We start from the raw sequence: 288358 nt of genomic DNA on the forward strand, positions 1-288358 counted from the left end.
TATTCCAGCATCCCTCCTAGGAGTCCCGGAAGAGGCGCTTCTTGCGTGTTGACTGTAAGCGCGGTGGTGGTGAGGGCGAACGGCGTCTCATCTGCTTCGAATTCGTCGTCTCGACTTCTCCCTGGAGTGGTGTGTCGGATTCTGGAGAGCGCGTCGGCGTGCACGTTTTCAGCTCCTCGTTTGTAAATGATCTTATAACTGAATTTGGCCATCCGAGCCACCCATCGCTGCTCGAGGGCCCCCAGTTTGGCATTCTCCAAATGGGCTAACGGGTTGTTATCGGTCCGCACTACTACTTAGGAGCCCGCCAGGTACTCTGCGAATCGCTCCATCATTGCCCACACTACCGCAAGGAGCTCGAGCTTAAAGGAGCTGTAATTGTCCGGGTTGCGTTCTGAGTCGTGCAGCGACTGGCTACCGTAGGCGATCACTTTCTCCCGGCCGTCCTGCACCTGTGACAACACAGCTCCCAGTCCCTGGAGGCTCCCGTCGGTATGCAGGATGAACAGTTGCAAGAAATCCGCATATGCCAATACCAGGGCGTGCGAGAGAGCAGCTTTGAGATCTTGAAACGCATCCTCTTGCGGTTGCCGCCACTGGATTTTCCATCCATTCGCCCCAGCAGGAGCCCCCTGCAGCAGGTCTTGCAGGGCTCGAGCTCGGCGTGCAAAATTCTTCACGAACCGACGGTAGTAACAGGCCAACCCCAAGAAGGCCCGCACGTCCTTCACCGTCTCGGGGGTAGGCCACCCCGAATGGCAGCGACCTTGTCCAGGGATGGTCGGACGCCATCTGTCGAGACAGTATGCCCCAGGTACTCGATCTGGGTGCGGAACATGTGGCATTTCTGGGGCTTTACCTTTAACTCATACCTCTGCAGCCGGCCGAGCACCTGTCCCAACCACCTCAGGTGGTCCTCGAATGTGGCGGAATAGATAATATCGTCCAGGTATATCAACGTGGCTTCAAAGTTGAGGTCTCCTAGACATCGCTCCATCAACCGCTGGAAAGTTCCTGGGGCGTTGGCCAGCCCAAACGGCATCCGTTTGAACTCAAACAGTCCCATGGGAAGGATGAATGCCGTCTTGGCTCTGTCTTCCTCCGACATCGGCACCTGCCAGTACCCACTGGCCAGGTCAAGGGTTGATAAGTACGTCGCGTTCCCCAGGGCGGACAGGGACTCTTCTATGCGGGGCAGTGGATACGAATCCTTGATGGTGCAGGCATTCAACTTCCGATAATCCACGCAAAAACGCAGAGTGCCATCTTTTTTCTGAACCAGGACAATAGGGGTCGCCCAAGGGCTTTGGCTTTCTCGCATGACCCCCTTCCGGAGCATTTGGGCTATCAGAGTTTTCACTTCCTGGTATAGCTGCGGTGGTATTTGCCGATATTGCTCTCAGATGGCAGCCGCTCCTGCCGTGGGGATCCCATGCGTGATGGCCGTGGTACATCCGAAGTCATCCTCGTGGCTGGCGAAGGCACTGTAAAATTGTCCAAGAAGTGTCTCTACTTGGAGAAGCTGGGCTGGCGCTAGGCCGGAAAGTTCAGCCCGCATTCTCTCCAGGATGACTTGACCTTTTTCTTGGGCCGAGGATGCGGCAGCCTGTTGAGTTAGTACCGTTAATGCCCAGGGATCTTCGGGTTGCACCCTCAACTGGACTGCGGGGTCCGGCAGCATCTCCTCCAATGGCCTTACTATTTTGGCCATTTCGGCCCGGAGTTTCAGGGCGATATCCTGATCTTCCAGGTTGACACAACGTGCCAAGACGGATCCTTCCCGCACCGTGGCAAGGGAGCGGGCCACCGCGATGCCAGGGTGCAGGCGCTCCGAGTAACATGGTTCCACCTGCACCTCCACGCCCTCCAGTGGTATCGGGGCACGGATCGGCAGAGCCACCGTCTGCCCCGGAGGAAGCACGAGCGGGGGGCCGCCGGCGCGACCTTGCTCAGCGCCTCACCCTCCTGACACTCCTAGAGCACTCGCGCCTCCCACACCAACCACTGGAACACCTGCCCCTGGGCCGTGCGAGAACCCCACTGACTTAGGGTCTCCTGCGTGGAATCGTTGAGGAGTAGATTGACGAACTCCCGCAATATGTTCATGCCCAAGATGATCGGATGACGGACGTTAGTCTCTCCTTGGGTTAGGACCACTCCCCGGCGGCCGAGGGATTTACCACACAATGTCATCTGAAGCCACACCACTCCGGCAACAGGTACCGGCAGTTGGTTTGCGGCCACTAGTCGTATCATGGGCCCCCACTGGGGACTTGCCGCTTCCGGGAAATGCTGCCGGAAGTACGTTGCCGGCATGGTCGTTACCTGTGACCCTGTATCCACTAGGCACCGCACAGCACGACCCTCGACTTCGGCCCATACTATTGGGCACTTAGTGACCAGTTCTTTGGGACTTCCACCACCCCTCGTTGTGGCTTCCAGCTCCGAGCGGTGTCCCCCATGCCCGGAGTCCTCTAGTTTAATGTCCGCCGGGGTGGGTATTTCCCACACCGCGGACACTCCCGTGCGAAGTGGCCCAGTTCTCCACACTCATAACACCGGGGCAGTGAGGCTCGGCCACCCCGGGTATTGCGAGGCCCCCAGGGCCCGGAATTGTAGCTAGGTCAGCCGGGCGTGGACTCCGTTCTTTTCTTCACTTCAGCCAGCTCGCCCCGGATACTCTTCAGTTCTTGTCTGATTTCCTCAATCCATTGAGGTTCTTCGACAGCGCTTATGGAAGACTCCATGCTGCGGGCCTTCCCCACAGGAGCCGTCATCCCCTGCTCTTGCTCTCGCACCCGGGCCTAACTTCCCACTTCGGAGAAGGCTAACCGTGGGTTCATGTGGACTTGTTCCCACAAAACCTGCTTGATTAGCGGGTCCCGGAGTCCAGTCACTAGCAGGTCACGCAGAGTAATGTCGATGGGCCCTACACCTATTCTGTCCTTCTTTTCTATGGCAGTGTGTAACTCCTGGAGGGCGTTCATATACTGGGTGATGGTCTCCCCCTCCCCCTGCATCCGACTGAACAACCGGGTTCTCAACTCCCCCACGTCTGTTGGATCCCTGTGGGTCTCTTCCAGGATCTGCAAGACCCTGGCAAAGGTGTTGCGACGCCCCGGGGGTCTCAACATTACCGATTTCCGGGCTTCCTCATCTAGCGCCATAAGGGCCACCTCAGCCTCTAAATCGGGGGTCATGGGGTGCATGTGGAAAAGGCCCCGCATACGTTATGTCCAGCTCCACAACAGCGTATCGGAGGCAGAAAACCGGGGCAAGTTACTTAGCATAGCCCCCAGGGAGATGCTGGAGCGGGGACCCCCATCGTCAGCAACGCCCACAGCCCCACTCTGATCAGGTGCACCGCCATCTGCGCTCGCCGACTGCATCCTGCCGACTACGCCAAATGTGGTGTTTGCAGGTACGCAGGATGCAGTGACGAGTCGCGAGACAATCTGGTGCTTTCTATAATAACGTTTATAGACTAGAGGGAACTTTCCTCAGTCACGGCCTGATCACCAAAAGGGGTAACCCTCGCAGGGTCTCTATACAAGCAAACACAAACGGGTAGAACACGACTACTTCCGGCAATAGCCGGTCACTATAGGGCCGCGGTATGGCCGACTACGGGTCCTTAATTATATAGTCAACTTAGCTGTCCAGACGTCCCTCGCCATTCGGGATGGTGGTCTTTCGGCATAGTAGTTGCTGCACCCAGTTGCTGAGGCATTGACAAAGTCTTCGCGCACTCCGGCGCGCTGATGACACTGGAGCCCCACAGGCCCCAGCGGAGTCCTTGGACGGATGGGCCGCAGCCCCCGGACTGGGACATGCTGCAGCGATGTGTGGCGGCGAATGTCAGGCCACCTGCGCAGCTAACGGCTGCGACGGGGAGTCAGCAGTCAGCAGAGGTCTGGCCCCTGCTGCGGACCAGAGCGGGACAGTGTTGGCCGCCGACGGCGCTGTACTTGCCGCGGCCACTGGTGGGAGCAGGGCATCTGCGGGTTGCAGGGAACAGGAAGCAACCGCGGGCTGGAGCGAGACGCAGCGGCCGCGGGTGACTGCGGGCAGGCCGTAGCCGCGGGCTGAGGGGAGTCGGCAGCGGCCGCGGGGTGAACTGAGGCTGCAGTGGCAGCGGGCTGGAGCGGGGCAGCAAGTCTCGGATGATCGCCTTGGCACCGTCCCTCTGGAGTCCTCTGCGAGCGTCTTTCCTGGCACTGGTCAGGCGTCCTAGTTTTCAGTTGCTCCCACGGTCTCCTGCTGCCTCTGTCCCTGTCTGCTGACTCATCGTCCTGGGAATTCCCCTCCTCTTTTATACTAGTCCCTCCCCCAGCCCATCTGTCTGTCACAACGGTCCGTCCCCGAATTCTGTCCCCCGCGGACAGTTTCCCCCGGGAACCCAGATAACGGCTCCTTTGGTTCCGGCCCGGACATTCGACAGGGGCCGTTCCTCCCACATGAGCACACCATGGAGAGCTGTTGCACCAAGTGGACTGACATGAATCATGGCTCCAACATGAGAGATGTCAATTGAAACAAAGGAGAGGATTATCAAACTCTTAAAAGAGGGTAAATCATCACGCAATGTTGCAAAAGATGTTGGTTGTTCACAGTCAGCTGTGTCTAAAATCTGGAATACAATACAAACATGTTAAAAGGCAAACATATTGGTAGACCAAGGAAGACATCAAAGCGTCAAGATCGGAAACTTAAAGCAATATGTCTCCAAAACAGGAAATGCACAACAAAACAAATGAGGAACGAATGGGAGGAAACTGGAGTCAACGTCTGTGACCGAACTGTAAGAAACCACCTAAAGGAAATGAGATTTACATACAGAAAAGCTAAAAGAAAGTCATCATTAATACCTAAACAGAAAAAACAAGGTTACAATGGGCTATCGTGGACTGTGGATGACTGGATAAAAGTCATATTCAGTGATGAGAATAATATGGAGAAAAAGCTACTGACCAAAAGCGGGGATCACCACAATACATAAATTTTATTACAGTTGTGGCCAAAAGTATTGACACCCCTGCAATTCTGTCAGATAATACTCAGTCTCTTCCTGAAAATGATTGCAAACACAGATTCTTTGGTATTATTATCTTCATTTAATTTGTCTTAAATGAAAAAACACAAAAAGAATTGTCCTAAAGCCAAATTGGATATAATTCCACACCAAACATAAAAAAGAGGGTGGACAAAAGTATTGTCACTGTTCGAAAAATCATATGATGCTTTTCTAATTTTTGTAATTAACAGGACCTGTAACTTACTTGTGGCACCTAACAGGTGTTGGCAATAACTAAATCACACTTGCAGCCAGTTGACATGGATTAAAGTTGAGTCAACCTCTGTCCTGTGTCCTTGTGTGTACCACATTGAGCATGGAGAAAAGAAAGAAGACCAAAGCACTGTCTGAGGACTTGAGAAACCAAATTGTGAGGAAGCATGAGCAATCTCAAGGCTACAAGTCCATCTCCAAAGACCAGAATGTTCCTGTGTCTACCGTGCGCAGTGTCATCAAGAAGTTTAAAGCCCATGGCACTGTGGCTAACCTCCCTAGATGTGGACAGAAAAGAAAAATTGAGAAGAGATTTCAACGCAAGATTGTGCGGATGTTGGATAAAGAACCTCGACTAACATCCAAACAAGTTCAAGCTGCCCTGCAGTCCGAGGGTACAACAGTGTCAACCCGTACTATCCGTCGGCGTCTGAATGAAAAGGGACTGTATGGTAGGAGACCCAGGAAGACCCCACTTCTTACCCCGAGACATAAAAAGCCAGGCTGGAGTTTGCCAAAACTTACCTGAAAAAGCCTAAAACGTTTTGGAAGAATGTTCTCTGGTCAGATGAGACAAAACTAGAGCTTTTTGGGCAAAGGCATCAACATAGAGTTTACAGGAGAAAAAAAGAGGCATTCAAAGAAAAGAACACGGTCCCTACAGTCAAACATGGTGGAGGTTCCCTAATGTTTTGGGGTTGCTTTGCTGCCTCTGGCACTGGACTGCTTGACCATGTGCATGGCATTATGAAGTCAGAAGACTACCAACAAATTTTGCAGCATAATGTAGGGCTTAATACATGGCCTATTGAGAGTCACCAGGGTGGAGCTTGTGGAGTCTTTATGCACTGTTGAACGGCTCTAGTCGTCTCAGGTCTATACTAGCCTTATATTTATAATCACAAATATTTTGTGCTCGTTCATGATAATATGAATCTTGTCATTACTATTACACGCCTATTGGGGTGTATAAAGATGACTGCCTGAAGAGAACATGCAAATTTCCACAGTCATTGATGATATAGGGCTGCATGTCAGGTAAAGGCACTGGGGAGATGGCTGTCATTACATCTTCAATAAATGCACAAGTTTATGTTGATATTTTGGACACTTTTCTTATCCCATCAATTGAAAGGATGTTTGGGGATGATGAAATCATTTTTCAAGATGTTAATGCATCCTGCCATAGAGCAAAAACTGTGAAAATATTCCTTGAAAAAGACACATAAGGTTAATGTCATGGCCTGCAAAATAGTCCGGATCTCAATCCAATTGAAAATCTTTGGTGGAAGTTGAAGAAAATGGTCCATGACAAGGCTCCAACCTGCAAAGCTGATCTGGCAACAGCAATCAGAGAGTTGGAGCCAGATTGCTGAATAGTGCTATTTGACACTCATTAAGTCCATGCCTCAGAGACTGCAAGCTGTTATAAAAGCCAGAGGTGGTGCAACAAAATACTAGTGATGTGTTGGAGTGTTTTTTTGTTTTTCATGATTCCATAATTTTTTCCTCAGAATTGAGTGACTCCATAATTTTTTCCCTATGCTTGGTTTAAAAAAGTAACCATTACTGACTACCACATTTTTTGTTCTTGATTTCTGTTAGTGTTTCTTAAAGCCAGAAAGTTGCCATTTGAAATTACTTTAATTTTGTGCCATGTCTGTGATCTGCTTTTTTTCTACAAAATTAAACAACTGAATGAACATCCTCCAAGGCCGGTGATTCCATCATTTTTGCCAGAGGTTGTAGTAGAGAACCAGAATGTGTTGCCTACTTTTTGACTACTGGCCAGCCAAAACCAAACCAGTCTTCAATCCCAAGACCTCCATGAAGCTAGTAATCCTCTTTTGCGGGGGTACCTACATTTTTACTTTAAGGCCGGCGTCACACTAGAGAGGAATACGGACGAGTGAGAGGCGTTAAAAAAACGCATTGCACACGGACCAATGATTCTCTATGGGGCAGCTCCAATCAGCCGTATTTTTCTTGCGTATATATTACGGTCCGTGCCAATCGCAGCATGCTGCGATTGTCAGCGTACTACGGCCGTAGTATGCCAATGCAAGTCTATGGGTGCGCTAAAAATACGCACTACACACGGACCACACGTGTGACTTGCGATAAATACGCACCCCGGTATCTTTTAGAAAAGACGGCAATTCAGTGCGCTATACAGTAAAATCACACTGACAGGTTTAATAAAGAAATGAAAGAATAGATCTAGACACATAGACTACATATATATATACACTCACTGGCCACTTTATTAGGTACACCATGCTAGTAACGGGTTGGACCCCCTTTTGCCTTCAGAACTGCCTCAATTCTTCGTGGCAGAGATTCAACAAGGTGCTGGAAGCATTCCTCAGAGATTTTGGACCATATTGACATGATGGCATCACACAGTTGGCGCAGATTTGTCGGCTGCACATCCCTGATGCGAATCTCCCGTTCCACCACATCCCAAAGATGCTCTATTGGATTGAGATCTGGTGACTGAGGAGGCCATTTGAGTACAGTGAACTCATTGTCATGTTCAAGAAACCAATCTGAGATGATTCGAGCTTTATGACATGGCGCATTATCCTGCTGAAAGTAGCCATCAGATGCCTGTTCTTAGCTGAGAGGAGTGGTACCCAGTGTGGTCTTCTGCTGCTGTAGCCCATCTGCCTCAAAGTTCGACGCACTGTGCGTTCAGAGATGCTCTTCTGCCTACCTTGGTTGTAACGGGTGGCAATTTGAGTCACTGTTGCCTTTCTATCAGCTCGAACCAGTATGCCCATTCTCCTCTGACCTCTGGCATCAACAAGGCATTTCCGGCCACAGAACTGCCGCTCACTGGATTTTTTTTCTTTTTCGGACCATTCTCTGTAAACCCTAGAGATGGTTGTGCGTGAAAATCCCAGTAGATCAGCAGTTTCTGAAATACTCAGACCAGCCCTTCTGGCACCAACAATCATGCCACGTTCAAAGGCACTCAAATCACCTTTCTTCCTCATACTGATGCTCGGTTTGAACTGCAGGAGATTGTCTTGACCATGTCTACATGCCTAAATGCACTGAGTTGCCGCCATGTGATTGGCTGATTAGAAATTAAGTCTTAACACACAGTTGGACAGGTGTACCTAATAAAGTGGCCAGTGAGTGTATATATATATATATATATATATATATATATATATATACACATACACACACATGCCATTGAGACACATATATATATATATTATTTTTCACAAATTTCTTCATAGCAGAATAGCCGCTAATTCAATCGCCGGCTTCTGTCAAATCATTCCCCAACCCGACATGAAATGACACATGATTACATACAGTAAACCATTTCATTTCATGTTTTTTTTTTATATGTCCCTGACTAATAATTAGATGAGGGTTTGTGTGCAAAATTTGGGAGGTGTAGGTGTTAATTTAAGGGGTTAATTCGTTGTAAAAAAATGCGTGGCCTCCCGCTGTAATTTGTCAACCGGAGAGGGAAAGCAAGTGAGTGAGGGCACATTTTAATAGTCATGAGAGGGACCATTGCTTTTGGCACCCCCCGGCTACAAAAATCTGCCCCCAGACACCCCAGAAATGGCTCATCTATAAATGTTAGGGCTGGCGGAACGCACTAGATTATAAAATAGTAAAGAGTGCGTTCGCAGCCCGGGGTCCACCGTGCAGAGGTGGTTCACTGCTGCTAGGTAATGGCGCAAGGGAAGAGCGGCGTGAAAACAGTCACACGTTGGTTACGTCACCCAGTGTGAACAGGAGCGGATTCTGTTACTTCACAGAACCGCACAGCCGCTTGAAAGTGAATGCCGGAGTCTGTTTAGCTCACAGATCCCGGCCACAGAGCGCACAGCAAACAGCCACAGAACTCCACCCCAAGGCATGGGGATAGAGTCCTTCTAGGCCACTGAGCGTGCGGCGTCGCTGCCACGAATGCCACTATAGACGCTGGCTAAGGAATGCGGAGCACTTGCTCTGAGGCATGCCGAGTCACAGATAGTGACTAATATCTGACTCAACGCTGTCCTACCTACGCCTAAGCCTGGGTGCTAGCAGGCTAGGCTGCACAACACATGCGTACCAAGGGTAGGGGTTTCATAATGAGTCAGTCACCAGAGACATTCATACGTGCATCCATCACTCACTCCTTATAGTCAGAAAATACTGGCTATCCTAGCGCATGGCCGAGCGGCCATGCAAACCTTTTATAGCCGCGAGCGTCCGGGACCTTCCTGGCTTCTCGGATGGGCCAATCCGAACACGAGCAGGACCTGAGCACGTGACCTTCGATCTCCAATGTGAGATCACACCACGGGCATGCTCAGTGGCCCGACATGAGGACTTAGTTCCTGGAGAATCTCGCTGCTGAGCAGCATGCATTGCCATAGCTGTGCCAGAGGTGGCAGCAGCAAGCAAACCCACAGAGCTGGTCTGGGCAGAGCGCTGGGACCGACGAGTTTGCTGAGCAAGCGCCTCTGTGGCTGGAGAGGATTGGGAGACCGCCGGAAGTAAGGCTCGGGATTCTCGCTGTGCACCGACAGAAATCCGACGCCTAACAATAAGATGTGCCAATTCTGGCACTTATCCTCTTATCCTGTAGTGGTGGCGAATGGGTTAATATAACAAAGGGTTAATGTCACCATTCGATAATGGAGAGGTTTCAATAAGACACCAATCCATTATTAACCCTATACTAAGAAAGGGTAAAAAACCACACACAGACAATTAAAAAGTCTTTTAATGAAATAAAGACACCAAGTTTTTGACAAATTTTTATTAGTCTGGTAAGCCAAAATAAAACCATGACCTGCAACAAAAATAACATAGAAAATCACCAATATCCTTACCTCTCCGCTGTTCAGTCATGTCCCACGCTGCAATCCATCAGAAGGGGTTAAATAGTAAATAGTTTACAATGAGGACCAGTGCTAATGCGACTAGCTTCACTGTAGTTGAGCTAATTATCATGGGAAAGTTTCTGACTTTTTTCCCACGGTCATTAGTTCATTCACAGATCAGCCGGGGACTCCTGCTGACGTCGTTATTTTTGTTGCAGGTCATGGTTTTATTTTGGATTACCAGACTAATAAAAATTTGTCAAAACTTGGTGTCTTTATTTCATTAAAAGACTTTTTAATTAATGTCCGTGTATGGTTTTTAACCCTTTCTTAGTATAGGGTTAATAATGGATCGGTGTCTTATTGACACCTCTCCATTATTAATCTGCTTAATGTCACCTTACAATCGAATGGTGACATTAACCCTTTGTTATATTAACCCATTCGCCACCGCTACAGGGTAATGGGAATAGAGAGGATAAGTGCCAGAATTGGCACATCTTATAGATGCGCCATTTCTGGGGTGTCTGGGGGCAGATTTTTGTAGCCGGGGGGGGGCCAAAAACAATGGTCCCTCTCATGGCTATTAAAATCTGCCCTCACTCACCTGCTTTACCTCTCTGGTTGACAAATTACAGGAGGAGCCCACGCATTTTTTTTTACAACGAATTAACCCCTTAAATTAACACCTACACCTCCCAAATTTTGCAAGCAAACCCTCATCTAATTATTAGTCAGGGACATATAAAAAAAAATTTGAAATGAAATGGTTTACTATATGTAACCATGTGTCATTTCATGTCGGGTTGGGGAATGATTTGACAGAAGTCGGCAATTGAATTAGCGGCTATTCTGCTATGAAGAACTCTGTGAAATATAAATATATAAATATATGTGTGTCTCAATGACATGTATATATATATACATATATGTATTTTATGTGTCTAGATCTATTCTTTCGTTTGGATTTGAAAACCTGTCATTGGGCTCCATTATATGTCCGCTTTGCAAGCCTGCGAGAAAAAAATGGTATACGGATGCCATACAGATTACATACGGATGCTTACATGAGAAAAATACGCGGCCACAACCTGACAACGGATGACATACGGGCCACTATTTAGGGACCATTTATGCGTATTACGGCCGTACAATACGGTCCGTATTTTTCTACGTTGTGTGTGACTCCAGCCTAACACTAAAAATGCCCCAATGATGCCACTAAAAATGCAAAGTTATCATTTAACTGAATTTCCACCTAGCAATATAATATGTACTACTGAAGAAAACCTCAAAAGTAAATGAGAGATACCCTGACACCATCTGTAGTTAGAAAAATGAAAAGGGTGTGAATTAACAAAACTCATCATGTACATTGTTGTCTTACTTATCAATGAATGCAGAAAATGTGTGTTTGCGTAGTTACCTCTTACAATATATCTGTGTGGAGATTTCACTTTGAGACAGAAAAAGTATCTTCAGGATCAGAAAGGATATGGCTTACTCATAAAATCAGACAATTGTGAACCTTAATACAAAGGATTACAGGCAGAACAGATGGGTTATTCCATACATTTCATTCTAAACATCATAGAAATAGAGTTTAATTAACAATCAATCCCATGGTGGGAATAAATAACTCATTTGCCATCTGTCCGAGGTACGGCATAAGTACAGTGCAGTCAGAAAGGGGTTAATTCATGACTTCAGTAGCACTTACACAAGATGTCTGAACAGCAACATGAAAGCGCACAGTTTTTTTTATACATGAGCATCTATTATGCTGCTCATCTGCATCATGGAATTATTTTAATTAAAACTCACAATTGGTTATGTCAGAAAGATCTGTATGTAAATGATCTGCACTCATTTCATATGCACTATGAGAAGATAATAAAGGAGCTGCTCCCATATGGGACTTTCCTGTATGGAGGGAAGTCATATCCATTATTAGAAGATGGTGAGATGATAAAGGAACTGCTCCCATATGGGACCTTCCTGTATGGAGGGAAGTCATATCCATTATTAGAAGATGGTGAGATGATAGAGGAACTGCTCCCATATGGGACCTTCCTGTATGGAGGGAAGTCATATCCATTATTAGAAGATGGTGAGATGATAGAGTTGCTGCTCCCATATGGGATCTTCTGGTATGGAGGGAAGTCATATCCATTATTAGAAGAGGATGAGATGATAGAGGAGCTGCTCCCATATAGGACCTTCCTGTATTGAGGGAAGTCCCTGCAGAACCTCAAGCTGATCACATAGCCACCCCACCTTGTCTCAGGGGGTCTTATAATGTAGAAGTTTGTGCAAGGAGGACAGTTTTTTTAAATTAGTGCACAGCACCAACATGATAACAAAGTGTCTGTAGTTTAGACTGGACTGAAATTCAAAGAAACAAAAAATTGGCCAGCACCTCGTAACAGGAAAAGCAAGTGTGAACAAGTGCAAGCTGCAGTGACTGTGCTATAACAAGCCACAGAGTGCAGCAGTGTGCTAAGATGTGTGCAAGCACTGAATATGTGAAACCTAAACAGCATTGCTGCTATATAGAATATATTTAGAACATGAAGGTACTAAGTGCAAAAATTGTGTGCCCATCACACTTGATTTTTTGTATGGCTATATGGATCAGCTGTTTTTTTGCTGTACACATTTGGAGGTGGTGACTGCGTCCTTGGCTGGCTGACCACTTCACCCATCAGACGTCTGATTTTCCCATGTATGAGAAAAATAGACCGGTTGTTCTGGTCGGACTCTGATCAGAGTCTGATCGGAGTGTGGTACGAGAGTCATCTAATTTTCATGTACGTGGAGAAATTTAAAAAACTTTCTCCACCTTCTCCTTCCCGACATCCCATTGCGGTCCGATTTTTTCACCCTTTGACTTGCGATGCCGATTTTGATTCCACCTGAGTGCATTCCCAGCCATATTTGCATAATGCAGTGGTCCCCAACCTTTCTGACCTTGAGAGCCACATTCAGCACTGAGAGAGGATCGCAAGCCACATTTAGCACTGAGAGAGGGTCGCAAGCCACATCCAGCTCCCACCCCCCGTGAAAGTAGTGTCAACCAAAGCCCCCATTACAGGTATAATGTTAACCAAAGCTTTTCCACAGAAATCACTCCAAAGCAGTACACTGAGATCCAGGGTTCCCATAATACCCCCATTCAGTATTCTCCCATCAAGGACTCACATCACACTGTCAAAGCCAGCTTTGAGCAGCTCCTCTAACAGGTAGAACCATCCTCCAGCGTACCATACCTAAAACATCTTTAAACCCTCAAGACCAGTAAACATACCTCCCAACTTTGAAGAAGGGAAAGAGGGACAAATTGTAGGCCACGTCCCCGACCACACCCATTTCACAACTAGTCACACCCATGTCCATGCCCCAAACACACCCAGAGAAAGAAAGAGGGGAAAGAAAGAATGAAAGAAAGAAAGAAAGAACAGAGAGAGAAAGAGGGGAATGAAAGTGTAAGCATCGTTCCTATTCTGCTGTGTTCCGGACTTTGCCCTTACTGTTGCCCTTAAGCCTGGCTTCGTTCGGCCATACTGGTTCCTGTGACATCACCGCCTGTTGGTCCCGCCCGCCGGGTTTAAATAGCTTTCCTGGACGTGACTACCTTGCTTGTATATCTCGTCCTGTACCTGATCTGCTAGCTGGGAGTTGCACGCTGTGCTACCTCCTTCCTTCCTGCTGAATCCACCTGGATTACCTGCTGCCTAACTGCCGCTGCCTGGACCTTCTGACGGGGTCGGCCTGAAGGCTCCTTCCAGCCCTGCCTCCACCGCTCACCGCTACTACAGCACTCACGGTATGCGCTGAAGATCTTGACTGCTGTGTGCGTTCCACCTGAGAGACTATCCCTGCTACCTTGCACATCCAGTATCAATTACCTAGTGACTTTCTCTGCCACTGCACTGTGCCCGAAGATTCCCCTCCCGCAAGGGAGAGGGCTAAGTGACTGTCCTTGCCTGCATTCTTCAGACTGTGTCTGCTTACATCTACACAGTGCCGGTGTACAACTTGCTATTTACTGGACTGAGTTCTGCTGCTGTTACCACTGCTGTCATTATCTGGCTCCGCCAGCACCTGTGCTGTTCTGTGCTGCTTGTTTAATACAAACTACTTTCACGTATACCTGTGTCTGTGACTCTATCATCTAGCCACTGTCTTCATAGAAACCTACTATACATCATTACAGGATATACAAGCCACCAATATGGAGACCGCAGGTGTAGAGTCCCTGGAGAAACGTGTAAGCAAGCAGCTTGCTTTGATACGGCAGGATGTGGCAGGCATTAGGACCCAGCTGGACAAGCTGGAGCAACGTATCGAACACAACGCCGGGGCAGCAGAGGCACAGTTGCAACGACTGGCAAATCGGATTACGGCGCTGGAACAAGCAGCTCCTCTTCAGGGTGATCGTGTTCTGGCGTTGGAGCAAGCGATTCCTATGCAGCTCGATCGGATTGCTGCTCTGGAACAGGCCCCAGCCGCGCAGGTAGCAGGTGTTGCCCGGGATACTACACCGACCTTCCCGAAGCTTCCACCCTTCCGGTTCGCTGGTGAGAGGGATAAATTCCGAGGATTTTTGAACCAGTGTCGGATCTTCTTTGCTGCTCATGCCCCACAGTTCACTACGGAACGCTCCAAAGTTCTGACCATAGTCATGCTGCTGTCTGGTAAGGCGCTCGCGTGGGCCAACCCTTTGATTGAGACCGACGACCCTCTGCTTAACTCTATGGACAATTTCATTGCCGCAATGACGCAGATGTTTGATGACCCGAACCGAGCTAATACTGCTGAGACGACGCTGCTGACCCTTCGGCAGGGGAAGCGTTCGGTGCTGGAGTATGCATTGGACTTCCGTAGATGGGCTTTAGACACCACCTGGAACGGGGCAGCCAAGCAGGCCATCTTCCGCAGGGGATTGTCTACGGCAGTTAAGGATGAACTGGCACGCGGGGACTCGCCCGTGCTTCTTGGGGACTTCATCAACCACTGCATCCGCATTGACAATCGACTCTCTGAGCGCAAACAGGAGCGCTGGTCTGATCTACGGTTTAATAACACTGTTCCGTTCTCTTCTCCCTCCAGAGATGTCACCAGCAGGAGGAATCCCGAGCCCGAGCCCGAACCGATGCAGGTGGATGCCGTACGTAGAAATCCTCCTGATGCCCGCAAGGAGCATCGCTTTAAGGAAAACCTGTGCTTCTACTGCGGGGGGACCGGTCACTTCATCTCCGAGTGTCCAGTCAGGAGACGTAAGACGGCTGCAGCTATCATTGATTGTAACTCCGAGGCGGGGGAGTCCTGCGTCCTAGATCTGAACAATTCGGGGGGCAGAGACAATCAGAGAGACCTGGACTTTGCCGATATGAATTCGCTGGCATCTCTTCCATTGAACGCAGTGGTGATCTCGATGACATCCGTCGTTTCCTCCTTCGCTACTAAGAAGAATTCCCACTATTACCTATCCTTGAGGGTCTGCTTCCAGGGTCGGTGTGTCGAGAGCGCCGCCATGTTGGACTCCGGGGCCAGTGGAAACTTCATGGATATCGCGTTTGCAAGGAAGCATGGAATCAGGGCAGTGAAGAGGGAGTCGTCAGTCTTGATGGAGACAGTAGACGGGTCACCACTTACATCGGGACCGGTAACCATGGAGACTGAGTCGGTGAAGGTATGCATTGGAGAGGAACATGTGGAACATTTGTCCTTTTTACTAATATCTTCTCCTCACTTTCCTATTATCCTGGGGTTACCTTGGCTCCAGGTTCAGAATCCTCGCATAAACTGGGAGACCAGGGAAGTGCAGTTCCCTCCAAGTTCTAACAGCAACCCCGCTATTCCTAAGGTCGCTGCTATCCCCAAGGTAGTAGCTACGACTGAGGGACAATTACCAATGGAGTATCAGGATCTGGCAGAGGTATGTGATAAGAAGAGGGCAGATATGTTACCTCCCCACCGGCCTTATGATTGCCCGATAGAACTGATATCTGGGGCGGAGATCCCATTCGGGCGTATTTACCCTTTGTCTGGTCCTGAATTAAAGGCCTTGAAGGACTTCATCGACGAGAATCTCGCCAAGGGCTTCATCCGACCGTCTACTTCTCCTGCGGGTGCACCAATCTTCTTCGTGAAGAAAAAGGACGGGGGTCTGCGTCCTTGCATGGACTACCGTGATTTAAACAAGGTAACGGTCATGAATCGGCACCCGCTACCCTTAATCTCTGAACTACTGGAGAGGGTGAAGCAGGCTAAGATATTCACCAAACTGGATCTTCGGGGAGCCTACAATCTCGTGAGAATTCGGTCTGGAGATGAGTGGAAGACGGCCTTCCGCTGCCGTTATGGACACTTCGAATCACGGGTCATGCCGTTCGGACTACGAAATGCTCCTGCAACCTTTCAGCATTTTGTTAATGACATTTTCCGAGATGTGCTTGATGTATTTATGGTTGTGTATCTCGATGACATTTTAATCTTTTCCAGTGATCTCGAGGAACATCGGCTCCATGTGAGGACAGTGCTGCAACGCCTGCTGCATAACCATCTTTACATCAAATTGGAGAAATGCGAGTTCCACAGGGCAACAGTGCAGTTCCTCGGTTATGTCATCTCTCCACAGGGTCTCCAGATGGACGATCAAAAGACCAGAGCGATCCAGGAGTGGCCAGCGCCAGGATCGGTGAAGGAAGTTCAGAGGTTTGTGGGATTCGCCAACTTCTATAGGCGCTTCATCCGTAACTTCTCTGAGATTGTGGCTCCCATCACCCAACTGACCAAGAAGGGGGTACCATTCCGGTGGACTCCGCAAGCCCAGGAGGCGTTCACACGGCTGAAGGACAAATTTGTGTCGGCTCCCATCTTAAGACATCCAGACCCAGACCTGAGCTTTACTCTTGAGGTGGACGCATCGGATGTCGCCATCGGCGCAGTGTTGTCACAGAGAGGAGGTGAGAAGGCAGTTCTTCATCCTTGTGCCTTTCTTTCTCAGAAGCTATCCCCGGCGCAGAAGAACTATGACGTAGGGAACAAGGAGTTACTGGCGATTGTGACGGCATTCAAGGAGTGGAGACACTTGCTGCTGGGGTCCTCAACTCCGATTACAGTTCTTACCGACCACCGAAACCTGGAATTCATGCAGTCCGTAAGATGTTTGAACCCACGTCAGGCACGTTGGAGCTTGTTTCTAAACCAATTCAACTTCATCATCTCCTACAGGTCGGGGGCACGGAATGGTAAGGCAGATGCGCTATCTAGGATTGCTGCTCCTGAGGAAGTGATTAAGTCGTCTCCTAGTACTGTTGTGTCTCCCGCTCATTTCATCTCTGCAATCCATCACCAGGATCTTCTGTCTGAGATCAAAGCAGCATACGCAGCAGATCCGTTGCTAAGGCAACCTACCCCCGAAGTAAGCCTAAATTACAATGGAGGAGTGTGGTTACAGGAGAATCGGCTGTATGTACCAGAGGTGACAAGACTTGAAGTCCTCCGACTGATCCATGATTCTAAGATTGGGGGACATCGTGGAATAACGAAGACCCAAGAGTTCCTGGCTCGGTACTTCTGGTGGCCTTCGTACCGGAAGGACGTGGAGGGATACGTGTCATCCTGCGAGGTATGTGCTCGGTTCAAGACGCCTCGTGCGTCGCCTTCCGGGTTGTTACAACCCTTGCCTATACCATCTCGTCCCTGGAGATCCATCTCAATGGACTTTATTGTTGAACTACCGGTCTCCAAGGGTAAGAACACCATTCTAGTGGTCGTGGACCGCCTCACTAAGGCAGCACACTTTATCCCTTGCGCTGGATTACCCACAGCAAAACAGACTGCAGACTTGTTGATTCAAGAGGTGGTCCGTCTGCACGGAGTCCCGGATGAGGTGATCTCGGATCGTGGGGTGCAGTTCACGTCTAGGTTCTGGAGGTGTTTCTGCGCGGCTCTGGATATTAGAGTAAGTCTGTCTTCGGCTTACCATCCACAGACTAATGGACAGACGGAACGTACGAATCAGACCCTGGAGCAGTACCTCCGTTGCTACTTAAGTCATCTGCAGGACGATTGGGTAGATCTGCTTCCCCTGGCAGAGTTCACATATAACAACTCGCAGCACTCCTCGACTAAGCAGTCACCGTTCTTTGCTAATCAGGGTTACCACCCAAGCATCTTGCCGCAGTTCCCCAAGGAGGCTGCAGTGCCTGCTGTGTCTGACCATCTTTCTTTCTTACAGCAGAATTTGGAAGCTCTGAAGACCACCTTGACGACTGCGCAGGAAAGGTATAAGAGAGCAGCAGATCGTACCAGGAGGCCGGCTCCGGTGTATAGGGTGGGAGATACGGTCTGGTTGTCTACCAAGAATCTGAGGGTGAGGGCACCGACTGTCAAGCTGGGGCAGAAGTTTGTAGGGCCATACAAGATCGTGGCTCTAGTGAATTCGGTAGCGGTGCGTCTGAAATTACCCCCTGCCTGGAAGGTTCACCCGGTGTTCCATGTTTCCCTACTAAAGCCAGTTGTACCAAATTCTTTCCCAGGGCGTACTTCCTCTCCTCCAGCTCCAGTGCTCGTTGATGGACATGAACAATATGTCGTGGAGAAGATTCTGGATTCACGGATCTTCAGAAGGAAGTTGCAATATCTGGTCAAGTGGCAAGGATACTCTGTCGAGGAGAATTCCTGGGAACCGGTGGAGAATATCTGTGCTCCGCGGCTGCTGGAGCAGTTTCATCTAAGGTACCCGGACAAGCCTGGTCGAAGATTGTCCGGAGGACATTCTTTAAGGGGGGAATAATGTAAGCATCGTTCCTATTCTGCTGTGTTCCGGACTTTGCCCTTACTGTTGCCCTTAAGCCTGGCTTCGTTCGGCCATACTGGTTCCTGTGACATCACCGCCTGTTGGTCCCGCCCGCCAGGTTTAAATAGCTTTCCTGGACGTGACTACCTTGCTTGTATATCTCGTCCTGTACCTGATCTGCTAGCTGGGAGTTGCACGCTGTGCTACCTCCTTCCTTCCTGCTGAATCCACCTGGATTACCTGCTGCCTAACTGCCGCTGCCTGGACCTTCTGACGGGGTCGGCCTGAAGGCTCCTTCCAGCCCTGCCTCCACCGCTCACCGCTACTACAGCACTCACGGTATGCGCTGAAGATCTTGACTGCTGTGTGCGTTCCACCTGAGAGACTATCCCTGCTACCTTGCACATCCAGTATCAATTACCTAGTGACTTTCTCTGCCACTGCACTGTGCCCGAAGATTCCCCTCCCGCAAGGGAGAGGGCTAAGTGACTGTCCTTGCCTGCATTCTTCAGACTGTGTCTGCTTACATCTACACAGTGCCGGTGTACAACTTGCTATTTACTGGACTGAGTTCTGCTGCTGTTACCACTGCTGTCATTATCTGGCTCCGCCAGCACCTGTGCTGTTCTGTGCTGCTTGTTTAATACAAACTACTTTCACGTATACCTGTGTCTGTGACTCTATCATCTAGCCACTGTCTTCATAGAAACCTACTATACATCATTACAGAAAGAAAGAACAGAGAGAGAAAGAAAGTGAGGAAAGAAAGAGAGAACAGAGAGAAAGATAGGAAGAAACAGAGAAAGAAAGAATAGAGAGGGAAAAAAGAAAGAGGGGAAATAAAGAAAGAACAGAGAGGGAGAGAGAAAGAAAGAGTGGAAAGAAAGAACAGAGAGAAAGAAAGAGGGGAAAGAAAGAACAGAGAGAGAAAGAAAGAAATAAAGAAAGCAAGAAAGAAAGAAAAAGAGAGAACAGAGAGATAGAGAGAAAGAGCAGAAAGAAAGAACAGAGAGAAAAAAGAAAGAGGGGAAAGAAATAAAGAACAGAGAGAAAGAAAGAAAGAAAGAAAGAAAGAAAGAAAGAAAGAAAGAAAGAAAGAGGGGAAAGAAAGAATAGAGAGAATGAAAGAGGGGAAAGAAAGAACAGAGAGAGAAAGAACAGAGAGAGAGAAAGAACAGAGAAAGAGAAAGAAAGAGGGGAAAGAAAGAACAGAGAGAGAAAGAAAGATTAGAGAAAGAAAGAAAGAGAAAAATAAAGAAGAGAGCGAAAGAAAGAACAGAGAGAAAGCAACAACAGAGAGAGAAAGAAAGAGGGGAAATAAAGAACAGAGAGAGAGAAAGAAGGAAGAAAGAAAGAAAGAAAGAAAGAGGGGAAAGAAAAAACAGAGAGAGAAAGAAAGAGTGGACAGAAAAAAAAACAGAGAGAGAGAAAAAACACAAAGAGGGGAAAGAAAGAACAGAGAGAGAGAAAGAAAGATTAGAGAAAGAAAGAAAGAGAAAAATAAAGAACAGAGCGAAAGAAAGAACAGAGAGAAAGCAACAACAAAGAGAGAAAGAAAGAGGGGAAATAAAGAACAGAGAGAGAAAGAAGGAAAAAAGAAAGAAATAATGAGGGGAAAGAAAGAACAGAGAGAAAGAAAGAGTGGACAGAAAAAAAACAGAGAGAGAGAAAAAACAAAGGGGGAAAGAAAGAACAGAGAGGGAGAGAGAAAGAAAGAGGGGAAATAAAAAACAGAGAGAGAAAGAAAGAAGGAAAGAAAGAACAGAGAGAGAAAAAAGAAAGAAAGAGGGGAAGAAAGAAGAGATAGAAAGATGGGAAAGAAAGAAAGATGGGAAAGAAAGAGAAAGAAAGAACAGAGAGGAATAAAGAACAGAGAGAGAAAGAAAGATTAGAGAGGGAAAGAAAGAAAGAACAGAGCAAAAGAAAGAACAGAGAGAGAGAAAGGAAGAGAGGAAAGAAAGAAGAGAGAGAAAATTGAGGAAAGAAAGAACAGAGAGAGAAAAAAGAAAGATTAGAGAGTGAGAGAAAGAAAGAAAGAAAGAACAGAGAGAAAGAAACAAAGAGAGAAAGAAAGAAAGATTCTATAAAGATACTGTAGCAGCCTGGCTCCCATTGTAATGCCCACCTGAGCCTCCCGATGCAGGACATATCATGATCCGCTCACATGGCCGGCATCCCCGATTCCAAGGCGATCCTGCTGTCCGCGCTGTTGGAGGAGGACACGGTGATGGATCTGAAGCATTCCCTGAAGTGCCTCCATGGTTCCGTCACAATCTCCTCTTGAAATTACCTCATTTCCGGTCAGCTTCTAGCACGTCACTTCCGGTGGAACATCATGTGCGAATTTTAAAGTGCTCCTCGGGGCTCCGCCGTGTACTCCTGTGTCTGCAGGAAAAGTAAGCTCCCGGCCGGGACAGACTCTCTCTCAAAATCGGGACTGTCCCGTTGAATCCAGGACGGTTGGGAAGTATGAATGCTCCCCACCATACACCTTGTACACGCATGGCTCCGCACACCTCATACACACATGGTTCCGCTTTGTATGCCTCGTACACACACGGCTCCACTCTGTACACCACATACACACATGACTCCGCTCTGTACACCTCGTACACACACACTGCTCCGCTTCATACATCTCATACACACGTGGCTCTGCTCCGTACACCTCATACACACGTGGCTCCGCTCCGTACACCTCGTACACATGTGGCTCCACTCCGCATACCTCGTACACACACATGGCTCCACTCCATACACCTCGTACACATACGACTCAGCTCTATACACCTCGTACACACGTGGCTCCACTCCATACACCTCATACACACACACGGCTCCGCTCCGTACACCTCATACACACGTGGCTCTGCTCCGCACACCTCGTACACACAAGGCTCCGCTTTGTATACCTCGTACACACACATGGCTGCGCTCCATACAAACGTGGCTCCGCTCCGTACACCCCGTACACACACGGCTCCGCTTCGTACACCTCGTACACCCACGGCTCCACTCTGTACACCTTGTACACACGCGGCTCCTCTCCATACACCTCGTACACACTGGGCACCGCTCCGTACACCTCGTACACATGCGGCTCTGCTCGGTACACCCCGTACACACACCGCTCTGCTCCACATATCCCATACACAAACGGGTCTGCTGCATCCACCCTGTAAACCCCTCCTGACCCCACACATAAACTTCCCCTCACCAGCATCATGACAACAGCACAGCAGAGTCCTGCACACACCGAGCCCCTGATCATGGGACCCCTGACTCCTCCCCTCCTGTGACTTCATCACAGATCCTGTGCGCACAGAAGCAACAGCCTAGCAAGTCATCACAGGCTGTGGGGGGTGCTGCGGGGGGGGGTCTCTGGGAGGGTGAGGATGGGGACGGTGCATGGGGGGGCGTGGCGGCTCAGTGAAGTGCGGGAAAAAAAGAGTCCCGCTCGGGACAGCGGGACAGGCAGTCAAAAACGGGACTGTCCCGCCATATCCGGGACGCTTGGGAGCTATGCCAGTAAATGTGCATTCAGACCTGCAGGGCTACTCACACCATTCACCATATTGAGATATACTCTTCATATATGTTTGCTAGACTTGGACCTAATGCACCAAGCTGGCAGACAGTCGCGAGCCACAATTCATGGGACCGTGAGCCACATGTGGCTCCCGAGCTACAGGTTGGGGAACCCTGGCATAATGCTTCTAGCTTGTTTTCTCCAGACTGGCATATCAAATGTCTACAGAAAAGATATCATTTTTATTGCAGGGCAAGAACCTATATAGCCATACTTCTATTTGTAAAAATGTGCCAAAATATTGCCTTTAATTGTAGATTTCCCATACCCGGATTTCCACCTTTCACATTGTCAATACTATATTTGTAAAGAGAACGTATAAGACTTCTGGTGTCTCTCCTGCACCTTCCTGTGCCTCTTTGTCTTTCCTTGTTCCTTGGGGATTTTCAGGAGCAATGCAGCAAATCATCTTTCATGGACCGATGACCTCAGGGAAGCTAACAAATTGAGGTGAGCTAGCCAGAGCGAGTACAGACAGAGCATGCTCAGAACTGGAGAAGGGGTAGAGCTGCAAATGACAGCTCAGTCTGCAGATGGTGCACTGAGAACAGCTATTACCATATGAATGGAAAAGGCTTGCTGAGCTCTTTTTATGATTCTTCAATCACACTTAAAACAATAGGATCGCCCGTCATCCATTTTTCAAGCAAAGGACAGTCAGGTGGACCGTGCTACATACAGGGTCCTCGCTGATCTTCCTCGAAAGCCTCAGGACCTCAAGCCTGCAGCTACACCTGAGCCCTACACATTATGTTCTCATGGTGAGTATGGATGACATTGATGGCTTATATATATGTGTGTAATTAAGATTGCTAGATAAACTGTAATATTCCTGATGTCACATAGTAAAGCACATAATATTCCCCATGCATATTTATATATAGATTACTGCACAACACTGGAACCCTCTAATTGAGCATTGGAGGTGGCATCCAAGGAATTAGCAGGGCTGAAAATACATGACGATATAGACTAAATACATATACTGTATGTAAAGACTAATGAACTTTTAGAAACGCTTCTCTGTAATTACCACAAAAGTGACCTTGTACCAATCGTATATAATAAAGTACACATTATTTTGGAATTTATGGAGAATGTACAGTATCTGTCAAAAGTTTGGACACACCTGTTCATGCAATGGTTTCAATTGTTCTTATTGGAATGTGCACATTGTAGATTCAGATTGACGGCAGTAAAGACAAGAAGCAAAAATATGGAATCAAGGAGTAAAGAAACATGAACCTTAGATTTCTCAAAGTACCCCCCTTTACTCTGATGATGGTTTTACATACCTTTGGATTTCTATTAAGCAGTTTCACCTGACGTAGTCACCTGAAGTGGCTTTCAAACAGTCGTGAAGGAGCACCAACACAGGCACTGAGCAGTTGTAGGCTGCTTTGCCTTCTCTCTGTTGACCGCCATTCCAATCTATCTCACTTGGGTTTAGGTCTGGTGATTGTGGAGGTTATGTCTCCTTACGCAGCACTCCATCCAAAATACCTTCTTGGTCACATTGGCCTAACATTGCCTGGAAATGTGTTGGAGGTCACTGTCCTTTTGCAACACAAATGAAGGTCCCGCTCAGAGCTAACCATATGGGATGGCATGTCATAGCAGAATGCTATGATAGCTATGCTGGCTAAGGTTGTCTTAAAACCGGAATAAATCACCAACAGTTACCAGCAAAGAACCTCCACACCATCATACCTTCCCTTCCTTGCTTTACGGTGGTCCCCAAACATGTAGAAACCATCCGCTCTCTATTTCTGCATCTCACAAAGACAGTTGGTACAAAAATTCTCAAATTTTGACTCATCAGACCACAGCATAGACTTCCACTGATCTAATGTCCAATCCAAACAAGTCTCTTCTTCTTGTGGTCCTCAGTAGTGGCTTCTTTGCAGCTATTCAACCATAAAGGCCTGCTTCTTGCGGTATTCTCTGGACAGTTGATGTTGAGATTTGTATGGTACTGGATAGCTGTGTATCGTTTATGAATGCTGCTATCTGAGGTGCTTGATACAGTTTCTGAGGCTGGTAATGCTGATGAACTTATCCTCCTGCATCAGAGGTAATCCTTGGCCTTCCATTCAGGTCCTCATGAGAGCCAGTTTTATAAATATGACTGATGGTATTCATTAATGGACTTGAAGATACATTCAAAGTTCAAGCAATTTTACAGACTGACTGACGTTTATGTATTTAAAGTACACGTGCACTGTGCTTTCTCTTTACTTCATTGACTGGTTCTTGCCGTATTGTGGCTCAGAACAGTAGTTGAATATTGCTCTGCACTGTATGGAGCTGTGTACCAACATTGCCTCTGCAAACAGTAGTGATGATCACACAAACTCTACGAAGAAAGGTGATTCCACAAATGAACTCTTGACTAGTCATACCTAATCATTTGGAGCCATTACAGATGACCACCTGATGAAACTTCTTGAGTGAATAGCATTGGTATATAAAACTGTCATCAGAGTAATAGGAGGGCACTTTGAGGGATCTAAGGTTTAACCCATATTCTTGTTTGTTTCATAAGTGCTTCTTTACTCTTTGTTTCTATATGTGTTCCTTTGTGGTTTTGCTGCCTTCAGTCTGAATCTACAAAGTGCACATTCCAATCAGAGAATGAAATCCATTGCATGAACACTCGTGTTCCCATGTGTGATTGGTATTGTACGTGATAACACAGTGGGGCTTATGTACGGGGAGGAATGAAAGGGGAATGAGATGTTTAATATTTTATGATGCTGCAGCCAGCCACTGGCATCAGTCCTTATGTGGTACATACACAGAAAATTGTCTAACTCTTTAAAGTACACACAAGTATTGGAAAGTTATTCACAGCAAATAACAAAGTCAATCTTACAGTATTTGCATATTCTTCACGTTATGTACAGTACACGCTGTCCAAGGGAGAAACATTTGTACCATTTTTCTTGATGAAAAGATTTTGTGTCCAGAAGTGAATGTTTATACATAATCCCAAGAATCTTACAACAATCTACTAGCAAAAGAAATATATGTCTTTAATCAGGCATTGCTTAAAGGTTTATTCCCATCGTGCAAAATGGGTAATTTTGTAAAGTTGTTGTAAATACAAATCACTTTGCTAAATATTACGAGGTCTAGAAGTGGTGGCTGAATATATGCAGCACTTACAAGCTCTTTCATTGTGAGTTGGTAAGCGCTGGCTGGTAGGGGTAACTGGAGCATGTTGTTAGCTCCTGATCTCACCCAGCCTTCACTGTTGCTGCGCTTCTCCAATGCTTCAGAGGTCAAAGCTGCCACATGTTGCAGCATAGGGAGGGCTCAGATTGGGCTAGTGGCACTGGCCTTAACTGACAGTCAATCAGAAGTGCCACCCCAAAGCAATCAGTTGGGCAACAGTCCAACATGATCTAAAATAGAAATCTAAAGTCTACTCACTTTTTTACTCCCCTGCAGTTCTACTTTCAGTGCTGCCACGGTTCCCAACTGGTCTCACTACATCCTGTTCATGTGACCACTGCAGCCAATCACTGGCCAGAGCTGTTAAATATGAAGACAGTGAATTACTGCAGAGTTCATATGCCCATCTAACCTGAACAGAAGCATAGAGATGGGTAGGTACTTGACTATTTTAGTTTAGAACATGCTGAACTGTTGAAAAAAAAAATCAGGACATTCTATTTTAAAAGGTTGCCTATTATTAGGGCCTATTGACGTCACGGTGAGTGGTCCCTAAAAAGCCTCTCAGTCTAAGAGACACAGCTTAGTCATATCTTACATGGTGGGTTGCTCATCTGAAAGCAGTACTATGTATTCTTAGCAATAGCGAAGAAATATCGGCCCGAGTGCATACTGCCCCAGTGATGCCATAACATTCAATGTTACTGTCTTTTTTATTTTAACCCTTTAGTGACCAGGGAATGTTTTGGGGGTTTTTTGCTTTTATTTTTTCCTCCCCTTCTTCCAACATGTACGTTTATATTTTTCCATAAACATAGTCATATGACGGCTTGTCTTTTTGCTGGGTGAACTATACTTTTGAAATACCACATTCATTTACGACACACTGTGCTGAAAAACGTGGAAAAGTTCTTAATGGGATGGATGAAATGGTGATAAAATTGCAATTCAGCAATTGATTTTTTGAGTTTTGTTTCTACAGCCTTCATTATGTGGTAAAAATGAACGTGAAACATTATTTTCCAAGTCAGTGTGTTTACAGCGCTTCCAAACTTACATTTTTTTTTATCTGTTGGACTTCTGCACACAAACATTTAAATAGGGCGAGTGCTTTACATAGCTTTGATGGATAGTGCTCATATCAATGTTATTATATGGGCCGTGCACATGTCTAATTTTGATCTAAGTGTCGAATCAAAATGGGCAATGCAAATCTATGGGTCCATGGAACACATCAGTCTGCACTCGGATGACAACCGAGTGCAGTCTGATTTTCACGGACTGATTGAATGGAGAAACTTTTTTTTTCCTCTCCACTTTTGAAAAAAATCAGATCCCACTCTGATCAGAGTCTGATTAGCATAATCGAACCATTTTTCACAGATGGAGAGAAAACCATCATGTTACCCTAGCCTTTAAGTGATGAGAAAAAAATCATAACTTTTGTACATTTTTGCTTTTTGTCGCCCTTTTCTGAGACCCAAAAGTTTTTCTTTCTTTCCTCCCTCCATGATTGGGCTGTGTGACTTGTTTCTTGCATTCTGAACCAAAGATTTTACTGATGTCAATTTGGGATACAAATAACATTTTGATTGCTTTTTTTGTTTGCATTTTTTTTGGGGGACACACACGCGAGGGAACCAAAAAAAACTGCAAATCTTTGATTTTTCTTCTCTTTACTGTGTTTATCATACAGGTTAGCTAATTTTATATTTTGATAGGTTGTTCCTGTGATCGCTTGATACCAACCAATACTTGATTGCAGTATATAGTGAATATCCTAGTCTCCTTTGAAGCCCATCCAGAGGCTGGGCTTCACGGGAGTACAAAAATAGCAGCAACTGGGGCCTTCAGCAGCCCCAGCTACAATGGTAACCCATCGGCAAGCGTAATCCCGTTACAGAAGATTGACAGCAGCATTTAAATGGTTAAAATACTCTTAGACAAAGTGCTCGCTATGTAACATAGCCAGCATCTGCCGCATATGGAGGGGTATCAGCTCCTGAACCACTTCCACACTTGCAAAATCCTTCCCTGGACATTTATTAACTTCCTAATGTAGGAAGGGAAAAAAACAGACTCTTTTACATTTTAAGGGAAGCTGTTACCAGGTTTTTGCTATGTAATTTGATATTGCCGTAATGTAGAGACCCTGATTACACTGATGTATTACTTATTGGGCTGTGTTTTGCTGTTTCAGTGCAATAAGTGTTTTATAAGCATGAGATTATCATTACAGGACAACAAGGTGTATGCAGAGTAGTCCAGCCAAGCCAGCCTTGTAAACTTAGTAGCTCTCTGTCACTATACAATATACTCAGAAAGCAGTGGTGAGGGAGGGTTATACACAGCTCAACAACTGGGCTCTGCTAGACCTACAGCAGAGAAAACAGTGAAATTCATAACTGCTGCACCCAGTAAACTAAGTGACACATCACTGGAATCAGGGCTTCTGTCCCTACCTCATGTTACTGTCAGATTACATAGAAAAAACCTGCTCACAGATACCTTTTATGATGCTGCTTGAGCTGCCAGCAGCTTATTATAGTCTGGGAGGAGCTGCGCAGATTGATATACTGTAAAATGCTATGAGGAAAATGTAAGAAGGAGTGCAGTGGGTGGCCTAAAACTGATTATGAGCTTTCCTTGTAGAAATGTCCATACACAAATAGCTATAGGGAATAGGACTGCACATTGAACTTGTAACCCCATGAGACGGAAAATAAATTAATAAATGACAAGTGGAAATGGGTGGACACCTGGATGCTCAAGTCCGGCGGGTTCGGCCAACAGTTACAAAAAGTTCTGGTTCAGGTACCAGAACAGTACCCAGGCCCGGACTCCATTTACTTGAATGGAGGGCTTGAACATCCAGTATTTGCCATGCCGCTTCTCATCGGTGGTAAAATCATTACCGCTGGTCAAACAGCTGTGGTTCCCACACTGTCAAAAGACAGAGTGAGCACACAGCTGTGATCAGAAGTATAAAGTTTACCTCTGATCACTGGTGTCAGCGGATGGGATTACTACTCCCATCAGCCGACGCCTGCTGCTGTTAATAACAGCAAGAGCAGGAGGTGGCTGATGGGAGTATTCATCAGCCAGCGCCTGCTCTGTAAATATTTGTTTTTTTAAATGGCATGGGTTCCCCTGTATTTTTGAAAACCTGCCAGGCAAAACTCACAGCTGGGGGCTTCAACCCTCAGCTGTCAGCAAGGTTGATTATCAAGAATAGAGGGGTCCCCAATCAGATTTTTTAAATTATTGGGGATAATTTAATTGTCCCCACTTTTTTTTTGACAACCAGCCTTTCTAAAGCAGACTGCTGGGGGCTGCTATTCTCAGGCTGGTAAGGGGCCATGGATGTTGACCCCCCCCAGCCTAAAAATAGCAGCCATCAGCTGCCCAGAAAAGGCACAATATCAACCAATACCTTACATATATTGATATGTTTTTGTGCACTGTATATTTTTTCAGGGTGCAGTTGGGCCCAAATGGTTCTGCTTACTGTGGCCTCTGTTCACACGGGATGCATTCTTGTTAGCACTGGGCAGTCCCCCTATATGGTGTTACTAAGAGGCTGTGAACCAGAAGCTCTGCATTCCCTGTGTGAACACTGCCATATGCGGATTATTTTTCTGCACTGGTGTACCACATGGCCAATCCCTGATTGTAGGCTGGCTATTTCATTTGGTATTATTGCACTTGTGCAGTTGCCATTTTACTTGGGTCCGCTGCACCCTGTTGAGTGCAGATGTATTTAGGCCTGTCTGGTTTTATCTTGATTTTTTTGGAGGATTTTTTCCTCTTTCTGAGGTTTTCATGTTAGAGTAGGACTGACTAAATAAAGACACAGTCAGAATAAAGTTCTTTATTTGAAATAAAACAAAACACACTTTGCCATTTTTATTTAAAATAACAAATAGTTCTACTCACCTAACACCCATTCCATTGAATCCCTTGTCTCCTATAATAAAGCAAAAATAAAAAAACAACCATATCCCTCACCTGTTCAATGTTCTGTCCTATGCTGTAATCTATGTCTGGGGATAAACAGTTTTTAACCTGGATGGTGCCAAGATGCAATCAATGTACTGCAGTGACCTAGGTGAGATCACCACTCGCACAGTGAGTAAAAGTCTCACAGTGCAGAGGCGAGTTCACCGCAGTTCACCGGGAGGATTTCACTTTGGTGATTTTGAATTGACTGCAGCAATTCTCACACAATCATAGCTTTTACATTTAGAATAAAGCAGGGCTGAGGAAGCTAACTCCACCCACACCAGGCTCTGTATATACAATGTCCATAGACAGTGAGTTGCCTATCACAGGAGGGGGCGTGTCGGACTAGCATGCACATGGTGCTGTGTCCCAGCAATGATAAGCTCCTGGTGATAAAACATTCATTGAAAGCAAACAAAACCAAGGAGGTTGATAAGATGGGCATCCCTGAAATCTGTGTTTTAACTCCTACCTCACACTGTCTTTGGACTACATAGCAAAAACTTGTTGACAAATTCCCTTTAACTTTAATTCACTTTAACAAGTGCTGGACTACTGTTTTTAGAAGCTACATTTCAGCAAGCTATCTGTATATCATTACTGCACTGGATAAAATGCATTTATTATTGTGGTATGATTTAAAATGCCTTGCCAGGTTCGATTACAGTTGTCTCATTTATCATTTAGATCTAGTACTATTAGATGATGTAAGAACTGTGGGCATACTGCATATTAGATCACATAGCAGGGAATGCATTAAGCTATGAACACTTGTTTAAGAGGCAAAGCTAGGTTTCAGTCCCAGGAGTAAAGGCCTGTAGGTCTTGAAAGAATACAGATTTATGAGAAATACAGCTCTGGCAAAAGTTAAGAGACCACTGCACAGTTTTATAAAATTCAGCCTCTCTACATGTCTGACAGCCATTCCATTCCAGTGTCAGTTGAATTCCAACCAGAGTACACCTCATTCTACTTAATGTTCTTCTGATTAGGTGATCACCTGAACCAAATCTTATTTAACGAAGGAAAGTATAAAAAACCCTGCTGTGGAATTTACAATCCTCTTGCAATAGTACAAGCTGGATGGCAAAACAAGTGCTAGTAATATCCCAAAAGTAATAGGAATGAAAAAATAACTTGCCAAAGGAGTTGAAAAGAAAAGTCTTGAGTGAGGAAAAGAAGGGCTCAATTGTGACTTTACCAGCCGAGGGATACAGTGAGTGTCATGTTGCCTCCATCCTTAAAATTTCAAAGATGGCAGTCCATAACAACAAGGTCAAGCAGCAGACATTGGGGACAACAAATCTATAGACCGGCAGAAGGCGAAAACGACTCTCCACTGACCGGGATGACCATCATCTTATTCAAATGTCATTCAGCAACCACAGGATGACATCAAGTGACCTACAAAAGGAATGGCAAATGGCAGCTGGGGTGAAGTGCACGGCAAGAACAGTTCGTAACAGGCTCCTAGAGGCAGGGCTTAAGTCATGTAAAGCTAGAAAAAAGCCTTTCATCAGTGAGAAGCAAAGGAGAGCCAGGCTGAAGCTTGCCAAAGACCATAAGGATTGGACCATAGAGGACTGGAGTAAGGTAATCTTCTCTGATGAGTCACATTTTCAGCTTTGCCCAATACCTGGTCATCTAATGGTTAGACAGAGACCTGGAGAGGCGTACAAGCCACAGTGTCTTGCACCCACTGTGAAATTTGGTGGAGGATCAGTGATGATCTGGGGATGCTTCGGCAAGGCTTGAATTAGGCAGATTAATCTTTACGAAGGACGTATGAATCAATCCGCATACAAGGTTATCCTGGAAAAACAGTTGATTCCTTCTGCTCAGGCAATGTTCCCCAACTCTGAGGACTGGTCTTTCAAGCAGGACAATGCGCCATGCCACACAGCTAGGTGAATCACTGTGTGGATAAAGGACCACCACATCTAATCCCTGTCATGACCAGCCCAATCTCCAGACCTGAACCCCAAAGAAAACCTCTGGAATGTAATCAAGAGGAAGATGAATAGTCACAAGCCATCAAAGAAGAACTGCTTAAATTTTTGTACCAGGAGTGGCATAAAGTCACCCAAAAGCCGTGTGAAAGACTGGTGGAAAGCATGCCAAGACGCATGAAAGTTGTGATTAAAAATCACGATAATTCCACAAAGTATTGATTTCTGAACTCTTCCTGAGTTAAAACATTAGTATTGTTGTTTCTAAATGGTTATGAACTTGTTTTCTTAGCATTATTTGAGGTCTGCAAGCACTGCATTTTTTTGTTATTATGACCATTTCTCATTTTCGGAAAATAAATACAAAATTTAGTGCTTGGAATTCGGAGACATACTGTCAGTAGTTCATAGAATAAAAGAGCAATTTACATTTTACTCAAAAATATACCTATTAATCTCATAGTCCTTTTCTTTAAGGCCGGGGTCACACTGGCGAGGAGAACGGGAGAGTGAGAGGCGCAAAAAGCACGCATTAGACACGGACAAATGATTTTCTATGGGGTCCCTCGCACCAGCCGTATATTTCTCATCTGTATTCTACGCTCCGTGCCACTCGCAGCATGCTGCAATTGTCAGCGTACTACGCCCGTAGTACGCCAATGCAAGTCTATGGATGCGCAAAAAATACGGATTACACACGGAGCACACATGTGACTTGCGAGAAATACGCACCAGGTGTCTTTTAGCAAAGCCGGCAATTCAGTGCGCTATACAGTAAACTCACAGTGACAGGTTTAATAAAGAAACGAAAGAATAGATATATACACATAGAATACATATTGTGGTGTAGTTACCACTATGTCAGCTAGGGGGCGCTGTGTGGGTGTCCCAGGACGGGTGTACAGGCACATTCAGTGTGGTAACAGGAGCAGGGTCCTAAATGACCATTATGGGTCTCAAGGTGGGTGGCCTTGGGATGCAGGCTCCAGGGTGTATTGATCAGCAGAGGTACTGCTGATCTTTCTGTTACACTGTGTCAGGGAAGCCTGTGTCTATACAACCTTTAGTGATGTCATAGCCATGTGATCACCTGTGGGTGTGGTTACAGGGCTATGTAATTGAGGTGTTTGGCACATGTGAGAGTGTGGAGGGAGTCTGTCTGAGTGTGGACAGACTTCCATGTGTCCAGGTGGGACACTACAGAGAGTGTATATGGGGAGGACTACAGCTCCCAGCATGTGCTGAGACTCTCAGTCCGAGTCTGAAGCCACGGACATTTCTGTTCCTTTGCCTGAAGTGAAGGTTACATTTCAGTGTTATGCTGTCTATGGTTTATGGAGTAATAAACCTGGTGAAATTTTAAAGGAACGTGCCTCATGTTTGTCTCCCGCTGCACCTAAGCGAGTCGAATCCCTACAATTGGTGACAGACTGCGGGCAGCGATTCCCAGAAGCACGTGTGGCAGTGCTGGCGATTCTGAGCCAGGAGAGCAGACGGTCTGACAACCGTGAGTAATACTGACCGAGGTCAGAGAAAGTGACTGTATTAATATTTGTGGGATACCTCTGGAGGAGAAGAGGCGTCCAGGAACCTGTGTGGTCGACACAGGTAACAGACAGGAGTCTGTGTTGCACTGACCAGGGTCAGTGAGAGACTGTGTTCCTGGAGGGGTCAGTGAGCAAGGTCCTGGAGGGTCAGTGTTGGGAGGTTCTGGGAGAGGAATCGGATCCCTGGAACACGTGCTATGACCTTGGACCTGGTGAGGCGTGTGTTGGGCAGTCTCAGGCGGAGACGGATGTCCTGAAGAGCACCCGCTGAGCCCCTGGACCTGGTGAGGCTGGTGTGTTGGGAGACCCTGGGAGGAGGGTCGGCTCCCTGAATAGCACCCGGTGTGCCCTGTGTGTTGGACAGTCTCAGGTGGAGACGGTACGTCCTGAGTGGCACACGAACAGGACATGTGAGAGACTGTGCATGTGTTTTTTCTCTTTTTTTTTCCCTCTGCAAAACCTGAAGGTGCTTGCTGTGGCTCAGTGGGGTCACGAAGGTCTCGCAGCACAAGGACCTGGTGTTTTCTTTAAGGGATCTGCCCTGGGAGCATTGGTAGCAGACGCTGTCTGTCTACACCATCCTGCTGCAGCTTTATTGCATGTGACTAAGCGGATACAGTAGTTGTGGCTTTACACAACTATTAAGGGTGAGTACCCTGTATTATTGCTGCATAACCCATTATACCTGCACTGGTAAGGCCCTATGGGCGCACTTTTGTGGCTTTTTTATCTTTGAGGGTGACAAGCGGCTTCCAGTAACCCGGCGGGGTTACGAAGGTGACAAGCGGCTTCCGGTGGATCGGCGGGTCCACGAAGATGGCGCAGCAGGAGCTGCAGTGACACCAGCCGCTGTGTATGTGTGTGAACAGCAGCCGGAGGTGCCGGTGATCAGTGACAGCAGGAGCTGTGGCGGTGCCAGCAAAGACTTGTGTGGTATCGTTAAAAGACAAACTGTACTGTGTGAACTGTGGCCTAAGAGGTTCTGCAGGACGGACATGGGGAAATCCCAAAAGGGGGCGGTGACCCAAAAGGGGGCGGTGACCCAAAGGGGGCGGTGACCCAAATTGGAGTGGTAACCCAAAAAGGGGTGGAGTCCCAAAAGGGGGCGGTGACCCAAATTGGAGTGGTAACCCAAAAAGGGGTGGAGTTCCAAAAGGGGGCGGTGACCAAAATTGGGGTGGCAACCCAAAGCGGGGTGGTGGTCCAGAAAGGGGCCAAGTGTGAAGAAGTGACAGCACTGGGTGTCTCAGTAGGTATGTCTGGAGTACCGCAGTGTATGTGCAGGTCTTTTTCAGAATGTGGAATATCCTTTCCGGGGCGTAATGATGGGCCACAGATGTGTACAGTGATGCTGCACCGGGAAGGAGCCTTTGGTCGGCTGGAATCAGAGAGTCAGGTGACTCTGACAGGAACTCCTCTCGTTTTCTCTCTGACCGAGAAAAACATCAGGGTTCGCTGTAAACACGGGGTCACGGTGAACTACGCAGTAGACAGAGTAGTGTTTGAGGGGACCAAAGGTGGTGAGTGCCAAGGTAGAGGAATACCACGGGACTTAGTCTATGCCTGGGAGAGGGGCCGGGACTTTCTTTTGTTTGATGACGTTTGGTCTGACGATGGAGATGCTTCGACTGTGGGGCAAGCGGACACTGAGACAGTGACGGCTCCTGACATGGACAGGTCAGAGGTAGAACTGACCAGAGGAAGAAGTACATCTGCCCAACTGACGGACCTGACGTCTCGTGATAAGACAGATGGTGGGCTGGGAGATGAGACTGCTGGACTAGACACATTGGTGCTGGACGGTAACTGGAGGGTTCACTCGACTGGTGTGACTGACCCAGTGGTACCCTTTGATGATATAATTAAAGAGGTAGTGGTGAGACACGTGCTGGCCAAAACAGAACAAGATCGTGAGATACAGCTTATAAAGGAGACTGTAACAGAACATGTCGAACGGGAAAGAGTCCTAAGGCAAGCAGCTGAGCACAGAGTGGATGAGCTGGAGAAGGAAGTCTCTGAGCTCAGAGGTCACCTGTCAGCATGTAAAACCATGAACAAGACCCTGTTGGAAGATATGGAGGTGCTCAGAGAGGCCCAAGAGAAGCATCAACAGGAGATTCTCAGGAGAGAGGATCAGCGTCGCTACCTGGCAGAGGAGCGAGATAAAGTTCTGCAAGAACTCAGTGGAGTAGTAAAAGGTCTTCTACAGTAGAAGAAGTGGATGGGCGAAGACGTACAGCGGCCTTGCCCGACTGATAGCAAGGCAGAACTGCCAAAGCCCATCTTGGAAAAGGGTCCTGAAGACTGTAAATCTCAGGAAGATGGTGAGCCAAGAGCTGCACAAGACAGTCACCCGGTCTTGGCAGATACCTTGAGGGAAGTGTCCGTGGGGAACCCAGAGCCATCTGTCCAGGATGAGAGCAAGTCCATGACCTTCAAGTGCGTGATGGAGGTACCCGAAGACGTGCGAGAAGCGTGTGCCAGCGAAGGTGTGCATGAGACCTTTAAAAAGGCAGTAAAGGCCTATAGTGTGAGCTGGGCACCAGAAACAGACCAGTTGGTGATACTGGCAGAAACGGAAGACACAGAGAGAAGGGTGGCTGTCCTGAAGGAGATGCACCTACAATGTCTCCGCACGAAACAGATGCTCGTGAAGCGTAATAGGAAAGCCGCTCGACGTCTGGAGCTTGCAAGGGAAGCGCAAAGTCGGCTGGGCTTTGTGGAAGACATAATTCCGGTGCCCAGAAATCTGGTGGGGAAAGTCGTTGGCAGACTTGGAAAGGTGATGCAGGAGATGGTGAATCGAACCTGTGCAAAGAGAGTGAGGATCCCACCTGCTGGTGAAATCCAAGTCGTTATTGAAGATGACATGGTTCCTGTCATTGTGGTTGGTTCGGTGGAAAGCATTGGGAAGCTTCGCATGCTCCTGGAATATCGGGTAGCGTACCTGAAGGAGATTGAGCAGCTAAGACAGGATCGACTGCAGATGAATGAGCAGATAGAGAACGTCAGGTGGCGTCCCCCTCCAACCCAAGGTGTAAGGACCCGAAGGGATCCTCCAAGGAATGAAAGGACAGGTAGTCGAAGGCAAGAACGTCGAGAGTCCGCAAGTGGCCGTTCTAATCTTAGTAACATAGGCACGAGACTCGGTGGTGGACATAGCGACAGAGGGTCAGACTCAGACCAGCCAGTTGGCCCAGCTGGACGTGGGACTCATGACCGTGCGAACTGGGAGAGCCAGCCAGTGAGAGAAAGGTCGCGTGATGAAGCACACTGCAGACAGGTGGAGACTAAAGAGTGTCTGGTCACACTGACGGACGTTGACGGGAAGGCCAAAGCCCAAGGCCGAGATACTGACCGCTGGGGGCAGGGGAGGCCTAACGTAAATATGCAGTATGACTACCGAAACAGACGGAGATGGTCCTCCCGACTGGTAGGGCAAGGTGACATGGGTGCCAGGTCTCAAGATCCCTGGGTGATATCATGTGTTCAACCCCACAAGTTTGAACAGAGGGGGGAGGTATGTGGTGTAGTTACCACTATGTCAGCTAGGGGGCGCTGTGTGGGTGTCCCAGGACGGGTGTACAGGCACATTCAGTGTGGTAACAGGAGCAGGGTCCTAAATGACCATTATGGGTCTCAAGGTGGGTGGCCTTGGGATGCAGGCTCCAGGGTGTATTGATCAGCAGAGGTACTGCTGATCTTTCTGTTACACTGTGTCAGGGAAGTCTGTGTGTGTCTATACAACCTTTAGTGATGTCATAGCCATGTGATCACCTGTGGGTGTGGTTACAGGGCTATGTAATTGAGGTGTTTGGCACATGTGAGAGTGTGGAGGGAGTCTGTCTGAGTGTGGACAGACTTCCATGTGTCCAGGGGGGACACTACAGAGAGTGTATATGGGGAGGACTACAGCTCCCAGCATGTGCTGAGACTCTTAGTCCGAGTCTGAAGCCACGGACATTTCTGTTCCTTTGCCTGAAGTGAAGGTTACATTTCAGTGTTATGCTGTCTATGGTTTATGGAGTAATAAACCTGGTGAAATTTTAAAGGAACGTGCCTCATGTTTGTCTCCCGTTGCACCTAAGCGAGTCGAATCCCTACAATATATATATATATGCATTCTATGTGTCTATATCTATTCTTTCATTTCTTTATTAAAACTGTCATAGGGCTCCATTATATGTCCATTTTGCAAGCCTGCGAGAAAATCTCACCATACGGATGCCATACGGATTACATACGGATGCTGACATGCGCAAAATACGCGACCACACCTTGATTACGGATGACATACGGAGCACTGTTTAGGGGTCTGTCATCCGTATTACGCATGTAAAATACTGACCGTATTTTGCGCAGGTTAGTGTGACTCCAGCCTTAGGCAAGGTCACTTCAATACTAGGCTCAACATATTCCACAATGATATATGTCATTTGAAAAGAAAGTGAAGATAACAGAAAATATTGATTTTTAAAAGATTATTCTTTGTTAAATATAGTTAAAAAATGAAAAAATTAAAACAACAGGGCAAAAGGCCTCCAAAAAAGAGGGGGATAAGCTGTGGCAAAAGGAATAAACAATAACGTAGAAAAAACAAGGAATAACCCTATAGGTTTAATTGTGAATACAAAAAGGTTCTTACATGCAAATTAGTCCCTACAAGAGTCAACATGCCTTAGTAGATGACAATAATCACCATTGTTTGTTACTACAAAGTTTTGCAAAAGAAGCAATACTGCACGTCGCCCGTATGGTTGTTGAAGATCTGGATATATATGTTAGGCTGGAGTCACACTAACCTGCGCAAAATACGCTCCGTATTTTACATGCGTAATACGGATGAATGACCCCTAAACAGTGCTCCGTAGGTCAAACGTAAGCAGGGTGAGGTCGCGTATTTTGCGCATGTGTGCATCCGTATGTAATCTGTATGGCATCCGTATGCAATCCGTATGGCGAGATTTTCTCGCAGCCTTGCAAAATGGACATTTAACGGTTTTCAGGCCTGCAAACAATTTAAATCATTAGCCTGCACCCTATTTAGACACTCAGAAACAGGTGGCTGCCTACATTCTGTACATTTGTCACCTTGCTTTCACGAGGTGTGTTGGTGTTCTTTGTGCAGCATGGCAGAGGGTCTGACATTCAATACAACTGAGCAGGTTCTCTTTACCTGGCTTTTGTCACGGCGCTTTGGCCAACCATATCCTGTGATAGTGGATCCGCGGAGGAGGAGACGCATGTGGGTACATCCACTTTTGAGGCAACGACTCACAAGAGGTCATTTTCACCGCCTCTATTCGTCTCTGCGGAAGCATCCGGAGAAATTTTACCAGTACTGTCCAATGAGCATTTCCACATTTGATCGCCTCTTGGAGACAGTGCGCCCTGGGATAACCTTTCAGGACACAAGGATGTGCAAAGCCATATCTGCAGAGGAGCGACTTCTACTCACAATACGGTATGTACTACACAACCACATTCTCTATGTTCATAATGTGTGTGTCAATTTGTTTTTTGGCCTTCTTGGACAAAGTTTAATACCCTCATCTTACTCAAAATATGTTTCACCTGACACAGCAGAATGTTACATATAATATGTCCTGCATATCACTTAGTCATTGTGCCACCAAATATGTGTGTGTTGTTCTCTCTCATTTCCTAACAAGTTTGGTCGGCATGTAACTGATTGTTTTTTTTTACTTTAGCCATTCTAAACTGTACTATTTCTGTTGTTCTACAGCTTCCTGTCCACTGGCCTGTCTTATGCCGCCCTCCACCATGAGTTTCTCATTGGGAAGTCAACCATTTCAGGCATAGTGAGGTCTACATGTGCACAAATCTGGACAAGACTCCATCAGGTGGTCCTACCCGAGCCCAGGATGGAAGACTGGTTAAGGATTTCAAGGGACTTTGAGGAGGACTGCCAGTTTCCAAATTGTATTGGGGCCCTGGATGGCAAACATATCAGGGTGCGCAAGCCGCCGAACTCAGGCTCCCAATTCTTCAATTATAAACAATACTTTTCTGTTGTATTGTTGGCTCTGGTAGACCCTCAATACAAGTTTATTATTGTTGACATTGGGGCCTATGGAAGGACGGGAGACTCTAGAGTCTTCAATACTTCCATAATGGGTCGGCGGCTATGCACCAACCAGTTGGATCTACCACCACCACGCCAGCTACCAGGCTCCCCCAAACAATCAGTCCCTTATGTCCTTGTGGCAGATGAGGCCTTTCAGTTATCACGCAATGTCATGAGGCCATATCCCCGGCGCAACCTTGACCACAGGCGCAGAATTTTTAACTTGCGCCTATCACGTGCTAGGCGACTGGTGGAGTGTTCCTTTGGGATTCTTTGTGCCAAATGGCGGGTACTCCAGTCTGCCATTCAGTTGAGTGAGCAAAATGTGAATGAAGTTGTCAAAGCCTGTGTTGTTCTGCATAACTTCACCAGGATACATGATTGTTCCTCCTCTGATGGTGTTGTGCGTAGGCCGGACAATGTGCGCAGGGTGAGACCACCTATCATCCCTCAACGTAGACCGCTCTCTGGCCTCAAAGTGCGTGATATATTCACGAATTACTTTCTCACCTGAGGGAGCAACTTCTTGGCAAGAGAATGCTGTGTCTATGTTATAATTTGTTTCTTTAAAAGTGTGTCTAAATATATATTACTCAAGCCTTTATGATTCTATGACTGTTTCATTGCATTGGTTGGTGTCTGTTTGTATAGAATCATAGAATCATAGAGTTGGAAGGGACCTCCTGGGCCATCTGGTCCAACCCCCTGCTCAAAGCAGGATTCGCTAAATCATCCCAGTCAGATGTCTGTCCAGCCTCTGTTTGAAGACTTCCATTGAAGGAGAACTCACCACTTCTCGTGGCAGCCTGTTCCACTCATTGATCACTCTAACTGTCAAAAAGTTTTTTCTAATATCTAATCTGTGTCTCCTCCCATTCAGTTTCATCCCATTGCCTCTAGTCTTTCCTTGTGCAAATGAGAATAAAGTTGATCCTTCTACAATGTGACAGCCCTTTAGATAGTTGTAGACAGCAATTAAGTCTCCTCTCAGTCTTCTCTTTTGCAAACTAAACATTCCCAAATCCTGCAACCTTTCCTCATAAGACAGGGTTTGCAGACCGGTCACCATTCTGGTCGCTCTTTTCTGAACTTGCTCCAGTTTGTTGATGTCTTTTTTAAAATGTGGTGCCCAAAACTGGACACAATATTCCAGATGAGGTCTGACCAAAGAGGAGTAGAGGGAAATAATGACTTCACGTGATCTAGACTGTATGCTTCTGTTAATACATCCTAGAACTGCATTTGCCTTTTTTGCTGCTGCATCACACTGTTGACTCATATTCAGTCTGTGATCTATTAGTATACCCAAGTCTTTTTCACATGTGCTGTCACTTAGCCCTATTCCTCCCATTCTATATATGCTTTTTTCATTTTTATTGCCCAGATGTAGTACTTTGCATTTCTCCCTGTTAAAAGCCATTCTGTTAGTTACTGCCCACTTCTCCAGTTTATTTAAATCTTTTTGAATCCTCTCTCTCTCTTCTCTAGTATTAGCTATCCCTCCTAGCTTTGTGTCATCAGCAAATTTAATCAGTTTACCCTCAATTCCTTCATCTAAATCGTTGATAAAGATGTTGAACAATACAGGGCCCAGGACAGAGCCCTGTGGTACCCCACTTGAGACATTCTTCCAACTGGATGTGCAGCCATTTACGACCACTCTTTGGGTCCGATCACTAAGCCAGCTATGAATCCACCTAACAGTTGCCTTGTCCATTCCATACTTAGTCATTTTTTCAATAAGGATTGTATGAGAGACTTTGTCAAATGCTTTGCTGAAGTCAAGATATACTATATCTACAGCATTTCCTTGATCCACCCAATCAGTGATACCGTCATAGAAGGAAATTAAGTTAGTCTGACATGACTTATTAGTTACAAACCCATGCTGACTCTGTTTGATCACTTCATTCTTATCCAGGTATTGACTTAAATGTTGTTTAATAATTTGTTCAAAGATCTTTCCTGGTATAGAAGTCAGACTCACCGGCCTATAGTTGCCTGGGTCCACCTTCTTCCCCTTTTTGAAGATAGGAACAACATTTGCTCTTCTCCAGTCTTCTGGCACTTCTCCTGTTCTCCAAGAATTTTCAAAGATTATGGAGAGTGGTTCAGAAATTTCTTCTGCTATCTCCTTCAGTACTCTGGGGTGTAATTCATCTGGACCTGGAGACTTGAATTCATTTAGGTTAGCTAAGTGTTTCCTCACTATCTTTCTGTTTATAGATATCCTGGATTCTTCTATTCCCTTAATAGGACAGTGAATAACAGTTCCATTTCCTTTCTGAGAGAAAACAGATGCAAAATAGGAATTTAAAAGTTCAGCCTTCTCAACATCCTGTCTTACCATTTCATCATTTTCATCCTGTAAAAATCCTATAGCATCTTTGACTTTTCTTTTACTTTTGACATATCCCCAAAATCCTTTATTATTGCTTTTGACATCTCTTGCAAGCCTCAATTCATTTTCAGCTTTAGCTAATCTGATTTGTGCCCTGCAGATTCTGCAGACAGCATTATATTCTTCTTTAGATATGCCTCCCTCTTTCCATTTTATAAACATTTTTTTCTTCCTTTTTAGCATGTGCTTAAGTTCTGTGTTCACCCATCCTGGTTTCCTTAAATGCTTCCTATTCTTCCCTCTTTTCGGAATTGTTAACTGTGCTTTGAGAATTTCATTTTTCAAGATTTCCCATCCTTCCTGGACATTTTTGTCTTTAAGGATATCCAGCCATTGGATCCCTCCAATTCTCTTTCTGAATCCCTTAAAATCTGCCTTTCTGAAATCTAACCTTGACGTCTGAGTCTTCACAGGTCTTCCGCCTCTAGTTATCCAAAATTCTAAAATAGCATGGTCGCTACCTCCTAGGGTTCCAGCCACTTTTACCTCCTCAACCATTTCCTCCCTGTTTATAAGGATTAGATCCAAGGTAGCAGTTCCCCTTGTTTTCTCCCCTACCTTTTGGAAGATAAAGTTGTCAGCAAGAGAGGATAAGAATTTCCTTGACCTGTTAGTTTTGCCTGAGAGAGATTCCCAACAAATGTCTGGATAGTTGAAATCTCCCATGACAACTATGTCATATTTTTTGGAGAACTTGGCCATTTGATGCATAAAGAGTTCATCCATATCTTCAGCTTGCACAGGCGGCCTGTAGTAAATGCCTACAATGGTGTCCTTTCCATTGTTCTGTCCTTGTATTCTTACCCAAACAGTTTCCACAGAACTCCCAGTCTCTGAAGCTTCAATCTCTGTGCAGATATACGCGTTTCTAACATACAATGCAACACCCCCTCCTCGTTTATCAAGTCTGTTTCTTGCAAATAAGTTGTATCCTTCTAGTCTTGTATTCCAATCATGTGTATCGTCCCACCAAGTTTCAGTGATTCCAATGACATCATATTTCTTTTCCTGTGTTAGTAGTTCCAATTCTCCTTGTTTGTTGCCCATGCTTTGTGCATTAGTATAGAAACATTTTAGTTTGTGATTGGTTTCTCTTTCTCCAATATTTTTATTAATTAGATTCTTTCGTCTTTGTTCTTCCTTTCCACTTCTATTAGCAGAGTTCTCAATAGCATTTGTCAGGTGTATGGCTTTTTCTGGTCTTTTGCTTCCCTTCCCATGTTGTTCTAGTTTAAAGCTCTCCTTACAAGTGTAGCAAGGCGACTTCCAAATACATGCTTTCCAGTCTTCGTAAGGTGCACCCCATCTCTAGCAAGTAGTCCATCGTATAAGTAGTTCACTCCGTGATCCAGAAATCCAAATCGTTGCTGATGGCACCATCGACGTAGCCAGTTGTTCACCTGCAGAATCTTATTCCACCTCCTTGGTCCATGGCCATCCACTGGGAGGATGGAAGAGAAGACCACCTGCGCTCCCAGTTCTTTCACTTTCTTGCCTAAGTCTTCAAAGTCTCTGCAGATGGTTTCCAGGTCGTTTCTTGCGGTGTCATTTGTCCCCACATGTAGTAGCAGGAATGGGTAGTCATCTGTAGGTCTGAAGAGTCCTGATATCCTGTCAGACACATCTTTAATTTTTGCACCTGGAAGACAGCACATTTCTCTTGAAGTTATATCCGGTCTGCAGATAGCGGCCTCTGTTCCTCTCAACAGGGAATCCCCCATGACCACCACTCTCCGTTTCTTCTTCACAACATTTTTCTTTCTCCATCCAGGAGGACTCTGAAGGCGTACAAGGTTGCTGTTTGTTGGCAAAGTCTTATCCTGATGTATTTCTTCATCATTTTCCTGCGTGAGAGCCTGGTACTGGTTTCTGAGCAGTATGGGTGCTGACTGCCTCCTGATCCTCCTGCTTCTCTGGGTCACATGTCTCCATTCCTCTGTTTCTTCAGGTGCACTTCGAATTTCTTCTCTTTCTGTAACATGAAGAGATAATTCTGCTCTGTCCAAGAACTCTTCACCTTCCTTAATGATCTTCAACGTAGCCAACCTCTCTTCGAGATTTTGCAACTTTTCCTCCAACAGGGACACAAGCTTGCATTTGTGGCATGTGAAGTTTGGCTTTTCCATTGGTAAATCTGTGAACATGTAGCAAGAAATGCAGCTCACCAAATGGCTCCTGGCCTCTTCCATCTTGAGATTTCTTAAAAACGATGAAAGATGAGCCTATCGGCGCGCGGTTTTTCCGATTTCCTCTTTTCAGCTGCAACGGCCAAAACCCAGTGATCGTTGAGCTCGCGGAGACTCTTCACTTATCCCAGAAGGCACTGGGAATATGCAAATGATCTCCTCAAGACTCTTCCCCTGGTTTTCCGATTTCCTCTCTTCAGCTGCAATGGCCAAAACCCAGTGATCGTTGAGCTCGCGGAGACTCTTCACTTATCCCAGAAGGCACTGGGAATATGCAAATGATCTCCTCAAGACTCTTCCCCTGGTTTTCCGATTTCCTCTTTTCAGCTGCAACGGCCAAAACCCAGTGATCGTTGAGCTCGCGGAGACTCTTCACTTATCCCAGAAGGCACTGGGAATGTGCAAATGATCTCCTCAAGACTCTTCCCCTGGTTTTCCGATTTCCTCTTTTCAGCTGCAACGGCCAAAACCCAGTGATCGTTGAGCTCGCGGAGACTCTTCACTTATCCCAGAAGGCACTGGGAATATGCAAATGATCTCCTCAAGACTCTTCCCCTGGTTTTCCGATTTCCTCTTTTCAGCTGCAACGGCCAAAACCCAGTGATCGTTGAGCTCGCGGAGACTCTTCACTTATCCCAGAAGGCACTGGGAATATGCAAATGATCTCCTCAAGACTCTTCCCCTGGTATGTTGTGAGGGATTGTGAAAAATCACACAGAGACGTTAACTAGAGTAGACAAATTTTTAGTTTTGCCTTTTTTTTTTTGTTTTGCTTAAAGGCAAACATAATTTTGCCATAACACAAATTTGGCAATGGCCAAAATGACCCTTTGTGCCTTCTTTAACTTGGTGTAACATTAACATTACAGAAAAAAACTGCAACAAACATTATGCAATAACAACATTGTTGCATGCCTACATTAACCTTGATTAGGCAACAAAGGGTGAGCTCCATCACCTAAATATAGTCAATAAGATAACACTCACATTTCCTCATAATGTTATCCAATCATAGAAAGATTCCACCATGACAGGCAAGGCTACCTCACATCTTTCACACAGATATTACCTGTCTGTAGAACAGACAATATTTAAGCATGCTATACTGGAAAGGATGAAAATACAAAAATCACTTGTTAAGACATAGAGCGTGATATTCTGAATGCTGGTCGCCTCAAATTGTTTTACTAGAGATTGTTAACAACAAAGTTGACTACTTAACTAAAGGCAAGCACGCCTTTCCTATGCGTTAGCAAGTGACTAGTGTATTTTCATCCTTTCATGTAACAGTATAGCGCATTTAAATATTCTCTTTTATACACACATGTAATATCTGCGTGAAAGGCGTGAGGTAGCGTTGCCTGTCATGATGGATTGTTTCATATGTTTGGAAAACATTGTTTAAAAATGTGAGTGTTAAATTATGTTCTAAATGTTGGTGAAGAACACCTGTTTTTTTGTCTAGATTAGAAGCACCAGTTACCTGTCACTGGACATCTCCAAACTTTTGATTCATAAATCCTCATATGTAGGGGAAGGGGAACGTGGAGGAACAGCCTGTGGGTGCTGCTGGACATTGTGGGCAACATCGCCCTGTGTGGGACCATACTATTGCCCATGATGCTGTAGTTGTCCAGCCTCCTGGGCCTGTTGGGGATACTGGCCAGAGTAATGATGATGGTGAGGGGCTTCTTGTTGGCTCTGGTAGGCCCGTGGCTCATACCCACCAAGATAGCTAGATCGTCCCCAACCAGGTTGGGACCAGCCTCCAACACTGGGTGGGTACAAGTGGCCATATTGGTGGGGTTGGCTTGAGGAAGACATTTGGGGCTGCGGAATAGAAGGATGGGTAGGGGGAGGAAGGGGTTGAGGTGTTGGCCCACGTATTAGGGGCTGTTCAGACCCTGCTTGACCAAGCATCTGTGTGGATGGTCTCATGCGCATTAAATTTCTTGGTGAGAGCTGCCACCTCTCCAGAAATTCAAACACCTCATATAGGGTATTGGGGGGGTGCTTGCATCAAGCAGGATCTGAATACATCCCCTAATACGGAGCCTGACCTCACGGGTAAGGGCACGGAGATAAAGGGTGAGGCTACGTGCATAGGCCTCCTCACCATCATCTGTAGTGACTCTGGACAAGTAATTCAGCACCCCTGTGTCCACATTGGTCCTGCTCTCTTGAATGGTGACCTGGCGCCTTCTTCTTATTCGCCGTGATGCTAGAGCAGCCTGTGGGGAGGGCCTGATCTGGGCAGTTGGGCTGCTGCTCAAGTTGCCCGGCTCTTCCAGGATGGGTGAGTTTGCAGCAGCAGACCGTCCTGGTGGTGTGTTGTGTAGGGCAGCCATTGTGTGTTCTGGTGATGCCTCCTCTTCAGCCATCCTTCTTGTAGGGGGAGAAGATGGGCCAGCCACCTCATCCCCTACAGGATCTATAATGGGCTCTGCCTCTGAGGCCGTTCCTCGATCCGTAAGGTTGGATTGAGTTCTGTTATGAAATAGAACAGAGGCAAAAATACATAAATATTTTTGTCCCTGTAAAGTATTTGTGAAATGTTTTTGTGTCATGTGGTGTGAGGTATGTACTTACGGTCTCAGAGCCAGAATTGGGGCGAGGAAGTTCAGCCGGTCATAGTATATATATTTGCGCTTTACATGGCCAGCATCCCCACTCCTGGACCGCTGCTGGCGTTCCCGGCGGTACTGGTCCCGGATGCTTCTCCACCGTTTCATCACATCTTCCACTGCAATGTGACAGGGAAGAATGTCAAAATCACATATTTGAGAGGTCATATTTTCTACCAGTAGTCTAGGCATGGGGCCTTCTGGGGTGTGCGTTCTACCCATGGTGGCATATGTAATTGGGCCGATACCCAGGGTCTCATTAGCTCCACTGAAACTAATTTTATTGGCTAGGAGGATGAGGAGCTTGTGGCCTAACCCCTAATTATGGCTGTGTGAAGCCACGTGTCACATACTAATGTAACGGCCTCATGAGGCTAATAAAAGTACATGCACAGGAAGGGGGGTGCTGATTGTAGATTCATTTTATAGCGTGCGCTAAGGTTAATGATATTTTTATGGTTGCACTTACGAATTTTCTGCTGGTCATCACGTGGTCTGTCACCAAAGTCATGGTACATCTGGCGACAGATGCGCCTCCATGACGCCTCCTTGTGCGGTTCGCATAGTTTGCGTCGCGTGGGTCCCATATTTCTGGACGCTCCTGCACCAGCACAATGAGCATCTCTACATTAATATATGTGGACGCCATGCTGCTGCTGTACTCCGTGTAGGCTGACTTCCTGGATGTCAGGAGCGGTTTTTTAGCTCATTTGCATGTCTACGCTTCCTGATGATGGATTGGCCCATTTCCTGTTCACCAGCCAAAAGACCTGCGTATTACTCGCAGGTCACACGTGTGTTCCGTGTGTAATCCGTATTTTTTGCGCACCCATAGACTTGCATTGGCGTACTACGGGCGTAGTACGATGACAATCGCAGCATGCTGCGAGTGGCACGGAGCGTAGGATATTGAGGAGAAATATACGCCTGGTGCGAGGGACCCCATAGAAAATCATTTGTCCGTGTCTAATGCGTGCTTTTTGCGCCTCTCACTCTCCCGTATTCCTCGCCAGTGTGACTCCGGCCTTAGATGTACATACAGAGACGTTCTAACATGCAAATTAGTCACTACAAGATTCAACATGCCTCAGTAGACAAAAATCAGCCATTGTTTGTTACTACTAAGTTTCTGCAAAAAGAAGCAGAATTGCACATCGCCCATATGACTGTTAGAGTCCTGGGTATAATATAGGGTTAATAAGTTGAAATACACCAGGGAGCTGCACAAAGTAACAAATTGTAATTCAAGTGCTTACCTATAAAATAAGGGACTGATTATTAGTACCTGATATTAAGGGGTGTACTGGAATAGGTGCAGCGTCCACCAGTGAAAGCTGAATGAATGCCGCAGGATGTCTCCCCCCGCCGGACGAGTGCCGTTTCGCTAAGTAGCTTCTTCCAGCCCCAGGTACTAATAATCAGTCCCTAAAGCAATGCAAACATAATTATTTTTTCTATAAGATAGTTTTTATTTTGTAAAAGCGCCAAAACTTACAGAAACTATATAAATGTGGTATCGCTGTAATCGTACTGACCCGAAGAATAAAGCTGCCTTACCAATTTTACCACACACACGGAGCAGTATAAAGAAAAAGCAATTCCTGGTTTTTGTTCATTCGGTGTCCCAAAAATCGGAATAGAAAGCAATCAAAAACTGTAATGTGCCCAAAAATGGTACCAATAAAAATGTCAGCTTGTCCCGCAAAAAACAAGCCATCACATGCCTCTGTCGATTGAAATATAAAAATATTATAACTCTCAAAATATGATGATGAAAAAACTAGTTTTCACAATAAAAAGCGTCTTTTTGAGTGCGACAGCAGCCAAACATTAATACCCGATATAAATCTGGTGTGGCTGTAATCGCACCGACCTGAAAAATAACGTCACCTAATCACTTATACCACACGAGGAGCGGCATAAAAAATAAATAAAACCAATTCTTCACCTGCTGTTGATTTTTTCATTCTGCCTTCCAAAGATTGCAGTAAGTCTCAGTGCACATTTATCCTGTGCTTTGTGCTGAGCACTTACACCGGGGTTTTCCGTGTAAATCTCTGAAATGCATGATTCAGAAAGAACCCTCAATGGAAGATTCCCTATAATAAGGAAGATGGAGGCACTGTGGACACCATAGGACCTGTGATTGTGCGCTGTCCATCTTTTGAGGAGTACATAAAAGTGCCATCCGCCACAGTTCTGTGCACTTCTGAAAAGGACACCACTGAACAGAGGTCAGACAGAGTCCAGAGTAACTCTGCTGCCTCATTATAGTGAATGGATCCATTGGGGGGAGCAGGGGCGGACACAGACTGTAGTGGGCCCCTGTGCAAGAAATTTTTCGGGGCCCCCCCTTCCCTTCATAGGGCAACAAAGTTATTTGATGTTATCTAATATTGAGGCTATGCAGGGCTGGATATATCTGTAGGGTGCTGCTGGGCTGTATTTATTATTTGCCAGTTGCAGCCTCCAAATTATATATACAGGCCAGCACAGCCTCCAAATAACATATGTAGCCCACTAGCCCAGCATTGCCTCTAGTTGTTAATATATACAGCCCAGCACAGCCTCCAATTAAAATATGTTATACAGCTCAGCATAGCCTTTAGTTAATATATACAGCGCAGCACAGCATCCAAATAACATATACAGCCCAGCATAGCCTCCAGTTAATATATACAGTCCAGCAACAGCCTTCAGGTAATATATACAGCGCCCAGCACAGACTCCAGGTAATATATACAGCCCAGTACAGCCTCTAGTTAATATATACAGCCCAGCACAGCTTTCAGGTAATATATACAGCTCACCACAGCCTCCAGGTGATATATACAGCCCAGCATAGCCTCCACTCCAGGTAAAATATACAGCCCAGCACAGCCTCCAGTTAATATATACAGCCCAGCACAGCCTTCAGGTAATATATACAGCCCAGCATAGCCTCTAAATAACATATATAGCCCAAGACAGCCTCCAGGTAATATATATAGGCACCCCCGTTTCCCTTCATAATGCTCTCCCCCATATGCGATCTACTTTTGGCATAGTGCTTCTCGCCCTATGTGGCCCCCCCCAGTTTATGCTGCTTCTCCCCATGTGCCCCCCCCAGTTTATGCTGCTTCTCCCCCTATGTGGGCCGCCCGATTCATGTTTCTTCTCCCCCCATGAGCCGCCCCATTCATGAGCAGCCAAGCATCTCCCCCAGGGCCCCCCCCATTCATGAGCAGTCATGCTTCTCCCCAGGGGCCCCCAATTCATGAGCAGCCAAGGCCATGCTTCTCCCCAGGCCAGGCCCCCCCCATTCATGAGCAGCCAGGCCATGCTTCAAGTTCTCCCCAGGCCAGGGACCCCCACATTCATGAGCAGCCAGGCCATGCTTCCCTTCTCCCCAGGCCAGGGGCCCCCCATTCATGAGCAGCCAGGCCATGCTTCAGTTCTCCCCCAGGACGGAGACCCCCAAAAGTCATGCCTGCCATGCTTCAGTTCTCCCCCAGGAGCCCCGCAAAATCATGCCTGCCTCGGTCCCAGTCCCTCAGTCCTGCTCAGCTCTGGTACTCTTACCTGGAGCAGGCAGAGCAGGCCAGATCAAGAGGACCAAGAGGAGAGAAAGAAAGAGGGGAAAGAAAGAAAAAGAAAGAAGGGAAAGAAAGAACAGAGAGAAAGAAAGAGGGGAAAGAAAGAACAGAGAGAAAGAAAAAGAGAGAGAAAGAAAAAGAGAGGGAAAGACAGAACAGAGAATGAGAAAGAAACAGAGAGAAAGAAAGAACAGAGAAAGAAAGAAACAGAGAGAAAGATTCTATAAAGATACTATAGCAGCCCGGCTCCCATTGTAATTCCCACCTGAGCCTCCCGGTGCAGGACATATCATGATCCGCTCACATGGCCGGCATCCCTGATTCCAAGGCTATCCTGCTTTCTCCGCTGTCAGAGGAGGACACGATAATGGATCTGAAGCATTCCTGGTTCCGTCACAATCTCCTCATGAAATTACCTCATTTCCGGTCAGCTTCCAGCACATCACTTCCGGTGGAACATCATGTGCGAGTTTTAAACTGCTCCTCGGGGCTTCGCCATGTACTCCTGTGTCCGTGGGAAAAGCCCACTTTGTATGCCTCGTACACACTTGGCTCCGCTCCGTACATCCAGTACATATATGGCTCCACTCCGTACACACACGGCTCTGCACCGCATACCCCATACACACATGACTCTGCTCCGTACACCTCGTACACGTTAAAAAAAAAAAAAAGAAAAAAAAAAACACAAAAATTGAGCTTGGTTTGAGTTGGTATACATGCAGCATATAAATGTCGATGGTGGGACGGCTTTTATGCTATGTTTGATCAAATACAGTATTACTAAGAACTCTGTATGATTTAAATGCACTTTTGCTTTTTACTTAATTATAGCAGGGTTTTTTTCATTTTGTCTTTTGTTGGTTTTGTACCTCGTACACATGCGGCTCCGCTCCGTACACCTTGTACACACGTGATTCCACTCCGTATACCTCATACACACGTGGCTCCATACAACTTGTACACGCGCCGCTCCGCTCTGTACACCTCGTACACACGCGGCTCTGCTCCGTACACCTCGTACACACGCGGCTCCACTCCGTATACCTCATACACGCGTGGCTCCGTACACCTTGTACACGCGCCGCTCCGCTCTGTACACCTCGTACACACACGGCTCCGCCCCGTACACATCGTAGACACACGGCTCCACTCCGTACACCTTGTACACACACGGCTCCACTCCGTACACCTTGTACACACACGGCTCCGCTCCGTACACATCGTACACACACGGCTCCCCTCTGTACACATCGTACACACACGGCTCCGTACACCTCATACACACACAGCTCCGCTTCGTACACATACGGCTCCCCTCTGTACACATCGTACACACGGCTCCGTACACCTTGTACACACACAGCTCCGCTCCGTTCACCTCGTACACACACGGCTCCGCTCCGTACACCTCGTACACACACGGCTCTGCTCCATACACCTCGTACACACAGCTCCGCTCCGTACACACAGCTCTGCTCCGTACACCTGGTACACACACGGCTCCGTACACCTCGTACACACACGGCTCCGCTCCGTACACCTCGTACACACACGGCTCCGCTCCGTACACCTCGTACACACGCGGCTCCGCTCCGTACACATCGTACACACGCGGCTCCGCTCCGTACACATCGTACACACGCGGCTCCGCTCCGTACACATCGTACACACGCGGCTCCGCTCCGTACACATCGTACACACGCGGCTCCGCTCCGTACACATCGTACACACGCGGCTCCGCTCCGTACACATCGTACACACGCGGCTCTGCTCCGTACACATCGTACACACGCGGCTCCACTCCGTATACCTCGTACACGCGTGGCTCCGTACACCTTGTACACGCGCCGCTCCGCTCTGTACACCTCGTACACACACGGCTCCGCCCCGTACACATCGTACACACACGGCTCCCCTCTGTACACCTTGTACACACACGGCTCCACTCCGTACACCTTGTACACACACGGCTCCGCTCCGTACACATCGTACACACACGGCTCCCCTCTGTACACATCGTACACACACGGCTCCCCTCTGTACACATCGTACACACACGGCTCCCCTCTGTACACATCGTACACACACGGCTCCGTACACCTCATACACACACGGCTCCGCTCCGTACACATCGTACACATACGGCTCCCCTCTGTACACATCGTACACACGGCTCCGTACACCTTGTACACACACAGCTCCGCTCCGTTCACCTCGTACACACACGGCTCCGCTCCGTACACATCGTACACACACGGCTCCGCTCCGTACACATCGTACACACACGGCTCCGCTCCGTACACATCGTACACACACGGCTCCGCTCCGTACACATCGTACACACACGGCTCCGCTCCGTACACATCGTACACACACGGCTCCGCTCCGTACACATCGTACACACACGGCTCCGCTCCGTACACATCGTACACACACGGCTCCGTACACCTCATACACACACAGCTCCGCTCCATACACATCGTACACACACGGCTCCGTACACCTTGTACACACAAGGCTCCTCTCCGTACACATCATACACACACGGCTCTGCTCCGTACACCTCGAACAGACACGGCTCTGCTACATCCACACTGTAAAACCCTCCTGACCGCACACAGAAACTTTACCCCATCAGACCAGCACCATCCATGACAACCAGCACAGCAGAGTCTGCAGAGTGCAGACAGACACAGAGGCAGATACGGCCCCAGATCATGTGACCCCTGACTCCTCCCCTCTCACAGGTCCTATGCGCACAGAACACACACAGCTGAGCCACATAGACACTGGAGGCCCCTGGTCATGTGACCCCTGACTCCTCCCCTCTCACAGGTCCTCTGCGCACAGAACACCCACAGCCAGGACGGTTGGAGCCGTGAATTAGCCATGCGGTGCTGGAGGGTCCCCTCTCCCCCGGGGCCCCCGTTCAATGAACGGGCTGCACGGGGCGGTAGGTCTGCCCCTGGAGGGGGGGGGTCATCTGAATCACGTCACTCAGAGATTTGAATGGAAACCCCAAAGTAAATGCTCAGCGTAGAGTGCCAGATAAATGTGATCCCAAATGTTATGTAAAATGTTCCCAATAAAAGCTTCAACTCAATCCACAAAAAAGTCCTCACTTAGGTCCGTCATCCGTTAACAGAAATATAGGTCGCTTCCACTTTACTGGTAGTACAAAGGCTCTGGAAAAGCTAAATGGCTCCTTGCTCCCCCAAAGGATATTAACCCCTTCCTGCCATCCGACGTACTATCCCGTCCACGGTACCCGGGCCCGTATGACCGGGGACGGGATAGTACGTCGGCGCGATCAGCGGCGCCCACGTGGTGAGCGCCGCTGATCGCGGCCGGGTGTCAGCTGATTATCACAGCTGACACTCGGCACTATGTGTCAGGGGCGGTCACGGACCGCCCCCGACACGTTAACCCCTTGCACACCGCGATCAAACATGATCGCGGTGTACCGGGAGTTAAAGGGAAGCATCGGCAGGGAGGGGGCTCCCTCCGTGCTTCCCTGAGCCCCCCACGGCAGCGCAATGTGCAGCGCTGCTGCGGGGGGCTTCTATCCTCCAGGCCCCCGAATCCAAGATGGCGACGGGGGCCTTCGGGGACCTGAGGAAGCTGGCTTCCTCAGTGCCTGCAAAGCGCAGGCAAGAGGAAGTCTGCTTCAATGCCTGTGACAGATTGCTGATCTGTCACAGTGATCTGTGATGTGACAGATCAGCGATCTGTCACAGGACAGTGATGTCCCACCTGGGACTATGTAATAAAGTAAAAAAAAAAAGTAAAAATAAATAAAAAAAAATCGCCAAATAAATTAGTAAAAAAAAAAAAAAATATTCCCCAATAAATTCATTTTTTGAAAATAATAAAAAAAAAAAAACAATAAAAGTACACATATTAGGTATCGCCGCGTCCGTAATGACCCGCCCTATAAAACTGTCCCATTAGTTAACCCTTTTAGCGAACCCCTTAAAAAATAAAAATAAAAAACGAAGCAAAAAATAATAATTTATTATCATACCACCAAACAAAAAGTGTAATAACGCGCAATCAAAAAGACGTATATAAATATCCATGGTACCGCTGAAAACGTCATCTTGTCCCGCAAAAAACGAGCCGCCACACAGCATCATCAGCGAAAAAATAAAAAAGTTATAGCTCACAGAATAAAGCGATGCAAAAATAATTATTTTTTATATAAAATAGTTTTCATTGCATAAAACCGACAAAAACATAAAAAAATGACATAAATGAGGTATCGCTGTAACCGTACTGACCCGAAGAATAAAACCGCTTTATCAATTTTACCGCACGCGGAACGGTGTAAACGCACCCCCCCAAAAGAAATTCATGAAACGCTGGTTTTTGTTCATTCTGCGTCCCAAAAATAGGAATAAAAAGCGATCAAATGTCACGTGCCCGAAAATGGTACCAATAAAAACGTCAACTCGTCCCGCAAAAAATAAGACCTCACATGACTCGGTGGGTCAAAATACGGAAAAATTATAGCTCTCAAAATGTGGTGATGCAAAAACTATTTTACAATAAAAAGCGTCTTTTAGCGTGTGACAGCTGCCAAAAATAAAAACCGCCATAAATAGTAAGTCAAACCCCCCGTTATCACCCCCTTAGTTAGGGAAAAATAATAAAACTAAAAAAAAAGTATTTATCTCCATTTTCCCGTTAGGGTAAGGCCGTGTGCACACGCTGCGGATTAGGTGCGGATTCATCCGCGCGGATTTTGTAAAATCCGCAGGTGAAACCGCAGGTCAAAAGACCTGCGGTTTTACCTGCAGATTGCTCTGCGGTTTTGTCCTGCAGTTTTTCATCTCCTCAATAGAGGAGATGGCAAACCGCAGGAGAATCCGCAGAAAGAATTGACATGTCAATTCTTTCTGCGGATTGAAAACCGCAGATAATCCGCGCGGAAAATTCCGCACCGTCTGCACTGCGGTTTTTGATTCCCATAGGGAATCATGGTACTGGGGTCCGCAGCAGCCAAAACCGCTGCGGAACCGCAGCAAAATCCGCAGCATGTGCACACAGCCTTAGGGCTAGGGCTAGGGCTAGGGCTAGGGTTAGGGCTCAGATTAGGGTTAGGGGTGTGTTGGGGTTAGGATTGGAGTTATAATTGGGGGTTTCCACTGTTTGGGCACATCAGGGGCTCTCCAAATGCAACATGGCGTCTGATCTCAATTCCAGCCAATTCTGAGTTGAAAAAGTCAAATGGTGCTCCTTCCCTTCCAAGCTCTGCCATGCGCCCAAACAGTGTTTTACCCCCACATGTAGGGTATCAGCCTACTCAGGACAAATTGCAAAACAATTTTTGGGGTCCAATTTCTCCTGTTACCCTTAGGAAAATAAAAAATTGGGGGCAAAAATATCATTTTTGTGGAAAAAAATGATTTTTTTATTTTCACGTCCGAGTGTTTTAAACTTCTGTGAAGCACTTGGGGGTTCAAAGTGCTCACCACACATCTAGATAAGTTCCGTGGGGGGTCTAGTGTCCAAAATGGGGTCACTTGTGGGGAGTTTCAATAGTTTAGGTACATCAGGGGCACTCCAAACGCACATGACACCCACAGACCATTCCATCAAAGTCTGCATTCCAAAACGTCACTGCTTCCCTTCCGAGCCCCGACGTGTGTCCATACAGTAGTTTTCTCCCACATATGGGGTATCAGCATACTCAGGACAAATTGGACAACAACTTTTGGGGTCCAATTTCTCCTGGTACCCTTGGGAAAATAAAAAAATGGTGACTAAAAGATCATGTTTGTGGAAAAAATACGAATTATTTATTTTCACGCCCGGGCATTATAAACTTCTGTGAAGCACTGAGGGGGTCAAAGTGCTCACCACACATCTAGATAAGTTCCTTAAGGGGTCTAGTTTCCAAAATGGTGTCATTTGTGGGCGGTTTCCACTGTTTTGGTACATCAGGAGTTTTCCAAACGCGACATGGTGTCCGATCTCAATTCCAGCCAAAAACGTCAAACGGCGCTGCTTCCCTTCCGAGCTCTGCCATGCGCCCAAATAGTGGTTTACCCCCACATGTGGGGTATCAGCGTACTCAGAACAAATTGCACAATAACTTTTACGGTCCTGTTACCCTTGGAAAAATAAGAATTGAGGGTGAAAAGATCATTTTTGTGGAAAAAATATGATTTTTTAATTGTATGGCTTTATGTTATAAACTTCTGTGAAGCCCATGGGGGTTCAAAGTTCTCACCACACATCTAGATAAGTTCCTTAGGGGGTCTAGTTTCCAAAATGGTGTCATTTGTGGGGGGTTTCCACTGTTTTGGTACATCAGGGGTTTTCCAAACGCGACATGGTGTCCGATCTCAATTCCAGCCAAAAAGTCAAATGGCATTGCTTCCCTTCCGAGCTCTGCCATGCGCCCAAATAGTGGTTTACCCCCACATGTGGGGTATCAGCGTACTCAGGACAAATTGCACAATAACTTTTAGGGTCCTGTTACCCTTGGGAAAATAAAAATTGGGGTGAAAAGATCATTTTTGTGGAAAAATATGATTTTTTAATTGTACCGCTGTACGTTATAAACTTCTGTAAAGCCCTTGTGGGTTCAAAGTTCTCACCACATATCTAGATAAGTTCCTTGGGGGGTCTAGTTTCCAAAATGGGGTCACTTGTAGGGGGTTTCCACTGTTTAGGTACATCAGGGACTCTCCAAACGTGACATGGCGTCCGATCTGAATTCCAGCCAATTTTGCATTGAAAAAGTCAAACGGCGCTCCTTCCATTCTGAGCTCTGCCATGCGCCGAAACAGTCGTTCCCCCCCACAAATCAGGTATCAGCGTACTCAGGACAAATTGCACAATAACTTTTGCAGTCCAATTTCTCCTGTTACCCTTGGTAAAATAAAAAAAATTGAACCTGAAGTATTTTATTTGTGAAAAAAAGTTAGATGTTCATTTCTTTTTAAATATTCAAAAAAATTCCTGTGACGCACCTAATGGGTTAATAAACTTCTTGAATGTGGTTTTGAGCACCTTAAGGGGTTCAGTTTTTAGAATGGTGTCACTTTTGGGTATTTTCTATCATATAGACCCCTCAAAGTGGCTTCAAATGTGATGTGGTTCTAAAAATAAAATGGTGTTGTAAAAATGAGAAATCGCTGGTCAACTTTTAACCCTTATAACTTCCTAACAAAAAAAAATTTTGGTTCCAAAATTGTGCTGATGTAAAGTAAACATGTGGGAAATGTTACTTATCAAGTTTTCTGTGTGCCGTATCTCTGTGATTTAAGGGCATAAAAATTCAAAGTTGGAAAATTGCGAAATTTTCAAAATTTTTGCCAAATTTCCATTTTTTTCACTAATAAACGCAAGTTATTTGAATGAAATTTTACCACTAACATGAAGTACAATATGTCACGAGAAAACAATGTCAGAATCACCGGGATCAATGGAAGCGTTCCAGAGTTATGACCTCATAAAGGTACAGTGGTCAGAATTGTAAAAATTGGCCCGGTCATGAACGTGCAAACCACCCTTGGGGGTGAAGGGGTTAAGCGAATTCTCAGCTCCCAATTCCAAATACCCCCTTCCCTTCTGAGCCACAGAAGATTTAGCACCCACATGTTTGGCATTTCTGTAGTGATGAGAACCCCCCTAATTTACAGGCCCGTGTCTCCAGAAGCATGAGCTGGGCATAATGTACTGGTGACTGCAACATACTGGTCCCTACAGTGTACTGGTCGCTACAATGGCAGCTTGCAATTTTCACTCAGCAACATCCATTGCTGCTTGTTTCTGGAAAACACCCATGGAGTCAAAATAATCACTACATCTGTAGATAAATTCCCAAAGGGCTATAATTTCCAAAATGTGGTAACTTGAGGGGGGATTTTGCATTTCTACCACTTAGGGGCTCTTTATATGGAGTCCGCAAACAAACCAGTGTAGGAAAATCTGCACTCCAGGGGGCAAATAGTGCTCTGTGCTTCCCAAGTCACTATGTATGGCAAAGTAGTACTGTACATCCACATATGGGGTATTTCTGCATTCAGCAGAATTGTGGGACAAATTTTGGTACCATTTTTACCCATTTCCCAGTGTGAAAATGTAAAATTTGGGGCTAACACACAATCTTGGTGGTAAAAATGTAAATTATTTTTTCTTCACTGCCCAATGGTATAAAAGTTTGTGACACACCTGTGGTGTCAATATAATCACTGCACCCCTAGATGAATTCATTGAGAGGTTTAATTGGTAAAATGGGGTCATTTATGGGGGTTCTGATGTTCCGATATCTCAGGGGCTCTGCCAATGTAACATGGCACCCTTAAACAAGTGCAGCTAAATCTGCACTGTAATATGGCACAACTTCCCTTCTGAACTTTGTACTGTACCTCAAAAGTAGTTTTTGACCACATACTGTATGAGGTATCGGTGAAATTGCGCAACAAACTTTGGGGTCCATATTCTCCTTTTGCCCTGGGGAAAATACAAAATTTGTAGCTAAAAAAGATTTTTGTGGGAAAAATGTGAATTTTTTTATTTTCACGGCTTAACGTTATAAACTTCTGTGACGCAGCTGGGGGTTCAAGGTGCTCAATGCACATCTATATAAGGTTCAAAAGGGGTCTAGTTTTCAAAATGGTGTCACTTGTGGGGGTTTCCACTGTTGATGCACATCAGGGGCTCTGCAAACGCAACATGGCGTCCGCTGATTATTCCATCAAATTTTGCATTCAAAAGACAAATGGCGCTCATTCCCTTGCTAGCCCTGCCGTGCACCCAAACAGTAGTATTCCCCCACATATGGGGCTTCGGCATGCTCAGGAGAAAATGCACATCAAATTGTATGGAGCAATTTCACATGTTACCCTTATGAAAATGCAAAATTTGGAGCTAAAAAAGATTTTTTGGGGAAAAATGTGATTTATTTTTTATTTCCACGGCTCCACGTTATAAACCTCTGTGAAGCACCTGTGGGTTCAAGGTGCTCAATACACATCTAGATAAGTTCCCTAAGTTGTCTAGTTTCCGAAATGTATCATTTGTTGGGGGTTTCCACTGTTTAGGCACATCAGGGGCTCTCTGACCATGGTATGACGGCAACTAATTATTCCAGAATATTTTACATGCAAAAAGTCAAATGGCACTCCTTTCCTTCCAAGCCCTGCTGTGCACTCAAACAGTTGTTTTCCTACACATATTGGGTATCTGCGTACTCAGGAGAAATTGCACAAGAAATTGTATGAAGCAATTTGTCTTACTACCCTTATGAAAATGCTAAATTTGGATCTAAAAAAGATTTATCTGGGAAAAATGTGATTTTTTTTTTTTTTTTTTTTTTTTTTTTTTTCAAGGCTTAACGTTATAAACATCTGTGAGGCACCTGTGTGTTCAATATGCTCAATACACATCTAGATATGTTCCCTAAGGGGTCTAGATTTCAAAATTGTGTCACTTGTTGGGGGTTTCTACTGTTTAGGCACATCAGTGGCTCTCCAAACATAACATGGCAGCCTCTAATTATGCCAGCAAATTTTACATTCAAAAAGTGAAATGGCACTCCTTCCCTTCTGAGCCCTGCCATGTTCCCAACCAGTAGATTTCTACCACATATGGGGTATCTGCATGCTCAGGAGAAATTGCACAACAAAATGTATCGTCCATTTTATCCTGTTACGCTTGCGAAAGTAAAAAAAATTAGGTCTAAAAGAAAATTTTTGTGAAAGAAAACTAAATGTTTATTTTTTCCTTCCACATTCCAAAATTTACTGTGAAGCATCTAAAAGGTTAATAAAGTTCTTGAATGTGGTTTTGAGGACTTTGAGGGGAGCAGTTTTTAGATTGGTGTCACTTTTGGGTATTTTCTGTCATATAGGCCCCTCAAACTCACTTCAAATGTGAGGTTGTCCCTAAAAAAATGGTTTTGCAAATTTTGTTGTAAATATGAGAAATCGCTGGTCAACTTTTAACCCTTATAACTTCCTAATAAAAAAAATATGGTTCCAAAATTGTGCTCATGTAAAGTAGACATGTGGGAAATGTTATTTAATAACTATTTTGTGCTATATGACTCTGATTTAAGGGCATAAAAATTAAAAGTTTGAAAATTTTCTAAATTTTTGCCAAATTTCTGGGGTTTTTTTTTTAACAAATAAGCGCAAGTCATATCAAAGAAATTTTAACAATATCATAATGTACAATATATCATGAAAAAACTATCTCAGAATCACTGGGATCCGTTGAAGTGTCCAGAGTTATGGCCACATAAAGTGACAGTGGTCAGAATTGTAAAAATTGGCCTGGTCAGGAAGGTGAAAACAGGCTTCAGGGCGAAGTGGTTAAACGGAATTTGTCAGTAGTATTGAAGGGAAGTGGACTGAATTATGGACCTGTCTGCAGCAGGAAAGTGAATGTAAGGTGTACAGTAAATATATGATGTGAACTAGTGTATATATGTGGAGAGACAGCTATAGACAATGAAGGATGGTAAAGTACTGGGTTTTTACCACTAGGGGGAGACCAAGAACATTAGGAAAAGGAGACGGTGCAGTACTAAGGTTTGGCCACAAGGTGGAGGCAGAGAGCAGAGAGAAAAGGGCTTAACAGCAGCTTAAGGCTAGGAAACTGCATAATCGGTGGGTGGAGTTACAGGGGCTCTAGAGGGGAATTCCCAGGAAGAGGAATAAAAAGGGAGAGAGAATTCCAGAAAGAAGCCAGTCCTGGAGGAGGAGTTGAGCAGAGGAGGAGACTGAAGGAGGAAGAGACAGAGAGGAAGAACTCCGGGAGGGACTGGAAGGAGAAACAGTCAGGGGGGTGGCCCTGACGGGAGAGACACAGGACAGAGGAAGCCCGGGGGTACCAGACGGACAGACTCGGACAGGCTAGGAAACCGCATAGTCATGGTGGGTGGAGTTACAGGGGCTCTAGAGGAGAATTCCCAGGGAGAGGAATAAAAAGGGAGAGAGAGTTCCAGAAGGAAGTCAGTCCAGGAGGAGGAGTTCAGCAGAGGAGGAGACTGAAGATGGAAGAGACAGAGAGGAAGAACTCCGGGAGGGACTGGAAGGAGAAACAGTCAGGGGGGTGGCCCTGACAGGAGAGCCGCAGGACAGAGGAAGCCCGGGGGTACCAGACGGACAGATTCGGACAGGTGAAGCGCTGTGGTGGTAGGCCTAGGGCAGCCACAGCGATAGAACCACGAGGGACGTCAATTTAGGAAAGAGAAGAAGGTTAAAGGTACCTGGGCCTGTGTGTACGGAAGCTGTCGTGCTGCTATGGGGTCGTCGGGAGGACGGCCAATAAAGAGGACCTGTTAAACTTCCATCGGTTTCTGTCTCCAGTCTGTCGCAAAAAAGGGACCACCCCCCAGTCAGCACACGTACCTACAGTATCAACCCTCCTAAGCTGTCTATATAGACATGTAGGACATAGGAAGCTGCTTAAAATGATACCTTGATATTTGCGATCAAATGTTTTGTTCCAGAGTAACACGTTTTTCTTAATATGTCAGCTGTTAAAGAAGCACTCCCATCAAAATGTTTATCATCTTAATAACAGGAGGATCGTGATGTCAGGCACGGGGGTTTTCAGCAGACCCCCATCTGTCATGACAACCCATCGGTGCCCTGGCGATCACATGACGGCATGCTGATGACCTAATAGATTCGTCTTTTCTGGGTGGCTGTGGGCTGCTATTTTTAGGCTGGGGGAGGCCAATATCTAAGGCCCCTTACTAGCCTTAGAATACCAACCCCCAGCTATCTGCATCAGCAAGGCTGGTTGTCCAAAATAGAGGGGACCACATGCCGGTTTGTTTGTTTAATTATTTATTTAAATAATAAAAAAAACAGCATGGGGACCCCTCTATGCTTGATAACCAGCCTTGCAGAAGCTGACAGCTGAGAGTTGTGAGTTTTGCCTGGCTGGTTATCAAAAATACAGGGGAACCCACATCTATTTTTTTAAATGTAATTATTTACAGTGCAGACACCGGCTGATGACTACTCCCATAAGTCACTCCTGCTCTCACTGTTATTAGCATCAGCAGGCATCAGCTGTTGGGAGCAATAGTCCCATCAGCCAACACTAGTGACTGGTGGTAAATTTTATACCTCCGATCACAGCTGCAGTCTCACGCTGCCATTTGGTAGCATGGGAACCATGGCTTTCTGACCGGTGGCATCAAGAGGGACTGTCCCAGACTATCGAACTGCATCTCTTATCATTACACACAAAAGCTAAGTACTCCATTTCATCTTATTACTCCTGATGAACCTCGGAAGAGGGGAAACGCTTTGAGTTTGCATTTGGAGTTATTTTTGTTTTCTTGCTCATTTTGGTACTGACTTGTTTATGTAATAAACTGTATGATTTCAGATAAACTTTTGGAGCTAAGGTTGGGCCACTGCATTGGTTTGTGCCATGAACCGTATGATCACATACAAATGGGGCCTTTATATCTAGAGTCCACTTGTAGAATTAATGCTAGACCTTTTTAAAAATTAATTCTTCTTTTGTGGTGTGAACTGTATGAACACAGGCAAACTATACCAATTTGGGGTCATGAACAACCCCTTCCGTTTTTCTTTTTTTTTTTTTATTGGGTTACCTAGCCCTTGGGTGTTGTAAATTGTGTGACTTCATACAAATCATATATTTTTTATCTATATACTATAGATTGTTGTGGACATTTGCTTTCATTTTTTGACTACTATATACGGCTCAGGTGTATTTTTCACAGGTATAGGGGTTTGCTGTGTATTGTTAAATCTATCAGAGACCTGTGTGTCACATGCTTGGTGAGAGATTTGGATTGGCTGATTCTTATCCTGCTATGGTTGTCTCCATAAACTTTATACTGCTGGAGGACTTCACTGAACAATATCTTAGTCCCTGAATAGGATATCAGATATATCAGATCTTCAGTAATATAGGTACTAAGAAGATGAAGATTCATTTAGAATAGGGACAAAGAAAGAATAATTGATCAAAATTTTATAGTCTAATCTAGCAGAGCAGTATCTTTGAAGATAAGCCAAGAAGACTTTATTTGAACCATCTTACCATCTTATTCTTTCTCACCTAGTGTTTCAACTCTTTATCACATCCCTGCCACTATAGGGCTCAATAGGGTTAGCAGGGAGAGCCGTCGTGGAGTGGGGGGCCAATTGCGCAGGTCCTAGGGCTCCAACCTCCGCTGACAGGAAGGGATACACAGGCCAATGTAGGGATAGGCACCTCCCCAGGGTGTACCTTCCTTTGGGTATGATGCAATACTTACTTTAGTGTTATTTATTTTGTATTTTTGTAATAAGGTTTCAATATTTTAAACGGATATATGAGATAACTGTGAGCCTCTGGATTTTGATCTCGTACCAAAATAATTTTTTGAAAACTGTGATTCTACCTACAGTATCAACCCTCCTATGCTGTCTTTATAGACTTGTAGGACATAGGAAGCTGAATAAAATGATACCTTGATATTTGCGATCAAATGTTTTGTTCCAGAGTAACACACGGTTTTCTTAATATGTCAGTTAGCCGTTAAAGAAGCACTCCCATCAAAATGTTTATCATCTTAATAACAGGAGGATCGTGATGTCAGGCACGGGGGTTTTCAGCAGACCCCCATCTGTCATGACAACCCATCGGTGCCCTGGCGATCACATGACGGCACGCTGATGACCTAATAGATTCGTCTTTTCTGGGTGGCTGTGGGTTGCTATTTTTAGGCTGGGGGAGGCCAATATCCATGGCCCCTTACCAGCCTGAGAATACCAACCCCCAGCTATCTGCATCAGCAAGGCTGGTTGTCCAAAATAGAGGGGACCACACGCCGGTTTGTTTAATTATTTATTTAAATAATAATAACAGCATAGGGCCCCCCCTTATTCTTGATAACCAGCCTTGCAGAAGCTGACAGCTGAGGGTTGTGAGTTTTGCCTGGCTGGTTATCAAAAATACAGGGGAACCCACATCTATTTTTTTAAATGTAATTATTTACAGTGCAGACACCGGCTGATGACTACTCCCATAAGTCACTCCTGCTCTCACTGTTATTAGCATCAGCAGGCACCAGCTGATGGGAGCAATAGTCCCATCAGCCGACACCAGTGACTGGTGGTAAACTTTATACCTCCGATCACAGCTGCGGTCCCACGCTGCCATTTGGCAGCATGGGAACCATGGCTTTCTGACCGGTGGTAATGATTTTACCTCCGATCAGAAGCAGTGTTTGTAGCGCTGTCATTCACATGAAAATGCAACGAAAACCCGGTGTTTGAGGGGGGGTGAATCCAAACAGTAAAACGGACTTCCACTATATACTATGTACAGAGCTCCTGTGTATAATGTCACTTGTGATCCCTATATTACCTGTACACTATATACTGTATACAGAGGTCCTGTATATAATGTCACTGGTGAGTCACTGTATTACCTGTACACTTACACTATACACTACACACAATATATAGAGCTCCTGTGTATAATGTAACTGGTGGTAATAACAATGTTGCTAGTATCATGGTTTTTGTTAGTGATCAGAATGGTAATATTCGGTCACTATGTTGTAATATGTGGCCCAGTCATTGTGTGGTGGTATTTCTCCCTTGTATGTGGAATTATTTGGTCGCTAAATGCTGGTAATATGTTGTCTAGTCACAGAGTCACTGTATTTCTCCCTTGTACAGTATGTGGGATTATTCTGTCACTATATGGTGGTAAAGTGTAGTTCAGTCATGGTGTGATAATATGACTCCCTTGTATGTGGAATTATTTGGTTGCTATATGTTTGTAATATCTGGTCTGGTCACGGTGTGGTGGTATTTCTCCCTTGTACATTATATGGTATTATTCGGTCACTATGTGGTGGTAATATGTTGTTCAGTCATGGAGTGGTGGTATTTCTCTCTGCATTTAAAGGGATTCTCCAGTGAAAACAAGTAATCACTTCACCACAGGATAAGTGATAACTTATTGATTGGTGAGGTTCTGACTGCCAGGACCCACACTGATCGGCGGAATGTGGAGCTTTTATATCCATTAGACCGGAGCGGTATGTGTGACATGACCACTGATCCATTTATTCCCTCAGTGGTTGCGAGCGCTGTGCTTGTTTTTTTTCTGAAAGCCCCAAAGAGAATGAATTGAGCTGCGGTCAGACATCCCACCTGCAGCTCCATTTTAAAATTAGGGCTATAAGAGTCCTGTCGGGGTAAAATTTCCCAATTCTTACGATCGGTGCGGGTTGCAATGGTCGGATCCAAACAATCAACAAGTTTTCACCTATCCTGTGGAGCCCATGGATTGCTGTGTTTTAACCAAAGAAACCCTTTAATGCAAACTACCGTAATTGTACATCCCAGTTATGGTGGTTGTCCAACAAGTATCATTTCTCCTTTGGAGAATGACATGCTAAGCAGTAGATGTGTGTAAGGAGGTGGCGGGGACCCTCACATGCCTCCTCTCCCTGGACGCTGTTCATATGATAATGTGCGACACCTCATGGTTCACTAACATTATGATACTTGTTGTTTACTGTAATGTGATGCATTTGTCATGTACTGTAATGTGGATGTCTTTAATATGTGTTCTGCATAGAGTTATGGTTAGGATAGGATCTTAGGAAGTATAGGACTGTAAGAGGATTAGAATAGTGGGGGCATCATAGAGATAGGTAATAAAGTAGAATAGAATAGGAATGTTAGTTAGCATAGGGGTGTAGCAGTTGGGAGGAGCTATAGGGCAGTGCAGTGCAAGGGATATAGTCAAGACACTTCCTGGTGAGGTAGCAGAACCCGGGCAGCCTTGCCCAGGGCAAGGTGTGAGGAGCAGTGAAGCAGATGGTTTTACAAGCTGTGAGGATAAAGCAGCTATGGCAGGAAGGGGCCCCAGGCTTAGAATTGTGCAGTTGGGTACCAGCTAAGAAGGACCATCCCAAGAAGGATCCGGGGTCTATGACCGGGGCAGGAGTAGCTGAGATGGCGTTCCCAGTACCTTTCCCTTTTAAAACCGGACGAGGGACTGGCAGGGAGCTGGTTACACTGAAGGCATGAACGAGACATAGATTGTCTAGAGATATGGCAGGGATTGCCAGAAGAAGAAGAGAGACAGAGCTGACAGGAAAGATACAGGCTGCCTGGAAGGTAGGGAAATATTGGAGGATGTGCCTTTGCATAACCTGTGCTGCAAGTGTGATGAATGCGCTACTGAATAGTAAAGTTAAACTGTTGGAAAAGAACTGTGTCTCTAAGATGTTTTGTAGAGCTTGGAAATGTGAAGACGGAGTGACAGTCGACCCCAGAAACTGTCGTGAGTGTTCTGCTGCGCACACTACACACACAGCAGGAGGGACACTGTATTCCATCTGTGAGACACCGGGGTGTTGGAATCGTATAGCCCATTGCCACGACTACCACCCTGACCGCCTTACATGTGCAGGAGCCGCCTGTGTTTTACAGTCGACGCGCCACTATAATGGCGATAACGGCTTACAGGTATTTGCATATAGCTGTAGGGTGGACCCCTAGAGTTAATTCCCCCTGTGGGTCCCAAACACCTCAGTCCAACACTGATTACACTCACATACATGATGGGTCGCCCTCCCAGGGCCGTGGGGTACTCGATACCTGGCCAGCATCGGCGGGATGTGTCACAGCAGCGGTGACCCGCTCCGTGGCCCTGGGCGCCCAATGTAAACAGGGGAGATTGAATGGTGGAATGTAGTTAATGGAATAGTTCGTGATGCCACCTGTGGTGTTCGGCAAGTGAGATGTTGAGCCGACGCTGCATGCAGATCCTCTGGGGCTGGTGGTGTGTTGCAGCCAAGATGGTGAAGCTCCCCACAGGTGGAGCTGTAGCCCCAGGGCAGTGTAGATGTCGGGGTAGAAGAGAGGCACAAGCGGTGTAGAAGCTGGTACCCAGATGTAGCGGTGCTGGGTGCGTTGGCGCAAGAATAATTGGAGGACACCAGGGCTTGTAGTTCCAAAGCTTAACTCACAATCTGTAGTACACACAGGTGCCTGCCTCCGTGCTGTGTCCTCCGGGTCAGGGACTCAATCAACCTCCAGGCCAGATGGAATGCTCCCTTCCAACACTCCGCCAACATGTGCCTTTCTGAACGTCTCCTCTTATAGCGCCTTCAAGTGTGAAGTACTCCTAGTACTGAGTTACACTGGAGTGCCTCCTGGCAGATGTTCCCAAGAACTCTACTTGTACAGCAGACAGCTGTAGCCTGCTTCGGGAACTCCTTACTCCTGAGTCCCGGCTCACTATCCAGGTTGCTGTTGTGCCCCCAAGTCTTAGATGGGAGTTGTGCATTTACAGCTCACTACTCCACCGGTGTCTGCTGTAGGACCATTAGTATCCATACAACCTCTGGGACCTGGCCCCGGCCTTGCGCTTAGAACTTCTAGGCAGGGTTCTCTCCTAACCCACGTCCTCTGTTCCCTTTTACTCCTTCGTTCCGTACTAGTCTTTCCTTCTTATGGAAGATCAGGTTTCGGTTCAATGTCTTTCTCCTCTCCTTTCCAGTGCCAGCAGACCCAGGTCACTGAGATCTGCTGCAGCACCTCCTTCCTCCATCCCTCTCTCAGGGATCTTTTCTCCTCACTCCTCTCTGAGTGACTCACTGACTGACTGACCTCAAATCCTAAACCCTCCAGCTCTTTTATGTATTCTAACTCCACCCGCCTCCCAGCACGTTTCGTGTTCCAAGCAGGGAGCCACCAAAGGTGCTCTGATACACTCCAAGCAGGGAGCCGCAATGTGGCTTTGCTGAACTACTGTGTTGTGTGGGATGCAGGTGTTGGAGCGTGGTCAGGAGACTCCAAACTACCTGGATGGTGGGGTACCACACCTCAGGAGGAGGTGCAGTACCTCTGTGGCGACTGAGCCTCAGGGGCGCCACATACCCCCCCGTTAAACACAGCATGTCCGCGGGCTGCAAGGCAAACAAAGTTGATAATACAGGAACATACAAAAATTTTGTAATGCTGAATAAACATTTCTTATACTAAACTTCCCAATGTGGGGGGCACGGTTTCTTGAACGTTGCAAACAATTCTTAGTTAACTATCTAAAGTCTTAATTCAAAAGTGCAAGTTTCATTCTTCATCATCTTTCCTTTTTCAGATTTTCTACCCTTCTGTCATTAGCTTAAAGTGATAACTACTGAGACCTGGTTCATCACCTACATTTTCCAAATCTTCATTCTTTTTTCACATCTCTCATCTCTTTATTAAAACATTCCTACATCTTATATGAAAGCTATCATAAAACACATTATCAGATACTTCACATTAAAACTTTCAATAATTCTTGTAAGTGCTGGACACTGCTCCCAGCCGGGATCTCTTGCAGTGTCCTTTGATTGGAGTCATGCTCCAAAAGAGGTAGACATTATCTTCGCAAAGTGTCTATGTAAAACCAAGAGAGGGCACCTAAAGAGGTGCAAACTACATACAATAACAGTTCTGGACCATTCAGCGTTCATGATCTCTGCAGTTCAAGTGTGAAGGCTGCCAATACAACTGGGCAACAACTGGAAAAACAAAACTAAACCATGATGGTCAAAAAATAGGAAACAAAAGGCACAATGGTGAAAATACCCTCATGGGTAACGAGAGTTATTTTAAAGAAGCATCTTGACTAGTTTTTGTCCCCTCCTGGGGTTTCTGGACTGGAACTGCTTCCAGGGGAGAAACTTTGGGTGTCTTCATCTTGTTGCTGGTTGCTTGCCATAGGGCATGGTGGTAACAGCTGGTGCGATTGCTGCCTAGGGCACTGAAGCTGTGGTAAAGGGAACCCATGATGCATACCAATGCCCATCAGCTGTTCCTCATTGGTGGGTGGTTCCGCTGCCCTGGTGCGGGGCCTAACATCCAGGGAGGTCGCTGCCTGTTGACGCTGGTAGGCGGCTACGCAGGGGCTTTGCAGCCAAGGGATTCCGATGTCACTATCCCAAAGCGACCTTGACTCCTACCAGCCCTGAAGATGCCAGATCATGCGCGCCAGTTCCAGCCGTACCCTTCTCAGTAGGGACCTCCTCCACCTCCACATCTACGACAGCCTAGTGTCCCCAGCTGATTCTTCCAACTGCCCCATTTCAAGTTCCCGCAAGCCAGCCTCCGACAACGTGAAGTCAGAGGGCGACCCATTAGGAGGGCTGGGGTATATACCTGGTGCCTCCCGGCGGCGCGGTCTCTGCTCCGCTGCAGGCATAGTGGCAGTGGAGGCTGCTCGGTGGGATACCGGGGGTGGTGGTGGAGCTAATGGCGGCTCCGGGTCCGCAGGGGTCTCTGGAGGGACCTGCGCGGCCTTGTCAGGTCCGGGCGGGAGCTCTTCTTCCTCCGCTTCGGCTCCCAGGGCCTTGTACAACTCCTCTGGTGGTAGCGGCAGAGAGGGAACACTATACGCTGCCGGTGGTATGGCAGCAGTTGCAGGCTCCACAGAGTCTGCCTGGAAAGGTTCCGGTGCAGCAGCGGCGGGTATGGGTGGTGCAGGTACCGCAGGTGTAGGCCCCTCCTGGGCGCGCTGCAGAATCAAAGTCTATAGCACTTCCTGCCTCAGTTGCAGGCGGCGTGTCAGCTGGGCTATTTCGTCCTCCAGCTCCTGGCGGTTCATCTCGGACACTGGGTTGGAGCCTTAAGCCATGGCGCCGGGGAGATCCAGCATAACCTCCCTGCACTCCGCAGGCTTCCTCCCATCTCCTTCCAAGATGGCGTTCTGGCGTTCTTCTTCCTGTCTTGGCTCCTTTCCCGCCACTGGCTTCCGCTCCTACTTCTTGGGGCGGCGTCTTCTTCCAACTCCTCCATACCAAGCCAGTATACGAACCCCTCGGGGGATGGGCCATGTTGCCGTTGCATAGTAATTCAGGCAGGGGAGGCTCAGGACAGTTTGCGGTCTTTTCTTAGGACCTCCCATGTTATCACGCCCTTCTTCACTGCGCCAGCGGCCATTTTTAATGTTCATTTTACAGTCTATTAAATTGGGTCTTCGGCACATCTTCAAAAACTTTAAGTCTTAGGCACACAGAACCCGATGGCATCGGGTCTCGTCATCCTGTTCGTGACACCAAGTTTGGGTCGCCCTCCCAGGGCCGTGGGGTACTCGGTATTGGGCCGGCGTCAGCGGGATGTTTCACAGCAGCGGTGACCTGCTCCGTGGCCCTGGGCGCCCAATGTAAACGGGGAGATTGAATGGTGGAATGTAGTTAATGGAATAGTTCGTGACGCCACCTGTGGTGTTCGGCAAGTGAGATGTTGAGCCGACGCTGCATGCAGATCCTCTGGGGCTGGTGGTGTGTTGCAGCCAAGATGGTGAAGCTCCCCACAGGTGGAGCTGTATCCCCAGAGCGGTGTAGATGTTGGGGTAGAAGAGAGGCACAAGCGGTGTAGAAGCTGGTACCCAGATGTAGCGGTGCTGGGTGCGTTGGCGTAAGAATAATTGGAGGACACCAGGGCTTGTAGTTCCAAAGTTTTACTCACAATCTGTAGTACACACAGGTGCCTGCCTCCGTGCTGTGTCCTCCGGGTCAAGGACTCAATCAACCTCCAGGCCAGATGAAATGCTCCCTTCCAACACTCCGCCAACATGTGCCTTTCTGAACGTCTCCTCTTATAGCGCCTTCAAGTGTGAAGTACTCCTAGTACTGAGTTACACTGGAGTGCCTTCTGACAAATGTTCCCAAGAACTCTACTTGTACGGCAGACAGCTGTAGCCTGCTTCGGGAACTCCTTACTCCTGAGTCCCGGCTCACTATCCAGGTTGCTGTTGTGCCCCCAAGTCTTAGATGGGAGTTGTGCATTTACAACTCACTACTCCACCGGTGTCTGCTGTAGGACCATTAGTATCCATACAACCTTGGGGACCGGTCCCCGGCCTTGCGCTTAGAACTTCTAGATAGGGTTCTCTCCTAACCCACGTCCTCTGTTCCCTTTTACTCCTTCGTTCCGTACTAGTCTTTCCTTCTTATGGAAGATCAGGTTTCGGTTCAATGTCTTTCTCCTTCTTTCCTTTCCCGTGCCAGCAGACCCAGGTCACTGAGATCTGCTGCAGCACCTCCTTCCTCAATCCCTCTCTCAGGGATCTTCTCTCCTCACTCCTCTCTGAGTGACTCACTGACTGACTGACCTCAAATCCTAAACCCTCCCGCTCTTTTATGTATTCTAACTCCACCCGCCTCCCAGCACGTTTCGTGTTCCAAGCTGGGAGCCACCAAAGGTGCTCTGCTACACTCCAAGCAGGGAGCCGCAATGTGGCTTTGCTGAACTACTGTGTTGTGTGGGATGCAGGTGTTGGAGCATGGTCAGGAGCCTCCAACCTACCTGGATGGTGGGGTACCACACCTCAGGAGGAGGTGCAGTACCTCTGTGGCGACTGAGCCTCAGGGGCGCCACAATGATCCCTAACAAAGGGATAAAAGAAAGAAAAACCCGTTGGAGTGGTGCTTTAATTCACATGCCCGTATTAAAAGCAGATAAATGTCAGTGCCCAGCTGTCAAAGACCTTGGAGAGAAGACAATGGTGTATGTTACCCCTATAGTTATCTGCGCTTTTTACATTTCTCAGAATTTTAGTAGCAGCCAATTACTAGCAGCCGTGGTGTATCATTTCCATGATCATGTCTCTTGTAAGCTGCGCACTTACTTGATAATTTATTAATGCTTTTAGCCAGTTGTCAGCCTAAAAATAATGGCTTCACATTGCTAGTACTGTATTATTTATCAGACCACAGATCTCGTCATTTGATATGCCTTATGGTGTTTTAATTCAGCCCTTGCTGAGTGGAGAATGACTCTATCTAATGTGCTGCTTTGCGCTGGCTGTGGCCTTTATGTGCTGATACTGATAATCAATCCAAGTGTGATTGGAGCATGTACGGAGTCTGGGTATGGTAAACTGATCACCTGCTCTTTAGTAGAGATCCTAATATAACAGCTAGATCCAATGACTGTCAGTAAGCACACATTACTACTAATGACCACAGCTGAACTTTTACTATAGAGTGGCAGATACAAGGAACGGACCATCAAATTTTCTCCAGCCACAAAAACTGCTGTGGATTTTGCTGGGGAAATACAGTGGATCTACTGCACATTTCTCCCCTGGCACCAACAAGGATGAAATCCGGTGTGCAATCAGTAGTATAAATTGACATGCTGCGGCTTTTATACAATCTTCCAAAATGACTACAAAAATGCTGGCGTGGTTGTGTGGCTGTATAATGACAGCTGAGAATCACTGTACAGCGGCGATTTCAGAAAATCGAATATTTATGTGTCAACCCAGCACATAAAGGCAAATTGGTGATCATTAGGAGGCTATTCAGGATGAATGTCAGAACTGTGACATTTTTGTATATTTGATGTCATAAATACATTTTATTTAAAGGCACTGAATTCAGTGTGTGTCATGGTCAAAAGTTTTGAGACTGACACAAATTTTAGTTTTTCACAAAGTTTGTTGCTTTGGTGACTTTAGATCTTTTAGTCAGATGTTTCTATGATTATTGAAGTACAATTAGAAGCATTTGATAAGTTTTTACACTTTTATTAACAAATACTGTATATCAAGTTTATAAAAAGACTCAATATTTACAATAAAAATGAAGAGCAAAACCACCAAGGATAAAAAGCTATGCTTCTTCTTTATTGGAAATTCATTAAAAGGGTAGAAAAAATATATTCATCATTAGTCATAGACTGATGCTTTTGTGGCATACACAGCACCCTTAAGGTACTGTCACACTTAGCGATGTACCAGCGATCCCGACCAGCGATATGACGCGGTCAGGATCGCTGGTACATCGCTAAGTGGTCGCTAGTGAGCTGCCACATAGGCAGATCTCACTAGCGACATCGTTGGGGACGGGGGTCGCTACTTACCTGTCACACCAGGCGATCCTGCGTCCTCCCGCCCGGCTCCACGCGTCGCTCGTCGTCACAGCAGGAAGCGCCGCAGGAAGCTGACGACGAGAAACAGTCCAGGACGTTCTCGCGCGATCAGCGATAATCAGCGGGGGAGCGGGTCGTAGGTAAGTATCACACACAGCGATATCGTCACAAGTTATAGCGATATTGCTAGCGATATCTCTTAGTGTGACATGCCCTTTAGTCATAGTCTTCATCAAAGAAAAGAGCTTTACCCCGTTTTCTGCAGTCCAAATTGTCTGAAGCCCCCTTCAGACTGTATTCGGGACATCTGGAAAAATAACTGTCCAGAGAAGGAGAGGTGAGCGCCAACATGAGTCCTGCGTTATGCCAACAGTAAACATCCTGAGACCATTCGTGTGTGGGGGCTTTTCACTCATGCAGTGGGCTCACTCACAATTTTACCAAATAACACTACCAGGAATGAAGAATTGTTTCTAAACATCCTACAAGAGAAACTTCTCCCAACGATCCAAGAGCAATTTGGTGAAGAACAATTATTTTTCACAGCATGATGGAGACCATGTTACAAGACAAAAGTGACAGCTAAGTAGTTCGGTGAAAAAAACATTGACAGTTTGGGTCCATGGCCAGAAAACTGTCACAGCCTCGGACCCTCACCTGCGAGTCTCCGCTCCCCTGCGCGTCCCCGACACAGTCCCATGTCGCTCCCCGCCTGTCTTCTCAGGGTCGCGGCGCGTCGGCAGTCCACAAATGCGCAGTTGCGCTTCTTCTACCGCTGGGCATCCTGGGAGGTCCTGACCCGGAGGCTCCGACCCATCATGGCGGCGCCCACCGGGTATTTCTGCTCGGCGTCTACACTGGTAAGATGCCTGTTTATCTGATGCAGTGGCGCTAGCATCTTATGCTTGGCGTCCACCTCTCATCCTCATGCCCTGGGTTCTGTTTCGCTTGTTTGCCCTACGACTCTGCCTTGCCTGTCTGTTCCGTGATTCAGTCTTACCTGTCTGCCCGGCGTCTCTGCCTGCCGTGCCTGCTTGCCCTGTGTCTCTGCCTTGTACCTCTGTGTTCACATCTGTACTCTGTCCTCACCTCAGTCTTCCCTTTATCTTTCCTGTGTTACCCTAAGTCGCCCCTTTGGCTCCTGCAGTTGTGGTTCCATCTCCCTTGGGCCTGCCCCTAACACTCCCTGTATAGGGGGTGGTCTTCACCTGGTCCGATTGCCCTGGGGGCTCTGGAGCCACGACCCAGAGGGTTCACTTTCAGGTTTCTCCCTAGAACCCTTATAGGAACTCCACAGATCTCAATCCCTGTGGTCAGTCCTCAAAAAGCAGGTGGACAAACAAAAACACAGAAATTCTAGCACTGATTAGGCAAGAATGAGTTGTCATCAGTCAGGATTTGGCACAGAAGCTGATGTGAAGCTGCCAGGGCGAAGGGCAGAAGTCCTGAATAATAAGGGTCATATTGAGTCTTTACATAAACTTGATGTATTCGTCAATAAAAGTTTTAAAATGTATAAAAATGCTTTTAATTGTACTTCAGCAACTATAGAAACATCGGACTAAACTTTGTGAAGACCAACATTTGAGTCAATCGCAAAACTTTTGGCCACAATTGTATACTTATTAATATATGAGAAAAAGTATACTCATGGTGAATCTAGTGCTGTGGTGACACAATACCTAATGACACTCAGACTCAAAGAAGAGATGTTTTCTCCCATCCATCCAGCCCAGACTATCATGATGACCTCTCCCAGCTGTACACCATTCTCCAAAGTCCTGCATACACTGTGCCTCCTGAATATAATAATGCCATAAACTAAGTTATCTAAATATAATAGCTCCACACAATGTTCTCCCAAATCTACTAATCAATTTAAGAAAAAAGCCAGTATCACTGATCTGCATGATTTGTGCACAAGGACCGGACCGTAGTGCAAGCGTATCGTCTCCATGGAACTCTGCACCGTCATGGAATGAAGACAACCAGTGTCATTTGTAAACTCTTATTTGATTATTTTATTGTACTGCCTGATCAAATGAAAGTATACCAATTCAATGGCACGGACTGTCTTCATTCCTCTCCGGTGTTGGGGTTCCACGATGCCGATTTTAGTAATGCAATATAATGTTTCCACTGAATATAATTGCACCCCACACTGAGCTGCTAACAATAAATAGTCTTCTTCACTGAGCCTCTTAAATATATACAGTTATTTTGCCGATTTACTGAAGGGGCAGGATTGGGGTTGGCATCCTGCGTCTACTGTTTCTATGATATTTTACACATTTTGGAGAACTGGTAGGATCCTCTTCTAAGGAGCACCAGAGCAATGACGGGGCTGGTAAGGTGTCCAATACGTGGGTATGCATTGTCAGGGCTACTAAGGTGTGAGGTGGGCAGGGAGGTGTAGGGCAGGTGGAGAGGTGCCCATTAGGCTGTGAGTCCATGTTAGTTTTGGTAAGTTGTCTGGTTGGCAAATAAGCAGCAGAACACACGATGGGAACAGTATGGGAATACTGACACATTTTGTTTCATTATACGTCTGTATTACAGATCCGTATTATGGATGTATAAGATCTTCTAAAAACACACAGGCGTGCTCATCAAAGCAGGGTAGGTAACTGTTGGCTGAAAGATCGTTCGGCTGACAGCTATCTATTGTGCATGGGGGGCTTTAGTCATAGTTGTGGTAATTTGGTATGTGTCAACATTAAATAGTACCACAAACCAATAGAATTGGACAGGATAAAAAAAAACATTGATTAAATAGACACAAACACTGCGAAGACACACATTACAGTAACGAACATAGGTGACATGTTGCAATTTGCGAATATAGTGATCACACATTATGGAAATTTATGTGGTCAAAAACATTTTTTTGTCTGCATAACCTAAATGTAATAGCCCAATTTATTCAATGTGGAATACATGTGGTAATAACTCTGCTAAACATCATTCAGAAAACGTGGTTCAAGCCGCATTACAGCAAGGTTACAACTGTGCTAGTTTGGTCTTCCCCTAACTCCCATCCGGTACTTAGTGATCCAAGGTGAAGAACTTGTCCCTGCCTCCTGGTATTGTGCATTGGGCTGCACCGACATTGTACACTGACCTCAGCTCTGACCCTAATCTCGATCTTGCCAAGGTGTCCTGCTTAGTTTGCCTGGATTCTGACCTGGGCCTAGTCCCTGAGCTTGCTCTAAGAGATTTCTCCTAGCACAGATATATTCTTTCAGTCCTGACCTCTGGCTTCCCATGACTATATTGCAGAATTAACTGAGCGTCCTCCTGGCTGCCTTCCTCTTTATGAATTCTGGCTTCCTCCTGATGTCTCTACTGTCTTACTGCTGATAGTCTAAGACTATTCCGGGAATTAGAAGCTGAAGATTCCCTATAGCAAAGTCCAGATCCTTGTATAGGTTAGCAGGTAAAAACTAGGGAATTCCTTAGGCTCCCTGCCCCATTTTTAGATAAAGAAAATCAAACTAAATTTTTAACCCTTTGATGAACATGGAATTTATAATTTTTGAGCTTTTGATATTTTCTTCCCCTTGTCCCAAGATCCATAACTGTTTTATTTTTCTGTTGACATAGCGGTATGAGCAGGGTCAGACTGGCCCACCTGAGAACCGGAGATTCTCCAGTGGGCCCAGGCACTGACATCTGCTAGCATACAGGGCTGGCAGCTGCGTAGGGCCCCCGCTGCCCCAGGGGCCCCCAGCAAGTGGCATGTTGCTAATAGCAGAACACTACGCAGCTGCTATGGGGCCCGTGAGTCAGGGGGGCCCACCCGGTGCCAGCGGAGCAGCAGCGTGTAACAGGAGGCAGGAGTCGGCTGCTGCGGCTAAAGATTGTGCCCAGCCCGCTGCTAAAGAGAAATGAGTATTCACTGCTCCCCATGCTCATCAGTGAGTGAGTACTGATGGCCATAATACTGTGGAAGGGGCTACATGATATTTTATGGAGGGAAGGCTGCATTATTCTCTGTGAGGGTTTATATTCCATTCTGTGGGGGGCTGCATTATACCCTATAAGGGGGCTACATTATATTCTATTATTCTATGGGGGGCTGCATTATACTCTGTGAGAGGGCTACATTATATTCTGTGGGGGGGGCTGCATTATACCCTATGAGGAGGCTACATTATATTCTATGGGGGGCTGTATTATACTATATGAGGTGGCTACATTATATTCTATGTGGGGGCTGCATCATACCCTATGAGGGGACAGCATTATATGCTATGGGGGCTGCATTATACCCTATGAGGGGGCTACATTATATTCTATGGGGGGCTGTATTATACTATATGAGGGGGGCTGCATTATACCCTATGAGGGGGCTACATTATATTCTATGGGGGGCTGCATTATACCCTGTGAGGGGGCTGCATCATACCCTATGAGAGGGCTGCATCATACCCTATGAGGGGGCTACATTATACTATTTGAGGGGGCTACATTAAAATCTATGAGGGGGCTACATTAAAATGTATGAGGGGGGCTACCCCAACCCCTGCTATATCATTAAAATGTGTGCTACTTTAAGTTATACCCTGATATTAGCGTGTTTTACCATACAATTGGTGGTATTGTATTTATTTTTATGTAGTTGCACAGTGGGCCCCAAGAATGATTTTCTATGGTGGGCCCAAGGTGCTTCAGTCCAAAACTGGGTATGAGGGTGTGTTATTTTGAATTGTAGTTTTGAATGACACCTTTAATTTTATATATAATGTACTGGAAAAATGGGAAAAAATCTAAGTGAAGTGGCAAAAAACACAAACTACTGGCTGTCTAGAGCAGATAGCCAGAGCTCATGAATATGGAGGACAACATAGCATGAGCTCATCATTGAGAGGACTAGCAAAGCTGCAGCAGATAAAACAGTATATGGTCTCTGCCCCTATTTATTGCCGTTTCCAAATGAGGCAGGTAGCAAGTTACCTTTTATGGATTAGTCCCATTTAGCCTTTCAAGAATAAAACAGGAATAAGTCTGTCAGGGCTCTTACTACTAGAGGAAACAGCTGAAATTGGCTGAGCAATGATGTTCTGTAATGTACAGATATTAATAGGAATTATGGAAACAGCATAGCACAGCCAGCACTAATTTTAAAAAATTACATACATTTAGCATGTGGCTTAAACGTGGTGTGAACCTAGTCTTAGGATAGCCATACACAAACATATACACTGGGGAAAATAAATATTTGATACACTGCCGATTGTGCAAGTTTTTTCCACCTACAAAGAATGGAGAGGTCTGTAATTTGTATAGTAGGTACACTTCAACTGTGAGAGACAGAATCTAAAACTAAAAACCAGAAAATCACATTGTATAGTTTTTACTTAATTAATTTGCCTTTTATTGCTTGAAATAAGTATTTGATACAATAGAAAAACAGACCTTAATATTTGATACAGAAACTTTTATTTGTAATTACAGAGGTAAGTTTTTTTGCTGTAGTTTTTGACCAAGATTGCACAAACTTCAGCAGGGAATTTGGCCCACTCCTCCATACAGATCTTCTCCAGATCTTTCAGGTTTTGGGGCTGTCGCTGGGCAACATTGAGTTTCAGCTCCCACCAAAGATTTTGTATTGGGTTCAGGTGATTTTCTATTGGCTACAGGTCTGGAGATTGGTAGGCCACTCCAGGACCTTAAAATGCTTCTTCTGGAGCCACTCCTTAGTTGCACTGGCTGTGTGTTTTGAGTTATTGTCATGCTGGAAGACCCAGCCACAACCCATATTCAGTGCTCTTACTGAGGGAAATACGGTGCAGCCGTCCTGTCTTCTTTGCAGAAAAGTACTCCAAAGTATGATATTTCCCCCACCATGCTTCACAGTTGGAACGATATTCTTGGGTTTGTACTCACCCTTCTTCTTCTTCCAAACACTGTCAAAATAAGACCCCCCCCCCCAAAAAAAAAAAAAAGATACCAAAAAGTTCAATTTTGGTCTCATCTGACCCCATGACCTTCTCCCATGCCTCCTTTGGATCATCCAGATGGTCACTGGCCAACTTCAAACGGGCCTGGACATGTGCTGGCATCAGCGGGGGAACCTTCATTCCCTGCAGGATTTTAACCCATGATGGCGTAGTGTGTAACTAACTGTAATGTTTGAGACTTTGGTCCCAGCTCTCTTCAGGTTATTGACCAGGTCCTCCCGTGTAGTTCTGGGCTGATTCCTAACCTTTCTCAGAATCATCCTTACCCCACGAGGCGAGATCTTGCATGGAGCCCCGGACCGAAGAAGATTGACCTTCATCTTGTGTTTCTTCCATTTTCTAATAATTCCTCCAACAGTTGCCTTCTCACCAAGCTGCTTGCTTACTGTGCTGTACTCCATCCCAGCCTTATGCAGGTCTACAATGTTGTCGCCCCTGGTGTCATTAGACAGGTCTTTGGTCTTGGCCATGGTGGAGGGGTTGGAGTGTGACTGATTGTGTTGTTAGGTGTCTTTTGTAGCGATAAGTTGAAACAGGTGCAATTAATAGAGGTAATGAGTACAGAGTAGGAGGGCTTCTTAAAGAAAAATGTACAGGTCTGTGAGAGGTACAATTCTTGCGGCTTGATAGGTGATCAAATACTTATTTCATGCAATGAAATGCAATTTCATTATTTAAAAATCATACAATGTGTTTTTCTGGTTTTTATTTTTACGATAAAAATTACAGCCCTGTCCATTCTTTGTAAGTGGAAAAACTTGCAAAAATTATCAGTGTATCAAATCCTTATTTTTCCCACTGCATATACAGGTGCATCTCACAAAATTTGAATATCATCAAAAGTCAATTTATTTCAGTTCTTCAATACAAAAAGTAAAACTCATATATTATATAGAGTCATTACAAACAGAGTGATCTATTTCACGTGTTTATTTCTGTTAATGTTGATGATTATGGCTTACAGCCAATGAAAAACCAAAAGTCATTATCTCAGTAAATTAGAATTTTTTATAACACCAGCTTGAAAAAGGATTTTAAAATCTGAAATGTTGGCCTACTGAAATGTATGTTCAGTAAATGCACTCAGTACTTGGTTGGGACTCCTTTTGCATCAATTACTGCATCAATGCGGAGTGGCATGGAGGCGATCAGCCTGTGGCACTGCTGAGGTGTTATGGAAGCCCAGGTTGCTTTGATAGCAGCATGAATGCTCATCTGCATTGTTGCATCTGGTGTCTCATCTTCCTCTTGACAATACCCCATATATCCTCTATGTGGTTAAGGTCAGGTGAGTTTGCTAGCCAATCAAGCACAGTGATACTGTTGTTTTTAAACCAGGTATTGGTACTTTTGGCAGTGTGGACAGGTGCCAAGTTCTGCTGGAGAATTAAATTTCCATCTCCAAAAAGCTTGTCGGCAGAGGGAAGCATGAAGTGCTCTAAAATTTCCTGGTAGACGACTGTGCTGACTTTGGTCTTGATAAAACACAGTGGACCTACACCAGCAGATGACATGGCTCCCCAAACCATCACTGATTGTGGGTACTTCACACTAGACCTCAAGCAGCTTGGATTGTGGCCTCTCTACTCTTCCTCCAGATTCTGGGACCTTGATTTCCAAGGTCTAGTGTGAAGTATCCACAATCAGTGATGGTTTTGGGATTTAAAATCAAACTGACCGATCTTTATCTCAGACGTCCGAGCTGAGGGGGTTCAACCAGATTTGTTCCCTTAAAGAAGTTGTCCACTACTTGGAAAACTTCCCATACCTGTCGCTTGGTCCCAATAATATAGTAAAGCCAAAATGGGTCGCCCTCACACCCAGGGCTGTGGGGTACTCGGTACCGGGCCCGATGAGCTCCAATGGGAGATGTCACGGCAGCTGTAACCCGGCCCGTGGCCCTGGGCGCCCATTGTAAAAGGGGGTTGTTGCAGTGTGCTTATAGTGATGAAAGTTTATAAGTGATTCGTGACACCACCTGTGGTGTTCGGCAATGAAGATGTAAGCCGACGCTGCAGGCAGATCCTCTGGGACAGATGGTGTGGTGCAGCAGTGATGTTATAGCCCTCCACAGGCAGGGCTGGAGTCCCAGGGCAGAGTAGGTGAAGTGCCACGTAGATGGTGTAGTGTCAGGCGCAGAGGTGGTGGCGGTGCTAGTCAGGATGGTGCAGGGAATAAGTGGAGGACACCAGGGCATGTAGTTCCAAAGCTTTACTCACAGTCTGTTGTACAAACAGGTGCCCGCCTCCGTGCCGTGTCCTCCGGGTCAGGGACTCGGTCAACCTCCAGGCCAGATGGAATACTCCTTTCCAACACTCCGCCAACATGTGCCTTTCTGAACGTCTCCTCTTATAGCGCCTTTAAATGAAGTACTCCTAGTACTGAGTTACACTGGAGTTCCTCCTGTCCGATGTTCTTATGAACTCTACTTGTACGGCAGACAGCTGTAGCCTGCTTCGGGAACTTCTTGCTACTAAGTCCCGGCTCACTATCCAGTTGCTGTTGTGCCCCCAAGCCTTGTGTGGGAATAAAGTGGTCACTACTTCTATTCCTCCGGTGTCTGCTGCAGGACCATTAGTATCCATACAACCTCGGGGACCGGACCCCGGCCTTGCGCTTGGAACTTCTAGGAAGGGTTCTCTTCTAACCCACGTCCTCTGTTCCCTTTTACTCCTCACGTTCCGTACTAATCTTTCTTTCTATGGAGAATCAGGCTTTCAGTCTATGTTGCTCTCTCTTCCTTTCCCATGCCAGCAGACCCAGGTCACTGGGATCTACTGCAGCACTTCCATCCATCTATCCCTCTCTACAGGGATCTTCTTCTCTCCAACTCTCTACCAACTGACTTCTCATCCTAAACTCTTCCCGCTCTTTTATGTATTCTAACTCCACCCACCTCCCAGCACGTTTCGTGTTCCAAGCAGGGAGCCACCAATGGGTGCTTTGCTATACTCCAAGCAGGGAGCCGCCGAAGGTGCTTTGCTACACTACTTTGTGGTGTGGGATGCAGGTGTTGGAGTGTGGTCAGGAGTCTCCACCTTACCTGGATGTTGGGATACCACACCTCAGGAGGAGGTGCAGTACCTCTGTGGCGACTGAGCCTCAGGGGCGCCACATATACGTACCTCCCGTGCCGATGCTGTTCCCGCGTTGTCGGCACTCGCTCTCCTCAAAGGCTCTCGCGCGGTGTTGTGACACGCACCTGATTGGGGATCACATGTCACAACACTGCATGACAGCCCCAGTTAGAGTGACTGCTGGAACCGTGCCGGGACGGTTGAGTATAAGCGTTACTATTTTATAGGGGCCAAACGTTTTGATGAAGAAGGGATTGTCTTAGTAATGGACAGGCCCTTTAACGCGCAATGAAGTAGAGGTACATCGTTTCTGGGGCTCTCATTTCTGAAAGGGATACAAGCTGAGCTCTGATTGATGCTGTTAACTGTTTAAATGCCACTGTCAGTCTGATAGCAGCATTTGGATCAGACGTGCTCACATTGTTCCCCAGTGATGCAAATGGAAGGCAACAATGGCTTATCATAGCCTCGGGGTTCCGATTGGTGTTCCCCATCACTATACGCTTGGCACTCCTGTGCAGCTCAGCAGACCTAGTTAAGTGATTACATGATCGCAGGTCAAAGTATCCGCAAAGGCACAGGAAAAAAAAATGCTAAATATGAAGTGTTCCAGTCACAGTCACCTTTTCCCGCCATTAAACAAATTTAAAAAATTAACTTATTGCCACATTCATAACAGAAAATCAACTCATAAAATTTGTACAGCGCTGCGGCATATGTTGGCGCTACAGAAATAAAATTATTATTATTATTCATTAACTTGTCCGGTAAAAGGTGTAAAGAGAAAAATCAAAATGCCAGAATTATGTTTTTTCAAAACTTATGTCATAAACCAGTATAAATAACACCGGCAGCTCACCACGAAAAATACAAAACCCCATGCAGCGCCATAACCAGAAAAATAAGGCTGTGTGCACACGGTGCGGATTCTGCTTTGGAATTTTCCACGCAGATTTTGCTAAATCTGCAGGTAAAATGACCTGGAGATTTCCTGCAGTTTTTGTGCGGATTTCCCCTGCAGTTTTCACCTGCAGATTTCTATAATGGAGCAGATTAAAAACTGCTGCAGAACTGCACATAAGAAGTCACATGCTGCAGTTTTAAATCTGCGCCAACAAATCTGCAGCATGTGCACAGCGCTGCTCGGAAAATCAGCACCAACTGGAGCCTGACTCCTCCCACACACGTGACTGATCACATGGTCATGGCATCATTGAAGGTCCTTAAGCTTTAGGGGCTTTCGTGTGACATCTTCAGAGGTCTTTCAGCCGCTAGGAGCTGCAGTATGAGGAGGACGGTGTGAACGCGGCCACATCGCAGGTAATAGCAGCGTGCGCTTCATGAGCCTCAGAGACGCAGCGATGCTGACACGTGACACACGGAGACCTGGCTCTGAGGCAGCTGGAGCCTCCTACACATGGACAGATCACATGGGCGTGACGTCATCACAGGTCCTGTAGCCTGTTGTGATCCTGCATCTGAAGTCAGCAAGGGCCTTTAACCCATTATGTCCCTGCACCTCTAGCCTGCTGGCATCTAGTATCTACCAATAATCCTAAGTGCTCGCTGCCCAGTGCAGCTGTCATGTGGCAGCATTCTCACTACCGCACATGTGTCCTAAATAAAGGACTCTAAAGGGTGAAGTATGCCCATAATTAACACTCGGGTCACACGTCGCAGCTGTGTGTCATCTGGCAAAACTGCATAAATGTTACCAGGAATTGTGCCGCTTTCCAGTGCAGTTATTGGATGCGGTATTTACCAGTGAAGCCTTTTGATTGATAGTAAGGCTCTGTGCACACGCTGCAGATCCGCAGCAGTTTGTGCTGCGTTGTACAGTACCATTAAAATCAATGAAAAACAAAAAACCCTGTGCACATGCTGCGGATTTGCTGCAGTTTCTAATCCGCAGCATGTCAATTCTTTGTGCGGATTCCGCAGCGGTTTTCCACCTGCTCCATTGTACATGTGTCAAGCCACAGGGCAAAACCGCAGGTCTTTTGACCTGCGGATTTACCTACGGATTTTGCAAAATCCATGCGGAAAAATCTGCAGCACAATCTGCAACGTGTGTACTTACCCTAATTCGTAGTGTATGTGGGCATACTGTACCAATGGTTTATCAGGTGTACTGTACCCATGGTTTACCGGGAGTACTGTACCCGTGGTTTACTCGGTGTACTGTGCCCGTGGTTTACTGGGTCACACTGTACCTGTGGTTTACTGGTCGCACTGTACCCAAGGTTTACTGGTCGCACTGTACCCGAGGTTTATTGGTCGCACTGTACCCGAGGTTTACTGGACGCACTGTACCCGAGGTTTACTGGACGCACTGTACCCGAGGTTTACTGGTCGCACTGTACCCGAGGTTTATTGGTCGCACTGTACCCGAGGTTTACTGGACGCACTGTACCCGAGGTTTACTGGTCGCACTGTACCCGAGGTTTACTGGTCGCACTGTACCCGAGGTTTATTGGTCGCACTGTACCCGAGGTTTATTGGTCGCACTGTACCCGAGGTTTACTGGACGCACTGTACCCGAGGTTTACTGGACGCACTGTACCCGAGGTTTACTGGACGCACTGTACCCGAGGTTTACTGGACGCACTGTACCTGTGTTTTTCTGGTCGCACTGTAACCGAGGTTTACTGGTCGTACTGTACCCATGTTTTACTGGTCGCAATGTACCCGTGGTTTATTGGTCGCACTGTACCCGAGGTTTACTGGTCGCACTGTACCCGAGGTTTACTGGTCGCACTGTACCCGAGGTTTACTGGACGCACTGTACCCGAGGTTTACTGGACGCACTGTACCCGAGGTTTACTGGACGCACTGTACCCGAGGTTTATTGGTCGCACTGTACCCGAGGTTTATTGGTCGCACTGTACCCGAGGTTTACTGGACGCACTGTACCCGAGGTTTATTGGACGCACTGTACCCGAGGTTTATTGGTCGCACTGTACCCGAGGTTTATTGGTCGCACTGTACCCGAGGTTTATTGGTCGCACTGTACCCGAGGTTTACTGGACGCACTGTACCCGAGGTTTACTGGACGCACTGTACCCGAGGTTTACTGGACGCACTGTACCCGAGGTTTACTGGACGCACTGTACCCGAGGTTTACTGGACGCACTGTACCTGTGTTTTTCTGGTCGCACTGTAACCGAGGTTTACTGGTCGTACTGTACCCATGTTTTACTGGTCGTACTGTACCCGTGGTTTATTGGTCGCACTGTACCCGAGGTTTACTGGACGCACAGTACCTGTGTTTTTCTGGTCGCACTGTAACCGAGGTTTACTGGTCGTACTGTACCCATGTTTTACTGGTCGCAATGTACCCGAGGTTTACTGGTCGCACTGTACCCGAGGTTTACTGGTCGCACTGTACCCGAGGTTTACTGGACGCACTGTACCCGAGGTTTACTGGACGCACTGTACCCGAGGTTTACTGGACGCACTGTACCCGAGGTTTACTGGACGCACTGTACCTGTGTTTTTCTGGTCGCACTGTAACCGAGGTTTATTGGTCGCACTGTACCCATGTTTTACTGGTTTCAATGTACCCGTGGTTTATTGGTTCCATTGTACCCGTGGTTTACTGGTCACACTGTACCCGTGATTTAGCATGCCAATCACAGGGATCATCGACTAAATAATGAAAAAGTCTTTATTAAAGTGACAACACTGCATAATTAAAAACATGCATTAATGCATATGCATTAAAAAATGCATATAGCAAAAAGAAACCCACACACACAGTGGCCCACAATAGCGCCGTGCCCTTGTCAGACCCCAATAAACAGTAATGCTTCCTAGCTACATCATGAACATATTAATTCATGCTAATGTGGCCAATTAAATAGGACACATGAATGTGATGAAACCCAAAAGAGGTGGACAGGCTGATACCATGCAAGTAAAACTGTACAGTAAACAGGTATTACATCCAAACCAATATGTGCCCATCCAAATAAATGAAGAGAATACAATGGCCAAATAATGCCAACTATCAAGGAGTATGGTGTAGCAATATACTCTCCCAGGACCCAGGATGAGCTTGAAAAGCAGTTGCAATGGCCCAAAGAAGGATCTAAAAACCTGGTTTCTTCACTGCCTCTGAAGAAGCCAGGTTTTCTGGTGACACGCATTGGGCATACCTGCGCCCTTGCCTCCGCCACTCTTCTCACCCACAGTACTATTTGTACTCCCGACAGGATTCTTTCCGTGTGGGTGATTCTCTGCCCAGGTCCAGGTAGTATGAGAATTTAATGTAATACCTGTTTACTGTACAGTTTTACTTGCATGGTATCAGCCTGTCCACCTCTTTTGGGTTTCATCACATTCATTTGCCCTATTTGATTGGCCACATTAGCATGAATTAATATGTTCATGGTGTAGCTAGGAAGCATTCCTGTTTATTGGGGTCTGACAAGGGCACGGCCCTATTGTGAGCCACTATGTGTGTGTTTCTTTTTTGCTATATGCATTTTTAACTGTGTTTAATTATGCAGTGTTGTCACTTTAATAAAGATTTTTTTCATTATTTATTCAGTGATCCCTGTAATTTGCATGCTACGCTTTCTTTTTTGGTTCATAAATTTCCTTGGCATGTAATGGGAGATCCCTATTAGTGGTGCTCTCCAGTTCCCTTTCTTGTTGTACGCATAGTTTACTTGCGTACTGTACCAGTAGTTTACTGGACACACTGTACCCTTAGTATACTGGATGTACTGTACCCATGGTTTTCTGGGAATATTGTGCCCGTGGATTACTGGGCGCACTGTACCCCTGGTTTGGGCGTATTATGCCCATAGTTTACGGGGTGTACTGTACCTGTGGTTTACTGGGGGTTCTGTACCCGTGGTTTACTGGACTCACTGTACCTGTGGTTTACTGGGTGTACTGTACCGGGGTTTACTAAGCACACTGTACCTGTGGCTCACTGGGCGTACTGTACCAGGAGTTTACTGGACACACTGTACCAGTGGTTTAATGGGCGTACTGTACCCGACTGGGTGTACTGTACCAGAGTTTTACTGGATGCGCTGTACCTGTGGTTTACTGGGCACTCTGCACCCGCGGTTTACTGGACTCACTGTACCTGTGGTTTACTGGGTGTACTGTACCGGGGTTTACTAAGCACACTGTACCTGTGGCTCACTGGGCGTACTGTACCAGGGGTTTACTGGACACACTGTACCAGTGGTTTAATGGGCGTACTGTACCCGACTGGGTGTACTGTACCAGAGTTTTACTGGATGCGCTGTACCTGTGGTTTACTGGGCACTCTGCACCCGCGGTTTACTGGGCGCACTGTACCTGTGGTTTATTGGGCGGAACATACCTGGGGTTTACTGGGTGCACTGTAACCATGGTTTACTGGGTACACTGTGCCCGTGGTTTACTGGACGCACTGTAACCGTAGTTTACTGGGCATATTGTACTTATGGTTAACTGGACATATTGTGCCCGTGGTTTACTGGGCGTACTGTACCTTTGGTTTACTGAACATATTATGCCCGTGGTTTACTGGGCTCACTGTGCTAGTGGTTTACTGGGAGTATTGTGCCCGTGGGTTACTGGGTGCACTGTACCAGGGATTTACTGGGCGTACTGTACCCGTGGTTTGCTGAGCTCACTGTACCTGGAGTTTACTGGGCGTATTGCGCCCGTGGTTTACTTGGCACACTGTACCCGTAATTTACTGTACACATTGTACCTGTGGTTTACTGGGCGCACAGTCCCTGTGGTTTACTGGGCACACTGTACCCGTGGTTTACTGGGCGTACTGTTCCCGTGGTTTACTGGGCGTACTGTACCCGTGGTTTACTGGCAATGATTGGAGTGGAGGTGTGCATGCTGGACCTCTGCTCCATGCACAGCCCAAATACGGATAAAGAGGGACAAAGAGGTACAACCCTCAGCAGAGTGCCAGAGTCACTTTATTGCAGCAGTCAGTATGCCAGTCCCTATAGTTATTGAGATAGTTTTTACGATAATGTACATTGCATTAGACCACCATGTTTCCTTTGGCTGATAATGTCCTTTTCTTCTTTCTCAGGTTTCCTCGACTATGTTAAGGTGGACAAATGAGGACTGTGACTCCTATTAGGCTTCCATCTGGATATCTTTACCCAGCACATCTGCAGAATGAACATATCCGCTGTGTTTAATGCTCTGCTTGTGTCTGTCCTGGCTGCAGTGTTGTGGAAATATGTCAAGTTATGGGAACAGTTTTCTGTCATTGAGGAGGAGTTGGACCTTACGCGTCAATCCCAGGAGCTGTCACAGGTCCGCATAGACTATCAGGCAGCTCTATATGCTCTTGTGGAAGATGGCACCAAAATGGTTTGTACGGGTAGGATGCACACAGATCGCGTGTGTCGTTTTGAGTCGCTTTGTTACTCTACAGAGGCGGAGGAGTTTGTGTTTTTTCATAGTAACTCGTCCATCATGTTGCCCAGCTTGGGTTCTAGACGCTTCCAGCCTGCACTGCTAGATCTCTCTTCAGTGGATGACCACAATACACAATATTTCAACTTCATTGAGCTTCCAGCTGCTGCCCTGAAATTTATGCCCAAGCCGGTGTTTGTGCCAGATGTTGCCCTCATAATGAACAGGTTTAATCCAGATAACCTCATGCATGTGTTTCATGATGACCTTCTGCCCATATTCTACACCATGCAGCAGTTCCCGGACCTAGACCTGGACTCTCGTCTGTTTTTTATGGAGGGATGGGTGGAAGGTTCTCACTTCGACCTGTACAAGCTTATGAGCAACAAGCTGCCTCTCTTTAAAGAGCAGCTAAAGACTTTAGGTAGGCTGCTATGTTTCACCAAGTCTTATGTTGGGTTAACAAAAATCACCACATGGTATCAGTATGGCTTTGTCCAACCACAGGGTCCAAAGGCCAATATACTCGTGTCTGGTAATGAAATTAGGCACTTTGCTAAATTCATATTGGGAAAACTTAATATTAGCACTGAGCAAAGTGCATCTGAAGACTATATAGTTCTCTTCAGCCGAACAATGGATCGACTAATTGTAAATGAGGCCGAGTTACTCCTGGCTCTTGCTCAGGAATTTCAGATGAAAACTATCACAGTGTCTTTAGAGGACCACACTTTTACAGACATTGTGCGTTTGATCAGTAATGCTTCCATGCTTGTCTGTATGCACGGAGCACAGTTAGTTATGTCTCTCTTTCTGCCAAAAGGGGCTGCTGTGGTCGAACTCTTCCCTTATGGTGTAAACCCAGATCATTACACACCATACAAAACTCTGGCAACTCTTCCTGGCATGGAACTCCAGTATGTTGCCTGGCAAAATAAAGAAATAGCAAACACAATCACGTATCCTGAAAGGCCATGGGAGCAAGGTGGCATTATCCATCTAGATGCCAGTGAACAAGAGCGTATAAAAAAAAGCAAGGAAGTGCCGCGACATCTTTGCTGCCGTAATCCAGAGTGGCTTTTCCGTATTTACCAGGACACTAAGGTTGACGTACCATCTCTTATTCAAGCTATAAGAAGCGTTGTGAAAACTAAGCCTGGTACTAAGAAGCAGAAGTGGGCAAATGGATTATATCCGGGGAAGGTAAGGGAATCCAGATGCCAGGCTTCAAGCTCTGAAGCAAGCCTAACAAAGCTGTCTGTGACCTGGCAGATCCCGTGGAATCTTAAATATTTGAAAGTGAGAGATGTTAAATATGAAGTATGGATCCAGGAGCAAGGAGAAAACACGTATATGCCTTACATGTTATCTTACCAAAACCACACATTTTCTGAAAACATTAAACCATCAACGACCTACTTGGTTTGGATTCGGTGCGTATTTAACAAAACACTACTTGGACCATTTGCAGACGTCTTGGTGTGCAAAACCTAACACTAAACTATTTATCTACTATTTATGTCCATCCATTACTAGGCAAGTTTTAAATGCATTGCCGCCGAGAAAGTCAGATTTGCTGCACAATCCACAGTCTGGATTTTGTATGTGTAGAATCGTTTTTGTAAAAGACAAGATACAAAACTTCTGTCTGGTAAATTTATTCCATGTATCACAATGATTGGAAGATTTGTACTCCGTAAGGGATAATCCTATGGTGAAAAACTGCTGTATGACCACGATGTATATAGCGTAATCATAATTTATATTCGTTTTTCTAGAGACGGCTTCTACAGCGTATTTGCTATTTTGTGGATCGTGAACTATATTTCATTGTATGTTAATTTATTTTTAGGAAGAAAAAAGGATGCACATAAGCCAGTTAGACAAGGGACATTCATGGGACTGAGGAAGGACTATGATGTCTAGACTTGTCGCGGACCTCCTGAATTAACCTCAACAGCCTCATATATGACTATGAGGTTATTCAGGTTGAGTCAGAAGACCACCAGCCAGTCCAGATGATATAACTGGTCTAAGAATGTTGGATGTATAAAACTGGCCTTAAAGGGGCTATCTCCAGTAGTCTCATAGACAATACATGGAGAGGAGGCGAACATGTGCAGCCATTGCTTCATTCTAGCAGGACATTTCTCATCCTCTTAGCCAGGATTTGTTTCGGGGTCCTAGCGATCAGTAAGTTGTCACCTATCCTATGGATCGGTGATAATTTGCCAAGATGGGAATAAGCCTTTTAGTTAGAGGTTATATTTACATTTGGACATTAATATATACATGTTGTCTGTGGATTTTGCAAATTCATTGCTTCACTACTCATGCATTTCTCCATTTACTGCATTTATACATATGCTGGTTGTTATTGGGGTCACAGACAAAACCCTAACTACTAAGAAGAGCTCCAATAAAGAGTTATTAGTTGCTTCTCTATATTACTGTATAGGTCTGTGGTAGAGGCTCAACTGAGATAACAAGTCATTAGAGCACTCTGTTGTGCAGATGTTGATCCAGTGAGCATGCTGGGAGATTCCAGCTCCAATACTTGGGAAATTTTGAGTGCAGTAACCAGGGCTGTTGAGTTGGGAAGCCAAACCTCTGACTACTCAATTTCCCTGACTCCGACCCCACAGCATTGGTCACTACTGAGCCTGTACATAAAGTGCAGCACAGATTCATCTCCACAGCACTGCCTCACTGAGCCTGTACATAAAGTGCAGCACAGATTCATCTCCACAGCACTGCCCCACTACTGAGCCTGTACATAAAGTGCAGCACAGATTCATCTCCACAGCACTGCCCCACTACTGAGCCTGTACATAAAGTGCAGCACAGATTCATGTCCACAGCCCTGCCTTACTACTAAGCATGTGCATAAAGTGCAGCAGAGATTCATCTCCACAGCACTGCCTCACTAGTGAGCATGTGCATAAAGTGCAGCACAGATTCATCTCCACAGCACTGCCTCACTACTGAGCATGTACATAAAGTGCAGCACAGATTCATCTCCACAACACTGCCTCACTACTGAACATGTACATAAAGTGCAGCACAGATTCATCTCCACAGCACTGCCTCACTACTGAACATGTACATAAAGTGCAGCACAGATTCATCTCCAGAGCACTGGTCACGGCTGAGCATGTACCTAAAGTGCAGCACAGATTCATCTCCACAGCACTGCCCCACTACTGAGCCTGTACATAAAGTGCAGCACAGATTCATGTCCACAGCCCTGCCTTACTACTAAGCATGTGCATAAAGTGCAGCAGAGATTCATCTCCACAGCACTGCCTCACTAGTGAGCATGTGCATAAAGTGCAGCACAGATTCATCTCCACAGCACTGCCTCACTACTGAGCATGTACATAAAGTGCAGCACAGATTCATCTCCACAACACTGCCTCACTACTGAACATGTACATAAAGTGCAGCACAGATTCATCTCCAGAGCACTGGTCACGGCTGAGCATGTACCTAAAGTGCAGCACAGATTCATCTCCACAGCACTGCCTCACTACTGAGCATGTGCATAAAGTGCAGCACAGATTCATCTCCATAGCACTGGTCACTATTGAGCATGTACATAAAGTACAGCACACATTCATCTCCACAGCACTGCCTCACTACTGAGCATGTGCATAAAGTGCAGCACAGATTCATGTCCACAGCCCTGCCTTACTACTAAGCATGTGCATAAAGTGCAGCACAGATTCATCTCCACAGCACTGCCTCACTAGTGAGCATGTGCATAAAGTGCAGCACAGATTCATCTCCACAGTGCTGCCTCACTACTGAGCAAGTGCATAAAGTGCAGCACAGATTCATCTCCACAGCACTGCCTCACTAGTGAGCATGTGCATAAAGTGCAGCACAGATTCATCTCCACAACACTGCCTCACTACTGAGGATGTGCATAAAGTGCAGCACAGATTCATGTCCACAGCCCTGCCTCACTACTGAGGATGTGCATAAAGTGCAGCACAGATTCATCTCCATAGCATTGCCTCACTAGTGAGCATGTGCATAAAGTGCAGCACAGATTCATTTCCACAGTACTGCCTCACTACTGAGCAAGTGCATAAAGTGCAGCACAGATTCATCTCCACAACACTGCCTCACTACTGAGGATGTGCATAAAGTGCAGCACAGATTCATGTCCACAGCCCTGCCTCACTACTGAGGATGTGCATAAAGTGCAGCACAGATTCATCTCCATAGCATTGCCTCACTAGTGAGCATGTGCATAAAGTGCAGCACAGATTCATTTCCACAGTACTGCCTCACTACTGAGCATGTACATAAAGTGCAGCACAGATTCATCTCCACAACACTGCCTCACTACTGAACATGTACATAAAGTGCAGCACAGATTCATCTCCACAGCACTGCCTCACTACTGAACATGTACATAAAGTGCAGCACAGATTCATCTCCAGAGCACTGGTCACGGCTGAGCATGTACCTAAAGTGCAGCACAGATTCATCTCCACAGCACTGCCTCACTACTGAGCATGTGCATAAAGTGCAGCACAGATTCATCTCCATAGCACTGGTCACTATTGAGCATGTACATAAAGTACAGCACACATTCATCTCCACAGCACTGCCTCACTACTGAGCATGTGCATAAAGTGCAGCACAGATTCATGTCCACAGCCCTGCCTTACTACTAAGCATGTGCATAAAGTGCAGCACAGATTCATCTCCACAGCACTGCCTCACTAGTGAGCATGTGCATAAAGTGCAGCACAGATTCATCTCCACAGTGCTGCCTCACTACTGAGCAAGTGCATAAAGTGCAGCACAGATTCATCTCCACAACACTGCCTCACTACTGAGGATGTGCATAAAGTGCAGCACAGATTCATGTCCACAGCCCTGCCTCACTACTGAGGATGTGCATAAAGTGCAGCACAGATTCATCTCCATAGCATTGCCTCACTAGTGAGCATGTGCATAAAGTGCAGCACAGATTCATTTCCACAGTACTGCCTCACTACTGAGCAAGTGCATAAAGTGCAGCACAGATTCATCTCCAGAACACTGCCTCACTACTGAGGATGTGCATAAAGTGCAGCACAGATTCATGTGCACAGCCCTGCCTCACTACTGAGGATGTGCATAAAGTGCAGCACAGATTCATCTCCATAGCACTGCCTCACTACTGAGCATGTGCTTAAAGTGCAGCACAGATTCATCTCCACAGCACTGCCTCACTACTGAGCATGTACATAAAGTGCAGCACAGATTCATCTCCACAGCACTGGTCACTACTGAGCATGTACATAAAGTACAGCACAGATTCATCTCCACAGCACTGCCTCACTACTGAGCATGTGCATAAAGTGCAGCACAGATTCATCTCCACAGCACTGCCTCACTACTGAGCCTGTACATAAAGAGCAGCACAGATTCATCTCCAGAGCACTGCCTCACTACTGAGCATGTACATAAAGTGCAGCACAGATTCATCTCCCCAGCACTGGTCACTACTGAGCCTGTACATAATAAAGTGCAGCACAGATTCATCTCCACAGCACTGCCTCACTACTGAGCATGTGCATAAAGTGCAGCACAGATTCATCTCCACAGCCCTGCCTCACTAATGAGCCTGTACATAAAGTGCAGCACATATTCATCTCCACATCACTGTCTCACTACTGAGCATGTACATAAAGTGCAGTACAGATTCATCTCTACAGCACTGCCTCACTACTGAGCATATACATAAAGTGCAGCACATATTCATCTCCACATCACTGTCTCACTACTGAACATGTACATAAAGTGCAGCACAGATTCATCTCCACAGCACTGCCTCACTACTGAGGATGTGCATAAAGTGCAGCACAGATTCATGTCCACAGCCCTGCCTTACTACTAAGCATGTGCATAAAGTGCAGCACAGATTCATCTCCACAGCACTGCCTCACTAGTGAGCATGTGCATAAAGTGCAGCACAGATTCATCTCCACAGCACTGCCTCACTACTGAGCATGTGCATAAAGTGCAGCACAGATTCATCTCCACAGTACTGCCTCACTACTGAGCATGTACATAAAGTACAGCACACATTCATCTCCACAGCACTGCCTCACTACTGAGCATGTGCATAAAGTGCAGCACAGATTCATCTCCACAGCACTGCCTCACTACTGAGCATGTACATAAAGTGCAGCACAGATTCATCTCCACATCCCTGTCTCACTACTGAGCATGTACATAAAGTGCAGCACAGATTCATCTCCACAGCACTGCCTCACTACTGAGCATGTACATAAAGTGCAGCACAGATCCATCTCCACATCACTGTCTCACTACTGAGCATGTACATAAAGTGCAGCACAGATTCATTTCCACAGCACTGCCTCACTACTGAGCATGTACATAAAGTGCAGCACAGATCCATCTCCACAGCACTGCCTCACTACTGAGCCTGTACATAAAGTGCAGCACAGATTCATCTCCACAGCACTGCCTCACTACTGAGCCTGTACATAAAGGGCAGCACATATTCATCTCCACATCACTCACTACTGAGCATGTACATAAAGTGCAACACAGATTCATCTCCACAGCAGTGCCCCACTACTGAGCCTGTACATAAAGTGCAGCACAGATTCATCTCCGATAAAAGTTGAGATCTTTAGATCAGGAACAGAACAGACATTTCATAACTTTCCAAAATTCTTATGGAAATACTTACTGTACATCCTGCATTGTACTGCGCTACCAATTTATTATATATTTTAGTAGTCGGAGTCAGTCCATTTTAAATCGATTCCACCTAAATTGACTCTGACTCCACAGCCCTGGCAGTAGCATAATAATATTTAAACTATATATATAGACCGTGAAGAAGGCGGGTTCTACCGCTGAAACGCCTTGTCCTATCTGCACGACTTTCCTGCTTTATTGCTGTTTTGAACTGCTTGGACCATTACATTTTAATGGATTTATGAATAAAAAGAAAAAAATTTTTAACAGCATCCTGGATTGCTCACGTTATTGCTGGACTTTGCTTTGTCGTTGTTCACATTTGTATGGATGGACTCCTACATCCAGATCCGGGCACAACGGAGTTAACCAGGTCAGCTGAGGTTCCAGGTGGTTCACAGGAGTGAGCTGGTCTACATTGTTGGATTTATATATATATATATTTTTTTTTTTTTTAAAGGGTTGGTCACTACTTCTTATTCTATTCTCTAGTCCCGGCCAGCAATATCCGAGGAGTAAGGGTGCGACCCCTGACATCCACGCCAATTAACTGTTACTGGCAGCGGCCGGAAGTTCTCAGCTGCTGCCGGAACACAGCAGGTCCGTCATTTATATAGTGGCTGTGGCCAGGTACTGTAGATCTGCGGTGTATCTACAGTACCCTGCGGCAGCTATTATAGTTTTGACGTAGTTTCTCCATCTGAAAATTTTTGGCTGCTGCTGGTAACATCTGATTGTCGGGAGTGCCAGGTGTATCATCCCACCGACCAGATATTAATGGCCTATCCTATGGAAACCCTGTGGTTGAGCTGAACTGAATTAAGATGCCATAGGACACTATGATTACGTAAGTATACTACAGGTATCTGAAACTGACCTAGTTGAAAATCGCTTACATTTTAATCCAACAGTCATGCTACTACTTCTGCGATGAATAGGTTCGCATGATATTATATGCATCTGAAAATTAAAAGTGTATTTTTTCAAAACTTTGACATTTTAGCAGTTATTCTTGTTACCTTGTGTGTTCTATCTGTGATTATATAAGATTATATAGTTAGAATATAATTTATAAATTACAAAAATTCATATTCTGTCAAGTAGCTATTATAACGTATCTCTTGTGTTCATTTCTAAATGTCTTTGTTCGTCAGTAGGCTATTCATACACTCTACTCTATTTTACTATAAAATTGTTTTTATATGGCTTTAGACCATTATAAAATGTACATATGACGTGTCTGGGATCCCATCGATCTCTAGAACAGGTGTCCCAAGTCCCCATCCCCTCAAAACATGACCACTGCTTCCATCTGCCATTTAGCAGAAGGGTGCAGATATTAAATGGTGACATGGTTGCTGCCATATTCTTTTGCAGTTCCCCCTTCTCCTCCAAATGATGTTGGTTACTTAGGTCTGTTCACAGACAAGACTCAAGTGTCCAATTCACTGACAGTAGGAACCAGAAAGAAGAAGATATTGAGCTCCCAATCATGAAGTCTTTAGCAGTTATGGAAAATGTAAAGGTCTAAGGCCTGTTTCACACATCCGTTTATCATCATCAGTCAAAATCCGCCATTTTGGAAAAAAAACGGATCCGCCATTTTTCTTTGCGGATCCGTTTTTTCCCCCATTGACTTTCATTATCGGCAGATTTTGACTGATGGCTGTCCATAGCGTCCGCATTTTTGCGGATCCGCCAATATTTTGGCGTCCGCTGACCTGGCCGGAAGGACCCTGCAACGTTTTTTCTATCTCCGGATCCGCTATTTTCTATTTTAACTCGCTATTCTGTCTGGCTGCTGGATGAAAATCTCTATCGCGATCTCTGGCCCCTTTTCTCACATCGCGCGATCTCCATGCTCTCACCCACATCCCGCGAGATGATCGCTCACCGCAGATCACCGCTCACTACATCCGCCGGTATTAATTTTTTTTTTTTTCCCCAGGCGCGGCTCCTTTAAATTTTTAACATCGGCAGATCCGTACATCCGCCGATCCGCTGACCCCCGTTTCTGTCAGTCCGCCTGCGGATCCGTTTTCCACTATTTTGGCGGATTGAGACTGACAGAAAAGACTGATGTGTGAAACAGGCCTAAGGTGGAATGATTGGTGGCTAAACAGAATGACATACAGAGTAGGTAATGAAAGATTGTAATTGGAGTTGGTGTGAATCGATTTGCAGGACCAAATTCAACTGTCAGTAATCTGAGCCACCCTACCTCCCTGCATCCATAGCTCTTCATGAGCTCCTTTGTACCCAGAAACCCAGTGCTCCAAGGCCTACAATTCTAACCACTGAGCCACCATGCTGACCATGAATTGCTGTGGATTTACTGTTCTGGTTTCTGGAGGGGCCTAGTATCCATCCCCTCCATAATGTTATATTATTGTCAGTTGAAAAGGCCCTGGTTTTCACAAGGAAATGTGCTGCTTAATTTTTATGCCTACAAAAAAAGATGTAATCAAAGAAAAAGTGTTTTCTATTGTTTCATTGATGGCATTTTTACGATAAGGAATGATCAAGAATTAACAATGAACAAAGTGAACAATTGTATGGCAATCCTCTCCCTGGTCTAATAAAGGAGTTCTCCAAGGATGTGATAAAAATGGCCACTATCACATAATGTATGTAAAACTGTAACCCATCCTAGTCGTGAAAAAACACATCCAGACATGTCTGAATGAAAAGGAGCAACATCATGCACATGTGGCGTCCCTGAGGGTTCAGTCACCACAGAGGTACTGCACCTCCTCCTGAGGTGTGGTACCCCACCATTCAGGTAAGGTGGAGACTCCTGACCACGCTCCAACACCTGCATCCCACACAACACAGTAGTGTAGCAAAGCACCCTTTGGTGGCTCCCTGTGTGGAACACGAAGCGTGCTGGGAGGAGGGTGGAGTTTGGTTAGCATCAAAAGAGCGGGAAGAGTTTAGGATTTAGTCAGTCAGTCAGTCTGACAGAGTGAGAGGAGGAGTGAAGATCCCCTGAGTGGGATGGATGAAGGAAGTGCTGCAGCCGACCTCAGTGACTTGGGTCCTCTGTCACAGGAAAGGAACATTGATAGAAAGCCTGACTCCATAAGAAAGAAGGATTTGTATGGAACGTGAGGAGAGGAGGACTAAGGAATAGGGTTAGAGGAGAACCCTTCCCAAGTTCACAGCGCAAGGCCGGGGTCTTGCAAATATAAAAAGAGAGAAGCCAGCGCTGCCGATGGTCAGAACGCATAACATGAAGTGCAATGCTTATTGCGTTGTGACTGACCACCACTGTTGCCGTGCGCGCTGGGTTATGTTCGCCATTTTCGCAGTATTCATTGTGATGGATCTAGGCTGCTGTGCACACACACAGCAGCCCCGCCCTGCCCCAGGCTTTATATAATTTGTGCACCTGTGCCTGAGCCTGCATCGCCCTTCATCTGTGTTTGCTGGTTGGGCAGTGTGTGGAGGTTTAACCTGAGATGTCTGTGTTCAGACCTGGTTGGCCTTTATCTGCACTTGTTTCATCTGGCTGCACAGGAGCAATTCAGACATGTTTCAGGTACATTTGTAATAGATATGGTCTTGCTTTTAAAATATTCAGGAGGCCGTAATGGCACAGTGAGTAATAAAAAATGTAGAGTAGGACCCCCCACATGAGATTGCCTTGGCGCGGCGGGGTGGCTCAATGTATTGATCAATATTTTGCCAAATGTCTCATTTTGATTACAGTTAGATGTCAATATGTGCATTGCACTTCATGTTATGCGTTCTGACCATCGGCAGCGCTGGCTTCTCTCTTTTTATATTTGCATATTGCGTCATGGCTGACCACCACTGTTGCCGTGCGCGCTGGGTTATGTTCGCCATTTTTGCTGTATTCATTGTGATGGATCTAGGCTGCTGTGCACACACACAGCAGCCCCGCCCTGCCCCAGGCTTTATAATTTGTACATCTGTGTCTGAGCCTGCATCGCCCTTCATCTGTGTTTGCTGGTTGGGCAGTGTGTGGAGGTTTAACCTGAGATGTCTATGTTCAGACCTGGTTGGCCTTTATCTGCACTTGTTTCATCTGGCTGCACGGGAGCGATTCAGACATGTTTCAGGTACATTTGTAATAGATATGGTCTTGCTTTTAAAATATTCAGGAGGCCGTAATGGCACAGTGAGTAATAAAAATTGTAGAGTAGGACCCCCCACATGAGATTGCCCTGGCGCGGTGGGGTGGCTCAATGTATTGATCAATATTTTGCCAAATGTCTCATTTTGATTACAGTTAGATTTCAATATGTGCATTGCACTTCATGTTATGCGTTCTGACCATCGGCAGCGCTGGCTTCTTTCTTTTTATATCGGAGGAATAGAAGTTGTCACCACTTTATTCCCACACAAGACTTGGGGGCACAACAGCAATGATAGTGAGCCGGGACTTAGTAGCAAGGAGTCCCCGAAGCAGGCTACAGCTGTCTGCCGTACAAGTAGAGTTCATAGGAACATCTGACAGGAGGAACTCCAGTGTAACTAAGTACTGTGAGTACTTCACTATAGGTGCAAAAGGGAGACGTTCAGAAAAGGCACATATGTTGACGGAGTGTTGGAGGGGAGTACTTCATCTTGCCTGGAAGTTGGCTGAGCCCATGACCCAGAGGACACTGCACCGAGGCGGGCACCTGTACCTGCAACAGACTGTGAGTAAAGCTTTGGAACTACATGCCCTGGTGTCCTCCACTTATTCCTGCGTCAACACACCCAGCACTGCTACATCCTTGTGCCTAGCCCTGCACCATTCATGTCTCTCCCCTATCTCCTCATCTACACTGCCCTGGGACTACAGGCCTGCCTGTGGAGGGCTACACCATCATTGCTGCACCACCCCATCTGTCCCAGAGGATCTGTCTGCAGCGTCGGCTTAAAATCTTCATTGCCGAATACCACAGGTGGCGTCACGAAACATTCATTAATAAACTTTATTGCATCACTCAACATTCCCCACTTTTTTCAACGTACGCCCAGGGACACGGACCGGGTCACTGCCACTGTGACAACCCCCATTGAAATCCACCGGGCCCGGCTCCAAGTACCCGCTGCCCATTTTTGGTGTCACGAACAGGATGACGAAGCCCAGTGCCACCGGGTTCTGAGTGCCGAAGATTTATTGGACTTATGATTGCTGAAAATGTGTAGAATAACCAAATTGATAGACTGTAAAATGGACTCACAAAATGGCCGCCAGCGCGGTGAAGAAGGGCGTGACAGCATGGGTGGTCCTAAGAAAAGACCACGAACCGTCCTGGGCCTCCCCTGCCTGAACTTCTATGCAACTGCAACATGGCCCACCCCCCGAAGGGTTCGGATAATGGCTTGGTATGGAGGAGTAGGAAGAAGACGCCGCCCTCAGAAGGAGGGGTGAGAGCCAGTGGCGAGAAAATAGGCCAGGAAGGAAGAAGGAGAGAACGCCATGATGGAAGGACAGAGGCCAGGAGAACGCAATGGAGAGAAACCACTTGCTCCCAGACAGCTCCTGCGGGGCATGTGGCCGCTGCTATACCAGCGACAGCGCCCACCTCCGCCTCCAAACCGATGCTGTCTCTGGATGCGGACTGCCAGGAGGAGATACATGAGAGTCCCAGAGCAAGCGGTGGAGCAGGGGCTGATGCCCTACCCGGATCTGGCGCGGCCGCGTGGGCCCGCCCCGGAGGCTTTGGCAGGCGTCGCTCCCGCACCAGCTCCGATCCAGCTGCCGACCACTCACCAGGCAGTCCCAGAGGTTGCAGCTGCCACCATTCACCACCCTGAACCCACGCCGGAGTCAGAACCTTGCCGGGAATCACCAGGTAGGATCACTGCCCCTGCCATGATCCTGGTATCAGGAACTGTGCCCCTGGATAGAAATGGTCCAGTGATTGCTCAGACACCACGTGGCAGCATTCAAATCGCCCCATGCCAGCAACGACCGGTTGCAGCACTGCTAACTGTGGTACCACCGGAAACTGGGGAACAATATCCTTCGGTACCAGCTGCAACACCTGCAGAATCACTGGCAGCAGAGATACCACCAGCAGCAGCTGAAGTATTACCCTCACAGGCAGCAGTTACTCCCGCTGCCATTCCATTTACACAGACAGATGCCCATCTCACTCCATGGGAGGAAGAATACCTGCAATTTGTGGACAGTAAGCAGGAAGAGGATGCCCATAAGTTCTCCCCTGGAAGCAGCCCAAGTCATCAGCTTTCAGCACCCCAGGAGGGGACCACCGACACTAACAATGATTAGTAACTAACTCTGTTACCCAGGAGGGTATTTGCACCGTTGTGCCTTAAAGCTATTTTTGTTTTTGTTTGTTCATCATGTTTTTCCAGGTTGCCCAGTTTTATTGGCAACATTTTCATAGAACTGTGGAGATCATGGACACTGAATGATCCAGAACTGTAATGTATATAGTTGCACCTCCTTAGGTTCCCTCTCTTGGTTTTACATAGCCCTTTTTGTAATAAGGACTACCTCAAGAATTGGCGTTTTGCTCTTAGAATAAGGACATTTCAAGGCAACTTGGCTGGACCAGTGTCTAACCTACATAATTGCATTTAAAGAAATAATGTTTGGTATTTTTGATAGAACAGATTTTATAGTCAGTAGTGAGGTTTAGGAATCTGATTAATAGTAATATTTGAATAAAGATTTAAAAATTGCAGGTGACGAACCAGGCATCAGCGGTTGCCACTTAAGGTTCAGAAGTAATAGTAAAATGTGAAGGGAAAGAAGAAGTGATGAAGAAATGTGATAATGATAACACTTGAAAGTGGTAGTGTGTTTACTGCTAATAGCACTTTGAATTAGGTACTGTATTAAGATATAGATAGTTAAAATTGTTTGTAACGTTCAAGAGTCAGTGCCTCCCACATTGGGAAGTTTAGATAAGAACTGTTTATCAAGCATTTCAAAAAATTTTGTATGTTCCTTATTTTGTCTAACTTTGTTTCACTTGTAGCCCGCGCACGTGCTGTGTTTAATGGGGGGTATGTGGCACCCCTGAGGGTTCAGTCGCCACAGAGGTACTGCACCTCCTCCTGAGGTGTGGTACCCCACCATTCAGGTAAGGTGGAGACTCCTGACCATGCTCCAACACCTGCATCCCACACAACACAGTATTGTAGCAAAGCACCCTTTGGTGGCTCCCTGCTTGGAACACGAAGCGTGCTGGGAGGAGGGTGGAGTTTAGTTAGCATCAAAAGAGCGGGAAGAGTTTAGGATTTAGTCAGTCAGTCAGTCTGACAGAGTGAGAGGAGGAGTGAAGATCCCCTGAGTGGGATGGATGAAGGAAGTGCTGCAGCCGACCTCAGTGACTTGGGTCCGCTGTCACAGGAAAGGAACATTGATAGAAAGCCTGACTCAATAAGAAAGAAGGATTTGTACGGAACATGAGAGGAGGACAAAGGATTAGGGTTAGAGGAGAACCCTTCCCAAGTTCACAGCGCAAGGCCGGGGTCCGGTCCCCGAGGTTGTATGGATATTAATGGTCCTGCAGCAGACATCGGAGGAATAGAAGTTGTCACCACTTTATTCCCACACAAGACTTGGGGGCACAACAGCAACGATAGTGAGCCGGGACTTAGTAGCAAGGAGTCCCCGAAGCAGGCTACAGCTGTCTGCCGTACAAGTAGTGTTCATAGGAACATCTCACAGGAGGAACTCCAGTGTAACTCAGTACTGTGAGTACTTCACTATAGGCGAAAAAGGGAAAAGGGAGACATTCAGAAAAGGCACATATGTTGACGGAGTGTTGGAGGGGAGTACTTCATCTTGCCTGGAAGTTGGCGGAGCCCCTGACCCAGAGGACACTGCACCGAGGCGGGCACCAGTACCTGCAACAGACTGTGAGTAAAGCTTTGGAACTACATGCCCTGGTGTCCTCCACTTATTCCTGCGTCAGCACACCCAGCACTGCTACATCCTTGTGCCTAGTCCTGCACCATTCACGTCTCTCCCCTATCTCCTCATCTACACTGCCCTGGGACTACAGCCCTGCCTGTGGAGGGCTACACCATCATTGCTGCACCACCCCATCTGTCCCAGAGGATCTGTCTGCAGCATCGGCTTAACATCTTCATTGCCGAATACCACAGGTGGCGTCACGAAACATTCATTAATAAACTTTATTGCATCACTCAACATTCCCCACTTTTTTCAATGGACGCCCAGGGACACGGACCGGGTCACTGCCACAGTGACAACCCCCATTGAAATCCACCGGGCCCGGCTCCAAGTACCCCGCTGCCCTGGGTGCGAGGGCGATCCACACACACATACCTGTTCTGGTCAGTCAGCTGTGAACCAGGGCTGGAGCAGGACATAAAAAAACACTTCTCCTTAACTGCAGGAGCATATCAGGCTACTTTTTCATGCTTATGTCCTGCTGTGTGTTCAGTTAGTCTTTGAGCCCAGCTCTTGTCAGGCGGAGTGAGAAGGACAGGTTTATAAATGAGCATGGAGGAGGACTAAGGTTGGAGAAACATAGGTTGTTCTGTTCACTCATCTGAGGAGGGTTCTCTCTCCTGTCACAGCCCAGCTCCACAGCAGATCAAGTATGTGTGTTCATGATGCTACTCCTCTGGTTCCTCTGGTGATTGAGACATGGCTCAAGCTGTGTTTCTTCTGTATGCGACCTATCCTGAAACGTGACTAGGAGAAGCTGCAGTTTGAAATATGGGATAGGGACCATTTTTATCATATTTTATGAGAACCATTTTAAGGCTGCTTTCCACTTTGTAGCTGAGCCATGGCCAAGATGGTAGTGCTATATGGTTGTAAACCCTACTGCTCAGCATGAGAACAGCGAAAAGCAATTTCATTTTTAATGGTCGTGCGGAGAATGCTTGCGATGCGGCCACAGCTAACAAGTGAATTTCTTTCAAGTCCTGTAATTTGCAAACATGCCATTGAGCATGTTGGTTTGGTTTTCAGCAGCCCCTCCGACTTCAGTATGTCAGCATAGCCTTAGATTTTAGGCCAGTATCACATAAGGTTATGGTTATACATCCCTAATGTGAATGCACAATGGATAGGCCATTAATATCTGGTCAGTGGGATGTTACACATGGCACCCCCGCCATATAATGTCACAGGATGCATTAGTATTCAAGTATTAGTAATCAATATTCTCCCAGTAATAGATCGGTGCATTTGTATTTTCATTCATTGCTATCACCGTATTTTATTTTGCACAAAGAGAGACCTATTTACAATACTAATTACGTATTGATGCATCTGTATGTCAAGCACTCTCCATAGACTTCAATGGACAGTTGTAAAACAGCCATATGAATAGCCCTATTGGGTTACATTATCACTGTGTATCAATTCTTAGATGAGATAACTTACAATCACTCCTGTCTGAAAGAAGCCATAAGCAACCAAAGCAAACCAGATTGATATCAAGACTAATGTGATATGTTAAGAGTAGTGATGGGTGAACCCGAATGGTAAAGTTCGGAGTTTTTACCGGATACCTAGTGTCCGTGCATGGACTCCGAACATGGAGTTCTCACGGAAGCCTGTGTTACTGTTTTGGTTCAACAGCCCGAACAAAGTTTTTGAAAGGCTGCAGCTTAGCCAATCAAGAAGCTTTTCCGGTGTGGGCACTTCTGGACCCATCACAGCCATGTCAAGTATTAGTATGGCTGTTATTAGTCGGCGCAGCATGTTTCAAAAAATTTTTAAAAAACACGTGGGGTCCCCCTATTTGTGATAACAAGCACAAGGCGTTTGATAGATGCCTCTCCATTACTAACCCATGGGATTGATGTCATTGGACATTACACAGCTGACATCAACCCCACAATCCCATTACCCGGATTGCCACTGTACCAGGGTAATCAGGAAGAGCCAAGGCTAAGTGCCAGAATTGGCTCATCTAATGGATGCCCCATTTCTGGGGCTTCTGAAGGCTGGTCTTATTAGGCTCAGGAGGGGCCAATATCCATGACCCTTCCCAGCCTATTAATATCGGCCCCCAGCTGTCAGCTTTGCCTTAGCTGGTTATTAAAAATAGGGGGGACCCCACATCATTTTTTAGGGTTCCCCCATTTTTAATAACCAGCAAAGAATGGCAAAACTGACAGTTGTCACTGCGATCAAAGTTACTGCCAGTCACAGATGCTGGCTTCCACGCAGTACTGTGTGTGGCAGCGTGGGAACTGCAATACCCAGCGGCTGTCACCGGTGGTGACTTCAGAAAGGTTACCGCCAGTCAGAGCCGCTGCTTCCCACGCTGTCATACAGAGGACCGCATGGAAACTGCTGACTGTTGGGGCCCCACATTCACTTGAATGGGGTTCTGGATTAAGTTCTGGCACCCGAACCAAACTTTTTTTTTTTTTTTTTTATAAAGTTCGGCCTAACCCGATGGACCTGAACATCCACGGGTCCACTCTGCCCTAGTTAAGAGACTTAGAAGCCTTGTCAGCAGTAAGTGAAGCCGTGTGTAACAATTCAGGGTCCATTTAGCCTGAAATCTGAAAATAGTCCTTCATCGTGGAACTGAGTGATATTCTTATAGCTGAGTGTAAGACACTTGAGTGACATCTATTATACTTTACATTTAATGAAGGTCTTATTAACAATAAGTGAGAAGATTGATGTGTTCTCAGAAAGTTTCCATGTCTGTTTCAATAGTGGTCATGACCATTAACATCGGTGATTGACCAGTTTTACACATCAATTTTTTTGTCACATGTGTAGAACTATTTTTGTTTTTTTGTATGGAAAACAGTTCTAATTATCTATTACTCATTATAGAGTAAAGTACTGACATCCCAGGTATGACATCTGTTTGATTCACATTATGGATCAAAGCAGGATGTGTGTTCTCTATTTTTTTCACGTACAATCGGTACTGAAAAAGTGACATGTGAAAATGCATATTTATTGTTATTGGTCCTGTTTGTGTAGCACTAGCTGAAGACACAAGACGGCCGTCTCTTGCCCTCCAGCTCCTTTGTGCTTTCAGCAGCATCAGATCCTGTCGTTCTGTATTCATGCTGAAAGTAACTACCATACATGGCCTCAGGGCAGGATTTATGTGCTAAGATCAGGGTGATCCATAAAGTTACACATACTAGAAATATTTGTCTAATGTGTAATGGCCATCGGTCGCACGTTCAGTGTTTTACATCAGTATTTGTAAGCCAAAACCAGGAGTGGGTGATAAATGCAGAAGTGGTGACGTGTTTCTATAATACTGTTCTTCTCCTGGTTTTGGCTTACAAATACTGATGCAAAATACTGACCACATACTGAACGTATGAAGGTGGGCTTAGACCATTGAGATGTATGTGTGGCTATTATCACACTATAGAAGGTATCTTCCTTTTTCATCTATGCTGCCCGTGCTTGGGTCACAGAATTCCAAGAAACGGTTTTTTATTCTAGTCTGTATCATGCATCATTGATTCATATTTTTGTCTACATATACAGTTTTATTTCCTTCATTATTTTTTCTATAATTAATATATTTTTGTATAATAATGTATATTTTCCAATAAATGTTTGATATTTTATGACTCCGCTCATTTTTGCTTCTTCTATGTCACTGTCGGTACTATGTAATGTGTACGAGGGGATCTGTTTATCTTTGTGCGAAATTCTGATCATGAGTTATAGGACCTGCAGGGGTTAAAGCAGGGTTGAAAATTGTGAAGGGGCGAGAATATTAAATAAAAAGGAATCCATTTAATTACGGCTTTATATTTCCTGTTTCTGTCTAGCTGAAATTTCTGTTGCAGTAACATATTTGGACCACAAGATGGTGCAGAATAATCACTGATTTGGATTTACCTATGAAATAATCTTTTCTAGAGAAGCAATGATGAAAAAAAACTCGTATCTTTCTAGAATCTAGACTAAGTAACGTTAGTTGATGTAAGGGTCTCCCAGACACATTATGTTGGCAGAAGTATTAGATGGACTAGGACTACCAAAAATTGCACATAGGGCATTAACCAGATGGCATTGGGTGTTAATGTGTTTATTTAAGCCCACCTCATGATACTGGGCAACCACAGCACTTAAATAGCCTTAAAGTACTGTCACACTAAGTGATATCGCTAGCAATATCGCTATAACTTGTGACGTTATAGCGATATTGCTAGCGACATCGCTGTGTGTGATACTTACCTACGACCGCTCCCCCGCTGGTTATCGCTGATCGCGCGAGAACGTCCAGGACTTTTTCTCGTCGTCAGCTTCCTGCGGCGCTTCCTGTGGAGAGACGAGCGAGGAGCCGGGCAGGAGGACGTCAGGATCGCCTAGTGTGACAGGTAAATAGCGACCCCCGTCCCCAGCGATGTCGCTGGTGAGATCTGCCTGTGTGGCAGCTCACTAGCGACCACCTAGCGATGTACCAGCGATCCTGACCGCGTCATATCGCTGGTACATCACCGAGTGTGACAGTACCTTAAGCTAACAATACCCAAGCTCCTGGTTGGATAAATCAATATTGATACACACTAGTGATCAGCGAACGGCCTAGGATAACGCCTTATTAGAGCATGCTGGGGTGCTATCCGAGAGTCCTCGGCACGCTCGAAAAATGTTTGAGTCCCCACGCCTGTATGTCTCGCTACTGTTCGACAGCTGCAACACATGCAGGGATTGCCTAATAGCCACGAAACATGCAGCCGCGGGGACTCAAACATATTATTCGATCACACCGAAAACACTCAGCACCTGAGCATGCTCCGATAGCACGATATCCGAGCACCTTCGCTCATCAATAATATACACAGGAAAAGTTGTGGATGTGCTACGCTGCTGGTGAAGATCTTTATTGTGGTTCCCCCGAGGAAGAGGTCCATTCGACCTAAGAACACATTGTAATGCACTCCGCCTCCATGGCCTGTATGCACACTCACCATGCAAGACTTCATTGCTGAGCAAAAAGCATGTTCAACCGCTTTTAAAGCTTGCTGAACAACATTTAGACAAACCTGTGAAACACTGGGAGAATATAGTATTGTCAGGGGAGACCAAAATTGAACTCTTTGAATGTCATAATACACACCATGTTTCGAGGCCAAAATGCACTGTATATCGATCCAAAAACACCATACCAACAGTGAAGTTTGGAGGTGGGATCATCATGGTGTGGGGCAGTTTTTCAGCATACAGTACTGGCAAACTTCATATAGCTGAAGGATGGATGAATGGACAAATGTACTGAGACATTCTTGCTAAACATCTGCTGCCATCTCTCAGGATGATGAGGATGAAACAAGGGTGGACATTTCAACAAGATTATGATCTCACACACAGCCAAGGAACCTCTCAACTGACTTTTGTACGAAGTATTAATTCAATTTCAGTATGCGTGTTCAATGCTTTTTCCCTGTGTAATTTCTCATTATTAGGGTGGTTTCACACTTGCGTTTTTTTGCGCTACTTTTTAGCGCAAAAAAACACATGCGTTTTTCCCCTATGCTTTAACATGGATGCGCATATGTGCGCAAAGATATGCGCCCGTATGCGTTTGTATGCGCATGCGTTTTTTTTCAGTGTGCGCTCGGGCGCACAAAATGCATCCTGTTGCATTTTTTGTGCGTCCGACTTGCCCCCAAAAAACGCATGCGCACACAATGCGTTTTTTTTTACAGCAAAACACCCATTAAAGTCTATGGGTGCGCATTGTAATGCGCACGTATGCGCAAAAAAAACGCATGCGCTTTTGTTTTTTTTAAATGCTCCAAAACCCGCAAAGGAGCCAAAAAAACGCAAGTGTTGCATTTCCATGACTGGGATCAGTGTAGATCTTATCTGGTGGAGGTGTTAAAATAGATGTTGCCTGGCTGAATGTCTTTGATCATCCCAAAAAAAAAAAAACAACAACCCTGGTGTGCTGAGCCCAGCTGCCAAATTATCCTCAACCAGTTCCCACAATCCATCTCTTCTGACCCAGCAGTCTGGACTATAAATGTGAACCATTCTTAGGGGTGCACGCATCACAGAAGCAAAGCGTCACGAAGATAAGCGTCGGGATACAGCAGTTATTACATGGCAGTTAGTCAGGACAGGAGTCAGGTAACCCTCACTCTGCTGTCCCTTTTAACCATGTGCTTTATTCCTATCCTCCTATGTTCTCTTGCAATCCACTTTCACCAACCAATCCCCCCTCCATCACAACTCATATACATCAGCTCCTCTCTCTTTCCTTCTCCCATGTACAGCTCCCATGCACTTCTCACCTTCTTAAAAAATCTCAGCCCATCTTGCCCAAACACACTGCACAAAAAATCTTCATACAATTCCAAAAACTACTTGCTCTTTATCTTCCTGCTCCTACTGATTTCAGGGGACATCTCCCCCAACCCCGGTCCACCATCCCCCAACCTCAACCCCTACCCTACCTCACATCGAAACCTTAATAATCTTACTAATATTATTTGCACTCCTTCATCTCCTTCTTTCAATTGTGCCCTTTGGAATCCACGGTCTGTATGCAACAAGCTTCCTTTCCTACACAATTACTTTCTGAAAAACTCTCTGAATCTGTTGGCCCTCACGGAAACCTGGATTCAGGATTCTGACACTGTCTCTCCTGCTGCCATTTCCCATGGTGGCTTACAATTCTCCCATTCCCCGAGACCGACAAACAGACCTGGTGGTGGAGTCGGCATACTCCTGTCCCCACAATGCACTTTCCAGGTCATCCCCCCAGTTCCATCACTCTTATTCCCTTCTTTTGAAGTCCACACCATCAGGCTCTTTCGTCCCCTCTCCCTCAGAGTAGCGGTCATATACCGGCCCCCAGGCTCACCCACCCACTTCCTGGACCATTTCTCTGCCTGGCTGCCGCACTTCATGTCCTCAGAACTACCAACCCTTATCCTGGGAGACTTCAACATCCCCATTAACAGCCCCACTTCCACATCTGCATCCCAGCTTCTATCACTAACCACTTCTCTAGGCCTCTCTCAGCTCTCAACCTCTGAAACACACAAAGACGGTAACACCCTGGACCTGGTTTTCGTCCGGCTCTGCTCAATCTCCTACATAGATAACTCACCGCTTCCGCTCTCTGACCACAACATTCTCTCCTTTACACTCACAAATCCTCGCTCACCCCAGCACCCTCCTACCTACCATTCAGTCAGAAATCTACAAGCCATTAACCCTCATACACTTTTAGACTCCCTACACTCATCACTGTCCCCAATCTCTGCTTTGTCCTGTCCTGATCTGGCTGTACATCACTTCAATGACACTCTTAGAAGCACCCTTGACCAAGTAGCTCCCCTCACCCTCAGAACCTCCAAACACAGAGTGAAACAGCCCTGGCTCACATCGCAAACCCGATTTCTCCAGCGATGCTCTAGGTGTGCTGAACGCTTATGGAGGAAAACACGCACACCAGAAGACTTCATACACTTCAAATTTATGTTAAGGACATATAACTCTGCCCTTCACCTCGCCAAACAGACCTACTTCACCACCCTGATCTCCTCACTATCCAACAACCCCAAGAAACTTTTTGACACCTTTCACTCCCTCCTCAGGCCAAAAGCACAAGCCCCTATCACAGACATTTGCGCTGATGACCTGGCCTCCCACTTTATAGAGAAAATAGACAATATCCGTCAGGAAATCCGCTCCCAATCACCAAATTCAGTGACTCCCATCCCTCCCTGCATTCCCCCTGGCTCACTCTCCACATTCGATCCCATCACAGAAGAAGAAGTCTCCAGGCTCCTCTCCTCTTCTCGTCCGACTACATGCACAACCGACCCCATTCCCTCACATCTCCTCCAGTCTCTCTCCCCAGTCGTCACAACTCACCTAACTACAATCTTTAATCTCTCCCTCTCCTCTGGCATTTTCCCCTCCTCCTTCAAACACTATCATTACTCCATTACTAAAGAAACCCACCCTCGACCCATCCTGCACAAACAACTACAGACCAGTCTCCAATCTCCCCTTCATCTCCAAACTCTTGGAGCGCCTGATATACTCACGCCTTACCCGTTACCTCTCCACTCACTCCCTCCTAGACCCTTCACAGTCCGGTTTCCGCCCCCTACATTCGACAGAAACTACACTCAAAGTGACCAATGACCTTCTGACAGCAAAACGTAATGGTGACCACTCTCTGCTCATTCTTCTCGACCTTTCTGCAGCTTTCGACACTGTTGACCATCCTCTCCTACTCTCTAGGCTCCAGTCACTAGGCATTAAGGACACTGCTCTTTCCTGGTTCTCCTCCTATCTTTCCGACCGCTCCTTCAGTGTTCTGTTTTCTGGCTCCACTTCATCTCCTCTTCCTCTCACTGTTGGGGTACCTCAGGGCTCAGTCCTTGGCCCCCTTCTCTTCTCTCTCTATACGGCCCCAATTGGACAGACCATCAGCAGATTTGGCTTTCAGTACCATCTTTATGCTGATGACACAAAACTGTACACATCATCCCCTGACCTTACCTCCGCTGTACTACAGAACGCCACTGACTGTCTGTCTGCAGTCTCCAACATCATGTCTGCTCTCTATCTGAAACTCAACCTCTCCAAAACTGAACTTCTTCTGCTCCCACCATCTACTAACCTCCCTAAATCTGACATTTCCCTCTCTGTGGGTGGCACCATAATAACACCCCGACAGCAGGCACGCTGTCTGGGTGTTATGTTAGACTCCGATCTCTCCTTCACCTCCCATATACAATCTCTTGCCCGCTCATGCCGCTTACACCTAAAGAACATCTCTAGAATCCGCCCTTTTCTCACCATGGAAACAACAAAAACTCTCACTGTCGCCCTGATCCACTCCCGCCTGGACTACTGTAATGCTCTATTAATTGGCCTCCCTCTCACTCGACTCTCCCCTCTCCAGTCTATCCTTAATGCAGCAGCCAGGGTTGTCCATCTGGCTAATCGTTACTCAGACGCGTCTGCTCTTCGCCAGTCGTTACACTGGCTGCCAATTCATTACAGGGTACAATTCAAAGTACTTGTTCTCACCCACAAAGCTCTCCACAGTGCGGCACCCCCTTACATCTCCTCCCTCATTTCTGTCTATCGGCCTAACCGACCGCTGCGCTCTGCAAATGACTTTCGACTAACCTCTGCCCTAATCCGTACCTCCCACTCCCGACTCCAAGACTTCTCCCGTGCTGCGCCAATCCTCTGGAATGCTCTACCCCAAGATATTAGGATCATCCACAATTTGCATAGTTTTAGGCGCTCGCTCAAAACGCATTTGTTCAGAGCGGCCTATCACATTCAGTAATCAAAGTCATGTTATGTTTGTGTGTGTGTGTAGCCCATTCACTATCTCCATCTAACCCCCACCCCCTGAAGATGGCTGGACCGTCATTGTAAATACATCATTGTAAATACAAACCTATGCTTTGTATCTCCCCCACCTCATTGTAGATTGTAAGCTCCACAAGCAGGGTCGTCTTATTTCGCTTTAATTATTGTATTGTTAACGTTGTTACTTATGACTGTTGTGTTTGAAACTGTTCAACTGTAAAGCGCTGCGGAATATGTTGGCGCTATATAAATAAAGATTATTATTATTATTAAGTGTGAAAGTAGCCTTACACATACCTTCATTTATGGACATCTATGCTTTGATTTATTTGTCTGTGTGGACTGGATGGGCTGTTACCGATTTTCTTTTTTTTCAAGCAGACATTTGGTCCATGAAAAAAATATGGTGATCTGAACAGCCCTATTGAATAACATCAGTCTGACTGCTGTCCATGTGATATCAGATCATTTTAACACTTTGGGCAAAAATTCAGCTATGTGAACCTAGCCTAAGGCTGAGTTCTCACAATGAGTAAGCGTTTTCCTGCTTTTTATTTTCTTGTGCAAAAAATTCTGCATATTACAGTTCCATCAAATTGTCTGGGACTATATATATATATCTAATATATAAAGCTCAAAGTGTGTGTGTGTATGTATGTATGTATGTATGTGTGTATGTGTGTATGTCCGGGATAGGCATCCGCACCGTCGCAGCTACAGCCACAAAATTTGGCACAGTCGCACGTCTGGACCCCGAGAGCGTCCTAAGCTATGTTTTGAGGCGAAATTTTAACCCCGCGTGTTCCAATTCACCAAACAATTTTGCCCCTATCTACATACTGGGGGGAAAAGTGTGTGCGCATCAAGCCCCGCCCCTCAGTGATGTCACAATGCCCCTATTTGCATACTGGGGAAGCAGTGTGTGCGCGCCAAGCCCCGCCCTCATTATGATGTCACAATGGTTGCCATGGCGACGCTGATATCATCAAAGGTTGCAAGCCCCGCCGCCGCTCATTATGATGTCATAATGGTTGACTATGGATTGGAGGATGTGTGATGAGTATATGGGCACCGGACTATGGGATGGAGGATATGTATATGGGCACGGGACTATGGGATGGAGGATGTGTGATGGGTATATGGGCACTGGACTATGGGATGGAGGCTATGTATGATGGGTATATGGACACGGGACTATGGGATGGAGGATATGTATATGGGCACGGGACTATGGGATGGAGGCTGTGTGATGGATATATGGGCACGGGACTATGGGATGGAGGATATGTATGATGGGTATATGGGCACGGGACTATGAGATGGCGGATATGTATGATGGGCATATGGGCACGGGACTATGGGATGGAGGATATGTATGATGGGTATATGGGCATGGGACTATGGGATGGAGGATGTGTGATGGGTATATGGGCACTCGACTATGGGATGGAGGATATGTATGATGGGTATATGGGCACGGGCCTATGGGATCGTGGATATGTATGATGGGTATATGGGCATGGGACTATGGGATGGAGGATAATTATAATTTTCTATGACTAACCACAGTTAGTTACTATGCCCGGGCAGCGCCGGGCTCTTCAGCTAGTATATATATATTATATATACATACACACACACACACATACACACTGCATAATGCCACCTGCGCTGTTTCCATTGCTCCAGAAATAATCCTGCAATATGGTTTTTAAATCCTCAGCACGCCAGTTTCTCTTGTAGTAAACAACTGTTTTATTTGCGGATGATTCTTTCCATAGACTAGAATGAGATAAGCAAAATTGTAGATGAAAACATATATCCTATTTTAGTGCATTTGTGCAGCGGATACGCAATGAAAACGCATTTTATCCTCACATGAGTCTATCAACAAAGTTTTATCAAAACGTGGTAACTTAGTAAACATGACTTCTCTAAAACAAAAGTAGTTTATTTAAAACATGAAGTACAAAAAGGGACAAAAACTGCAGTTGAAAAAACATGGTAACAAAGCGCTTGTAATAGAACGTACTCAAATGCAATGACAAAACACAATTAACCAAATTTAGCTAACTGATAAAGAAACTATACACCAAGATAATCATGGTGGGAGCCTGCCGTATGCATTTTGGTTTAAAACAAATTTTGTAAATTTACAATGACACTGGCCTCTTTTTCAGCAGAAGATACAGCAGTGAATATGATATCCATCACATAGTCGCTTGGCTTTGTTGCACAGAATTTAAAGTTTATTTTTTCTCTTTATTTTATTCTTCTATTTCTTGCAGCTTTGATTTTTTTTATGTTGGCTCTCGTGATATTTTCACATTTTTCATTTCTTGGTGTTGAGCAGATAGTTATAGATGAGAGGTAAGTGGTATAGAGTGTTTTTCTATGTACTTCAACAGTATGTGTCCTCTCTGCTCAATGGTGTCAACTAACTTTTTTACTCCCTGGAAGCCTCCGTGGCTGCTCCAGAAAGTATGGTCCATTTCTAATGACCTTAATAGCATGGTCTGTAAACATCCCGACCTTAGCACTTGCACTGCCGATTCAGGGAACCTAAAAGGGTGCAATAATTACATTTTAGTGGCTTTGGCAAAAAAATTGTAATGAAGTACATTAGAGTGCATGCGCCATATTAAAAAGCAGGAAAGTCTCTGTGCAATACCCGAAAGGCTCCATAGACATGACTCAGCTGTGGGGATGAGCCATAACTATGTGCTGCCATATTGTACTGCTTACTACTGAAAGGTAATAAGAAGACTAATACCACAGCACACCGTGGCTCATGGCAAGTAAAGAATGCATATTTGTGGATCTGACCACAAACATGATGCAGGTTCCTATTTTTGTCATATTGAAGACAATGTTATCGAATAACAAGTCAGTAACAAGACAATGCAAATGGATATGCATCTTGTATCCTGCTCTGCACTCTTCACACTCTGTGGTGTTCCATTAAGGGTTTCCCTTACAATGAAACAAAAATTAATATTGCCTTATCCATAATGTCTGGACCATTAAAAAATGCCCAAATAGCTGTTTTTATTCATAACACCTCCCATAAAAAATAGAAGGTAACATATTAACAGTCTTAAAAAACCCAAAATGGTAAACAAGCCCCATACAGACATAAAAATAAAAAAGGTTATTTCTGTTTAAAATCAATAACAGAAATAAATGTTTTCATTGTGCAAAATGAGAAAATAAAAATTGATATCGCCGTAATCATAATGATCAGAAACCAATTATTGTGTCATTTATACTGTATTGGTGAACACTGTACAAAGAAAACCCAAAATGGTGACAATCCTTTTGCTTTCTGACTCCGAATACAAAAATAAACCAAAGTTGAAGAAGATCTTTCACCAAATTTTTCATATTGAACTGGAAACAGGATGTAATAGTAGATGCAGAGCAAAATAAAATGTTTTTCTTTTTTTAATTCTGCCTCTGTTGTGGAGATATTAGCAAAACAAACAATATATTTGACACCTAATGAGTTCATTTTTAAGTCCAAATAGGTGTTATCAGAGTTTTCTTTGGGTGTGTACTTCTTCTCCCTGTACGATGCTAACCAATCATAAGCAAGCAGCAACTCTCAAAGGAAAGAAGAGCACGCCCCCACCATAGCTTACAGCGGATTTCTCAGTGTGTGACCAGTGTCACTTTATGTGGTAATAACTCTGGAAAGCTTCAACATATTTTATTAATTTTGAGACTGTTTTTTCGTAACACATCATATTTTATAATAATGGTAAATTTAGGTTGATATATTTTAAGCTTATAAAAACAGAAATTTTACAAAAATGTAAAAAAATTAGCAATTTTCAAACTTGATGATTATTCCTTTAATCCAGATAGTCATACCACACAAAAACATTAATAAATAACATTTCTCTCAAGCCTGCTTTATATCAGCACCATTTGTAAAATGTTGTTTTATTTTGTTAGAATTTTAGAAGGTCATTTTCATTTTTTGAAGAAAATTTACAAAATTTTTTTTTTAGAAACTCCCCCCCCCCCAAAAGTGATAACATTTTTAAAGCAGCACCCCTCAATGTATTCTAAATTGCTTTCAAGTAGTTCATTAACCCTTCAGGTGCTTTTCAGGAATTAATGCAATATGGCATAACAGGAAAGAAAAAATGATATTTTTACCACCTAAATTTTGATAACTTTTGAACAGGCCGTTATTTGGATATGAACTGCCATGGCAAACATCAGGACCACAGAATCAATTACTCAGGGTGTTAACCATCTAGATTCTGTAGTCACTATTGACAGAAGCATTTAAGCGCTTAAATAACTATAGGCGGTGCCAACACTGATCGTGGCTGATGCAGCAAGTTGTCATCTATAGTGTACAGCCCACAGCTACAGAATTGTCACCCATCAGGGGATGTTAATCCCTTATATCGCAGGTTAGTATAAAGATGTATTGGTGGTTACTAAGGAGTTAAGAGTCTATGTTGTGTTGTTCCGGTAAGTCTGACATCATTAGTTTTTGAGGGTATTATAAGCGTTGACCTGCAGAAATATTTTGTGGCGCCATTGAGGGTTCAGTCACCAAAGAGGTACTGCACCTCATTCAGAGGGGTGGTATTCCGCTCTCAGGTAAGGTGGGGGCACCACACAGAACTCACATACTTGCATCCAACACAAGACCTTTCAGAGCTCGGGAGGAGCCAAGTAGAGGGTGTGGGTGGAGAAAATAGCAGGGGAGCTGAAGGAAGTGACAATGAGAGAGTGAGTCAGCAGTTGGCGCTGGGGACTTGAGCCGTGAGGAGCTCAGCCCTGGACCAGCAGACAGTGGAAGGAGAGCAAGGAAAGACAGAACAGAAAGATAAGCTTCAGTGGAAGAGAGAAAGAAGGGGTCCTAGGGACATGGGTAGTGAGGAGTCCACCCGTGGGGCCCGCATCCACACCAACCATAGTCGAGTGGAGGGACTAGGTCGCAGTTAGGGGACCGGCCCCAGTCTAGTGGAGAAACTAAGGACTCAGCTAGCTAATCGGAGGTTGCAGCCACATCCAACACATTCGCTGAAAAGGCAGCCGGATAGGATCCAGGGGACCTAAAGCACATTACCCGACAAGATACGAGGCTGCTGGCTTGGGACACTGTGTAAAGGCACAGGGAAGGAGAGGTGGGAGCCAGCACAGTGAGACGGCCAGGAAAGGAACATCTGAAGGGGGTTCTGATACGGTGTACCCTAAATTACATGAAAGCTGGCTGCACCACCGACCCTGAGGACACAGCACCCCGACTGCAGATTGTAACATCAGAACTGTGAGTAAAACCTGTGAAGACTGCACACTGCTGTGTCCTCCAATTTATTTACTGAGTCACTTGTCCTGCACTACAACACCATCATCACTATCATATCACACTACAACTGCCCTGGGGTATAGCTCTACCTGTGGAGAGCTGTAAGAACTCTGCTGCATTACCATCAGCCCCAGCGGTCTCCTGAAGCAGCGTCGGCTAACATCTCCTATTTGCCGAGTACCACAAGTGGCGTCACGAAACATCTCTTGTAAACTTTATTTTTCCTTATCACCTTTTTCATTGGACGCCCAGGGCCACAGACCGGGTCACTGCTGCCGTGACACATCCCCTTAAAAACCGGCCGGTACCAAGTACCCCCGGCCCTAGCGGGCGCTCCAATATTGTAGATAATATAATAACTGACAACCAACATGGATTCATGAAGAATAAGTCATGACTAACATGTTGGGTTTCTATGAGGAGATAAGTGCAAGTCTGGATGTTGAAAATGCAGCTGATGTGATTTATCTGGACTTTGCAAAAGCATTTGATACTGTACCACATAACAGCCTTATACTGAAGCTACAGAAGGAAGGACTATGGGAAACTACACTGCTCAAAAAATAAAGGGAACACTTAAACAACAGAATATAACTCCAAGTAAATCAAACTTTTGTGAAATCAAACTGTCCACTTAGGAAGCAACACTGACTGACATTCAATTTCACATGCTGTTGTGCAAATGGAATAGAAAACAGATGGAAATTATTGTCAATTATCAATACACCCTCAATAAAAGAGTGGTTCTGCAGGTGGAGACCACAGACCACATCTCACTACCAATGCTTTTTGGCTGATGTTTTGGTCACTTTTGAATGTTAGTTGTGCTTTCACACTCGTGGTAGCATGAGATGGACTCTACAACCCATACAAGTGGCTCAGGTAGTGAAGCTCATCCAGGATGGCACATCAATGCGAGCTGTGGCAAGAAGGTTTGCTGTGTATGTCAGTGTAGTGTCCAGAGGCTGGAGGCACTACCAGGAGATGTGGAGGGGGCCGTAGGAGGGCAACAACCCAGCAGCAAGACCGCTACCTCCACCTTTGTGCAAGGAGGAACAGGCGGAGCACTGCCAGATCCCTACAAAATGACCTCTAGCAGGCCACAAATGTGCATGTGTCTGCACAAACGGTTAGAAACCGACTCCATGAGGATGATCTGAGTGCCTGACGTCCACAGATGGGGGTTGTGCTCCATGTATACTTGGAAATGTATAACGCACCATTATAATCAACATACAAAATACATAGAACATATTGGTGCTAATAGAGGACCAAATCAAGGGCTAATCGCAAAAATTGTCATAGGAGCAAAGAAAAAAACGATCAAGAAAGCCCAATATACTATAAAGTAAAACATGAACTTTATTAGGATAATACATTTAAAGAACAGATACATGGGGAGACAAAGTGCATATGTGCATCAGAAAAAATCCAAAGGATGCAGGGAGCAAACGGCATCAGTATGATGTAGAATACTATAGAAAAAATGAAATAAGTTATTGTATACAAATAGGCTGAATAACTACAGTTGTGGCCAAAAGTATTGACACCCCTGCAATTCTGTCAGATAATACTCAGTTTCTTCCTGAAAATGATTGCAAACACAAATTCTTTGGTATTATTATCTTCATTTAATTTGTCTTAAATGAAAAAAATACAAAAGAGAATGAAGCAAAAAGCAAAACATTGATCAGTTCACACAAAACTCCAAAAATGGGCCAGATAAAAGTATTGGCACCCTCAGCCTAATGCTTGGTTGCACAACCTTTAGCCAAAATAACTGCGACCAACCGCTTCCGGTAACCATCAATGAGTTTCTTACAATGCTCTGCTGGAATTTTAGACCATTTCTTTGGCAAACTGCTACAGGTCCCTGATATTTGAAGGGTGCCTTCTCCAAACTGCCATTTTTAGATCTCTCCACAGGTTTTCTATGGGATTCAGGTCTGGACTCATTGCTGGCCACCTTAGAAGTCTCCAGTGCTTTCTCTCAAACCATTTTCTAGTGCTTTTTGAAGTGTGTTTTGGGTCATTGTCCTGCTGGAAGACCCATGACCTCTGAGGGAGACCCAGCTTTCTCACACTGGGCCCTACATTATGCCACAAAATTTGTTGGTAGTCTTCAGACTTCATATAGCCATGCACACGGTTAAGCAGTCCAGTGCCAGAGGCAGCAAAGCAACCCCAAAACATCAGGGAACCTCCGCCATGTTTGACTGTAGGGACCATGTTCTTTTCTTTGAATGCCTCTTTTTTTCTCCTGTAAACTCTATGTTGATGCCTTTGCCCAAAAAGCTCTACTTTTGTCTCATCTGACCAGAGAACATTCTTCCAAAATGTTTTAGGCTTTTTCAGGTAAGTTTTGGCAAACTCCAGCCTGGCTTTTTTATGTCTCGGGGTAAGAAGTGGGGTCTTCCTGGGTCTCCTACCATACAGTCCCTTTTCATTCAGACGCCGACGGATAGTACGGGTTGACACTGTTGTACCCTCGGACTGCAGGGCAGCTTGAACTTGTTTGGATGTTAGTCGAGGTTCTTTATCCAACATCCGCACAATCTTGCGTTGAAATCTCTTGTCAATTTTTCTTTTCCGTCCACATCTAGGGAGGTTAGCCACAGTGCCATGGGCTTTAAACTTCTTGATGACACTGCGCATGGTAGACACAGGAACATTCAGGTCTTTGGAGATGGACTTGTAGCCTTGAGATTGCTCATGCTTCCTCACAATTTGGTTTCTCAAGTCCTCAGACAGTTTTTTGGTCTTCATTCTTTTCTCCATGCTCAGTGTGGTACACACAAGGACACAGGACAGAGGTTGAGTCAACTTTAATCCATGTCAACTGGCTGCATGTGTGATTTAGTTATTGCCAACACCTGTTAGGTACCACAGGTAAGTTACAGGTGCTGTTAATTACACAAATTAGAGAAGCATCACATGATTTTTCGAACAATGCCAATACTTTTGTCCACCCTCTTTTTTATGGTTGGTGTGGAATTATATCCAATTTGGCTTTAGGACAATTCTTTTTGTGTTTTTTCATTTAAGACAAATTAAATGAAGATAATAATACCAAAGAATTTGTGTTTGCAATCATTTTCAGGAAGAAACTGAGTATTATCTGACAGAATTGCAGGGGTGTCAATACTTTTGGCCACAACTGTATATATAGCATAGCATAATTCAACTCAAGCAATAACCACACCAAAGGTCATGGAGCCATAAAATCACATCTGCTTCCTCTTACCCAAATAGCAGTGACCATGATGCCGCAGCGCCTGCACCCACTCCAATGTGTGTTTCGGCGTTGCCTTCCTCAGGGCGCGTGATGAAGGCAATGCAGAAACGCAAGTTGGGGTGGGTGCAGGCGCTGCAGCATCGTGGTCACTACTACAACCCCTGGCAAAAACTATGGAATAACCGGCCTTGGAGGATGTTCATTCAGTTGTTTAATTTTGCAGAAAAAAAAGCAGATCACAGACATGGCACAAAACTAAAGTCAATTCAAATGGCAACTTTATGGCTTTAAGAAACACTAAAAGAAATCAAGAACAAAAAATGTGGTAGTAATAGTTACTTTTTTAAACCAAGCATAGGGGAAAAATGATGGAATCACTCAATTCTGAGGGAAAAAATTATGGGATCACCCTGTAAATTTTCATTCTCAAAACTAACACCTGCATCAAATTAGATCTGGTCATTAGTCTGCATCTAAAAAGGAGTGAGCACACCTTGGAGAGCTGTTGCACCAAGTGGACTGACATGAATCATGGCTCCAACATGAGAGATGTCAATTGAAACAAAGGAGAGGATTATCAAACTCTTAAAAGAGGGTAAATCATCACGCAATGTTGCAAAAGATGTTGGTTGTTCACAGTCAGCTGTGTCTAAAATCTGGACCAAATACAAACATGGGAAGGTTGTTAAAGGCAAACATACTGGTAGACCAAGGAAGACATCAAAGCGTCAAAACCAGAAACTTAAAGCAATATGTCTCCAAAACAGGAAATGCACAACAAAACAAATGAGGAACGAATGGGAGGAAACTGGAGTCAACGTCTGTGACCGAACTGTAAGAAACCGCCTAAAGGAAATGGGATTTTTCATACAGAAAAGCTAAACAAAAGCCATCATTAATACCTAAACAGAAAAAAAACAAGGTTACAATGGGCTAAGGAAAAGCAATCGTGGACTGTGGATGACTGGATGAAAGTCATATTCAATGATGAATCATGAATCAGCATTGGGCAAGGTAACATAGTAACATACGCGTAGTTTTGAAGGCTGAAGGAAGACCTTATGTCCATCTAGTTCAGCCTATTTTTAGTGCAGCTGTTCTGCATTGTTGATCCTGGGGAAGGAAAAAAAAAACCCACATAGTAGAAGCCAATTTTCTCCATAGGGAAAAAAATTCCTTCCCCTAAGCTGGGTCAATCATCTACCTATAATATTATGTTATTCGTAACCTTCAATACTGTTACTCACAAGAAAAGCATCCATTCCTTTCTTAAATTCATTCAGTGAGTTGGCCATCACCACTTACTCAGGAAGAGAATTCCAAAGCCTCACTGCTCTTACCGTGAAGAACCCTCTTCTATGCTGGTGCAGAAATTGTCTTTCCTCCAAACGAAGAGAATGCCCCCTTGTTCTTGTCACAGTCCTTGGTACAAACAGTTCATTGGAGAGATCTCTGTATTGCCCTCTGATATACTTGTACATACTGTATATATTAAGTCTCCCCTAAGTCTTCTCTTTTCTAGAGTAAATAGACCTAATTTTGATAACCTTTCTGGGTATTGTAGTGAACCAACTCCATTTATCATTTTAGTAGCCCGCCTTTGAACCCTTTCAAGTTCAGTAATGTCTTTCTTGAGCACCGGCGTCCAAAATTGCACACACTACTCCAAGTGTGGTCTGACGAGTAATTTGTATAGAGGGAGAATTATGTTTTCATCTCATGTCCCCAGACCTCTTCTAATGCATCCCATGACCCTATTTGCTTTGGTGGCAGCTGCCTGACACTGGGCACTCCAATTTAGCTTCTTATTGACTAAGATGCCTGTCTTTTTCCATGTCTGATTTCCCTAGCAGTTTCCCATTTAGTAAGTAATTGTAGCATCTGTTTCTCCTTCCCGCATGCATAACCTTACACTTATCTGTGTTAAACCTCATTTGCCATTTTTCAGCCTAATTCTCCAATTTACTCAAATCTGTCTGTAGTTGCAAACTGTCCTCCTTTGTGTTAACTACCTTACATAGTTTTGTATCATCTGCAAATACTGATATTTTACTGTGTAAGCCATCCACTAGATCATTAATAAATATATTAAATAGTAGGGCGCCCAATACAGAACCCTGTGGTGCCCCACTAGTAACCCTGGCCCAATCTGAGTATGCCCCATTAATAACCACTCTGTTTTTTATCACTAAGCCAGCTACCTACCCATCTACACACATTTTCCCCTAGCCCAAGCCTTCTCATCTTACTTACCAATCTTTTATGTGGGACAGTGTCAAATGCTTTAGAGAAGTCGAGATAAATGACATCCAATGATTCTCCTTGGTCCATTTGAGAGCTTACATCCTCATAGAAGCTGATCAGGTTAGTTTGACAGGAGCGATCCTTCATAAATCAATGTTGATATGGAGTTAAACATTTATTAACATTGAGATATTCCTTAGAAACCCTTCAAAAATTTGACGATGCTGGAACTTTTGTTTGGTGCCGTTCCAATGAGATTTATAAAGATGACTGCCTGCAGAGAACATGCAAATTTCCACAGTCATTGATGATATGGGGCTGCATGTCAGGTAAAGGCACTGGGGAGATGGCTGTCATTACATCTTCAATAAATGCACAAGTTTATGTTGATATTTTGGATACTTTTTTTATCCCATCAATTGAAAGGATGTTTGGGGATGATGAAGTCATTTTTCAAGATGATAATGCATCCTGCCAAGAGCAAAAACTGTGAAAAAATTCCATGAAAAAAGACACATAAGGTCAATGTCATGGCCTGTAAAGAGTCCAGATCTCAATCCCATTGAAAATCTTTGGTGGAAGTTGAAGAAAATGGTCCATGACAAGGCTCCAACCTGTAAAGCTGATCTGGTGACAACAATCAGAGAAAGTTGGAGCCAGATTGATGAAGAGTACTGTTTGACACTCATTAAGTCCATGCCTCAGAGACTTCAAGCTGTTATAAAAGCCAGAGGTGGTGCAACAAAATCCTAGTGATGTGTTGGAGTGTTTTTTTTTTGGCTTGCTTTTCATGATTCCATAATTTTTTCCCTCAGAATTGAGTGATTCTATAATTTTTCCCCTATGCTTGGTTTAAAAAAGTAACCATTACTGACTACCACATTTTTTGTTCTTGATTTTAGTGTTTCTTAAAGCCAGAAAGTTGCCATATATAGAGGAGGCACAATCCCACCAGTCTCGGTATCCCCTTCAGCCTGAGTTTCAGTGCCAAACTGAAGTTTTCAAGTCCGGACACAGTTCACACTGAACAGGCTGCAGCTCCCACACGGTTCTCTGCAGCTCTCACAAACAGACTGCGCGCAGTCTCCATTCAGAGAGAGACCCTGGCATGCATCTCTCTCTCAACTACAGGTCACATTTTGACTGGCCACTCACCAGTAACACACTTCAATTCTGCTTCATCGAGGACACTGACACTTCCTCATGAGACTGCAACTCCGTAAAGCTACTTCCTACTTCCTAGCAAAACCCTACATGTGTATCTAATCAAGAACCTGCAGAGCTGGAATTTAACCCTGTCCTTCCCAGCTATGCTACACTATGTTGACAGGAGTGGTTTTTAAAATACAGGGCTGAAAAAAAAATGTATCTCAAAAGATATAAAATGCCAAAATGCATACAAAAAATAAATAACTGCTATCTTACCCTTCAATCCCTTGTAAAAGCCTAAAGTTCAGATTGTCATCAGGGTGATTGGGTCTCCCAGCATTGTCAATGTAAACTAAATGAGAAGGGTTACTATGACGCACCTAAAAAGAAAGCCAAAGTGTTAATGAAATAACATTTACCGTTACATATATTTCAGAATCCTGCATGACAAAATCTCTGGCATACCAAACAGATGATGTGTGACCGCTTGTGTTTAAAGGAGCATGACAAGCACCTGAGGTTTGTGACCACTTAGAAGCTTAAACGATTACAGTCAACAGTGATCATCTATCCCACGGAAACCCGAGAATGGGACTGTGAAATGTGAAAAAATATTTAATATAATTTATATAGCAGTACTTGTTAGATACTGCAGAGCAATGTTAGTGGAGTAGTTTGTGCACAGAGCCTTAATTTGTCATGGAATGTTGGTTTGTTGGTTTTATATGAACACTAGAAGCGCCACTTATAGAGCAACAGTGTATGGTAGTGATGGCAGTATATAGCTTTTACTGTACGACCACTGTATGGAAGGATTATTTGGCCAACGTATAGCACTGATATTTGGCTACACGCTGTTGCATTTAAAAGTTTGGGTACTCCTGGCCAAAATTACTGTTATTGTGAACAATTAAGCAAGTTGTAGATGAAATGATCTCTAAACGGCCTAAAGTTAATAATAACAAATTTCCAATGTATTTTAAAACCAGAAAAATTGTCACCTTTTACATTTTAAAAAATGCAGAAAGTTAAATGGGCTTATGCAAAAGTTTTGGCACCCTACATGGTTAGTACTTAGTAGCACTCCCTTTTGGAAGTATCACAGCATGTAAATGTTTTTTGCAGTCAGACAAGAGCCTTTCAATTCTTGTTTGAAGGATTTTCATCCATTCTTCCTTAGAAAACTCTTCCAGTTCTGTGAGCTTACTGGGTCGTCTTGCATGACTGTTATTTTGAGGTCTAGCTACAATTTTTTAATGCTGCTAAGTTCAGGGGACTGTGAGGGCCATTGTAAAGCCTCCAGTTTGCACCTCTTAAGGTAGTTTATTATGGATATTGACATGCTTAGGATCATTATACATTTGTAGGAGCCAAACTCTTTTCAACTTCAGCATTTTACAATGGTGTTATGTTTGTATCAAGAATTTATGGAAATTTCATTGAATCCATTCTTCCCTCTACCTGTGAAATGTTCCCCGTGTCATTGGCTGCAGCACAACCCCAAAGCATTATTGATCCACCCAATGCTTAACCCCTTAACCCCCAAGGGTGGTATGCACGTTCATAACCGGGCCAATTTTTACAATTCTGACCACTGTCCCTTTATGAGGTAATAACTCTGAAACGCTACCATGGATCCCGGTGATTCTGACAATATTTTCTCGTGACAGATTGTACTTCATGTTAGTGGTAACATTTCATTCATATAACTTGCGTTTATTTGTGAAAAAAATGGAAATTTGGCAAAAATTTTGAAAATTTTGCAATTTTCCAACTTTGAATTTTTATGCTCTTAAATCATAAAGATATGGCACTCAAAAAACTTAATAAATAACACTTCACACATGTTTACTTTACATCAGCACAATTTTGGAACCAAAATTTTATTTTGCTAGGAAGTTATAAGGGTTAAAAGTTGACCAGCGATTTCTCATAATTGCAACACCATTTTATTTTTACGGACCACATCACATTTGAAGTCACTTTGAGGAGTCTATATGACAGAAAATACCCAAAAGTGACACCATTCTAAAAACTGCACCCCTCAAGGTGCTCAAAACCATACTCAAGAAGTTTATTAACCCTTCAGGTGCTTCACAGGAATTTTTTGAATGTTTGAAAAAAAAAAAATGAACATTTGACTTTTTTTCACAAAAAAAATTGCTTCAGGTCCAATTTTTTTTATTTTGCCACAGGTTACAGGAGAAATTGGACAGCAAATGTTATTGAGCAATTTCTCCTGAGTACGCTGATACCTGATGGGGGGGGGGACCACTGTTTCGGCGCATGGTAGAGCTCAGAAGGGAAGGAGCGCCGTTTGACTTTTTCAATGCAAAATTGGCTGGAATTCAGATCGGACGCCATGTCACGTTTGGAGAGCCCCTGATGTACCTAAACAGTAGAAACCCTCCACAAGTGACCCCATTTTGGAAACTAGACCCCCAAAGAACTTATCTAGATATGTGGTGAGAACTTTGAACCCACAAGGGCTTCACAGAAATTTATAACGTACAGCCGTACAAAATGATCTTTTCACCCCCAATTTTTATTTTCCCAAGGGTAACAAGACCCTAAAAGTTATTGTGCAATTTTTCCTGAGTACGCTGATAATATGTTGGTGTAAACGACTATTTGGGCGCATGGCACAGCTCGGAAGGGAAGCAGCGCCATTTGACTTTTTTGGCTGGAATTGAGATCGGACATCATGTCGCGTTTGGAAAGCCCCTGATGTATCAAAACAGTGGAAACCCCCCACAAATGACACCATTTTGGAAACTAGACCCCCGAAGGAACTTATCTAGATGTATGGTGAGAACTTTGAACCCCCAAGGGCTTCATAGAAGTTTATAACGTACAGCCGTACAATTAAAAAATCATTTTTTCCACAAAAATGATCTTTTCACCCTCAATTTTTATTTTTCCAAGGGTAACAGGACCCCAAAAGCTATTGTGCAATTTGTCCTAAGTACGCTGATACCCCATATGTGGAGGTAAACCACTATTTGGGCGCATGGCAGAGCTCGGAAGGAAAGCAGCGCAATTTGACTTTTTTGGCTGGAATTGGGATTGGACGCCATGCCGTGTTTGGAAAGCCCCTGATGTGCCTAAACAGTGGAAACCCCCCACAAGTGACCCCATTTTGGAAACTAGACCCCCTAAGGAACTTATCTAGATGTGTGGTGAGCACTTTGAACCCCCAAGGGCTTCACAGAAGTTTATAACGCCTGGGCATGAAAATTAAAAAAATCATATTTTTTTCCACAAACATGATCTTTTAGTCCCCAATTTTTTTATTTTCCCAAGGGTAACAGGAGAAATTGGACCCCAAAAGTTGTTGTCCAATTTGTCCTGAGTACGCTGATACCCCATAGTGGGAGAAAGCTTCTGTATGAGCACACGTCAGGGCTCGGAAGGGAACTAGTGACGTTTTGGAATGCAGTCTTTGATGAAATGGTCTGCGGGTGTCATGTTGCCTTTGGAGAGCCCCTGATGTACCTAAACAGTGGAAACCCCCCACAAGTGACCCCATTTTGGAAACTGGACCCCCTAAGGAACTTATTTAGATGTGTGGTGAGCACTTTGAACCCCCCAGTGCTTCACAGAAGTTTAACACGCCCAGACGTGAAAATAAAAAAATCATATTTTTTCCACAAACATGATCTTTTAGTCCCCAATTTTTTTATTTTGCCAAGGGTAACAGGAGAAATTGGACCCCAAAAGTTGTTGTCCAATTTGTCTTGAGTACGCTGATACCCCATATGTGGGGGTAAAACACTGTTTGGGCACATGGCAGAGCTTGGAATGGAAGGAGCACCATTTGACTTTTTCAATACAGAATTGGCTGGAATTGAGATCAGACGCCATGTTGCATTTGGAGAGCCCCTGATGTGCCTAAACAGTGGAAACCCCCCAATTCTAACTCCAACCCTAACCCCAACAGACCCCTAACCCTAATGAAAAAATGGAAATAAAAACATTCTTTTAATTTTATTATTTTTCCCTAACTAAGGGGGTGATAACGGGGGGGGGGTTGATTTACTATTTATGGCGGTTTTTATGCTTGGCAGCTGTCATACGCTAAAAGACGCTTTTTATTGCAAAAATAGTTTTTGCATCACCACATTTTGAGAGCTATAATTTTTCCGCATTTTGACCCACCGAGTCATGTGAGGTCTTATTTTTTGCGGGACGAGTTGACGTTTTTATTGGTACCATTTTCGGGCACGTGTCATTTTTTGATCGCTTTTTATTCTGATTTTTTGGACGCAGAATGAACAAAAACCAGCATTTCAAGAATTTCTTTGGGGGGGGTGCGTTTACACCGTTTTGCGTGCGGTAAAATTGATGAGGCGGTTTTATTCTTCGGGTTAGTATGGTTACAGCGATACCTCATTTATGTCTTTTTTTATGTTTTGTCGCTTTTATGCAATGAAATCAATTTTATAGAAAAAATAATTATTTTTGGATCGCTTTATTCTGCGAGCTAAAACTTTATTTTTTCGCTGATGATGCTGTCTGGTGGCTTGCTTTTTGCGGGACAAGATGATGTTTTCAGCGGTACCATGGTTATTTATATGCGTCTTTTTGATCCCGCGTTATTGCACTTTTTGTTCGGCGGTATGATAATAAAGCGTTATTTTTTGCTTTATTTTTTATTTCTATTTTTTAAGGGGTTCGCTAAAGGGGTTAACTAACGGGACAGTTTTATAGGGCGGGTCGTTACAGACCCAAATATGTGTATACCAAATATCTGTACTTTTATTGTTTTTTTTTTATTTCCAAAAAATGAATTTATTAGGGAATATATATATATATATATATATATATATATATATTTTTTTTTTTTTTTTTACATTTATTTAGCGATTTTTTAGAAATTATTTTTACACTTTTTTTTATTTTTTAACTTTATTACAATGTCCCAGGGGGGACATAACTGTCATGTGACAGATCGCTGATCTGTCACATTACAGATCGCTGTGACAGATCAGCGATTTGTCACAGGCAGTGCTGCAGGCTTCCTCGTGCCTGCGCTTTGCAGGCACTGAGGAAGCCGACTCCCTGCAGGCCCCCGAAGGTCCCCGCCGCCATTTTGGATCCGGGGACCTGCAGGGAAGGAGACTCCCGCAACGGCGCTGCACATTGCGCTGCTGCGGGGGTCGCAGGGAAGCACGGAGGGAGCCCCGTTGACCTCCATTGTTCCTGTTAATTGCAATTTCTTAATTACATTTCGAACTGAAGAAAGGGCAACATGAAGACATTTTGCTATCTTATGGCCTTCTCCTGCTTTGGTGGCCTCCATCCTTTTCATCTTCAGAGTGATAGGCAGCTGCTTAGAAGAACCCATAGCTGCTGTTTTTGGCACAAGGTTAGCGGAGACTGGGGTTTTATAAAGCTGGGAAATTTGCACCGGGTTGCGTCTATAGAGTGGCTGCTAGCCAGTGAAGCAGGCTGGCAGAGAATATTCAGAATGCTGGATCGGAATCAAGAGGTCAAGGTCAGGCACAAAATCAAGAGGTTGTCAAAACACATGTCACAGACAGGAATCCTGAGCAGGATCAAAGTAGCAGGAGTGAACCAGGGTAAGTTTAACTAATAACTGGCAGTTATAGTTAGCTGCTGGTGGTTTCAAAAGGAAGTGACTCTGTTAAGAGCTCACAGCAGGGAGCTGATTTAAACAGTTAACCAACACCCTGCAGTAGGGATAGGCGGACCCATGGATGTTTGGGTGCGCTGGGTTCCGCTGAGCTTTATAAAAAAAAACAAGTTTGGTTTGGGAATCAGAGCGGTACTTAAGCTTGATCCCGAACCTGAACCCCATTCAGCGTGGGAAACATTGGCTCTCACCAGCAATAGCCTTACTGAAGTCACTGATGGTAACAGCCGCTGGGTATCGTGGACCGCTGCAGGTTCCCACACAGTCACACAGAAGACAGTGTGTGAACCAGTGGCTGTGACCAGTGGTGACAAGGTTACCACCAGTCAGGCGCCAGCTGATGACTACTACTTTCATCAGTGTTGCCTACTCTCGAGAGAGTATTCATCAGCCGACACCTGTGCATAGTGGTCACTTTACTGCTATCCACAGGTGCTGGAGACCAAAAATATAAATGTGGATTACTTTGTGGGATCATTTTATTATTAAATTGGTGAACAAGGGCTAGTGTGGGAGAGTATTTATTCAAAAAAAGTTGTGTGTGTGTGTGTGTGTGTGTGTTTATTTATTTTTACTACTGGGTTAATAATGGGGTTGCCTGACTGACACCTCTCCATTGCCACCGTACCAGGGTAAACGGGAAGAGCTGAGGCTATGCGCCAGAATTGGCACAACAAATATGATGCACCACTTCTGGGGCGGCTGCAGGCTGATATTTGTAGATTTCTGAATGGCCCAATAACGATGGGTATTTCCAGCCTATAAATAACTGCTTTCACTTAGCTGTTTTTTCATTTATGTATTTTTTTTATTTATTACTTATATAAACATGAAAAATACTAAGAAATAAATGAAAACAAAACAATGTTTATTCCCCCTATTTTAATTAACCAACCAAAGGAAAGCAGACAGCTGCGAGCTGGTGTTATTATTCTGGGAAGGGGCCAATATCCATGGAGCTTTCTATCCTATTAATATCAGTCTCCAGCTGTCTGCTCATTCTTTCCTGGTTATTGAAAAAAAAATTTAATAAATGAAGGAAAGAGGGAAATTGTTGAGAATTTTTTTTTTTTTCAAAAAGATTTTTTTCTGTGTGTTTTCTTTTTTTTTTTACTTACTGGGTTAGTAATGGGGGTATCTGATAGACACCTCTCTATTACTATCCCGTGATCTTGATGTCAGCGGACATTAACTCGGTGTCCGGTATGGTACCCCAAACTTTAGCCGATCACTACCCTGAAGCACAGCCTGTTTAGGTGTCATCACAAGACCTAGCAAGACAAATGTAGCAGAGAACTAGGCTTGCATCCCACAATGCCATTGGCAGTGCAAAGATAGTACTGCCTAGTGGCAGAGGTCATAGAATAAGGGTCAGACATGCCATAACAAAGGCACTATATTGCTGAAGATCACCAGAGCATTAGTCTTACATAATGTGAACACCTACCAAGATATGTACTAAAACTAGTTCATTTTGGTTGCGACATTTGTCATGCAGCAGCTCCTCCACACAGGACTCTGTTGGCTCAGGGTTAAATCCACAGCAGTATCTGTCTAGTCGATCCTGAACCTGATAAAGCAAGACATTGAAATTAACTGGTTAGTAGAGATTCTCGTTTAAGTAATTCTTCACATTATCTTGATACGGTATGTCAGACAAATTTTCATAGTAATTGGGTGAAGTATTTAGTACTCCTGATTAGCAGATTCACCATGATGTGTGAACAAATACTTATTTATCCAACACCTCAAGAATGTCATAACGCGATCATATCTACTCCAGTACTAAAGCTATTGTGTATCTTCTGGTAAAGTTACACTGTACATAGAATTTTATACATATCTTAACATAGGGTGCTTTGACACTGCGTGCAGACACCCGTTCGGTGGCCTCGTCGGGGCTAACGGTATGTCGAGACCCTCTTCAAAATGAGATTCAGACTTATATGCCAACGTATTAGAATGCGTCTGGGTTTTCGCCTCCAGTAGGCATATACCCCCGAAAATTATGCACGGCACACAGAACAATCGCTGTGTGAGAACCATTATATTCTATGGCCCCGTTGGTGCATAAATCTGAATCCCGTTTAGCAGGGGGTTCGGGTGTAAGCCACAACGAGGCCACTGAACCGGTGCCTAAACACAATATGAAAGCCACCTAATTCTTGATCTTGACTCAAGCCATGCCTGTAGTATATTAGTAGCTATTTAACTGAATTGTCAGCACGCAATGCTATATTTTCCTGTAGTGGACACTAGTGAAGAGCGAGTATACTCGTTGCTCGGGTTTTCCCGAGCATGCTCGGGTGTCCTCCGAGTATTTTAGCGTGCTCTGAGATTTAGTTTTCGTCTTCTCAGCTGCATGATTTGCGACTGCTAGACAGCTTGAATACATGTGTGGAATGCCTGTTTGTTAGGGAATTCCCACATAATCTCCGAGCAAAATACTCGGAGGACACCCGAGCATGCTCGGGGAAACCCGAGCAACGAGTATACTCGCTCATCACTAGTGGACACCTTTAAAGGGGTGTTCTCAAATTTAAAAGTTGTCCTCTAAACCTCTATTTTCTCTAGTAACAGCTTACTGTTATCTCAGGAACAGTTAGCAAATCATTCATTATCCTCTACTATGATGACAAAAGTAACAAACCACCTGCTATCTAGACAGTGAATGGTCATAAGGGAGTTAATCAGACATATCGGGAATGCGGACAGGTCCTCTTTAACAGTATTTATACAGTTAGTTCCTCATCTCTAGTGCCATGTATACATTACAATGTGATTGTCTTTTGCTGCAGGCATAATGTACCTTTTTTATCATAACAATAAATTCTTCCATTTTGTTCTGAAGCTTTAATTTTCCTACAATTCAACATTTGGTGGGGTCAGGCACAGCAGCTGTTACAGAATTACAAATTCTATCAATTTCTTAATAACACAGTGAAGCTGTGACTAACTCTCATCTTCATAGATGCATGTTCCAAATATGAAGCAGACCTTTGTAAATTCTAATGTGAGCGGTATTATAATACGGCAGGGGAATTGGTCAGCAGGTTTTTGCTATTTAACCTGAGGACAGCATGCTTTAGGGGTTAAAACACAGATTTCAGCGATGTGTCGCAACTCGCAATGAATGTTTTATCATCAAGAGATTATCACTGCTTGGACCACAGTGCACATGAGCCCTGGTCTGAACACATCCCCTCCTCTGATAAGCAGTTCACTGTCAATAACAATATATGTAAGGCTGGTTTCACATTAGCGTTTTTTTGCGCAGCGCATCGTGCGCATGCGTCATGCGCATCTATATTTAACATGGAGGGCGCATGGTCTTGCGTTTGCACACGTTCATATGCGTTTTCGTGCGCATTCGTTTTTTTAAGGTGTGCGCCTAGGCATGCCAGACGCAACCTGTTGCATTTTTTGGTCTGTCCAACTGTGTAAAAAAAACCGCATGCGCACACTTGTGCACGGAATGCGACAAAATAACGCATTACAGTCTATGGGAAAGTAGGCGAGCGCATTAAAAAATGCATGCGTTTTAAGAGTTAACATGGCTAGAAACTGGTTAAAATGTATGCACCTAAAAAACGCAAACGCATGCAAAACGCATGATGCGTTTTTTGCATGCGTTTCTATTGCGCACGAAGCGCTGCGCTAAAAAACGCTAATGTGAAAGTAGCCTTGGGCGGCCAGGGTAGTATTTGTGGCAACAAGCTGTAGTGTTCCCTTACCCTGGCGCCCCACAGATGAAATACAAAGTCCTTTCTGTTGCGTGTGCGATGTGAGCAGCATAGTACTCACTTCAGTCGCTGGAGTCCCCTCGGTCTCTGTCACTCCATCTTCGTGTTTCCAGGTTCCATAAAACACTGCAGAGTCACAGTCCTTTTCAAACAGTTCAACTTTATGGGCACTCAGGCACTCATCACTTTGGCAGCACAATTCACAGAGCCACATATCCTGCCCTTTCCCTGACTTCCGGGCAGACTCCATTCTTTCTGTATCCTCTCTTTCTGTTCTCCCGGCAATCCGTGTCCCATCCGTCCTTCCTGCGTCACCAGCTCCCTGACAGCCCCTCGTCCAGTTCCAATTGGAAAAGGTGCCGGGAGTGCCATACTAACAACTCCAGCCCTGGTCATAGACCTCGGATCCTTCCTGAGGATGGTCCTGCTGAGCTAGTGCCCATCTGCACTACTCTTCAGCCTGAGACCCCTTACTGCCGTCGGCAGCTTTATCCCCACGGCCTGTAACTGTCTCCTGCACTGCATGCACCCTGCCCGGGGGCAGGCTGCCTGGGCTTCTGACTCTAATCAGGAAGTATCCTGATTCCTGACTATACTTCCTTGATCTGTGCTGTTCCTTCCATTTAGTTAACCCCTGTGCTGCCTATCTCCTACTCTATTGTTATTCTGTCACCTATCTCTAATGTGCAGTGCCCCCCTCTATTCTACCCCACTATGGTCCTATACTATCTAAGATCCTTTAACAGTACATGACATCACAATGTATAAACATTACATTACATATCACATCAATAACAATGAGGTGTTGCTTGTAACTGTGTGATCAGCGTCCAGGAGAGTGAAGGCACACGAGGTTCCCCACCAACTCATTACATGTACACAGAAAGCTGTGATGTAGGAAGGGATAGCTTTCTGAGCTCTTCTACATCTAAAAGCTCTGATTGTGTCACAAGTGCTGCACTCAGTAAACTAAGTGATACATCGTTGGATTCAGGGTCTATTTTCTTACATTATGCTGCGCTCAGAGGACGTAGCAAAGCCTGGTGACAGATTCCCTTTAATGTGAATTACAAGATGTTCATGTCTGGGAGATGTTTAGTCCAGGGCCTATGTATAGCGGGTGCAGTGCAGGGGTAACAGTCGCATTTAGATCCTGGTGTCTGAGGAGGCCAATGGCCCATCTACCACTTAAGGTAGCAGTATTATAAATGGCACATGACAAGTGGGGTCCCTGCTACTCTTTTCTGCCTTTGACATCAGGTGCTTCAAACTACGCCTTTGGAAACCTACAGTCCTGGCACATGATGGTTAGAGGCTTGGATACACGTTTTGCATTGGGACCAATGAGCTTTTTTAAAGAAATGAGTAATGGAATAGGAATTGCAGAAACAACGTTAGAAAGATTAATTAATTGTGCATTTATTAGGAAATTCCTTTTGTCATCTGACCAAAAAGTGGCCAGTTTTTGCCCTTATTTTATTCCTCCTGCTCCCCTAAATATTTTTTTTTCAAATCGACCATACAAGTCTGGAAATATGGGCTTTTTATTTTGTGTTAATTTTTATGTTCTTTACAAAAGCGGTGATGCTCACAAGGTAAGAATCCAAAGCAGCTTAAAGGTAAACCCCTGAGCATCCCGTGAGCCACGGCTTCTTGGTAATAGCCATAAAAATTACCACTAAATAAAAAGGCCCATATCTTTGGAACAACATGGGGGATTTTCAAAAAAAACAACTGGCAGGAATAAAATAAGAGCAATACCAGGCCTTGTTTGACCTGGAGACAGCTCCTCGTTAAGCTTAAAGGGAATCTGTCAGGTCCCCAATGTCCTCCAACCCAGCAACATTCACCTACGTATGATTAAACTCCCAGCCCTGTATAACGTAATTCAGTTAAAAATCACTTATAATGACCCTGTTTCCTATGGCCTCTTTCACACATCAGGTTTTCGCCGTCAGGCGCGATCCGGCGCTTTTGACAGAAACCGGATCCGGCGAAATGCAATGCCGGATCCGGTTTCCCCCCCATTGACTTGCATTTGCGCCGGATCGCGCCGGATGGCCATGCGTTTCATCCGGTTTTCGCCGGATCCGGCAATGTGTCGCAATGTGTCGCGATCCGGCGTCTGGAAAAAACGTCTACTGTAACGTTTTTTGTCTCCGGCGAAAAAGCCGTACCCGCCGGATCCGGCGCGTCCGGCTTTTTCACACAATGAAAGCCTATGAGCGCCGCAATGCGCCGGATCCGGCGAAAGCCTGATCCGGCGGCCGGATCCGTTTTTTTGGTCTGAGCATGCTCAGTAGCTCTGCCCACAGGAGATATATAAAAGCAAGACAACCAACATGCCACCCAAGCCAAGAACCAGGAGCAGGAGAAGGCAGCAGACATCTGCAGCAGCAGCACCATCAGCACCACCCCAAATGGAGCAGCATGCTGAACAACGGGAGGGGAGTCCAGAAGCAGATGAGAGACGGTAATTATCAAATCCCCCATTCCTCCAAACTAGGGCCATGGAATATCAAGATATTCATTGGCCCTTTGTTTCTCTTTATTCAACAGCCGCCAAAGAGATGCAGCAGCAGCAGCAGCAGAAATGGCATCACTGGCAGCAGCAATACCCACAGCCATGGAGTCTGGCCATCAACAGGACAGCACATCTTCTTCTGGGAGCCCTCCCTCGCATCGTCAGCGTTTGACGGTAAGTTTTTATTTCCAGAATCCATCATCTCTGTAATATATGTCTATTCATTGCCTTTTATTTCAAAACAGGAATCACAAGATGAAGAGGAGCTCCCAGAAGAAGAAGGAAGGGGTGGACAGACACCTGGAGTGGGCTCACAATTGGTAAGTTTTTTGCATCAAACGCAGAAACACAACATCACACTACACACAACACATAGAAAACAATGTTCTGCAGACCACACACAGCAAACAAATGCCTACATCCAAAGACATAACATTTTTTGTTTTCTTCTCTAGTCTTCCCAATCTGGTGCTCGGCCAAGAGGTCCTCGCAGTGCCTCCCAGGGTCGTCGGCGACAGCAACGCGGCGGTCACCAACGTGTAAGTATAAATATTTTTTATTTCATTTCTTTTGTGGAGGCTAATTATGTTATTTTTTTCTTTTTCTTTAACAGCCTTCACAGCGTGCTCCCGACTCTGACGGTGAGGATGGAGGGATTGATGTGGACCGCCTCATCGATCTCGTCAGAGAAAGGGAGCCGCTCTGGAATATGGCTGACCGCCGCCACGCTGACCTGATCGTTACCCGACGACTCTGGGAGGAAATCTGTTCTCTCCTTGTGGGCCGCTGGGAGGACCTCGAAGCTCGGGCCCAGATTAAAGAGCGTAAGTATATACAGTACCGGTTGCTTGATGTAAACCAGTGTTTCCCGAACTCCAGTCCTCGTGGTCCCCACGGATCATGTGTTCAGGATTTCTATTTACTATGGAAATCCTGAAAACATGACCCCTGGGGACCATGAGGACTGGAGTTTGTGAAACACTGATGTTGTATACTAACCACTCCTTTCTCGTTTCAGGGAACAGAATTGTGAATCGGTGGCGGTCTGTGAGGGATCGTTTCAAGAAGGAGTTCAATAAAGAGATGCGGGCCCCGAGTGGATCTGGAGGACGCAGGAGCAAGTACAAGTACGCACAAGCCCTGTCGTTCCTCCGGGAAACAATGCTCACCAGAAGGTAAATATTACACACCACATGTGAAAAAAATGTTAGATGTAACTTTTTTTTTTCAGCCAGGGCCATACCATGTCAGTATTTTAATTGTTTTTTTTCTCTTTATTCCACAGCACGGTGAGCAGCACTCGGGAGCCTGCACGATTGGACCCTTCTGAGGCGATCGATGAGGAGACCGGCACCGAGGGACACTTCGACCGCCCCGGTACATCTGCACCTTCCCAGCCTTCCCACACATTCGACCCATCTGTCCCATCCACCAGCACAGTAGCATCGTGGCCGCCTACATTACATGAAGCTGCTGGTGAGGAGATCGCTTTCCCTTTACCCCACCCTTCTGCCCCTGCCACCTCTAGTACACCTGCGGGTACTGGGCGGCAGCGGCAGAGGGGTCAGGAAAAGAGTTATGCGCAAGAGTTCTTGCATCTGAATGCATCTTTCCAGAACTGTCTCAAAGTCTTGTCAGAGCAAATCTCCGCAGGCTTTCAGCAGATCAACTCCAGCATTCTGGAGGTGAAGACACTTCTGCAAACCATGCATTCAGAAGCAAGATCTTCGCCAAACCACACCTTTTTCAGGTCTGTTGTGGAGCGCATGGCAACACTATCTCCTACCCAGCAGATGCATGTAATGCATTCGTGCCACGGTGCTCTACAGCAGGTTACCTCCCAACCTCCACCTCCCACCACTGTAGTTCCTCCACCTGCACCCCCTCCAGCCACTTTCCATCCTCCCCCTCCTATTACATCTGCACCCCCTCCAGCCACTTTCCATCCTCCCCCTCCTATTACATCTGCACCCCCTCCAGCCACTTTCCATCCTCCCCCTCCTATTACATACCAGCAACCTCACCAGTACCAGACATCTCCCAACTTCCAGCAACCTGCCCCGTACCAAACTCCTTCCCCGTACCAAACTCCTTCCCCGTACCAAACTCCTTCCCCATACAACTTTCCATCAACATCATCTGCTCCTACAGTCCCTGCCCAACCCTCCACTCCACCGCCCACCACCTCTTCTGCCTCCCACATGTCCACCCTTTCTGTAGCTTTTTCCACACCTTCACCTCTAACTGTTCCTTCCCCACCACGATCCCAGTCCTCTCTCCACACACCCAGTGTCGAAGTGTCCCGCAGCCCCTCCAGCAGTATTTCCACCCCACAGTATACCGATTTGTAATGTTTTTTTTTTGTAATAAAAATGCCCATTGGGTTTAAAACCTTTATTAAAAAATTTTTTTGCACTTTAAAAACAAAAACAAAAAAAAAATTTAAATAAAAGTTAAATTATCGTTTCACAATGGTTGTCTGTCATTTCTTTCTGCGGCGAACTATGTTTAAAAAAAAGGTTAAATACAGGGTATTTCAAAGGTAAAAAGGTATTCAAAACCAGGTATATAACTGTGGGTAAATTTTAGCTTTTTGCCACAGTTGTGTTCCTGGTTGTGTTTGAAGCAAAGTATTTCACCTAAAAAGTTGTGTTTATTGTTGGTGATTTCCTACCAATGTACACAACTTTTGTTAAAAGGTGAAATACTTTGCATAAAACACAACCAGGTACACACCTGTGGCCTAAAGGTAAAAATAGTAAGACCATGACAAGATAGCCAACTTTGGTTGGCAAAGGTATATACTGTTGGTCCAGAAGGTACACAAGTTTAGGGCACAAATCTTTCACACTCTGTCATCCCAGTGTACTCTGCCTTGAGGTGACATAAAGTATAGTGGAAAATTGTCCCTGAAACCGTCACAGAACTTCTAGTGGTAATATTTCCAATGACAACATCCATCTTCGCCAGTAACTTGCTCTTCTCTCCAACCTGCACTTTCTTCTCTACAACCTGTCAAAGAAGGGCTGTAGGAACATGCTATATCTAGTTTTCCAGTAGCCAATCCCATTTGGAAGGCCACAAGGGTCAATTTTAAAAACCGGATCCGGCGTAATCCGTCGAAAAACGGATAGAAAAACGGATAGAAAAAACGGATGAACCGGATGAGACGGATCCGGTTTTGTCTGTCAAGAACAAGACGGATCCGGCAGAAAACCGGACCCGGCACTTCAGGTTTTACAAAACATTTGCCGGATCCGGCGTTCCGGCACGACGCCGGATCGCGCCTGACGCCGAAAACCTGATGTGTGAAAGTAGCCTATGCTTACGAAGGGCTTTGACTGGTTGATGGGGCATTAGTTCCCCAGATTAGTCATCCCTCTTTCCATGTTATCACACCCATGTGGGCGTGATAACAAACCTAATTTGCACGAGCAGCATCATCACCAGCTCATGCATATCTAGCGCATGCGTACCACTCATTTTGGCATCATCAATGAGCCTCTGAAGCCGGGGTGTACGCTTCCTGACTTCAGAGGCGAACTGCGCACCAACAAAAGCCACCTTATGAATTTCCGGTCAGCGTACACCTGGCTTGAGTATCGCGCATGCACTAGATATACATGAGCTGTGATGACGCCACTCATGCAAATTATGTTATCATGCCCACATGGGCGTAATAACATTAAAAGAGGGCTGACTAGTCTGGGGCAAATAACTCCCCATCAACAAGTCAAAGCCCTCATTAGCATAGGAAACGAGGACATTATAAATGCATATTTTAAGAATTTATTTAACTGAATTATGTTATACAGGGCTGGTTAGGCCGGAAGTTTATTCATACAAAGATGAATGCTGCTGGATTGAAGGGCATGGGGGACCTGACAGGTCCTCTTTAAATATGCAGAATATATATTAGTAATGAAACATAATTTCCTTCTGAAATGTTATGTTTGGGCCACATGTGCATGCACATAGCCTGTGCTACCCTGATGCTCAGAACGTCTAGAAAGTGCAAAGGACATTTCCGCCTCCTTCAGTAATAGCTCCACTTACAAACAGTTGGTATCTGGAGTTATTCATGGTTAATAATTCCATAACAAAATGATAATGCAATACTCAGACATAGCTGCTCTTATTACAGTATGGGATGTTTGAACGTCTCCCACCTACAAATCATTATCTCATCAGCACATGCGCAGCAACAAGACATCGAAGGTCAGTCTTTTAACTTGAAAACTAACATGAGAAATTAAATGCATACTAATATGTTATTTGACTGCTGTGGTTACAGCTTGGTATGAAATTACATTATTTTATGGTTGCAATATAGATGCAGTGGTGGATCACTGCTTTAAAACCCTGCTGACATACTGTATGTTTGTTAGGCTGTGTGCACACGCTGCGGAATCTGCTGCGGATTGATCCGCGTGGATTTTCAAAATCCGCAGATAAATCCGCAGGTCAAAAGACCTGCGGTTTATCTGCGGATTATCCTGCGGTTTTGCCCTGCGGTTTTACCATCTCCACAATGAAGGAGATGGTAAACCGCTGCAGAATCCGAAAATCTGTGCAGAAAATTCCGCAGCATCTGCACTGCGGTTTCCATTTCCCATAGAGAATAATGGTACTGTACACCCTGCGGAACCGCAGCAGAATCCGCAGCGTGTGTACACACCCTTAGTGCTCTAAAAACTCTTTAACCCCTTTACCCCCAAGGGTGGTTTGCATGTTAATGCACGGGCCAGTTTTTACAATTCTGACCACTGTCCCTTTATGAGGTAATAACTCTGAAACGCTTCCATGGATCTCGGTGATTCTGACAATGTTTTCTCGTGACATATTGTACTTCATGTTAGTGGTAAAATTTCATTCATATAACTTGCGTTTATTTCTGAAAAAAAACGGAAATTTTGCGAAAATTTTGAAAATTTCGCAATTTTCCAACTTTAAATTTTTATGCCCTTACATCACAGCGATATGGCACACAAAAAACTTGATAAGTAACATTTCCCACATGTGTACTTTACATCAGCACAATTTGGGAACCAAAATTTTTTCTGTTAGGAAGTTATAAGGGTTAAAATTTGACCAGTGATTTCTCATTTTTACAACACCGTTTTATTTTTAGGGACCACATCACATTTTAAGTCACTTTGAGGGGTCTGTATGATAGAAAATACCCAAAAGTGACACCATTCTAAAAACTGCACCCCTCAAGGTGCTCAAAACCACATTCAAGAAGTTTATTAACCCTTCAGGTGCTTCACAGGAATTTTTTGAATGTTTAAAAAAAAATTGAACATTTAAATTTTTTTCACAAAAAAAATTACTTCAGGTTCAATTTTTTTATTTTACCAAGGTGTGGTGTAGTAACCACTGTGTCCACTAGGGGGTGCTGTGTGGATGTCCCAAGAGAACGGATGAGTGGCAGAATCCTGAAGGATGGTTATGTATCTCAAAGTGGGTGGCTTTGAGATGGAGACTTGTGTATGTGTGATCAGCAATATCATTGCTGAGGTGTTGTTTCAAAGTGTAAGGGAGAAGTCTTCAGGTAACTAGAGAGATGGGCGGGTTCTGGTTACCTACAAACCCACCCAGGGGTGTGTCTGAAAACGCCTGCATTAAAAGGCAATGTGAGTGTGTGAAGGACCTGTGATGAGGTCATAGTCACGTGACCCGGTGGGCATATGTGGGGGTAAACCACTCTTTGGGCACATGGCAGAGCTCAGAAGGGAAGCAGCACCATTTGACTTTTTTGGCTGGAATTGAGATTGGACACCATGTCGCGTTTGGAAAGCCCCTGATGTATCAAAACAGTGGAAACCCCCCACAAATGACACCATTTTGGAAACTAGACCCCCCAAGGAACTTATCTAGATGTATGGTGAGAACTTTGAACCCCCAAGGGCTTCATAGAAGTTTAGAACGTACAGCCGTACAATTAAAAAAATCATATTTTTTCCACAAAAATGATCTTTTCACCCTCAATTTTTGGAAAGCCCCTGATGTGCCAAAAACAGTGGAAACCCCCCAATTCTAACTCCAACCCTAACCCCAACACACCCCTAACCCTAGCCCTAAAAGGAAAATGGAAATAAATACTTTTTTTTATATTTTATCATTTTTCCCTAACTAAGGGGGTAGGAAAGGGGGGTTTGATTTACTATTTATGGTGGGTTTTTACATTTGGCAGCTGTCGCACGCTAAAAGACGCTTTTTTTTTTTCACATATTGAGAGCTATAATTTTTCGATATTTTGACCCACCAAGTCATATGAGGTCTTATTTTTTGCGGGACGAGTTGACTTTTTTTTGGTACCATTTTCGGGCACGTGACATTTTTTGATCGCTTTTTATTCTGATTTTTTGGACGCAGAATGAACGAAAACCAACGTTTCATGAATTTCTTTTGGGGGGTGCGTTTACACCGTTCTGCATGTGGTAAAATTAATAAAGCGGTTTTATTGTTCGGGTCAGTACGGTTACAGCGATACCTCATTTATGTTGTTTTTTTTATGTTTTAGCGGTTTTATGCAATGAAAACAATTTTATATAAAAAAATAATTATTTTTGCATCGCTTTATTCTGCGAGCTATAACTTTTTTATTTTTCGCTGATGATGCTGTGTGGCAGCTCCTTTTTTGCAGGACAAGATGACGTTTTCAGTGGTACCATGGTTATTTATATCCGTCTTTTTGATCGCGCGTTATTGCACTTTTTGTTCGGCGGTATGATGATAAAGCATTATTTTTTGCTTCGTTTTTTATTTTATAAGGGGTTCAATAAAGGGGTTAACTAGTGGGACAGTTTTATAGGGCGGGTCGTTACAGACGCGGCGATACCAAATATGTGTACTTTGTTTTTGTTTTTATTTTCAAAAAATGAATTTATTAGGGAATATTTTTTTTTTTTTATTTATTTAGCGATTGTTTTTATAAATTATTTTTACACTTTTTTTTTTTTTTTTACTTTATTACATTGTCCCAGGGGGGACATCACAGTCATGTGACAGATCGCTGATCTGTCACATTACAGATCGCTGTGACAGATCAGCAATCAGACACAGGCGCTGCACAGGCTTCCTCATGCCTGCGCTCTGCAGGCAGTGAGGAAGCCGGCTCCCTGCAGGCCCCCGAAGGTCCCCGCTGCCATATTGGATCCGGGGACCTGCAGGGAAGGAGACCCCAGGAGCAGCGCAGCACATCGCGCTGCTTTGGGGGTCTCAGGGAAGCACGGAGGGAGCCCCCTCCCTGCGTGCTTCTCTCCTATGCCGCCGGTACACTGCGATCATGTTTGATCGCAGTGTGCCGGGGGTTAATGTGTCGGGGGCGGTCCGTGACAATCAGCTGACACTCGGCCATGATCAGCGGCGCTCCCCCCGAGAGTACCGCTGATCGTGCTAGATATACTATTCCATCCTTGGGACTTAGGTCCCAGGTGACATGGACAGAATAGTATGTCTAATGTAGGAAAGGGGTTAAAGAGGACCTTTCACCAAATTTTTAATGTTAAACTGGACATGTGATGTAATAGTGGCTGCAGAGTTGAATACATATATATATATATATATATATATACACATTTATTTTTAATTCCGCCTCTTGGTTGGGGAGATACTAGCAAACAATGTATTTGTCATATAATGAGTTAATTTTTGTTATGTCTAAGTGGGTGTTAATAGAGTTTTCACTGGGGGTGTGTGCTAATTCTCCCTGTATGATGTTGACCAATCATAAGCAGACAGCAACTTTTTAAGGAAAGAAGAACATGCCCCACTATTACATACAGCAGGTTTCTAAGTATATGAAATGTACTGATACTGCCATTATCTCCTGGTCTAATGTCATGCATGAGTCAGTGTGGGGGGTAAAGGCAGTGCAGCTGAGTCACATTAGAAACCCTTCTATCAGCTCTCCTGCTCTCATACCACTGTCAGCTGTGCTGTACTGCCCCAACGCCACACTGTTCAGAGATGATGTGTCAGTAATCACAATTATGTCTGTTGTGTTCAATTTATAATCACTCTGCAGTGATATTGTCATGATCTGCTCAGTTCATGGGATTAGGTAGTTCAGAGGCTAATCTGGACGGCCTCACTCGGAGATTCTGGGAGGCTTTTTATAGCCTCATTGTGGACTCATTCCTCGTCGTTTATACTCAGATCCTTGGCCGAGTGTTTGTGACCCTGGTGTGCTTAGTGACTGTGATACTTTATGCTGGTTTGGTTTTGACCCGGTTCTGTCCCTGTAACGAGTTCTGCCTGTTCCTTTTGTACTGCGTTGCTGTCTCTGTGTATGACCCCCCCCCCCCCCCCCGCTTGTCTGACCTGAGTTCCCCTAATCTTTACTCCAGGATTCCTGTAATAGAATCCTACAGTCATCTACTGCAGCAGGATGCTAAGCCACGCCCCCTGTGGTCACATGATCGTAGGTCCTTGTACTCTTTACTACCTTTAGTGTCGCAGGTCCTGTGCTCAGAACTTTCCCTGCAGTTTCGGACCCCGGGCCCTCCCGTAGTCTGGGTGAGTGACCCTGCTCAGCCGCGGCAGTCCGCCGGTGCTGACAGAATCCTGATAGATATCGGAGCAAGGTCTCATTGCATCTCACAAAGAAGTAGTCCAAAACAGCCAGCTCCAGATTATTCATGTTATTACTGACACACTCAGTGATCAGAAAAACTGATAAAAGGGTTTTTAATGTGGTGCAGCTAAACTCAGCTGTGCTTCCCCACTCACAACATTAATGAACGGAAGAGGTTAGACCAGGAGATCAGGGCTGTCTGTCACACATCTCACACGCTGAAAAACCTCCTATAAACTATGAAGGGGCATGTTCTTCTTTTACTTGAGTTTTGCTGCCTGCTTATGATTGTTCAGCATCATACAGGGAGAAGTACACACCCCCAGTGTAAACTCTGATAACACCCATATTTCACTTTAAAAAGTTAACTCATTAGGTGCCTAATACATTCATTGCTAAAATCTCTGCAATGGAGGCAAAATAAAAAAAAAAAGTTTTTTTCATTCTGAAGTAGCTATTTCATCATGTGTTCAGTTGATGTCTTTTTCAAGTTATTATTTGTGAAATTTAATAACATGAGAATAACCCTTTAAAAAGTGCTAGAATGAAGTAACAAATACACTGCAATCTCAAAATGACTTTCCCTGCACATGTTTAGTCAAGTTAAGTTTCTTGTAACCATTTCAAGCTTTGAAAGCTGTAAAGCGGCTAAACAAAGTGACCTGATCATTCTTCAGACATTTAATGAATGGAAGCTGATCACAAGTTTATATACTGTATACAGGTTAAAAAACATTGCTGACGCAAAAAGTGATACGACTGATCAGCGGCAGCGCTGCTGGCGTGATGTCACCACAGTAACCTGTTAAGTGGAGAAAGAAAGCCCTTTTAATTTTAATCCAGAATTGTAGTAAGGCCAATTGATGGTGCTGTTCATACAAAATGTACTGTAAAAATATGTTAATTTTAGGAATGTGTTTTTTTTTCAGTAAATCTGTCACTAGATTCATTTATTTGTTGGCGATTATTAGATACATTTCTTTGTGGCTGTTAATTCTCATCATTGCCTTCTAAAATATTCTTCTTACAGCTGGGATTTCTGGAAAGCTACAGAATGAACGTGCCGATAGAAATACATCACACTTTCCTGAATCAAGACCAAGGCTCTCACTGACAGAACGGAGGATTGAGGGGAAGAAGTAAATGAGAATGCATTCCCAGCTAAAATGATAAAAACAAGGGAAACGGGAACTCTTCCATCTGTATAAGTAATTATCTGGATGCCTGATTGGCATATTTAAGTTTCCTAACATTTAGAGCAGACCTGAGCAAAGTTTGGCCCTTGGTACACATCGACACTCTGGCTGTTCCAGTCCGGCCCGCGGACTGAGATAGCAAAAAGGCTGAAACAGTGGAACATGGGCCAGACCGTACCCTCCCCCTCCCGTCGTCCATCCGCTGCCGTCTCAGAATGAACAGTGGTGAATTTATTGGTGAAGGATGGGGCCGCTGGCTGGATATGGAGTGGCTATAGAAGGTCTCATGTTAGACATGGGGGAGGTTATACGGGTCTCATGCTGGACATGGTGAGGCTATAGGGGTCTCATGCTGGACGTAGGGAGGGTATTGGGGTCTCACGCTGACATGAGGAGGCTATGGGGGTTTCATGCTGCACATGGGGAGGCTATAGAGTTCTCATGCTGGACATGGGGAGGCTATGGGAGTCTCATGCTGGACATAGGGAGGGTATAGGGGTCTCATGCTGGACATAGGGAGGGTATTGGGGTCTCACGCTGACATGAGGAGGCAATGGGGGCTTCATGCTGCACATGGGGAGGCTATAGGGTTCTCATGCTGGACATGGGGAGGCTATGGGGGTCTCATGCTGGACATAGGGAGGGTATAGGGGTCTCATGCTGGACATTGGGAGGGCATAGGGGTCTCATGCTGGACATTGGGAGGGTATAGGGGTCTCATGCTGGACATTGGGAGGGTATAGGGATCTCATGATGGACATGGGAAAGCTATGGGGTCTCGTGTTGGACATGAGGAGGCTATGGGGGTATCATGCTGGACATGGAGAGGCTATGGTGCTCTAATGTTGGACATGGGGAGGCTATGGGGCTCTCATGCTGATCATGGGGAGGATATAGGTGTCTCATGCTGTATATGGGAGGCTTTGTGCCCCCAAGTCTTAGATGGGAGTAGTGCATTTACAGCCCACTACTCCTCCGGTGTCTGCTGTAGGATCATTAGTATCCATACAATCTCGGGGACCGGGCCCCGGCCTTGCGCTTAGAACTTCTAGGCAGGGTTCTTCTCTAACCCATGTCCTCTGTTCCCTTTTACGCCTCACGTTCCGTACTAGTCTCTCCTTCTTATGGAAAATCAGGTTTCTCTTCAATGTCTCTCTCTTTCGTTCCTTTCCTGTGCCAGCAGACCCAGATCACTGTGATCTGCTGCAGCACTTCCTTCCTCCATCCCTCTCTTAGGGATCTTCTCTCCTCCACTCCACACTCTACTCTACTGAACTCTGAACTGAAATCCTAAACCTTCCCGCTCTTTTATGTATTCTAACTCCACCCGCCTCCCAGCACGTTTCGTGTTCCAAGCAGGGAGCCACCAAAGGTGCTCTGCTACACTCCAAGCAGGGAGCCGCAATGTGGCTTTGCTACACTACTTTGTGATGATGGGTGCAGGTGTTGGAGCGTGGTCAGGAGCCTCCAACTTACCTGGATGGTGGGGTACCACACCTCAGGAGGCGGTGCAGTACCTCTGTGGCAACCGAACCCTCAGGGGCGCCACAAGTACAGTTAGAGTTGGCTATAAAGCATAGAGCTTATAAGCGGCATGTGCTCCTTCCTAGGAAACTGACCAGTCTGAAACTGCAGGGTGGCCAGTAACCTATGAAACAAGCTGTACACTATAAAATTAAAAATACCTCCGTCCTTGAGAATGGAGAGGATATTTAATAAAAGGTCGTTTGCAAGGTTGCTTGTTTTTGCAAGTACGGTACTTTGTCAATTGTACCTATTTAAGAACTTGAGAACTTTTTTTATGCTCCATCCCAAATTTGCCCCTCCCGGGAATGCCCCAATAACCCCCGGTAACACCCTTGTTCTGCCATGGAGCGCCCAGCATAAGGGCTGATTCACACTGCCGTGTAATACGGAGGAGTGCAATGCGAGGAAACCTAGTATTTCATTTTGACCAATATTAGTAAATGAGTCCCTGCTCATCTGAGAGTTCTTTCTCAGCTCTAATCGAACTGAGGAAAAAAATCACAGCAGGCAAACAAGAAAGGAGCATGTACATAACGGGCATCCCCAAACAATATGTAGAAAAAAATTGTACTTTATTGCTACTACACCGCAAAAACACACTGAGAATATTAAAAACATTAAAAATGCAAAACATGCAATTATGAAGGGACAAACAACCCACAATAGGTCTGTTTTTTTTTGACCCCTGCCAAAAGACCCCACTAAAACAATCTGTGAGTAGCAAGGATAAATAACATTGTAATCATATACCCATGACTGGATTAATCGAGTCAAACCCCACAAACTCACCAGAATGTATATGAACCAGCACTGCAAATGCTACAGGGGAAAGGAAAAAGCAGTCCCAAAATACTCTGCTAAGTACAGAGTATAACATACAGGTCAAGAGTGCACAAAAGCAGAGCGCCTGATACAACCTGAGCCCAATGAGTGGAAACATGCGTCAGCACAAAATGGTATTTCCCGCTAAGGCAGAGTATAGACAAGGTAGTGAGGGAGGCAGGGGCCCAGGGATGCCCGACGCATTACGCCAGGAGACCTGGCTTCATCAGGGGCAGTACCCAGTGTGTGTCCAGGTGTCTTATAAATACCTTATAAGGGTACGTGCACACGCTGCGGAATGCTCTGCGAATTTGGGAGCGCGGATTTTGTAAAATCCGCAGGTCAAAAGACCTGCGGTTTTACCTGCGGATTAGCCTGCGGTTTTGCCCTGCGATTTATCACCTCTACAATGGAGGAGATGGTAAACCGCAGCGGAATCCGCAGAAAGAATTGACATGTCAATTCTTTCTGCGATTTAGAAACCGCAGCAAATCCGCACGGAAAAATCCGCGTCGTCTGCACTGCGGTTTTTGATATCCATAGGATATTATGGTACTGTACACCGCAGAAGAAACTGCTGCGGATCCGCAGCGGCTAAATGCGCTGCGGATGCACAGCAGAATCCGCAGCATGTGCACACACCCTAAAAGTGCTATTTACCAGAGAACAGCTGGAGAGTGTGGGCGTGTTGAGAGCCGAGTGCCGAGGCCGGCGTGTGACGTAGGCGGAAGTCATACAAGGCCTTCATCTGTGCAGGCGCAGGAGCGGCGGTGAATACACAGCCGGGATGTTGAAAAATGGCCGAACAGAGATCCATCGTGCACGCGCAGATCCTACATGTCAGGACTTGGTGAAAAAAATGGTCTGCACTTGCGCAGTGCCTGCATGTCAAAGCTTAGTAAATGGTGGGGGAGAAATACCATGCCAAATCCACTGTATGTCGCTCGTCCATATCAAAATACTTGAAAGAAGAAATACATTCCCATTTGCATACTACGACCCGCACAGGCCCAAACCATGTATCTACAAGCCTGCCACAACACAGGAGCCACAAAAAGGTGTGCCCAAGGTTAGAGCCATCAGAGCTATTAGGAAATACCCATATCCGCTCCTGAGTCCTGGCGGCAGCGCCGTGTATTACCATGCGAGACTCGGCCGTTTAAATCGCAAGTGTGATCCCGGCCTAAGACACAGAATTTGGTCTATGCTTTAATCTGCAATTGTCCGTGAGTATATGTGGGACAGACCACACAGGAATTTCGCAGGAGAATACAACAACATATCTCCAATGTCTCCAGGGCAAAAAAGGACTGGGAAAAAGGCAAGAGCATTTCGTCAGCAGCATCACACTTTCTAGATGTCCATCAGGGACGAACAACGGGACTCAAGGTGATGGGTCTTGAGCCAGTATTGGAAAACATCAGAGGGGGGGGGATCTGGCTAAAAAACTTCTTAGATGTGAATTGAAATGGATCCACAATCATAAGAGCCTTACCCCCCACGGCCTTAATGAAGAGCTCCTCTTCACCGGATTTTACAAACAGCTTTAAACCCTCCTCTATTATGTCCGTTACTAGTCTTGTTCCGGTTGCATTTTTGGTCTGGTCTGTTTGTGTTAATGTAATGCTTTACTTTTCACCTTTTTTTTTCTCCCAGATATACTTCGGGAACATTATTTTTGAAACTCCGCACCAGGTTCCGGTTTGCAATAAGAAACAATTAATTCCTTCTGGATGTTATACCCCCAGCATGAAGAGACATGGGTCATCTGATCTCCCTTACCACAGGACATCTGGCTTCCCTCTTTATAGTATTTTTGGATGACTTTGTACTAATTTTCTCAAAATTTGCATTTTTGCATATAGCTACTTATTGCCTTTGTACAATATCTGTGATATTCTTGTGTATATGTATCTACCACCATCTATCTGTACATTTTGTGCTTATAAATTAGCGTTTAGGTCACTGTTATGATGTGTATTTTGGTAGCACTCTATACCTATTACAGATGAACTAGCTTCTATCTGTTAAAAAAACATGTTTTTTTTTTGGATATGGGTATTTCCTAATAGCTCTGATGGCTCTAACCTTGGACACACCTTTTTGTGGCTCCTGTGTTGTGGCAGGCTTGTACATACATGGTTTGGGCCTGTGCGGGTCGTAGTCTGCATGTCTCAAATGGGGATGTATTTCTTCTTTCAAGTATTTTGATATGGACGCGCGACAAACAGTGGATTTGACATGGTATTTCTCCCCCACCATTTACTAAGTCTTGACATGCAGGCACTGCACATGTGCAGACCATTATTTTTCACCAAGTCCTGACATGTAAGATCTGCGCGGACTAGCGCATGCGCGATGGATCTCTGTTCGGCCATTTTTGAACATTCCGGCGGTGTTTTCACCGCCGCTCCTGCGCCTGCGCAGATGAAGGCCTTGTATGACTTTCGCCTACGTCACATGCCGGCCTCGGCACTCGGCTGTCAACATGCCCACATTCTCCAGCTGTACTCTGGTAAATAGCACTTTTATAAGGTATTTATAAGACGCATGGACACACACTGGGTACTGCCCCTGATGAAGCCAGGTCTCCTGGCGTAACGCGTCGGGCATCCCTGGGCCCCTGCCTCCCTCACTACCTTGTCTATACGCTGCCTTAGCGGGATATACCATTTTGTGCTGACGCATGTTTCCACTCATTGGGCTCAGGTTGTATCAGGCGCTCTGCTTTTGTGCATTCTTGACCTGTATGTTATACTCTGTACTTAGCAGAGTGTCTTGGGACTGCTTTTTCCTTTGCCCTGTAGCATTTGCAGCGCTGGTTCATATACATTCTGGTGAGTTTGTGGGGTTTGACTCGATTGATCCAGTCATGGGTATATGATTACAATGTTATTTATCCTTGCTACTCACAGATTGTTTTAGTGGGGTCTTTTGGCAGGGGTCTTTTTAATCCTAGGGTTGTTTGTACCTTCCTCATTGCATGTTTTGCATTTTTAATGTTTTTAATATTCTCAGTGTGTTTTTGCGGTGTAACAATAAAGTACAATTTTTTTCTACATATTGTTTGGTGATCCCCGTTGTGTACATGCTCCTTTCTTGTTTGCCTGCTTAATCCACGATTAGCATGTACGGGTGATCCCGTGAAGTGGTGCCCTCCAGCCCCCCTTTTTTTAAAAAAAAATCACAGCATGCCACGATTGGATTTGAGAATTGGATTGTACTTGCAAATGCAAGTCAATAGGTGTGAGAAAAAAAAATTGCACGGCATATGGACCATGCGTGTTCAGCCTGATGTTTACACACGCATCTCAAAACCTAACATTTCCTCAGCCAAGTACAGTAAATTCACATTTTGAACTGCAGAATAGAATATATAGAAAGATAGATAAAATAGAATAGATATATAGACTAGATATGTAGATATACTGTATAATGTCACAAGCACCCTACATATTATAAACTAGCACCCTTTGGTGCCTTTCATGTGACACTATAGGGTATTTTGCCTTATTTAACCTATTAAATAAATAATTAAAAAATAACACTATGTGGGTATCCTCCATATTTTTTTTATAACCAGCCAAGGTTAAGCAGACAGCTGCGGGCTTATATTATCAAACTGAGAAGGTCCCTGGTTATTGAGTTCTTCCCAGCCTAAAAATAAAAGCCCGCAGCTGTCTGCTTTACCTTGGCTGGTTAACAAAAATAGGGGGACCACATCTTTTAAAAGTGAGGAAATAATTGTGCACTCGCATGTCATGTATTCCACTTGTCCAACTTTTCAGGAGCAACATCGGAGTTATTTTTTATACGCTAATGTGAGCGAGCCCCTAAGCTGAGTATATAGCCACATCCTGCACTAGCCACAGAGCCATGTGAACATGGCCAGGTAGAACACACCTGTATAAACATGACCTTCATGGAAGAGTTCTCAGAAAAAAACCTTTCCTGCGCTCTCACCATAAAATTCAGCATCAGAAGTATGCCAAAGAACATCTAAACAAGCCTGATGCATTTTGGATACAAGTCCTGTGGACCGATGAGGGTAAAATAGTCACAATGATCAAAGGTATGTGTGAAGAAAAAAGGGCACAGAATTTCAGGAAAAGAACATCTCGCTATCTCTCACAATAGCATGAAGTTTCACTGTTATATTTGGTGACAAAATATCTTTTGCTTCTTGATTATTGATGCTTGATTATACAGTTGTGGCCAAAAGTATTGACATCCCTGCAATTCTGTCAGATAATACTCAGTTTCTTCCTGAAAATGATTGCAAACACAAATTCTTTGGTATTATTATCTTCATTTAATTTGTCTTAAATGAAAAAACACAAAAAGAATTCTCCTAAAGCCAAATTGGATATAGTTCCACACCAAACATAAAAAGAGGGTGGACAAAAGTATTGGCACTGTTCAAAAAATCATGTGATGCTTCTCTAATTTGTGTAATTAACAGCACCTGTAACTTACCTGTGGCACCTAACAGGTGTTGGCAATAACTAAATTACACTTGCAGCCAGTTGACATGGATTAAAGTTGACTCAACCTCTTATCTGTGTCCTTGTGTGTACCACATTGAGCATGGAGAAAAGAAAGAAGACCAAAGAACTGTCTGAGGACTTGAGAAACCAAATTGTGAGGAAGCATGAGCAATCTCAAGGCTACAAGTCCATCTCCAAAGACCTGAATCTACCGTGCGCAGTGTCATCAAGAAGTTTAAAGCCCATGGCACTGTGGCTAACCTCCCTAGATGTGGACGGAAAAGAAAAATTGACAAGAGATTTCAATGCAAGATTGTGCGGATGTTGGATAAAGAACCTAGACTAACATCCAAACAAGTTCAAGCTGCCCTGCAGTCCGAGGGTACAACAGTGTCAACCTGTACTATCCGTCGGCGTCTGAATGAAAAGGGACTGTATGGTAGGAGACCCAGGAAGACCCCACTTCTTACCCCGAGACATAAAAAAGCCAGGCTGGAGTTTGCCAAAACTTACCTGAAAAAGCCTAAAACGTTTTGGAAGAATGTTCTCTGGTCAGATGAGACAAAAGTAGAGCTTTTTGGGCAAAGGCATCAACATAGAGTTTACAGGACAAAAAAGAGGCATTCAAAGAAAAAAACACGGTCCCTACAGTCAAACATGGCGGAGGTTCCCTGATGTTTTGGGGTTGCTTTGCTGCCTCTGGCACTGGACTGCTTGACTGTGTGCATGGCATTATGAAGTCAGAAAACTACCAACAAATTTTGCAGCATAATGTAGGGCCCAGTGTGAGAAAGCTGGTTCTCCCTCAGAGGTCATGGGTCTTCCAGCAGGACAATGACCCAAAACACACTTCAAAAAGCACTTGAAAATGGTTTGAGAGAAAGCACTGGAGACTTCTAAGGTGGCCAGCAATGAGTCCAGACCTGAATCCCATAGAACACCTAGGGAGAGATATAAAAATGGCAGTTTGGAGAAGGCACCCTTCAAATATCAGGGACCTGGAGCAGTTTGCCAAAGAAGTATGGTCTAAAATTCCAGCAGAGCATTGTAAGAAACTCAATGATGGTTACCGGAAGCGGTTGGTCGCAGTTATTTTGGCTAAAGGTTGTGCAACCAAGTATTAGGCTGAGGGTGCCAATACTTTTGTCTGGCCCATTTTTGGAGTTTTGTGTGAAATGATCAATGTTTTGCTTTTTGCTTCATTCTCTTTTGTGTTTTTTCATTTAAGACAAATTAAATGAAGATAATACCAAAGAATTTGTGTTTGCAATCATTTTCAGGAAGAAACTGAGTATTATCTGACAGAATTGCAGGGGTGTCAATACTTTTGGCCACAACTGTAGATATATGGAATAAGTCCTTGCACTTGGTCACTTCTTAATCTGTGCATTTGGACAAGTTGACCCTATATTATACCATATATTGGCCTTGTTATATATGTGACCATTGGATTTGGTCTGTATTGTTAGTGTATATGCTATTTCTGTATTTTGTCATTGCTGCTAATGCGATGTCTGCACTTGATAACATCTATTGTTTTATTTATGCATTTTGACTGAACTTCTTTACATTATAACATCTATTGATATTGTTGTGTATTTTATACACAGTTTTCGGTGCATTTTGGGTATGGGGGACTGAATTTCAACATGGGCATATGTGTCTCTGCCCTTTTTAATTGTTTTTAAAGTCTGTGTTTTCTTGGTTTTTGTATAATCCAATAAAATTTTCATACTGTTTATAAAGTGGTCCTTGTTTGTTAGCATATTTCTTTCTCTTGCATCTTTCTCATTGATCTTTTGACGTGCTTCAGGTTGACCCCAATATATTATTCGATGGTGCCCTCCTTTCAGCCAGTTTTTCTGTAATAAGCCACAGGACAACCTGCATAATGGCCCAAGAGGCTGCCATCGAGGTAGTGGACAGACAAGGTGTGGGAATAAGGCAACCATATCCTTATGATCACAGCCTGAACCAAGACAAAGTACAGTATTTTGGTTTTCTAGGCAGATGAAGCCAATGGCACCCCGCCCCCGTTTGACAGATGCAAGTACAATTTGCAGGGAGGGAGTGACAGCCGGGCACAGGACAGAGAGAGGTGAACGGTGTCAGCGGCTGACATCGCTCACCTCCGTAATTGCACCCTGCGGCCGTCACTTTGCTGAATGTCTTTGTCCCCAGGAAGGTGCCGGACGACCGCAGACATTCAGCAATTTTTTCTTTAAAGTGCCACCCCCCTTGGGTAGGCAGGAGGTGGCTCCTTAGGCTGGAGCAAACCCTGCTTACCCTCGTCCTGACCCTGATCACAGCAGCTGTCAAATCAATTCTAGGAAAACAAATGTAAATTGATTTCTTATTTTGACTGCTCATGTGGTTAGGCAGCCATTTACAAACAATAAGTAATCAATGTACACTCATTTCCTTATGTTCTAACCACTTCGACTGTTAGGAGTTGGCTGCATCATGACCTCACCTCAGCTGTGCATCTGCCGCTACACTCTAGGTCCGTTTACACTGCAAGATTATTATGAAAGAACGCTCGTTTCCAATAATCTAAACAGGCTACCGATCACTCAATGAAGGAATAAAACGCTCATTCATCTGGTGACAAAAGCTTCTGGTCTGCGCAAAAGATCATCGTTCTCAGCAGTGCATTGTCCTGTATAAACAGCGCCTGTGCTGCCTAGAACAATGGCAGCTTACGCGCACAGAACGATCTTTTACTGATCTGAATCATCTGAAGCACAGACGGCATGTGTAAACAAGCAATTAAACGACCAGCTTTGCAATTTGCAGCACTTTACATATTTCTTCCATGGATTTCAGCAGAAACTTTATTTTATTGTGGCGTAACGACCCCATCAGCGGTATACAATCAGCAGAAGGTCGGAAAGACCCAATTCTACTCATGGCAGGCAAAGATCTTAAAAATGATGAGGAATTGAAAATTAAAATGTTATTAAGTTGTAAGACTTTTTGCAATATTATGAATAAACTATAGCCCTCTTACCTAGATGACACTTAATGTAAAAGTGAATGAATGGTGCGCTTGTGTTTATTATATGTACTATTGGATCTCATATTCATATACTTTTCTGTTACAGGGAACATGGTAATTGCCCTTGATAACACTTGGTAATTACCCTTAATTGAATGCAGAAAATTAGCCTATGTGCCTTTCTAGGAAGTCTGACCTACGATTATCTTCGATGTTGGCTGCGGAGCTGTAAGAATGGATCTTTGACAGCGTTGGCTGCAATATACACACCAGGAAATAAATGTGGCTTAGTGGGACAGGTCCAGACAAAAAGATACTTGCTTCTCTGCTCAGCTTCTTGTTTAAAGAGCGGTTGAGAAGCAAATACCGTCTGCTGGTTTAGGATGGCTGCCACGGTTTACGCCAGCGGGCACACACAGACTGTGTGTTCAGCAACAAAATCTCCGATAGCATTTACATTGCTAAATTTTACAGCTTCGTGGTAAAGGATCATGAAGACAGTTTGTGGGGGAAGGGAATTGGGGTTGAAAATGACTGATGCAGACAGGAGGTAAATGTGACTTTGTAAGCAGAGTTATCTACAGTATTTTACTGGGTATGTTAAAAGATGGCAAAATAGCACTGGTAAGGTAACGTCCAGTCAAATGTTTAAAGGGACCCTGTCAATAGATACTTGCTGTGTGATTGCAGCTAGGTATGTTTTACACTGTGACATTTCAGAGAAAACAAAGTTTGAAACACCAGATGGGGACTACAGTGCCTTGCGAAAGTATTCGGCCCCCTGGAACTTTTCAACCTTTTCCCACATATCATGCTTTAAACATAAAGATACCAAATGTAAATTTTTGGTGAAGAATCAACAACAAGTGGAACACAATTGTGAAGTTGAATGAAATTTATTGGTTATTTTAAATTTTTGTGAAAAGTCAAAAACTGAAAAATGGGGCGTGCAATATTATTCGTCCCCTTTACTTTCAGTGTAGCAAACTCACTCCAGAAGTTGATTGTGGATCTCTGAATGATCCAATGTTGTCTTAAATGACTAACGATGATAAATATAATCCACCTGTGTGTAATCAAGTCTCCGTATAAATGCACCTGCTCTGTGATAGTCTCAGGGTTCTGTTTGAAGCATAGAGAGCATCATGAAGACCAAGGAACACAACAGGCAGGTCCGTGATACTGTTGTGGAGAAGTTTAAAGCTGGATTTGAATACAAAATGATTTCCAAAACTTTAAACATCCCAAGGAGCACTGTGCAAGCGATCATATTGAAATGGAAGGAGTATCATACCACTGCAAATCTACCAAGACCCGGCCGTCCTTCTAAACTTTCATCTCAAACAAGGAGAAGACTGATCAGAGATGCAGCCAAGAGGCCCATGATCACTCTGGATGAACTGCAGAGATCTACAGCTGAGGTGGGACAGTCTGTCCATAGGACAACAATCAGTGTACACTGCACAAATCTGGCCTTTAACCCCTTCACCCCCAAGGGTGGTTTGCACGTTCATGACCGGGCCAATTTTTACAATTCTGACCACTGTACCTTTATGAGGTCATAACTCTGGAACGCTTCCATGGATCCCGGTGATTCTGACATTGTTTTCTCGTGACATATTGTACTTCATGTTAGTGGTAAAATTTCATTCAAATAACTTGCGTTTATTTGTGAAAAAAATGGAAATTTGGCAAAAATTTTGAAAATTTCGCAATTTTCCAACTTTGAATTTTTATGCCCTTAAATCACAGAGATACGGCACACAAAAAACTTGATAAGTAACATTTCCCACATGTTTACTTTACATCAGCACAATTTTGGAACCAAAATTTTTTTTTTGTTACGAAGTTATAAGGGTTAAAAGTTAACCAGCGATTTCTCATTTTTACAACACCATTTTATTTTCAGGACCACATCACATTTGAAGCCACTTTGAGGGGTCTATATGATAGAAAATACCCAAAAGTGACACCATTCTAAAAACTGAACCCCTTAAGGTGCTCAAAACCACATTCAAGAAGTTTATTAACCCATTAGGTGCGTCACAGGAATTTTTTTGAATATTTAAAAAGAAATGAACATCTAACTTTTTTTCACAAAAAAAATACTTCAGGTTCAATTTTTTTTATTTTACCAAGGGTAACAGGAGAAATTGGACTGCAAAAGTTATTGTGCAATTTGTCCTGAGTACGCTGATACCTGATTTGTGGGGGGGAACGACTGTTTCGGCGCATGGCAGAGTTCAGAATGGAAGGAGCGCCGTTTGACTTTTTCAATGCAAAATTGGCTGGAATTCAGATCGGACGCCATGTCACATTTGGAGAGTCCCTGATGTACCTAAACAGTGGAAACCCCCTACAAGTGACCCCATTTTGGAAACTAGACCCCCAAGGAACTTCTCTAGATATGTGGTGAGAACTTTGAACCCACAAGGGCTTTACAGAAGTTTATAACGTACAGCGGTACAATTAAAAAATCATATTTTTTCCACAAAAATGATCTTTTCACCCCAATTTTTATTTTCCCAAGGGTAACAGGACCCTAAAAGTTATTGTGCAATTTGTCCTGAGTACGCTGATACCCCACATGTGGGGGTAAACCACTATTTGGGCGCATGGCAGAGCTCGGAAGGGAAGCAGTGCCATTTGACGTTTTTGGCTGGAATTGAGATAGGACACCATGTCGCGTTTGGAAAACCCCTGATGTACCAAAACAGTGGAAACCCCCCACAAATGACACCATTTTGGAAACTAGACCCCCTAAGGAACTTATCTAGATGTGTGGTGAGAACTTTGAACCCCCATGGGCTTCACAGAAGTTTATAACATAAAGCCATACAATTAAAAAATCATATTTTTTCCACAAAAATGATCTTTTCACCCTCAATTCTTATTTTTCCAAGGGTAACAGGACCCTAAAAGTTATTGTGCAATTTGTCCTGAGTACGCTGATACCCCACATGTGGGGGTAAACCACTATTTGGGCGCATGGCAGAGCTCGGAAGGGAAGCAGCGCCATTTGACGTTTTTGGCTGGAATTGAGATCGGACACCATGTCGCGTTTGGAAAACCCCTGATGTACCAAAACAGTGGAAATCCCCCACAAATGACACCATTTTGGAAACTAGACCCCCTAAGGAACTTATCTAGATGTGTGGTGAGAACTTTGAACCCCCATGGGCTTCACAGAAGTTTATAACATAAAGCCATACAATTAAAAAATCATATTTTTTCCACAAAAATGATCTTTTCACCCTCAATTCTTATTTTTCCAAGGGTAACAGGACCCTAAAAGTTATTGTGCAATTTGTTTTGAGTACGCTGATACCCCACATGTGGGGGTAAACCACTATTTGGGCGCATGGCAGAGCTCGGAAGGGAAGCAGCGCCATTTGACGTTTTTGGCTGGAATTGAGATCGGACACCATTTCGCGTTTGGAAAACTCCTGATGTACCAAAACAGTGGAAACCCCCCACAAATGACACCATTTTGGAAACTAGACCCCCTAAGGAACTTATCTAGATGTGTGGTGAGCACTTTGACCCCCCCAGTGCTTCACAGAAGTTTATAATGCCCGGGCGTGAAAATAAATAATTCGTATTTTTTCCACAAACATGATCTTTTAGTCACCATTTTTTTATTTTCCCAAGGGTACCAGGAGAAATTGGACCCCAAAAGTTGTTGTCCAATTTGTCCTGAGTATGCTGATACCCCATATGTGGGAGAAAACTACTGTATGGGCACACGTCGGGGCTCGGAAGGGAAGTAGTGACGTTTTGGAATGCAGACTTTGATGAAATGGTCTGCGGGTGTCATGTTGCCTTTTGAGAGCCCCTAATGTACCTAAACAGTGGAAACCTCCCACAAATGACACCATTTTGTAAACTAGACCCCCCAAGGAACTTATCTAGATGTGTGGTGAGCACTTTGAACCCCCCAGTGCTTCACAGAAGTTTATAACGCCCGGGCGTGAAAATAAAAAATTCGTATTTTTTCCACAAACATGATCTTTTAGTCACCATTTTTTTATTTTCCCAAGGGTACCAGGAGAAATTGGACCCCAAAAGTTGTTGTCCAATTTGTCCTGAGTATGCTGATACCCCATATGTGGGAGAAAACTACTGTATGGGCACATGTCGGGGCTCGGAAGGGAAGTAGTGACGTTTTGGAATGCAGACTTTGATGGAATGGTCTGCGGGTGTCATGTTGCCTTTGGAGAGCCCCTAATGTACCTAAACAGTGGAAACCCCCCACAAATGACCCCATTTTGAAAACTAGACCCACTAAGGAACTTATCTAGATGTGAGGTGAGCACTTTGAACCCCCAAGGGCTTCACTGAAGTTTATAATGCCAGGGCATGAAAATAAAAAAATCGTATTTTTTCCAGAAACATGATCAATTAGTTCCCAGTTTTTTCATTTTCCCAAGGGTAACAGGAGAAATTGGACCCCCAAAAGTTGTTGTCCAATTTGGCCTGAGTACGCTGATACCCCATATGTGGGAGAAAACTACTGTATGGACACACGTCGGGGCTCGGAAGGGAAGCAGTGATGTTTTGGAATGCAGACTTTGATGGAATGGTCTGCGGGTGTCATGTGCGTTTGGAGAGCCCCTGATGTACCTAAACTATTGAAACTCCCCACAAGTGACCCCATTTTGGACACTAGACCCCCCACGGAACTTATCTAGATGTGTGGTGAGCACTTTGAACCCCCAAGTGCTTCACAGAAGTTTATAACACTCGGACGTGAAAATAAAAAAATCATTTTTTTCCACAAAAATGATATTTTTGCCCCCAATTTTTTATTTTCCTAAGGGTAACAGGAGAAATTGGACCCCAAAAATTGTTTTGCAATTTGTCCTGAGTAGGCTGATACCCTACATGTGGGGGTAAAACACTGTTTGGGCGCATGGCAGAGCTTGGAAGGGAAGGAGCTCCATTTGACTTTTTCAACTCAGAATTGGCTGGAATTGAGATCAGACGCCATGTTGCATTTGGAGAGCCCCTGATGTGCCCAAACAGTGGAAACCCCCAATTATAACTCCAACCCTAACCCCAACACACCCCTAACCCTAATCTGAGCCCTAACCCTAGCCCTAACCCTAGCCCTAGCCCTAACCCTAGCCCTAGCCCTAACCCTAGCCCTAACCCTAGCCCTAACCCTAGCCCTAACCCTAAGGCTGTGTGCACACGCTGCGGATTTTGCTGCGGTTCCGCAGCGGTTTTGGCTGCTGCGGACCCGCAGCAGTTTCTGCTGCGGTGTACAGTACCATGATTCCCTATGGGAATCAAAAAACGCAGTGCAGACGGTGCGGAATTTTCCGTGCGGATTATCTGCGGTTTTCAATCCGCAGAAAGAATTGACATGTCAATTCTTTCTGCGGATTCTCCTGCGGTTTGCCATCTCCTCTATTGAGGAGATGAAAAACCGCAGGACAAAACCGCAGAGCAATCCGCAGGTAAAACCGCAGGTCTTTTGACCTGCGGTTTCACCTGCGGATTTTACAAAATCCGCGCGGATGAATCCGCACCTAATCCGCAGCGTGTGCACACAGCCTTACCCTAACGGGAAAATGGAGATAAATACTTTTTTTTTAGTTTTATTATTTTTCCCTAACTAAGGGGGTGATAACGGGGGGTTTGACTTACTATTTATGGCGGTTTTTATGTTTGGCGACTGTCACACGCTAAAAGACGCTTTTTATTGTAAAATAGTTTTTGCATCACCACATTTTGAGAGCTATAATTTTTCCGTCTTTTGACCCACTGAGTCATGTGAGGTCTTATTTTTTGCGGGACAAGTTGACGTTTTTATTGGTACCATTTTCGGGCACGTGAAATTTTTTTATCACTTTTTATTCCGATTTTTGGGACGCAGAATGAAGAAAAACCAGCGTTTCATGAATTTCTTTTGGGGGGGTGCGTTTACACCGTTCCGCGTGCGGTAAAATTGATAAAGCGGTTTTATTCTTCGGGTCAGTACGGTTACAGCGATACCTCATTTAGGTCGTTTTTTTATGTTTTTGTCGGTTTTATGCAATGAAAACTATTTTATATAAAAAATAATTATTTTTGCATCGCTTTATTCTGCGAGCTATAACTTTTTTATTTTTTCGCTGATGATGCTGTGTGGCAGCTCGTTTTTTGCGGGACAAGATGACGTTTTCAGCGGTACCATGGATATTTATATGCGTCTTTTTGATCGCGCGTTATTACACTTTTTGTTTGGCGGTATGATAATAAATCATTATTTTTTGCTTCGTTTTTTATTTTTATTTTTTAAGGGGTTCACTAAAAGGGTTAACTAATGGGACAGTTTTATAGGGCGGGTCATTACGGACGCGGCGATACCTAATATGTGTACTTTTATTGTTTTTTTTTATTATTTCCAAAAAATGGATTTATTGAGGGAATATTTTTTTTTTTTTTTCTAATTTATTTGGCGATTTTTTTTAATTTATTTTTACATTTTTTTTTAATTTTTTTTTAACTTTATTACATAGTCCCAGGTGGGACATCACTGTCCTGTGACAGATCGCTGATCTGTCACATCACAGATCACTGTGACAGATCAGCAATCTGTCACAGGCATTGAAGAAGACTTCCTCTTGCCTGCGCTTTGCAGGCACTGAGGAAGCCAGCTTCCTCAGGTCCCCGAAGGCCCCCGTCGCCATCTTGGATCCGGGGGCCTGGAGGATAGGAGCCCCCGGCAGCAGCGCTGCACATTGCGCTGCCGTGGGGGGCTCAGGGAAGCACGGAGGGAGCCCCCTCCCTCCCGATGCTTCCCTTTAACTCCCGGTACACCGCGATCATGTTTGACCGCGGTGTGCAAGGGGTTAACGTGTCGGGGGCGGTCCGTGACCGCCCCTGACACATAGTGCCGGGTGTCAGCTGTGATAATCAGCTGACACCCGGCCGCGATCAGAGGCGCTCACCACGTGGGCGCCGCTGATCGCGGTAGACGTACTATCCTGTCCACGGTCATACGGGCCCGGGTACCGTGGACGGGATAGTACGTCGGATGTCAGGAAGGGGTTAAGGAAGAGTGGCAAGAAGAAAGCCATTTCTCAAAGACATCCATAATAAGTGTCGTTTAAAGTTTGCAACAAGCCACCTGGGAGACACACCAAACATGTGGAAGAAGGTGCTCTGGTCAGATGAAACGAAAATCGAACTGATATGTTTGGCATAAAGGCAACACAGCTCATCACCCTGAACACACCATCCCCACTGTCAAACATGGTGGTGGCAGCATTATGGTTTGGGCCTGCTTTTCTTCAGCAGGGACAGGGAAGATGGTTAAAATTGATGGGAAGATGGATGGAGCCAAATACAGGACCATTCTTGAAGAAAACCTGTTGGAGTCTGCAAAAGACCTCAGACTGGGACGGAGATTTGTCTTCCAACAAGACAATGATCCCACACATAAAGCAAAATCTAGAATTGGAATGGTTCAAAAATAAACATATCCAGGTGTTAAAATATCCAAGTCAAAGTCCAGACCTGAATCCAATCGAGAATCTGTGGAAAGAGCTGAAAACTGCTGTTCACAAATGATCTCCATCAAACTTCACTGAGCTCGAGGTGTTTGCCAAGGAAGAATGGGCAAGAATTTCAGTCTCTCGATGTACAAAACTGATAGAGACATACCCCAAGCAACTTGCAGCTGTAATTGCAGCAAAAGGTGGCACAACAAAGTATTACGTTAAAGGGGCCGAATAATATTACCCGTCCCACTTTTCAGATTTTGACTTTCCACAAAATTTTAAAATAACCAATAAATTTCATTCAACTTCACAATTGTGTCCCACTTGTTGATTCTTCACCAAAAATTTACATTTTGTATCTTTATGTTTGAAGCATGATATGTGGGAAAAGGTTGAATAGTTCCAGGGGGCTGAATACTTTCGCAAGGCACTGTATAGTGAGAGAGCTGACTAGTCCAGCTTCTCTCCGCCCCACTATCTAGGTGACTGCATAAAATGTGTGCAATGTTTGTTTCTAAATGTCAGATAAGATATACATTCTTATAATGGGTATGCTCGTAAATTATGTCTGAGTTCCCATAGCTGAATGATTTGCGGCTTCTAGATAGCCTGAATACATGCAAGGATTGCCTGTTTGTTAGGGATACCTCACATGTATTCAGGCTGTCTAGCAGAGGGCAAATCATGCAGGGGACTCAGACATAATTTACAAGCATGCCCAAGATACTCGGAAAACACCCGAGCATGCTCGGAAATCTCGAGTAACGAGCACACTCGCTCATCACTAAGATATAACAATTATATAAATATACTCACACAAACAGCAGACATAAACACCGGGAAGTGTAGGATAGGGTAAAACCAAAGTAGGAGGAGGGGGATTAGCACACACTCAAAACATAGCAACAGTCTCAGATAAATATAAAAACAACAACCACAAACCAACATCTCCTAACCATGCAGCATAAGCCAGCTCTGGCAATGAGTGCTAGCCAGGATCCAGATTATATAAGAGACGGGAGTGGCTAACAGTGAACAGCTGAGAGCCTTAATGCAGGAAAGCTTCCAAGAGCTCTCAATTGAGCAGATTAACTTCTGTACCGCTAAAAGAAACCTGCACTGTTTAATATGAAGGTGAAGTGCTTCTAAACGGTGCAGGAGCAGTGGACATCAGACGCTGCGGTTTTCTGGCTCCTCTGTTTCATGGTAAACCTCTGACATAGGATTTTCCTAAACAGTTAAAGAGGTAATCCATGACTTTAATTATTTTTGTGACTGGGGGCTAAGAACTAACAGAAATGCAGTTGCGAATTACCTGCCTGTTCTGCACAGGGATGATCTTTTCCAGCTAAGACGGCAATTCCCCTACTTCATTTCATCTCCCATCAACAGTGCAGCTCTTCCTTTTCAGCTCTGCTTTGTCAAGGGAGTGTCACGATTGACGTCATGCTAATTGGCAGCCGGCTGTCAATCAGCATTACACCAGCAGAGACACCTCGTCAACAGAGCAGACGGAAAGAGAAGGAGCTGCTCTGTCTTGAAGTGGAAGCCATTGCAGAATCGCCAACAAGAGCGCTCCAGGCACAATAGGCAGGTAGTTAATAACTGCTTTAAATATCACAGATGTGGTAATTCAATAATTAGGGATATCTGCTACTTGATATAATATTTAGTTATTAGTTTTATGTTAGAACCCAATCCAAAATCATACATGGTGGAGCACAAATATACAACAATGGCACACATATCCTAAAAACAGTTCCATCATTATCTTAAAGGTCTTAATATATCCACTGGACATGTTCTTAAAGCCTGATAGAAATGGCTGCAATGACCAGATGTACTAAGCCCCCTAAAAGTAAATGCTCAGAAAATGCTAAGATAAAAAATTATAATTTGTTATAAGCTCTATAGTAAAGATTGTCTGAAAAATATCACATGAAATCCTTTGTGAGCTTATCCTCTGCATCAGTCATCACTACCAGAACCTGGGGATTCAGTGCCCGACCTCTGTTCAGTACAGGCCTTTTCAATGTTTACATACAGCGGCCGCTGATTGATGTAGGTACCGGATGTTAGGCCTACACCAAGCTGACACTGAAGATCTCCCCTAAAGATAGACCATCAATATCATATGCGTGAAGAATCTCTTTAAACTCAACAAAAGAGATTTGTGTCACTGACATAGCAGTTCAGACCTATTTTGATGTTATCAAGTTGTACCAGATAAAGCCTATGGAGAAGGCACTGTTTCTTACAACAAAAAACTGCACTGGATAAACCTCTTAAAGGGAGTCGGCCAGCACAGAATGCCTGTTCAAACAAAAAAAAACTACAGGCGATCAATGCTTCATGGTGCGGCCAATCATATAAATGCATCTTCCCACCTGCTTGGTTTCCGTCTATTTCCACCATTCTCTGGCTCCATGAAGCCAGAGCTGTCAATCAAAGAGGGGGTGGAGTTAGAGAGACAACAAGCAGGTGGGAAGGTGTACTTAAATGATGGACCATGCCAAGTGTGCACTGAGCGCCTTTACTTTGTTTGATCAGACATTCTGTGCTTGACAGAGTCCCTTTGAAAGCAGACTCTGAGGTAAGGGTAGTATGGTGGCTCAGTGGTTAATATAACTAGGTTCCAGGGTTCACATCCCACCAAGAACATCATCTGTACCTTGCAAGTTCTCCCCGTGTTTGCGTGGTTTTCCTCTGCGTGGTCATATTTCCTCCTACACTCCAAAAACATACTGATAGAGAATCTAGATTGTGAGCCAAAAAGGGGACAAGTGATGATAATGTCTGTAAAGTGCTATGGAATTAATGGCACTACATAAGTGAGTAAAATAAATAAATAAATAAAGGATTACATACCATAATGAAATTGAGAACCTAAAGAAAGGAGGAATATACCGATTGAACAAATACTATGATAATCCTAACTACACCATCTCTTGACCACACTTACTGCTGATGGTGTTGGCGGAGTAGGGCCCTTTGTCAGCCTTGCGAAGGCACCCTGTGATTACTAGTCATACCCATTTTTTTTTTTTTTTACTTAGGCTGGAGTCACACAACATATAAAAAAATCGGTCCAATTTTGACGCTCGAGAATTGCACCAATGTTCTCCTTATGGTGATCCGTTTGCAATGCGATTATGCGATTTCCTCACATCTATGTATCCATGTGATATCCGTATGTGCTGCGTATGCCGTGATTTTATCGCAGCCTTGCAAAATGGACATAACGGGTCCATGGCCTGAAATTATTTTAAATCCTAATCAGCAACCCATTTATTGGCTCCACAACAGGTTCCACCCTCCAGTCATTGCATTACAGTCCGTGCTTGTGTTGTGGTATTGCTGTTTTGTGTCAAACATGTCAGACAGGCTTATTTTCAACACTACCGAGCGGGTTCTTTTCCACTGGGTTTTGTCCTGACGTTTTGGGGAGCCTTACCCAGTGACTGTGAATCTGAGGAGGCGTAGAAGAATGTGGGTACATCTGCTTATGAGGCGACGGCTGATTAAAGGGCATTTCCACCGTCTGTATGCTTATCTATGTAGCCATCCTGACAAGTTCTTCTAGTATTGTCGGATAAGCGTGCCCATATTTGACATTCTGCTGAGACTGTGTGCCCTGGGATCACCTTCAAGGACACCAAGATGCGCAAGTGTTTTTTCACAGAGGAGCGTCTTTTAATTACTTTACGGTATGTATTCATCCTGTATGTTGATAATGTATTTTACTTGTGTTTAGTGAAATACACTCATCCATTCCTTTTGTTGTAGTGGTTTGATCCCTTTTTTTATCATCAAGTTTTGTATCACATTGTGCCTTTGACATTATAAGCTTTTTGTATTATGACCAAAGGCATTGAATTGTGTTGTCTTTTATTTAAGCAGGGCTTATTTTCCACTGGTCATAACTTTTAGGAAGGCCTAAACTGTTTAGTTGAGGCATGGATATGTCAATTTATTCTACGTGCTCTGAAATATGGCACCGATTGCATCAATCGGTAATGCCTGAGCCCAAAAAACAAGACTGGCTGTAGATAGCCGTGGCTTTGAGGAAATGTGCCAGTTTCCAAACTGCATTGGATACCTGGATGGGAAGCACATCCGTGTGCGTAAGCCGCCAAACTCAGGGTCCCAATATTATAATTATAAAGTTTTTTTTCTGTAGTGCTGTTGGCCCTGGTCAACAGTTCCTACAGGTTTATAACTATAGATATTGGGGCCTATGGAAGAACTGGAGACTCCAGAGTCTTCAATTCTTCCACAATGGGTCGTCAGTTGCACAATAATGAGTTGGACCTCCCACCCCCACGTCAGCTACTAGGGTCTACTATGGAAGCATTGCATTATGTGATGGTTGCTGATGAGGCCTTTCAATTAACCCACAACGTCATGAGGCCATATCCACGTAGAGCCCTGGACCACCAGCGCAGAATCTTTATTTTCCGCCTATCCTGCGCACGACGACTGGTGGAGTGTGCCTTTGGCATGCTCTCTGCTAAATGGAAGGGCCTGCAGTCAGCCATTCAACTTAGTGAAGGAAATGTGAATGAGGTTATTAAATCCTGTGTGATACTTCACAACTTCACCAGAATCCATGACTGTACATCAAATGATGGTGATGAAGTGGCAGATGGAAATAATGGCTTGGCTACTACTTCATCCACGTCGTCAGCCCTCTGGACTTAAAGTGCAGGATGTGTTACTAATTATTTTGTTTCACCAGAGGGATAGACAATGGCAAGACAATGCAGTTTCTATGTTATGATGGGTTTTTTGGGTGACAAAATATAAAGTAATGTTAATGTTTGAAGTGTGTGTTGTTTTGGCCTAATAATGTGCAAAATATGAAAATAAAGACATCTATATCATCACAACATCACAAAACACTCACATTGATTTAACTGGTTTTAATCAAAATATGTTTTTGTTAATAACAACCTTCAAAAATAAACAACATATATGTGATGATTACACTTTACCTTACAAGTTATGGTAGGTTGGTGGTGGTGATGGCGGGAGCAGGGCTGCCACTAGGAATTTCGGGGTCCAATACTGGCAAAATTGATGGGGCCCCCCTTAAGACTCCGCCCAGGCTCCACCCCCAGTTCCGCCTCCACCCTAGCTCCTCCTTCACCATGCGAATCTTCCAAAATCCCTCCGTGCTTTCATCGAAAAACTTCACCATGCCCTAATCAGACCAAATATCGGGGATCCAACTGCTGTATGTCAAAAAGTAGATCCAAATAGAAAAAAAAGAAAGCAAAGTAGAAATACACACATGCAGGGATCACCCTTATAAAGTTAATTTTTAGTACTTATAGATGTGCAGAAAACACCACAAATGATAAAAACATTTAAAATATATGCAGGTGTCACCAAACGTGACCTGTATATAAGGGAGCGGCTAGACGGTCCTGGACAATATATAAATGTACAACAATATTCAATAAAAGTTCCGTATTCTATGTAGCATGCCAGAGCAACAAGTATATAATAAACACATATATTCAGTGTATTCGTTGTGGCCAATGAAATCCTCCGAATTTCAAATAACTCAACAATCAAAAAAGTCTTATGCTTAAACAAGAAATATTGATGATATTACAACAAGCCACCTTATAAATAACAGCCATGTTAGCAATAGGATTGGCACCTAATAAAAACCAAATACAAGCGGATAGTATGTTAATCAAAAACCCAAGACAAAGGAAAAGGCCGCTTTGTAATACCCTTTTCTTATGATAAGCCACCCTTGCTACTAGCAGAACAAAGACATGCTCACTGAACATGACGAGCCATAATGAATGCCCTGGTCCCAGGAACGGGATGCCACTCTTGTTACTCGACGCGTTTCGTCACTAACGTGACTTCATCAGGAGTGGAAGAAGTCACTTTTCATAAGAAAAGGGTATTATCATTGACCCTAGTAATTCTAGTAACCCCTTTTTTTCTACTCTAACTTTAACCCTGTTTACAAAGCGGCCTTTTCTATTGTCTTGGGCTTTTGATTAACATACCAACCACTTGTATTTGGTTTTTATTAGGTGCCAATCTAAAATCTAATTTTATTTTCACAAAAATGATCTTTTCACACCCAATGTTTGTTTTTCCCCAAGTGTAACATGAGAAATTGGACCCTAACAGTAGCTGTGCAATTTGTCCTGAGTAGGCTGATACCCCATATAGGACTACAGGCTAAGCTGCAGGTGGAGACAGTCAACATGCTGGTACTGGTCAGCACAGTCTATGCTGACTAAAAGGATAGGACTACAGGCTGAGCTGCAGGTGGAGACAGTCAACATGCTGGTACTGTGCATGTGCAGCACAGTCTGTGCTGACGGAAAGGATAGGACTACGGGCTGAGCTGCAGGTGGAGACAGTCAACATGCTGGTACTGTGCATGTGCAGCACAGTCTGCTGACGAAAAGGATAGGACTACGGGCTGAGCTGCAGGTGGACACAGTCAACATGCTGGTACTAGTAAGCACAGTCTATGCTGACTAAAAGGATAGGGCTACAGGCTGAGATGCAGGTGGAGACAGTCAACATGCTGGTACTGTGCATGTGCAGCACAGTCTGTGCTGACGGAAAGGATAGGACTATGGGCGGAGCTGCAGGAGGAGACAATGTGCCTACTAATCTTGGCACTGGAGATCTGTCCCCCTAGGCCCTGGCTCACCCCATTAGCCGAGCCTTCTGGGCCCCCCCATCAGCTAGGCCACTCAGACCCCCCCGCCCCCCCCATCAGCCGGGCCCCTCAGACCCCCCCGTGAACAGCCGGGCCCCCCCATCAACAGCTGGGCCCCTGGCTCCCCCAGACCCCCCCACGGACAGCCGGGCGGGCCCCTGGGTGACCCCCCACGGACAGCGGGGTGGGCCCCTGGGTGACCCCCCACGGACAGCCGGGCGGGCCCCTGGGTGACCCCCCACGGACAGCCGGGCGGGCCCCTGGGTGACCCCCCACGGACAGCCGGGTGGGCCCCTGGGTCCCCCACATCATCAGCTGGGCCCCGGGTCCCCCAGGCCCCCCCCACGGACAGCCAGGTGGGCCCCTGGGTGATCCCACACGGACAGCCGGGCGGGCCCCTGGGTGACCACCCACGGACAGCTGGGCCCCTGGGTCCCCCCCATCATCAGTTGGGCCCCTGGGTCCCCCAGGCCCCCCCACGGACAGCAGGGCGGGCCCCTGGGTGACCCCCCCACAGACAGCCAGGAAGGCCCCTGGGTCCCCCACCATCAGCGGGCCCCTGGGTCCCCACAGGACCCCCAATGTCCCCATGATAAGACACAACCAGCCCCCCCGGGCCCCCAGAGTCCCCCCCTGTGATCAGACAACCAGCCCACGGCGCCGGGGCCCCCAGACTTCCCCCCCAGACTCCACCCCATCCCCATGTTCAGACAACAACCAGCCCCAGGCGCCGGGGCCCCCAGAGACTCCCCCCCCATGATCAGACTGAGACAATAGGCCCTCGGCCCAATGTCCCCATCCCCATGATCAGCAGGCTGCAGCCAGACATACAGACATAAAAAGAATTCACTTACCTGCTCACTGGCCGTCCACAGCACCGTCAGACTGTCACCCAGCCCAGGGACCCAACGTCTTCTGCTCTGCTGCAGGCCTGCAGCCGCTCCCACGCCGACGCCACGTGCACAACGTTCTTCAGCTTTCTCAGGAATGAGGAAGTGAAGAGGCAACGTGTGACGTCACATCACGTGAGCCGGGGGGGCGGTGCTGGAGTGACCATCCGACCATGGTACACTGGGGAGGGGAGGAGGAGCCAAGCGCTGGCCGGACTTTCCCTGCTGTGAATGTAACACAGGCAGAGCAGGCTGAGGGGGAGAACGGGGGGCCCGAACCACTGAAATAATTGTAGGGGGGGCCCGGTCGGGACCCGAGCGGCGAGCGCGAACCAGGCTGCAGCGCCCAGCTTGCTCAGGCGCCGCCGCCGGTCCCGGGCGGGCCCCCCTGATCACCGGGGCCCCATACAGGTGTACTGCCTGTCATGCCCTGATGGCGGCCCTGGGCGGGAGGACAGCATTTGAGGTTTGCCTAGTTTGTGGACCAACATGACTTTCACCCTGTGGGATGGCTGATGCTGACCCAGGATTACGGACCAAGGAAGGATCCTGTTGGGGAGCATAGTAGTGGGAAGTAGGGTATGTATGTTGGTACTCCTGGGTAGTGGCATGGCCCATTTGTTCATACCCCCCCAATATGGCCATGTCAAGCATACCCATGTTGGGACCAGGCTCCAACAGTGGGTCTGCTCAAGCAGCCATATTGGGCAAGTGCTGCAGGATCAGAAAATTGGACATGTGTCCGATGTTGGGTTGGGGCGGACTGTGGCTGAGGTGTTGGCGTACATGGGGGAGATGGCTCAGCAACTGATACAGACTGCTCTTCTTGGATTCTTGGCATTTGCAGTTGATTACTGCTTGACATTTGCCACCGTTCAAGGAAAACAAATACCGGGTTGGGATTGTTTGGTGGTGTGCAAGCATCTATTAGTATTTGTATGGCCTCTCTGGCCCGCAGGCTCACCTCCCAGGGAATTGAATGTAGGTAGCATGCCAGACTGCGTGCGTAAGCTTCCTCCCAATCGTCATTCACAGTTCATGAAAGATATTCCAACACCCCAGTATCCACTTGCCTCCTGTTGCCTGTGGTGGAAAGCTCCCTCCTGCGCCGGCCACGGTGTGGGATGGCAGCAGCCTGGGGTGATGTATCCAGTGGCAAGGTTGGGCTGCTACTGTGGCCCTGCTCCTTGTCCTCTGGATTGCCCTCCTGTTGGGCAGAAAGCGCTGCTGGAGGTGGTGGTTAGGTGCTGCATGATGGTGCCGAAGATGAACCAGCCACTTCTTTACCTTCCCCAACTGGATCAATGTTGACCTCTGAGTCTGAAGCCGTTTCTCTCGGTAAGGTTAGTCAGTTCTGTTTTTAAGCACAAAGTAGAAAAAAAACTATTAAGATTTGCATGTAATAGCATGTGTAAAATGTAGTGTTATGCATGCACTTACGGTCTGAGATCCATAACGGGAGTCAGAAAATTCAGTCTGTCATAATACAGATATTTTCTTTTTTTTGGGTGCTGTATCACCACTCCTGGCCCGATGCTGTCGCTCCAGCAGGTACAGGTCTCAGCAGCTGCGCCACTGTCTAGTGACATCAGTGACTGCAAAGTAACACAATAAATGCTTTAACTTTCAATCACAGAAAATGTAGGCTACAGTGTAATGTGGCCTGCTACTTGGCAAGCGTAAAGTCTGAAATAGGCCACATATTACAAACAACATAACATATGATGATGTTATGTTCATTTGTTGCTTCATGTGGAACATTTAATATTACTTTTTTAGGATTGTACTTACTAATTTCTTACTGGACCTCACGAGGTCTTTCCTCAAAATTGGGGCACATTTGGGTGCAGATTCGTCTCCATGCTGCACCCTTACGTGCGCAGTCCGAGTAATGTGCGGCACGTCGGTCCATTAGTTCTGGCCTCTCCTGAACCAGAATTATCAACACCTCGATACTGATGTGTCTGGCCATGCTGCTGGACTCCGTGGAGGTGTGTTCTGGGATTCTTCCAGAGGTTGCCAGGGAAATTTGCATGCCAAGGCTTCCTGATAATAGATGAGGCAATTTCCTGTCACCTGGAAAATGCTTGCGTATTTCTCGCAAGTCACACGGATGGTCCATGTGGTGTCTGATTTTTTTCTTGCACCCATAGACTTGCATTGGCGAGACTCGGCCGAGTCTTGGTACCAATCGCAGCATGCTGCGATTTCACTTGCACATATAATATGGCCGAGAAAAAAAACGGTGATGGGAGCTGCCCATAGATGAACAGCGGTCCGAGTGCTATGCAATGTTTTATCGCATAGCACTCTTCCGTATTCCTCTCTAGTGTGACTCTGGCCTTACAGAAAATCTCTCCACCTAAGTTGCCAATTAAAAAGAAGCAGAAGTTGTTGAAATGTTTATGCTGGAGCCAAAGCTACATGGCCCTTTTCTAATATCCTAGGAAATCTCTTAAAATTAGAAAGTAGCACTGAGTCATTATAAATATTATTTGGGGTAAAGCTTTGAACTTTGAAGAGCAAAAACTTAAGTATTAAAATAGGCCAAAACAGTAATCTGGCATACTCTGGGGATGGCAGCTTCAAAGGCAACATAATCTGTACCTCAACTCTGAAGATATTCATGAGAATCATCCAGAGGGAAATGTTCAGATAAATGATTACCATGTGCTGCACGTTTGTATGTCAGGCATAGCAGAATACTTATCCAGCACTTTCCATAACAGTTTCATGAATGAAACATTTGGGAACCATATATCTAACAAAAATAGTTTACAAATGTTTGGGAGAAATTAGGTATGACATAATACACCGATACGTCTGGTTTATTATAGAGAAATCAACTCAATATTTATGAACAGTTGTGCGGTTTTTGCAGCTTTTGTGTATACGACACTTTAAAAATGAGACTTTTTTATGTTTTTGCTCCAGGGCAGGACCATAGGGTGCAACAATAGCAGTCATACCCAGGTTCTCATTGAGGGGCAAGAAGGCACCTCTGCAACAGAAGAAAATGGCAGTATTATGAATGGCATTTGTTAAGAAAGGAGCTCTGTTATAGATTTTACATTGAGGTCTCAGCACCTCAAGTAACACCTCTGTTCTATCAAATAAGAATAATACATAACTACACCAGGATCCCTTCCCTGAATTATGTGGATGTCAGAACAAGTGTAGGCTGATAAATATTGTGGTCAAGAGAATTCCCTAATTGTCAGTATAATTTTTTCTGGCCTAGCAGTTTTCCAGTCTCTTGAAAGTGATGGCTTAGCCTTCAGGGCCGCCATCAGAACATTACTGTCCTTACTGGTGTATGTGGCTGAGTGAGGAAAGGGGCCCGGTCTTCCCCTGTCTGGGGCCCCCTCCTTGCCGGGCCCCAGAATCAGGATTCGGCCATTCGCTAATAACTAAATGTGTGCACTCCTAGGACAACCCCTTGTAAAATATAGCAAATAGTCATATCCCAACGAGTGCCATTCCAGAGATGTCGGTTCCAGGTCTCCTGGTACTCATTTGACATTGTTATGCCACGTGAGCCCTGTAGCTAATTGGCAGCCGCTATTGAGCTGCTGTGCTCACTCCCTTCAGACAAACCTCAATGATCCATGGATAGTGTGAGCACTGCAGCCGATTATTGCCCCTGATTGGCTACAGGGTCACGTGACTTAACTATGTCATAGGAGCCTCAGGAGACCCGTTATTTACATCCATGGAACAGCACTGGTAGGGAGGTATTTGTTATTTTTTTTTACAATGGGAAACAAATAGTACATACAGTGGAAGGGGCTGTCCAAGCAATGCATGACCCCTTTGAGATTGACCATTAATATTAGATTGATGGAGTCTTAATTTTGGTACCCCCATTGATCAGCTGTTTGTGACAACCTTGTTGTGGTCTTCACTGTTCACACAACTGTAGAAGTAGCTGTGCTGGGTACTGTAGCTTTGTCTCATTCAGCTTAAAAAGGCACAAAACTACAATACCTGGAGCACTGTGGCCCCTTCAAACAACTGATCAGATGGGCCCAATGATTTACAAAATATGGAATATTGCTTTAAAAATAACTGACATGCTCTCTGTTTAGTGAAACGTAAGCCCTTTGGGAAATTAGCCCAAATTAGCTGTAGGCAGTGATAGATTTCAGTCCTAGGAGGAGCCGTTGCTGGCTCAGTGTGGGCTGTGCGACAGGTCAAGTTTGATATAGGGATCAGCAGGTATGGAGAGACTGAATTTCTTGAAGCCTATAAAATCGTATTTGTGTTCCAGTCCTGTCAAACCAGTGAGATGGTGAGAACTAAGGGGGAAAAGTTAGTCCGAAGTACTGTTGGAATATCACTATTATATTGCTGCTGTTGCACATTAAAGGAATGCTGTCCTTAAAAGGCAGTACCCTGTAGCACATTTCCACGCTTGCAGCAACAAGTAGTTGGTAGTGGATCTGGTGACTGGTAGCAGTGGGTTTCTGGGTAAGCATACTGAGAGACTCACAACAACACTGGAGAAAGCTGGCAACAACTATGGGAGCACTATTTAGTCCTCTAGGTCATGGAGACGACCTATTTCAATTACCGGTAAAGTTCACCTTTGCAACCATGTTGGTATGTACTAGACTAATGACATTATATCTTTATACATACAGTAATGTTTTAATACCAACCAAATTAACACCAAAATAATGTTAATAGGCACTAAAATTTTCAACACATCTTGCTATAAAAAACACTAACAACCTATCTGTGCACTTATAAATTGGAAAAAAAATGACCATACCTGCAGGAGAAAATCAAACAAGGCCAATTTAGACCATTCAGTATGTTTAATGCCAACACATGGTGCTGTATCAATGGAAGTTAGAGAGTTTGCCATGCCACACCTATGCTTCAACATATTCTGATATTCTAGCCAGCCCAGGGCATGAGAATTCTGGTCATTGTTGGAGTCATTTAAATGTTTGATGTCCGATGCCCACCACACAATAGGCCTCGGCACACCATTGGTATACTTGTATGGCAATAAGTTGTCAGTAAATAATCGGGTCACTGCTGGAAGGCTTCGATTCAACCCAAGGACCCTATCAAGATGGAAAGCTAGAACTTCATATAAATCACTGGGTCTTTTAATTAATCCGCATAAGCCTTGTTTGCAGTGGTGCTTGTGATGACATTGCCCTTCCATATAGCTGGGGCAAAGAGCAACTTTAAGAACCTGCCCATGAGCAGGGATTCTTGATTTTGCTACAATTTCTCCTTCAGAAAGTAACTTCATCTTCAGCAAATCATCTGATGTAAACCAAGGAGGAGAGTTAATGAATCTGTCTCCTTTAAGATGACCAGCCTTAGGTTTTTCAGACTGGAATTTTATGCAGTCTGAGATTAAATCTTTTTTAGAGTTTCTTGAATAATCCTGGAAAAAAACGGTTTTATTACTCAAGTTCTTCCTGGCTCTCTCCCAATTTCTTACAGAGCTTGCTCCCGGCAAGCCTGAAAACCTGCCTAGTGGAAACACATGTTCATCTGTTTTCTGGTGGTGAAATTCTGGTACAACTTTTGTATAGTTCTTGAGTAGGCTTTGCATTTTAGTTTTAGATTTTTCCACATTATTGTTTTTTGCTAAAATTGGTTTTGGAACAGAGATGCCACTTTCCTTCAGATTATGAGGATCCTTGCCTGCAAGGATTCCTACTAGTCCCGAATAATTAGGTATCATTTTGTTTACATGGGTTACCAGTATAAGGCTCTTTGATTTATGCTCTGTGGCATTGCTTGCAGTCAGTAAATGTTTTTTGGCCGCAGACCTCTTCTCTTTGGTTTGATAATGATTAGTTTTCCATCCTTCTTGCTTGCTAATCTGACCTAAATCACTTTTTTCCTTACAGTTGCGGCTGGAGTTCAGAATTGATTGCATGTCCGCCCTGTAGCTCTCCAGGCCAGATTCCCAACTTTTGTGGTCATCATTTTGGATTAGGCCAAGACTAGAGTCTATGGTGTGAGTCCATAGTTGCTTATGTCGGACTACTTTTCTGTGTTGGGAACGTAGATGTTCAGAAACTCCATTTGTTTTTGTGGGTAAAGCAGGAAAACTGTTCATTAGCAACAGAGAGAAGATGAACAAAAAGCAGACACCAACAAAGGGTCTTCTCTTCAAGCGCATTCTCAGCCATAACGTCAGGGCCTAAAGTAAAAAATAAAGATGAGTGTTGATAATGTTTCTATATAGATTGTAATTTAATGACAGACTATTTAGCAACTGATAATGAAATAATGACATTTACTGCATAATCTCTTTTCTTATCAATGATCATAATCGTTTATCAACTTAATACAACATTGTTTCTTTAAAGCATATATACCGTATATGCAATAAAGGTATAAAGAAAAAGAAAAGTCGGCACTGCCAATACTACTGCCGATGTGAGACTGTCATGTCCACACTGCTCGTGGAGGCTGAACCTCGAGATCTCGGGTGCTAGTGCAGAAAACACAATGTATGGATCCAATAAGAGGAAAGAATAGCATGGATCGGTGAGTGGTATGCTATTCTTTCCTCTTATTGGCTATATACCTTATATTCTTGAGTATAAGCCGAGGCCCCTAATTTTGCCACAAAAAACTGGGAAAACTTATTGACTTGATTATAAGCCTAGGGTGGGAAATTTAGCAGCTACTGGTAAATTTCAAAAATAAAAATAGATACCAATAAAAGTAAAATTAATTGAGAAATCAGTAGGTTAAATGTATTTGAATATCCATATTGAATCAGGAGCACCATATAATGCTCCATATAATTCATGATGGGCCCCATAAGATGATCCATACAAAATATGCCCCAGATAATGCTCCAGAAAGTTCATTATGGGCACCATAAGATGCTCCATACAAAAATATATGCCCCATATAATGCTCGATAAAGGTTAATGATGGCCCCATAAGATGCTCCATAGAATAATATGTCCCATATAATGCTCCATAAAGGTTAATGATGGCCCCATAAGATGCTCCATAGAATAATATGCCCCATATGCTGCTCCATAAAGGTTGATAGCCCCATAAGATGCTCCATAGAATATGCCCCATATGCTGCTCCATAAAGGTTGATGGCCCTATAAGAATAAGATGCCTCAGATATATATGCCCCGTATGCTGCTCCATAAAGGTTGATGGCCCCATAAGATACTCCATAAAATAATATTCCCCATATGCTGCTCCATAAAGGTTGATGGCCCCATAAGATGTTCCACAGATATATATGCCCCATATGCTGCTGCTTCAGCTGCGATTAAAAAAAATTGATATACTCACCTCTTGTCGCTGAGGGCCAGGTGCCTGTGTCCTGAGCAGGCGGGAACACCGGCGCGCTATGGGGGCCAGGTGCCAGTGTCACCGCTGGCTCAGGGCCCCGACATCTGCGATATTCACTTGTCCCTGTTCCACCACTGCGTGCCGCTCTGTCTTCCGGGTCCTCTGGCTGTGATTGTTCAGGCAGAGGGTGCGCACTAACCACACTATTGCGCCCTCTGACCTGAACGTCACAGCCAGAGGACTCGGAAGACAGCACAGTGTGGCGATGGAACGGGGACAGGTGAATATCGCATGGCTCCCCACGTCATACTCACCCCCTCCTGGCGCGGTCTCTGCAGTCCCTGCTTCTCCGATGGTCTCTAGCACCTCCTGCCAGTGTTCAGCGGTATTCATTACTTTAATGAGCGGTACCACATGACCGCTGAACACAGGAACAGCTGCGGCACCGGAGACCATCTGAGAAGCAGGGACTGCAGAGACCACGTCAGGAGGGGGTTAGAATGATCTGACAGCTGCGCTCCCCCTCCCCCACCAACCCCCGGGACAATGACTCGAGTATAAGCCAAGAGGGGCACTTTCAGCCTAAAAAAATGGGCTGAAAATCTCGGCTTATATTCGAGTATATACGGTAGTAGGAACGACCCAAATCCTTACATTATGGAGAGCCATAGACAGATTCACTACCTTGAAAAAGGATTCATAATCAGTGAACTTTCCCACATTTTTTTATGTTCCAAATTTAAATGTTTCTTTTTTAATGTTTTATCTTCATAAGTCACATGCTTAGTGAAAGAAAGTCCTCCTGTGTGTAATCTAAGTGTCACATCATCTGTCAGTATATTCACTTCTATACGAAAAACAAAAAAACCCTGTTTGGGGGAGAAGAACAGACAAAACTCGGCACCCTAAGTGCGTAAACTCAATATATAATAGTATTTGATGGGTGCACGAGTTCATGAACTCTCCTGATGGAGGACTAATATGGCTTTAGAACGTGTATCCTCAAAAAAAGATTTTCCAGGGATACTTTTCAATGGACAGGGCTTGCAGCTTGCATTGGGTGGATCCAAGTGGAAGAGCCAGACACAGGCTCACACAGGACAAGTAAATCAGAAGAAACACATCTAACCCATGAACAGCAGCGCTTTCCAGAACTCACATCCAAGGATGATATTTTGAATTTTTTCTTTTTTATTATTTAATACGAGGAGATACATCGCGTTTCGGATACAGTATATATCCTTCTTTATGTATCATAAAAACACAATACAATTCCTCTATATTCACTTTACCTTTTCTGAAAAGCCGCAGAGGCTGCAACACCATTAATCAAGAGGCAACACTAACCCAACACCATGTAGACCAAGGAGGTCTCCAAACAAGTCAGGGATAAAGTTCTTGAAAAGTACAAGTCAATTCAGGGTTGGGTTATAAAAAAAAATCCCAATCTCTGATGATCCCCCGGAGCACCATCAAATCCATTATCATCAAATGGAAAGAACATGGTACCACAGCAAATCTGCCAAGAGATGGTTGACCACCAAAACTCTCATCCTGGGCAAGGAGGGCATTAATCAGAGAAGTCTGTATGTGGCACTGTTCACATACAGGTGATGCAGAGCATCTGGCTTACAGCCTATTGGTGATGCCCATACTCTTAAATCAGGCAGGCTGCCCAGTGCTATCCAAAATGCATCCCGTGTGAACAGACACCACAGTTTACAGAGCCAAATGGGCCCAGCGGCACCATGAAAAATAAAGTGCAAAAAACACATTATTATTATTATTATTATTTATATAGCACCATTAATTCCATGGTGCTGTACATTAGAGGGGTTACATCAAAATACAAATATCACTTACAGTAAACAAAAGTAACAATGATAGACTGATACAGAGGGAGGAGGACCCTGCCCTTGCAGGCTTTCATTCTACAGGATTATGGGGAAGGAGACAGTAGGTTGGGGGTTGCAGTAGCTCCGAAGGTGTTGAGGTGGCTGTGTGGTCATTACAGGTTGTAAGCTTTTTTGAAGAGATGGATTTTCAGGTTCCGTTTGAAGGATCCAAATGTGGTGGATAACCGAACTTGTTGGTGCACAGAATTCCAAATGATGGGGGATATTCGGGAGAAGTCTAGGAGGCGATTGGGTGAGGAGCGAATAGCGTGGAGGAGGTCTTGGGAGGACCGGAGATTACATGAGGGAAGATATTGAGAGATTAATTCGGAAATATACAGAGGAGAAAGGTTATGGCTGGCTTTGTACAGTGCCTTGCGAAAGTATTCAGCTCCTTGGAACTTTTCAACCTTTTCCCACATATCATGCTTCAAACATAAAGATACCAAATGTAATTTTTTGGTGACGAATCAACAAGTGGAACATAATTGTGACGTTGAACGAAATTTATTGGTTATTTTAAATTTTTGTGGAAATACAAAAACTGAAAAGTGGGGCGTGCAATATTATTCGGTCCCTTTAACTTAATACGTTGTTGCGCCACCTTTTTCTGCGATTACAGCTGCAAGTCGCTTGGGGTAAGTCTCTATCAGTTTTGCACATAGAGAGACTGAAATTCTTGCCCTTGGCAAACAGCTCGAGCTCAGTGAGGGTTGGATGGAGATCATTTGTGAACAGCAGTTTTCAGCTCTTTCCACAGATTCTCGATTGGATTCAGGTCTGGACTTTGATTTGGCCATTCTAACACCTGGATACATTTAATTGTGAACCATTCCATTGTAGATTTTGCTTTATATTTGGGATCATTGTCTTTTTGGAATACAAATCTCCGTCCCATTCTCAGATCTTTTGCAGACTCCAACAGGTTTTCTTCAAGAATGGTCCTGTATTTGGCTCCATCCATCTTCCCATCAATTTTAACCATCCTTCCTGTCCCTGCTGAAGAAAAGCAGGCAAAAACCATGATGCTGCCACCACCATGTTTGACAGTGGGGATGGTGTGTTCAGGTTGTTGAGCTGTGTTGCCTTTACGCCAAACATATCGTTTGGCATTGTTGCCAAAAAGTTCGATTTTGGTTTCATCTGACCAGAGCACCTTCTTCCACATGTCTGATGTGTCTCCCAGGTGGCTTTTTGCATACTTTAAACGACACTTTATATGGATATCTTTAAGAAATGGCTTTCTTCTTGCCACTCTTCCATAAAGGCCAAATTTGTGCAGTGTATGACTGATTGTTTTCCTATGGACAGACTGTCCCACCTCAGCTGTAGATCTCTGCAGTTCATCCAGTGTGATAAGGGGCCTCTTGGCTGCATCTCCGATCAGTCTTCTCCTTGTTTGAGATGAAAGTTTAGAGGGACAGCCGGGTCTTGGTAGATTTGCAGTGGTATGATACTCCTTCCATTTCAATATGATCACTTGTTTAAAGTTTTGTGTTCCTTGGTCTTCATGATGCCCTCTATGCTTCAAACAGAGCCCTGAGACTATCACAGAGCAGGTGTATTTTTACAGAGACTTGATTACACACAGGTGGATTATATTTATCACTATTAGTCATTTAGGACAAAACTGGATCATTCAGAGTTCCATAATGAACTTCTGGAGTGAGTTTGCTGCACTGAAAGTAAAGGGGCCGAATAATATTGCACGCCCCACTTTTCAGTTTTTGAATTTCCACAAAAATTTAAAATAACCAATAAATTTTGTTCACCTTCAGAATTGTGTTCCTCTTGTTGTTGATTCATCACCAAAAATTTACATTTGGTATCTTTATGTTTGAAGCATGAGATGTGGGAAAAGGTTGAAAAGTTCCAGGGAGCCGAATACTTTCGCAAGGCACTGTAGGTCAGTGTTAGTAGTTTAAACTGGATACGCTGGGAAATTGGGAGCCAGTGAAGGGATTTGCAAAGAGGGGAAGCAGGAGTGTAGCGAGGAGAGAGATTTATTAGTTGGGCAGCAGAGTTTAGGATGGACTGGAAGGGTGTGAGAGTGTTAGAAGGTAGGCCACAGAGGAGGATGTTGCAGTAGTGAGGCAGGAGATGATTAGGGCATGCACAAGCATTTTGGAAGAGTGAGGGTTGAGGAAAGGAAGGATTATGGAAATATTTTTGAACTGGAGGCAACAGGAGGTGGCGAGAGCTTGGAAATGCGGTTTGAAGGACAGGAAAGAGTCAATGGTTACTCCGAAGCAGCGGGGATTGTGTGGATTCATTTATTGTGACAGATAGATCAGGTAAGGAAGGTATGCGAGATGGAGGAAAGATAATTAGTCCAGATTTGTCCACATTCAGTTTGAGGAATCGAGAGGAGAAGGAGGATATGGCTGATAGACAGAACAGAGAGGGGGGTGAGATGAAGAGTTAGTATTGGAGTAGGAAACGCTAAATGAGCGGATGGTAAGGTATGAGGAGATCCAGGATAGGGCAATGTCTTTAACACCAAAGGAAGAGAGGATCTGTAGTACGACGAAGTGGTCAACTGTACTGAAGGCAGAGGACAGGTCTAGAAGGAGATGTATAGAGAATTGTCTGTTAGCTTTGGCTGTAAGTAAGTCGTTTGTAAGTTTGGTCAGGGCAGTCTAGGTGGAATGGTGGGAACTAGAGTTGAGCGAAACGGGTCGGTCAAATTCAAAAGTCGCCGACTTTAGCTAAAGTCTGGTTTCGCCGATCGAAACCCGACCATAGCGTGAGGTCGGCCATGAGGTCGCCGACCCACGCGCCAAAGTCGCGTTTCAAATAATGCTTCCAGCGCCTTTTCTCAGCCAATGATGGAGGACGCACACTGTGGGCAACGCGATGACATGGGCAGCGGCCACCACCATCTTAGAGAAGGGCATTGAAGTGATTGGCTGGCTTTGTGTGGCATCACAGTGGCTATAAAAGGCCGTGACTGCCGACCGCCATCTTACTTCTGCTGATCTTAGAATAGGGAGAGGTGCTGCTGCTGATTCTGAATACTGTACAATGGAAGGATTCATATATATTTGTGACTCTCGATATTACAGCACTTTATTCAAATATCCAGCAGGATGTAGCTCTATCTTGTTTACTATTTTATTTGGAATCTGATGATCAGCTTTCGGCCCCCCAAAGAACTTTTATATATAAGGGTATTTCATTAATCATGAAAAATAATTTCTTTACCTTCTTGGGTGCTTTTTATCATCAATTAACGGGTGTGGCTATGGGATCTAAAGTAGCACCAACCATTGCTAATCTTGCTATGGGACGTTTTGAGAACATTTTTATAGAGAATTCTGTTTTTAAAAACGAGATCATTTTTTATAAGCGCTTTATTGATGATCTGATTTTAATTTGGGATAATCGGCACAATAACCTTGGTGTCTTTATTGATCATGTTAATTCTAACAAATGGAGTTTTAATTTTACTTCACATTTTAGTGATACTGCCATTGATTTTTTGGATTTAAATTTATTTAATGAATCCTGCAGTATTCACACTAAGACTTTTTTTAAGAAGGTGGACGCTAATAGTTTTTTACATTTTGAAAGCGGGCATTATTTTAAATGGGTTTTCAATATACCAGTAAATCAGTTCAAGAGAATTAGGAGGAATTGTACTGAGGAGAAAGATTATTTGGAGCAGGCTGATTTTTAAAAAAAAAAGGTTTTATGCACAAAACTATCCAAAAAAACTTATTGAAAATTTCCTCAGACATGTACAGACTGAGTGTAATCAGGAAACGCTGCTTAGGCCGGAGTCAAACTACAGCGAGATACGGCCGAGTCTTGCAGGTTAAAACCAAGCTCTGGCACCGGCGCGCAACGTGCAGCTCCATGTATTGCTGTGCGGCTGCACGCTCCGCTCCAGAGTGCCGGCGCCAGAGCTTGGTTTTAACCTGCGAGACTCGGCCGTATCTCGCTGTGTGTGATCCCGGCCTTACAAACAAAAAAAAACAGCCGAGAGGATGGGGACTTCTTGTTTAATTTTTTAACTACATTTAATAAGTGCCGCAAACAAATGAAAAATATATTAAGGAGGAATTGGCACATCCTCCACAGTGATCCCGTTTTGGGGAAGTTCTTGCCTGAGAACCCCAGGGTCACCTATAGGAGGGCTCCCACGATCAGACATATATTAGCCCCCAGTCGTTTGAAGGAAAAAACCCTGAATCCCTCTGTGAATATTAAAATAGCTAGTAATGTTGGAGTGTTTCGGTGTGGGAAATTGAAATGCCATTGTTGTAAAGGCATCACTCATAATATGCCCTCTTTCAGCTCTACCTCCACCAATGAATCCTTTCCCATACGTGAAAGGTTGTCCTGCGAGTCGTTCTTTATCATTTATTTGATACAGTGCAGCTGCAATAAGCAGTATATAGGGCGGACAACACACACATTAAGAAAGCGAATTAATGCACATCGTCACAATGTCAAAAAAGGCTTTATGAAGCACGGCCTGTCCAGACACTGCGCTATCATACATGGACTGGATTTTTTGGGTTTGCGGTTTTTACCTATTGACCGGGTTGATTCTAATACCCCTAACAGATTCCAGGCTTTGTGTAGAAGAGAAATCTACTGGATTTATAGGCTGAATACCATAAATCCAAATGGCCTCAATGAGGTATGTGATATTTTCGAGTGAAATTTCTTCCCAGATGCGTTTATTTTTCTGTCACTCTGAAAAGGTTTCCTGACTTCTTATATTAGTACTGTAAGTGGAAAACCAGTCTGGTTATTCACGGTCTTGGTTTTCTGTGTATATAATGTTCACTTTTTATCTTAAATAGATAGCACTACTAGTTAAAGTGGATGATTTTAGTACACATACATACTTTTAGTCCCACATCCTTTATAGGTTTGATTCTGGTATGAGAAGTTTTTTTTTTTGTTTGTTTTTAATCTAGTCCAATTTGTGATTTATGGGGAGTAAGTTATTGTGTCTTTTAATATTGGCTCGTTTTGTAATGAAATGTTTATGTATTTGCATTTGGTTACTCCACCCCACAGCTTCCTCTTTGTGAGCAGCGGGGTAATTAACCCCGATATGATATAAACCGTCAACCTTTGATTTGTCTTCATCCTTGTACATCTGACCTGAGGAAAAGGTCATGGAATGGACCTCGAAACGCGTTGTCTTTGTATGTACCATGAAATAAAGCATTGATATTGGAACCTACTCCTAGAATCGATTGGATTTCCTCCATTTAAGGGTTGAAGTATAGCAGCGCGGGAACTAGGTGTTTTTTTTTTTTTCCCTTTTGGGATCTCCGTATAAAAATAGACGGAGATTTAAAATTTTCCATACAGACACCATATAGCGGTGTAAGCTCCTCACACACTACCGTGTACCGGCTGGTATCACGGACAAATACAAGCTATCTGTGTGTGACTCTGGAAAAACAAACTGAGGAGATTTTCCATTTTTCCAGACCTACACCGTATAGAGCTGTCCGCTTTTCAAACAGTTTCGTATATCTGCTATTTGATGACGGTCAAAACTATACAGAGACAGCGTGTATCACTCCGTATAAAAATAGACAGAGATTTAAAATTTTCCATACAGACACCATATAGAGCTGTCCGATTCTCAAACAGTATTGTATATCTGCCGTTCAAACAGAGGCAGGCTGTAATGCATTTGTGGGAGGATACAGGGGCAGGCAGTTTGAGGGAAGACATGGAATTGTCGGGTGTGTAGTGGTCAAAGCTGAAAGACCTCTGTAAAGTCCTTCAAACTGGAGTGTTTTGAGGAATGCACAGGGCTGGTAAGCGCAGATGACGCCATCATAAGCATGAGCATCCCACTTATGCATCTGCTCATGCAAAGTTTGATGCACATTAAGGATCTGGCGTCTGCAGCAGAGGAGGAGGAACAGGAGGAGGAGGGAAGCCTTGCTGACAGTCAGCCATTGTCTGGTCAGGGAACTGTCCTTGACGAGGTGGAGGAAGAGGAGGAGGATGAGGGGGATGATTATTTTGGACAGGAGGATGCTTCTCAGGAGGCAAGAGAAAATGTTTGCGCTCCAAGGTCAGGTACAGGGTTTGTGCTTGACTGTAGGGATGTGGATTTGCCAGAAACTGCTCCTCCACCCAGCAGTGGCAGTGCATTATTGACTCCTGGAACATTGGCCCACATGTGCGATTATGCCTTGCGGATCCTAAAAAGGGATCCCGGCATTGCCAAAATGATGAAGGATGACTACTACTGGCTGGCTAGCATCCTCGATCCACGTTACAAAGGCAAATTACACAACATCATGCCACAGAAGAACCTAGAGATATTGGCTAACAAACAAGCAACTCTGGTAAACCAATTGTTTGAGGCTTTCCCAGCACACAGCAGCGGTGCTGGTTCTCCCACGAGCCATAGTGGGCACAATGGAAGAGGTGATCGTGGTGCACACAGATGAAGTGGCGTTGGAGACAGGGGTTTCATGACCATGTTGTGGACTGATTTCTCAAGTACCGCTCACACGACTGCTAATACTGCATCGATTCAAAGTGACAGGAGACAGCAGTTGTCGACTATGGTTACAAACTACTTCTCCACCCATATCGATGTTCTCCCTCACAGGTCATTCCCCTTTGACTATTGGGCCTCTAAACTGGACACCTGGCCTGAATTGGCACAATATGCCTTACAGGAGCTCGGTTGCCCGGCTGCTAGTGTGTTATCTGAAAGAGTCTTCAGTGCTGCTGGATCAATCCTGACAGAAAAAAGGACCCGTCTGTCGACCCAAAATGTTCATGATCTAACCTTCATTAAAATGAACCATGCATGGGTTTCAAAGGATTTTGTCCCACCTTCCCCTGATGACACATACGTTGCCAGAAAACTGCCTCGCTTTTGTCCTCCTCTTCCTCAGACTTGCCCAATTCCACCATTTGCAGCTGCTGAATGTCCAGCCTACACATCAACATATGCCATTTTTTAAACCTCCCTAACTGGGCTGCCCCCCCCAAGGGCTGGGGTCAACACCTGGCGCACCCGGGCAAGTGTCGTTGCTCAGTTCAGGTGGATGGGCCCACTGATGGCCGACGGCCCTGGCACAGGGCCCCTCATAGTACAATAGAGTGTCTCTGACGGTGGGGGGGGCACTCGCCGTCAGACACACAGGCGTACTATGAGGGAGGGGCCCTGTGCCGGTACCGTCACTAACGAGTGTGCCCCCCCTGCTTGGTCAGGGCCACAGTACTTGCAAGTTGCAATACTTAAGTCTCCCTGCTCCACCGCTGTGTAGTCTGGGCAGTTAAATCCTTCACAGGGACGGCCACTAGAAATTTGGTGTATTGATCGATGATGGTTAAGATGTAGCTATTGCCTGTCCTGCTGGCCTCTATCTTCAGATGATCAATGGCTACCATTTGTAATGGACGTCAACTTACAAGCGGATGCAGTGGTGCTTTATGATCACCTTTCACAGCTGTGATAGTCACAGACATGTGACATTCCTGCCACAATTTTTCAATGTCTCCTCTCATGCCAATCCAATAGAATCGCCTACGGCCTGTGGCTTCTGTCTTTTGCACTCCAAAATGACCAGACACATCATGATAGGCAGTGAGGACCATGTCTACATCTCTCCCTGTGATCACTATTTGATGGAGACGAGCAACGGTGATGTGATCCACGCTACTGCGATAAAGCAATCCTTTCTTCACAAAGAACCGTTTTCACTGTCTCACAGGCACAGTAATTGAGGGTCTGCATCACCTCTGCAACATCTACCGGGAGGTTTTCCCGGGATGAGTAATTCCCAAATTTCTGCTAACACTCGACTTTCCGTCTGTACTTGTATCCATGTAGTTTCCAGTAGCGGAGAGACTTGACTGGCTTACTGAGATTGAAATATATACGAAGATTTAAAAGTACCACAACACTGTATACTGGTGTACGCTTTGAATACCTTTCCCTTTTTCTACTTTTTAAATTCTGGTGTAATACATACTGAGCCTGTGAGTGTCTGTGTCTGACTCCGGAAGTATAGATGGAAATTTACAATTACCCCTAAACTGGATACACCTGGTATGTGCTGATACAGTACCTTTGTTCTAATTTTTTTATTACGGTATCATCCATAGTGAGTGAGCGTGTGTGGTTTACGCCTCCTATATATACGGTGAATCGGCGATACCAATTTTTACCCTATACTCGATACAGTTTGTACCTAGTTATACAGTACCTTTATTCGACATTTAGTATTACAGTTAAATCCATACTGAGTAAGCATCTGAGAGTGACTACAGGACTATGTATACAGAGATTTAAATTGTACCCTATAATATATATACTTGCTATCTTGTTATCCAGTACCTTTTCTACAACATTTTTTTATTATGGTCAAACCCAGACTAAGTGCGCATCTGAGGGTGACTCCGGAAATATATACCGAGATTTCAAATTTGGCCAACACTGTATACAGCTGTACGCTTCTGATACAGTAACCTTTTTTGCTATTTAGATTCTGGTGGAATCCATAATGAGACTGTGAACGTCTGTCTGTTACTCCAGGAAATATATTTGGAGATTTAAGATTACCCCAACACTGTATACAGCTGTACGCTTGTGTTACATTACCCATTTACAGCTTTTCATATTCTTGTGTAATCCATACTGGGCCTGAGAGCGTTTGTGTCTGCCTCCTGAAATATATACGGAGATTCAGAATGTTTACACTATACTATATATACCTTGTATCTGGTGATACTGTACCCTTTTTCAACTTATTTTATTGTGTAATCCATACTGAGCCTGTGAGCGTCTGTATATGAAATATATACGGAGATTTACTGTTATCCCTAGACTGTATAGAGCTGTACGCTTCTGATACAGTACCATATATCTGCTGGTATTTTGGGTCCATTTTCCAAAACATGAGGAAGTACGGTGGAAGAGGACGCGGACGTGGGGGACACCTGGTACTGATGGTGGTGGTGGTGCATCTGCTGGTAGTGCCAAAAACACAATAGCAGCTAAGGCAGGAGGTGTTGAGCCTGCGTCATGGTGTAGCTCTGGAAGGCCTGTAAGGCTCCCTTTTCTGGGAGTAGGTAGACTACTTTTAAAGCCGGGGCATCAGGAACTGTTTTTGGCTAACATTGCTGAAATAGCCTCCAGCTCTATCGTCTCCTCTTCTGAAGTTTCAAAAAATGCAAGCATTGAGTTGTCAGTGCAGGCTTCTGAAAGGAGCAACCCCTTTCCTTGTGTCCTTCACCCATACCAAAAGTGAAGGATGCGGCAGCACACACTTCAGATTACTCCATGGAGCATTTTACACATACCATGCCTGGGTTCATTAAAAATGGGGCTCATCATATACTGAAGCATTGCAAATGGGGGACATCAGACACTGGAGCAGCATTTACGGGGCCCATTATACACTGGAGCATTAGAAATGGAGCCCATTATATATGGAGCATTATTTGGGCCCATAAGACATTGGAGCATCATCCATGGGGCCCATCATATACTGGAGCATTCTAAATGGGGCAGATCAGACACTGGAGCAGCATCTATGGGGCCCATTATACACTGGAGCATTAGAAATGGAGCCCATTATATATGGAGCATTATTTGGGCCCATAAGACACTGGAGCATCATCCATTGGGCCCATCATATACTGGAGCATTCTAAATGGGGCAGATCAGACACTGGAGCAGCATCTATGGAGCACATTATACACTGGAGCATTAGAAATGGGGCCCATTATATATGGAGCATTATTTGGGCCCATAACACACTGGAGCATCGTCCAAGGGGACCATCATATACTGTAGCATTATGTGGAGCTCATCATATACTGTATGGAACATTATATGTGACCAATTATTCTGTATGGAAAAATATATGGGGCTCATTATTCGGTATGGCGCACAATGTGGTGGCCATACTGTATGGAATAATATACTGTCCTTTTTTTGAGCTATTGTACAATTTAAAATAGATCAGTCATGTCATGTAAGCAGTGAAGTATTTGTCATTGTACTATACCTATATTTCTGTGCCGTATCGGAGCATCATGAGTTGTGGTATGTGTTAAAGGGGTGCACTGACACTCTTTGGCCCAGGGCACACGAAAACCTGGAGCCAGCCCAACCCCCCCCACAACTTTAGCCAAATAACCCCGTTTTCAATGCGTAACTATTATTATGAAGTAAATTAAGGTTGACAAGCTTCAGTAATAAGAATTGATGTTTTTGGCATTGAAATGGGCACTGTAGGTGTGTTTACTGTCCTCCACTCCCTGCAGACTTTGCTTCCCCATTGACTTGCATTGTGTTTCGTGTTTCAGTTGGCCTTCAACTTTTCCCTATAGTCGGCCGATTTCGTTCAACCCGACTTTTGCGAAAGTCGGGTTTCATGAAACCTGACTCGACCCTAAAAAAGGCAAAGTCGCTCATCTCTAGTGGGAACGGAAGCCAGACTGTAGGTTGTTGATGAGCGATTTAGATGCAATGTGAGAGGAAAGTTCAGAGTGAACGTGCTGCTCAAGGAGTTTGGAAGCAAATGGGAGCAAAGATATGGGACGATAGCTGGACATAGCGGCCGGGTCAAGGGATGGCTTTTTGAGGATGCGTGTGATTGTGGCTTGTTTGAAAGCAGAGGGGAAGGTACCAGAAGTTAGTGATAGATTGAAGAGATGGGTTAATGATGGGATTAGTGTAGTGGTGAGGTTGGGAAGGAGGTGGAATGGGATGGGGTCAAGTGCACAGGTGGTGAGGTGTGATTTGGAGAGATGAGCAAGCTCTCCTTCAGTGATTTTGGAGAGGGAAGTTATGGGGTTAGTGCATCGGTCTGGCATACAAAAGTGTTGTGGTGGTCGGACAACAAAGACTTACCTTGTTTGGTCTATCTTAGTTTTGAAGTGCCTGGCAAAGTCCTCGGCAGAGATTAGGGAAGTCGGAGGGGGCAGTGGTGGGCCAAGGAGGGAGTTAAAAGTGTTGAACAACTGTTTGGGGTTGAGGGATAAGGAAGATACAAGGGATGTAAAGTAGGCCTGTTTAGCAGAGGTGAGAACTGATTTGAATGCGAGTGTTGCTTGTTTGAGTGCAGTGAAATCATCTTGCGAATGCGTTTTCTTCCATCGCTGTTCTGCATTTCTGGATACTTGCCGAAGCTTTTTAGTGATGTTATTGTGCCAGGTTGTCTATTGATTCGTTACACTCTGCTATGCATGACAGGGGCGACCGAGTCGATGGCTGATGCAAGAGTGGCATTGTAGAAACTAGTGGCAGTGTCTGTGTCATGGAGGGAGGATATGGATGCCAGTGGTAGAATATAGAGTCAGAGAGCATGTGGGTGTCTAGGTGTGCGAGGTTTCTGAGGGGGTGCGCATGTTGCTGGACATGGGCGATAGGTGTGGAGGACAGTGATAAGAAAGTGAGTAGATGGTGGTCAGATAGAGGGAGAATGGAGGTTGTGAAGTTAGATAGGAAGCAGAAATGGGTGAACACCAGGTCTAATGTGTGTTTGTCTGTGTGGGTGGCTGAGGAGGGGGACCACTGAGTAAGTCCAAAAGATGATGTAAGGGACAGGAGTTTGGAGGCTGCTGACTGGTGGTTGTCAATGGGGATGTTGAAGTTACCCATGATGATGGTGGGAATGTCAGCAAAGAGAAAGTGAAGAAGCCAGGTGGAGAATTGGTCAATAAAGGCAGTGGTCGGGCCCAGAGGTCAGTATATGATTACCATTTGGAGGTTGGAGGGAGAGTAGATGCGGACAGAGTGGAGTTCAATAGAGGGGAGGATAAGGGAGGGAAGAGGTGGGATTGGGTTAAAGGTACAGTTGGAAGAAAGGAGAAGGCCCACATGTCTGTTGCCAGAGGGAGGAGTGTGGGTGAAGTGAAGGCTGCCGTAACATAGCGCAGCAGGGGAGGCTGTGTCAGAGTGTCAGCCATGTTTCGGTGAGGCCCAGGAAGGAAAGATTATGAGAGGTCAAAAGGTCGTGAATCACATGGAGTTTATAGCAGACAGAGCGGGCATTCCAGAGTGATCCAGAGAGAGGAAGCAGGGTGGTGGGCATCAAGGGCACGGATTTGAGGTGGGCAAGATTTTGAGTGTTTATATTGGGTTGGGAGCGATAGAAGATGGTAATAATGGGAGGCATGAGATATGGGGGTTCAGTATTGGGAGATATGTCGGCAGCAGTGAGGAGATGTAAAGAGAGACAGAGCAGGTGGGATAAGGAGAGTGGGCGGATTGTTTTGTGTTTTAAAGAGAGATCTGAGGTTGAGGAGCAGGTCAGCGGAGGAGGTCAGGTGGGGAGCAAGAGGGAAGGAGAGATTATTACTTGGTTAGAGGGTGCTGGGATTTGTGGATAGCGAAGGTGAGGAGTATTGGAGCTAAAACTGTTAGCGCGCATGTCAGCATGATGAAAGTAAGTGTGGAGAAAAGAGAAAGAAATTTAGTATATTTAATAACTGTGGTTAGTCGTACCTTCTGTTCACTTCTGGCTCATTTCTGGCATATTTCTCCTGTATCCCTTTAGAGACATCCTTATACAAAAGAGACATCCATATAAAAGAGACATCCTTTTAGAGATAACCATACAAAAATATGTGACTTATTAGTTGATATTATGGCCTAAATATGCAAGCTTGCAACCCACGTCAAGGGTCCTCACGCTTGCGAGTCCTATCACTAACCAGCAAAGCCACAAAATGAGGACTTAAAAATCCTCCAAAAAATTCAAATAACAGCAGAAAAAAGGTAGAGATGTTTACCTGCCCAGGCCTCCAAACAAATGCACTAACAGGATGCAGTGGACCCATTTAACACAGGTGCAAGAATGCCGATGAGACAACCACTCTCAGCCTGCCAATCCATACAAAAATATGTGAGGTATTAGTTGATATTATGGCCACACAGGATGCATTTTGGATAGCACTGGGCAGCCTGCCTGATCTAAGAGTATGGGCATCACTTAAATAATAGTAATATACTATATTATTTCACTCATATTATTTGTAGTCAATGTATTGACATTTAGATCTCTGTCATATATTACTATATCGTACAAGAAGAGACACCACTTTTAAAATCTGGGCTTACACAATTTACATCTGGCATAATTAAGAATTATTGCTGTGTCGTCACAAAAGTGATCCCTTGTTTTTGCATACTTCTCTGTTCATACACTGCAATTTTTGGTATGTACAGGGCTGATCTCCGAATTTGGCATGCATTAGGATACGTTACTATAATGGCGGCCAATGGGTGCATTAACGCATCCATTACATAGCGTTAGTGCTGTTAAACGCAGGGCCATAACGCGATGTGAACCCAGCCTAACTCTTAAGCCCTGTAGGGCATATACTGATTGCAAAATGGTAGTAGAAAAACCATATATGGATGCCTAATGAGTACTTAGTAATATTGGCTGAATAGCACCATAGTGATTATCATCAGGACACCAATATATAGCTATATAGATTACCTTCAGTGCAAATGAATCAAGGTATTCCCATGAGGCTTGCCCGCCTCCCCTACGTACGTTTCATATTGATCTTTCATCAGGGGGCTTCTTGTAGGATGAATGTTTATCTCTAATATTATCTCCTACAGTTTATTTTCTGTTATCTTTGCAGAACAGTAATGCATGGCCACTGAGCAATGATTTTTGCTGATATGTTGATTACATACATTGTTCATGCTAGACAGTTTGTTGGCATTCCCAAACAGAGGAGGAAAAACTATGCAAATAGAACCATTTAAAGAGACTTTTTCTTCTGGTCCGTGTGACTCTTCAGGATCTCAACTTAGGAGACTATGGCCCCGGCTGGCAGAACACAGGACTGCTTCATTGACCTTCACTGAAACCACAGAGACGTATTAAAGAATCCAGGTTGGGACAATCGGGTCACCTGGCCACATACCTCACTGCTCTCTTCCTAAGCTTGTCGTTACCTCCTCGCTGTGGGGGCCAGCCAAAAGCGGTTATCCACTGGTGGGGGAGCCACTGGTCAGTGGTATGAACCAACTGGTCCATGCAGTCTTTCTAAAGACAGCCGGGCCAGCGGGTGAGAGCACCCACTGACCCCGTGTCTCCACACTTGGTGGCAGCAAGTGGGACATGACTCTGCCTTGTGGAATCGAGGGAGCTGCAGGGGACTGGGGTTCCACAATCAGGGAGGCATACAGACTGACCCAGCAGACCATTGATGAGGCATACACAGTAGGTTTAGGATGTCACCATGTCCAACCCCATCAACTTGGCCTTGGGAAGGAAGACCAGAGTGGGTGTATAGCCGCATCAAGAACCACCTACACAGTTGGATTTCATCAAGGAATTGGTTCCTTGGTGTAACAACCCTGCTGGCATCAATGCATGGCCTCCCATCCCCCCGCACACCAACTTACTCACTGCTCCAGGTCATGTTGTGATTTGTGTCTGCTGCCAGCCCCATGATCTGTTCCTGTCTGCTCTCTGCATGCTTCCTGGCTGTGTGCATAGGGGGGCGGCGGCGTCACTCTCTGGTTTTTATGGAATCAGTGTGCACCTGCCTAATGTGCTCACAGCCAATCGTCAAGAGGTCTCTGGTATTTAGGGAAGCTGCACCCAGTGGACCCTGCCTGTGCAATGTCCTAACTCAGTTAGTGTCTTGCTGCTGAGCTGTCAGGCCTTGTTCTGTGTTTCGCCTTCTCTGGAGGCTTTATTCCTAGCTTTGCTTTGTACTTGTCTGTCTGCCCTCCAGGAGGCAGAATATCCTGGTCTCTCTGTCTTTGCTCTAGCCTTGTCTTGTACCCGTCTTGCCGCCCTCCAGGAGGCAGAATATCCTGGTCTCTGTGCTATTGCTATTGCCTTGCCTTGTACCTGTGTATACCCTGGTCCCTGTGTCCTTGGTCCTGTACCTTGTCTCCCACCGTTACCTTGTCTGAATTCTGTCCTACCGCTTTCTGTCAGTCTCCTTGTCTTTGGCTTCTTTCTCTGCTGTGTCTTTCCTTGTGTTCTCTCTGTCTGCTTGTGCTCCGCACTCTTGCGGCTCTGCCCCTGCTCCGCACTCTTGCGGCTCTGCCCATGCTCCGCACTCTTGCGGCTCTGCCCGTGCTCCGCACTCTTGCGGCTCTGCCCGTGCTCCGCACTCTTGCGGCTCTGCCCATGCTCCGCACTCTTGCGGCTCTGCCTGTGCTCCGTACTCTTGCAGCTCTGCCTGTGCGCCACACTCTTGCGGCTCTGCCCGTGCTCCGTACTCTGGCGACTCTGCTTTGTTCTGGTTCTGCTGCTGCAGAACCTCTTGCTGCTCTACAGCTCTTCTTCGCAGCCTTGCGGTTCTCCTCCTGTGTGAACAGGTCCAAGCCTGTTCCTTCATACTCCTTTTCTTCCTGCCTGTACCAGTACCTGCATTTGTTGTGTGAACAGGTCTCTTCCTGTTCCTCCATACACCATTCCTTCCTGTCTGTACTAGTACATGCACCCTACCTATTCCACATACCACTCCTTTATGCCCGTGCCCTTGTGCTTTTCCAGTCAGTCCCTGCCCCTGCGTCTCAGCTGTACCTGCCTGCCCTGTGTCTCAGCCATGCCCGCCTGCCAGTGTCTCAGTCGTGCCCGCCTGCCAGTGTCTATGACGTGCCCGCCTGCCAGTGTCTCAGCCGTGCCTGCCGTGCTCATCTGTTCGTCTGCTACTCGTGCCTGTTGCCGTACCATTTCCCCAAGAGGGATCAGCAGCCACAGCCAGACACCACCCTGGAATGGCACCTGGCAGCTGCCTGCCGCACAAGCCTGTCCTCACCATCAGAGGCTCCAGTGAAAACCATGGCAGCTGTCTTTGTCACGCCCCTTCCAGGGTAGTCTGGTTTGTGGCACAGTGGTACCACAACCCCCTGGCTCACGTCCACCAGTCAGGGCGTGAGCGTGACACTTGGGATGCCCAGAACGTTGTGGAGGATGACGAAAACTCTGCTGAGATGAACCCTGAGGAATTGCCAGAGCAAGGACCCAGTGCTGGTCTGGAATCAGCCCAGTCACCTGCAGCCTGAGTCCAGGAGTTGTTAGTTGCATTGGGACCTGCAGCCTCAAGTGAGGAAAGAGCTTGTTTTATGGAATCAGTTTTGGGAGTTCCAGTACCCCTACAGCCAGCACCGGACCCTACTCCCATAATAGTCCCCCAACAAGGAACTCAGCTCCACTACAGAGACGTGACAGTGTTTAATGAGTACAACGTCGAAGTCGATCAACAACTGCAAGATTTTGAAACTCTAATGCTGATGCAAATTCCTATGGACTAGTTTGACTGGTTGGGCACGGGATGCTGCTCGGTCACTTGGGCATCAATACTGTCTGGACTATGGAACTATTAAGGATACCCTGCTGGCACTTTTTACTATCACCCCCGAGAGATATCGCACCACGTTCCGGACATTGTCTCGCCAGGGGGTCTCATATGTTGAATTTAGCAGTTAACTCCGGCGACAATGCAACCACTGGCTTGTCGGTAGGGCTGCCCACTCCACTGCTGACCTTTGAGACGTGAATGTGCTTGAAAAACTTATGGAGAAAATTGCCCCAAAAATTCAAGAGTGCGTAGCCGACCGGAAGCCCGACACTCCAGAGCAAGCAGCCCAATTGGCTGACGAGTTTACAGCCAACCAACCCCACTGGAGACCCAATATGCCCACCAATCCAAGAAGACCCATCATCCAAAGATTTGACCGACCACCAGTCACTCAAGCAGGATTTTCCTGCTACCCAGCAGAAAATTCCCCCAGGACAAAGAGTTCCCAACAGTACCCGTGATTTGACCAACCAACGGCGCTGTTATACATGCGGGTGACTTGGACACAATACCAAAGATTCCCAGGGCCGATGCCCCATGCCTGGAGCCTGTCTGCCAGCTCAGCCAGTCAACATCTGCCAAAACAAACCAGCAGGGTCTGACGGATGCCATTCCCAGGATACACCAGCAGCAGTGATATATCCCATCCATACTCTATGTCAGGTTGGCCACGCTACACCAGGCAACCTCCTACGCCACATCCAGCTTGTCCAGGTCAATGATATCCAGGCCCAGGGACTTTGGGAAACTGGGTCCTCCATCACCCTGGTCATCCCAGATATTGTCTCACCTGAACACTATTTACCAGGCTGTCAAGTGACCATTTCCCTGGCTGGAGGTCAGCGCTTGGACATCCCTCTAGCCTGTGTGCAGCTGGACTGAGCTATTGACCAGGGAGAAGTCAAAGTGGGACTCGTGTACGGCCTCCCCACATGTTATTTTGGGGAATGACCTCGCAGCCAATTTGTCATCGTTATCACCCGCAACCAAGCCAAGCAACACCCCAATGTGGATCCTTCTGCCACCCATCCCGAAAATAACCGACACTCCAAGCCTCCATGAACCTCCTCTGAGCCGACAGAAGTGAGTACACCTGATCAGACTGTTGCCATTGACTGGGGGTAGACAGATCGCAAGGAATTTAAGGAAGCCCAACTCATGGATCCCACTCTAGAGTTTGCCCCCACTACGGCCGCTTGACCTGGGGAAAGAAATCAGGAGGATGTGTATAGATGGGAGAATGGACTGCTATATCGGGAAATGCCCACATCCTGTCCACAGAAACCCTGGAACCGTGTCCATCAGCTCGTGGTGACCCAGCAGTATCGACCCCAACTTCGGCGCTTGGCATATGGCGTACCTGCAGTAAGGCACATGGGGGTCAGAAAGACCCGGGCTCGACTGCTGGATAGTTTCTTTATGCCAAAGGTCGCTCAAGAAGTGCGGAAATACCGAGCCTCTTGTCCAGTTTGTCAAGACAATCCAGGTTGGGACAATCGGGTCACCTGGTCACATACCTCATTGCTGTCAGTTAGCTTCCTAAGCTTGTCATTACCTCCTCGCTGTGGGGGCCCATCAAAATCGGGGAGCCACTGGTGTGGGTATGCGGCACTGGAAGCAGTTCTAATCCTGGGGAGCCAGCGGAAGGGTGAGACTCTGTAATTTGCACCATCTTGGGTATTTGCTGGGACTGTTCTGTATGCTATTGTGTGTTGATAGTTCAATGAATTATTGCCCCACTGCTTTACCCTCACCGTGTGTTGTCTGAGTAGTGTTATGCCCAAGGGGAGAGAGAGCGGTCGTTCAGTGGCATGAGCCCTGGTCCATGCAGTCTTTCTAAAGACAGTCAGGCCAGCGGACAAGAGCACCCACTGACCCCCGTATCTCCATAACTTTAAGGCTGTGTGCCCACGTAACGTTTTTTAAGCGTTTCTGCAGCGCTTTTAGACAAGCGTTTCTGCTGCAGAAACGCTTAAGAAAAGCATCCAATTGATTTTTAATGAAAAACGCACATGTTGTGCCAATGGTGCGTTTTTAACCACTGCGGAAACGCTTAGCGGTTAAAAATGCAGCATGTTCATTAATTTTGCGGAATCGCATGCGATTCCACATACCATCAATTATATGGGCAAAAACGATTAGGAAAACGCATGCAAAAGCGCTTGACAAACGCTTACAAAAGCGCGTAAAAAAACGCATGCGTTTTCCCGGGAGCAGGGTGTGCGATTCTGCTCAGGTTTATTCTGCTTCAGAATCGCTACGTGGGCACATAGCCTTAAAAATGAAATGTATAAATATTTATTAACACATAAGCCAAAAACATACACATTAAACCAATTAAAAAGACAAAAAGCTAAAATAAAGAAAAATTGGACAGAAAGCAATGATAAAGCTTAAGTCCACCCTATCTGCCAAATTACACAGAAATACGAAAAACAGCAATAGCCAAATGGATGTAATAAAGTGCTCTTGTATTGCACTTTGGATTTATAATACATGCACAACAAGAAAAGACATTGAATAAAATGCCAAATTGAAAATCAGCAAAACAAATAGATACATGCACAATATTCCACTTCAAAAATAAATGTTATTTGAACATGTAAAATTGTGTGGTCAGATATAACACTGCCCGTGCAAAACTGTATTTAAATATCTAATACAGCATAATATGTGTAAAAGGACAATGATTTTAGAAAAATTCATAAACAGCACATAAGCAGCACATCACTTATGCCCCTGATGAAGCCATACATTTTGTGGCGAAACGTCAGCACAACAACTAAACTGTGTGATGTCAGCATCTCTGAGCTTGTGCTGTCGAGCGCTGAGCCGCTGCGCTCAGTTATTTGCTGCCGTGTTATCAACATGACATCAGCACAACAGATATCGGGAGCAGCAACACAGAGTCAGAGCTGGACCCAGGGAGTCTCCTTTGCTTTACCACCAGTCTTTGGTAGGTTGCCACCCAAAAACTAAGATGAACAATTAAGAATATGAGCTAATGTTGCATGATAGATCTCTATAACTGTATGGCAATAATAATATGGAAAAAAGAACATACCACTGTATGGATTTAGTTGTATTTATTAATTGCACATTTTGTCCAAACACTAGAGAAATCCACTGAATATTTTAGCTATGGAGTCTTTGATGTACCGTAGCTTGGCAGAAAGATTTCACATGACTGTATAATTGAAACCTCCAGCTAGAACATTCTGCTCAGTACATTCTCCACCATTGTACTCTTAATAACTCACATTTTCTAAGTGATTCTTTATTTTTTCTAAAGTAAATTAAATTTCACACGAGTAAAAGAGAGAGCAGTAATAATATGTTAAACATCTCATCCAGGATTTCTGTTCCCCAAAACTCATGGTTGCTGCAAAGAAGCAAAAGAAATACCAATCGCAACAAAATGCTTGCATTCGGCGCAGCGTCAAAGCAACGCATGCGAAGGCATCCGTATACATTTGCATGACCTGCGTACCCAATGTTACAGACAAGGTACGCAGGACGCTTGCCGACGTAGGCGGAGCTGAAGGAAGAGGTGTGGCAGTGGGCGGGCTTAACGGAGGAATTACGCAGCCCTAGGCAGCTCTGCCGAACGCTAGTGTGAAACTAGCCTACGTTAGCATGTTGCATCTCGAGTAGATCCCAGTCTTCTAGATCTCTTTATATTGTAGGATTCCTAAAGATATAAAAAAGAATTACATCCAAAAGTAATCTTCTAAAAGATTAGCTAAACGTATATAGAACACAGTGGTGGAGTCTGTGAACTTCAACTTGGCAGACTTCAAAAATGATAGACTAGGATCGAATTTGCGGAGCCCTTTGTCAGAGTCTGAGTACAAACACCATTTCACAGCCTGGCTGTGGGTCTGAATTTAACAGCTTCATAAATGCCTATGAGGCTATTGAGTTCAGGTCAGGAGATCTACAGCTGGTCCATGAATAACGGACCGTGACACACTGGTGGGTGAGTGTTGCCTAGCTAAAACCCAGTGGCAAAGTTCAGAATTAAAGGGAACCTGTCATGTGAAAAAACGCTATTAACCTGCAGATATGGGGTTAGTCTGCAGGTTAATTGTGATTTGAAGACCTGCAGCCGCCGGGCGGAGGGACCCACAGTCCGGGGAGGAAATTAACTTTTTTCCTCCCGGCAGCCTCAGGCTTTCAGTCATAGAAGTGCAACTGGCGTGTATTCAATCACAGCTCAGTACATGGTGAGCGGTGACTGTAACGTGTCCCAGCACCAACTGACAGCCCGCATTACACTGATGCACTGTAGAATACAGTCATGGCCGAAAGTGTTGGCACCCTTGAAAGTGTTCCAGAAAATGAAGTATTTCAACAACTTTGTTTCAAGAAAGTTATGCTCATTTAAACTCACATGTGGCAAGTAACAGGTGTGAGTAATATGAAAATCACACCTGAAACTGGATACAAAGGGGAGACGTTGACTCAATCTTTGCATTGTGTGTCTATGTGTGCCACACTAAACACAGATAACATAAAGAGGAGGAGAGAACTGTCTTGAGGACTTGAGAACCAAAATTGTTGAAAGATATCAGCAATCTCAAGGTTACAAGTCCATCTCCAGAGATCTTGATGTTCCTTTGTCCTTGATGCATAACATAATCAAGAAATGTATAACCTATTGCACTTTAACTAATATTAACTTGAGGGTGCCAACAATTTTGTCCAGCCCATTTTGAGGGTTTTATGTGAAATTTTGTCCAATTTGACTGTTTTTCCTGAGTTTTTCTTCTGCCGTTCCAATTCACACAAAGAAAATAAACATGTGTATAACAAAACATGTGTAATTGCAATAACTTTTTGAAACAATTTCAAGGGTACTAACGTTTTCAGCCATAACTGGATCTACCATTTATAGGTGATGGGTCAATCACACCTCCCCCACCTCTAACATCATCCCATAATCTTTATTTTTACATAGCGCTAACATATTCTGCAGCGCTTTACAGTTTTGCACACATTTTCATCACTGTCCCCGATGGGGCTCACAATCTAAATTCCCTATCAGTATGTCTTTGGATTGTGGAAGAAAACCAGAGAACCCGGAGGAAACCCACACAAACACGGGGAGAACATACAAACTCCTTGCAGATGTTGTCCTTGGTGGGATTTGAACCCAGGACTCCAGCACTGCAAGGCTGCAGTGCCATCCACTGAGCCACCGTGCTGCCCATAAAAGTCAATGAGCATCTCCCAGCTATAGATTATTTTGATTCATTTGGCTACTGTAAATTCAGACAAGCTGGCAGCCCCATGGTCATGGACAAAAAAATAGAATAAAAAAAGATTACCAGAAAATAAAAACAGTTTAGGAAGAATATTTTGGCATCTGTTTTTTTTTTGTTTTGTTTTTTTAAAGTGGATACATTCCTTTAAATTGGTTCCAGGGAAGTTTCATTATTTTGTAAAGGAAGTTTATCCTGGTCCTGGGTCAATGGTCAGAGAAAGTTACCATACTACTACGTCTCGCGTCAGCATAATAACTTTTGTGAATGTTTGACATTTCTACTGAAGACATCTACAAACTGACGCCACATTCAGGTCAGATCCAATACGTATGTTTACATATAAAACATGTTTGTTTCCCTGGCAGCTCTCCAGGATGAGAAATCGGTCTTTCTGAATCCATCCACTTTTTAGATACTTTTCCAATAACATGACTGCTGAAGTTACTACTGTGTGTATTAAGACATAAAAAAAGGCTTCTGAAAATAAACCAATAAACCAGGTTAGACGAGAGCCAGTGCAAACTTCAGTTTCCACCAGGGAGAGAGCACCACGCTATGACACTTCAAAAGGCAAGTCTAAGATGTCTTAAGATAAACTGACTACTAAGGGCCCCGTCACACACAACGATCTTGCTAGCGCGATTGCTGCTGAGTCACAAGTTTGTGACGCAACAGCGATCTCACCAGCGAGATCGCTGTGTGTGACAGCGATCAGCGACCGGCCCCCCTGCCGGTATCGCTGATCGCTCTTGGAAAGCCCTGGACATTTCTTTGATCGCTGGTCTCCCGCTGGCCAGCACGCATCGCTGCGTGTGACAGGCGGGAGACCAGCGATCAGCTGGTAACTAAGGAAAACGCAGGGTTTCTAAGCACCGTGCGGTGCTTAGAAACCCTCTGTGTACCTTGGTTACCAGCGCGCTGATGCAGGGAGCTGGTAACTAAGGTACACATCGGGTTTCTAAGTGACGCACGTCCCTTAGAAACCTGATGTTTATTTTAGTTACCAGCTCCCTGCATCAGCGCGCTGGTAACTAAAGTACAAAGCGACGCCGGGCGCTCGGCATCGCTGGTGAAGCTGTTTGACAGCTCACCAACGATCACACAGCGACTCACCAGCGATCCTGACACATTGATATCGTTGTCGGGATCGCTGGTGAGTCGCTATGTGTGACGATGCCCTTACTTTCATGCCCACAAGACAAGATATCAAGTGTTTACACACAAACCTGTATTTTTATTTCCCAAAGAAGATTGAGACACACAGTGCTATGCAAAGGTTTTAAGCAGGTGTGGAAAGAATGCTTTAAAAGGTGTTCGGCTGTGTGCACACGTTGCATTTTTTTAAGCGTTTTCGCAGCGTTTTTCCACTGCGAAAACGCTAAGAAAATGCATCCCATGTAATCCTATGGGATTCCGCATTGCTGTGCTAATTCTGCAGATTTTACCACTGCGTAATCGCATAGCGGAAAAATACGCAGCATGTTTATTCTTTGAGCGAAATCGCGGGGATTCCGCACCCATAGGATTGCATTGAAACGCTCACTGTTCGCATGTGGCAATGCCCACCATGCGTGAAGAGAGCCCTTCATGTGCGGATGGTACCCAGGGTCTGGAGGAGAGGAAACTCTCCTCCATGCCCTGGGTACCATATCCCTGTAAAAAAATAGAATAAAAATAAAAAAAAATTGGGATATACTCACCCTCCGGCGGCCCCTGGAGTCCTTCCCGCCTCTCACCACGCTGCCGGCATCTTCCGGTCCCAGTGATGCTCTGCGCGAATCACCTGAGATGACGTCGCGCTCTTGCGAGCATGACATCACAAAGGTCCTTCGCGCAAAACATCACTGTGCCCGGAAGATCCCGGGAGCACCGCTGAGGAGATTGGGGGTCGTTGGAAGGTGAGAATAACCATATTTTTAATTTTTTTAATATTTTTAGCATCCTATCTTTTACTATTGATGCTGCATAGGCAGTAGCAATAGTAAAAAGTTGGGTCTAACTTGTCAAGCACTATGCTTGACAAGTGTGACCAACCTGTCAATGCTTCAAATCGCTTGGAAAGCGCAAGCATTCTGCAAGCTAAATACACTTGCAAAACGCTTGTGTTTAGCGGTAAAACGCATGCGAATTCCGCATGGGTTTTACTCGCGGCGGGAGTTGCGGAAATGTTGCGGAAATTTCCGCAGCATTTACGAACGTGTGCACATAGCCTTAGTAGTTTATTTTTATCAATTAACAAAATGTAAAGTGAATGAACAAAAGAGAAATCTAAGTCAAATCAATATCTGGTGTAACTACCCTTTGCCTTCAAAACAGCTTCAACTATTCTGGGTACAAAATCTGCGGATGTAGGCTTGTGGAAATCTGTCTCTTCATGTAATCCTGCTGCAGAATAGATTTGGAGTCAATCAGATGCCTAGCTATAGCATGACGGATGTCTGCCAACTTTGATGACACCACTCTTCACTGTTGCCTGCAGACACTCATTAGGCTACTTTCACACATCAGGTTTTCGGCGTCAGGCGCGATCCGGCGTCGTGCCGGAATGCCGGATCCGGCAAATGTTTTGTAAAACCTGAAGTGCCGGATCCGGTTTTCTGCCGGATCCGTCTTGTTCTTGACAGACAAAACCGGATCCGTCTCATCCGGTTCATCCGTTTTTCTATCCGTTTTTCTATCCGTTTTTCGACGGATTACGCCGGATCCGGTTTTTAAAATTGACCCTTGTGGCCTTCCGAACGGGATTGGCTACTGGAAAACTAGATATAGCATGTTCCTACAGCCCTTCTTTGACAGGTTGTAGAGAAGAAAGTGCAGGTTGGAGAGAAGAGCAAGTTACTGGCGAAGATGGATGTTGTCATTGGAAATATTACCACTAGAAGTTCTGTGACGGTTTCAGGGACAATTTTCCACTATACTTTATGTCACCTCAAGGCAGAGTACACTGGGATGACAGAGTGTGAGAGATTTTTGCCCTAAACTTGTGTACCTTCTGGACCAACAGTATATACCTTTGCCAACCAAATTTGGCTATCTTGTCATGGTCTTACTATTTTTACCTTTAGGCCACAGGTGTGTACCTGGTTGTGTTTTATGCAAAGTATTTCACCTTTTAACAAAAGTTGTGTACATTGGTAGGAAATCACCAACAATAAACACAACTTTTTCGGTGAAATACTTTGCTTCAAACACAACCAGGAACACAACTGTGGCAAAAAGCTAAAATTTACCCACAGTTATACCTGGTTTTGAATACCTTTTTACCTTTGAAATACCCTGTATTTAACCTTTTTTTAAAACATAGTTCGCCGCAGAAAGAAATGACAGACAACCATTGTGAAACGATAATTTAACTTTTATTTAAATTTTTTTTTTTTTTTGTAAAATGTTTTTAAAGTGCAAAAAACTTTTTTAATAAAGGTTTTAAACCCAATGGGCATTTTTATTACAAAAAACACACATTACAATTCTGTGTACTGTGGGGTGGAAATACTGCTGGAGGGGCTGCGGGACACTTCGACACTGGGTGTGTGGAGAGAGGACTGGGATCGTGGTGGGGAAGGAACAGTTAGAGGTGAAGGTGTGGAAAAAACTACAGAATGGGTGGACATGTGGGAAGCAGAAGAGGTGGTGGGTGGTGGAGTGGAGGGTTGGGCAGGGACTGTAGGAGCAGATGATGTTGATGGAAAGTTGTATGGGGAAGGAGTTTGGTACGGGGAAGGAGTTTGGTACGGGGAAGGAGTTTGGTACGGGGCAGGTTGCTGGAAGTGGGGAGATGACTGGTACTGGGGAGGTTGCTGGTACTGGGCAGGTTGCTGGTATGTAGTAGGAGGGGGAGGATGGAAAGTGGCTGGGGGGGTGCAGATGTAATAGGAGGGGGAGGATGGAAAGTGGCTGGAGGGGGTGCAGGTGGAGGAACTACAGTGGTGGGAGGTGGAGGTTGGGAGGTAACCTGCTGTAGAGCACCGTGGCACGAATGCATTACATGCATCTGCTGGGTAGGAGATAGTGTTGCCATGCGCTCCACAACAGACCTGAAAAAGGTGTGGTTTGGCGAAGATCTTGCTTCTGAATGCATGGTTTGCAGAAGTGTCTTCACCTCCAGAATGCTGGAGTTGATCTGCTGAAAGCCTGCGGAGATTTGCTCTGACAAGACTTTGAGACAGTTCTGGAAAGATGCATTCAGATGCAATAACTCTTGCGCATAACTCTTTTCCTGACCCCTCTGCCGCTGCCGCCCAGTACCCGCAGGTGTACTAGAGGCGGCAGGGGCAGAAGGGTGGGGTAAAGGGAAAGCGATCTCCTCACCAGCAGCTTCATGTAATGTAGGCGGCCACGATGCCCCTGTGCTGGTGGATGGGACAGATGGGTCGAATGTGTGGGAAGGCTGGGAAGGTGCAGATGTACCGGGGCGGTCGAAGTGTCCCTTGGTGCCGGTCTCCTCAGGGATCGCCTCAGAAGGGTCCAATCGTGCAGGCTCCCGAGTGCTGCTCACCGTGCTGTGGAATAAAGAGAAAAAAAAACAATTAAAATACTGACATGGTATGGCCCTGGCTGAAAAAAAAAAGTTACATCTAACATTTTTTTTCACATGTGGTGTGTAATATTTACCTTCTGGTGAGCATTGTTTCCCGGAGGAACGACAGGGCTTGTGCGCACTTGTACTTGCTCCTGCGTCCTCCAGATCCACTCGGGGCCCGCATCTCTTTATTGAACTCCTTCTTGAAACGATCCCTCACAGACTGCCACCGATTCACAATTCTGTTCCCTGAAACGAGAAAGGAGTGGTTAGTATACAACATCAGTGTTTCACAAACTCCAGTCCTCATGGTCCCCAGGGGTCATGTTTTCAGGATTTCCATAGTAAATAGAAATCCTGAACACATGATCCGTGGGGACCACGAGGACTGGAGTTCGGGAAACACTGGTTTACATCAAGCAACCGTTACTGTATATACTTACGCTCTTTAATCTGGGCCCGAGCTTCGAGGTCCTCCCAGCGGCCCACAAGGAGAGAACAGATTTCCTCCCAGAGTCGTCGGGTAATGATCAGGTCAGCGTGGCGGCGGTCAGCCATATTCCAGAGTGGCTCCCTTTCTCTGACGAGATCGATGAGGCGGTCCACATCAATCCCTCCATCCTCACCGTCAGAGTCGGGAGCACGCTGTGAAGGCTGTTAAAGAAAAAGACAAAAATAACATAATTAGCCTCCACAAAAGAAATGAAATAAAAAGTGCAAAAAAACAAAGCAAAAATATTTATACTTACACGCTGGTGACCGCCGCGTTGCTGTCGCCGACGACCCTCGGAGGCACTGCGAGGACCTCTTGGCCGAGCACCAGATTGGGAAGACTAGAGAAGAAAACAAAAAATGTTATGTCTTTGGATGTAGGCATTTGTTTGCTGTGTGTGGTCTGCAGAACATTGTTTTCTATGTGTTGTGTGTAGTGTGATGTTGTGTTTCTGCATTTGATGCAAAAAACTTACGAATTGTGAGCCCACTCCAGGTGTCTGTCCACCCCTTCCTTCTTCTTCTGGGAGCTCCTCTTCATCTTGTGATTCCTGTTTTGAAATAAAAGGCAATGAATAGACATATATTACAGAGATGATGGATTTTGGAAATAAAAACTTACCGTCAAAAGCTGACGATGCGAGGGAGGGCTCCCAGAAGATGTGCTGTCCTGTTGATGGCCAGACTCCATGGCTGTGGGTATTGCTGCTGCCAGTGATGCCATTTCTGCTGCTGCTGCTGCTGCTGCATCTCTTTGGCGGCTGTTGAATAAAGAGAAACAAAGGGCCAATGAATATCTTGATATTCCATGGCCCTAGTTTGGAGGAATGGGGGATTTGATAATTACCGTCTCTCATCTGCTTCTGGACTCCCCTCCCGTTCAGCATGCTGCTCCATTTGGGGTGGTGCTGATGGTGCTGCTGCTGCAGATGTCTGCTGCCATCTCCTGCTCCTGGTTCTTGGCTTGGGTGGCATGTTGGGTGTGGCTGAGGGTCCCATTGTCTTGCTTTTATATATCTCCTGTGGGCAGAGCTACTGAGCATGCTCAGACCAAAAAAAACGGATCCGGCGCATTGCGGCGCTCATAGGCTTTCATTGTGTGAAAAAGCCGGACGCGCCGGATCCGGCGGGTACGGCTTTTTCGCCGGAGACAAAAAACGTTACAGTAGACGTTTTTTCCAGATGCCGGATCGCGACACATTGCGACACATTGCCGGATCCGGCGAAAACCGGATGAAACGCATGGCCATCCGGCGCTATCCGGCGCAAATGCAAGTCAATGGGGGGGAAACCGGATCCGGCATTGCATTTCGCCGGATCCGGTTTCTGTCAAAACCGCCGGATCGCGCCTGACGGCGAAAACCTGATGTGTGAAAGAGGCCTTATTGTACCGCTCTCCTGCCTTTCAATGAACAAACTGTCTTCTTTTACAAATAAATATTTCACATTTTAACTCATGAGTCTAGAGTACCTCGATGCCATTTTTCTGCTCCTTATTTCCCATATTTTCATGTATAGTTCAGTCACTTGGTCTTGTTTCTATGTCGAAGGTATATTTTTTGGCCACAATTCTTTCACTTCTGACTTCTCCTGATGGATATTTAAACAAGAGGGCGTAAAACCATCAATCACAATATTAAAATTAAAAGATGTGTATATATATATATATATCACCAAATCTATTATAATATTAGTTTAGCCCCACTTGAGAAATAGATGGCATACCATCCGGATAACTAAAACAAAAAGACACCGCTGAGAATGGCGGAGAAAAAAACGAGCAGTAGTCAATGGTAAAAAATATATATAGTCAGCAGTATATAAAATACTCTAAAATAATGATTTATAAGTGATCTTTATTAAATAATGGCACAAAAATACATAAAAATAGAGCAAAAGATAATAAAATAGAACGGTCACATAACTGCAAATAAATGTAAATAGGACTCCATGAGCATAAAAATCCACTTAATGTTACTATATTGAAATCATGGGGCCCCATCCAATAAATACATACATAGGCAGATTAAATATACACAGGTAATTGCCAAAAACACAAAAAGACCAAAAAGGTAAAAAACTGGTATAAATGAAATATCCACAAGGTGCTAATAAAGTGCAATAGTGCAAAAAGGGGGAGGGGTTATTGTGTAACCACAATGAATAAAATGCAGTGTGCATCAAATGGTACAAATGTAAAGACAAATATGGCTAGTTGCCAAACAAAGTTAGAATAGTGCGATAAATAGGGGCAGTTACACCTGTGAGCCAATATGTAAGAAGCGGTGTGCCGTCCAGAACGCGCCCCGACACGCGTTTCAGATTTAGTCTCCTTCGTCAGGCCATGATTTCAATATAGTAACATTAAGTGGATTTTTATACTCATGGAGTCCTATTTACATTTATTTGCGGTTATGTGACCGTTCTATTTTATTATATTTGCACTATTTTTATGTATTTCTGTGCCATTATTTAATAAAGAAAACTTATAAATCATTATTTTAGAGTATTATTTTATATACTGCTGACTATATATATTTTTTTACCATTGACTACTGCTCGGTTTTTTCTCCACCATTCTCAGTGGTGTCTTTTTCTCCTGATGGCTATAGCATTTCCCTCTTGTTGCTACCAGTTCTGCATTGATGGCACTGCTGGACAAATTGTGAAAAGAAGTCAGCATGATGTGTCCGTCATCTGCTGCAATAAGTTTATTTGGACAACTGTTAGGAATACCTGCCGGGGACACAATTGTAATCCTCCGGTTTCCAGACTGCTCCGCCGGTCTGTCCTCACTGGAGGCGGAGCTATTGGGTTGTGCGGCTACACACGGTGGTCCCCCTATGTGAAATTGGTGAGTAATATGGAAACAGGGGACACTGTGCTTCCCACTTGTTCGCAGCGCGGAAGACATGGGACACTGTGTCTCCTGGTGGCCAGGCAAAGCAGGACGCTGCCTTGCTTGGTGTTAGCCAATGGTGGGAATGTGTGCACCCTGCTGTACAGGTGAGCAGAGAGTGGGTCTTTGGACATGACTGGAAGCAATGCATCACCTGATTGTTATACTGCTTCTAATTTAGTTCATTGCTGTTTATTCAGTTCCTTTGCGTAATGACATGGTGAGTGCTTCCTGGATGGGTTCTGGTGGCGTCTCAGTAGTTGCTAATGGTCGCTATTGGTTCTTCTTTAATAGTGATTGTCCCAGGGTTTACATTTGGGTTTTTTAGTTTTTCATTTGGGTTTTATGCTGCTGGCTTTGAATTTACTCATGTACATGACTCTACATAGTCCGCGTCACCAGATGCCAGCTATCCTGTGACTGCAGTCTGGGAAAAGCTCTGTAAAACCCCCCTCCCCTTCGGGAGTGGCTGAAGAACATATCGGCCCTTAAGGACATGCCTAGGCGTGGTGATTTGCGCAAAGTGTCTGTATCTGCGATTTTGATGGTCTGATGCGCATAACACCAACCACTGCATCTCCTTAAAGCTGAGAAATACAGCATTCGTTGTCCATCATGTTATGCCATCATAGACTTCCGATTCACTCCAGAGTAATTCTGCAGCAGGATAACGAACTCGATCCTACAACCAATGTTCTTAATAGCTTTCTTCAGAGTAAAGAACAAGGAGTTTTGGAAGTGATGATGTGGCCCTCACAGAGGCCTGATCTCAACATGATTGATTCTGTCTGGGATTTCAGGATGAGACAGATGCACAAGCTTACTCCCACAGATCTCTGGTTAGTTCTCCAAGATGTTTGAAACGACCTCCTTGACGAATTGCTTCAAAAACTGCGTGCAAGTGTAGCTAGAAGAATTGATACTTTGTATACTTTGCTGAAGACAAAGGAAGACCACACCAAATATTGATTTGATTTAGGTTTTTCTTTTGATCACTCAATTTGCATTTTGTTAATTTATAAAAATTAACTATTAACACTTCTATTTTTCAAAGCATTCTTACTTTGCAGCATTTCTTGCACACCTGCCTAGAACTTGTGCACAGTATTGTATCTCTACATTGATGCAGATGTACCTGGATTTGAAGTGAATATAAAAAGTCTACACATCCCTTTTTTGTTATGTCAAAAAAATCATACCAAGAAGAATGAGGCTTAAGTATGAAGGAACACCCTCTTATAATTGGGGATGCGGTTGTGTTCAGAATTAGCAAATCACATCTAAACTCTTGTTAAATAGTAATCAGTACACAGCTAATATCATATGCCGTGATTCTAAATAACTCCATATAAAGTTCAGGCCTGTTTCACACATCAGTTTTCCAGGTCAGTCCTAAATCCGCCAAAATAGCAGAAAACGGATCCGCAGGCGGACTGACAGGAACGGGTGTGACCGGCTCGGCGGATGTACTTATCCGGCGAAGGTAAAATTTAAAGGAACCCGTGCAGAGAGAGTGGCGCGAAATAGCTGAGTACCTCCATGAGCGGGCGGCATCGCGTGTCAGTACAATGTGAGGAGAATGGTCGCGTGATGTCGCGGGATCCGGATTGGCAGGCATCGTCGCATGATCCTGATCGATCGGCAGGCATAACGCGTTGAGGGATCCAGATCGATCGGCAGGTATGTGGGGGAGAGAGAGAGAGAGATCCAGCAGCCAGAAGGAATTGCGGGTTAAATCTGTAGATAAACACAAAATGCAGCTCCGGCCAGAGAAAAAAACGTTGCATGGTCCGTTCGGTGATGTCAGCGGACGCCAAAATTTTTGGCGGATCCGCAGACATACGGATGCAACGGACGTCCATCAGTCAAAATCCGCCGATAATGCAAGTCAATGGGGAAAAAACGGATCCGCAAAAAAAAATGGCGGATCCGTTTTTTTCACAAAACGGTGGATCTTGACTGATTGTGAAAAACTGATGTGTGAAACAGGCCTTAGCTGTTCTAGTAGGATTTTCCTGATACTTTTTCCTTTAATAGATGACATTAAAGTTGCAAAAAGTTCTGAAATGATTCTTCTTGGTATCATTTTTGTACTTGACAAAAACTTGGCATTTAAATAGGGGTGTTTAGAACCACTGTACCTATTAGGGATGTCGGACACTGAACTCCTCACATCCGGTTGCCAGCTTGAACAATATGAGCTCTACCTCCATAACGCTTCCACTATGGGTAACTCCTGATATAAAGGATCACCTTATCACTTACAAAAAAAAAAAAAACAAGAAGCTAAATGCAAAACGTGCATTGGGGTCTTGTGCTTCTGCCATTCAAATGTTACACGTTCTTTTGATCCTTTCATATATTTGTTTGGGTATGGCTGTTATTTCTATGTTCTTTCCATGTGCTTAAAGGGAACCTGTCACCCCCCAGGGCGTATTTAAGTTAAAGAGCCACCTTCAGCAGCACTAAGGCTGCATTCTGTGAAGGTGGCTCTTCTGTTTCTGACCCCTAGTAACGCTGAAATTTCGACTTTTATAAATAGCTACTCATACTTGTAATGTGTCCCATAGGTATGGTGTGTCCCTCCTGTATCAGCCGCCTACCATCCGTATATAATGCCTCTGTCCTGTGTCTGGGCGCCGCCTACCATCCGCCCATCATGCCCCATGTCTTGTGTCTGGGCACCGCCCACCATCCGTCCATCATGATGCCCTTGTGCGTCGTTGCCTCCTCCTGTTTTGAGATAGCCTGATGTCGGTTCTCGGGCAGCGCGCACCGCGCATGCCCAAGAACTCTTGTCACAGCGGAGGCACCGGCACTCAAAACAGGAGGAGGCATCGACGCACAGGGGCATCATGATGGACGGATGGTGGGCGGTGCCCAGACACAAGACAAGAGGCATGATGGACGGATGGTAGGCGGCTGATACAGGGGGACACACCATACCTATGGGACACATTACAGGTATGAGGACCTAGTTATAAAAGTCAACATTTCAGCGTTACTAGGGGTCAGAAAAAGAAGAGCCACCTTCACAGAATGCAGCCTTAGTGCTGCTGAAGGTGGCTCTTTAAAGGGAATCTGTCATCCTTTTTAGCTCCTATTGGCTGCCGGCATAGACATCGGGGGCTTATCTACAGCATTTTGTAATGCTGTAGATAAGCCCCCGATGTAACCTGAAAGAGAAGAAAAACACGTTATACTCACCGGGGTGGGCGGTCCGGTCCGATGGGTGTCGGCATCCCGTCCGGCGCCTCCCTTCTTCATACGATGACGTCCCCTTCTCCCGTCCTGTAATGGCTCCGGCGCAGGCGCATTGCTCTGCCTTGTTGAGGGCAGAGCAGAATTCTGCAGTGCGCAGGCGCCAGACCTCTCCCGACACCTGCGCACTGCAGGACTCTGCTCTGCCCTCAACAGGGCAGAGCAGTGCGCCTGCGCCGGAGCCATTACAGGAAGAAGAGGACGTCATCGTATGAAGAAGGGAGGCACCGGATGGGACGGCGACACCCATCGGACCGGACCGCCCACCTCGGTGAGTATAATATAACGTGTTTTTCTTCTCTTTCAGGTTACATCGGGGGCTTATCTACAGCATTACAGAATGTAATGTCTATACCAGCAGCCAATAGGGGCTAAAAAGGGTGACAGATTCCCTTTAAAGAATTGATGAGCTAGTATATATATTATTTCCATACCTCATTTATTGACCACTTGGTACTATGAATTTAATATGGTATGTGAGAAAGGTCACACACTCGCAGAAGGAAAAATCCAAAATGAACTTTGTCAGCTAAAATGCAAAGAAAGAGTGTACAGTGCTAGACAAGGTCTACATAAGAACTGTATCCATGTATGGCAGAGCACAGAGACCCAGAAGCAGTAAGGAAGCTAGCTCAACTTGCAAATGGTATTGAAATCAACCAGTGTAGTCAAATGATGAAGTGCACTAGCTGTCTTAAAAGGGAAAATGTCCAGAAAATCCTTTCCTAAAATAAGCACCATTAGATCTGCACAGCCTATGGATCTGATACACACAGATGTATGTGGTCCAATGAGTGTTCAAACTCCTAGCAAGAAGAGATATTTTCTCACATTTATTGATGACTACTCCAGATACAGTATACGGTCGCCTACCTGCTTCACAGTAAGGATGAAGTTCTACAGAAACTTGAAGAATATCTTGCTGTGTTTAACAAAATTGGAAGAATGCAAAAAGCCCTGTGTGCAGATAATGGAACCGAATATACAGGTGGTAAGGTGCAAACCATTTTGAAAAAGGATTGGAATTGTGTTCCAGACTACCATTCCATACAACCCAGAACATAATGGCATTGCAGAGAGAAAGAACTGTACTTTCTGCGAAAGTGGAAGTAGGTTGTTTGATGCGAATCTACCTACAACGTATTGGGGAGAAGTCATCATGACAGCTTGCTGTCTTCAAAACAGAGTGCCAGGTAAAGCCACAAATAAACTCCATATGAGCTATGGAACTGCGAGAAGCCTAACCTGAAGCACTTCAGGATATTTGGAAGCAAAACATTTATGTATGTTCCCAAAGAAAAACGTTCCAAGTGGAAATCACACACAAAGCATGTAGTCCTGGTGGGCTATAGCGAAAAGGGTTGCAGAATCCTGAACTCAGAGACCACCACAGTAACAATCAGCAGAGATGTAGTGATTGATGAAAACTCTGCATCACTCAAATTCCATGAAGTTACACCAGTTATTCAACCTAAGAAGCAAGAACAAGACTCTCAATCACCAAACCCAGATGCCTAAAAGGAAAAACACTGAATTGTGGATAAGCTCTGAAGCCACCAAGGAAGACACAGAAGAACCAAGTCAACCTCCAGTCAGGAGATCAGAAAGGCCAAACAAAGGTATCCCAGCTAGACGCCTTTCTTATATGGTCAGAGCACTTACTGAACCAGAGCCACATTCATGGCAAGAAATGCAAAAACTGCCTGTTCACGAGAAGCAGAAGTGGATAAATGCTGCTAATGAAGAGATGGAGTCCCTTCACCAACTCCAGACATGGGAGCTGGTTGATAAAGGATCAACTTTATTCTCATTTGCACAAGGAAAGACTAGAAGCAATGGGATGAAACTGAATGGGAAGAGACACAGATTAGATATTAGAAAAAACTTTTTGACAGTTAGAGTGATCAATGAGTGGAACAGGCTGCCACGAGAAGTGGTGAGTTCTCCTTCAATGGAAGTCTTCAAACAGAGGCTGGACAGACATCTGACTGGGATGATTTAGCGAATCCTGCTTTGAGCAGGGGGTTGGACCAGATGGCCCAGGAGGTCCCTTCCAACTCTACGATTCTATGATTCTATGATTCTATGATTCTATAGCTTACTGAGCTACCACAAGGAAAAAAGAGCTATCGGATGTAAGTGGGACTTCAAAAACAAATATGACTCAGAAGGTAAAGTTCACCGGTTTAAGGCAAGATTGGTCGCAAAAGGGTACTCGCAAAAGTATGGTGAGGATTATGATGTTACATTTTCTCCAGTTGCGAAGCAAACCACATTCAGAACTTTAATGTCTGTAGCTGCAGTTCAACAGATGACAGTGAGACCTTTTGACATCAAAACAGCCTTCCTACATGGTGACATTGAAGAAGAGTTGCACATGAGCCAACCCGAGGGATACATTAAAAAGGGTGAAGGGCACCTTGTTTGTAAAATGCAAAAATCTCTCTATGGACTTAAGCAATTGTCAAGAGCATGGAACTCGAAAATAAACAAAGTTTTGATGGATGAAGGGTTTAAAATATCTCAAGCTGATCCATGTTTGTATATGAAAAATGTAGTGAAGGAGTGGATGTATGTTCTCCTATATGTAGACAATGTAATCATGTCTCATCAAGATGAAAAAGAAATTACAAAGCTAGGTGAAATTCTCAACCAGCACTTTGAGACTAAGGACCTTGGAAATGTGATATAATATTTGGGAATCCAAATCCATAGACAGGAAGATGGGCGTATTCTCCTCAACCAAAGTTCTAAAATTTCCGCAATACTAAACCATTTTGGAATGTCAGAAGCCAAAGGTGCGTCAACAACAATGGATCCGTCCTACTTAAAGTTGGAAGGAGAAGAAGATCTGCTACCCAGCAATGAGAGTTACAGACAAGCAGTGGAGGCGCTTCTGTACACAGCAACCACAACTCGTCCGGATATAACAGCCACAGTCAGAATTCTCTACCGATATGTAAGCAAGCCACGCCAAAGAGTCTGGAATGCAAGTAAGAGAATTCTTCAATATCTTAAAGAAACTCAAAGGCTAAATCTTAAGATATCTGCATCAGGAGATCCCACTCTCAGAGGTTATGTGCATGCAGATTGGACAGGAGATTCAAGTGATTGGAAATCAACAAGTGGTTACTTGTTCAAGTTAGGAGAAAATTCAATTTCTTGGTCCAGGTGAAAACAAGTGTCAGTCACATTATCTTCTACAGAAGCAGAATTTATGTCTGCTACTTATGCAAGTCAAGAAGTAATCTGGTTGAAACAACTTTTGGAAGTTTTCGGCAAGCCATTAGCTCAACCAACAATTATCTATGAGTTCAACCAAGGATGCATTAAACTTGCCAGCAATGAGAAGATTAGTGCAAGGACTAAGCACATTAAGGTAAAACATCACCACTTACGTGACTTAGTGGAACATGGTGTACTCGAGTTTGTTTATTGCGAGTCTGACAAGATGATAGTTGATGGTATGACAAAGCCATTATCAAGAGCCAAGTTTGTGGACTTCAGAACCACAATGGGACTAACAGGATTGGTAGTTGTTGAGTGGGGGTGTTGGAATATGTTTGGTGCAACAACCTCATTACTGTCTATGAGTGTTCAGTTGCTAGATTTGTATGCTGTTTATACAGTTAAAAAAAACTCCCAGAGGCTCACACAGGGATAGCATGTAACTGTATTTTCTGTTTTTTTGTGTCTGTGTATAAGAGAAGCAGCCTGCTGTAGATGATGCACAGACAGAGAAACACAAATGATTTATTCCTGATCTATTAAGCTTATCATATATTGTTCTTGTTTGTTCCTGAATAAAGAAGCTCTGTTGTCACGCGCTTGGAGAGTATCCTGAATAATCCGCTGCCAACAGTAGGTTTTGTTTGTATTTTTGTGGAAGTGCCTTTATTTACTGATAATTGGGATCTCTATTAGGAAAGTTGCAGTCGTACCTAATCCCTGGTGTCTGAGGCGGCCCAGGAGTTCATCTGCCACATAAGACCAAAATGTTAACTGGGAGCCTTGTTACAAATGCTCAGCGTGGGTAGACTCAGGTGTGCAGATACTGAGCCTGTAAAGAATAATTCAGTTCTGGATTGGGTAGAATTGTGAATGCAGCTCTGGGCTATAATACATGTTGAAATGGAGAACCAGTACATATTATGTTTTGCATTGTTTTTTCTAATATATTTCTTTTTATTTGAAAACCATGAAACGAACCAATTTGATGGGAAGAAAAAATGTACATATTGCATCTACTGTAATGTCTGAGCAGAGAATGGCAATTCTGATTAAGCTTAAACATTTGCTAAGAAAAAGACGGTATCAGATTTCTACAAAGGCATTCAGGAGCTCGGCTGTGAAGTCTGTTAGTTCACGTCTCCAAGCTAAGTGACCTGTAAAGCACGTTCATGAAATTCCACACTTCTCCCAGACAGCAAGATAAAAAATTCACAATAATTTACTTTGGTTTAGCTTTTTTTATTTTTATAGCAAACATTCTCATAAACATGGCTGCCCAGCTTACTGACATAAATAATTTCCTGGCAAAGATTATGTCTCCTTTCCACACCATTAACAAGCATTGGATGAAAGCCAAGAGCATTCCAGTTTCTACTCCATTGTTTTGATATCTTACAAATAGCGCTTTATTACTAATGTATTTCATTACTAACAACATCAGAAGTATTAATGACAATCACATCACCCTACATGATTACTAATCAGTGCATATAACTAATCCACAGCAAAACAAAAGTAGCAAAACACTGATGTCAAGCAGATTTTGGCAAAAAACTATGTCCTTTTAGGTCCATCTGGGAATTGCAGATGCATAATTTGGGACTAGTATCAATGGATCTATATATTCTTGATCATTGGGTGTTAGATTTAACCCCTATCCTACATTAGACGTACTATTCTGTCAATTTGACCTGGGACCTAAGTCCCAAGGACGGAATAGTACGTCTAGCGCGATCAGCTGCGCTCACGGGGGGAGCGCAGCAGATCGCGTCCGGATGTCAGCTGATTATCACAGCTGACACCCGGCACTATGTGCCAGGTGCGGTCATGGACCGCCCCAGACACGTTAACCCCTGGCACACTGCAATCAAACACGATCGCAGTGTACCGGGGTTAAGGGAAGCATCGGGAGGGGGCTCCCTCCGTGCTTCCCTGAGACCCCCGCAGCAGCGCAATGTGCAGCGCTGCTGTGGGGGTCTCCTTCCCTGCAGGTCCCCAAATCCAAAATGGTTGCGGGGACCTTCGGGGGCCTGCAGGGAGGCGGCTTCCTCATGCCTGCAAAGCGCGAGCAAGAGGAAGCCTGAAGCACTGCCTGTGATGTGACAGATCAGCGATCTGTCCCATGACAGTTTTGTCCCCCCTGGGACATTGCAATAAAGTTAAAAAAAGTGTAAAAATAATTTATTAAAAAATCGCTAAATAAATTAAAATAAAACATTCCCTAATAAATTCATTTTTTGGAAATAAAAAAAAATAAATAAAAGTACACACATTTGGTATTGCTGCGTCCGTAACAACCCGCCCTATAAAACTGTCCCAATAGTTAACCCCTTTATTGAGGCTACACCAAAAAAGAAAACGGATGGCACTCACCGGTTAAAATCTTCTTTATTCCAATACTTTAAAACATCGGCATAGGGAGGATGGGAGCGGGAGTGGAAATGACGACAGCAGTTTCTACTGGTCCGATGTTTTAAAGTATTGGAATAAAGAAGATTTTAACCGGTGAGTGCCATCCGTTTTCTTTTTTGGTGTAGCCGCTGTGACTAATTGCTTTGGAGTGGCACCCCGGGTTATGGAGCACTTCTCATAGTCCGCATATTTGCAGTACCAGTTTACACAGCTATTCGTGCAATGAATGAGCTTCCCAGCTGTGGGGATTAACACTTTGTTGGAGTAACCCCTTTATTGAACCCCTTAAAAAATAAAAATAAAAAACGAAGCAAAAAATAAAGCTTTATCATCATACCGCCGAACAAAAAGTGCAATAACGCGTGATCAAAAAGACAGATATAAATAACCATGGTACCGCTGAAAACATCATCTTGTCCCGCAAAAAACGAGCTGCCACACAGCGTCATCAGCAAAAAAATAAAAAAGTTATAGGTCGCAGAATAAAGCGATGCAAAAATAATTTTTTTTATATAAAATTGTTTTCATTGCATAAAACCGACAAAACATAAAAAAAGACATAAATGAGGTATCCCTGTAACCGTACTGACCCGAAGAATAAAACCGCTTTATCAATTTTACCACACACGGAACGGTGTAAACGCACCCCCAAAAGAAATTCATGAATTGCTGGTTTTTGTTCATTCTGCGTCCCAAAAATCGAAATAAAAAGCAATCAAAAAATGTCACATGCCCGAAAATGGTACCAATAAAAACATCAACTCGTCCCGCAAAAAAATAAGACCTCGCATGACTCGGTGGGTCAAAATATGGAAAAATTATAGCTCTCAAAATGTGGTGATGCATAAACTATTTTTACAATAAAAAGCGTCTTTTCGCGTGCGACAGCTGCCAAAAACAAAAACCCGCTATAAATAGTAAATCAAACCCGCCTTTATCTCCCCCTTAGTTAGGGAAAAAAAAATAAAATAAAAAAAATGTATTTATTTCCATTTTCCCATTAAGGCTAGGGTTAGGGTTAGGGCTAGGGGTGTGTTGGGGTTAGGGTTGGGGTTAGAATTGGGGGGTTTCCACTGTTTTGGCACATCAGGGGCTTTCCAAACGCGACATGGCGTTCGATCTCAATTCCAGCCAAAAAAATATCAAATGGCGCTGCTTCCCTTCTGAGCTCTGCCATGCGCCCAAATAGTGGTTTACCCCCACATATGGGGTATCAGCGTATACAGGACAAATTTCACAATAACATTTGGGGTCCTGATACTCTTGGGAAAATAACAATTGGGGGTGAAAAGATCATTTTTGTGGAAAAAATATGATTTTTTTAATTGTACGGCTGTACGTTATAAACTTCTGTGAAGCCCTTGGGGGTTCAAAGTGCTCACCACATATCTAGATAAGTTCCTTGGGGGGTCTAGTTTCCAAAATGGGGTCACTTGTGGGGGGTTTCCACTGTTTAGGCACATCAGGAGCTCTCCAAACTTGACATGGAATCCGATCTGAATTCCAGCCAATTTTGCAGTGAAAAAGTCAAACGGCGCTCCTTCCCTTCCGAGCACTGCCATGCGCCCAAACAGTGGTTCCCCCCCACATATCAGGGATCGGCGTACTCCGGACAAATTGCACAATAACTTTTCCAGTCCAATTTCTCCTGTTACCCTTGGTAAAATAAAAAAATTGAACCTGAAGTAATTTTTTTTGTGAAAAAAAGTTAAATGTTCATTTTTTTTTAAACATTCAAAAAATTCCTGTGAAGCACCTGAAGGGTTAATAAACTTCTTGAATCTGGTTCGGAGCACCTTGAGGGGTGCAGTTTTTAGAATGGTGTAACTTTTGGGTATTTTCTATCATACAGACCCCTCAAAGTGACTTCAAATGTCATGTGGTCCGTAAAAATAAAATGGTGTTGTAAAAATGAGAAATCGCTGGTCAACTTTTAACTCTTATAACTTCCTAACAAAAAAAAATTTTGGTTCCCAAATTGTGCTGATGTAAAGTAAACATGTGGGAAATGTTACTTATTAAGTTTTTTGAGTGCCATATCTCTGTGATATAAGAACATAAAAATTCAAAGTTGGAAAATTGCGAAATTTTCAAAATTTTTGCCAAATTTCCATTTTTTTCACAAATAAACGCAAGTTATATGAATGAAATTTTACCACTGACATGAAGTACAATATGTCACGAGAAAACATTGTCAGAATCACCGGGATCCATGGAAGCATTTCAGAGTTATTACCTCATAAAGGGACAGTGGTCAGAATTGTAAAAATTGGCCCGGGCATTAACATGCAAACCACCCTTGGGAGTAAAGGGGTTAAAGAATGTTATCAATTTATATGGCTTATCGCTGCAACATAATTTGATTAGATTGCTGAACTGGTTAAAGGGTACCCACAATTTTTGAAAACTTGTTATAGAGACATTAGTGGTGATCCAATGCCTGACCCCTACAAGGGTACTGAAACTCTTTCAAGCAGAATTTTGGACCCCTGGAAATAAGCAAAAGGACAATGCAGTTAACGTATGTCTGCAACTGACCCCATTATATTTCATGAGGATTATGGATACAAATTTTGCAACTGCAGTAGACGTTAAAAGAGGGCAACACTAAGCTGGTCTTTGAGAGTATGACAAGCTTGGTGGTGCTTTTTATTAAACTCTAAAGGGCATGTCACACTAAGCGATATCGCTAGCAATATCGCTATAACTTGTGACGTTATAGCGATATTGCTAGCGATATCGCTGTGTGTGATACTTACCTACAACCCGCTCCCCCGCTGCTTATCGCTGATCGCGCGAGAACAGGCTGGACCGTTTCTCGTCGTCTGCTTCCTGCGGCGCTTCCTGCTGTGACGACGAGCGACGCGTGGAGCGGGGTGGGAGGACGCAGGATCGCCTGGTGTGACAGATAAGTAGCGACCCCCGCCCCCAGCGATGTCGCTGGTGAGATCTGCCTGTGTGGCAGCTCACTAGCGACCACTTAGCGATGTACCAGCGATCCTGACCGCGTCATATCGCCTGTCGGGATCGCTGGTACGTCGCTAAGTGTGACAGTACCTTAAGGGGTAAGGTTTCTCCTTGTGGAGAGTGACATGCCAGCTCTGGCATGTCAAAGTAAGGCGGCTTATTCGCCGTGCAATGCTCCTCTGGGAAATTTAATATGCAAATTGCCTCTTCAGAGAGAAAGAGGACTTGAACTCTATAGCGCCACCTGTTGGAAGCAGCAATCCTAAAATCACAATCAACCCTTTAACGAGTCATGCAATATGACTTAGGATTAAAGCCAAATCAGAATCTCAATTTTCAGACACGGTGTTTCGGGCTATTGGCCCTCGTCAGTGCAAAGTATGAGATCTGATTTGGCTAGGTGAGAGGCTAGACTAGGGTCTAAGGAGTAACGTTTCTCCTTGTGGACAGTGACATACCAGCTCTGGCATGTCACAGCAAATAAGCATCCTTACCTTGACATGCCAATGCTGGTATGTCACTCTCCACAAGGAGAAACCTTACCCCTTACACTTCAGTCCAGAGCCTCTCACCGAGCCAAATCAGATCTCATACTTTGCACTGATGAGAGGCAACACCACAAAACACCATATCTACAAACTGAGATTCGGATTTGGCTTTTATCCTAAGTAATATTGCAAGACTTGTTAAAGTGTTGATTGTGACTTGTAGGATCGCTGCTACTAACAGGTGGCGCTATAGAGTTCAAGTCCTCTTTCTCTCTGAAGAAGTAGTTTGCATTCTAAGGCCAGGTTCACATAGCGTTAACACTACTCTTCTTTTGATCGCATACAAAACCTACAAAAGACTAAATGAACCCTGCTGTAATTAAGTAAAAAGCAAAAGTGCATTTAAATCATACAGAGTTCTTAGTAATACTGTATTTGATCAAACATAGCATAAAAGCCATCCCACCATCGACAAGGTGACTCTGTGGTCGGGGCGGTCCTACACTGTCTAATATTAAAAACCTTATCATGTGTCAAAGTTGACGTCTGTGTGAATAAGGGCAGACAAGGATCGGGTCCCAACCACTGGACACCAGTCAGGGGAAGCCTTTAAATACAATTTCCAGCTCAGGAGAGGGAGGCCAGACCCCAGCTTGCACAGAATGCAAAAATACAAAGAAAAAACACAAAAATTGAGCTTGGTTTGAGTTGATACACATGCAGTATATAATTGCATGTTCACATGGCCAAAAAGCATACAAAACCGACAAAATGAAAAATGTCGATGGTGGGACAGCTTTTATGCTATGTTTGATCAAAACACAGTATTACTAAGAACCTAAGAACTCTGTATGATTTAAATGCACTTTTGCTTTTTACTTATTTAATTACAGCAGGGTTTTTTCATTTTGTCTTTTGTAGGTTTTGTATGCTTTTTGGCCATGTAAACATGCAATTATATGCTGCATGTGTACCAACTCAAACCAAGCTCAATTTTTGTGTTTCTTCTTTTGATCGCGTTTATGCTGTGACGGACCCTCGAACGCTGTAGACCGCGTCCGAGGTTCCGTCACAGCATGACGGCACATCGCTAACGCATGCTGATTATGACATGCGTTAGCGATGCGCTCAGTTATGGCAATCTATGGGTGCGTTAACGGATGCGTTACATCGCGTTAATGCCGCTTTGTAAAGCAATCCGTTAAACGGACTGCCATAATGCAATGTGAACCTGGCCTAATAGAAAGAACTGCTGATTTAAAAAGAACCTGACAGATCCACCATGCCCTCCAACTCACCAGCATTTGTTTAAGTATTGCTAAATTCCCTGTCTACCAGCTCTTTATACCCTTAGTTTTTCTTATGCAAAAGAAATGAATAGAGTTGAGCGACTTTTGGTTTTTTAGGGTCGCGTTTCGTTTCGTGAAACCCGACTTTTCCAAAAGTCGGGTCGAGCAAGATCGTCCGATTATAGGGAAAAGTCGGGGTCGTCCCGAAACAAGAAAACCAATGTAAGTCAATGGGGAATAAAAGTCGGCAGTGAGAGGAGGACAGGAAACACACCTACAGTGCCCATTTGAATGCCAAAAGCATCAATTCTTCTTACTTAAGCTTGTCAACCTTAATTAACTTCATAATATAAGTTACGCACTGAAAAATGGGGGTTATTTGGCTAAAGTTGTGGGGGGGGAGGGCTGGCTGCAGGTTTTCATGTGCCCTGGGCGAAAGAGCGCCCCTTTAACACATACCACAACTCATCATGCTCCGATACGGCAGATAAATAGCAGTATAGTACAATGAAAAATACCTCACTTTTTACATCTCATGACGAGGCCCATCTATTTCTCCATACAGAATCATTGGTCCCATATAATGTTTGAAACAGTATATGATGAGCTCCACATAATGCTACAGTATATGTTGGTCCCCATGGATGAAGCTCCACTGTCTTATGGGCCCAAATAATGCTCCAAACATAATGGGCCCCATTTCTAATGCTCTAGTGTATAATGGGCCCTGTAAATGCTGCTCCAGTGTCTGATGTCCACCTTTGGAATGTTCCAGTGTATGGTGGGCCCCATCTATCATTCTCCAGAGTATAGTGCTCCCCAAAAATTGCTGTCCCAACATTGAAAACAATCAAATAAGTCTCCTCGCTAGGGAATCCCTGTACTTGTCTGGACAGGTGCTGTAGCTTGCTTAACAGCTCGCCAGCCGTTCTCACGCCCAGTATGGATTGCACGTGATTGCACAAAGGTTAGAAAGGGTACCGTATCCCTGGATAACATGTATGGATAGCGTACACATTCAAAATATATGTCTATACAGCATGAGGCAGGCTCAGACGGTGTTAGGCCCAGTATGGATTGCACGTGATTGCACAAAGGTTAGAAAGGGTACCGTATCCCTGGATAACATGTATGGATAGCGTACACATTCAAAATATATGTCTATACAGCATGAGGCAGGCTCAGACGGTGTTAGGCCCAGTATGGATTGCACGTCATTGCACAAAGGTTAGAAAGGGTACCGTGTCCCTGGATAACATGTATGGATAGCGTACACATTCAAAATATATGTCTATACAGCATGAGGCAGGCTCAGACGGTGTTAGGCCCAGTATAGATTGCACGTGATTGCACAAAGGTTAGAAAGGGTACCGTATCCCTGGATAACATGTATGGATAGCGTACACATTCAAAATATATGTCTATACAGCATGAGGCAGGCTCAGACGGTGTTAGGCCCAGTATGGATTGCACGTCATTGCACAAAGGTTAGAAAGGGTACCGTATCCCCGGATAACATGTATGGATAGCGTACACATTCAAAATATATGTCTATACAGCATGAGGCAGGCTCAGATGGTGTTAGGCCCAGTATGGATTGCACGTCATTGCACAAAGGTTAGAAAGGGTACCGTATCCCCGGATAACATGTATGGATAGCGTACACATTCAAAATATATGTCTATACAGCATGAGGCAGGCTCAGACGGTGTTAGGCCCAGTATGGATTGCACGTGATTGCACAAAGGTTAGAAAGGGTACCGTATCCCTGGATAACATGTATGGATAGCGTACACATTCAAAATATATGTCTCAGGAGGCAGGCTCAGACGGTGTCAGGCACAGTATGGATTTGACGGCCCAGATTACACAGCGGAGGAGCAGGGAGAGGTAAAGATTGCAAATGCTGGGGCCCTGCCCAAGCAAGGGGGGCCCACTGTGGGCGTCGGTACTGGCACTGGGCCCCTCATAGTACAGCGGTGTGTCTGACGGCGGGTGTGCACCACCACCGTCAGAGACACTTGATTGCACTATGAGGGACCCTGTGCCAGTGCCCGCGCCCAAGAGTCGGCCTACCCACCTGTCCAGGGCAACGGCACTCGCACGGTGTCGTGCGCTAGGTGGTTACCCCGGCCATGGGGGGGAGGCAGCACAGTTAGGGAGTTTTAGAAAGTGGCATATGTTGATGTTGGACATTCAGCTGATGCAAAAGGCGAAATAGGTGAAGTACCAGGAAGAGGTGGACCAAAGCAAGCCATTTTTCTGTCACCCTATGTGTCATCAGGGGAAGGTGGGACAAAATCCTTGGAAACCCATGCGTGGTTCATTTTAATGAAGGTTAGATCATCCACATTTTGGGTTGACAGACGGGTCCTTTTTTCTGTCAGGATTGATCCAGCTGCACTGAAGACTCTTTCCGATAGCACACTTGCAGCTGGGCAAGCGAGCTCCTGTAAGGCATATTGGGCCAATTCAGGCCAGGTGTCCAGTTTAGCGGCCCAATAGTCAAAGGGGAATGACCTGTGTGGGAGAACATCGATATGGGAGGAAAAGTAGTTTGTAACCATAGTTGACAACTGCTGTCTCCTGTCACTTTCCATCGATGCAGTATTACCAGTTGTGTGAGCGGTATTTGAAAAATCAGTCCACAACATTGTCATGAAACCCCTGTCTCCAACGCCACTTCTGCTGTGTGCACCACGAACACCTCTGCCAAGCTGCCTCCGGCCCGTACGGCTCGTGTGAGAACCATCACCGCTGCTGTGTGCTGGGAATGCCTCAAGCAACCGATTTACCAGAGTTGCTTGTTTATTAGCCAATATTAGGTCAAGGTTCTCCTGTGGCATGATGTTTTGTAATTTGTCTTTATAGCGTGGATCCAGGATGCTGGCCAACCAGTAGTCGTCATCGTTCATCATTTTGGCAATGCGGGGGTCCCTTTTTAGGATCCGCAAGGCATAATCTGACATGTGGGCCAATGTTCCCGGTGTCAATGATGCACTGCGAGTGCTGGGTGGAGGAGCACTTTCTGGCAAATCCACATCCCTCCAGTCACGCACAAACCCTGTACCAGACCTTGCCACGCCAACATTTTCACTTGCCCCACGAGATGCATCCTCCTCCCCTAAGTAATCATCCCCATCATCCTCCTCCTCCTCTTCTTCCTCCACCTCGTCCAGGAGAGGTCCCTGAGCAGACAATGGCTGAATGTCATCAAGGATTCCCTCCTCCTCTTCCTCCTCATCAACATTGGCTGCAGACGCCTGCTCCTTAAGGTGCGTCAAAGTTTGCATGAGCAGACGCATAAGTGGGATGCTCATGCTTAGGATGGCGTCGTCTGCGCTTACCAGCCGTGTACATTCCTCAAAACACTGAAGGACTTTACAAAGGTCTTTCAGCTTCGACCACTGCACGCCTGTCAACTCCATGTCTGCTCTCAAAGTGCCTGGCCGTGTATCCTCCCACAAATGCATTATGGCCTGCCTCTGCTCGCACAGCCGCTCCACCATGTGCAGGGTGGAGTTCCACCTTGTTGCAATGTCGATAATGAGGCGGTGGTTGGGAAGGTGGAGCAATCGCTGCAGCTTCTGCATACGAACGGACTGTACAGGCGACCGGCGGATGTGCGCGCACAGTCTTCGCACCTTCTGGAGCAGGGCTGTTAACTCCGGATAATTTTTGAGGAAGCACTGCACCACCAGGTTCAAGGTGTGAGCCAAGCAAGGTATGTGGCTGAGTTTTGAAAGGGCTATGGCTGCCACAAAATTACGGCCGTTATCACTAACTACCTTGCCTGCCTCAAGATGTACACTGCCCAGCCATGACTCAGTTTGTCGCTTCAAGTACTCGGCCAGCACCTCGGCGGTGTGTCTGTCTCCCAAACACATCATCTGCAACACAGCCTGCTGACGCTTTCCACTAGCTGCTCGATAGGGGGACACATCGTGTGCAACAGTGGCAGCTGCAGATGGAGTGCTCGTACGACTGCGCTCTGTGGACGAGCTTTCGCTTCTGGAGGAGGAGGAGGAGGAGGGTCGAACGCCTACAGCCAACTGTTTCCTATACCGTGGGCTAGGCAGCACTGTCCCACCACCGCTGTCCCCTGTGGACCCTGCATCCACCACATTAACCCAGTGCGCAGTGATGGACACGTAACGGCCCTGGCCATGCCGACTGGACCATGCATCAGTTGTGAGGTGCACCTTTCCGCTCACTGACTGCTTGAGTGCATGGACAATGCGGTCTTTCACATGATGGTGGAGGGCTGGGATGGCTTTGCGAGAGAAGAAGTGGCGACTGGGTAGGTCATAGCGTGGTACTGCATAGGCCATGAGTTCGCGGAAAGCTGTGCTTTCCACCAACCGAAAGGGCATCATCTCAAACGAGATTAGTTTGGCAATGTGGGCGTTCAAACCCAGTGTACGCGGATGAGAGACTGAGTACTTTCTTGACCTACTCATAGTGTCTGGGAGGGTGAGCTGGACTTGAGAGCTGCATATGGTGGAAGTAGCGGTGGACAGGGCGGACTGAGAGAGGGTTGATGATGGTGATGGAGTTGGTGTTCTTTCTGATGGCCTAGAATCAGTCTTTCGTTGATATAACAGTGGGATTCCCTGACTGCTGTGGCCTTGCAACGACACCTCAACATTTGCTGCTGTGCTAACCGGTGGGCTTACAGTGGGGGAAACAATGTAGCGTTGCTGACTACCTTCGTTGTGATCAGTTGCACATGTGGCACTTGAGGTTTGGTGTTGTGTCCACGCTTGCAAGTGCATGCTGGTTAAATGTCTAAGCATGCAACTGGTATTCAAATTTTTCCCTCGGCTAAAGGTCTTTGCGCACTTCTTACAGATAACCTTGGCCTGATCATGAGGATTTTGTTCAAAAAAGTGCCACACTGCACTCTTCCTACTTTGGCAGACATTTTGCGGCCTAGCACGCTGTGATCTTTTGACCCTCTGGACAAGCTGTCCAGCAACTCTTTTGATGTTTGGAACCTGTCTTTGGAGTGCTCCGGGCCTGCCAGATAACAGCTGTTGCGATGTCGATGTCTGCTGTGGATGCTCCTCATCTGAGCTATTGGAAGCAGCACCCTCTTCCCCCAATGGATGCCAATCTGGGTCAACAACTGGGTCATCCATCACCTCCTCTTCTATGTCATGTGCACCTTTCTCTGTGTCACCTTGTATGGTGGTATAGTGTGCGGGAAGGGGCACCTGAGTCTCATCAGGGTCAAAATCTGGCTCTGTACACTGCGAGGACAATGTAGTGCTCTGAGTGAATGTACCAGCAGAATCATCCATCAGCGGCTGTGCATCAGTGCACTCCATGTCAGATTCATCTTGGCCTGGGTAATTCACCATTTGACTTGATAATCCAGGCATGGTATGTGAAAACAGCTCCATGGAGTAATCAGTAGTATGGCCTGCGTCATCCTTCAATCTTGGTTGGGGTGAAGGACACAAGGAAAGGTGTGGTTCATGAACATGAGCCTCCAATGACGACTCAGTGCTTTTACTTTTTACAACTGAAGAAGAGGAGGCGATAGAGCTGGAGGCTTAGTCAGCAATGTAAGACAAAACTTTTTCCTGATGCTCTGCCTTTAAAAGCGGTTTGCCAACTCCTAGAAAACTAAGCGTTCGAGGCCTTATGTAGCCAGACGATGACGCAGGGTCAGCACCTCCTGCATTCGGTCCTTTTTTGCTCTTGCCTCTACCATCAGATCCAACACCATCATTACCAGCTGCCAACCCCCGCCCAATTCCACGGCCTCTTCCACCAGCCTTCCTCATTTTTGGTAGAAATGTAGACAAAATCCAACAAACTATATAGTAATGTAAAACAAGGTACAAGGTGTCTATAGGACAGGGGAGATTTAGAATTTCTGCACACACTTGTGGACAGTGGACACTTTTGGATTCTGTGAGGCCCACTGATATCTGAGCGCTATGTGACACGCTCGATGGCACAGCTGCCTGTGACCAAAGTGACGAGAGGATAATGGAGATTTTGAATCTCTGCGTACACTTTTGGACACTGGACACTTGTGGATTGTGTGAGGCCCACTGATATCTGAGCGCTATGTGACACGCTCGATGGCACAGCTGCCTGTGACCAAAGTGACGAGAGGATAATGGAGATTTTGAATCTCTGCGTACACTTTTGGACACTGGACACTTGTGGATTGTGTGAGGCCCACTGATATCTGAGCGCTATGTGACACGCTCGATGGCACAGCTGCCTGTGACCAAAGTGACGAGAGGATAATGGAGATTTTGAATCTCTGCGTACACTTTTGGACACTGGACACTTTTGGATTGTGTGAGGCCCACTGATATCTGAGCGCTATGTGACACGCTCGATGGCACAGCTGCCTGTGACCAAAGTGACGAGAGGATAATGGAGATTTTGAATCTCTGCGTACACTTTTGGACACTGGACACTTGTGGATTGTGTGAGGCCCACTGATATCTGAGCGCTATGTGACACGCTCGATGGCACAGCTGCCTGTGACCAAAGTGACGAGAGGATAATGGAGATTTTGAATCTCTGCGTACACTTTTGGACACTGGACACTTGTGGATTGTGTGAGGCCCACTGATATCTGAGCGCTATGTGACACGCTCGATGGCACAGCTGCCTGTGACCAAAGTGACGAGAGGATAATGGAGATTTTGAATCTCTGCGTACACTTTTGGACACTGGACACTTGTAGATTGTGTGAGGCCCACTGATATCTGAGCGCTATGTGACACGCTCGATGGCACAGCTGCCTGTGACCAAAGTGACGAGAGGATAATGGAGATTTTGAATCTCTGCTTACACTTTTGGACACTGGACACTTGTGGATTGTGTGAGGCCAACTGATATCTGAGCGCTATGTGACACGCTCGATGGCACAGCTGTGACAAAAGTGACTAGAGGATAAGGGAGATTGGATTGCTTTTAAAAAAGCAGTTTGCGGAGCAGTGGGTAAACAGCAATGCCAGCGTGTCAGGAAGCCTTAAATGGCAGCCCAACAACCAACACCACTGATACACCACAATATAGCCTCCCCTTGCACTGCACACACAGTGACTTGTGTGTTGTGCAGGCCAAATCGCTAGCAGCAGAAGCAGTTTTTTTGTCTTCTTCCCTGCCTAACGCTCTCCCTACAGAATCAGCAGCAACCTCTCCCTATACTAAGATCGGCAGAAGTAAGATGGCGGTCGGCGTGCACGCCCTTTTATACCCCCTGCGACGCCCACCAAAGCAAGCCAATCACTTGCATGCCCTTCTGAAAGATGGTGGTGACCCGTGCCTAGGTCATCACGTTGCCCACAGTGTCCGTGGATCCTGATTGGCTGAAAAAGAGCGCAAAACAAACTTTTGAAACGCGACTTTGGCACGTAAGTCGCCGACCTCGTGGCCGACCTCATCCTAGGGTCGGGTTTCGTTTCATGAAACCCGACTTTGCCAAAAGTCGGCGACTTTTGAATTTTTTCGACCCGTTTCGCTCAACTCTAGAAATGAACCTTCTGACTAGTTGATGGGGCATTAGTTTCCCCAGACTAGTCATCCCTCTATGCATACTAGCTTGCTCCTGTGGACGTGAGAACATGATTTACAAGAGCCGACCTCATCTCCAGCTCTCCGCAAATCCTGTGCATTCAAGTGGCTTCCTTCAGCAGTGCTTACAGATAGCTCCTCTTGTCCCTGCTGATCTTCGGCTCCTCAGTGTACATGAGTCATCTTGTGGCCCTCCGGTCATGCGCAGTGTGCCTCTGAAGTAGGGAAGCGTTCACCTGACTACAAAGCCGCAATGACGTGGCTGAAGAAAACTGAATGCATGCCCAAGATTTACACGGAGCTGATCATGTTATCATGCCCGCAGAGGCATGATAAACGCCCCATTGCATAAGAAAAATTGAATTTCTAAATACTTTTTTAAAATATGCATTTACGTGACTAAGGGTATAGAGGGCTGGTAAAGCAGGGAATTTAACAATATGAAGAGAAATAGGGAACGAACTGCCGATTGTAGTTCGCAAAGCCAAGGAAGCGTTGGATTGCCTTCACCCCATGGGGCCGTGGAGAATCAGGAACGACAGACACTTTCGCCGGGTCCATACGTAGACCAGAGTCTGAGATAACCTACCTCAAGAATGGCAAGGACATCTGTTCAAAGACACATTTCTCGAGCTTGGTGTAAAGGCGGTTCTCCCTCAAGCGCAAGAGGACTTGGCGTATGTTTTTTCTGTGAGCAGACAGATCTGGGGGAAAAACGAGCATATCACCCAAGTAGACTACCACGCAGGAGTACAGCATATCCCAGAAGATGTCATTCACGAACTCCTGGAATACCGCTGGGGCATTGCAGAGGCCGAAGGGCATGACCAAGTACTCGTAGTGACCGTCTCGGGTGTTAAAAGCAGTCTTCCACTCGTCACCGGAATGAATACGGATCAAGCTGTAGGCCCAACGAAGATCCAGCTTGGTGAAAATTCGTGTTCCTCTTAGCCTTTCAAAGAGTTCCGGGATCAGTGGCAGTGGGTACTTGTTTTTGACCGTGATATCGTTCAGCCCTCGATAGTCTATGCAGGGACGGAGGGAGCCATCCTTTTTGACAAAGAAGAATCCCACTCCTGCAGGTGAGGAGGACTTATGGATGAAACATCTGGCTAGATTCTCTTGGATATACTCAGACATAGCTTGGGTTTCAGCAGGCGAAAGCGGGTAAATTCTGCCCCTAGGTGGGGTAGCGCCAGGAACGAGGTCAACTGGGCAGTCGTATGGTCAATGTGGAGGCAGCGTCTCGGCCTCCTTTTTGTCGAAGACATCCGCGAAAGACCAGTAAGCCGACGGCAGATCTGCAGGTGCCGAGGACGGACAGGTAAAGTTTATGGGATGGACAGACAACAAGCACTTCTTCTGACAGGATGGTCCCCAGTGGAGTATATCGTCCGACCGCCTTTCCAGGATTCGCTCATGAGTCCGTAACCAAGGGAGACCAAGAAGAAGCCCGTGGGGCATAATCGACAAGACATGGAAGGAGATCTTTTCTTGGTGCAGGGCTCCAATCTGCATCTCAATTTCCTCGGTGATGTAGGCAACGGTCTTCTGCAAGAGTTTACCATCGACCGAAGCAATCATCCGAGTAGTCTCCAGGGATCTGACAGGAATCCGGAATTTTTTAACCGCCTCGAGCCTAATAAAGTTCTCCGCCGCGCCGCAGTCTATATAAGCTTCTTCAGAATAGAGCTTAGAGTACAAATTCAGCAGGACACGATCAGGGGAGGAGAGGAATCACGTATACCTAGGGAGGCCTCTCCTACCACTCCTCAGCGGAGAAGTTTCCCGGCTTCTCGGAACAGGAGCGAAGGAGATGAGATGGACTGCAAGTAGACAGAGTGAGACGGGGGAATCTTCTCTCTGTGGCTTCCTCACGTATACGCTCTTAGAAGCGCAGGTCAATGCGTGTCGCAAAAGAGATCAGATCCTCTAAAAAGGTGAGAGTATCCCGACCTGGCAGTTCATCTTTGATCCGACCAGACAGGCCACGCCAAAAGGCCCCTACGAGGACAAGGTGCGAAAATGGATGGCATATTGTCTTACCGATAGAGTACCCTGATGGAGGTTAAAAAGGGACTCGGTGGAAGAAGCCAGATGACCCGGCTCATCGAACACCTTGCGGAAGGTGTCCAAAAAGGTGGAAAGCAAAGAGATAAGTGGATCATCACGCTCCCAGAGAGGATTCACCCACGCTAACACCTCCGCCTTCAAGTGTGAAACTATAAAGGATATTTTAGCGCGATCAGTGGGGTAGTGCTGCGGTGAGAGCTCAAAATGTAACAGGCATAGCTTCAAAAACCTCCAACACAATTTGGGATCACCACTATATCGGGGTGGTTTGCATAGACGAGGTAACGAGTGCGAGGTCGAAGCTGAAACAGAGGCAACAGATTGTAAAGAAAGGAGCCGGTTATCTAGCGATGTCATATAGTTGAGAATATGGGACTAGGTGTTGCGTTGCTGAGTGAGCTCCTGTTGGAGAGTGGCCAACGGGGAAATACTCACAGGGTCAGAGGACTGAATGGCCGACAAACGGGACTCCATAGATTTCAGAAAGGCCATAATCCTAATTTGATTAGCGGACTGAATGGCCGACAAACGGGACTCCATAGTTTTCAGAGAGGACACAATCCTAATCTGACTCTCCCCTAGGAACAACAGTTCCTTTTGGGTGGAGTCCATGGTACCAGCGGGGTCCATGGCCTGATTATACTGTGATGACTCCTGGAGTGGACCCTCTGGGTTGCGGCACCCACCCACCTAGGGTGAGCTGACCTAGTGAGGACCACCCCCTATACAAGGAGTGTCAGGGGGTGGTCAAGCCCAAGGGGGTGAAGTACCACGACTGTTGGAACCAGGTGGCCGGCTCACAGGAGACACAAGTGAGTGTGTCTAGCAACAGGGAGTATGCAAAGCGTGGATACAGGGAATCGTAGGGTATAGGACAATACAAGGTGTGTACACGGGAGTGCGTTAGGTTCAGGATAGTGCAAAGCGGATACACGAGGGCATGTAAGGTGTGCACAGAGTAGCATGCCCGGGAGCGAGCAAAGCAGGGTGCGTGCCAAGCAGCACGCCTGAGTACAGAGTTAGAGCGCGTGCAGGGAAGCACGCCTGAGTGCAAGGCTAGGCAGAAGGTGTGCCAGGAGGCATAACAGAGCATAGAGCAAAGCGTGTGCCGAGGGACATGACAGAACACAGTGCAGGAACAGAGCATGTGCCAGAAGGCTCAACAGAGCACCAGGCAGAGTACAGGGACAGGGCATGTGGCAGGAGGCACAACAGAGCACAAGGCAGAGTACAGGGACAGAGCATGTGCCAGGAGGCACAACAGACCACCAGAGGACCCGAATACAGCGCACAGCCATGCAAGGACAAAGCAGACCAAGCCAGGAAGCACAACAATAATCAGGAACCTCTCATAGGAAGAGGTAGCCTGATATAGCACATAGTTACATAGTTACATGGTTATTAAGGTTGAAGGAAGACTTTAAGTCCATCTAGTTCAACCCATATCCTATCCTAACTTGCCATTTCACCCAGACTATTTTTAAGGGGTCCAACACTTTCATTTTTTAGCTTATTACTATTTATGTAGTTAAAGAATATTTTGGGATTATTTTTACTTTCTCTGGCAAGGAGTCTCTCTGTCTCAATCTTTGCTGCCTTGAGCACTTGGACTTCAGGGTCAGGTCCTCCAGGACCATAGAGAGGACAGGACTGGAGACAGAGCTGAGAAGAACGCGCGTGGGTACTGGGAACATAGCACAACCATGGGACTAGGAGAGAGAGGTGCATGTGCGCACCCGACGGGACCCCCGGAGTGGCCGCGGCACCAGAAGTGGTGACGACGGACCCGGGTTTCCCGCCCCCCAGGTGAGAGCGGCGTGACAGGCGGCGTGACATTTCTACTAATAAGGCCATGGTTATAATAGCATATATGCTCTCATCCAAGAGAATCGGAATGATTATGCTAATCAAACACTGATCAAACTCTGATTAGAGTTTGATCAAAGTGTGAGAATAATGTTTTCCAATTTTCTCAGATGAGAAGATGTAAAAAAAGAATGTCTCCATCTTCTCCATTCTGTCAGTCTGTGGAAATCGGACAACGCTCGCATGTCATATGAGTGCAGTCTGACGTTTTCAACAGACTCATTGACTTGCATGGGCGGCGAGTGCATTCCATCGAGCCACTCTGAGGAAAATATCGGACATGTGCACGGCCCCATACAGTGGCGTAACTAGAGTCTGATGGGCCCCTTGCAAGATTTAGACCGGGCGCCCTCCATCTTGAATGAATATATATATATACATATATATATATATATATATATATATACACACACACATACAGTATATATAGACACACTCCATCCTGGTATATATGTCCATCAACTTGGCCCCACCCTGGTATACATTAATAGCTCATTGTGGTATATGTCCCTTATAATAAGCCCCATCCTGCTTAATATAGCCCCCACCTTGGTATATGTCCCCCCGTTCTGACGCGGTTCTTTAATGTAAAAAAAAACCTTTATACTCACTAGGGGCATACGTAGAAGTCATGGGGCCCCATGGCAGAAGTATAATGTATCTCCCACTAGCTGGAGAGATCGGTGTTGCCCGGGCATAGTAACTAACGGTCTCTCCCTCTGCAGTCCCGCTCTCCATCCACCACCCTGCTCTCTCCCTCCGCAGCCCCTGTCTCCACTGGCTGTCCCGCTCTCTCCCTCAGCAGCCCCGCTTTCGCTCCGCAGCCCCGCTCTCTCCCTCCACAGCTCAGCTCTCCATCCACCATCAGCTCTCTCCTTCCACAGCCCCACTCTTCAATCGCCTTCCCGCATTCTCCCTCCATAGCCCCGCTCTCTCCCTCAGCAGCCCCTGTCTCCACTGGCCATCCCGCTCTCTCCCTCTGCAGCTCCACCCTACACTCGCCGTCCCGCTCTCCACCCATGTCCCACTCTCTCCCTCCGCAGCCCCTGTCTCCACTGGCCATCCCGCTCTCTCCCTCAGCAGCCCAGCTCTCCACCCATGTCCCGCTCTCTCCCTTAACAGCCCTGCTCTCCACCTGCCATCTCGATCTCCCTCCACAGCCCCACTCTCCATGCGTCATCCCGCTCTATCCCTCCGCAGCTTCGCTCTCCATCCGTGTCCCGCTCTCTCCCCGTGTCCTGAACTTTCCCTCTGCAAACGCGCTCTCCAGCTGCCAGTGGGTGGAGCTATGTGGAGTGGGCGTGGCTTGACACACACACACATACACTCACTCAGCTTTATACAGTGGGGAAAAAAAGTATTTAGTCAGTCAGCAATAGTGCAAGTTCCACCACTTAAAAAGATGAGAGGCATCTGTAATTTACATCATAGTTAGACCTCAACTATGGGAGACAAACTGAGAAAAAAAAAATCCAGAAAATCACATTGTCTGTTTTTTTTTCATTTTATTTGCATATTATGGTGGAAAATAAGTATTTGGTCAGAAACAAGCAATCAAGATTTCTGGCTCTCACAGACCTGTAACTTCTTCTTTAAGAGTCTCCTCTTTCCTCCACTCATTACCTGTAGTAATGGCACCTGTTTAAACTTGTTATCAGTATAAAAAGACACCTGTGCACACCCTCAAACAGTCTGACTCCAAACTCCACTATGGTGAAGACCAAAGAGCTGTCAAAGGACACCAGAAACAAAATTGTAGCCCTGCACCAGGCTGGGAAGACTGAATCTGCAATAGCCAACCAGCTTGGAGTGAAGAAATCAACTGTGGGAGCAATAATTAGAAAATGGAAGACATACAAGACCACTGATAATCTCCCTCGATCTGGTGCTCCACGCAAAATCCCACCCCGTGGGGTCAGAATGATCACAAGAACGGTGAGCAAAAATCCCAGAACCACGCGGGGGGACCTAGTGAATGAACTGCAGAGAGCTGGGACCAATGTAACAAGGCCTGCCATAAGTAACACACTACGCCACCATGGACTCAGATCCTGCAGTGCCAGACGTGTCCCACTGCTTAAGCCTGTACATGTCCGGGCCCGTCTGAAGTTTGCTAGAGAGCATTTGGATGATCCAGAGGAGTTTTGGGAGAATGTCCTATGGTCTGATGAAACCAAACTGGAACTGTTTGGTAGAAACACAACTTGTCGTGTTTGGAGGAAAAAGAATACTGAGTTGCATCCATCAAACACCATACCTACTGTAAAGCATGGTGGTGGAAACATCATGCTTTGGGGCTGTTTCTCTGCAAAGGGGCCAGGACGACTGATCCGGGTACATGAAAGAATGAATGGGGCCATGTATCGTGAGATTTTGAGTGCAAACCTCCTTCCATCAGCAAGGGCATTGAAGATGAAACGTGGCTGGGTCTTTCAACATGACAATGATCCAAAGCACACCGCCAGGGCAACGAAGGAGTGGCTTCATAAGAAGCATTTCAAGGTCCTGGAGTGGCCTAGCCAGTCTCCAGATCTCAACCCTATAGAAAACCTTTGGAGGGTGTTGAAAGTCCGTGTTGCCAAGCGAAAAGCCAAAAACATCACTGCTCTAGAGGAGATCTGCATGGAGGAATGGGCCAACATACCAACAACAGTGTGTGGCAACCTTGTGAAGACTTACAGAAAACGTTTGACCTCTGTCATTGCCAACAAAGGATATATCACAAAGTATTGAGATGAAATTTTGTTTCTGACCAAATACTTATTTTCCACCATAATATGCAAATAAAATGAAAAAAAAACAGACAATGTGATTTTCTGGATTTTTTTTTCTCAGTTTGTCTCCCATAGTTGAGGTCTACCTATGATGTAAATTACAGACGCCTCTCATCTTTTTAAGTGGTGGAACTTGCACTATTGCTGACTGACTAAATACTTTTTTTCCCCACTGTATATATAGTCTTCCATATATTATAATGCATCCCATAGTCCTCCATATAATATACTGCACCGCCCATAGTCATTCATATTAGTATAATACATAGCATATATCCTTCACATCCTTTTTTCTGTTCAGTGACTAGTGTGAACATGTGCTTACATCCTGCATGCACATCAGTTTATAGCTCAGTTCATATCTTTAGTTTTTTTTCAGTCTATTTGTACCCTGTGCCTATAAAGGAGTGGCCTGCCTTTCCTTTGAGCTGGGCATTATATTAAGGCCAGGGTCACACTAACCAACGCAAAATACGGTCAGTATTTTACATGCGTAATACGGATGAATGGCCCCTAAACAGTGCTCCGTATGTCATCCGTAATCAAGGTGTGGTCGCGTATTTTGCGCATGTCAGCATCCGTATGTTATCCGTATGGCGAGATTTTCTCGCAGGCTTGCAAAATGGACATATAATGGATCCCTATGACAGGGTTTCTAACAGAAACCAAAGAATAGATATAGACACATAGAATGCACATATATATATATATATATATATATATATATATATATATATATATATGCATTCTATGTGTCTATATCTATTCTTTTGTTTCTTTATTAAACCTGTCAGTGTGAGTTTACTGTATAGCGCACTGAATTGCCGGCTTTGCTAAAAGACACCGGGTGCGTATTTCTCGCAAGTCACATGTGTGGTCCGTGTGTAATCCGTATTTTTTGCGCACCCATAGACTTGCATTGGCGTACTACGGCCGTAGTACGCTGACAATCACAGCATGCTGCGAGTGGCACGGAGCGTAGGATACGGAGGAGAAATATACGGCTGGTGCGAGGGACCCCATAGAGAATCATTTGTCCGTGTCTAATGCGTGCTTTTAGCGCCTCTCACTCGGCCGTATTCCTCGCCAGTGTGACCCCTAACTTAATGTGGTTCCCCATGGCTGTGTGTCCACTAGCTGGGCCCAGTCCTTCGTAGCCCTTGTCCACATGCATGTCACTTGACAAACAGTAATTTTTTTTAATATTAGAGTTAGGACTGTCCCAGCTACGATAACCGTGGAGTGGTGGGATGGCTTTTGCATTGTTTTGACAAAAAATCATGTTAACTAAGTACTGTATATTATCTTTGTGCACTATTGCTGTTTATTTACTAACTGCAGGGTATTCAATCATTATGTTTCCATCTTTGGTTATATCCTTCATATACTATAATGCACAGCCCATAGTCATCCATGTAGCATAATACACAGCCCATAGTCGACCATAAAGTATAATGCATCCTCTAGTCATCCATAAAGTATAATACACAGACCATAGTCATCCATGTACTATAATGCAGCTCATAGTAATTCATAAAGTATAATGCACCCCATAGTTATCCATAAAGTGTAATACACAGACCATAGTCATCCATGTACTATAATGCAGCTCATAGTAATCCATAAAGAATAATGTACCCCAAAGTCATCCATAAAGTATAATGCACTCCCATAGTCATCCATAAAGTATAATGCACTCCCATAGTCATCCATAAAGTATAATGCACCCAAAAGTCATCCATAAAGTATAATGCACAGACCATAGTCATCCTTGTATTAGGATGGCCACTAAATATATAAATACTCACCTTCCCTGCCCTCTCGCGCCACTGCGTCCTCTTCAGAAGCAGGCAGCTGACTTTGGCTTGTGACGGGAGCCTATGTCATCACTGCCATGCACCCCGTCACGTGCACACCAACATCAGTTGTTGGCCCCTGATTGTGCAGCAGTGTGTATTGCCGGGCAGAGATCCGATGTGTCTGTGTGCCGCATTACACTTCAACAGGATGTGCATCCAAGGAGACACATCCAGATAACGATTCTGCTAGTGTCGGCAGACGCCTGACCCGCCAGACGACCACTGTGACTGTTACGCCCATGGCCCCATAGAATAACATTTGCCAGAGTGCGATCCAAAGTTTTGGCGGCTCCCACTTGAGCCGGGGTCAGACATGCGAGAAACTCGCACGAGTCTCGCATGTCAATACCCGGCACTGCCGCCGGCACTTGGGACCGGAGCGTGCGGCTGCATGTATTTCTATGCAGCCGCACGATACGGTCCAGAGTGCCGTCGGCACTGCCGGGTATTGACAGGCGAGACTTGTGCGAGTTTCTCGCACGTCTGACCCCAGCCTTATACTGAAAATATAGTCATTTGCATGATCCTTAAGAGGATCTATTAACGTGCTCATGATTAGTGTGGATGTCTGTACACGTAAAACCCAGTCTTTACAATCAGAAAGTCTGATGTCTCTGCAAGAAAACTTCAGCTAGACTTAAAGACTATTTTTGTGTAGCAGAGCATAAACAGTTTTGCCAAGCAGAACAATGGTGAAAAATTGCAGCGTCCACATGTGAAAACCTGATATAGACTTATTCATACAGATTCATGGCTGTAAGTGCTGCCTCAGCTACACACACTATACTGAATTCAGATGAGACTGAGTATGTAGTCAAGTCAGTTTTCCATCCAGAAAAAATGGACAATTTTTCATCCGCATTGTCATCTTCTTTTTACATCAACATTTCAGTAAATAACAAACTGCAAAATAGTTTCTTATGTTAATAACTGCAGTTTATCTGTACAAAACTGATGCTATAGGTTTGGTAATCTATATGTGATCCGTCTTTCCCGTACCCATTGATGGATCAAAATAGTTTGCTACACCAATGACTCGATTTATCAGTGTACTGTCCTAGGCGGCCTGTTCTGTATTTCACAAGAACCCATCATACACTCGTCTGAAAAAATCTCACCAAAAACTCATCGTGGGAACATAGCCTTGGGGTCTCTTCACATGTGGCAGATTTGTAGAAGAAATTTCTACAACCGAAAATCAGTTTCAGATTGTTTCTGCAGCGTGTACAGGTAAATGGCACAAGCCACAGAAATGTTGTGAACTTTTATTGTTGAGTTTCTTCACCAAAGATTATTCTTTTTGTGACTACAGTCTATATCAACTTTTCTAACGACACTATGGCTATGTTCACATATTGCATTTTTGCTGTTTTTTTTCTGCAAACTAAAAGCTTATTTTTACAGTACCAGCAAAAGCCATGGGATTTCAGAATTCTCATGCATACAATTGTTTTGTTTTCTGACTGAATTGGAAAACTGCTGCGTTTTTGTAAACTGCAGCAGCTCACTTCTTTCTGCGTTTTTGCAGCGTTTTTTTTGCCATAGAAAGCAATGAAAAAGTTCAAAAGCGCTGCAAAAAAACCCACAATCCTGCATTTTTGCTGCTTATTTAGTGAATAAAACTAAACCTTATTAAACATACTGCAGACAAATGACAATTCTAATCCGCAGCAAAAACACATCAAAAACTATTTTTTTTTCAAGCAGCTTCTTTACCGCCAGGAGAGCAGATTTTGCCTGCAGGTTAAAAAAATGCTGAAAAAATGCAACGTGTGAACATAGTCTAAACAGTCAAACATTTCTTTTGGGACGTAACGGCATAAAAGTCTATTTTATGAAATGACAAAAGATGGTAAAAAAACTGTTCAAAATGCAACTACATTGAGAAAAAAAGGCTTATTGCTTATCTTTACCATTTTACTTCATAATAATGCGCAGTATCTAAAACAAAGGGACCGGCTTGTTCTCCCCAGACAGTTAAAGGGTTATCGGACAAATGTGTGACAGATGTGACAAGCTGATTCCTGGAGAATAAGATGTGCATTCACACTCCCACCCTGAGGGTCACCCACAGCCACCCATACCATGTCTTGGAGAGAAGCACTGTGCAGCCACCCACAGCAGTCCTGGCCTTTGTGTCCTCCTTTCCATAGGCAGGCAGTGCTGCCTCTTATTCCTTAGGATCCCAGCACTTCACAGCTCAGAGGTATCAGGTTTACATGGTTCCTGCTCAGCCCCACTGTCTGGAGTCTCTCTTGGAATGCTCTCCAGATGTTTTGTATCTGTTGAAAAAGTCCTTTCTTCTGCTTAGTTTGCATTAAAATGTGCAGCCCATATACTACACTCCCCTAAAGCTACTGCGCTGTAAATCAAGCATCAGCCCCATGTTCCCCTCCTTACATGATGAGCTTCCCCTTGGCTAAGTGAGTGTCTATGTGTGCAGTATCTGGGGAAGTTCAGCCAACTTTTGGGTCACTCACAGAGGAGCCAGCTCAGACCAGACTGCTAACAGGAGGAGAGGGTGGGATTAAGGTGAGGCAGAGGAGGGGGCCGCTGATGTTTCAAAGGGGTCTGGCAAGGGTGAAAGAGGAAAGGCTCATTTATTTGATGTTCTTTCTTCAGAATAACAGTCCTACCATTGGATATTAAAAAGTTTTCTGGGAAACAAAGCAAAAAAAAAGTCTAATTTGTAATGCAAAACAAATAATAATGATGATTTCTAACTTGCAAATTTAATTCAAATTTTGCAAAGATTTATCCAGGAAATATTTGATGCATTGCAATTAATATGAAATAAAGCTATGCCCCTTATTCATTTGGACAGGAGGTTTCACTGGACCGGTACTGATGAGCAGCGGTGCCTCATACTTTCCACAAATGTTACCTCTGACCCAGAGGCGTATCTAGGCTTTCTGGCACCCGGGGCAAGAATTCGGTTAGGCACCCCCCCCTCCAAGTACATATGCGACTTGCACACTTAGTCATGTACCCACGAGCTGCTCTCCCTAATGCTCTCAATGTTCAGTAAAAAACTGAGAGAAGCAGGATGAGAAGCTCGTTGTCACAGGACCATAACTATGAAAATCGCATATGAGTGAAGTGTCCATGTGAAGAGTACTGGAACCTGCAGAGCTGAGTCCTGACATTGCAGCTTCTGAATTCTCACAACGAATGCACTACACACTTTTAGGATTCTCCCTTGCCAATGTACAATCATGTCAGCACAAGTATGTGATTTGTATACTTCTGGCAACACTCCGACTAGACGTGCCCGGCCTCGCTCTGTTCAATTTCATTGAGTGAGGCCACACATGTCTAGTCAGCATGTGACCGCATGTATGTAAATTACCGGCACGAGAGAATCCTGACAGCGTTCAGTGAGCACTGTGAGAATTCAGAAGTCTGCAGTCACAAGGAATGACTGCAGACTCATCACAAACCTGGACAACCCCTTTAATGTTCCTAACATAAATAAAAACTTGAGAATTAGTCAGTGTCACAAATAACTTTTACATCCAGATACCTTTATAGATGTCGTCATCTCTGGAGTCGTTCTCCTTCTTTTCTTCTTCTTGTCCAGACCCCATGATGAGTTTTCTCATCACCAGCCGTCTCTGCAGACTTCCATCTTCTCCGGTCTTCTGCAGCAAATCTCCACACGATCCCCTTAAAGATAGAAGTGTCATTATAATGCCCCTAAATACAAATATCTGCAATATACTGTCGCCTCACACTATTCCCCTCCCTCCTCATACTGTCTCCTCTAACATCCCTCGTGTTCACCATACTGTCTCCTCATATATTTACCCCCTCACTCTCTATACTGTCTGCTCACACATACCCGACTCTCCACACTGTGTCTGCACACATCCCATCACCCTCACTCCCCATTCTGTGTCCACTTACATTAACCCGTTCGCTCCCCATACTGTCTGCACCAATCCCCCATACTGTTTCCTCATACATACTCTTCATTTTGTGTCTTCAAATCTCCCCACACATTAAATCCCCCCATCCTCACTCCAAATCCCCCCATCCCCCCACACACATTAAGTACCCCCCATCCCCACTCCAAATCCCCCCACACACATTAAATCCCACATCCCCACTCCAAATCCCCCCACACAATAACCCAATCCCCACACATTAACCCCCATCACCACTCCAAATCCCCCCACACATTAAATAACCCTCATCCCCACTCCAAATACCCCCACACATTAACCCCATCCCCACTCATTAACCCCCCACACATTAACCCCATCCCCATTCATTAACCCCCCCACGCATTAACCCCCATCCCCACTCATTAACGCCTCCACACATTAACCCCCATCCCAATTCATTAACCCCCACACATTAACCCTTATCTCCACTCATTAACCCCCATCCCCACTCATTAACGCCCCCACACATTAACCCCCATCCCCATTCATTACCCCCCCACATATTAACCCCCATCCCCACTCATTAATGCCCCCACACATTAACCCTTATCCCCATTCATTACCCCCCACATATTAACCCCCATCCCCACTCATTAATGCCCCCACACATTAACCCTTATGCCCACTCATTAACCCCGTCCCCACTCATTAACGCCTCCACACATTAACCCCCATCCCAATTCATTAACCCCCCACACATTAACCCTTATCCCCACTCATTAACCCCCATCCACACTCATTAATGCCTCCACACATTAACCCCATCCCAATTCATTAACCCCCCCACACATTAACCCTTATCCCCACTCATTAACCCCCATCCCCACTCATTAACGCCCCCACACATTAATCCCCATTCATTACCCCCCCACATATTAACCCCCATCTCCACTCATTAATGCCCCCACACATTAACCCTTATCCCCCCTCATTAACCCCCCCACACATTAATCCCCATCCATTAACCCGCCCCATATTAACCCCCATCCCCACTCATTAACCCTCATCCCCACATCCCCACTCATTAACCCACACATTAACCCCCATCCCCACTCATTAATGCCCCCACACATTAACCCCCATCCCCACACATTAAGCCCCATGCCCTCTACAAATCCCCCCCACACACATTAACCCCCATCCCCTCTACAAATCCCCGTATCTTTGGTGGTTCTTCAGCTCCACAGTGGAGCACACTTACCACCAGGTTTCTCTCTGGGTGCCGAGGAGTGACGTCAGCAGCATGATCACATGACCTGATCACGCTGCTAACGTCGCTCTGACCCAGCGGTCAGAGCTGCAATTTCACTGGCGTATGTATAGATGCCAGTACAATTGCTCCCTGGGAGCCGGCACGCGATTCTACTCTGCGCCGGCTGTCAGCTTGACAGCTGACACAGAGAACTGCCGACTCCCAGGCCGGGGGGGGCAGCAGAACGCAGCCGCCAGGGATGACACTGCGGACCGCTGCATTAGGCGGCCCGACTGCGCCCCCCCTGCTGGCTGCGCCCGGGGCAAATGCCCCAGCTGCCCCCTCCCCCTAGATACGCCGCTGCTCTGACCACAGATAACAGATAAGTCTTACTGAAAATATTTTTACAATCATGGACTCTCCGAACAACACTGAGAGCTCACTTATGTCTATGCGAACCAGGGTGTGGATGGGTGGCCAGGGCTTGAAGAATAAGGCCGGCGTCACACTAGAGAGGAATATGGACGAGTGAGAGGCATTAAAAAAATGCATTGCACACGGACCAATGATTATCTATGGGGTAGCTCCCATCAGCCGTATTTGTCACGTATTTTGTACTGTTCGTGCCAATCGCAGCATGCTGCGATTGTCAGCGTATTACGACCGTAGTACGCCAATGCAAGAATATGGGTGCGCAATAAATACGCATTACACACGGACCACACGTGTGACTTGCGAGAAATACGCAGGTGACAGGAAATGGGCCAATCCATCATCAGGAAGCTTAGACATGCAAATTAGCTCAAAAAGCGCTCCAGACATCCAGGAAGTACGCCTCTGTGGCGCCCCTGAGGGTTCAGTCGCCACAGAGGTACTACACCTCCTCCTGAGGTGTGGTGCCCCACCATTCAGGTAAGGTGGAGACAACTGACCACACTGCAACACCTGCATCCCACACAACACAGTAGTGTAGCAAAGCACCCTTTGGTGGCTCCCTCCTTGGAACACGAAGCGTGCTGGGAGGCGGGTGGAGTTAGTTGGCACCAAAAGAGCGGGAAGAGTTTAGGATGTAGTCAGTCTGACAGAGTCAGTGGAAGAGTGAAGATCCCCTGAGTGGGATGGATGAAGGAAGTGCTGCAGCCGACCTCAGTGACCTGGGTCCGCTGGCACAGGAAAGAGATATTGATGGAAAGTCTGACTCTCTCCATAAGAAAGAAGGATTAGTACGGAACGTAAGGAGAGGAGGACTAAGGATTAGAGTTAGAGCAGAACCCTTCCCAAGTTCACAGCGCAAGGCCGGGGTCCGGTCCCCGAGGTTGTATGGATACTAATGGTCCTGCAGCAGACACCGGAGGAATAGAAGTTGTCACCACTTTATTCCCACACAAGACTTGGGGGCACAACAGCAATGATAGTGAGCTGGGACTTGGTAGCAAGGAGTCCCCGAAGCAGGCTACAGCTGTCTGCCGTACAAGTAGAGTTCATAGGAACATCTGACAGGAGGAACTCCAGTGTAACTCAGTACTGAGAGTACTTCACTATAGGCGCAAAAGGGAGACGTTCAGAAAAGGCACATATGTTGGCAAAGTGTTGGAAGGGAATACTTCATCTTGCCTGGAGGTTGGCTGAGCCCTGACCTGGAGAACACGGCACCGAGGCGGGCACCTGTATGCTCAACAGACTGAGTAAAGCTTTGGAACTACATGCCCTGGTGTCCTCCGCTTATTACTGCGCCAACCCACTCAGCACTGCTACATCTCGGTGCCGGACACTACACTCTCTCTCTTAACACCTATCTTCTTAATCTACTCTGCCCTGGGACTACAGCCCTACCTGTGGAGGGCTACACCATCATTGCTACACCACACCATCTGTTCCAGAGGATCTGTCTGCAGCGTCGGCTTAACAACTTCATTGCCGAACACCACAGGTGGCATCACGAATCACTCACTCATAAACTATTCCATCACTTAATCCCTTTTACATGGGTGCCCAGGGCCACGGACCGGGTCATCGCTACTGTGACACTTCCCTCTGAGATACCGGCCCGGTACCGAGTACCCCACTGCCCTGGCGGGCGATCCACCTCCACGGAGTCCTGCAGTGTCATGTCTAGCCACATTAATGTGGAGCTCCTAATTGTGTTGGTCCAGGAAAGGCCCGAACTTTGGGACCAACGAGATGCCCATTATTCTGACCGGGGCCGCAAAGAGGCGCATCTGTGTGGACATGTTTCCAGACTATGCCCAACGGCCACGTAAGGAGCAACAACAAATTTGTAAGTAATTGCCATTTTTACCAATCAGCTTAAAGGCCAGAAGTGAGCTTTTTGAAATGGAGCCCCTACAATCCTATACTGTGTATGTAGGTATCCCTGTTTGCTAAAGAAAAATGTAGCTAAAAACCACCCCCTACTAGGCCACGTGACTATGTGAAATGTTAGGAATATTGCTTGGCACAATTCACAAAGGTTACAGTCACTTTTCACTTCACATTGCAGTTGAGGATGTGATGAGACGCTGGCACAGCATCCGCGACCAGTACCGGCGGGAAAGACAGCAGAGGGCCAGGAGTGGGGCAGCAGCACCGACCAAGTGGAAATACATCTATTTTGACCGCTTGGCATATTTGGCACCCAGTATGGATCTCAGACCGTAAGTACAGACATCACACCACATGACACATATGCTTTTTAGGGTCAGAGTTACATTTGTTTTTTTGTACATTTCCTAACAGAACTCAATCCAACCTCACAGAGAGGGAGACAGGATCAGATACTGAGCCCATTATAGACCCGGACGGGGGATGTGAAGAGGTGGCTGGCCCATCTTCTGGACAGAGCTTTTGCAACCCCCAAGCTCCACCAGCATCAGGCCCAGCATCAGGTTCTGCACCTGGTCCAGACCCAGCAGAGCCACCAGCAGCCCTACTGGCCGTGTTGAGGGGTCCCCCCCAGCCTGCAGCCGTAGGCCACCGTGGGAGACGGAGAAGGGACAACACTGCCTCTGATACCCGAAGGTATGTAGACACAGTTGTCCTCAATTACCTGTCCAGGGCTGCCCAAGATGAGGGTGAAGAGGCATATTCCCGAAGCCTGGCCCGGTACCTCCGTCCCCTACCCCGTGAGGTGAGGCTACGTGTGTGGGGATCCATTCAGATACTAATTGATGCATGCACACACCCCAATGACCCATATGAGTTGTTTGAGTATCTTGAGAGATGGCAGCTCCCAACCCGTAACCGTCTACGCCTTGTTCGACAACCAGCTGTGCATGCTCAATTAGGATCTGAGTGTCCGCCTGCACGTGTGCCTACACCTCCACCCCCCCAAACCAAGCTTGGCAATAACATGGCCAAATGGCAGGCTATAACCAACCTGCCCAATATGGCCACTTGTACAGACCTGGTGTTGGAGGCTGGCCCCATCCTGGGTTTGGACGACATTATCATATTGGGGGGGTATGATGGATGTGGCTACAATCAGCCACAGGATTTTAATCGACAGTATCCTTATGGTCTCTTTGGTGCACAGCTGCAGGAACATGGCCACATATTCCAACAGGGCCAAGATCATCCACCCCAACAGGGTGATGGCCAAGCTGGGCACCCCAACCCCCAACAAAGAGAGGAAGGCCTCCCGCCATCACCTCCGCCAAGCTACCAGCAGTTATAAAATACAAAATTGTTATATTTTTTGTTTTTGTTGGCAATTATCATTTCATGTTACCTATTTGGGTGTCTAAATATGCAAATGTTATATACAGAAAAGGATAAATGGCCTGGGCAATATCTGCCATATGAAAAAAATATGGTAAACAGTATTCTAGCCAATTTTTTGCAATTATAAAAAATTTGAAAATGCATCTTTGGCCCTCTTCTTGAATTATTTTAGGCATTCAAATAAGTAAGTCAACTTTATCACATATAAACCGACCACACACATCAAAGAACAACAAAAAATAACATTATATTCACACACATAAGAACATCACAACATAGATACAGCCTGATCTTGCCAGGTAGTAGCACCCTGAGGTGAAACAAAATACTGGGTGAACACATCACGTACTTTGAGTCCTGAGAAAGGACGCCGTAAAGGGAGCACATGTGGCCTAGGCTGTCCACCACACCTTCAGTGACATCAGATGAGGAGCAATCATGCAGTCTAGTGAAGTTATGGAGGACCACACAAGCTTTGATGACCTCATTGACATTGGCTTCACTCAGCTGAATGGCAGACTGGAGGACACACCATTTGGCACAAAAAATGCCGAAGGCGCACTCCACCAGTCTTCGGGCACGTGAAAGGCGCAAATTAAAAATCCTGCGCCGGTGGTCAAGGTTTCTGCTCGGGTATGGCCTCATGACATGCCTGGTCAATTGGAAGGCTTCATACCCCACACGAACATAAGGCACCGCTTCTTGATTTGAGCCTGGTAGCTGACGTGGTGATGGTAGGTCCAACAGGTTATTGCGCAGCCGCCGACCCATAATGGAAGAACTGAAGACTCTAGGAGTCTCCAGTTCTTCCATAAGCCCCAATGTCTACAATTACAAACCTGTAGTTACTGTAGTTACTGTCAACCAGAGCAAACAAAACTACAGAAAAATATTGTTTCTAATTATAGATTTGGGACCCTGAGTTCGGCGGCTTACACACACGGATGTGCTTCCCATCCAGGGCTCCAATACAATTGGCAGTGCAACTCAAATCCCCTGGCAATCCTCAACCAGTCTCCCATCTTGGGCTCTGGCATGACCAGATGATGAACTCTGGACAAGATTTCAGAACATGTAGCAGGAACTATGCCGATATTGTCGATCACCCAATCAAAAACTCCAGATGGAGTGCTGCATAAGAAAGGCCAGTTGAGAGGAACCTACAATTAAACAAATGTAGAAAATATATACATGCTCAAGGATGCACACATTACATATAGATCACCAGAACAGTGTGTAATTAAGTAAGAAGCTAGGCGAACAATACATATACACATGTACCACGGCTATGTAATGTGGAATAACACATCAAAGTGTTCTAAGTTTTAGAGCATATATTTCTTACCAATTTATAATGCTTCTTGGCCAAAAAGGGGTTACTGAGTAACATAATTATTTGAGAAACTAATCATCTACATATATTCTGTAGCTGAGAAATACATACTGTAACGTAAGGAGAAGGCGCTCCTCCGCAGAGATGCATTTGCGCATCCGGGTGTCCTGGAAGGTGAGCCCTGGGCCCAATGTCTCCAACAAAACATCAAAGGTAGAAACGGTCATCCGACAATAGAGGAAAAACTTGTCAGGATGTGTCCTCAGAGCTGCATAAAGCCTGTGAAAATGGCCTTTAGTGAAGCGTTATGTCAAATGTAGATGCACCCACATTCGTCTCCTCCTCCTCGGATCCACAATCACTGGGTATGGCTGGCCAAAGCGGCGGGACAAAACCCAGTTGAACAGAACACTGTCAGTTGGGGTGAACTGAAGTGTGTCTGACATGTTTGCTAACAACCACCAATACACCAACACAAGCACAGCACCAAAATGGGCAGATTGGAGGCTGCCACCTGATGTTGAGGCAATAAATAGGGTTGATGCTGATGATTTAAATTATGTGCAGGCCTCAAAACCGTTAAATGTCCATTTTGCAAGGTTGCAAGAAAAAAAAACAGTATACGGATCACATATAGATTACATACGGATGCTTACATGAGAAAAATACGCGGCCACATCCTGACAACGGATGACATACGGATCACTATTTAGGGACCATTTATGCGTATTACGGCCGTACAATACGGTCCGTATTTTTCTACGTTGTGTGCGACTCCAGCCTTACAGTTTGGAAAAAAAAAATACATCTTCAGTATGGAAAGTTATTAAACTTTGCAAATCACTTTATTAGAGGAATTCTATTTGTTTTCATTTGTTGTAAAAAAAAAAGTTGAATGGAGTTCAATTAATTTTGGAGTACTGCTGAAGGCAGTGAAAGGATCCGCACATTGTGTCCTCCTCATACTGATCAGACCAATCTCCTGCAGCTGGTGTAGGAAAACAGCAGGTACGCAGGATGCAGTGACGAGACGCAAGACTGAATTGAACTTTGGCTATAGAACTTTTATGAATTTAAGCCGCTAGGGCTATGCGAAGCAACCAAAAATTAATAACAGCTATTGTTCTCGCAGGGACTCTGCACAAACAAACAATTTAAAAGTGAACACGACTAATCCGGCAAGGGCCGGTTACTATAGGGCCGCGATATGGCCGACTACGGGTCCTTATTTCTTATAGTGTCACTTATCCGTCCTGACGTCCCTCGGCGTCTCTGATGAGGCTGCGTTGGCGTCGCAGCCGCTGGGCCCAGCTTCTGAGGATCTGTCATAGTCTTCGGGCGTCCAGCGCCCAGGAGGAGATGGAGCACAACAGGCCCTGAGGAAGTCCTTTGATGAGGTGACCCCTGTAGAAACAGCGGGGTTCTGATCATAAGCGACTTCAATGAGACTCCAGTCTCCAAGCAGGGTTGTGTTGCAGTTCCCAGGAGTGGCGGTTGGCAGGCCATGTGCACGGCCTGGGCCTAGGCGAAGGAGTAGGCCCCAACTGCCAACTGCAGCGGTGTGACGTCCACTGCGGCCGATGATGAAGAGACCGCAGCCGCGGGCTGAAGTGGGGTGGCAGCGGGCACGCCGCGGACTGGAGTGGCAGCAGCTGCGAAGGGTGGCGGACCAGCCGCGACAGGCTGAAGTACAGCGATAACAGCTGCGGACCACCGTGGGCAGGTAGAGACCCTGGATCGGAGTGAAGCGACAGTCTCTTGTTGGTAGGTATGGCGCCCACTCTCTGCAGGCCGCAGTAAGTCTCTCCTCTGCCGATGGTCTCCTTTCTCATCACAGTCTGTCACTCTGGCTCTCTCAGACTCCCACAGTCTCTTGCCTCCTGTCTGCCGTTCCGCCAACTGACTCCCCTGCGCGCTCCCTGTCCCTTTTATACTCACCCCTCCCCTTGCTGTCCTGTCACTCTCAGCAGTCCACTCTCCTCCTTTGCTCCCCGGGTACTGTTTCCTTAGGAACTCAGATGGCGGTCCCCTTGGTTCCGGCCCGGACACTCTGCTGGGATCCTCCTCCCTACACTGGCATGGCAGAGCCTCACTGCTCCCTGTATAGTATCCTGCAATGGAGGCTTTAGATTTACTTCCACACACACCCTGTTCTCATTGTACCGCCCACCCCCACCCCCACCCCAGGGGCTTGTGAAAGCAAATCCAATGTTTCCACTACTGTATATAGTGGGTGATGATGGTCTGTTAAATGGCAGATATTTTCATAACTTTCCATGCTTGCCAAAACTTGTTTTAAAAAAAAAAAGTTTAGTAACTATTTAATCAGTCAGTCCAAAGCTTCCGATGTTTCCCATAGATAAAAGCTCTAGTGTGATATTATTGATGACATTATCTCCATCATCCAAATACGTCTTGATTTCGCTAAATATAAAATGTATTTTGTCTCTTTAAAATAAGTTGAAAAAAACACAAAAAATGAGCTTGGTTTAAGTTGATATACATGCAGCGCATAAACGCATACCATAAAGCATACAAAACCTGCAAGAAGTAAAATGAACATAAACGCTGCTGTAACTAAATAAGTAAAAAGCAAAAGTGCATTTAAATAACGCAGGGTTCTTAGTTACACTGTTTGATATGAAAAATAACATAAAAGCCGTCCCACCGTCGACACGTTGACTCTGATCGGGACGGTCCTACACTGTCTAATATTAAAAACCTTACCATGTGTCAGAGTTGACCTCTGTGTGAATAAGTGTCTATACTAATTACCGTACCACGGATTTCCTGCATACAGCTGAAATGCATGAGTATTGGATCTGAAAAGATCTTAGAAGTCTGACCTGCCAGGACTTAATGAATGAAGTCAACATGTATATATAACTGTAAATCATTACATGTTCTAGATCATTACATAATACACGCTGACTCAATCTGTCCTGATTTACCAGCATCTCATATTTGTCTCAATATTAAAGGGAATCTGTCAGTAGGATGAACCCTAATAAACAATCTATATAGGCATGTAGGTCATAGGAAACTGAATAAAATGATACCTTGATATCTGCAATCTGATGTCTTATTCCAGATAAATCCACGTTTTTCTTATATGTAAATGAGCTGTTAAGATCTATGGGACGGACACTGATCTGTATGAGACTCCGCCTCCAGAGCTTATTTGAAATGAAAGTGGGTATTACCAGTGTGAGCCATGTAGATCAGGAGAGTGGACTGTCAGTCATTACTTGTCTCACACTGGTAATGCCCCCTTTTATTTAAAATAATATCTGGAGGCAAATTCTCATGCAAATCAGTGTCCGTCCCATAGATCTTAGCTAATTTACATATTGAAAAAAAATGGATTTCTCTGGAATAACAGATCAGATCGCAGATAAAAGCTATCATTTTATTCAGCTTCCTATGACCAATGTGATCATATAGACGGTGTACGAGGGTTAATCCTACTGACAGATTTCATTTCAATCTAAAAGTTACATATATCACATACCTTCGTTATTAGACTCGATTATACCATATAGAGAAACCAACAGTCTTTAATGCCTATTGAATCAAGACAGATATTTGCCACATACGAGGTAGTTGGTGTTATTCATTCCCTTATAATTAATTAAAATAGAGTGCTCTATAAGCTGTGGCTCTCTAGTGGGGAGCGTGCACGACTACGTATCAATAGTGCCATGAATGTTAGCATGCTACTGAAACCAAGGCATCAGGTCAGAACCATATCGATGGTATATGAGCCAAGACTAAACATTGTTATCCATCTATCCCCAGACATCACTAGGCTACAGCCACACTATCAGTATTTGTTCAGTATTTTTTCTCAGCATTTGTAAGCCAAAACCTGGTGAGGAACAAGGTATAATAGAAACAAGTGCACCAATCCTGCATGTTTGACCCACTCCGGGTTTTGGCTTACAAATACTGATGTGAAATACTGACTAAATACTGATAGTGTGGCCATAGCCTTAGAACAATAAAAGAACTGGACAGGGATCTTGGCCTGTCTGATCCTTTGTTGCCCTGTGTCAGGATGTTTGGAGTCACCAAATCAATAACTTTGCTGCGTCGGGTAGTAAAACACAGGTTCCAGCATGCCTTTCTACATACAAATGGATATTCCATTGCTGAGAAAATCAATTTGAATTGTGTAAATAATTTATGTAAATAAGGGTGCAAGTGCAGCAATGGTGGGCTAATACCCAACTAGAGCATCAGTCCTCCGCATGAATCTCTATCTAGCCCCACCCCCATGTGCTTGATTGACATCTGTTGAGATTGCACAGTTACTGGATCTCTAGCATGCGCAAAAGATGATGAGTAATGATGAGCGAGCGTGCTGGGATAAGGTGTTATCGGCCATGCTCGTGTGCTAACCGAGTGTCTTTGCCCTGCTCGAATAATATGTTCGTATCTCCGCTGCTGCGCGTCTTGTGGCTGTTCGACAGCAGCAACACATGCAGGGATTACCTGATTGTTAGTCAATCCCTGCATGTGTTGCGCCTGTTGAACAGCCATGAGACATGCAGGCGCAGGGACTCGAACATATTTTTGGAGCATGGCAAAGACACTCGGTTAGCACACGAGCATGGCCGATAACACCTTATCCCAGCACGCTCGCTCATCACAAATGTTGAGTAATGCAAGGATTGGTGCAATTCCAAAATATCAGTCCTCATCTGACGAATTTGGAGGTATATTCAAACTTGTCTTTTAATTATTACCCAACAAAGTAATTATTGACTCTCAGGGCTCATGCAGACATAAGTTTTCCACATACGAGTTTGATCCATGTTTATCGCAGACCTCATACCCATTTTAGTCTATGGAACTGTTCAGGTGTCTGGAAGTTGTTGCAGATTGAGAGATCAGAAACAAGTCACAGAGACATATTGAATATTGATCCGAGCCTTGGCTCAAACTTCCCAGTGCAAGTCCATGGGTCCTTGAAAAATTTTATCAGTACTCGGATGCCATCCATGTGCTATCCGACAGGAGAAGCGTGAGAAAACTTCTCCTGCACAAAAAATATGACAAAACACTAATGGTACAAAACTGACCCTGACGGAAGACTGATAAAAACCTGATCCAAAACAGTGATGGAAATTGGTCTGTTTTTTGCGCACAATTAAAATAGCTGACATCTGAATGATCCTTAAATCCCCTGGTGGGTTCTATTTAACCCCTTCCTTACATATATGACTTAACTCTATGCTATATGTCAGGTTCCGAAATTGATACAAGTTCAGGAACTGTACAGCACATTGATTTGGAAAATGAATGATGCCATTCAAAACTACAACTTGACCCACAAAAAAACAAGCCCTCATACGGCTATGTTGACAAAAAAATGAAAAAGTCGTGGACTCGTGGATCTTGGTAGAAGGGGAGGGAAAACGAAAATTACAAAAATGAAGAATTGTGGTGTTAGGAAGTGGATTATGCTACTTTTTTTCTCCTATTTAAAAAAAATGCGTACTAGTCCTAACTAATTGTTTGTGTTAGGCTGGGGTCACACTGGTGAGTGCGATGCGAGAAACTCACGCGAGTCTCTCGCCTCAACAGCCGGCACTGCCGCCGACGCTCGGACCCGAGTGTGCGACTGCATAGAAATACAGGTAGCGGCACACTCCAGTCCCAAGTGCCGGCAGCAGTGCCTTGTATTGATGCGTTTCTCACATCACACTCGCAAATTTGACCCCGGCCTTAATAGGAGACACATGAATGAATCCCAAATGTAGCACTATGATCGAGCCTCTAAAAAAGTTTTTCACCCTCATAACTCTTATCTTACAGATTTCTTTGGCAAACCTTCCATTCTTTTCATATAGATGAGGCATTAAAGAGGAAAGTACAATGTATATTATCCAGAAGCAGAGAAATGTTAATATGCAGTGTATGGAATTACAGAATCTCATTGACATTTTCAACAAATAATAATATCCCATAACAGTTACTAAATCCAAGGCTGGCGGAGAAAATTAGGGACAATACCACTTTCTGGAAGTAGCAATAGATCTCTACACCTAATTTCCAGGCTTACTATGCCGTAACATAAAACACATACATAATAGCATTGCAGGATTTTATTAGGACCATTAAATATACGTCAGTGTCACACAAGACGTTATAATAGTTTTATTGCATTGGAGTAAATTAAGAAATGTTTTTCCAAGGCAACAGAAATGATTGGATCATCTGTAAAGGATGGGTCCCACCCTACAGCATAAAGCCTTAGGAGAATTCACATATAAGGGAAGAAAAACATGACCTGACATGATCCCGCCACATCTTTTTGGTCTGGAGATACTTCACAGTTAATGGGGCATATTGAGCAATTTCATATTCATTTAGCCTCAAACATGAACAACGTTGTTATAAGATATGTGTAATGTCGTCATTTTATGTAGATTTTACAGAAACTGTAATACAATGTGAATGCAATGGATAGCCTAAAGCCAGCCTATGCTACAATGGGGCCTATAAGTACAGGAGACTAAGCTCTGGCTGGAACTAGTCCCCATTCCTTTGAGCTGAGTGAACCCCCAAAGATGTTTTATACATAAATTTAATGCAGTATTAGCAAACACTGAATATAAAGAGGACAAAATACAAATGTGTGGTGACCGTGCCACTATTCCTTCATTAGATTGCCAAATTGTCATCACAGGACCCCGTTTTACTGAGAGTTTGAGGATCCAAAGGTGAACAGAGTATACAGAACCCACATAAATAGTGACCAGGAGACTGTTCTCAGTATGGCTTCTTGCATTTGCAGAACATTTCCACTTTCCCTGGCAAAACAAAATGTTTATTCAGCTGTTCTAGTAGTGTCATGCTGCTGCTACTCATGTTGTCCACAATTCCTAAAAATTATACCAGGAGATTCACTCGAAACCCTAACTCTTGCTAGGACAAAACAACCTGAACAAAACAACATTCAATGTGCACCTTAGTGTATGGAGCTTTGACCAAGCCAGGATGCCCCCAAGTTGGATCGATGATGTAGGTACCGTACAGCATTGCAAAACATCCATATGTGGGGGCTGAAAATCTCTTTGACACTCAACAAAAATCCACTCCATGATCATAACGTTGGTGTATGGTGCGTGATATCTTGGTTGCGCATCATTGGCCCTATTTATACCACAGTGAACACCAATGTGTACCTGGACATTTTTGAACAGTTTGTCAATCACCTGGATGATCGCGAAGGTTAGTTCCAGCAAGATGAAGTATAGTGTCACACATCGGCAAGGAGCATGGCAGAAATTGAGTCCTTTTTCAGTAACAAGGTAATTACATTGGTGCTTTGGCCACCATGGTTGCCGGATCTGACACCACCAGACTTCTTCCTTTGGGTGTACTCAAAGTAAACATTTATAAGAACAAGCCTTGCAATGTAGAAGATTTGAATGAAAACGTCCAATGTGAAATTGCTGCTATTCCACCTACATGCTTGCTGATACGTTGACACAAAATGGAGTGCAACATCGAAATCAATCTTGCAGAAAATGAAGATCACTTGTGGAATTGCATGTAATGCAAACAATTGAAAATGGGACTTAAGGCAGAATATTCTGGACTTCTTTTGAGTAAATCTCCCTGTATAATGACCACCCAAAATATAGCGCCTGAATAGTAGTATCATATTTTGTGGATAACTGAGATCTGATCGTTTCCCAAGGTGGAAGAGACCCGAGTGCGCGTTTTACCTGTGCCCATCCTATAATCCAGCTCTAATTGTACTGAAACTACTTAGTCTAAAAGAAGTCTGTGCCATTTGAACATTTTGGAACATAACTCCAAATGATTCCCCTATTGTAAGCTTTACAACAGCTGCAAATGGGAGAGTTTATCCTCAGCTGATATTATGTCATCTTGGACACTTCTTATCACAGTATGTTAGTGTGGCGCCCCTGAGGCTTCAGTTGCCACAGAGGTACTGCACCTCCTCCTGAGGTGTGGTACCTCACTGTCATGGTGTGTTTTGGGTAGGTGGTGAAGGAGTTAACTCTGAGAGCCTCCCTGTGGATCTGGGGAGGGTTTTTATAGCTTCAGGGGAGAGCCGTCCCCTGTCGCTTATACTCCTATCTGAGTGTGCCCGACCCTGCTCTGTCTGTGCATCACGCCAATCATTGTCCGTCTGCCTGGTATTCTGACCCTGCTCTGTTACGGTTTACGTCTCTGGTTTGCTGACTCTGTACCTGCTTTGCCTGTGCTGTGTATGACCTTTGGCTTTGTCTGACCCCCCTCCTGAATATCCCTCCTGTACTTCGCATGACCTTTGGCTTTGTCTGACCTCCCTCCTGTATATCCCTCCTGTACCTCGCTTGCCCGTACTGTGTATGACCTCCGTTTTGCCTGACTCTGAGTTTTTGTATAGTGTCTTGTCATCTCTGAAAGCAGGATGCTAAGCCCCGCCCCCTTGCAGTCACATGACCGTAGGTCCTGTGACTGCTTGCTAACTTCAGCGTCCACAGGTCCTGTGCATCTTTACTTTCCGGCTGTACCTGACCCCGGGCCCCCTACAGTGCGGGTGAGTCCCTGCTCAGCGGAGGCTGCACGCCGGCGCTGTCAGGATCCTGACATTATAAGCGACCTATAACAGTTCCCCCCCGCCCCTGAGAGTAAGGTGTTTGAGTGTGGGAATTACAGCTTGCATCATGGACCCCATGCAAACATTATCTGACCAGGTTAAACAACTATCACAGATGTTTCAGAAACTTAACGTGGAGCAGCGCTCTATGGCCCAAACCCAGCAGCAGCTGGTTAATACTGTACAAGGAGCTCTCGGTCCTGAGATCAGGGACGTGTCACTCACTTCCCCGGAGTCTCCTGTTAAACTGCCGGACTCTTTTTCTGGGGACAAAAGGGAGTACAGGGCTTTTAGAGATGGATGCAAATTGTTCTTTTCCCTGAGACCCCGTTCATCTGGGGGAGAATTTCAGAGGGTGGGGGTGATTATTTCCCTACTTCGGGGTGCCCCCCAAGCCTGGGCGTTCTCTCTAGCCCCCACAGCCCCAGAGCGTATGACTGTGGATGCATTTTTTGAGGCCTTGGGCTGCATTTATGAGGAACCAGACAGGGTTCGCTTGGCAGAGGACATGGTGATGAGCACACGTCAGGGTCGGCACTCAGCAGAGTGGTTCTGCTCTGAGTTCTGATGGTGGTCAGCAGAAGTCTCCAGGGATGATGCCGCTCTCCATGGACTATTCCATAGGGGCCTGTCGGAACACCTTCAGGATGCCCTGGCTCTGCATCCACCTCCTGACAGTCTGGAGGATGACCCAAGCCGTGTGAATGGATCGTCGGCTCAGAGCCAGAGGGGTTATGCACTCCGAGTTGTCCTTGTTTTCCAGCAGTAAAGAGGTGGTGGCCAGTCCTGTGCCTATGGAAATTGGTGCCACCTCGGTCAGAGAGAAAGAGAGGAAGCGCCGCCGTGAGAAACAACTTTGCTTCTACTGTGGGGAACCAGGACATTGGAGGAGAGATTGTCCAGTGTGTCCAACGTCCTCCAAGCCGATGGGAAACTAGTAGGTCTGGGTAGTGATCGAGGAGGCTGCCCAGACCCCCAGGTACTTTTTTCTTCATGCCCTAAATTTCTGCTTAATGTCGAACTGGTGGTAGACAACTGTCATTTTATTTCTACAGCCTTGGTGGACTGCAGTTCATCACTTAACCTGGTCAGTTCCAGTACCGTCTCCAGGGTCAAGATAGGGACAGTCAGGTTGGAGACCCCTCTGAAAATCGTGGCCATTGACTCTTCCCCTCTCACCCATTCGGGGATTCATTATGTTACTAACAGTTTTGTTTTGCATGTTGGTTCCTCCCATGTTGAGGAGATGAAATGTTTTGTCACGGACAACCTGCCCGAAGGGCTGGTATTGGGCATGCCGTGGCTTCAACGGCACAGCCCAGTTATTGATTGGGAGAAAAGAGAAATTGTTAAGTGGGGTCCTAAATGTATTGACTGTGCCTATAAACCTGTGTTCTGTGTTACACCTGCAAAACCTACCTGTGAGTCTTCTGTTTGTCTGGAGGGTATTCCGGTGTACCTCAAGGACTTCGAGGACGTGTTCTCCGAAAGCGAGGCCGAGGCATTACCCCCACATAGGTCATTTGACTGCACTATAGACCTAATCCCTTGGGCCAAATTGCCCAAAGTCCGTTTATTTAATTTGTCAGGACCTGAGCGTCTGGCAATGAAGGAATACATAACGGAAAGTCTCCGAAAAGGGCATATAAGACCCTCAGTTTCTCCGGTAGCAGCAGGGTTTTTCTTTGTTAAAAAGAAAGATGGTGGCCTGCGCCCCTGCCTCGACTTCAGAGAACTCAACAAGATTACTGTCAAGAATACGTACCCCTTACCCCTGATTCCAGATTTGTGTAACCAACTTTCGGGGGCAAAATGGTTCTCCAAATTGTATCTCAGAGGGGCTTATAATTTGATAAGAATTAAGGAAGGGGACGAATGGAAAACTGCCTTTCTCACGTCAGAGGGATTGTTTGAAAATTTAGTGATGCCGTTTGGCCTCACTAATGCACCAGCGGTCTTTCAAAATTTCATTAATGTGGTGTTTGCGGACCTCATCGGCCGCTTCGTTGTCATTTACTTGGATGATATTCTGATTTACTCGACTGACAAAGAGTCTCATTTGTTCCATGTCAAAACGGTGCTTCAAAGACTCAGGGAAAACCAATTATTTGCTAAACCTGAAAAATGTACTTTTTTCGTCCAGGAGCTAACGTTCTTGGGACTCATAATCTCGCCACAGGGGTTTCGGATGGATCCCAAGAAAGTGCAAGCCATTGTGGAGTGGGTCCAACCTCAGAACCTGAAAGGACTCCAGCGCTTCTTGGGATTCGCAAACTATTACCGTAGATTAATCAAGGGCTTCTCACATGTGCAACCACATATTTGTGCAACCAGATCCGTCCTTGCCATTTGTTGCGGAGGTTGACGCCTCTGAGGTAGGGGTAGGGGCTGTGTTGTCTCACGGGCCAGCTACCCTGACTAACCTTAGACTTTGTGCTTATTTTTCCAAAAAGTTTTCTCCGGCAGAGAGAAACTACGATGTTGGGAATAGAGAGCTTCTGGCAATTAAGCTGGCATTTGAAGAATGGAGACATTTTTTGGAAGGGGCAGAACATCCGATTACGGTCATCACTGATCACAAAAATCTGGAATATATCAAAACTGCTAAAAGATTGACCCCCAGACAGGCCCGTTGGTCACTTTTTTTTTCCCGATTTCAATTCTCGATAACGTTCAGTCCAGGATCTAAAAATGTGAAAGCAGACGCATTATCCCGCAGTTTTTAACCATTGCCTGCCCCTGATCCTCCATCATCCATTCTTCAACCTGGGGTAGTTTTAAATGCACTGTCATCGGAATTGGAGCGGGAGATTATGGAGGTTCAATCTTTAGCTCCAAGGTCCAAACCCGCTAAAAAACTGTTTGTCCCGCAACACTTGCGTTCTGATCTCCTGCGAGAGTTTCATGACTCTAAACTGGGTGCTCATCCAGGTATTGCTGCCACAGGTGAGGCGATTAAAAGAGTCTTCTGGTGGCCATGTATGTCGGGGGAGATTAAGAAACATGTCGCTGCATGCGGGGTTTGCGCACGTTCAAAGAGCTCTCATTGCCGGCCGGCTGGGGAATTAGTGCCTTTACCAATTCCAAGAAGGCCTTGGACTCATTTGTCCATGGACTTCATCACTAATCTCCCTCCTTCTCGGGGTAATACAGTAATTTGGGTAATTGTGGATAGATTCTTTAAGATGGCACATTTTGTACCCATGACTAAATTACCGTCTGCAGAAGTTCTATCTCGACACTTCCTTTCTCAAATTGTTCGCCTCCATGGGGTACCTACTAACATTGTCTCAGACAGGGGGACACAATTTGTGGCTAAGTTTTGGCAGGCTTTCTGTAGGAAGTTGGGGATATCTCTGTCTTTCTCCTCAGCTTACCACCCAGAGAGCAATGGACAGACGGAACGCACCAATCAGTCATTGGAACAGATCCTCCGGTGTTTAACTTCCACGTTACAGGACGACTGGTGCGAGGCCTTACCATTGGCGGAGTTCGCCTTTAACAGTCGAATAAACCAAACCACGGGTTGGTCACCATTTTTTATTAATTATGGATTGAACCCTCACTTTGGTGAGTTCTCACGGCTGGATGCAAGCTGTCCAGGGGCGGAAGACTCCGTCAGCAGGATAAGTGATTTATGGACTAAGGTTCGGACGAACATTTCCAGAGCACAAGAGAAATATAAACGTTTTGCTGACAATAAGAGGGATCCGGGTCTGACACTACAGTGTGGGGATAAGGTATGGCTTTCTACGCGAAACATAACCTTAAAATTACCTTTCGCCAAGCTAGGACCTAAATTCATTGGCCCTTATGTAATAGCCGAGGTAATCACCCCAGTGGCATATCGTTTACTTCTCCCTGCATCCTTGAAACTTCATAATGTGTTCCATAGGTCTTTACTCAAACCAGTAGGCTCGGTGGTAGAGGAACCTGGTTCCATACCAACTCCAGTGTTGGTAGACGGTCATATGGAGTTCGAAGTGCAAAACATTGTATAGTCTCGGTGGGTATGCGGTTCCTTGCAATATCTTGTACATTGGAAGGGGTACGGTTCGGAGGACCGATCGTGGGTACCAGCCAGGTTAGTGCACGCTGATCGCCTGGTTAGAGCTTACCATGCTCGGTATCCTGAAAGACCTGGGGGACCGGAGGCCCCCTGTTGAAGGAGGGGTACTGTCATGGTGTGTTTTGGATTTTGGGTAGGTAGTGAAGAAGTTAACTCTGAGAGCCTCCCTGTGGATCTGGGGAGGGTTTTTATAGCTTCAGGGGAGAGCCGTCCCCTGTCGCTTATACTCCTATCTGAGTGTGCCTGACCCTGCTCCGTCCGTGCGTCACGCCAATCATTGTCCGTCTGCCTGGTATTCTGACCCTGCTCTGTTACGCTTTACATCTCTGGTTTGCTGACTCTGTACCTGCTTTGCCTGTGCTGTGTATGACCTTTGGCTTTGTCTGACCTCCGTCCTGAATATCCCTCCTGTACCGCGCTTGCCCGTACTGTGTATGACCTCCGTTTTGCCTGATTCTGAGTTTTTGTATAGTGTCCTGCCATCTCTGAAAGCAGGACGCTAAGCCCCGCCCCCTTGCAGTCACAGGGGCCCTCTTCTGTCTGTGTCCACCAGAGGTCCCATATACTATTTATGCACAGGGGCCCTCTTCCATCAGTGTCCACAAGAGGTCTCATATACTATTTATGCACAGGGGACCTCTTCCATCAGTGTCCACCAGAGGTCTCATATACTATTTATGCACAGAGGCGCTCTTCCATCAGTGTCCACCAGAACACCAGAGGTCTCATATACTATTTATGCACAGGGGCCCTCTTCTGTCTGTGTCCACCAGAGGTCCCATATGCTATTTATGCACAGGGGCCCTCTTCTATCTGTGTCCACCAGAGGTCCTATATACTATTTATGCACAGGTGCCCTCTTCCATCAGTGTCCACCAGAGGTCTCATATACTATTTATGCACAGGGGCCCTCTTCCATCAGTGTCCACCAGAGGTCTCATATACTATTTATGCACAGGGGCCCTCTTCCATCAATGTCCACCAGAGCACCAGAGGTCTCATATACTATTTATGCACAGGGACCCTCTTCTGTCTGTGTCCACCAGAGGTCCCATATACTATTTATGCACAGGGGCCCTCTTCTGTCTGTGTCCACCAGAGGTCCCATATACTATTTATGCACAGGGGCCCTCTTCTGACTGTTTCCACCAGAGGTCCCATATACTATTTATGTAGAGGGGCCCTCTTCTGTCTGTGTCCACCAGAGGTCCCATATACTATTTAGGCATAGAGAGGCCCTCTTCTGTCTGTGTCCACCAGAGGCTCCATATACTATTTATGCACAGGGGCTCCCTTCTGTGTTTGTTTGCTGCTGGAAAATGGGGTTCTCCAGTAAAATGAATTGTCTGGAGAACAATGGTGTTCTAATGCATTTTTCTGTAACATTTCTAGTACCATAAGAGTAAAAAAGGTGCTATAATCAAAGTAAGCCAAACATTATAATGAGTCATGATTGTGAATAGCCTACACCATGCAGCTGCTATAAGTGTTTGACTGCTTTTGTCAGTGACAGATGTCTTTGCCTTGTCTCATATAACTTGATGCTAGTAAGATTAGCCATCTTATGTCCCAGGGCTAGCCACATCATTACAAAATGAAGGTATGTGAAGAAGGGAGTGCACATCTCACTGTTAGAGGCTCAACGGAGGAACATCACACATAATTTATTTAATTTAAAGGGGATCTGTCACCGGATTTCATAACACAAACAGTATACAAAATTAAAGGGGTAATTTCAGGTTAATAAATTTCTTTAGTGATTTAAACATCATGAATATAAGCAAGTTTGCAATTGAATTGCTTTTTCTGTCAACTATTATTCTCTTGCTGTAAGATCTTTTATCTTACATATTGTAGAGTTTGTTACTATGGAAAATGACCACGACACCTTGGGCAAGTGTGCACATTAGCACATTCCAGAAGAGGAGTTAACGCCTAACATACTAATCATCGCTCTCCAGCCCATTGATGACTATAATGCAGTTAGCTGCTTACCACCCCGAATCTCCCTCTCAGCTCATAATGAGCTGCTCTCCTCTGTCCTGTAGAATCACATCTCCTGGCAGCCAGCATCATGACTCTCACTGTCCAGAGCCCAGTTTGTGAGGCGCAATGTGCATGATTTGAAGTGTCTGCTTTATTTCATGTTTTATTGATTATGGCCTGATACTGAGTGTGTCATCCATTGTACTGTGACCATGTGACCATGTACTAGTGGACAAAATGTCACGATCCTGCAATGACCCCAGTACTGACAAAGAGGAAATGACCCTACATTTGTATATTAGGTAACATACAATGTTTTATTTTTAGCCAGTTTCTATTTCAACATGACCCACTCTTTGGTGGGTACTTAGAAAAGTCTTATTCCCCTTATATTAGGTGAATAGGTTTATTAGGGAGGTTAGGAATTACCGCTGTTCTGCATGCCCTAGTGTTGGCAATCCAATGGATTATTACAATTGTCATCCATAGATTCAGTGGCCCAATTCACCATAATGTTTTTTAGCTCACTTTTCTTTTTTTCTTTTCTCGTGGTATTTGCTGCTGTTATTTACATCAAGTCCTTCAAAGTGGAGCATGGGGTTCATAAATATTGTGCATGGTAAAAATGGTTTATACTTAATATCCGCTCCAGGGCTAACTGGAGTACATTTCCAACAAATTGATCAACTTTTTGAAAATATGCAAATGATGTATCAGGGGAAAACAGGAACTTTTAACCCCTTTCCGACATTGGCAAATAATAATAATAATAGTACGCCCATGTCGGACTCCCCCTGCTTGGTGCGGGCTCCGGTGCACAGCCCACACCTTTCCGAACACACGACAGCTGCTCTATACTGCTGACATGTGCCCGCAACAGCCGTGGGTGGAATCGCAATCCACCCAGGCTGTTAGCTAGATAAATGCCGCTGACGATCTCTGACAGAGGCATTTAACTCACTCTTACTGGTAGCGCGTTGCTAATCCCGCCCATCGGTGACCCCATCACATTATCATGGGTCACCAATGGGTCAGCATGACAACCAGAGGTCTGCAGAAGACCTCTATATAGTTGTCATTGCCAGATTGCTATGAGTGGCGCCCGATGGTCGGCTCTCATAGCAAGTGAGCATTTCTGCTGCATACAGGCGATCTGATCATTGCCTGTGTGTAGCAGAGGCGATCAAAGTAGTGTAGTTTCTAGTCTCCCATGGAAACTATTGAAGCATGCAAAAAGTAAAAAAAAAATGTTTTTAAAAATAAGAGTTCAAATCAATCCCCTTCTGCCCCAATCAAAATAAAGCAAAAAAAATCAAATATACACATAATTAATATTGCCGCACTCAGAATCGCCCGATCCATCAATATAAAAAACATAATCCGATCGCTAAAAGGCGTGACAATAAAAAAATTCAAAATGGCAGAATTACATTTTTTTGGTAGCCGCTATATTGCAAAAAAATGCAATAACGGTTGGGTCGCCTTCCCAGGGCTGTGGGGTACTCGGTACCGGGCCGGTGTCAGCGGGATGTGTCACAGCAGCGGAGACCCGGTCCGTGGCCCTGGGCGCCCAATGTAAAAAAGGGGAGATTGAATGGTGGAATGTAGTTAATGGAATAGTTCGTGACGCCACCTGTGGTGTTTGGCAAGTGAGATGTTAGGCCAATGCTGCATGCAGATCCTCTGGGGCTGGTGGTGTGTTGCAGCCAAGATGGTGAAGCTCCCCACAGGTGGAGCTGTAGCCCCAGGGCACTGTAGATGTCGGGGTAGAGGAGAGGCGCAGGCGGTGTAGGGGCTGGTACCCAGATGTAGCGGTGCTGAGTGCGTTGGCACAAGAATGAATGGAGGACACCAGGGCTTGTAGTTCCAAAGCTTTACTCACAGTCTGTAGTACACACAGGTGCCTGCCTCCGTGCTGTGTCCTCCGGGTCAGGGACTCAATCAACCTCCAGGCCAGATGGAATGCTCCCTTCCAACACTCCGCCAACATGTGCCTTTCTGAATGTCTCCTCTTATAGCGCCTTTAAGAGTGAAGTACTTCTAGTACTGAGTTACACTGGGGTGCCTCCTGACAGATGTCCCCAAGAACTCTACTTGTACGGCAGACAGCTGTAGCCTGCTTTGGGGACTCCTTACTCCTGAGTCCCGGCTCACTATCAATGTTGCTGTTGTGCCCCCAAGTCTTAGATGGGAGTAGTGCATTTACAGCCCACTACTCCACTGGTGTCTGCTGTAGAACCATTAGTGTCCATACAACCTCGGGGACCGGGCCCCGGCCTTGCGCTTAGAACTTCTAGGCAGGGTTCTTCCTCTAACCCACGTCCTCTGTTCCCTTTTACTCCTACATTCCGTACTAGTCTTTCCTTCTTATGGAAGATCAGGTTTCGGTTCAATGTCTTTCTCCTTCTTTCCTTTCCTGTGCCAGCAGACCCAGGTCACTGAGATCTTCTGCAGAACCTCCTTCCTCCATCCCTCTTTCAGGGATCTTCTTTCCTCACTCCTCTCTGAGTGACTCTCTGACTGACCTCGAACTGCCTTGAAATTCTAAACCTTCCCACTCTTTTATGTATTCTAACTCCACCCGCCTCCCAGCACGTTTCGTGTTCCAAGCAGGGAGCCACCAAAGGTGCTCTGCTACACTCCAAGCAGGGAGCCGCAATGTGGCTTTGCTGAACTACTCTGTTGTGTGGGATGCAGGTGTTGGAGCGTGGTCAGGAGCCTCCAACTTACCTGGATGGTGGGGCACCACACCTCAGGAGGAGGTGCAGTACCTCTGTGGCAACTGAGCCTCAGGGGCGCCACACGGGCAATCAAAAGATTGTATCTACACCAAAATGTCAAATTGACGTGCAAAAAATAAGACCTCACCCAGCCCCAGATCCCGAAAAATGGAGCTGCTACAGGTCTTGGGAAAATGGCACTTTTTTATTTTTCTTTTTACAAATTTTGGATTTTTTTTCAGCCTTTAAATAAAAAAGAACCTATACATGTTTAGTGTCTGTGAACTTGTAATGACCTGGGGAATCATAATGGCAGGTCAGTTTTAGCATTTAGTGAACATTGTTAAAAAAAAAAAAAACAACAACAGTGAAATTGCACTTTTTTGCAATTTCACCACACTTGGAATTTTTTTCCCTGTTTTCCAGTACATGGTATGGTAAAACCAATGGTGTCGTTCAGAAATACAACTTGTCCCACAAAAAACAAGCCCTCACTTAGCCATATTGACCAAAAAATAAAAAAGTTATGGCTGAGGGAAAGAGGGGAGCAAAAAACAGAAATTCAAAAACTGAAATACCCCTGGTCTTTAAGGGGTTAAATTCCCCCCACAATGGCGAACATAAAAAAACAGGCAACGATATAAAAAATTGTTTTCACATAAAGCTAAATATAACTCAAACAATTCCGCAGACAAGATAAAGACTCAGTACACTAAAAAGTTAAAAAGATACAGGCTGAAAACCTCTAAAAACTACACAAAATGAACCAGTTCTATTGTGATTTTTTTTCTAGCAATACAATAATATAATACAATGAGAACAGACTTGCGTACTTATGTTTAGCACTGAAGTCACACTAACGATCAGATTATCATCTCTGGTATGGTTTTTGTAATATAAAGTGGCAGGGAGTGGTAGTCTTGACCTAACTGCTGCCTGGTTACGCTCTGGCACTTTAGGAAAACAGTGTCCAAGTGTGCTGCCAGGTGTGGGGTGCATGATGCATCACACTCACTTGTAGGCCGCAGGCCTCTGCTATCTCTAGGCCTCCATCTTCAGGAGCCACCACACAAAACTCAGGGGGCCCCAAGTTCATTGCAACAACAAACACTAGTAAGTTCAAGTTTATCAAGTTGTAACAGGTGGAATAGGGCACAACTCTTCATATTCATTAATTCCTTAGCACAACACATCTTCAGTCCTACCTCTCATTCTTCCTGGAGTATCCCTAAGCCCACTGACTCTGAAAGCCCCAGGGATTTCCTGTCCAGTTCTGTAGGGCACCCTAGACTAGCCACCTACATTTCTCACAATTCTGTATCCATCTTCCCCTGTGCGCCAGAAGACATGATGCGCCCTTCAGCCCTCATGCTTTGTGCTCGTGACGTTACCTGTATGTCTGCTTGGGATATCAGTACGGCCTCACTCTGCCTTGAACAATTGGTACATGCTGGTCCTAGCAACCAACTGTACTTGAACTTGACCTGGTCATTATACTTCCCAATCTGACAACTACCAGGAAGTGGGTCCCTTGTCTAACCTCACTAACCCCTTTCCCACTGTGGGCTAGCCCCAAACATTAACTATATCTTATCCTATGCCTTCAGCCAACTACAGTTACTATCCTTTAACAGTATATATAGTGCTAAGCCTATGATCCTTATCTTTTGCCCTATTCCAAGTCTAATTCAGTGCTTACCCTGCACTATACAGTACTCTATACAGTATTCACACTGTACATTAACACTTTAAATTACTTCCAGCACTTAATACATGTAAAACCACTTGACTGTACACATGTTGAGATGGGTGTCTTCAGGTGCAGGAACGCAGCAGAACAATCCACTGCTCTTACTGTAATATCCTACATGTTATCACCATGTGACGATTTAGTAGCTACACATTCCCTCTGCATTGGCCTAATGTAATATTATACGCATACAGCATTACACAGATAAGCACGTAATGTAATAGTGGGTCATGCCATTTCCTCCAGAAAGAAGTTTGTCTTTGCTATGTCTCTTTGATAAATGAATGGTTTAGGTCATCTCTCCTCTTGATGATATCTACAGTGGGCATGGAAAGTATTCAGACCCCTTTAAATTTTTCACTCTTTATTTCATTGCAGCCATTTGGTAAATTCAAAAACCTTCAATTTTTTTTATCATTAATGTACACTCTGCACCCCATCTTGACGGAAAAAAAACAGAAATGTAGAAACTTTTGCAAATTTCTTAAAAAAGAAAAAATGAAATATCACATGATCATAAGTATTCAGATCTTTTGCTCAGACACTTATATTTAAGTCACATGCTGTCCATTTCCTTGTGATCCTCCTTGAGATGGTTCTATTCCTTCATTGGAGTCCAGCTGTGTTTAATTAAACTGATAGGGCTTGATTTGTAAAGGCACACACCTGTCTATATAAGACCTCCCAGCTCACATTGCATGTCAGACCAAATGAAAATCATGAGGTCAAAGGAACTGGTCAAAGAGCTCAGAGACAGAATTGTGGCAAGGCACAGATCTGGCCAAGGTTACAAAAGAATTTCTGCAATACTCAAAGTTCCTAACAGCACTGTGTCCTCCATAATCCATAAATGGAAGCGGCATGTGCGGAGAAAATCAGGCACTGCTCTGCACCTGCCCAATAAAATCCCAACAGTGAAACATGGTGGTGGCAGCATCATGCTATGGGGGTGTTTTTCAGCTGAAGGGAGAGGATGACTGGTTGCAATTGAAGGAAACATGAATGCGGCCAAGTACAGAGATATCCTGGACAAAAACCACTTCCAGAGTGCTCTGGACCTCAGACTTGGCAGAAGCTTCACTTTACAACAAGGCAATGATCCTAAGTACACAGCTAAAATAACAAAGGAGTGGCTTCAGAACAACTCTGTGACCATTTTTGACTGGCCCAGCCAGAGCCCTGACCTAAACCCAATTGAGCATCTCTGGAGAGACCTGAAAATGGCTGTCCACCAACATTCACCATCAAACCTGACGGAACTGGAGAGGATGTGCAAGGAAGAATGGCAGAGGAACCCAAATACAGGTGTGAAAAACTTGCTGCATCATTCCCAAGAAGACTCATGGCTGTACTAGCTCAAAAGGGTGATTCTACTCAATATTGAGCAAAGGGTCTGAATACTTAAGACCATGTGATATTTCAGTTTTTCTTTTTTAATAAATTTGCGAACATTTCTACATTTCTGTTTTTTTTAATCAAGATGGGGTGTAGAGTGTACAGTAATGAGAAAGAAATTAACTTTTTTGATTTTACCAAATGGCTGCAATGAAACAAAGAGTAAAAAATTTAAAGGGGTCTGAATACTTTCCTTAATGGGAATCTGTCAGCAGGATTTCACCCCCCAAACTGTTTATATGCAGCTCTTTCAAAAGAGAAGTCCAGCAATACCTTTACATGGCTGGTCTGTTCCTCCTTTATTGAGAAATCAGAGTTTGAATTGATAAGTAAATGGCTATGGTAACTTTGAAGAAGCCTCTGTCACACCAGCGCAATTCCCTTTCTCAGCTCAACCTCCTTCTACTTGACTGACTCATGTTGCCCATACAAGTGCACCTGCAAATTACACTAACAGCTGTGCTGGCCATTGTTTTTGGTTTTACTTAGTTTTCTTGTGCTCAGTACATTCGGTGGTGTGATTTCCTCCTTTACACCTTTATCTACTCCGCTGGTCTCACTCTGCCACGTCCATTTTGAGGTTTCAATGGCATGTACCGAGGTGAGTTACCAGAGTTAGTGACCATCTGGATTGGGTACAGCTTGTCGAAGTGGGATGCCTTTTATGATGAAAGAAAAGTCAAAGCACCCTATGTTTTTTACATGCATTACTATTTCTCTAGCATGTACTGGCCCTTGTTTTTGGTTCTGCTCTTGGTGTACGAATTAACTGATATGTTCAATTTAGATGCAAAGTTTTCATAAAAAAATATATATACAGTGCGTTGCGAAAGTAAATGTAAATTTTTGGTGAAGAATCAACAACAAGTGGGACACAATTGTGAAGTTGAACGAAATTTATTGGTTATTTTACATTTTTGTGGAAATTCAAAAACTGAAAAGTGGGGCGTGCAATATTATTCGGCCCTTTTACTTTCAGTGCAGCAAACTCACTCCAGAAGTTGATTGTGGATTTCTGAATGATCCAATGTTGTCCTAAATGACTAACGATGATAAATATAATCCACCTGTGTGTAATCAAGTCTCCTTATAAATGCACCTGCTCTGTGATAGTCTCAGGGTTCTGTTTGAAGCACAGAGAGCATCATGAAGACCAAGGAACAGAACAGGCAGGTCCATGATACTGTTGGTGAGAAGTTTAAAGCCAGATTTGGATAAAAAATTATTTCCAAAACTTTAAACATCCCAAGGAGCACTGTGCAAGCGATCATATTGAAATGGAAGGAGTATCAACCACTGCAAATCTACAAAGACCCGGCCGTCCCTCTAAACTTTCATCTCAAACAAGGAGAAGACTGATCAGAGATGCAGCCAAGAGGCCCATGATCACTCTGGATGAACTTCAGAGATCTACAGCTGAGGTGGGACAGTCTGTCCATAGGACAACAATCAGTCATACACTGCACAAATCTGGCCTTTATGGAAGAGTGGCAAGAAGAAAGCCATTTTTCAAAGATATCCTTAAAAAAAGTGTAGTTTAAAGTTTGCAACAAGCCATCTGGGAGACACACCAAACATGTGGAAGAAGGTGGTCAGATGAAACCAAAATCGAACTTTTTGGCAACAATGCCAAGCGATATGTTTGGCGTAAAGGCAATACAGCTCATCAACCTGAACACACCATCCCCACTGTCAAACATGGTGGTGGCAGCATCATGGTTTGGGGCTGCTTTTCTTCAGCAGGGACAGGGAAGATGGTTAAAATTGATGGGAAGATGGATGGAGTCAAATACAGGACCATTCTTGAAGAAAACCTGTTGGAGTCTGCAAAAGACCTGAGACTGGGACGGAGATTTGTCTTCCAACAAGACAATGATCCCAAACATAAAGCAAAATCTACAATGGAATGGTTCAAAAATAAACATATCCAGGTGTTAGAATGGCCAAGTCAAAGTCCAGACCTGAATCCAATCGAGAATCTATGGAAAGAGCTGAAAACTGCTGTTCACAAATGATCCCCATCAAAGCTCACTGAGCTCGAGCTGTTTGCCAAGGAAGAACGGGCAAGAATTTCAAGAGAAAAAACAGCCAACAGCACACAGATGTATGGGATGCACGCTCCAAAGGTCCCGGGGCCCGTCAGGACCAGCAGTACATACAGGCAAGAGAGAGGAACAGCATCCAAAACCGGGTGAAAAAATCTTCAATCTTTATTCTGCCATCATATATCTAATGATGGCAGAATAAAGATTGAAGATTTTTTCACCCGGATTTGGATGCTGTTCCTCTCTCTTGCCTGTATGGGCAAGAATTTCAGTCTCTCGATGTACAAAACTGATAGAGACATACCCCAAGTGACTTGCAGCTGCAATCGCAGCAAAAAGGTGGCACAACAAAAGTATTAAGTTAAAGGGGCCGAATAATATTGCACGGCCCACTTTTCAGTTTTTGAATTTCCACAAAAATTTTAAATAACCAATAAATTTCGTTCAACTTCACAATTGTGTCCCACTTGTTGCTGATTCTTCACCAAAAATTTCCATTTGGTATCTTTATGTTTGAAGCATGATATGTGGGAAAAGGTTGAAAAGTTCCAGGGGGCCGAATACTTTCGCAAGGCACTGTATGCTTACTCCATTGTGCATATACAATATCAGAAATACCGAAACAACCTGAATTTAGCAATATCTGTATATATCTCTCAAAACTAAATCCAAAATATAGTCTATAAATATTCTAATAATTATATTCCATATTATGTATGATATATTCAGCAGCTAAAGGAATGGTAGACCATTCGAAAACTTAGAAAAGACCGACAAGAGGAAATTCGAATTTGTGGTCAATGTAAGAAGTACCATAAATTATGATAAATATAAAAAATACAAATAAATAATGAAAAAACAATGCATCTTTTTTATAAAAATACCTTTATTCAGATACGGTAACAATAGTAACACAAAGCACGTGTTCTCTGTAAAATAATTAAAAAATAGTAACTAAGTATATAATAAAATATCAGAGACACAGCAGGCCAGCAGTAATCAATCAGAGATATATAAATAAATAAATTGGGTATATAGCCAATAAAAACTCCTCTCTTAAAAATGTATAAACAATTAATGAATAATAATAATAGTGGTGATAAAAAAAAAACTAAATTAATAATAACACCCTAAAAAAGCACAATATAACCTACCGTAATCAAAAAGTATGCATAATCATAAAATCATCAAATGTGACCTTAATAAAGAAGAGTGCAAAGTGCAAAAACATTCACTGTGAATAATGCATATTTTAAACAAAAATAATAAAAATGAATAAAGTGCAAGGTGCAATATTGCAATAATATATCAATGTGATGGCAAAATATATGACTCTTTAGCTAAATATATGGCTCTTTAACAGAGAAAAAAGTGCCAAGTGCAATATACAAAAAAACAACAATAGTGTAACCATAAAAAGTGCCAATGTGCATACAAATTAGGGGGCAATATAACAGAGGAGGAAAATGAAAGGGGTATATACCTAAGCACGGCCTGCCGGTCACAGAGAAACACAGCAATTGGCGCAAATCTCTCCTGAGGCTAAGTCCTTCTGTCCTCTTACTGGGCATGCTCATGGGACGATCGGGAGTCATGTGCTCAGGTCCCGCTCCAGTTCTCATTAGTGCATCTCAGAGATCTGGAAGCGTGCAGAAGGTTCCAGCTGCTATAAAAGGCGCGCATGGTTGTTCCGCCATGCGCTAGTAAAGACTTACTTGCTGCTGTGTGTAGTGTATGAGGACGGATGCATGATTCAGGTGACTGACTCATTTGAAACCCCTTCCCTCTGATATTACGCATGTGGATAGGGACTGAGTTAGAATCAGCGCCAGCGCGCCTCTGCTGCAACATCCACAGCTGCTAGCGTCCAACATTGCGCTTGCGCCTTGGCTTTGTCGTTTAGCGGCAGTGTCCACGCAGCGCTGCAGTAGCAGCCTCCTTTGCGTTCGCAGTTGCAACGCCGCGCACACGGTAGGTCTAGACGGACGTAGTGCCGCCGTCTTGGGCTACTCCTGTGAGCTTATACCGTGTGTACGTTTTTTACTGAGTACTGTGACTACAACAGGCTCAGTCTTTTTGTGTTTGTACTTTTTGGCATCTCTGTGAGTTAACTGAGATTGCTCTGCCCACCTGGGTGAAGTTTAACCCTGTGCGCATTTCCGCCATATTGCTCCTGCCACCACTTAGCAGCGGTTATATCACCTACTGCACGGTGGACCCAAGCGGCGAGCACACTTTATTATTATTTTTATTTAGTGCGTTCCGCCGTTCCTAACATTATACTAGCGCCAGGGTCTGGCTAGTGATGGCAGAACAGCAACAACTCTTACAGTGTATTTGGCAGCTTGAGGGCCGGCTGGCCACTCTTGAGAGGGCTCTCTCAGCTGCACAATCCACCGAAGCTGCTGTAAAGGCAATCACAGACGCAGTTTCCCGTATGTCCACGTCCTCCTCCGCGCCGACAGTTACCCGCCTCCCGTTGCCCGATAAATTTTCTGGCGATGGCGCCTCCTGTAGGGGTTTCATCAGCCAGTGCTCCATTCAGCTGGAGTTACTGGCTGCGCGATTCCCTACGGAACTGGCCAAGGTGGGGTTTATTGTTTCCCTGCTGTCGGGCAAAGCGTTGGAGTCTGCTACGCCACTATGGGAGTGTGGTGACCCAGAGGTCTGGACCGCTGCTCACTTTCTAACAGCTATTAAGCAGTTCCTCCTCGGTCCACGGGTCATGCACGATACCTCTCTTCAGCTTCTTGCTTTGACTCAGAGTGCTCTCTCGGTTAGTCAGTATGTCGTCCGTTTTTGGACACTGGCTTCCGAGTTGGAGTGGTCCGATAAAGCCCTCATCCCTGTATTTTGGAGAGGTTTGGCGGAGCACGTTAAAGATGCTCTCTCCACTAAAGAGGTTCCTGCCAGTTTGGAAGAGCTGATTGCCATTTCCACCCGCATTGACCTCCATTTCTCGGAGCGCGGTATGGAGCATGGTCAATCCAAACAGAAGGTTACTCCGGCTCCCAATTTTTGTTGAGCCTCTGGAACTACCCGAGCCAGAGGTTCCACCCCCAGAGCCCATGGAGGTGTCTCGCGCTGTTCTCCAGGCGTGTCCGGCCCAAGACTCCAGTTGCTGTCATATTTGTCAACACGCGGTGTATCAGAACAACAGTGCCCCGCAACAGCCAAATTCTGTACCGCCGGGTAAGACCTTTGTTCCTCCCCACCTTCGGCCGAAGGTTCTTGCCTGGGCACACACGTCCAGGAGGGGTGGTCACCGTGGCTATATGCAGACCACAAAACTCTTGGCAGGGTCTTACTGGTGGCTGCACAGGGCTCGGGATGTTAAAAAATATATTCGGGCCTGCGCCTTTTGTGCTCGGAATAGCCTCCTTAAGCGAAGAGCGGAGACACCTGCCGACACACGGTGGCGTTCCACTTTAACTTCCGCTCCCGCTGTCTCCCACGGGTCCCTTCTCAAATCAGGCGATCTTGCTACCCCTGAGGCCTTCCATGTGTTCCGGGTCTCTCTGTCACCTACCGGGACATCAGACTTGCCTGCGGACGAGTCTGAGGCCTATACCTCTTACGGGCACAAGTTGGTGGATCATAAGGCTCAAGGAGGGGGGGCCCAAGGAGGGGGGGGTAATGTTAGGAGTCGGATTTCTGCGTTTACTCAGCAGGGATCCAGATCCTCACATTCTGCACTCTCCTCCTATTTATCCACTGCAGAGGAGATTGCCTTGCAGCAGATCTCTCCTGAGGCTAAGTCCTTCTGTCCTCTTACTGGGCATGCTCATGGGACGATCTCCCATTGGAGATCGGGAGTCATGTGCTCAGGTCCCGCTCCAGTTCTCATTGGTCCATCTCAGAGATCTGGAAGCGTGCAGAAGGTTCCAGCTGCTATAAAAGGCGTGCATGGCTGTTCCGCCATGCGCTAGTATAGACTTACTTGCTGCTGTGTGTATGAGGACGGATGCATGATTCTGGTGACTGACTCATTTGAAACCCCTTCCCTCTGATATTACGCATGTGGATAGGGACTGAGTTAGAATCAGCGCCAGTGCTCCTCTGCTGCAACATCCACAGCTGCTAGTGTCCGACATTGCGCTTGCCCCTTGCCTTTGTCGTTTAGTGGCAGTGTCCACACCGCGCTGCAGTAGCAGCCTCCTTTGCGTTCACAGTTGCAACGCCGCGCACATGGTAGGTCTAGATGGACGTAGTGCCGCCGTCTTGGGCTACTCCTGTGACCTTATACCGTGTGTGCGTATTTTTACTGAGTACTGTGACTACAACAGGCTCAGTCTTTTTGTGATTGTACTTTTTGGCATCTCTGTGAGTTAACTAAGAGTGCTCTGCGCACCTGAGTGAAGTTTAACCCTGTGCGTATTTCCGCCATATTGCTCCTGCCACCACTTAGCAGCGGTTATATCATCTACTGCACGGTGGACCCCGAGCGGCGAACACACTTTATTATTATCTTTATTTAATGCATTCTGCCGTTCCTAACACAGTTGCACAAATTAGTCAGAAATTTAAGTTCCATGGGATTGTAGGCAACCTCCCTGGACGTGGCCGCAGGAGGAAAATTGATGACAAATCAAAGAGACGGATAATACGAATGGTAACAAGAGAGCCCAGAAAAACTACAAAACAGATTAAAGGTGAACTTCAAGCTCAAGGAACATCAGTGTCAGATTGCACTATCCGTCGTTGTATGAGCCAAATTGGACTTCATGGGAGACAACCAAGGAGGACACCTGTCATGGTATAGGACATGGTTAATGCCCTGGTCTCTCAGGGTTACCTTTTGCTGGCCTACTTTTGGATCTGGGAGGGGTATTTATAGTCACTCCAGACTAGAATTCCCTGTCAGCTATAATGTCAAGAACACCGCACTGCACTTGCTCACTGAGCCAATGCACATGTCCTGAGTAAAACAAACTGCTCAAAGATACCTGTGGAGCGGAGCAGCAGCAGTGAAGATGAGTGCTTCAGACAAACAGGACCTGAAGCACGTGACTGCCATGGGGCGGAGCCGGCCACAGGTCTCTCAGAGGAAGCAGGAGCAGAGAAAAATTGCTTCAGACCAGATAGAACCTGAACCACCTGACTGCTGGGGGCGTGGCATAAGCTCCGGAGAGCTAGGAGCTGATGGAAAACTCCTAGAAGGGTAACTACGGGACAAAGTTACCAAGGGGCATAGACAGGGACGTAAACCAGAACAGGCCGGGGTCAAAGCATGATATAGCACGACAGTACCAAAGGATTAGACAGAATGGATAGTCGGGACATAGCAGGAGATCAGTAAACCAGAATGGGCAATAGATGGTACAATAGGGACAATCTGTAACAGAATAACAATAGCCAAGCCAGGAGGTCAGAACCGGAGAAGACAATAGTACCAAAACGTGAGACAGAGAACAGAGTGAGCAGACAGACCAGGTCATACACGGAAGGCAATCAAGCAATGCAGTATACAAGCACACCAGGAGGTCAGACACACAGTCAAAACAACAGTATAGCTGACAGGGAATCCTAGTCTGGAGTGAGTATAAATACCCATCCCAGATCAAAAAGGAGGCCAGCAAAAGTTAACCCTGAGAGAGCAGGACATTAACCATGTCCTAAACCATGACAGTACCATTGTTGAAAAAAATCATAAAAAATCTAGACTGGAATTTGCCAAACTACATGTTGACAAGCCACAAAGCTTCTGGGAGAATGTCCTATGAACTGATGAGACAAACATGGAGCTTTTTGGCAAGGCACATCAGCTCTATGTTCACAGACAGAAAAATGAAACATATCAAGAAAAGAACACTGTCCCTACTGTAAAACATGGAGAAGGCTCTGTTATGTTCTGGGGCTGCTTTGCTGCATCTGGCACAGGGTGTCTAGAATCTGTGCAGGGTACAATGAAACATCAAGACTATCAAGGGATTCTAGAGAGAAATGTGCTTCCCAGTGTCAGAAAGCTTGGTCTCAGTCACAGGTCATGGGTCTTGCAACAGGATAATGACCCGCAACACACAGCTAAAAAACCCAAGAATCGCTAAGAGGAAAACATTGGACTATTCTGAAGTGGCCTTCTATGATCCCTGACCTAAATCCTATTGAGCATCTTTGGAAAGAGCTGAAACATGCTGTCTGGTAAAGGCAACCTTCAAACACGAGACAACTGGAGCACTTTGCTCTTGAGGAGTGCGCAAAAATACCTGTCGAGAGGTGCAGAAGTCTCATTGACAGTAACAGGAATCGTTTGATTGCAGTGATTGCCTCAAAAGGTTGTGTAGCAAAATATTAAGTTAAGGGTACCATCATTTCTGTCCAGACCCATTTTATTTTTTTTTAACAATTCTGTGGAAGCATGGCTGAAAAGCAATGTCTGACTTTCATTTGTTCATTATCATAGATTTTTGATTTATTATTACTTTTGTCAGATTCAAGTTATTTCTGTCACCATTGTGGTGTTTTTTTTATCATTAAAGGAAGGGTACCAACAATTTTCACCACGTGTGTATGTATGTGTATCTGTGTGTTTACATAGGCCGTATACAGTGTGAGTCTGTATATGTATGGAATAGTGCAGTCTACTATACCAGGGTTCCCCAACGCCAGTCCTCAAGGCCCACCAACAGATCATGTTTTCAGGATTTCCTTAGTATTGCTCAGGTGATAATTGCTTCAAGTGCAATACAAAGGAAATCCTGAAAACATGATCCGTTGGTGGGCCTTGAGGGCTGGAGTTGGGGAACCCTGTACTATACTATTCTGTGCTGCCCAAGTGCAGCAGACAGACACGGACTACGGCCAGGAGACACTTTTTTTTTTATAAATCTGTTGCTGTTATATTTCAGCATTTCTGCTTTTTTCCCCAATTCAAATGAATGGGAAAAACAAAAATGCAAAAAGTAGAATATTTCCTGCCAACAATGTAGATCAATCCACAGCAAAAGTTATGCGTGTGAACAGACACTACATGGGTTTTCTGAGAATGTTAGCATGAAGTCATAAATCGCCTGCGGCTCCAGCACCAATGCTCCGGGGGTCTCTGCCAGTCTCAGCACTGGGCTGCAGTGGTCTTGTGTCAGCACCTTATATTATAGCAGCAAAGTGAATAATAATAACCATCAGGGACCCCAAACCATCGGCATCGGAGCCAGAGGGGATTTAGCAGAGTAGTTGGGGTGACATGTAAGACTCTTTTTTTTATCGCTTTTTATTCTGCCATTTGTGAGGTAGGATATAGAAAAAGATGGCAAATCTGCTAATGTTTTCTATTATGTGACTGTGTATGGAGAGCGAGGCTACGCTCACTGGCCGGGGGTACGTATAACTCATACATACCCTCGGATCCCATGGCTGAAACCGGCAAATCCCTGCAGAACACAGTGCGTGAACTGGGAGGATTCATAAGTCTGCAGTCACACAGAGTGACTGCTTACTCATTGATTTTGACCAGACAACCCCTTTAAGTCTATCTTCAACATTAAAAATTTTGAAACTATGACTATATTTTTCTTCCTTGTCGGTGATCTCAGATCTTCAGAACATACCTAGTGGTCCGTTCTCTCTTCATTGTGTGTTCCACATTAAATCTCTGAATGTCACAAGTGGTTGTGAAAAATAAAATAACTTTTTTATTATGTATTGGAACAGATTAACTAACAGAATGTGTGATATAAAGATTCATCTATGCATCACACTCCAGAAAGTGAGAAAATCAGCCAAGATGCACGCTCTGTAAACACACTGCACCTCCCGGAGCCCATGTCAACTGCAGAGCAGGAATCATATTTGAATATATAATAGTTTTTCCTTATAAAGTAAAAGAACTCCACGCTTATCAGCATGAAAACAAACTGTTCAGTATGGGAGACACTGCAGAGCGCGTCTCATCAAAACATGAAGTAATATACCAAAGGTCATGTTCTTTTTTCCATACAAAACAGAGCAGTTAGTTCACATGTCCAATGGTTATTTCTGTTTTTGAATTCATTTTGGGATACTAAAAAAAGAAAAAGAAAATTATCCTGTCCAGGATCCATGCACTTGAACAAGGATGGAAATATCTTATCGATGCCTCTCCATTACTAACCCCTGGCAATACAAAGGTGACAACGCACCAATGCAAGTCCGAAGAATGAGGCTAAGAGCCAGAATTGGCGCATCTTATGGATGCCCCTTTTCTGGCGCTGCTTAGAGCTGATGTTTTTAGTCTGGGATGGAACAAATATCCATGGCGTCTGCCTTGTCTATTAGGCTGTGTGCCCACATAAGCGTTTTTTTTCTCGCTTTTTTTAAGCGTTTTTTTCCATGTAAAAACGCTTAACAACACATACATTAAGCATCCCATTCTTACAATGCATTCTGCAGTTTTTGTGCACATGATGCGTTTTTTCCACAAGAAAAACGCATTATGGTAAAAAAAACGCAGCATATTCATTAATTTTGCGGAAAAAAAATGCATTTCCAACTATATTTTATGAAAATGTGGATGCTCCGGAAAAAAATGCATAAAAAACGCGAAAAAAAACCACTCAAAAAACCCTGAAAAAAATGTGTTTTTCTTGGGAAGGAGTCCAGTTTTTAGTCAGGAATTTTCTGCATACGTGGGTACATAGCCTTAACATAAGCCCGCAGCTGTCTGCCTAACCTTTACTGGTTATTAATTATAGAAAGGGACCCACAAATTTTTTTTTTGGGGGGGTCACCCATTTTAATAACTAGTAAATGCTAAGTATACAGCTGTGAGCTGATATTAATAGCCTGGTAACCTCCATGTGTATTACCCCCTTTTCTGGCTATAAACATCAGCCCCACCTGTCAGCTTTCCCTCTGCTGGTTAATAAAATTTCAGGGGATCCCACGCCATTTTTTCAGAAATGTATTTAATTAAATACACGTACAGTAAGCTACACACGCAATGTACTAATTATATATCTCACTGACATCTTTATATCTATTCTACGTATATACTGTATCTATTCTATATATTCTATTCTAACTTGTCACACTGTGATTTTACTGTACGCGCCTGATGAAATGTTGGGTTTTCAAGGCGATGGGTACATTAAAAAAAAATCGGACGGCACACGCATGGTCATATGCTGTTCGATTTTTTTTTTCTTGCACCCATTAACTTGCATTGGCAAGTCTTGCTTGATATACGAAGACAATCTCAGCATCCTGCCATTCTTTTCTCAGTCCAATCTGAGCTGAGGAAAAAACTCAGATGAGCAGGTACTCACAGATTAACATTACTCAGAGTGCAATCCAATTTTTTATTGCATTGCACTAGTCCGTTTTTCTCACAAATGAGCATGAGCCCTTATAAAAAATGAATCCAATAGACACCAAACAAAAATGGATGCAGGAGCTAAACCAAAATTTGCTCCTTTTTTAAATGGATCCAAGTATTTTTTTTTCTTATTGGATCCTATAAAAGCACATGACTACTGGACATGTGAACAGAGCCTCATACCGCTGTGTGCATGAGGCCTTACTTTCCAAATCTTTTGACCAGAAAAAGATCAGGCTGAAATTGAAGGAATTATAGAAGATTCAATATAAAGCTTGGGCTAAGGGCTCACACTCCGCGTAAATAAAATTGGTCTGATGTTCATGAAAAGTAGTACGAGTGTCATGCGAGTACAATGCGATTTTTCTCACCTAGCATGAGGGATGTTTATTGTGCAGTAGTTTACTCATCGTATGGATATGCAGTGAGGAGAAAGATCTAGATGTAATGTAGTCCCTAGGCTACAACTATTCTGCAAATGGATCTCCGCTATGGGTGGTCCTGGCACATGAGCAATAACAATCTTCTAATTAAAGCAGGTCTGTCATCAGTAATTACCAGTGACGGTCTTCTACTATTTCTGGCGTCGCTCCGATCCCTCTGCGCCATCTTGTGACCGCAGCTCCGACTGGCTGGAAGTCGCTGTTACTGGTTACTTTCTTTCTCAATGTAAGTCTATGAGAGCCTCGTTTTGAGTCTCAGAATTATGTTGATAAGGCACTTCTTGTCCACCCAGTAACACTGGAGTAATTCGGCCAGTCACAACTTCATTGGTACAGAAGAGGACCGGAGCGCCGCTGGGAATAGACGACAGCCACTGGTAAGTATTTTACTACACACAGGAAAAAAAACCTGCAGTAGTACCTTACATAAATCTCAAACCTGATGAAGCTGGTGTGCTTATTTTGTAACTCCATGGTCAGAGTGGATATTTGACATTTTTTTTCTATTAAAATTATCATTTTATCCATTTCATTTTTTCAGGATGCAGTTAATTGAAACAGTGAATGCAGGGGTCTTTCTGCCTTAGGGTATGTGCACACATTGCCTGCAGAATTTTCTGCACAAAATCTGCATCTCCTGGCAGAAAATGCAGGTATAAATCCACATGTTTTTGATGGGGATTTGCATGCGATTTTGTAAGCTAAATAAAGATCTATTATTTAACAAAAGAATTGTGATGTCATTTATTTGTCCAACCTCTTATTTTGCATACTCCATTGAAGAATAATGTTTACACACAGATAGATCGATATATATATATATATCATATCTATCCACAGATATATCTATCTATAGATATCTCTCTATCTATAAATGGAAAAAAAAATCAGGCAGCACTCCAGTTCAAGGAAAAATTGTGGGCTTTAATCCAGCACCACTTCAATCCCGATGCTTGACAAAGACCGTGTTGTGAGGTCAAAACATTTTGCACCACTTGGTGATGGATTAAAGCCCACAATTTTTCCTTGAACTGGAGTGCTGCCTGATTTTTTTCCATTTATATTTTGCGTTGGACAACCGCATTATTCAGGAAGTATTGCACCCAAAATCTGATCAAGTTTGTGCTGCTAGCTGTCTTTTCTATTTAGATATATCTATAGATAGATATATCTATTGTCAAGCTCCACACTGTCTGTGGAAGGGGGTTACTCACTTTGCAGGTCTTGGAGGTAAACACTGGCACACACAGGGTTAAAACGAGTCCATTTGGTTTATTTTCTCCATAAATCATTGAAGCATGAACAAAAGACAAACAGTCTTACAGCAAAACAAAAACAGTCCTTAGCTGGGCTTGGTTCCCTCAGGTCCTGTGCACACACAGGCCAGGGCAATGTCCATAGTAGAGCTCTATCTGCAGCCGCAGACACAGGAAGGTTTCTCCTTCTTTAGAACCCTGACCACTCTGTAGCGTCCCACATGGAAACACCTCAATTACATACCCTGTAACCATGCCCATAGGTGAGGTATGGATCACATGAGCTGGCCACATGGTCATGACCTCACAACAGGTCCTGAACATACACATATCTTCAGACAAAACGGGGTACAGTCCGCACCCTCACCCAAAGGTGAGGCAATATGGGTAGCCAGACCCTCCCATCTCTCATAGCTACCCGCAACCTGGACCCAGTGCACTAAACGCCATATTAGTGCTCATGTACACTAACAACAAAATACTCCGGGTTGCATCCATCCATGTGACATATACCTCCCATTAACCACGCGACCACCGGTCACATCACAGTATACATATATATATCTATAGATACATAGATATATAATACCAAGGCCGATGTTTATTAATGAACAATGTTTAATTTTTAGAAAAAAAAAAGGGGGGGGATGAGAGGGATAGCCGACGACTGGGTGCAGATATTCATAGCCTAGGAAGGGACCATGGTTATTGGCCCCACCCTGGCTACAAATATCTGCCCCCAGCCGCCCCAGAAATGGCGCATAACCTCTCTTCCCACTGCCCTGTAGAGGTGGCATATGGGGTAATAAGGGGTTAATGTCACCTCTGTATTGTAAGGTGACATCAAGTCTGGTTAGTAATGGAGAGGTGTCAATAAGACACCTATCCATTACTAATCCTATAGTTAAGGGTTAAATAAACACACACACAGCCAGAAAAGTCTTTTAATGAAATAAAACACTGCAGTTTTGCCATATTTATTAGATGCCTAATCCATGTGATGCCCTCGATCTCCTGAAAAAAATAAACAAATACTCCCTGTTCCAACGTAGTCCATTTAATAACGAGTGTCCCACTACGATCTCTCCTATAGAACTGATGTCACCACTCTACAGGGCCTCCCACCATGCACTGACAGGAGATAATGGCTCCTGCAGTGCATCACTGAAGAGGTTACCTGAGTTCATCTCACTTTACGGCAATGCTGCATGAGAATTAGGGTTAGGGGACCTCTCTCCTGGCGGTGGATACGTGGAAGATTACCTCCGCCTGTCAGTTCATCCCGGGAGCCCCTGTAGAGCACTGACATCACCCAATGTCAATGTTCTACACGGAAGATCGTCGTGGGACACTCGCTATCTGAACTACGGCAGAAAGGTAATGTATAGGTGGGTTTATTATTTTTATTACAGGAGATCGAGGGCTTCGGGGACTAGGTGATTGGTGAGTATTGTACTCGTTTATATGTACTGTATGTAATGTATGTGTATATGTATGTACTCTTTTTTTTATTTTTACTACTGAACGCATGCATTGTCTGATGGGAATACTTTCCCATCATGGGCAATGCTATCATTGTGAGCATTCAAAGCTGGATGGGAGCAGTAGTCCCAGCAGACAATGGCTGCTTACACAGACCCGCACACATACACGCAGACGCCTGCACACACACTTCCCTCCTCCCGATCTGCAGCGTTTCTAGCACCCACATCCTCAGGAAATCCGCAGATCTTTTTTATGTCTGCAGTTTTGCTCAATGGAAGTCAATGGGTGCAGAAACGCTGCAGATCCGCAAAAAGAATTGACATACTGCAGAAAAAATAAAACGCTGCAAATCTGCACGGACTTTGCCGCTGCATGTGCACAACAAATCTCCACTTCCCATAGATTAACATTGGCTGTGCACTACACTGCGGATTTGATGCAAATACGTGCGGCCAAAAACGCTGTGGATCCCCATCTAAATCTGCAACGTGTGCACACTATTGTAAAATATCGGACTGTCCAATTCATCTGAATGCAACTTGCAGAAATTCATGTGTTGCTGGTAGAGCAATCCAGTTCATGAATGAACTGATTTTCAATTACGGCAACAAATCTGCACTACTTGTCCCTTAAGGAAAATGTATACTAAAAACTATTAGAACAATTTCCGTATGCTGATGAATTGCGCCATCTTCTGGCTGACTTGCCAAACCCATCAAATTATCCTTTAATATAAATAAAACCTGCAGCAAGTAACACAATCACAATGATGCAGATTTAAATGGCATCATTAACCAGTGCAAGGCTGGGCCATTTACTCCCATTCCAGACAAGTTTTTTTTCTAACTTGCAGTTTAAAGAGCTGTAACAATTCTCGTTTGGATATTCCTGTATTTTTTGCATTATTTTGTGATACATGGGGCTTTATTTTTATGTCACTACCACATTCCATCTTTTTTTTTTTAGCTGGAATGGGATGATATCTGTAGAAAAATACGAGAAGAAAGTGTCTGTTCTTCACATTTCTATATATATACAGTACAGACCAAAAGTTTGGACACACCTCAAAGAGTTTGCTTTATTTTCATGACTATGAAAATTGTAGATTCACTCTGAAGGCATCAAAACTATGAATTAACACATGTGGAATTATATAATTAACAAAAAAGTGTGAAACAACTGAAAATATGTCTTATATTCTAGGTTCTTCAAAGAAGCCACCTTTTGCTTTGATTACTGCTTTGCACACTCTTGGCATTCTCTTGATGAGCTTCAAGAGGTAGTCACAGGAAATGGTCTTCCAACAGTCTTGAAGGAGTTCCCAGAGATGCTTAGCACTTGTTGGCCCTTCCGCCTTCACTCTGTGGTCCAGCTCACACCAAACCATCTCGATTGGGTTCAGGTCTGGTGACTGTGGAGGCCAGGTCATCTGGCGTAGCACCCCATCACTCTCTTTCTTGGTCAAATAGCCCTTACACAGCCTGGAGTTGTGTTTGGGGTCATTGTCCTGTTGAAAAATAAATGATGGCCCAACTAAACGCAAACCGGATGGAATAGCATGCCGCTGCAAGATGCTGTGGTAGCCATGCTGGTTCAGTATGCCTTCAATTTTGAATAAATCCCCAATAGTGTCACCAGCAAAGCACCCCCCACACCATCACACCTCCTCCTCCTCCATGCTTCACGGTGGGAACCAGGCATGTAGAGTCCATCCATTCACTTTTTCTGCGTCGCACAAAGACATGGTGGTTGGAACCAAAGATCTCAAATTTGGACTCATCAGACCAAAGCACAGATTTCCACTGGTCTAATGTCCATTCCTTGTGTTCTTTAGCCCAAACAAGTCTCTTCTGCTTGTTGCCTGTCCTTAGTAGTGGTTTCCTAGCAGCTATTTTACCATGAAGGCCTGCTGCACAAAGTCTCCTCTTAACAGTTGTTGTAGAGATGTGTCTGCTGCTAGAACTCTGTGTGGCATTGACCTGGTCTCTAATCTGAGCTGCTGTTAACCTGCGATTTCTGAGGCTGGTGACTCGGATGAACTTATCCTCCGCAGCAGAGGTGACTCTTGGTCTTCCTTTCCTGTGACGGTCCTCATGTGAGCCAGTTTCTTTGTAGCGCTTGATGGTTTTTGCCACTGAACTTGGGGACACTTTCAAAGTTTTCCCAATTTTTCAGACTGACTGACCTTCATTTCTTAAAGTAATGATGGCCACTCATTTTTCTTTACTTAGAATTTGTATTATGTCAAGAAAAAAGCAGCTAACAGTCTATTCAGTAGGACTATCAGCTGTGTATCTTCTGCACAACACAACTGCTGGTCCCAAACCCATATAAGGGTACGTGCACACGCTGCGGAATCCGCTGCGGATTAATCCGCACGGATTTTGCAAAAAACGCAGATAATCCGCAGGTCCAAAGACCTGCGGATTATCTGCGGTTTTGCCTGCGGTTTGGTCCTGCGGATTCACTATCTCCACAATGGTGGAGATAGGAACCCGCAGCGGTTTCCGCAGAAAGAATTGACATGCAATTCTTTCTGCGGATTCAAAACCGCAGCAAATCCGCGTGGTTTTTTCCGCAGCGTCGGCACAGCGTTTTTTTTTTCCCCATTCAAATGAATGGTACTGTACACCGCAGCTAAAACTGCTGCGTGTCCGCAGCGGCCAAAACCGCTGCGGAAACACTGCGGACTCCGCAGCGTGTGCACACAGCCTAAGGCAAGAAATCCCACTTATTAAACCTGACAGGGCACACCTGTGAAGTGAAAAACCATTTCCGGTGACTACCTCTTGAAGCTCAAGAGAATGCCAAGAGTGCGCAAAGCAGTCGTCAAAGCAAAAGGTGGCTACTTTGAAGAACCTAGAATATAAGACATACAGTATTTTCAGTTGTTTCACACTTTTGTTAATTATATAATTCCACGTGTTAATTCATAGTTTTGATGCCTTCAGAGTGAATCTACAATTTTCATAGTCATGAAAATAAAGAAAACTCTTTGAATGAGGTGTGTCCAAACTTTTGGTCTGTACGGTATATATATATATATATATATATATATATATACACACATATTTACATACATATAAACAGTGGGTACGGAAAGTGTTCAGCCCTTTGCGGGCTGCAGACGGTGACTCTGTTCCACAGAGTCCACATGTGGAAGAGAAGAGTAAACTCAAGAGTACAGTGTGTACAGAAAGTATTCAGAGCTCTTTACATTTTTCACTCTTTGTTTCATTGCAGCCATTTGGTCAATTCAAAAAAGTTCCTTTTTTTTCCTCATTAATGTACACTCTGCACCCCATCTTGACTGAAAAAAAAAAACAAATGTAGAATTTTTTTGCAAATTTATTAAAAAAGAAAAATTGAAATATCACATGGTCATAAGTATTCAGAGCCTTTGCTCACTCATACTTACTGTAAGTCACATGCTGTCCATTGCCTTGTGATACTCCTTGAGATGGTTCTGCTCCTTCATTGGAGTCCAGCTGTGTTTAATTAAACTGATAGGACTTGATTTGTAAAGGCACACACCTGTCTATATAAGCATTCACAGTGCATGTCAGACTAAATGAGAATCATGAGGTCAAAAAGAACTGGCCGAGGAGCTCAGAGACAGAATTGTGGCAAAGCACAGAGCTGGCCAAGGTTACAAAAGAATTTCTGCAGTACTCAAGGTTCCTAAG

General features: G+C 45.1%; 2 protein-coding genes across 2 annotated transcripts; one reads left to right on the forward strand and one right to left on the reverse strand.

The window, feature by feature from the left end:
- Positions 1 to 83186: 83186 nt before the first annotated feature.
- On the forward strand, positions 83187 to 95401 carry POMGNT2 (protein O-linked mannose N-acetylglucosaminyltransferase 2 (beta 1,4-)). Its single transcript, XM_073569070.1, has 2 exons — positions 83187 to 83324; positions 88066 to 95401. Exon 2 carries the CDS (start codon positions 88155 to 88157, stop codon positions 89889 to 89891), a length of 1737 nt encoding a protein of 578 aa, XP_073425171.1. The 5' UTR covers positions 83187 to 83324; positions 88066 to 88154; the 3' UTR covers positions 89892 to 95401.
- An 18927-nt stretch (positions 95402 to 114328) lies between these two features.
- GASK1A (golgi associated kinase 1A) lies at positions 114329 to 241830 on the reverse strand. The gene is made up of 5 exons (XM_073569083.1): positions 241501 to 241830; positions 175750 to 177150; positions 131462 to 131584; positions 124635 to 124738; positions 114329 to 114960 (listed from the first exon to the last, which is right to left on the reverse strand). The coding sequence occupies exons 1-5, from the start codon at positions 241501 to 241503 to the stop codon at positions 114756 to 114758; spliced, it is 1836 nt and encodes a 611-aa protein (XP_073425184.1). The 5' UTR covers positions 241504 to 241830; the 3' UTR covers positions 114329 to 114755.
- Positions 241831 to 288358: the final 46528 nt, after the last annotated feature.

The sequence above is a fragment of the Dendrobates tinctorius genome, unplaced genomic scaffold (assembly GCF_039654945.1).
Source record: "Dendrobates tinctorius isolate UK_male_01 unplaced genomic scaffold, ASM3965494v1 ptg000005l, whole genome shotgun sequence".
Classification (NCBI taxonomy): Eukaryota; Metazoa; Chordata; class Amphibia; order Anura; family Dendrobatidae; genus Dendrobates; species Dendrobates tinctorius.

Excerpts from the sequence above, each read along its gene's own strand:
- POMGNT2 (XM_073569070.1), top strand. The coding sequence starts at position 88,155 with ATGAACATATCCGCTGTGTTTAATGCTCTGCTTGTGTCTGTCCTGGCT.
- GASK1A (XM_073569083.1), bottom strand. Across the intron at positions 124,739-131,461 it reads TAGTTTTAGTACATATCTTG|GTGCGTCATAGTAACCCTTC; the intron begins GTAGGTGTTCAC and ends CTTTCTTTTTAG. Across the intron at positions 114,961-124,634 it reads CTTTTACAAGGGATTGAAGG|GTTCCCTGAATCGGCAGTGC; the intron begins GTAAGATAGCAG and ends GCACCCTTTTAG.